Here is a 238519-nt window from a genome sequence, read left to right as displayed (position 1 = left end):
ACAGCCGCTGATTTTAATACACAAAATGCTACGAGGGTTAAAAGTTTAAATAATAAATAAAGGAAATCATAATGTTAAATGAAAAGTACTTAGAAAGTGGAAGTCGAATGAAGGAGGAAAGCTTTGAACAAGAATTTGAACATCTGAAAGAATATGTGTGTGTATCTACTGCCTGCCCTCAATGTTCACTTATTAATACTTTCTGCACAAACACAGTAAATGTTTTATTATTAAAATTCATTTATTCCTGCTTCTTCATAGTTTACTTCAAAAGCAGCCACCTTACACGAGACAGTTTTTAAAGGCGAAAATATACTGAGAGCTTTGTAAAAGCGTCCATTTTCCAAATGAGGAAATTACTGCAAAGCTGAAATTAAATCATTGAGTGCAAAAAGTTAAGGAAAAGAAATCATTCTCACTGACAAGGAAATTTCATAACAAAAGGATCACGAGGAAAACCTTGAAGCCAGGGAAAATTACTTCACAAAATAAATGAAATATGTTTTGATGTATTCTGTCTGAGCCAAGTGAATAAGGAACTTTCATTCAAAAAGAGTTTATCTTACCCCACATAATTTTTCACTATCCACAATCTGATAACGGTATTTGTGAAAATACATATGTTCAGCTTGCATGCTATGATTAAATACTTGAGAAAATTTTAAATGAGAAATCCTGCCTGGTAAATCCGGTACTCGTAATACAAGTAATACTTAACTAGCAAGCACACTTTGACATTTATGAAAAATTGCATTTTTTATTCAAATCTAGATTGCTAAATTTTCCATCCCTCAAGTAATATAAAATTTATAAAAGGAAAATAGTTAACTTACAAGATTTGTCTAAATCGTTGGGAATATTTAGCCATGGTATTTATCATTTTTAACCCTCAAATCAGTTAAAAACCATGTTTATATTTTTCATAAGTTTATTTTCAGCATAAACAAATGCCACTATCAACTTATTTTCCAATGTTTCTATATAAATAAGTATAATACTTTTCATATATATTTAAAGCACTGGTAATATGTTAACGGAAAATGTTTTATTAGCCTCTTTGCTGATAATACTTGCTAATAAATAATTCTCTAGAACATATTCTATCAAAATCATGCCATGAAAATTCAAGATTTCTATTTTTGCATCAGGGCAATGCCTAACATTTAACTCTGTTTCGCTGCACCAGATTTCTATTGAAAATTAAAGTAAATAATGCTTATCCGGATATTAAAAATATTACTTCAGCGATTGTTAGGAAATATGTTTAAAAGAATTTTTATGAATGTGTTATTATATTCAAGTACAATTGTATTAGAATTGTACTTGCATATAAGATGCTTACTTGCATATGTACTTGCATACTTTTAGGAAGATTATTTAGGAAAATGCATGACTTTCTTTCAGAAAAAATGTAGGTATGTTTAAAATTAGAAAAAATTCATTCTTAATATTACTTTGGTTATGAACACAAACTATACTTTCCAGTTGATACGGACATTGGCTCTTCTTCCAGAGCAAATAACACACTGCTAGCTATTAAAATTGCTATACTACTATGAAAGAAGGACATAAAAAACTGGAATTTGTTAAAACATGTTGGGATATACAAATGTATAACATTTCACATGCACACAGTACAGGTAAGAGCATCGACACGTAGAAGCAGTAGAAAAGGGTCGACTGAAATGCTGACATGCGATTTTCACACTGTGCAACTCTCGATATACTATACACCGCGAAGATGACATCCGTCCGAATTCGTGCCGTACGGAATTTGAACGTCATTTCTGAGGAAATCTGTTAAATTGGCGTACAAAGCCTCTTGTATGGCAATTTAACAGATTTCAAGATTAACAGATTTCAGATTGTTACAAGATATTTTTAATAGCACAATATTGCATATTAACATTCATATTACATAAATGAATGCTTCTATATAAGGAGAATTACACTCTTAGACAAAAAAAACGACGCACCGAGAAGCTATAAATCAAATTGGACACAAACTGATATGCACACAGGTTTCAAAGGAAAATGCAAAATTTTGTGTTTTGGCTGCCAATGACTGAACGGTTGTCGCTACAGCGCATCTGATCTGCGCTACTGGCAACATATTTAAGAGGAGAAATTACGATTTCAGGTCATAAATTCTTCACGAATTTCATTCCGTGTACTCTGGTAGACAGTAACTATGCCTCGCATACATGTGCACAGATGTCAGAATTTGAGAGAGGTCGTGTAGTGGGCTCAAAGAAGCCGGTTGGTCTTATCGGCGAATAGCTCGACATTTGAGCAGGAGCGATGCCACTATTAGACGATGTTGGCAGTAATGAGTGAACCATGGCCACACACAGCGTCAAGAAGGAAGCGGTAGGCCTAGAGAAACGACAGAACGTGAAGACCGAGCAACCATCAGAGCGGCACTGACAGCCCCAGATGCATCATTATCATCGATTGTACGTGCAACTAGTGCTTCAGTGACCGCAAGGGCCATTCATAGACGGCTCACAGAGAGGGGGCAAAGGGGGCTGAGGTCACGGCGCCCTTTGTGCCGACTACCATTGACCTCTGTACAACGTCAAGCCCGTTTGAAATGGTGTTAAGCTCATTCGCACTGGAATGTCACTGACTGCAGTAGAATAATCTTCAGTGATGAGTCCCGCTTTGAACTGAGACCCGATGACCAGCGAAGGCAAGTCTGGAGACGCCCCGGACAGTGGTGTGATACCAACCTGACTCGACAACCAGGAGTGATGGTCTGGGGTGCCATTTCATTTCAACCCTTTGGTTGTCATCCGTCGCAACACACAGCACAGCGGTACGTCGACGACGTTCTAAGGCCCGTTGTGTTGCCCTTCATGTCACGCCACCCTGGGCTTACATTTCGGCAAGATAATACCCGCCCCCATACTGCACATGTTTCTACTGCCTGCCTTAGTGCTTGCCGAACATTACCTTGACCAGCAAGCTCGCCGTATCTCTCTCCTATTGAGCATGTTTGGAGGGTTATGGGCATGGTCCTCCAACCAGCTCGGGATGTTGACGATCTAACGCGCCAGTTGGACAGAATTGGGCACGATATTCCTCAGAAGGACATCCGCAACCTCTATCAATCGAAGCCAAGCCGAATAACTGCTTGCATAAGGGCCAGAGGTGAACAAACGCGTTACTGACTTTTTCACTTCGTGAAGCTCTATCACTTCAATAAATCATCCAATTTTTCTCAAACTGTAATCATTTGTTTTTCTGTTATCACTTCTTCCGATTTTCGTCCCATTCGGGTAACTCTTTCTTGGTGTGTCTTTTTTTTTTTATTATTATTATTATTATTATTATTATTATTATTATTATTGCCTAAGAGATCTCGTATATCTACATATGTATGTATATGAGAGTGCAATAAATAAAATCTACATTTGGTGTATAAATAAGTCAAATGAGCTACATTTAAGTAATGACTATCAATGTTGATAAGGATGTTGAAAAAGGATTTTTACACTACAAATGTATATAAATGACATTATGCAACACTGTTTATGGTATTTCATGTGTTGGCATATTTACAGTAACGGAATGAACACTTATATTACGAGAATTCTATATCTATACATAACAATGTATTATACGGGATGAATACAAATATATGCATAATTTGGAAACTTGATTCGATGGAAAAAAGATTTTAATATCATAAGAGTTAGATAACTATAGAAAAAAAATTAAATACTTATATTAAAGGAGCTGAAACCGAAATTTAGCTACTTAGGGAATAACTGCGATGAAGACTGTTCTAGTTTACTGCGTTTTTGCAGTGCAATATGTTGTGATAGCATGGAAAAATACTATAAATTATAATGTTGCCTTATTGAAACATAAGGCAACATTATAATTTATAGTATTTTTCCACCACGCTACGCGAAACGTGGGTACTAGCTTTTTCGCCGTCAAGCAACACTCAGAGTAATAGTGGTTTGGGCTGGCCACTTCCCCACAGTCGCAGGTGTCTGTGTTGGAAAGACCAAACCTATGCAGATATGCTTTGTACAGTCTGTGTCCTGTTAGAAAATGTGATATATTGGCAGTTTTGCCCTGCAGATCCATGCTTACAATCGGGATCATTGCACTTGGGAGCCTTGCACTCCTAGTATACTAGTATTCATCGAAGTTACAGGTTATTTGAATACGACAAAGCACAAGAGGGCTATCAGCTTTAAGGGACGGGTGCCTTCAGGGAAGATTTGTGAGGGAAACTAGCTCGTATGCAGTCAACCCATTTACCGGAGTTCTCCTGGTTGAAGTACCAGTATTCTTCGGTCTTAATAACTAGTCCACCGGTGGAGCAGCACTGATCGAGACTTAGTGATTGTTATGAGAATTTGTAATCGATGGAACCACACAGAGCACCATCCAGAACCTCAGCGTCTCCTTTCTCATTCACCAATGTCCAAAGCAACAAACATGTTGTCTGCATAGCTGGTATGAACCATTCACATCACGCACTGTGGGTCAAGAAATTAGATATATTACCAAGTATCAAGAGCCATCAGCGGCCAAGCAGTAAAGTCGCTGAACACTGGTAGTTCTTTCTGAGGCTCGAATCCTGACGAAGGGGCTGGCTGCATGGGAGTTTTCGTGGTTTTCCCCATGTGTACCGTATATACGAACCAGTTTCCTTTAGTAAGACCTCCACGAAAGCATCCTTTCTCTTAGTCAGATAGCCCTAATATACTTCGCCGTAACCTAATAAACTAAACTAAGTATCAAGTGTTTATATTTATAGTTCGCAATGCCCCGGACAGAGAGCAGGGTGACCATTGCTTCGGCTTCCCAGGAATCAGAGCCTCCAACTGTTCGTTCATTGAAGCACATGGTCACTTCCGTGGCATGAAGTTTTGTTTTCCGACGAATCCCACTTTTATTTACAGCATTATAATCATTGTGTACGCGTATGGAAGCATCTGAGAAGACAGCCGCTGGAAGTTTCATTCTTCATCGTCATACCAGCTCAGCATTTGGAGTGGTGGTATGGAGTACCACTGAGTATACATTTCCTTTCCTTCTAAGTCTGCATATCTAATACTTTCTCCGGCTGCCGTCATGTTATTGAAACCGTAATGCTCGTAGCTGTACCATTTGGGACCTCCGTTGCGCCACCTTTCAGAAGTACAGTGCAAGGCTATATATTGCGTATGCTGCCTTACCATTTCTCAATATAAAGTGATCAGCTCCTGTCTTAGAAGAGTTCTTCAGAAATCTCACCAACTGAAAACATTTGGACAATGGCTACATTAAGACAGGCGGCGCAATATTCGGCAACCAGTATGACAGATGAACTCTGACACAGAATTAAAGTCACACTAACTGCAATACTCGGTATTATTTCCGGTATCTTTCTGGCTTCATGCCTAGGCATATAACAGCTCTTACTTTGCCAAAAGTAGATACCAGTATACTCCTAACTGACACATGATTCTTCTAAATGCTTTCCTGCATGTGTAGCAATTTTATTATCCACTGTAATGTAATTCTGCTACATAACTAGTGATGATGCACGCTTTGCAACTAGACTGTAAGACTAAAGAATATCAGAAAAATAAAGTGGCTGCACTTTCTTTCTTTTTGCTGAGTAATTTTAATAAAGAGATTACGCAAAATTTTCAGAAATGCTTTGCTAAAAAAACAGCAGGAAGACCATCAGAGACAAATAAAATATCAAATGAAGCAATGAGGCCGAAAATCTTGAGACAAGTAATAATGATGTTCACATAAAAATTACCTGATACCTCTCGCGTTCTTTGCTATAATCAAATAAATCAAACCAACCAAACTATGAAAAAAAATCAGTAATAAAAAAATGAAGGGAAACATTTGAAAGATTTAACTTTAGAAAACTGTTGCTAAAGTATATACATAGCATTTACTGTTCACTCGAATATGGAAACATGTGGAAATTTCACTGCTGAGTGGAACAATAGCGTCTAACAATCTGCTGTTACATCTGTAATGGTTGGCATACCATGCTTTTTACCAAAGGCGGCAAGGTATGAAGAAAAAGTCGTTTTTTTAATAACAGACTAACAAGTACTGTCAAATATTCGTAACGTAAATTTGCCTGTTCAACATTTTTGCCGTAGAATGACGACAGTTACAGTGTAAAAACTTAGCTAACTTACGCAGAGCACTAATTATCAAGAGACAGCTAGAAACCAATAGGCAAATGGCAAGTATATAGCCTCCTGGCAGCAGCAGTGACCGGTTTCTGAAAACCAGAGGGATAGTCACTAGTAGCCAGAGGGGTGGGTAATGAGTGCAACAAGTAGAATATGAAATAACCAAAGTTCCCACCTGAGTCATCTATTTCCTCCTGTTATGTTCCTTTTGCTATGTTTTTCAGTATTCAGTATTCTGTTTGTATTTCAGTAATAAAACAAGCTCTTGACTAAATATGCTGTCTCTTTTATAAAGTTTAATACTAAAAGTCAGATCATTTTAAGCAAGAAAGAGCTCCTGCTACAAAAGGCGTTAAAGATTAATTCTAAATAGTACAGTAATACGTAATTTGCTGGGAAAAGTAGTTAAAATAATTGAGGAATGGATATCAATTTGATATACCAAAATGAAAATTTAACTAAATAAATGTTTTTTCTTTTGATGGATATCGCAGTAAATGAATACGGAAATAATTTAAATATATTCATATTTCAAAAGCAACACCAAGCCAGCAAAACAGACTTTTTATTAGTTTATATATTGCTAATTGCTATGAAACTTATATAATAATTTTCTTTTTTATTATTGATTTAATGCTTCATTTTTAGGTCATCTGAGGTAGATTTACTTTTTATGTGTATAGAAGTGATTTAGTTAAACTGTAAAATCCCAAAGGATATTTAGTCTAGTAACCCTCAAGTGATTTGCAATAATCTAATCTAAATGATCCAATTCAGCACAAAGCTCATGATGGACAAGCGATCGAGTCTGTTGCATTCTAATACTGACAGCCGATCAGCGCCTTAACCTTCAACTTCTTTTGTACTCTTTATAATAATGACTTCTGGGGTCTAACCGAGCCCCTCTCCACAATTTAAGCCCGGAATTAATAGTCAACTTATTTTGCTTTAAACTCTTTCGCTTACCATAAGAATAAATTCATAAACATGACCTAAATGTGGTATAAACATTGAAATTTATATTTCATACAAGAGAAATGAGAAAAACAAAATTCCAGCCCCCCACGGATATTAGTTAACAATGTACATTATGACATTTTAGAAGCAGGCAAAATTTAGTTAGTCCAGCACCTTCTCAAGCCGATCTAACCCGAGCTATTCTAAAGGAAAGAAACTGTAAGATATTTTCTCCCTTCTTTCCGTACACCTACGAAATGTAATTGGAAGCACACTCAACGCGTATTCAAGAGTTCCAGGGTTCGGAATCCCGGCGAGGGCACTGCACATTTTCAGTCTCCATCATCAAAAATCCTCATGACTCTACAATATAGGTAATGACCGTAGGTGTTGGCCGTAAAAACTAAATTTCCGCCTAAACATGCTTTAACGTTTCAAACTCTTACAACAGAAAAAGAAGTTACAAGAATCAGGAATCTTTCACTACAGTTTTCAATATCATTTCATATATTTAATTTACATACAATTTCCATACATGTTTTCAAAATTATAGGCGATCTGGAAATATTAGTAGTTTACCCTTACTCTGATTATTTGCAATTATTCAACAGATGTTTAAGACACATTTATGTGTGAATATTGCCTTAATTTTAGAATTCCATTTCATAATAAATATAGAGTCAAAATTTGATTTCGTGTTTTAGCATACCCATAGTCTTTCCTTGTAGTTCTACTTGATCATTCTCCACCGACACCAATCGTGAAAATGCGTCGGCTCTTCAGAACGCCTCAGAAGACTCATTCTGCGTCGACGGTGCTGCAAACCCGGTTTGCTGTACTTCTGCCTTTCTTCTGTGGCATCGGGCCAGTACATTATTCCTCTTGGTCCACGGTGCCTTCACGTCATTATCGGACTGTTTTCGCTTCCCCATATAGTGATCTTGTAGTTCATGGTTCTTCTGCAATTGATTACCAGTTTTCTGAAAAATAATTCAAACCTTATATTTCCTGTGTTTATCATCGTCACTGCTTTTGCTGTTCCCCTAAATCTTTCCTACCGCAGCTACTTGTTGAGTACGTTAACATAGAATCTGGTACTCCAGAGTTATCCCTCATCCAAAAATGGGTTCAGATTACTTAACTCGCTGTTCTTAATATTTTTTTTCTTTTTTAAACAAGAAATTTCTTCACAAAAATAATTTTTTATACTAATCGTACCAATATATACTAATACAAATCTCACCAATAAAGTTAAAAAGTTGTCAATAAAGTCCCAGTTTGAATTAATTTGTAAAATTGGTAAACTAGAAGGTGTTAGTTCATTTTCAAAGTTTTCATTCACAGCTGCTGCACAAGCACCTGACGCTGAAAGTTCAAAAGTCAACCAAGCTGGACCACTCTATCAGAAAGTCTGTAGCAGAGATACCTCTGGAAATGATGTCAGCACGAATATCTGTTGTTGGAACATACTTCCAATCAAAATTGGGCACAAAGCGTTTATCAGTGTAACTCTATTAGACACAAAGGCTTTTACCGTTTCAGGAGGCGTCTTGATCCAGGGTAATGTAACCGTTGAATCACTCCCAGATGCATCGCAGAACCCACGAAGATTAATAATCATGGTCTCAGGTACAATACCAGATCTAGGAATTTTTAATATATTGATTTATGATAGCTCCTTTAAAATTTTAAATTCACCTGACGGGATGGGATAGCTCCAACTAAGTTTATTTTTCCACATTTCTTGGATAAGTATTTTCGTTTTGGTAATAATTTGGCTCACAAGACCCAATGGGTCGAACAGTCGAATGATAGGTGAAAGGACTTCACGCTTCGTAAAATTGTCGGACAACTGTTGAGACACCTTAAAATTAAAACAATTTGACGAAAGTTCCCATAATAAACCAAGAATCTTAATTGTCGGTTGTTATGATGAAAATATGTATCCTTAGATTTTACTGTCATTTAACAAGTCGAGATGGTTGGAAATCCCTTTAAGTGTACTCCATAGTTCCTGCAGCTGAGAGTTTTTCCCAAGTAAGTACAAAAAAATTCCACTAGAGAGCTGGGGACTAATGCTAATATTGCAACAAAGCAAACCCGTCAGGCTATAATTAATATCATTAAGTACTTGGCATGTATCATAGGAGATCACATACTCAGGTACAAGCTTTCGCAATGGAAAAAATAACTGCTTTCCTTACCATCTGTACTATTTTCTTGCGTTTAGAAGACCCTATAATGACGCGCTATTTTAACGCAAGCAACGTTCTTAATCACAGGGCTGCTGGGATCAATAGTGTTAATTCTGTGTTTATGCTTATGGCATTTGTTTAAAGCGAGAGGTTATCAATAATTTCGTAATTATGAGCCCTGTTTTATTTGTTATCCCTGTAATGTTGGAATATTCAAACTTACCAGCATCTTTTGAGTAAGCAAGTGTAAATATTTTTAAACTTCGGAATCCGTTTGAAAGTAAAAGACTTTTTAAACTCGATCTTCATTTCATGAATAAAAAATTTTCGAAGTAAACATGGCACATCTTGTTTCCTGTTCTTCATCGTCTAATTTAATCCTGGACATGGTTTAGCATATATTTTATCTTTAAAAATCCTACAACTTGAATGCCCATCTTATCATCCTTGATTATATTTTCTTTCCCGAATAGACAATACTGTTGGCTACTCTTTGTCGAAATAAATTCTGCACTTCTGGACTGCTAACAAGACCCCCAATGTATATCTTTCAGTACGTTCATGATTTACGCAACCGCCTTACCATTCTCCATAAGCACAACTCCTATCGCAAAATCAGAAGCTTTTGCAAATATCTCCAAATTTTATTTGTGATAAAAAAAATTCATTGCCTGTGTTCGAATCAAAGCAGCTTTAAGCTTCTCAAAAGTTGTAAACGCCTCCGCTGACCACCTAAACTTGGAGCTTTTTTCTTATTACATTTAGCAAAAGCTTTTTAATCTGCATGAAATTCTTAGAGAACGATCTGTAGTATGAACGCAACCCTAATGAGGATAGTTTCTTCGCCAAGCTCGGTTGAAGGATAATTTTCAATTACGATTATTTTTTATTCTTCTCTCTCCATGTTTCAATGTGATATTTCGCAGTTCAAGTAAAAAAATTCTTTAGCCGAAAGTTTATATTTCTGTGCATTTCGTTCACGCGCACTTGTTGTAATAGTATAAGAACTTCACGTAGATACACACTGTGATCATCAATCTGGTTACTAATTAAGACACAATAACACACCGAGCAAATACTAATTCAGAAGTCAAAGAACAAAAATCAGCGTTATATTTCCAAATTTTCACAGGATTAGTTTCGATGGTTTTGCCGAACCACCATCGTCAGCTGCAAAAGCGCAAATCAATGCCATTTGCGCTTTTGGAGCTGACGATGGTGGTTCGGTAAAACTATCGAAACTATTCCTGTGAAAATTTGAAAATATAACGCTGATTTTTGTTGTTTGACTTCTGAATTAGAATATAGTTACTAGTTACAGTTATATTATCTAGGTAAATAATCATTGATCTACCCAATGCCTGCTATAAAATAGGCGATAAGAATTGGAAGAACTTAAACTGTACATTTGGGAATTGAATAATATCAAACCCAAATCGTTTATAAATTGTCTCATTTAGTACCGTTATTTTACGAAAGTGAGGGTAGGAAGATGTGCCAATTTTCAATTATCAATCACCGACTAATGAGATACATTCCGCAAGAGAAGAAGAGGAAAAATGTGGTCACGTGGTTTAATAATAACAACATCCGCATGTGCTATGTTTACAATGGATTCGATAGCAGATATTCCGCTGAAATTAATTGATTTTTCGAATTTAGAAATTTATGGCTATTGCGAGAAATTAAAAAATACGTTTGGAAATTATTTCTCTTTCCTTGATGTCAACAAGAATATTCAAGGAAAAACATGTGAACAATATTTGTTTCAAAGTAATGCCGGATACCCCGGTACTTTCCGGCCTTAACAAGCTGTGTTAAGGCCGAAATGAAGAAATCAATTAATTATGAAACATCTGTGCAATTTCTGCAGAAAACCAGGGAAGATTAATAAATTTTTCTTAAGCGTGATGCTTACCAGGATAAATAATTTTTTTTATTTTTTTATTTTTTATTTTTTATTTTATTTTTATTTTATTTTATTTTATTTTTTTATTTATTTTTTTTTTTTTTTTAAGAATATTAAGCATATATGAGTTAAGTGAGAACTATTCCCGAGACCTTGAATAACGTTTTCCAAACTTTTAAATGTAAGTGTAATAATAGTATATTCATAGTTCATGAATAATTCTTCTAAATTACTGAAATAGCCGAATTCATGAAAGATCTGTTTATCCGCAAGAACATTAATACAAAGCCAATTTTTCTCATTAATATTAATTAGTGTCATAGAATATTTTATGCAGCTAAAATTTTATCAATTTCATCAGGACGTGTTTTAATATTTTAGCTGTTGTAATCGATTTTTAATGAATACACATAAATATCGGAATGTTAATTTTTTAATACCTTCCATTGTAGATATCAAGGATACCAACAGCTGTAATATTAGAAGCATCAGTAATACTGAAACATTTTAATATAAAAGGATGGTTTTATAAGAATTTATAATTAATTCTAAATTTTCATGGGAGATTTCTGAGTTTTTTAGTTTAAATATTAAATTAGCATGTATATTTAGTCCTTGAAAACCAGTGGTTGTATCAGTCCATAGTTTGAGATAACATGCGCCTTAGGTATATGCATTAGAATTACATTAGTCTATTTCCTATGGTAGATCTTTTCAATAAATACATTTGAAAATCTTTTTGAGATACATGATTTAAAAAAAAATCCTGCAGATAAATTATGTAACTTACAAGATTAGAAGTAACTTCAAATTTATTTTTTAAATATTTAAAATGTATGCAGATAGTACTTTATTATTATTTATTATTATAAAATGAAGAAAAATGTATTATGAAAAATTATTAGTTTCACAGCTAGTACTGCAGTGAACTCAGTTGCACAAATCTCTATATTGTTCTTTTTGACATTTATATAGTATACAAAATGTGTTAATTTGTAGTATATACTATCAGCAGTCTAAAGTCAGTTGCTAAAAATCAACCTTTAAGTTGTATAAAATTATATATTAATTTTGAACTGCGCAGAACATTAGCATCGTTATCTTACATGATTTAAGGGCCAACTGCATTTACAGTGCTCCGGAAAATTGACTATTACGATTTTTAGAAACCAACTATTTAGATTTACTGTTCTGCTTGTTAAGCTGATAAAATTATGACTTAAAAATATTTATAGTAACTTTCTTTTCAGTGTAGAAGAGCAATCTATGTAAACATGATTTTATGTATTAATTTTTACATTTTTTATAAGAGAATTAATTATCAGGTCAAGGAAAGAATTCATAAATAAATATTAAGAATCAAAACATGGTAAAGCATCGAACGAAAGAGTAACAGGAAAATAACAATAACATATAAGAGGGGTAGAGTAGAATTTAAGGTACCCCTTGTATTATGGCGAAATTGTTGTTTCATTTATCGCCAAGTTGTGTTGTTGTTTCATTTATGGTAGCCTGAGTAGTTGAATGTTATGGAAACCCTATTGCGACTTAATCGGATGCATGATTCTGAGAAATTATGAATCATGGGATGTTTTGTAAGCGTTTTTGTGGTGTGTGTGGGTTTGATTCTTTAGACGGTATAATGGCCGAATGTAGTAAGATTAATTTGTAATTTGAAGTTTCTGTACGATTTGGAGCGAAAGGTTTAATTGACTGGTGTGTAAATGAAGGTTTACTTAGTAACCATTATAAGTGTCCTGTATGTAGGAAGGATATGCGTCTAGTCGAACGTAAAAGCCGTTTAGATGGATTTGAATGGGTTTGTAGGAAGAAAGGTTCTGATGGTCACTATGTGAAGCGTTCGATCAGAAAGAGTACCTGGTTATAAAAAAAGTCATTTGAGTATGATTGATATTTTGATTTTTACGTGGCTCTGGGTGTACGAAGCGAACTCGAAAATCATAGTAAGTGAATATTTGCTTTTTGGTAGTGCTTAAATGTATAACATGTTTTTCCATTTTTATGTTATTTTATTGTTTGGTTTAAAATGTATTTTATTGAGATTATGTATTTTTATTTGCCTATATTGTAGAATTTGGTGCTCCTTTGACTTTTTAAGTGAAAATATATCGATGTGTACATGGACAAAGTAAAGAGAGTGCGCAATGGAAGTTTGTGCAATTCTGGGATTTTTTTTAAGTGAAAATAGGTCGACGTGTACATGGATAAAGTCAAAGGAGTGCGCAATGCCATTTTTGTGCAATTCGGAGATTTTTTTAAGTCAAAATAAGTCGATGTGTACATGGATATCGAGTTTGTGCAATTGTTTGTCTTGTTATTTTGGCTCTGTGTAGCCGCCGTTTCGCAAGGCAAAACAACGAATCAAAGAATTGCACAAAATCGGTGTCCATTTACCTCCAAAAATCGCCACGTTTCGCCAAGGGGTACCCTAAACTATACTTTTACCTGTAAGAGTTACCAAAATTATACTAACAAAATGAATGAACAGTTAATTAATGGATGAAATAATAATTAAAGATGAAATGCAGATTTCATAAGTAATGAAAAATAAACAAAGTTTCAGAATTTTCAACACATCTACCACAGTCCTAGCCCGTATAGGGCCATAGGGCAAACTTTGCTTTGCAAGGTGGATCGGGCTACGCCCTAACAAAACAGAACAAAACATCTACCACAGCACAAGCTTGTTTGTTTACAATAGTAGTTCTTACATCACGTGACCTCCGACGTCACCGGAATGTGTCTCATTAATACCTGTTGAAATCCTCTCATTAATTTTTGCAGAAATATTTTAAAATATACTGTATATACTCGAACTCTAAAATAAATATAGTACCTGTAAAATCACTATACACATCTTCAAGAATCGTATGCACATTTCAGAAAGTAACCAGATGACACCGATGGCACGTCACAATGACGAGAGTGTAAGAGAGTGATATATAAGGAATACAGGCAACGAAGTAAAATTGTTCACAGGCGCTTTATAAGCATTTCAGTGCAATAACCGAGTAGTTATGACACAAAGGACGCATTTGGATGATTTTTTACGTGGAAGAATTATCGGCCGTCTGGAATGTGGGCGTCTGGAAGTATCAGACGAACTTGGAATTTCCTAGAGCTCCAAGTTCATCTCCAGGCTTTGGCAACGATTCCAAGATGATGGTAATGTGAGGAGACGTTACAGCATAGGTCGCCCCATAGCTACAACGCCAAATGAGGACCGGTATTTGGCAGTTACTGCCTAAAGAAACAGGCGGAGCACAGCCTCAGACCTGTTTCGTCAGCTCTCTTCAGCCAATGGTACGACAATTTCAAGGCAGACCGTGTACAGACGCTTAGGGCGGATTGGTCTATATGCTCGTAGACCTGTCAGATGCGTTCCACTTACTGCAACTCACTGTCGCCTGCGATTAGCCTGGAGTAGAGAGCATGCATTGTGGACACCGTAACAGTGGGCTTGTGTTATGTTTTCCGACGAGTCCAGGTTTAGCTTACAGTCTGATTCTCGCCGGACTTTCATATGGAGAGCTCCAGGTACCCGTTACCACCAAGAAAACATCATTGAACGACACCGTTACGGTGGTGCAGGAGTGCTCGTTTGGGGTGGAATTATTCTGGGTTCCAGAACTGACCTGCATGTTCAATTGGAACCATGACAAGCCAAATCTATCGGGACGTCATTCTGGAACAACATATACGTTTGTTTCGGGGCGCCATGGTCGCACAATTTGTGTTTATGAATGACAACGCTCGTCCTCACCGTGCAAACATTGTAAGCGAATGCTTTCAATCGGAGGATATCACCCGTATGGACTGGCCAACACTCTCACCGGACTTGAATCCAGTAGAGCACGTGTGGAACACGCTTGACCGACGAGTTGCAGCCCGTCTACCTCCTCCTACATGTCTACCGGAACTTCGGAGAGCATTGCTTTTTGAGTGGTGTGATATCCCCAAGATCAGATCGATAATTCGATGCTCAGCATGCCTAGGCGTTGTATGGACTGTATTGTATCGTCTGGGAGACAAACAATGTATTAACAATCATACCAAACATGTAATATTGGTTTTTTGTAAATAGTTTTTTTTTTTTTTTATTGTAATTTGCTCCAGGGAGGAAAAATTGCTACTTTTTTAATAATATCAAACATATAGCATCTTTTTTTTTTTTCTCTTTACCTTTTGTTTAATAAATAAGCTTTAAAAATAAGTCAAATTTGTTTTGCTTCTAACTTTTCCTTTGCCTGATTTTGCATTATCCTTAATTTATGGACATGAGTGTATTTGAGAATATTTCGCTTACGGGTTTGGTGATTCGGCCTCAGATTATTCTGAATTAATATCAAGCAGCTGTGCTGCTGATTAATCACCTCAACTTGTGATAATTTTTTTGTATTATTTTTGCTTTAATGTCAAATCTGAAGTGAGGAAGAAGTGTGCTTATGATCTTGATGTGTCTGTGAAATTCTGTAGTGTTTTCCTTGTGCGAGGTGCCTGACTTCAATTCCGTTGACATTAAGTAATTATTTTCTACTTTTCAGCAAATATGAAGTTAAATCGTTGAATGGAATTTTATTTTATCCGCTAAATTCTCTCAAAAAATGTTCTGAAGAATGTAAAAATTAATCATTCAAGCGCGTGATTTTATTTGATAAGAATATGAAGTTGACGATGTTTTAAAATATTAAAATCAAGAACAATTTTTTCTTATAAAGTGTACTTTGCCACGCAACTATTTGCAAATTGGTGCTCTTTCTCTCGGTTTTGAAAAAAAAAAGAAAAATATATATATATATATATATATATACATGTTATAACTGTAGTTATCAACACTTTTCTTCTAACAAAAGTGATTAATCTGTTTGTATTCTTCTCATTTCGTGTGTTGAATATTTTTTACATTTTTTTAATAGATGCTTTCTTATGATTGACTATTAAATACATAATTCTGTAAAGTAGTAACCAGTTAATACTTTGTTGAAAATGTCCTTTGAGAAAGTTCTTAAATACGCGTTAAATGGTCTTATGATTGACTTATAGTTGCGTAATTCTGTAAGGTACTAGCCTTTTTACATTTTGTTGAAAATTACATTTCAGAAAGATTAATACAATTTTTAAGCATTGCTTCATCTTCAGCTATTGGAAATTTTAAATTTCATAACTCATTCTTTTCATGAAATGAATTTGTATCAAAAGAAAAGCTGGAAAATGCTGTATGTGTGTAACAGTAAGATTTTAACTGGCTACTGAAGTAATGAATAAATATTGCATTCTAAAATTTTACTGCATTTTTCTACTTTAAAACTTCTCTTTTTTCTAAATTCTTAGAATTTAATGTATACATGTATCATATATATATATGTGCTGAACTGTAAACTGCTTATCATTCTAACAAATTATTATTATTTTCGAAATACTTATCTTTCATTTCAAAGTATTTTGTGATTTAATGATGCATTTAGTTTTTTTCTCTCTGAAATAGTATCTGAATGATGTCTAGTACTATATAAGACAAAGATTTACATGGATAGCAACCGGTCTTCAAACTATCCTCGCCTTTTACAAAATCCTTCCGGACCAAATACAAACAACTATGGATCTGTAAATGGTCAATATACTTCAGAAATTGAACCGTCCATCATGGAAGGCATATCTTTTGATGGGAAAATTTCCATTGCTAGAAGATTTTTTATACTTTTGACCATATTTGATGTGTTGTTCACGTTTCTTGTTTGGATCATATGTACAGTGGTAAGTACATTTAGATTTTAACTTGCATTATGAATGATGTTTGTAAAATATCTCTGATTTACCATACCTTTATGATCTAATGTCTGCTAAATCTCAGACAGTTAGATTTGTTTTCACCTTAGCATAACTTAAGTAAATGCTTTTAGAGTAGTACAAGTTTGGCATTTTTATGTAATGCGAAATTTAGCGATTCAACAAATTTTTTATTGTGAAATGTAGGGCTTTTGAGAATTAAAAATCTATTTTCTTTTAACTTTTTATTTGTTGCTTTTTTGTTTTGATGATTTAATAAATGTTGCATAAAATTATATTAAGTTTTGTATATTTTAAATTGTGACAAGATGAGAACTGCCTGTTTATAATTCAGATGTTGCAAATTACTTTTCTAATGCATGCAGGTTTTTTAGTTATGAATGTAACAGATGAAAGTGCTTAGTTTGTAGAATTTCTTTTTATATTTCTGAATGAGTTAAATTCCAAAGTTCAGTTTTTAAGATAAAAATTTGGTTCATAAAATTACATTTATATTAATGACATTTAGATATGCAGCTTTATGATTTTGTGTCTGTGTTCAAGGATTGATTTCAAAGACATTCTTTCAGAATGAAATTTTATGTAGAATGATTTGCATTTTTGATTGTCGAGTGTAGTAATCCAGAAAAGTATTTTGCTTTTTGATTTATGAAGAAGGGCTTATATCTGGTGGAGTAAAACGTAAAGAGAAATTTAGAAGGTAAATTAGAGAAATACGCTTCTTATTAAAAAAAAAAAAAAAATTATTTTTCCTCAGAAGATTGTACTACCAACTTTATCTAACAGGTTTTTCATGTAAAGCATTTTTAAAGTTTTGCCAGTTTAGCAAAAACTGCTAAACTCTGCTTTCGTTATCCAGGCCTTGGAGTTATGCATCTAGATCTAGAATATGGGCAACAGAGCCGTATTTTTGTTTTTTAATGCCCGTGAATTTTTGGCTTTATAAATAAGGCCTGGCTTAAGCATAAAACCTGCAGCATTGCCAGCCATGATGACAGTCATGCGGTTTTTGTGAGCCTTTAAGCCTGGCCTCTTCATTTCGTCTTTGAAGAGGAATGTACGCAAAGGCATCCTCTTCCAAAAAAGGCATGTTTCATCCATGTTGAAAAACTTGTTCAGGGAGGCAACCTCCCTTACTAAGGGAGCAAGCCTCCCTTACTGATGAGGTTAGGAAACTCTTCCTCCACGTAACAACAAGTAGCATCATTGTCAGCAGAGGAAGCCTCACCATACAGAAGCGTGTTTCTGAAGCCGTAACTTTTTAAAAAATTTTCGAACCAGCCTTTGCTGGCTGGAAAAGCCTCATCCTCGAGGAGGCGAATCACTCCTGGCAGTGCTATTACTGGCTTGAGGTTCGTCAGCACCTTCTTCAGCCTCTTCATTGTCGTCACCAGGCAAGATTTGGTTGTAGAGAACTTTGGCCTTTGTCCTGATAATTTTAGTGTCCAAACTCACTTTTTCCTGCAATCCACAATGCCAGTGCAGCTTCCATTTCCACAATTCGGTTACCACACGTTTCGCTTCTTTATTGAAGCAGTTTTGCGGATGTTTGCTTTCCTCTCACTTGATGTACTGCACTGTAGATTCATTCACCCCGTAATGGCATGCCACAGATGCATAACTTCTGCCCCTTTTGATCATATCTAAAAGTTTTACTTTTTGCTGATGATCATCATCCTCTTTTTCTTGGGCACCCCAAAGCAATCTTTTGCAGGGGAGCAGCACTTAGGCGGCATTATAAGAGCTTAATTAATACAAAAAAGTTATCACTTAATAAAAAAAAGTTATCGCCAGCACAACACTAAAATACAGTATGCGAGACAGTCAACATCATGAGGCGAGATACAACAAGAAAATATACTAGGTGAGTCTGTGATGATGTGCAGACGATCAACTCGCAGGAATCCACTCGTACTGTCATTGGTCGAGGTCGCACTGGAAACAAATGACGTGCCTTAATGAGTGCTCGTGGTATGTACTCTGAGTCAACTCGTCCCTTTGGTTGGTTGTATTTTTTCATTTTTATTTTTTGATGAATATTTTGGAAAAACCCACGAAGCACGAAGTGGCGAGGGAACACTGTATTTTCTGTCATATGCTGCATTTCCTTGAATGTATTTTCGCTACTTTTAACTTCGAAATTTTTTCCGAAAACTGAGAGGGAAAAATTATGTGGAAAATTTAATTTCTGAAGGATATGGTTACAGTAAGAAATCAAAAGTAGATAAATATAAAGTAATCATGGAAAAACTGCAGGTAACTAGCACAATATTATTTCCAATAATCATTCCAATAAGAATACGTAGTAGTATTAACATTACAATATCTAATAAGATATATTCATTTCTACTTTCCTGTAACTTTAATCTCGCCAGCTGTTATTATTGTTTTTGCTACTTCTTAGGTCTGAAACCATCTATCAGTATTTCGAAAAAGTAAACGTGTGGCTGACTCGGCAGAATCGTAGACTGAATTTCAGTTCATGTTTATTTCACTATCAGGATGGCATAAAGGTCAACAGCTAGAAGGGAAAGATTTCGTGTGACCTTCGCAAGTATTTTATGAGAGTTTGTATGTAAAACAAAAATGAGCATGCATGTTTTTTCCCCTTTCTCTTTTTTTTTTTTTTTTTTTTTAATCCTACACCCATCTTTGACATTTCTGCCATTTGTCGACGAGCAACCCAATAAAATGATGAGGGTGTAAAAAAACAAGAATGAAAATTAGCCTCCATAGAGTTGTCTGTAATAAATTTTAAAATAATAGGGCAGTTCTTGAAGTGGGCATCATCCATATCACCCTGATGACACAGAGGGCAACAAGCTGAATCTTTGACTCCAATCCGATGTAACTGTCAGTGAGGGCTGCTTAAAGGCAATAAGCACAGTAGCAGATTTAGCATTACCCAAGGTGCAGGGAAAATTATGCAGATATTTTTCAAATTTTCTGAACCTGACGCTAAAATGCTAAGTAGTAAATGCTTGCACTAAAATGCTAAAATACTAAACACTAATAAGAGTTGGCGGTACAAGAGGAAAAACAGTGTTTATTGCAAAAGCTCTGGATATTGCTGTGGTACCACCATGTTTAGATATTGCAAAACAATTAATTACCCTGCTGTTGAATACATTATCCTTGTTGGACCACAAGGTAGGCGAGGTTGTTGGAATCTGAAATTTGATTCTTTAAATATCCTACTTACAAATCCTTTTTGCACAAAGAGTCATGTTCTGAGAGTGTCTGTGCTATTATTAAAGAAAATGGAGCAATCAGTTTATGCAAATGCCTTTTTGTTGTAACTATCTCAGGTAGTCTTCAAAAAATTTTATCCATTTTTGTGTAAAAGAATGTCACATTTTCTACAGATAAACTGAAAGCTTTTGAGAAGCTTTGCTGTGCAGATTTACATATGAAAAATATTTCAGCCTTTCAATCTAGATCACTTCACGCTGCAGCTATGGTGGAACAATATATATATTTTTCCCCCCCACATGAATGGACCAAATTTCTATTATAGAGTTATATCTGAATTAGAACCTGTATTATCTGTTCTTAAAATTTCAAGCTAGTATTTATATAATACTTTATGACTATAATGTATGCTTATGTCTAGTGAAAGTAGACTGTAATGCATGTATCCGAATAAGAGCAACTTCACTGATGATGTCAGTGGAAGGTTAGATTAAATTGTTTTTGACTTGTTGCTGCAGAGCAGTCGTCAGCATTAGATTACAATTTGAACAGTGCTTTTACATGGATATTTTTAACAAATAAAATAATTTTTTATTAGTGATAATGTAAATTTAAAGTATGTGTGACTGTTATAAGTATAAAATGTAAATGTTTGAGAAATTTATGTTCCTAATTTAGCTAATTATTGTTAACTTTTAAGAGACTGTATTTTTTCTGGCGGCACCAGCGGCCGAGCAGTAAAGTCACTGAACACTGGTAGTTCGGTTCGAGTCACTGAACACTGGTAGTTCGGTCTGAGGTCCGAGAGTTCGGTCCCGCGAACGAGCTGGCTCCATGGGCATTTTCGTGGTTTTCCCCATGTGTAACGTGTATACGAGCCAGTTTTCCTTAGAAAGTCCTCCACGAAGACATCCCTCCTCTTAGGCTGATAGCCCTAGTGTGCTTTGCCATAATTAAATACACACACCAATTATTTTTTCTGAAATTTATTGTATAGTTATGTTAAATGTTAGATTATGCTTAATAATAATGCATCTGGCATATATTTCTGTTTTATTCGTGGAATGGTATAACAAATAAATTTAAAAAAAAATGATCATACAGATAATTGCTTTCATTTATTTAGTTCCCATTTGCTAATTGGTCTTTATTTTTTTCATTTATGGCACTTAAAAGTTTTAATTTTCATGTGCAGAAATTGGTATGAACCCTGTATATTACAGCCTAAACATCTGGGCATCAAGATTTTCATTTTATGGAAAAAAAATTTTGTGCATTTAATTTGAAAGTCTTCTATTATCCTGACAAACAAGCATGTTAATTTGTCAGTTCTTCTGGTGGAAAGGATCTGATTTTTTTTTTTAATCTGCAGAAGTTAAAAGCTAAATAGTTATTGTTTCAGTTGTGATAAACATAATATGTTTAATTCTGTGAACTAGGAATGATCTTTGTTTGACACTTGTTATGAATATGAAATTTAATGTGATTAAATAAAGTATCTTACATTTTTGTGTGTGCCATTGCATAGAATTATTGTATTATTGTTTTGAAACCCATCTTAGATTTCTAAGGAAGACACCATTGCAACTGCTTTTAGGAATGAAGTTATCAATTATACTATTGAGTCATCTATGTTTGATGTTGTGGTAAGCAAATTATTTTTGTAACATTACTGTTGATCTCTGTTATAAGTTTATTTCATAATAGGAATAATTTTCAGGGATGTAAAATTGCTTTAACCATGTCATTTATTTTGTCATTATCTGCTAGTATTTTAAACTTTGATGTGTTTTTCAGATTTTAGCTGTAGCCAGATTGTTCCTCATAGTACTGTTCTATGTGTTTATCAGACTATCTCACTGGTCGGTTGTTGCTGTAAGTTGTTTATATGGAATATTTTAGTTTTTGAATAATATATTCGTCATTTTCTAAATATTGTTTGTGAATAGGTAATATTATTTTCATATTAACAGGTAACTACAGCAGGCACAACAGGTTTCATCATTGCAAAAGTATTTTTGTACAAAGTAAGTATAAAATTATTATTTTATTTATGAATTAGAACAAATGTCAGCATACTATAAAACTGCAACAGAGGTGAAGAAAGCTAATGTGCTCATTGTTGTTTCAAGGAATTTATCAAGTTGCTATGTAAATCAGCTCTTCTGTGTCTACTTTCATCTAGTGGAAGCATTTACCTTACGTGAGATGTTGAACTGATAATGCTATAAGCCAAACTGCATGGGAGACTTTTAATTTCTCTAGGCAATCAAATTTTACCTAGAGATTTTCTCTGGCATTTCTGTGGTGTTTAGCTCATGATATATTATCATTACAACAATCATGCAACAAATGTCTAGGATAATTATATATGTCTTTCTTTCTATTTCCTATAATAAGTCATTTTTTGAAATTTTGCAATAGTAGCTTTGTTGATTTTTATAACTGTTGAAGCTGAAGAACATTCATAGCAAAACATCCTATAGCTGACATTCATTGAATTTAATAGTGAATTGTAATGTTAACATGTTATGTTAATGTAAACAGTTTAAATGCTAGAGAAATTTTTAACCTGATTTATCATTTATATACATTTTTCGATTTGTCAGCAGGAATGTCACATGATAATAGCTTATGTAAATTAACTGGAAATATTATGAAATTGGTGACGAATGATCATCTTAAAACTAACATGATGTGATATTTCTTATAAGGCTTCAAAAACATGGAGCAAATAATGTTTAGGTGCTCTAATAAATCAGATTCTTCTATTACATACTTCTTGATATAGAATGTTTAAAGTTGAGTCTTGTATCTTTTGAAATTTTGCGTATCCCATCCACAAGAAGAAAAATGTCTATGGATAACACACCAAGTTAAAAAAATTCCTCTGCCATCTAAACTATTAACAATGCAATTCGCGGTTAAATTTAATGAATGTGAGCTGCAAGATGTTTGGCTAAGTTCTTAAATTTTTTTTCCTTCACTTGTTTAAAGTTTCATATACATTGATAATTAAAAAAAAAGTATGTGTAAATGATGCACAGAGTATAACATTTATCTAGTATCGAAACTGATTTCTCTATTAGTGAGGTCGTTGTATTCTTGACCTCATAGATTTTGTGAAGAATAAAACATTCTCTGCAATTTCTAGCATTGTATTTAATAAAAATTTATATAAATTTTATTTATTTATTTTTTGTTTGTTTGAATAACAAAAAGTGTTTTTATATGTAATCTGCTATCCATGAAATGAATACTACACATATTTGTTTTACATGAAGAATGGGAAGTATATATAACCAATAATTATGGAAAAATATCTTCCAACAGCAAATTAAAAAAGATATATATATATATATAAATGTTGGTAAATGTTTTTATTATTATATTTTGAATTTGCTTTTCTAAAAAAGTAGACTATATCTCTTAAATGTTTAAAAGTATTTGATCATTTACCCAGAAATTTTTTAAAAAAATTTTAAAAGTATCAGTTGCTCTTTGAAAAGCTGAATTTTGAATAGCTGCTGTTTAAACTATTCCCAAGACCTTTTAATGATGTGTTTCTTTTTTCTGGCAATTAGTAAGTTCTTTTGACAAAAACTAGCAAGCCTTTCATTGGTGAATTTATTATTTTTTTATTGTAATTCTTTCTAATGACTAGCAGGTTCTTTTCCTTAGAGGATTTATTTTTTAAACTTAATTTCTAATTATTTCCATTTTTTTAGTTTTTCAGCATATTTTTGACTTTGTGCTTAGCTAAAATTGACAAAGAATTTTTCGGTCCCTCAATTCACAAATTGTGTTCTGTTGTGACTTATCCCACCTGATCGACAGTAGCATCTGATCAGGTCTCTGAAATCAGAGCAAGCCCACGAAATTAATCATGGCAAGGGGTTAAAATTGGGCCTGTGATTGGCAAGAGCCTTGAGCACTACACAGGTGCTAGTACGAGTTTGCTCCCTGCGAGGAGATGTTTGCAAGTTTCTGCCACCCTTCTTCTCTTTCCATTAGCATCTTGAGTGGACTTTCAGCTCACCACATATCTAGAGTGCCCCCAGGGCGCACAGACACTAATCCAAAAATGAAAATACCAGTAAACATTGCAAACTTGTATCATTTCAAAAGAAGGATTTTAAAAAGCATTCTTAACCATTTGAGTCCCAAGGGTATTGAAAAAACACTGTTGAAGAATCCCAAATAGTGCAACCGCACTTTCTCTAAATGAGTATGAAAAGAACCAAGCAGCGCAATAGCACTTGTTTTATTTTATGTTGAGAAATACCAAGCTGGGTGATATCGTTTTGTTTATTTTACATCAATGTGCAGTTGATTTAATTCAAGTGCTCACATTATCAACATCAAGTGCACCGTCAGTTGTCCACAATGTTCAAAATGTACTGGATTTTCTCGACATAAAATCTCAACAGCACGATCACGCTGCTTGGGACTCAAAAGGGTAAGCCACATTCTACTTTCAATGACCCATAAACAGTCCGCATCAATATCACATTCTAATAAAAAAATAAACAGATGCCATACTCAAAAACAGAGTCTTGTTAACTCAAGAATACCACTAAAAAAATAAACAATTAACTATAGGTCTCTATCACTATTTATACTGAAGTATAACAAATGTGTTATTACATTGCAGATTTATAGAGAAAGATGTCTAGTAAAAAAAGAACATAGGTTTAACTGTACCAGCTAATTAAATACTACAGTTTCAGGTAGAACTTATTTTTTGCTGCAGACTTATTTAAGCAATATTATATCCTCATACATGTAACTTTTTCTGGCAGTCATGTACACCATTTGCTTACTTCTTCTCCCTGTTCCACCAACTTATCTCTATTAGATGTCAGCAAATGTGCTTTTTATTGTATCAGACCAAAGCTGTTTGCTCACTAAACTGAATTGGTTGTTTTAGAACTTGACATTCACAAGCGGTAACACTGATGAATAAGGTTATAAATTATTTATATTATAAGGAGCGAATCAAAATTAGGATGGGAGGATAGAGTGGAGAGTGATAAGATGGAATGAAGAGTGGAATTGGAAGAATCAACTGAATAAAACTGCTGACTTCCTAGATTAATTTTTTTCAACTGTAGTTTTGAGATTCCCTTCTTTCTATGTAGAACTAACAATAAAATTCTGAAATGAAAAATGCTGAAAAAGTTATAAAATTATAAAAATTAAACTCATTTCCATTTTAGAGAAGAAGTATACCCTTCTTTCCTAAAATGGGAATTGAACTGGCTTGCTTACAGCAGACCTCTCATAGGTTTGTAGGTTCCATGTTCACTGAGTAAAGTTAGTCAATTCTTTAAACTAGTTCATGAGCAGATCGTGCATTCTTAATTTGTATTCCTTTACTACTGTGTGTTACTGTCCCGCTGAGAATGTTGCCTGTTAGACTTTAAAACAAGTGTAAGATAAGTAAAATTCTAAATGTTTTAAAACAGGATATATTGGTAAAAGTATATTTACGGGTACCCTATTGGCAATTTTTGGCGGTACATGGATACCGAGTTTGTGCAATTCTTTGACTTGTTATGTTGGCTTGTGTAGTGGCAATTTTTGCAAAGCCAACATAGCAAGACAAAGAACTGCACAAACTCAGTATTCATGTACACATCAACCTATTTTCACTTTAAAAAATTATACCAGAATTGCACAAAAAAGGCATTGCTCACTCCTTTGCCATTATCCATGTACACATTGACCTATTTTCACTTAAAAACATCAGAGAATTGCACAAACTAGGCTTTGCACATTATCTTTGTCCATGTACACATCAAACTACATTCACTTAAAAAGGTCAAAGGAGCAGCCAAAAAATATATATATAATCTCAATAAACTACATTTTAAATCAAATAATGAAATAACATAAAAAAGGAAATTCGTCTTTGCACTATACTAAGGCTATATCCACGTATCTTCTTTACGAATTAACACATCTTCTGTCAAACAAAATTCCTTAACAGCACCAAAAAACTTCCTTATCTGAACTAGAATCTGTATACTGGCATCGCCACATAAATAAATAAGAGTAAAATATATCCTCCATAGCGACGTTCAACCGTACACATTTCCTTCCTAGAAACAGGACACCTTATAATGGCTACTAAGTAAACCTTTATTTACAGACCAGTCGAGTAATGCTCTTTTCCCCTTGCTTTCCAAATCGTACAAAAACTTCAAATTAATCGTACTGCATTCAGCCATTTTACTGTCTAAACCACAAAACAAGCAATATACTTACTAACCAACACACACCACAAACCCTTACGAATTTACCGCAATCATACAACTGATTACGTCATAATAGGGTTTTCATAACATTCAACTACTCAAGCTGCCATAAATGAAACAACAACTTTGCGATAGTACAAGGGGTACCCTTCGCTCTACTCTAACTGGATATATTTAATACTAAATTAAACAGCATTTTCCTAGGTTTAATGAATTGCCTTTTCTTCATCCACAAATAAAACAACCATCCCCTAATGTGATCACCTAGGTTCACCTAATGATAAAATCTGCCCAGTATTTGAATGATAGTATGCATAAGATTTTAAGTTAGGTATACTGTTAACATTTTTATAATGTGTATTATTATTTTGTGGCAGTTTGTCTTTTGTAAATTTAAATGTTAGCTTCAAGACTGGTGGTGGTTTTGAAATTTTTTAATGTGTTCAGTATTTATTTTACTTGTAATGCTTTCTGATATTTTTAAAAATTATTTTATTTTTCAGTTTGCTCATTCCAATAGTACTGCTTCAATAGTGCTGTTACTATGCTCATTTGTATTGTCTTGGGGAGAAGCATGGTTTTTAGACTTCAGAGTTCTTCCAAGTGAATCTAAAGCCTTATCATTCTTAGGTATGTTTAAATATATTTGTGGTAGTAATATATATTTAAAGAGCTTTTTGTTTTGTAATCAACAACTTAACTGATTTTAAGGTCTTTTTAAAAATAATATTGCCTATTAAACATCATACTTCTCCTGTTCTTACCAAAATAATGGTCTGAAAGTTTATTAAAATTTCAACTTGCATTTTTTTTTTTTCCCTCTTGGCTTCGGATTTCAGCTCATTTGCTTTTGTTTGAAGCAGCAATCATTTATGTAGCTTTATTGGTTGAATATGATGTTTATTGGTTTTCTGAATTTTGTAGTACTTCCTGTAATTGATCAAAAACTTTTATAGATTTGAGGAATTTTGTTCATAAATTTTCAATATGACAAAAGGAATTTAATGAAGGGCATTCTGTTGTCCTTTATTTTTTGTTTCTTTTTCACAGAGCCCTGTTGCATACAGTTTCTTAACCCTCTCACTGTGTACGTTTTTTTTTTATCAAAATAGGTTAAAAAATTGCGTTTTTATTGCATATTTCATAACATTCAAATCTACATATATTTTAGAGTTAAAATATATGTAGATTTGAAATATGCAAAAAGTTAGAGTTAAAATATATAAAAAAAATTTGTAAAAGAGTTTTTTTTTTTTTTTTTTTTTTCAATATAGAGTTAGATCATAGAAAAAGGTTGCCAGAATTCTGAAATTGAAGAATAATGATATAAAAGGAAAATTTTGAAAACTAATATTGGTTAAATTATGATTTATTTTATAAAATACAAAGGTAAAACATATGTACTATTGAAAATATTTGCATAATGTAATATTTTGCATATCAATTTTGCACCACTGTCGAACGTTTTCAATAGAAACTGAATTTTCAGATTCATCGCTATCTGTAGAGGAATCTGAGAAATTCTCATCAGTTTTGCTATAACTATCTTCAATATACTTGAAATCAGAGTCAGAACTACCATCAGTGTCGGAAGAATTCGTCAGGAATAGAGATTATATCACTTGCAAAACGCTTCCTGCCAGACATTTTTTAGCTCTATTTAGTATTCTTGTATATTTGGCAGAAATGTGGACAACTAACGTCATCTGTTAGCCACATCTAAATAAATAATTAAACATCACAGAAAAACCGCAAGGAAACCTTGAACGGGGAAAGAGTGGGTTGTACAGTTAAATAGATGGCAAAAGTTCATCCCCGCGGAAATCGTAGATTCTGCAAATTTTGCTACTTTTACGTTGCCCATGGAAATTGCAGGATGTGCAGCGAGAGGGTTAACTTCCAAAATGCTAGATGATTCTGTGATAGTTGTTGCAGTTATGGTACAGACATATTACCTTTCTATGGAGCTTACTGATTAATACATGTTGTACAAATATAAAATTAAACATTAGGAATTTAGTTGCATACACTAAGAAAACTTGGTGCCATATACAGTTTTACAGTGTCAACAATAATATATGCTAATGCAGTTTTAAGCATGTGGAATTTATTCCTTCCCCTTTCTTCTGATGTGTAGGTGTTATTTAGTGTTTAATCCAGCATTATTTTCTTTGTAACTAAGCATCCTTTCACTCAGTGAAAAAAAAAAAAAAATCTGTCTTGCATTATAATCAGCATTTCAGGAGGATCTGAATTTTTTTTAGTTAACAGTAACTGTAGTTTTTAAGATTTTAAGACTTGTAAATCCAGTAGCTGTAACTTATGTTTGAAATAATGCTAGACTTTTTTTTTTTTTTTTTTTTCTGTATCAGATTGTAAAATAGTCAAGATTATCTCATTTAAGCTTTTAAAACCTCCGTTTAAATAACTTTATCATACCTTGGATCAAAAAGAGCCTTTTCAATTGGCTCATAGTTCACCTTAGTAGCATATTTGCAGTGTGAACTTATTTGTGGTCACTATTGTCTAAGGCATGAATCTCATGATTCACTTTATTAAATTCCTCCTTTCATGAAAAGTATTTTGGCATTTTTATTTGCAGACAAACATAAAGAATAGAAGTTCAACTTAAAGTTGATTAAACTTTCTTGTGCATTCTTAATGTTTGTTGCTCATTGAATTATTTTAATTCAGACTTTTATTCATTTTGGATAACTTAAGATATTTTATCATAAAATGCCTTTCTAATATAACATATTTATATTTCTATATTGAGTTTCAGATTAAAACAATATAACTTTAGATTAGTTTCATAGCTCACAATTCAAGAATGGGCATTGCTTAGTGTTTTCTTGCATATTTCTACTACAAGAGACTGTTGCAATCTTTTCATCTGCTTTTGGATTATTTCTTTTCTTTATAGATTTTGGAACTGAAGTTTTTTTTTTTTTTTTTTCCCATGTCATTGAAATCTTATTCTCAGTTTCATTATGAGCAGATGTCATCAAGTTGTTCATTTCATTAGTATATGACAATCCTGTTTTTATTCGTTGGTGTTTTCAACAATTCCTGTGTTACACAGTTAAAGGAAATACATTTTCGGTTGCAACTATTTTAAGCTCTTAAAGAGGATTTCACCTTGTAATAGAGTCATAAAAGATGAGATAGACTGTGCCATATTTATTATAACTGAAATAAACCACTAATAAATCTGTCATCAAGTTTTTAAAGCTTCCATGGTGCAAGATAAAAGATCACTGTTGATTATTTGATATTCGTAATTGATAACCCGATTGTGTGATATAGAAATTTATCTCCATTATCAGTATTGTGATTTCCATATGCCCTTATTGCCACCAATTTGTGCTTCCATGAAATTTCTTTAAATACATCTGCAGAGCTTTTTAATGTTTTGCAATATTATTGAAATGATCAGTCTTGCAAAACATGAAAATGTCCTAATTATGAATGGTAGTAGTATTTCTTTGCCTTTGCACTTTAAAATAATTACCATTTGGTTTGAACACATGGTGGCCTCCCATCTTCTCTGAAGATGTTTTAAAAAAAAATAACCCATTAAATGTCAAATGCCTGTTTGAGCTTGGTTACAGTAAACCTTCGATTTTTGTGGACCTTGAGTAAATTAACTGAATTAAAATAATGTAGCAAATATAGTTGGGAAAAAGAAACTATTGAGGCAAAAATTTTGAGCAGTTGGAGCATAATGCACAAATTGAGCTAATTAGTAAACTAGAGGGTAGTGTGTCTGTTGCTCATGTGTGTGGACTTTGTATTGTGAAGAAATGAAATATTTTGGATATTAACATGAATAACAAAAAGATTTCAGCAATTTTTACGCTAATACAATGTCAAGAAATCAGAGTGATTCCACAGTAGGAGATAGGAAGCATGTGAAATTTGCCAAACATGAACAATTAGAATTTGTGTACAAATAGTTGGTTCAACAGGATTCTGCTGGAGCACCACACATATTGTAGAGCTGCAGACTGCTACAATGCTCATGAGTATTGGATTTATAGTGACTGACGGGTGGGTGTGCTGATTTCCGTAATGGCATGGTATTAACAACAGAAATACGTGTGGTGAAGCATTAAAGGACATGAATCCAGAATGCTTTGGGTGTTCTCACAAAGCTAATTGAGGAGTGTATTGCTGTCTTACATTGTTCACTGCTAATGGCATGCAACACTGTCTTCTTATGCCCACAGTGGTTGGAAAAGGAAAGAAACATCAGGAATCAGTTGCCAGTCATTTGCTCTATCTCAAGGGATGCATGATTTACGTACGATACATTTTTTCTGATTTTGTTCTTCAATTATTTTGTATTGGAAATCCAGGAATTTTAGGAACAGTTTCTGAAAATCTTATCCCTAACTGCAAAAGTTGTTTTGATGCTTGGTAATGGACCTTCTCATCCTAACACCCTAACACTAGGATATAAGTTAACAGGGATGGAAGAATAAAATATGTCTTTCACCAAATACATCTTTGGTTAATACAACCAGTGACAGGGAGTAATTGCTGCCTGCAAAGGGACTGTACCAGAATTTTCTTGAAAAGGTTATGTTTATCTTGAAGGATGAGAGGCACCAGGACACTGAAAGTCTATGCATCACATATTTTTCTCCCTAGCCATTTAGAGCTAGGGAGAAAAATATGGGTCTGAAAGTTAAAAAAAAGATTTGAATAATTTTCTCCGACTTATACTGTACATCATTGTTCCCTCTGAGGTCTAGTTTATTCGTAAATTGCATTCCCTTGGTTATTTTTATTCACAGCATTCAATTTGTATTAGCATTTCAACCATTTAATTTTCCGTTGCATTTATTATTTGAAACAAAATTTGGGTGAATTCTTCATTAAATTACCTGGACATGGCAGGTGTTCCCAAACTTAAGAAATTTTCCAAACATGTATTTTCACCTTACTTCTGTTGTTTTTGTTTCAGTTTAATTGTAGCATTATCTACTGGTGATGCTTTTGATCTTTCAAAATCCTGCTCTTCTGTGCATAACCCTTCTCATTTGTTTCTCTGATTTCCCCAGTCAAGAGACACATTCATATAATGTGCCCTTGGGGCTATACTAGTAATTTAGCCCTACTACATATCTCAGTTACCATGAGATATCAGCTTAATATCCATGAGTTACTGTTATGTTAATATTACTGTGCATACCTTTTGGATTCTAGATTTCTTTTAAAAAAATAATATTGTGATAGTTACCAGTAGTTTATCCATGACTGCCTTTCAATTATTATGTTCATACTATAACCACATTGTTTATAAATTAAATTACTCGTATAATTTCTCTCAATATTCAGATAATAAAATTAGTTATAAAGGGGGGAAATGTGGTATATAGCAAACATGGCCAAACTGTGGCTCTCTGGGACCTTCACTGCGGCTCGTGACCTTGTGGCTCTTTTGCCCCCTAAATGCAACTTGCTCTCAATAAACATTAGCTTAATTTTCAACATATAATTGCATTTTGAAATAGAAATCATGCAATGACGTGTTTCTTTGTTAATTAGTAATTTACTTTTTTGAATTATATTATGTATGTAACAATTTAATCAATTTCAAGCTATCCGCGAGTTTGTCATAGAGAATAACAAACAGAATTGCAAATAGTTCTATTTCTGCCAATTTCTATCACAGTCATATTACTTATAGAACAGGTAACGGCCATCAGGATAGCACAAAATATACAGTACGAGGGCAATTTAAAAGTAATGCTTTCTAATTCCCCCCCCTTAGGTTAATTTTATTTTAAACTGCTAGTGCTTGCATTCTTTTTGTGTAAATTCCTTGCTTCACAGTCGTGATCCATTGTCTTGGAAGATTTGCTATTCCTCCTAGGATACTAGTTTTACTCAGTCTTAGAATAGCTAAAACATTTTTCATGGAGAAAAATCGTTGTGCATGTGAAGCTCTTGTGTCCTTCGAAGTCAATTCCCTGTCCTTAAGCATGTTTGGCCATTTTAATGCAATTTTCTTCCCATTTTTTGCAACCACTTGTACTAAAGTGCTACAGTTGCCCATTTTGCACCTGAAACAATTTTTTCCCATTTTACATCTTTCACATGATTTGATACATGCTCCCATTTCACATGCCTTGATAATCCTAGGCAAAGATCATCATTTATGTAACCAGTGATTGAGCATGTTGACATTTTTGGGGTCACAGAGAGAGTGGACTTCTTTACGTTGACAACGATTCTAGCCAAAATTTTGAATTCAAATTTTTTCAATTGCCTTTATTCAGGACAGAAAGCTTTAATCTTTATCATCAGACCTTCATTTCAATAATGTTACATCAACTAATGAGGGACACAAATTTCTTTTTTCTAATAAATAGCTTTTGTCAAAATACTGATGACAGAGAAATTGCTTTAGCTCAAATTTTTTCTTGCATGTTACTTGACGAATGACTTTTTTTTTTAGCCCTCCACAAAAATCACATTAGATTAGAGCTAATCTTATGCTCTCTGCTGCACGATGATTCTAAAACATTTTGTCTTTTCATTCTGCTGTCACATGTAGCTGAACCAGTTGTCCCAGTGCTGGTGCTTGCACTATGATTCTTTAACAAGTTGATATTTTTGAACTTTTTAATTTTCAATTATCTTCTAGGCCTGGCATATTTTTCAGAAAAGCTTAGTACCCCAAAGGAATGTTGTACAACTACTATTGATTCCCTGATTACTTAAAATTTCATATGCACTGTGAAGCTGTGCTGGATTTTAGCTCCATAAACGTTTCGAATTGAACTGTGAACTTTTATTTTATAAAGTAACTCCATATGCATACAGACTCCATTAAAAAAATTATCACTTTAAATTGCTATTCTCTAGAGAATTCAAATAGACTTTTAGCTTTAAATGACACAAGTATAGGCAACTTCTCTCACGTTTAAGCAAATTATATAAACTGTGTGAAACTATAAAATATGTGAAGAATGCAGAAGGCAAGCAAACGTTGAACAGCTAGATTCTTAATTGTACTCAATACCCTTCTCCTTTTTTAGGTCTGTATTTATAATTAGGACAAGCTGTAGCATAGATAATTTTTAACGTATGTAAACACTTGAATCTTGAAACTTACTTTCTTGACATGACAAACATTTGTGTCATTTAACCTTGAAGCCTCGTCCATGCCAACAGACGAGTAAGCAAAATTGTGCCGTGTTTTGCATAAGTCTTAGAAATCTGACAAAACACGGGCACTAAAAATTGCTGAAAGGTCAAATTGATGAAATTTAGCATAGATGGTTTTGTGGGCAATCTCGCATTTTGTGATGAAGCCATGTTTCATTTGTGCTTTAATGGGAACAAATATAATTTCATATTTGATTCAGAGAAAATCCACTAGTTACAGAGCGAACGCATTTGTAATTTTCTGAAAATAAACATTTTCTGCGCGTTAACAAAATGCACACCTTTTTTCTTAACACAACCCTGTAATGTATTGCTTAGTGTACCTGAAAGAGAAGATTTTCTTATGCGTACTTCTCAACAGGACTTACAGAAAGTAAAGCAGTGGTCAGGCTAGGCGTTTAACTCTATTGATCAAGCTCTGTTATTGCCTGTAGAAAGTTTATGATTATTAACGGGTCATCTTATTATTTTCCCATTATTTTTACTTTTACTTTTCACGACATCCAGTGGTTTCCACATTAGCACATCTATTAACGTTCTTAAAAGAGATCTTTTGGCACTTATAATGACATCTTGCTATTACTTCTTTTAGCAACTATGCTACTTTTTTCCTCTCTAGTTTTCTATCCTGAAGTTTGCTAGTAGGCTGATTTTGTCATGTAATATATTTTAATTGAAGTTTTTTTTTTCTGATGTTCCCCCAAGCCAAGTAGATCTATTTTTTTACACATAGACTATGTAACCTTTAGTCAGGCAATTAAAATCACATCCAATATTTGTGCATATCCATAGAAATCTGGAGAGCTAAACTTTCAATTTACATCTCTATTTGTGAAATAAATTTAGTACAATAGCCATAAGTATCTCTTTTTCTATATCATTAATTTTGATTTGGCTGTGTTTGAAAACCAGCTCAAGATTCAACAGCAATTTATTTCTGAAGAGTTCGACTGATGTACTGATGGAGAACAAAGCAACATTTTATATATCATGACATGATTAAGACACAATAACACGCCGAATGAATACTAATTCAGAAGTCAAACAACAAAAATCAGCGTTAATTTACAAAATTTTTTCACAGGACTAGTTTCGATGGTTTTACCGAACCATCATCTTCAGCTGCAAAACCGCAAATGAACAAGATAGGAAATAATGTTTAGATAAGATAAGAAAGCCTGGACAAGAATAAGCAAGTGGCGCCATCTGTTGGCAAAACCAGAACTAACACATAATTTCTCTAAAAGCCGAAGGCAAATTTGGATTGGAATTAGGATCGTTAACTAGAAAGATTTTTATGAATGTGAAATGCCTCTAGAAAATCCAGTTCTCCAATGGAAGATGTTTTTTGAATAATTTTGGCAGCAGAAAAATTGAAAGTGTGATTTTCGGACCAACAATGTTGAGCAACAGAAGACTTCTGTGTTTCCTTTTTTCTAACATATGCCTCATGTTCTTTGACGCGAAATTTTAAGGCTCTCTTAGTTTGGCCAATGTAAATTAAACTGCACTGGCAAGGAATCCTATAAATACCCCAGGAATTCATATCCGGAATGGGGTCCTTGAGTATAGAAGTTGGAATTTTATTGATGGGAGAGTAAACAACCCGAAAGTTAAATTTCTGCAAAATATGTGCAACTTTATAGCTAATTGATGGAAAGAAGGGAATGACAGCAGAATTTTTATAATCTCCTAAAATAAGAGTGTGGCTTTTAGTGTGTTGAGATGAGAATTTTTTAACTGCTTGATTAATAATGTTGGGTGAAAAGCCCCTGTCAATAGCTATTGCTTTTAAATAATTTAGTTCTTCATCAAGGGCTAGTCTGGAGGAGCAAACTTGAAGAGCACGGAAAACATAGGAATAAAATGAAGCTAACTTTTGTTTAGTCGGATGACATGATTTAAAGTGTGGTGGAAGGCAAACCGATGAAGGTTTATGGTAAACTGTAGTACTGAAGTTGGATGTGTTACGTGTGACCAGAATGTCGAGAAACGGAAGAGAATTGCAAGTCTCAAGTTCAAAAGTGAACTGAATAGCAGGATCAATAGAATTCATTGTTGAAAGAACTCTATTTAAATCATCTTTATTACCTTCAAACAGGGTAAAAGTATCGTCTACGTAGCGGAACCATGCCAGGAAGTTTAAAGTTTCAAACAATTTTGATTCATAATAATGCATGTAGATATCAGCCAGGATGGGACTGAGGGGGCTTCCCATGGCTAATCCCTCAGTTTGCTTGTAATATTTATTTTGGAAAACAAAATGTGTTTGTTTCAAACAGAGTTGAGTGAGAGAAATTAGCTCATCAATTTCGATGCAAGAGAAATGAAATTCGCAAAGTCTGGTTTCTAGACATCTTAATGCACCCTCCACTGGGACATTGGTGAATAATGATTTTACATCAAAAGAAACCATGAGTAAATTACGAGGAGAAATGTTTTTAACCTTTTTTACAAACTCTATTGAATTTTTTATGGTGTAAATGTTATTGTCTAATAGAGTGGAAAATCTAGAAACTAAATATTTAGCTAATGGATACGAGGCAGTACCTAAATTTGATACAATAGGGCGGAAAGGAATACCACATTTATGAATTTTGGGAAGAGCATATAATCTGGCACAATTCGCAACAGATGGGATAAGCGAATGTTTTAAGTTGCTTGAAATGATTTGCGAAGATTTGATCGCAGTTTTTATTTTGGATAAGTCCGAAGGTGAGGGATCTTTAGGGATCGGATTATATGGTCCTTCGTTTAAGAGTTTAGTGACACCATCGATGTAAGTGTTCTTATCCATGACGACTATCTGGCCACCTTTGTCGGCCTTTGAAATGACAATATCCGGGTTAGAATGAATCTCGCGCATTGTAGCTCTTTCTCTCGCAGTTAGATTTGGTTTCAAAGGTTTATTATTGAATTTCACATTATGAGCGATAAGATGCCTAATCATTTCTTTCTGTGAATCTGAAACTTTACTGAACTTGAAAGCTTTTTCGATAGGAGCCAAAATCTTTGGAATCGAGGGTTTACAGGTTTGTGAGAAGTTAAAATTATATTTTAGAATTCTCTCTTGTTCTTCTGAAAGACTAACATTAGAAATATTAACTATTGGCTTGATGTTTACAATGGGAAGATTTTTTGAACCACTTGAACTGGAAGACTGTAAAAGAAGTTTTTCGAATTTAACTGCAAGGGTGTTTTTATGACGGTTAACTGCATTCTCCGTTCTAGACCAAGACTTTTGTTCAAGGGCAGTGAATTTTGGATATGTTTTAGCGAGTTCCAGATGAAGCTTATAGAGTTCATGTTCAATTTTGGACAATTGTTGACGTGTATCCCTTATCACGGACCGAAGTAAGGCAAGTTTGCAATTTAACAGAATTCTTGAAACGCGACTCGAAGGTTTTTGATTAGATTTGATTTGAATAAAATTGGGGATCAATTTTTTACATTTACATTTAAGTAAAAAGTCAAGATGATTCAGGAATTTTTGCCGTTTCAGGCGTAATTTAGTGAAACGATTAACGGATGAAAGCATGATAAACAATGCAGAAAATCAAACTAAATTAACTGAGCAATAATAAAGTACACACAAAATAGCAGAAAAATCCCTCACTGAAATGAATAGAAAACAAAATGTTTGTAAGCAAAATGCATGAAATCAGACAAGCAAAGCACAATATCCAAATGTACAAAACATAAACATAACTTGAAAATTGCAAAAATGTACTCACCGAAACTCCTACAATCACAATTTTTTGATTTTTGTTGTTTGACTTCTGAATTAGTATTTATTCAGCGTGTTATTGTGTCTTAATTATAGAAGCCCCAAACAGGCTTACATTTCTTTCTTTTTTGCACGTGGTGTGGCCGCCATTTTGTGATTGTAGGAGTTATGGTGAGTACATTTTTGCAATTTTCAAGTTATGTTTATGTTTTGTACATTTGGATATTGTGCTTTGCTTGTCTGATTTCATGCATTTTGCTTACAAATATTTTGTTTTCTATTCATTTCAGTGAGGGATTTTTCTGCTATTTTGTGTGTACTTTATTATTGCTCAGTTAATTTAGTTTGATTTTCTGCATTGTTTATCATGCCTTCATCCGTTAATCGTTTCACTAAATTACGCCTGAAACGGCAAAAATTCCTGAATCATCTTGACTTTTTACTTAAATGTAAATGTAAAAAATTGATCCCCAATTTTATTCAAATCAAATCTAATCAAAAACCTTCGAGTCGCGTTTCAAGAATTCTGTTAAATTGCAAACTTGCCTTACTTCGGTCCGTGATAAGGGATACACGTCAACAATTGTCCAAAATTGAACATGAACTCTATAAGCTTCATCTGGAACTCGCTAAAACATATCCAAAATTCACTGCCCTTGAACAAAAGTCTTGGTCTAGAACGGAGAATGCAGTTAACCGTCATAAAAACACCCTTGCAGTTAAATTCGAAAAACTTCTTTTACAGTCTTCCAGTTCAAGTGGTTCAAAAAATCTTCCCATTGTAAACATCAAGCCAATAGTTAATATTTCTAATGTTAGTCTTTCAGAAGAACAAGAGAGAATTCTAAAATATAATTTTAACTTCTCACAAACCTGTAAACCCTCGATTCCAAAGATTTTGGCTCCTATCGAAAAAGCTTTCAAGTTCAGTAAAGTTTCAGATTCACAGAAAGAAATGATTAGGCATCTTATCGCTCATAATGTGAAATTCAATAATAAACCTTTGAAACCAAATCTAACTGCGAGAGAAAGAGCTACAATGCGCGAGATTCATTCTAACCCGGATATTGTCATTTCAAAGGCCGACAAAGGTGGCCAGATAGTCGTCATGGATAAGAACACTTACATCGATGGTGTCACTAAACTCTTAAACGAAGGACCATATAATCCGATCCCTAAAGATCCTTCACCTTCGGACTTATCCAAAATAAAAACTGCGATCAAATCTTCGCAAATCATTTCAAGCAACTTAAAACATTCGCTTATCCCATCTGTTGCGAATTGTGCCAGATTATATGCTCTTCCCAAAATTCATAAATGTGGTATTCCTTTCCGCCCTATTGTATCAAATTTAGGTACTGCCTCGTATCCATTAGCTAAATATTTAGTTTCTAGATTTTCCACTCTATTAGACAATAACATTTACACCATAAAAAATTCAATAGAGTTTGTAAAAAAGGTTAAAAACATTTCTCCTCGTAATTTACTCATGGTTTCTTTTGATGTAAAATCATTATTCACCAATGTCCCAGTGGAGGGTGCATTAAGATGTCTAGAAACCAGACTTTGCGAATTTCATTTCTCTTGCATCGAAATTGATGAGCTAATTTCTCTCACTCAACTCTGTTTGAAACAAACACATTTTGTTTTCCAAAATAAATATTACAAGCAAACTGTGGGATTAGCCATGGGAAGCCCCCTCAGTCCCATCCTGGCTGATATCTACATGCATTATTATGAATCAAAATTGTTCGAAACTTTAAACTTCCCGGCATGGTTCCGCTACGTAGACGATACTTTTACCCTGTTTGAAGGTAATAAAGATGATTTAAATAGAGTTCTTTCAACAATGAATTCTATTGATCCTGCTATTCAGTTCACTTTTGAACTTGAGACTTGCAATTCTCTTCCGTTTCTCGACATTCTGGTCACACGTAACACATCCAACTTCAGTACTACAGTTTACCGTAAACCTTCATCGGTTTGCCTTCCACCACACTTTAAATCATGTCATCCGACTAAACAAAAGTTAGCTTCATTTTATTCCTATGTTTTCCGTGCTCTTCAAGTTTGCTCCTCCAAACTAGCCCTTGATGAAGAACTAAATTATTTAAAAGCAATAGCTATTGACAGGGGCTTTTCACCCAACATTATTAATCAAGCAGTTAAAAAATTCTCATCTCAACACACTAAAAGCCACACTCTTATTTTAGGAGATTATAAAAATTCTGTTGTCATTCCCTTCTTTCCATCAATTAGCTATAAAGTTGCACATATTTTGCAGAAATTTAACTTTCGGGTTGTTTACTCTCCCATCAATAAAATTCCAACTTCTATACTCAAGTACCCCATTCCGGATATGAATTCCTGGGGTATTTATAGGATTCCTTGCCACTGCGGTTTAATTTACATTGGCCAAACTAAGAGAGCCTTAAAATTTCGCGTCAAAGAACATGAGGCATATGTTAGAAAAAAGGAAACACAGAAGTCTTCTGTTGCTCAACATTGTTGGTCCGAAAATCACACTTTCAATTTTTCTGCTGCCAAAATTATTCAAAAAACATCTTCCATTGGAGAACTGGATTTTCTAGAGGCATTTCACATTCATAAAAATCTTTCTAGTTAACGATCCTAATTCCAATCCAAATTTGCCTTCGGCTTTTAGAGAAATTATGTTTTAGTTCTGGTTTCGCCAACAGATGGCGCCACTTGCTTATTCTTGTCCAGGCTTTCTTATCTTATCTAAACATTATTTCCTATCTTGTTCATTTGCGATTTTGCAGCTGAAGATGATGGTTCAGTAAAACCATCGAAACTAGTCCTGTGAAAAAATTTTGTAAATTAACGCTGATTTTTGTTGTTTGACTTCTGAATTAGTATCATGACATGAGTTGCTAGATTTATTAGCAGTAGGTTATCTATGTGCAGAGTTATAGATGGAATTCGAGAGAGAATTTTTAAAATTTTCAATGATGCGTAGAGTACTGATTACTCAAACATTCTTGCAAATTTTGCTAAAAATTATGCTGAAACATTTCAGCATTCAGTGCCAGAAATTGAAGATTCTGATGGCACTTAAATTGCAAGCATCATTTTCCTTTTAATTTATTTGTATATGTTGGGCATTAATACAAGTTGTAGAGACATTAGGATTTTTTTGGAAGCAGAAGAGATGAAAAATTAGCAATCGCCTGTGCCGGGAATCGAACCACGGACCTCTGGAATACCTGTCCACTGTACAGAACCACTACACCATGAAGGCACACTAGGAAAGTGGGAGAAATACCTTATATACTCCCCTTTCTAAAGGGCGACTGAGGTTTTCAGAGGACCCAATCGCCAAGTCTGAGTGCGGAGAGTCATCATCCACAACCCTTTTAGTTTGAGCACTACTGTAGAGACATTAGGATTTTTTTGGAAGCAGTAGAGATGAAAAATGAGCAATTGCCTTCGCCAGGAATTGAACCACTATCCTCTGGAATACTGACCCAGCATGCAGAACCACTACACCACAAAGTCACGCTAGGAAGGTGGGAGAAATACGTTATAAAGTCATTCTAAAGTTTTGATTCAAAACATTTAATTTCTTAAATTAGGGTTCAAAAGATTTGAATGATGAAAATAGTTCAAAGATTCAGGATTTAGAATTTAAATCTTTCTGAAGATTTGAGAGATGTGAGGTTTTAAAAGTATTAACCTTATAAAGACGTGTAACTGTTCTCAATTAATGAATTAATTCAATTATTTAAAGTCAGATTTTATATCAGTATGTTGGCCCTCATGTTAATTGTGTGGGGGGAATAAAGTTATTAATTTTCATGCAAAAGCCTAAAAAAAATTAAAAGCTTCTTGCAAAGTAATTTTTATTTTTTTTTAGATAATAGATTCTCTACTTTGTGTGCTGTCCTTCATCACATATTTTACTTTTTTCTAAAACATTGTGGTGTAGAACTCCAAATATAAGAAAAAGCATTCAAATTGTTTTTCAAAATGAGTGAGTTATTTTCACTTGAATGAAAAACCATTTACAATATGTATTACCAATGCATATTCTTTCCTCTTAAGTTCACTTCTAATGAAACCAAGCAACAGTTATAAGCAAAGAAGAATAAATGAAAACACAAGAAAATGCTTGTTTTTTACCTGAAAGAATAACACGCAAATGCATTGTGTAGTAAGCAGTTTCAAATTTATAATTTGTTGTAACATTCTTTTCTGAATCCAAAGCAGGAGAAATAAAGTTTCCCATTTTTATGAAACCATATTAATTACATAAAAATGTGAAATTCTCGTTAAGTTACTTCAAGTGTTTCATTATTTTTTAAACAATATAAATATGTATTTGATTTTTAGAAAATCCAGCTGTGGCTATTGAGCTTTCACGAAATCTACAATGCGGCCCCTATCATAGTAAAGTTTGACCACCTTTGGTATATAGCATAGAGTTCATCACTAGCAACTTCTACGAGTAAACCTAAAACCACATTACCTGATAGTAGAAAGTAGCTGTTAAGTGGAGTGGAAGGAGAAATCAATTCCAAGGTTTTTGAAATTCCCAGTTGGTTCAAACTATGGAGAAAATGTTAGGCAAAATGATATTGAATGGTAGCTAAACATAGTCAAGGGGGATCAAGCTACTAGAATCTCAGCCAGGAAGCGATGAAAGTGTTGTGAATGCTTTTGGTGATAATGATAGCTTCGACGTTGATCTGCTAATTCGTCAAGAAAAAGGAATCAGTTGTATCTGGTCCTGAATTATTAGTAATAAGCCATTTCTACATTTTCATCCACAGGTATAGAGAAATATTCATATCTGGAAGTGTTGCTTTATTATGAACATTTAAGGCAATTTAGATTTTTGGTTATTAAGCCTTCTTCATTTTTTTAACACAAAGTTGCAAGTTTTTGTTAATGATGTGTGCATTAAATATTTTGCATTTACATTATACGGCACTGTATCAAATGTAATATCCTGTTTTAAATATTGTTCATAACACAGTTCAGAATTAATACACTTCCAGTTTTACAGACTTCCTTTTGTCCTAATCAGTCCATTAACACTAAAACGGCGTGAAAATCTTACCTACTGGAATGGCAGTAAGGTGTCATTTTGACCCTTCGATGAAGCTACTGAAATAATAAAGGTAAAACAGTTTTAAATGCCAGACATTGCCACAAATATATACTTTATATGTATTTCATAATTTATATTTAATATCACATGATAATTTATGGACTTTTTAAAATACTGTAAATGTATCGTGTACATGGCGATCAATTGGATCATACTACAATTACTCAAATAACTCATTAATTTCATATAAGAATTGATTTGAAATAAATGATTTCTGAAATTAAAACTAATGTTAACTAAAATAAACACAACTTATAGAATAATATTTTTTATATACTTACTCGGAGGATGATTCACTCTCTAAATCCAGAAATGAGAAATGTTCTCTGATGTTTCAGTTATATCATTATATGTGTAGCTGAATGGAATAGGTAAAACATTTCATTTCAATTCTACTTAATGTTTAAAATATTAGAGATTACATATACATATTAAGAATTAAAAATAATTTTTAACAATTTTTCCAGTGCATTTTCCACAAACAACTTTGGAACAAGATGCACAATATTCTTGAGATTTGTTTCTATTGCATCTCTGTACTTGACACTTTTTTCTCTTTATATCCATTTTCTTTTCATGTGTTTTTTCTGCAGATTCAGGAAGGATCTTTGGAAGTTTTGAAGCCATGTGTACCTCTCCTAATTTCAGTAGAAAATCTCTAGTGTTAATGGTGTTTCCTGTTACACTTTTATAAATTATCCAGGCATTCAACGATAGTGAATATATTTTAGCATATGATTCTCTCAGCGTAAAGAAAGGTGATAATGAACTTGACAGCAGAATTCCCATGTACTGAAATACTGATTTGGGATTACCAGGAAAACATCTGTTCTATGTGTTATCACCTGCAGTAAGTAAGCTGAACTAACAAACGGGAAAATACATCTGTAAAATAAAGTATTTCTGAAAAGAAATTTAAGTATGAAAAACCCTGCATCTACTTTCCTTGCAGTATTTTCTTCAAACAAATAGATCATTGCAAACAAAGGAACAACAACTTATATAGACATTACAAAGTAGTGAGACCACCCAGGTTTTTATCCCTCTGCGAAATAGTATGAATGCAATCGAAAAATCCTTATCAGTGAATGTATTTCATGGGTTATTTGACAATTCCTCGAGCAGAAAGTGGGATAAAAGTAAAGGGGTCAAAATGACCCCCATCCGCTGTTCTAGGAATACATGCCAATATTTCAAAAACTAACCTAGAATGCTGAAAATTTTTTTATAAATATTTCTTATCTATTTAGGAAATGTCAAAAAATTCCAAACGATTTCTACCAATAAAACAAAAGTAATCAACGGTAAAAAATGTTCAGGGGTCAAAATGACCCCTACCCGTTCTAGTGTTAAAGGAAGAGTTTATTTATTTTGAATTCGTTCAATAAGAAAAACGCCTAAATGGATTGCATATCATATTGTAGCATAAAGAAGTAAATGTATTTCCTTTTATAAAACTTGATGGATATTAGGAAAATTGTCTTAATAAATTTCTATTAGACGTGTTATACAAGTATCATGTAATATAGGTATTTTTTTAATATTAGACATGTAAGGCAGGTATGCTTTTCAGAAATGCCCTTCAAGGAACAAATTCTTGTTCTGCATTCAGGCTTGTGCAATAGTCAAAGGGCTGCTTGAAACTTGTTTTCAGTAACCAGTTTCTCTTGTGTTATAAAACAGATCTGAATTCATGGCATCCTAAGTTCCATTAAATTTTGTCTTAAAAACTTCCTACTTTCATATATAAAATACTGTATATTAATGAATTTGTAATAAAATGTTATGTTCGAAATGGTGAGTATCTGTAGTTGGTAACATTTTTGTGCACATTTAAACTATGAGTCATATTAGATCAGTTATTTAAGTAATGCAGGTAATGCAAATGGAAGTGTGCATGTCATAATTTCTATTTGAATTCCAAAATGATATGGGAGAGTGACAGGACTTTTGATCTTACAATTAAAATTTTATAAACAAATTATATTGAAGAGATTATGTAAGGAAATGAAGAATTATCTGTTATTTGATAAAATTCAGTTACTTTTTAATGGCATATTAAAAGGTTAATACAGGTTCATCATTATGCCATTAGTGTTACAAAAAGCATATAATGTATTTGTGTATTATGCAACTTCTGTTGCCATTTTGAAAATAAATAAAAAGCAAGAAACTTTTCTCATGGCTCATTCCAGTGCCAAGATTCAAACAGTTTGACCATGGTTTGATCATTTGTAATGCTGTCTAATTTCCAGCAGTCAAGTTAAGCTTGGTGTAATATCGATAAATTTTATATATGAAGTAGGTAAAAGAAATTCAGAACTTCTTTTAAAGAAATCTTATTATCTCATATTTTCATATTATATGTACTTGTATATGTTTTTCTGTCAGTAAATATCTTTTGCGTGTTTTGTTAGCATATGTCAGATATTTCACATTACCTGCATTATGAGAAAATTGCTTTCTGTTGAAAATTACATAGCAGTTTACTTTTGTATCTTTAAAATAAGAGTTAGAGTGTAAATAATCATTAATTTTTAGGAAAGCAAGATGTTGAAAGAGTGCCTGTATTATCTCATCCTGCTTTATCTCGATCCCAAAGTGATGATGGAAGTGCTTTTTATTCACCTCCAGGTAAGGACACTTTTAGTTATCTTGTTATAATTCATTGTACTGTATTTATATTGGAAATTATGATGATGTGTGTCATTATTATATATTGATTTTCAAACAGATAACTCTCAATTCATATTTTGTATAAGGCTGTACATATATCCATTGTTTTAGCCTACTTCATTTTAACAAAATACCGACTTTTGGGGGAAAGAAAGGCAAAAAGCAAAAAGAAAAAAAAAGTTATTAAACATTTGTTTTATGCAGTGTTTAGAAAAACAAAGTTTGACTATTTGTGAAAGAATATACTGACTTACGGAAACTTTGCAGAATGTTTTTATGGTCTGTGATGAGCTGTGTAAAAAAAAACATCTAAACAATCAACAATATTGTTGTATTTCGCTTTTTACCCTCTGACAGAAGATAGCAAAACATTTGAATTGTTGCAAGAAAGCTGAAAAAGTTTTAATATAGTGACTGGCAACTATAAAATGCAATCAGCTCTTACTGTCTAGTCTTCCACAATTTCTACTTTTGAGTTAGTTATGACTCAGCTTAACGCATCATTGCCAGTGCTATCAGCAAATTCATCGTCTTTGCTATTTTTCCTATATTGTTAAATGATATGGGTGTCACATTTAAAATTACATTCTGGTTTCAAAGATAAAAAGAATTAGACTGTTTTCGAATCCCTTCCTTCCTGCATGAGCGTTTTAAACAAAGATGCACATTTGCGAAAGGGTTAGTCCCATCAATAAAATCACTCAATTATGTCCCAACGGGACTTTTGAGCCCCAATTTTAAATTTTAGAAAAAAGAGCAGTGGAAAACTTGTAACATTTTTGTAAATTTAACGTGAGATTTTTCTCATGCATAAAGAAATATAATAAAAAAAGTTAAACTCTTTTTCAAAAAATAATTTGGAACATAAAGGTTTAAATATAAGTTTTTTTTTAGGCTAATCATGCCCCACAGATTGATTGCTCCGTTATTTTCCGTGATCATTCCTCCAATTGTAACTTAAAATATTATTGCCTTTTCACCGGCAAATGAATAAATCTTGATCTAGACTTAAAAGAAGTAGCACATTCATGGTTAAATGATATGTATGAAAATGGTGTGCAGCAAGAGATAAGCATTAATAATACTGAAGACTTTCATATTGGGAATGTATCTCTCAGTTATAAAAGATGATCTTGCAGATGATCATATAAAAGATGATCATTTGAGAGCTGTTTTCTTAATGTTCGTACTCCTTCTTGTAATATTGGGCCCACTAGCGGCCAAGCAGTAAAGGTGCTGAACACTGGTAGTTCGGTCCGAGGTTCGAATCCCGCGAACGGGCTGGCTGCATGGGTGTTTTTGGGGGTTTCCCCATGTGTAACATGTATATGAGCCAGTTTCCCTTTTAAAGTTCTCCACGAAGGCATCCCTCCCTTTAGGCCGATAGCCCTCGTGTGCTTTGCCATAATCGAATATTCCCAATCCCTTCTTGTAATAACATATTTTGTAGATTAAAATCACATTTTATTTAACTCACTTAAAAAGATCTTCAAATTCCTAGATATGACCTAGCCATTTGTTGTGAGCTACTAGCAGAGGAGAAGAGTAAATTGCCATTTGAACACTCAATTGGGATATTTTGCTTTGGCAGAGATAAAATTATAAAAATGGGGGGGAGTTAATAAATGTGCTTTTTGTCCAAGAAATAAGGAAACTGGTGTGCTAGCATGTAAAACTCTAAAATGTGAGAGCATCTAGTCTGTATGGAATGTATCTAAAATGTAGAAATGAGAGATGTAATAATAAAGAAAATATCCTACAAATGATTTAATTGTCTCATTTCTGATGCTATATGAATATGCTGTTAAGAAGAATAAGTCTTGTGTGAGAGTGCTATTTAAAACTGTGTAGCAAATGATATTCTGGAATAGCAACAGTAGAATTTCTGAAAATGCAGAAAAGATTATGATAAAATGCTGTTCAACCCCACTCAGAAAATTACGAAAGTGCACTGAAGGATAATACACACCTTATTAGCAAGGGGGGAAATAGTTGGTAATTTTAGTGTTAAAGCATTTGCATCAGTTGAAAGCATTAAATAAACTGGAAGAAAATTCTGTAGTTAATAAATAGTTTAAAGGAAGTATTTGATTTTTAGAAATTATATTTGTTCGATGATCAACTAATTTTAACTTGTTAAAAGAGTATTTTTTATATGTTTACTGTTATATTTTAAGCATATGATAATCTTATCACTTGTAAGTAGCGATAAGTTTCAAAGAGTAGAAAAAAGAAATATGTTGTATTTTTATTATCCTGTGATACTGTATTTGTTCTATTAATTTTTATTTCTTACATGGAAATGACATTGATCAGTAAAGATATTTCACCATCTAGGAAAGTTTGCTTCACTTCTGTTACTTTTAATTATACTTCTTTTCAATAGTATCTGATGGGGAAGATAATGATAAAGAGCATGATCGTAGTACAGTATCTGAAGTTGAATGGTTGTCTCCCAAGAGCAGCACTGATTTACCTACAGTGAGTAAATATGTGTTTTAAATTTTATATAGATTTAGGCAGTATTAGTTAATAGCCAAGATCTTCAAGCCTGAAACTACCATTTTACACATTTTACCCTAGCTGTTAAGAAATTATTCTGCTGAGTTTTTCTGTTAGCTACTTGAATTTGAAGACTATATATATGTTTTTTAAAACATTAAATCTTACCAATAAATGTTTCGTAAGTGCAAGATAATTTTTAAGCTTTTGGTTATCTCATGTGGTAATTTGTTTTAGGAGTTTATAGTCTGAGAAGATTGGATATTTAAATATTTATTTGTATGTTAGGCCTGAATTTTTTACCTTCACCTACATTTAAGTTTCAAGCTGTATTTTGTTTGCTTACCGGCATCAATTCTTTTATTTTATTTGTTAAGTTTGTTATATTTAAATAAAATACTTAAAGATAATTTTATCTTTATATTGCTCCCTTTAAAAATCATGTATATTAATGCAAAATACAATTTGCTTCATATGCTATCTTACTATATTTGGAAAACCTCCTCTGCTAAATTTTCTGATACGAGTGTAGAAAGTTTTGATTTTGAAAGCTTATTGACAAGTAGACAATTTACGAATAATGTGAGAAAAAAAGAATTTCAAGGGAAGCATCATCCATACTATAAATAAAACCGTTTGCTATTTTGCTAGATTCAGTAGCAGAAAAAATAAGTAGATTGAATAATTTTTATATCATGTTTCTTAGTCAATGTTAGCTGTAATTTTTCCCAAATAGCCATGTAAAATAATATAATTAAAATTATAGGTGTATGAGTTGATTGTATGAATTTTGATGTATGAAGGCCCGTCCACACGAGGACGCTTCCGACGTAGTTGATGTAACTCTTTTGACTCTGGCGTAAATTCGCTTGACGCAGAAGACGTAAAACTGAGTACACTCCTGTTCAGCTTTTTTGACCGCGATGCGTGCGTATAGCCAATAGCCGACCGAGTTCTTATCACGTGTCATAATCAGAAAACCTTCTTGCTTACCCATTTCAATATGGCATCAGAACCACACAAAGATGAGTTTTTGCTTAGAAATATCATAACTGTATACAGCAATAAAATAATCAGCATTGTTCATGCCATCTTCAGATTTCTCAAATATTGGTATAAATTTAAAATTCTCATTAAAGGGGAAAACTGTGTATTTATAAAGCAATGATCCGACCAGTATATCCATATGCTTCATTTATTTATAACACCGTAAGTAATAGGAACCTAAATAAATTACAGTTTCTACGAAATCAAAGTTTCTGCCTTACAAAATTCTCCTTAATTATTATAAATATTGGCTATATCATGTGTAATAAAAAGCTCTATAAATATCCCAATATTAAATACACCAAAAACTAACTTCAGCAATATAACAACTTCTAAAATAAAGCAGTTGACTGTGAAAGAGTATTCAATAAAATACAATTACGAAATTTTAGAGGAAAGTTACAACTTGTGTCATACAGCAATCATTTATTGAAGTTTAATTAAATTACCTTTGCAGCGACTTCTACTTGTTACATTATTTTTCACAAACACTGCTATCACAGATAGCTGAGTGGTCAGCGCGCTGCTTTGCAAATGGAAAGGTAGCGAGTTCGAACCTCACCCGTAGACAGTATATAATTCAGTTTGTTTTTCTCATTTTGAAACATGTTTCTTATATTTAATCATGAATCATTATATTCTTAATTTACCTATTATTATTGTTTTCGTTTCTTATTTTATTCATTATTGTTATTGTTTTTAATTTAGTTTAAAAATGTGCAATGCAAATAGAAATCCTTATGTAATAATATATCTGCATCTCTTTATCATATATCATCTATAAATTCTCTCTTTATTTTTACTTTATTGCATATTTTATCATGCACATAATTTCTCATAAACTGTCCAAAGTTTGAACCTCATTCTAAATTCAAAAACAAATAAAAAGAAAAACAAAAGACCAAGGGAGGGGGTTACAAAATATGAAGTTGGTTTTATTACATGGTGGATGGTGTATATAAAGAGAATTAAGTAATTTAATTCTCTTTATATACTGTATTCCAAACCAATTTTATAAATCCTAATTTTCATACAATATAGAATCTGCAAGTCTGTCAAACTGGTCGATACTCATCCTGAAGTAATTAAAAAACAAGTAATAAACCAAAAAAAATTAAGTCAATTCCTACTTAGGTCTACAAAGAATAATTAAAAAAATAAAAATAAATAAAAATACAAACAGAATTTTTTAAATTTAAAAATTTTTAAATGTGAAAAAGCTGTATTAACATCAAGTGTTATTCACTACAAGTTTAAAAAATTTTATTTGAACTTGAGTGGATGAATAAAAAGCATTTTATGTACTGAAAATTTGAACAAGATATAGGGAGAGTGTTAGCTAATAGTAGGAATTTAATAATTCCGGATATTCATTTCGCAAGCGAAGCAGAAAAAAAAAAAGAAAAAATCTCTTTGAACAGGTCGCTCTAAATAAATCTTTCGGACCCATTCTTGCCATTTTTTGCGATTTTGCCTCTGCTTAATAATTGCACTTAATAGTAAAGCTTCAGCTATAAAAAAAATCATGATTCAGACAACTTGCCGCAAACATACAGAAGCACAGTGAAGTAATAAGATACAGCTCACAGCGTCACATGATTTTTGCGCAAAGTAATTCTATTGGTTAAACGCACTCTTCGCAAGCATACTCATGTGGACGGGCCTTGAGTTGATTGTTGGTAGCATGACGTGTTGAAAGTGGCTGTTTATGGCATGCAGATAATATTGAATGTGCCATTTTATATTATCAAAGCCTCTTATCAATTGTTCCGAAATCATATACTATGTTTTGTGGCAAAGGTTCTTCCAGATCTGCAGTATTTAACAGTTTATTCCAGTATGCTTTACCTGCCAACTGAGAAATTGGGCAGAGATATGACAAATCAGGTGGCTTTGGCTAATTCAAGATATCTAAACTGCACTAAAGCTGTGTTGCTCATGAAATTGTAACATATTACTGTCTTTTGTTAGAAGTGCCCAGTAGTGAGCTCCGTGTTATTATTCATTTTCTTTACAAAACAGTGAAGATTCCCATGTATGCAGCAGTATTCACCATTATGTAGAATTAAATCGTCCAAGTTATGCTGCATTGGGAGACACTCCACCATATCCAAAGCTTTTTTTTGCATAAAGATGCTGTTCAAGGAATGCATGCAGATGAGCTCTCAACTAAATACGAGTGCTTTAAGTGTTGATATACTTGCTGAAGTAGAACATGTATTCATCCATAAAAATGTGTTGTACACTGTGATTGAATTTCTACTTATAAAATACTTAAGCACCCATAATTACATGATTATATTTGCTTATTAGCTGGGTTTCAGTTCCCTTTCAGTGGTGATGTAATATACATTAAGTTTGATGGTTTTGGCAGTCATTAATTACATACTTTTGAACATTCGCTATTTCATCTTAAATAGTCTTCAGATTTATCCTTTAAATGGGTATGCTTAGATTCAAGATATCTTTTAAAAGATGATGGTTTCATACTTTGATTGGATAATAGTTCATCGCAAACAATACATTGAGGTTGCGGGTCCATTTCATCTCCATTCCAAGTAAATTAAAATGATAAATAACTTTCATTATATTTTCTGGAAACATTTTCATTTCTTTTCAATATTCTTAGGGCTAGTAGATTGTCCTGGATTCATCACCTGTGAATCGTCACTTTTCCGCTTAGTCAATGCTAGCCATTTTTCCATTTTGAAAATCTAGCTTTTCTTTATTATTTTTCACAAATATTTAAATGAACAATATATTACGAGTTCTTCAAAAAGAAATGACGATATTCTCAAATCGCATAGAAAAGTAAGGAATACAAAGCAACAAAAAGACAAAATATCTACTGTTAGAGACAGCAAACTGACGTAAGAAAATGATTCTCATTGAAAATGGAGTAGTATGAGCCCCGAAATGGCGACATATAAAGTACTGACATGCTAATAAATTGATCAACTCTAAGATAATTAATTAATGAGACACAATTTTTTTTATAGGAATTTATTTCCTATTTAATACGGCATCCATTTCTATCACGCCTTTTAAAAACATTATTTAAGGCAAATTTTTTTATGTATACGGGCTAAAAGTATATTTGTGAAGTGTACAACATGCGGAACCACGAAAACTGCCATGCCGACAGATCATTTGCTTCTTGCTAAAGTCTATAAGCAGCTCTTGACCTTGAATAAAGCTCAAATCGCATAAATTTAGGAATGTTGGAGAAAAACCTCATTCAGGATGTCCGGGTTTTAATTTTTGAATTTTATATTTAAAAATACTTCGCTTCTTTGTGTACCACCTATTTTTCTCTTGCATACCACCAGTTGAGAACCCCTGGTTTATATCATTTGTCATAACAGCAGTATTATCCTAGTCACTGCAATCCAAATTAAAATATGTGGTGAAGGGGGGGAAATTTGCTAGTGGCTAATCAAGAAGGCATGCGGGAAGTTCAGTTTAACTTTAGTTTGCTAGATGTTATTTGACCAATATCAAGCATTTTTGTGAAGAAGAAACCGTTTTTCCCTCTGTATTTATATTATATCAGAAACATTAAAGGTTAATATTTCATTTTCTTCCATATTAAATTTCTGTTGAATAATGTTCTGGAATCATTGTTCTGGAATTGAGCTTTTGCCATGTTTTCTTCTTGTCTGCACTATGTTCATCATTGAAGCAATTGCAGTTGTACTGTATAAGATGACTTTGTGGCAGTAGTGGGTGTAGTGCTTGTGGCTGTAGGGGACTGAAAAACGTACAATAACAGATACTGAAATCCAGACAGAAAATAATGGGTTTTCTACCATCAGACGCTCTATGGTGGCTTGTTCTGCTTTTCATTTGGAAATACTGGTTTGAAAGTGCGTGCAGTAGGTAAATTTCTTGGATCATATGATGCAATGCCTGCCTTGCAAAGATATGCTCATTATTTTCCATGTGGTTGTGACTTCCACTTTCTTGCTGAATAGGTTTCCCAAGGTATAAAAATAAAAAATAAGGGTACTTACGTATTAACCATCAACCCTTAAACTGTGCGATTTGCACCATTCATGGTGACAGACAGCCATGGTGTAATAATAGTGTATATCATAGCATGTTGCCTTTGTCTCATGTAACCCTACTTGATTCAAGATATAGCCAGTTTTGTTTTTATGAACAAGGATTTAAATTAACTGTGACTGTTGTATTTTTTCCTTGCATATAGAAAAGAAAAGTTATTAAAATTTGGGATCTGCCTTCTACAGAACAGCAAGCAGTGGATTATTTTCAAAGTTATGGTATTCTACCATCAAAAAAATATATTAATGAACATGATGTGGCCAGCAAAATAATGATAGATTGGAACAGTTACCCATAGAAAGTTTGCATTCATAGCATCCTAAACAGAACTTCCGGTAAAATTGGAGAACCTAACAAAATAGTAGAAATTAGCGAAAGACTTTCCTTGATGAGCTAAAAGGAATTAGGTTGATTACTGACTGTTACTTCCTTCAGAATTCTGTAGGGATAATTGGCACAACTTTGATGAGTTCTTCGCCAGTTTTTATGGTTTGATGGTAGCCAACTTTCACAATCAACAGGTTAATTTGTAAGAATTAAAATAAATATGTTAAACTATAAGAAGCATGAAGAAATTTACTTCAGTTAATTTCATTTCTGGGAAAGCAGTTTTCAATTTATTGGATAAATAATGCATTCAAACCTCTTTAATCAACTATCTGGATAATGTGACTTTCTTATGGCACATTTTAATGCTCCCAAAAGATTTGAGTTAATTTGTGTGCATTTTCCCCCATCCCAATTGATGGAGAGCAGTTCTGTTCACACTGTCATTTTGAGCTTGCATTTTTATTGTGTAGTTAATTTAATCAAAAAAAAAAATTTCTATAAATGTAGATGAGGATGTATCTGTATGTAGAAGGGGGCAGTACCCAGGTTAGCCACTTGAGTTTTAGAACTACATCATTCTTACATTTTTGACTTTGATAGTAATTGCCTACTTCCAAGCCTATTGAATTAATTTCCACTTTTTGTTATCCTGCATTGGCAACACGCTTTTAGATATGTCGTCGGAAGAATTTGGTCACTAAAAATGTATCTGACCTATAACTGTTATAATTCTTATTTCAAAGCTTATCTTTATTGCTGAATTATTACTAAATGTTTACCTGTGAATGTTTTATTATTAAATATGTGGGGTTTTGTTTGAATAGACAGAGTGTTTGGATTTATCAAGGATATTTAAAATCGAAAGTACTTCATCCATTTTGGTGCCTTTCTAACACAGGAACGTAAACAGTAATGTTAAGAAAGTAGATTCACGGACACTACTAGCTAAGATAAAGAACTTCACAATGTATAACTGTGGTACGTATCTTTCAGAATAAACATCAGGAACTTGTATTTCATTTGTAAATAAATGAGTACAGTTGACTTCTAATTAACCAGGAACAACATTCACGATTCATTCAAAATCGTGATTATTTAGAGAGCAGTTAAAAATACTCAGAAAAGAGTAATAAGCCATATTATAACTAATGAAAGAATATACCATTAATGATTTACCTGTGTTTTCAAACAATTTAATTTGGACTCTAATTTAGTTAAATAAATTAAATCTGTAGTCAAGACTAGACTCATTGTATCGAATGCACAGGTGCATCCTTTTCGTCATTTCTTCTATCCCTTTCCTTCCTTTAATGTGCACAAGCTTCTCATTTTTGTTCACATTATTTGTATGTTTCATTAGAAGTAAATGTGAAGTAGAAGGTTTATGGTTGTACATTTAGGTTTATTTTTAAAATTGAACTATTTACTCTTGATGAATGATTTAATCATGAATTCTAGATTATTTCTAACTAAATTATGTACTATTGTTAATAAAATTCGCTTCTGAATACTGCAACATCATTTAGGTCACTGATGAACCAACATATATTTATTTTTTTATATTTTCCAAAGACAGTTTTGTTCTGCATTGTTGCTTTGTGCAAATAATTTTTCAGTATTCTAAAGTAATTAAATATAACATTTTGTAAGACGAGGCCTCCTTATCCATGGATAGCTAGGAGTTGGCTTTAGATTAAGTTTTTTGTTTAATAAGAAAATATTAAAAATGATTTAGATCCTCCTTCTACTTACTACTTGCTAAGATGACATGATGTTGAGGTTTCTTTGTATATAAAACCTAACAGTTTGAAGCTAACTTCTTTCTAAAAAAATTCAAAATTTGTGTGCATATTCTGAAAAACCACTCTCAGATTTTCGATTGAATTGAAAAATATCAACTGTTTTTTGACTTTACTCTGGCTGGTGTGTCTTATTTTTTAGTAGTAATGTAATAACTAACAGCGTTAACAGCTTTGTTACATTCCACTCTCAAGTATTTGAAAGAATTTAAAAGGCATCATGATTTTCTGTGATGTGTTTAAATAGTATGTAGGAAAAACTAAAGTGTAAGATACTTTGAATGTCAGTGATAATTTAATGATGCTAATTTTCAGAATAATTAATGGTCTGCTGTTGGGTGGAAAATATGTTAAATCAATTTCAAATTCGGTAAAAATGCAACTTTAGATTGATGTAAATTTTAAATAAATAAAACTGTATTGATCTCAAGGGTAATTTTTGCAAAACTCTCTTGCTCCTGAAGGAGAATAACTTCTGTCAGACTACCCTTAAAATTAGTATTCATTTAAAATCTGTCAGTCTGAGGCTACATTTTTGCCTAATTAAAATTTTATATTAGTATATTTTTCTTCCAAGTAAATGTTAGTTTTTGGTTTGCTTATTTTTAAAAGCCAATACGTTCAAAATCAGAATTTTTAAAAAATTCTTTAAAATTATTGTATGGTAATTATAGGAGAACATTTAATTTCAAAATTTAAAGTTAAATGAATCACTACCACAATTGCTTTTTCTTCTGAAGAAGAGGAACCTATATTTAATAACCCCTGAAATTCCTAGTTTTGTTGAAAATCCATGCCAGAATAAATTTCTTTTTTTTCTCTTGCATAATTTTAAATCATTATATTTTACTGGAAATATTTCAGGGGGGGTCTAGAAATGTTTTATAAAATATACTATTGTATAGGGAATTCAAAAATTCTCATTTTAAACATACTTTTTTCCTCTTTCTCTTTCCTTCAAAATATTATTCTGAAATTTTTCTGTTGTATTAAGGATTATCTAATTTAAAATTTAAGACCTTTATCAATAACCAACCAAGCTAATGTTATAAGGTAAATATTTTATAGTTATGTATAAAATGACTATGATCTTTGACTTCTATAGTAGGATTTAATTTTCATATACGTTTTTAAATGTCTAATGTTCTTTTTTTTTTAATTTAACATTTAAAATTTTTTATTTGAAATCAGTAGTGCATTTTTACATTATTTTTCTCTGTTGGAGTAAATTTTTCTATTTGATTTATATTGGTGTATGGGCTGTTTTTTTATTGTAGATGTTTTTAAATAATCAAATGGATAACTGTTTTCCTGTATTAAAATTTTAATCTGAAAATACAATGCTTCTTGGTTAATGGCATATTGATGTAGATTTTCAAAGTATAGGAAAAAAGTGGAAGATCTTTATTTATTATGCATGATTTTGTTTTCATACCTACATATTGGTTGCGGGCAATTTAAATCTAATTTTCTGTTGCATGATAATTATTCTTAAAAGCACTTTTGCATACAGGCAAATGACATCTGCTTTGCTTCAAAAAATGTATAACAGAAGTTCTTTGCTCCAGTTAAGAACTAAGCAATATAACGTATAGTACATTATACATTTGTTGCTGGGTGCTCTTTTTCCCCTCTCTATTTGTCTAGATCTTTTCCACTTTTATAAATTTCTGATGTAACAACATGGTTATGGGGACTTTATTAAAACTTTTTTTTTTTTCAAAGCTATACAGTTTCTTTCATATAATCTTAAAATTATCTAGAAAGGGTTATGTGCTGAACTTTGTTGAACTCTTATGGCTAAACCTCTTTGTTAACTTTGATTTTTTTTATCTGATTTTGCCCAGACCAATTCAGCGGAACATTTGCCAGGAACATCATGATCGTTATTCTGGATGTCTTTGACTTGTGATGAACTGCTGTGTTGTGATTACATTTTTGTAGCATATTTATGGTGTATCATGCAAGTGATCCTGCCGATACATGGAACAGTATTCTATTTAATTTCTTATTGTGACAGAGTAGCAATAGCCATTAAAGGCAAAATTGCTGAGAATAATACTCAGCATAATATTTATATATATAAATATATATATAAACATTGTACTTACTTTTAACTATAAACTGTGCCTTGTTTCATTCAGTTAATTTTATTCACACATGTATTTGTTTTCTTGTATAAAATATCTCAGAAAACCAGAAGTAATACTTCACACAAAGCAGCTGATTAAAGTACGATTCAAGTACATTGAGGTATTTATCTCTTGTTATTTCTCCTTACGTAAAAGGTTTAAAACAGCAGTAAATTTAAGTACATTATTCTTTTGTAATTCTGCAGCTATTGCAACATTATATAATTAATCACATATCTGATGTGTATACTTTTGAAATTGTATGAATACATTCATAAATTCCATGTTCAAATTTAAGATGTGAAAGATTATTGCAGCATCATTAAATTTTAATACTTTTATGTCACCAGTATAATTTTAAAAATTTATATTGCTTAATATATATATATATATATATAATATAAGTTTTCTCAATACTTCTGTCTTCATTCTCAGTATTTTGAATAATCTCATGTCCTAAATAATGTTTATTTATTTTTTTATTTTTTTTATTTTTTTATTTTTTTTTTTTTTTTACATATGTTCTTATCATTATCAGTAGCTTACTCTGTTAAATTCTCAGAAGGATGAAAGATATTTAATGTTACTGGCTATTCCTGAGCTGTTTGTAAAAATCTCTAGTTATATGTATGACTATTTAAACGTTTTAAGCCACATCAGTCCGTATTTCTGCCATTTTAAAATATTGATTGACCAGTGCCAGATCCTGATGTTTTCACATAGTATTTCAAAATTTTATTGCTTTCAGTGAAATTTTATTGCCTTACACACGCTTGTAAATACTTTAGTTTATTGTAATTGACAATAGTTTTCTGTGTGAAATCATCATGTTCATATTTATGTGCTCCATACTTAGATTTTATATTTTCTTCTGAATAGATTTGTATTATTTAAATTGCTTGAAATTGAAACATGGAATGGCCTTTAGAATATAATTTTTACATTTGATAAATAATGTAATATGTTACCCCATAAGAGATTTAATGATGTAATAGTTACTCTGTGCATTCATTTCTCGCATGTTGCTTTAAATTATGTATTTTATATATTAGAACTATAAACTCTATTTTGAAACATCTGTTTTATATCATTTTATGCAAAATTTGTTCACACAGTATATTTTGATAAAGCGTACATCGGTGAATTATGCATTTTATGCAGTTGGCAGTATGTGGAATAATATAGCTATAAATACTTTGTAAATTAGAATATCATTTAAGCCAAAAATGTGTAAAGAGGTAGATAGTGCTTTTAAAAATGCCATTAGGTTAAAATTGAATGAAACATTCTAGAAACTGTGTTATTCATTTGCTTTTCTGGTAACAGTTACTAGTTAAGCACAAGACAGATTATAAATATTTAATTGATGATTTATTTCTATTAGTTAATAATTTTTATTTTTTTGCTTTTGATTTAAAGTTCACTGAAGCATCATAACTGCCCTTACTTATGAACATATATTAAGATATAAAGAATTTTTAATGCTAATCAGGTATATGTTATGTATTTAGAAACTTTACGGCCCAAAGTTTTTTCTATTAATCTGTTGGTGGCTCACCAGTGGCCAAGCAGTAAAGGGGTGCAACATTGGTAGTTTGGTCCAGGGTTTGAATTCTGGCAAACAAGTTAGCTGTATGGGCATTTTCGTGTTTTTACCGTATCTGTGATGGGAATATGAGCCACTTTCCCTCAGAAAGTCCTCTGAGAAAGTATTCCTTCCTTAGTATGATAGCCCTCAAATGCTTTTCCATACTTAAGTAAACCAAACCAAACCTGTCAATCTGTTGAGTCATTTTGAACTGAAGTAATTATAATTAACATTGTTCATTTTGAGGTAATGGCATTCAAAACAGTTGGGAACCAGAAAATTGCTATTTTTTATCATAATGTACCCAAATAAATTTTTAAAATCTACATGAGTTGTAACCAGACTATTTTAGACAGGCTTTTTGTTCCCCTAACAATGAATATTTTTGAACTGACACATTGTCTATCATATGTTTTTTTTTTAATTAAAAACAAAGGTTTTCTTCCCTTGCATCATAATTTGCTTTCTGTTAATAATTATTTTAAAAAACCAAAAGCAGAAAAACTGCCATGTAATCACTCACTAAAGCCTTCTTTCCCTTCTTCCGTGAGAAATTTTCTTGTTTGATCTAATTGAATTAGATCAGCTATAGATTGCCACATTAAAAAGTATAACCTCAAGCAAGTGGAGGTTTGTTAATGAGATATTTTGTCACAGGTTGTTTTTCAGTTTTTTTACTTCATGAAGCAAGAAAGAGCACACTTCAGAATAGTGTATTTAACATTTGCTGCTGTAATAAATAGTGAGTTACCCATGTTTACAGCATTTTCCTTTTTCAATTTCGGTGAAATGGTCCCAGACATTTGTGTGAAACTCCAGACCCATTTGGAAGGTATATAAGAATACATTTTTAATTAACCTTGAGCAATTCCATCTAAGGATCATCATTAGGATGTAAGAGGCTGCTTGCTACATGAGCATATTTCAAGGTTGAAGTAACTTGATTTAAACTTAATAAACTGGAATTGCATCATTTGTTCTGTTAGCATATCTTCATCAAAATATGTGCCTATCATCTTGAGAATTTTGTTTTCCCTTTACAGCTCAATAGTAGTTCTCTTTCCTTTCAACAGCACAATTTTAAATTCATAAAGCACTTGTAACTGAAAATTATATTTTTCCATTTTAAGTGATTTAGTTAGCTAGATGAAGCTAAACTAAGAAATCATTGCTAAAGGGGGAAATTAATTTGAATAAAAGCATCTGACATAGCTGAATTTCTCTAAGAAGATCTGCATACTAATACAAAATTGTAATATGAAAATCAAATTACGGAAATCTCGAAACTTGTTTGACAGCTGCATATTTTATACTGTAAACAGTGCAAAAAATAAACATGGGCTTCTAATAATTTATATCCATCTTGAAAATAATGGATCATAATTTATTTTTAAAAAAATAGAGTATTGTTTAAAAATATGTGCTGGAATCTATGACATTGAAAATTTGCTGAAACAGTGACATTAATGGCATAATATTAAATAATTAGTGCAATAATAAGCATATTCAAATGGAAGTATTTGAATTTCTCTGTTCTGCTGAGTGAGGTAGAACACATATTTACTGCACTATGTAAAAGAACTGTTACCTGTTGTGTCAAAGTTTGCTGAAGAGAAGTCTCTGTCTGCTCCTCATTGGTGTACTTCTCATGATTTTGTATTGCTCTCCAACTGAGATTTAAGGCATCCATGACTGATAGTGTAAAGGCAAGTAATGTTTTTGTATCAGGTTTCGAAATAAATCCTTATGCAGTAAAGAAATAATGGTAGCTTTCCGATATATGCCTTTGAGGCCTCGACACCACTGGTGTACTTTTCTTGATTCTATATTGCTTGCTTCAATGAGTTCCATCAAGCCAAGATTGATGATATACATGCTCAGGAGAATGAATTTTACAGCCAAGTAATGGTTCTGTATCAGCTTTGCAAACAGATCTTAATGCAGTGAAGAAGTAATGGTGGCTCCATAATATATGTACTTTTGACACCAAGCATTATATTGCAGGTTGCTCTTGTGCTTCCCATCTTTTAATGCTTTATATGTGGAGCTGAGATCCCGAGCTGTGTGTTTTTGTGTCTGCAGTTCTTTTAATAATACTACATTGCCTTTAGATGGCCATAATTGTCTCTCTGGAAGTAGACAACATATAACCTTATGACGTGATACATAATGGGCTCATTATTCTGAATTCTTATTTCCTGGCTGAACAGTGTCTATATACTATATCAAGTAAATTCAGAGGTGCGGTTGTTCACTTGATGAATATTTGATCTAGCTATGCAGTTTTTCTCTTCCATAAGAAGCCTTTGTTGCAGATTAAAGTATACATATTAGTTATGTAACACTTGCTGTTTGATGCCACACTTTACATGATGACTGTGCACATTACATTCTGCCTTCCTTTTGGCCTGGAATTTTACTTGTATCATTGTTCATGTCTTGTTTAATAACTAATTTTTTCAAGTTGCATTATATTATTCTTATCTCCTCTTCTTATTTCAATTTTTTTCCCCCGTTATTTTGTTAACAGCAGTATCTGATGAAAGATCTGCGTCTAAGTGTCATGTACCAAATATGAGTTATGCTAACTTTTATTAATGAAGCAAAGTCATCTTCCTTGTAGAAAAAAAAGAAAAATAAAAGCAACTTAGTTGATAAAATCAAAATTACAGTTGCTTTCCATAAAGAACTTCTGTAAAGTAATCTTGAGGAAAAATTCTTTTAAAACTCCCCTGTAAAGAAATCGAATATCGTAGGTCATTGATGTGGCAAGCATCAGATGATTGAATATACATGTGACTGTAAAAACTGTTCTTGGATATGCATGTATGAGCATAGAGGCAATGAATTAAGCACATGCTTTAACATATCAATGTAAGTCAAAAATTTGGAGCAACTGCATTGCTTATTATCACACATAACAGAAATATTATTCTGTAATGGATTTATCAAAAGATATAAAACTAGTAGTTGTCATCAGAATATGAAGTGACATATTACGAGTAATTATTGTGAGTTGATGCATTTCTAGAAGTTGATTCATAGTAATCAAATGATCTTGTACTACTTTATAGTTGCCCATTTTCTTCAATCTGGCTTCATTTTGATAACCTCCCTGTTTTCTACTAGGGGCACTGCAGTCACTTTTGTTTGATCGAACAATGGACACATCACTAGAGACAGACCTGATATGTATAATGATGAAGCGGGTGAAAATTAAGTATGATGTCTTGAAAAGAAGACTTTTCATTATCTTGAGAATTTTGGAATGATGCATGCTGTATTGCCGTATAGTTTTGCAAATTTGGTTTGCCTTTGTGCTGTTGGTTTTTGCCTAAATTTTTTATTGTGGTCGTCTGCATAAAACCTTATTCTAAATCTTGAATACCTATTTATTCCTTCATTAAGTTTCATAACTAACACCTTTTAACTTCATCTATATGAAAAGTCCTTATCACTGTGTGTGACGGAATGTCAAACTCCTTTTTAGAACAACATTGACAATGTAAATTCTAAATTGCAGTTAAATATGGAGAAATGTTTTAAATATAGGGAATTTATCTGTAAAAAATGCTGTTAGAAGATGTTTTTCTTTCTGAACTTTAACACTGTTTTTATATTTTCTTATATTACTTAAAACTACCTAGTGAATGATTTTTCCAGCCTTTTCTGTTAATACTGGTATATACATACCATTATATAGAGTGACATGGAAGTAGTAATATCCTGCCTAAACTGATACAGTAAACGAGGTGAAGAAAAGTGATTGCTATAAAACTCATGTATAAAAGAAGTATTATTGTGCAATATCAGTGATCTTAGAATGTATACATCTGGTAAAATCAGTGAACGGCATAGTAAAGTAGTGACTGCTCAGTTAATTCTGTATCAGGATGTGCAAAGTTTTTTTTTTTTTTTTTTTATTTGGTTACCAACAATTCCATAGTAGTGAAAAAACAGCTGGCACACAAATTTGGACCTCTTGGAGCTTGCTTAATAACTGCTAATTTGAATGCATAAGCATTTAGAACTGCTGACAAGGATTTTATTAATCACTTATGTGTTAATCTAGTATGAAATATGCAAAGCATCTTTTGGTAATGTATGATGATGATACTTCATTGCAGTGCAGTTGTAATGCTGGAGATGTTTCTAAGAGAGATGCCCTGTATTTAAACTCATTTTAAACATATTTTGTTACTTTAAAAAAATCTAATATTGTAGGCCATTGTTGATAAGGCAGGAACTCTATTATCAGATCCAAAGAAAAGTGGCAGGTTAAAACTAGTAACCACAATAGAAAACAGCCAGTATTTGGAACATAACTGAATCTCCTGCCATGGATATGAAATTGGCTGCTATGACTGAAGTGGTAGCTGAACATTACAGGGAATGTGCAAGAGTTATGTAGCTGTCTCATGTAGCTCATTAACAGATTAAATGAGAGTGAGCTGAAAATGCTGTTATGCAGTGGGAAATGTGGCATTTTTTACTGACCTGATGCCATTGAATTTCTTACTTTCAGACCAGCTTGATAAAATCACTCCTGACATCCCAAAATCAATGATTAGAAGTAAGTGATCATCAAGGGATTCAGTAATATCAAATGAACTGTGTCCCAATGCTTGCAAACATGCCCCTGTGTTATTTTCGTAAATCACACGGTTAAAAGCATGTTTTAATCATATGGATAGAATGATAAAGACATTTAAATCAACTTTTGTGATGTACTTTTAAAATCTTGCTTTAACCCTTTCAGTCCTAATGGGCACATACATCCCAGAGATTAGATTTCATGGCCTATTGGGTAAATAAAACCCACTTTTAAATGGGTTTTTACGTTTGCATTGTTTTTAGGAATTAGGGAACAAATATATGATAAAAGAAACTTGGCAACACTTTTAAATTGCAAATGGCGCACTTATGTTTTTAAGAATGTTGATTAATTAAGTTTTGATTTGTCTATTTTTTTTTTTTTTTATTTTGCAGTAAATACTATTATATTTAAGGCATGCTTAATATGAAATAGTTCTTATGGCTCTTATTAAGTAGTAATTTAACTTTTTTAATGTCAGATTTAAGAAATTTTGAATAAGTTTTTTTTTTTCGTGGGATATATTGTCCCATTCTTATTTAACAGTGAGCTAATATGTCCCATCAATGATCAAATTACTACATGCTGATATATGTTTATGAAACATATTTGAAAATTTTTATTGTACATGAACTGATGTATGTGTTTACGTTTTGTGATATTCACATTATATATTACCACAAATTTTAGTTTTGTTTTCTGAGAAAGGGTTATACCCTAGACAATTGGAACAAATAGTCCCAGTTGTCAATACGATCGTGACATATTATCCCAGGAGATTTCCAGGAAATAGGAAAAGTTAAAAACTGTAAACTTGTATTACACTACTTTTAGTATGTCAGCATTCAATTAAACTACTTTTCATAGTTAAATTTTAATCGTGCAAAAGTCGGGTTAAAAGGGTTAAGCATGATATAACTGCTTGTATGCCACTCAGTATGTAATGTGCTTCAAATAGATTGGGTAAATAAGCATTTCTTGAATGACTTGTTGCAAACTCGCGATTCCAGTTTAAGAAATTAAGTCTTAAGAGTTCGATCACATATTGTTCAAGAGCCTACCAGGGCCAGGTAAATAAGACCACTGAAGACTGTTAGTTCAAGTTCCTATTTTGACAAATGGGTTGCATATTGTTATTAGAAAGTTTCCCACTAAGGCATCCATTCCTTTAGGCAGTTAGCCCAAGTGTACTTTGCCATAATCTAAAGAATCGGATCCTTTTAGTAAAATACAAAACTTTTTTTCTGTATGGTCTCCCTAGAAGCAAATTGTCAATTGAAAACTAGTTCTCATGACTCTCATGTTCTCGTGTCTTAAAAGAAAATCCAACCTCATATGATCAAATTAGAATTGAGGAAATTAAAATTTTGGAAAGCCATGCTAATGATATAAGCAAGTATGCTAAATAATTGCAAATATTGCTAGAAGTAGCAATACATACTTACTTTTCATATGGAGTTTTCTGAAAGATAACATTTGCATTAGAAAAACATTAATTCAGCAGCAGTGGTTTCCAATTTTTGTGAATAGAAATACTGAGATTTGAAATTTCCTATTTAACAGAAATCAGTTAGTTTAGGATAATACAACTCTCCAATCGATGCTTTTTCATCAAATGAAATAGGCCATTTTGCGTCGTGTGGACATTTTTTCTTTTTCTTTTTTTAAAAACTTTTCCTCCTTCCTGAATGATATATACTATATTAGGATAAAGAACAAGTTAACTTATCGATGCTTTCAGCCTACTAAAAGCCAAGTTGATAAGATTGAGAAAATCTGATTGTTCAACTTATGTTGAAGTCCCAGCGAATGGGCTGGCTTCGTTGGGGTTTTCATGGTTTTTTTCAGGTATAATGTAAATACAAACTTATCTCCCTTAAATGGGTATCACATCTAATACCTCCCTTCAAACATTTGCGTTTGCGGTCTATCTGATTGGTTGATTTACAGGAAAACCAGTTCTTTGGGGAAAAGCCACGAACTCAGCTTTAAGCAATATGTTTTCATCTTGATTGTAAAATATCTTGCTTAACTTTAGACCCAGGGCTGCGAAATTTAGCACGTAGGGCTGCATCTAGACAAGAGCCAGTGCACCTCGAAGCGAGTTTTTCAAAATTCGAATGAGTTTTTTTTTTTATTATTCTTTTATGTGTTTTGATGAAATTGCATCAAATCGATAATTCTTTCATTATATCAGCATTGTTGCCACTCGGAAAAATGAGGGCTATAATTCTGTGCAGTTTTTTAATTTCATGTTTCTCTTGGATACTGGACGCAAGTTGGTTAATTTATTTATTAGGATAAGTAATATGTGTATTAAGGGATCTTGCTTATTTCATTGTAATTTGCTTATATTTAATACATTTTTATTATTTTTTTTAATATAAAGTTGTTCTGCAGAGTAAAATTCTTTGAAGCTTTTAAATTTAATGTTTTACGCATTTTTTCCGGTACATTTAAAAGCCAGTCGAAGGATGATCGTGTAGCGGCTAGTAAGAATTAAAATATGAAGTTTAACATTTTAAAACGAAAATGAATTATAGAATTTTATAAAAATGTACAAAATAATAAACAGTGAGCAAAATGGTTTAAATAACAGTCGGACTCAGTTATGTGCAACTAGAATGACCAAAAATGAATTCCGTGTTGATTTATACTTGGAATTTCTAATATTTCCTCCGAAAAAATATCGTTTTACAGAGTAGTTTATATAAACTGTGTTTGAATGATAAATTCCGAGGTCACTTAAAAAATTTACTTTTTGCAAATTTCATCCGAAATAAATTAAATTCAGTTTTATTAAAAGTAAAAATTTACTAATTTTTAAATTAGTGTCATAGGCAGATAAGTAGGAAAAGATTATTTTTCATCTTGAAACATGAAAATCATTTCGCGAATCTGTTTAAATTCTTAGAGACCTACCGTGCAAAAGATTCTCATAACTGCAGACGGTTTATTAGGAAAGTGAGATATAATAACTTAATGATTACTTCTACGCTTGCATAAGAAGATGGAAAATTATTTGAATGAAGCCTCTAATCTTCCTAAAATCAAATTTGTCCTTGTTAAGATTGATACCGTCTTTGAGCACCTGGGAGCATATAATTACGAATTTTAATATATTACACAATTTTGGTGAAATTATAGCAAAATTCTCGAATTAGAGTCAATTGCAGTTGTTGACCCAGTCACGTAGGTGGTCAGCACAGTTGCTAGTGAAATGTATATCGTAGTTCTGATTGCTTTCTTTTAAAGATTATTTTTAACGTGCTGCTTTAGGTACCCTCGGGTACAAGAAAATGTCCTTTTTTAGGACTCCAGTTGATATTTCAGATGATGACATGGATTCGGAACGATCAGCTCGTTCAACGAAGTCTCTCTCACTCCTATTATGGAAAAGCGATTTCTTGTTGTCACCAAAGAAAAAGAATAATAAGAAGGAAATGAAAACCTTGACTGAAAATGAGAAATTCAATCAGGAATTAAATGGAAGAATTCACTGTTTGTTGGATCTAATCAAAAGCCGTGGAATTAACGAGGCAATGCAGATAATAAGATCAGAAATGGAAGAGAATGGAACTACCCAGATGGAAAGCGATTCACAGCTGGCAAATAAAAGTAAGACGGAAGTCAACTGACAGAAGAGGAAGGAACCTGGATATCGCCCAGAAAAACTACAAAAATTACGCAAAATGCAGAACCTATGGAAATTCCTCAACAAAATCGTTTTGAGAATTTGGACTTTGCCAAAAATGATGAAGAAGGTGGAGCCATTCCGATGAAACGACGCCACCAATCGTGTTCCAGCAGGAGAATATAGATTGGTTAAAAATTGAAGAGCTTAGGAAATTTTGTAAAGACGAATTTGAAGCGCAGATGAAATCTAAATAAATATTTGTGAATGTAAAAACCGTACTGCCACGAAATTGATGCAAACAAGAGGTGTTCCTTACCATATATATCTCATGAGCCATGAAAAGCCGCTGAGAGTTATTCTGAAAACCCTCTCTGAGAAAATAACAGAAGAAGCAATTCTCGTAGATCTGGAAAGACGGCACTATCCAATTCTGAAAGGGAAAGAATTTTGCAGAAATTGTAAGAATAATTTTGAAAAATTACTGATTTGGCTACTAGAATTAAAGAAAACGAAAAATGGTTATGCAATCCACAACCTAAACAATATGTTTAGTGTAAATGTAGTTATTGAAAAATTTAACCCCCGAAAAAGACTGCTACAGGTGCTAGGAGTGGGGTCATTCGCAACATCTGTGCACAAATCAGGAAAAATGTTGTAAATGTGGGCAATCTCATCGAAGTAATATGTGTACCTTAAAGAAAGAAGATAAACCAACTTACATTTTCTGTAAATGAAGTCGCGTTTATAGTTATCGAGGTTGCGCGGAATATCGCAAAAAGTTCTAAACTTTTGAAAGAAAAGAGAAACTAGTGTAGAAATAGCCAATAGAATTTACAAGAAAGAAGACGTTCCCCAGCTTACCAACTCAGAAAATAAGGAAGCAAAGAAAAGCCCCCAAATCGCTTTTTAGTGAGAAAGTCAAGCAGTAATTTTCCTCCATTCCGAAAGAAGCAAATGAAGCCCTGTCATGGCTGAAAGATAAGAGAGTTTTAAGTAATATCATCGATCATTTAAATAGAATCAGGGGAGCGACATCCACTGTTGAAAAATTATCTGTCGGTTTCAAAGCCGCCACATATCTTATGAAATTCGCAGAAGAGGATTAATGTTACTTTTCCCCTCTCAACTGAGAAAATTAAGAACTTTAATCTCATTTTCAAAATTTTCTATCCTTTCTCTCACAGGGTTCCTGTTCTTCAAGCAGTAGATCTCGGACACAGTTCTTGGGAGGGTGACCTCCCACGTGACTGGCTCCGACGAATCAACGAACGGCGAGTGCAGAGGAGTTCTACTGCAAGAGAAGTTTAGCTTGCTTGACCTCGAAGCTTTGCCACCTTCAAAATTTTTTCTCGTCTGCAAGCAGTGGATGTAATGCTTGATTTAATTTAAATTAACACGTTGAGCGCCTCCCGTATTTCTTAGGTAATCCCGTTCAGGCTTAAAAGCGCTGGTATTGTAGGGCCAGAAGTAATGGCCAGAAAAAAGACCAAGATAGTTGACACATTTTGTAATAGCTATAATGAAGAACCGTTTTTATGTTTACTGTGTTTCAATGAAATCTGTTAGTCCTGTAATGAATCAAAATTAAGTAAATTTTAAATAAATTTTCTGTAATTCCATAAAATAGTGTAAATTTTATAGTTATATATTATGTTACACGCTGTCAGCCACCGGTGGTCGACGTGGCCTAAACAGAAAGTCTAGTGTCAGCCACAGATGGCTGACATGGCGCTCAACGTGTTAAAGGCAGAGCCTAAGGACAAAAATTGTATTGTGGTAGGTACTTCAAGTCAAACTTATGATTCTGATTCTATGCAAAATTATAACATCACATGTATAATGTAACATTAAAGACCTCAAGACAGTGTAGCTTCGCTGGAAAAAATAAGGATACAGAGGCAACTGCATTTAACTCTGATATAAATGACTTTCTTTCCAATAACACCAAGCTGACGACCCCAAATTTGGCGAAATATCGCCATATGTCGCCCGACCTCTCTGTAATACAACTGGTCCTATGTTTAGGTAACTGTAACCACATCCGGCCCTATATAGCTATAATTGTGTATGGTTTCCAGTAATTTCGAGAAATGGAAGGTACTGCAGATTTTTTCTCGGCCGTGGTAAAACTACACTGAAGTGCCATGAATTAGGTATAGACATGGCTATGCAATTTTTATAGCGCTGCGCGGCATCTGTGCTCACGTGAAGAATCCTAAAAGTGAAAGAATTTTGCAGAAATTGTGAGAATAATTGTTGTGGTAAATGCACATATAGCTAGTGCTATGGTTGTTGTTAATCAGTCGTTTCAGTTACCAGTATGGGTGAAACTTCTGATTTAGACAGCTTCAATATCGGACAGATAGTAGGCACCCGACGCATGGGCCATTCAGTTTCCAAAATCCTTAGCGGGTTAGGATTTTCAAGGTCGGCAGTGTCAAGAGTATACCGAGAATACACGGATGGTGGGAAAAAGAACTAGCGATCAGGCAAATTGCAAAGGACAATTAACCTAGAAATAGCGTGATGTGAGACGGTTCAGCCGTATTGTACATAGCCAACGAAGCCAAACATTAGCTCAGATTACCACCCAGCTGAATCAGGGCGACAATCATACAGTCAGTAAAAGGATCGTGCAACGCTCGCTTCACCATATGTGCTTCGGAAGCTGTAGACCCACGAGAGTACCTTTGCTGAATGCATGCCATCGAGCTGAACTTCTTGCCTGGGCCAGAGAATAGACTCTAGTGGATTTGAGTAGCAAGGAATGATGAGTCTCGATTCCGACTAATTAATATCTATGGGAGGCTGAGAATATGGGGTCAGACTCATGAAGCCATTAACCCTGTATGGCAGATTGGAACTGTACATTGCCATGATGGCTTATTCATGGTCTGGGATGTTTTCTCTTGTCAATGTTTGGGATCTTTGGTACTTGTACCAACCTCCCTCAATATGATTCGGTACGTAGAGTTGCTGGGGGATCATCTCCATCCATTTATGCTGTTCTGTCATTCACACGGAAATGGAGTATCCCAGCAAGATAACTGCACCTCTCACAGGTCCCGATTGGCAACTGCCTGGTTAGATGAGCGTTCTTCTAACTTCTCTGTCATAAATTGACTACTTAAAAGCCCTTATATTCTACTGAGCATCTTTCGGACGTTTTGGAGAAAGGTTTGAAACCTCATCACACAACACCAACGACTCTTCCTAAATTATAAACAGCTCTATCCGATGTTTAGCAGGCCATTCCCGTAGAATGCTTCCAAAAACTTATTGAATCTATGCTTCGTCATTTGGCAGCCATTATAAAGGCCAGAGGAGGCCCAAATCGTTATTAACTAGCTATCCCTAATTCAGCGGCTCTTCAGTGTATATAAGACCGGAGAAAGCATCAGTTCTCTGTTTTTAGTTCAGAACTGAGTTCCAAGTATTGAGACATCTCCGTGCGAGCTTCGCTCTTTAGATGCGCTTTGCATTGCGTTGTGTTAAACGTTCATAATAGTTTGAAATGGTGACTACTGATTCTGCTCTGCCGTACTGAAAAGAGCTGTGCGAGTACTTTTCTGAAAAGTTCCAGAACTGTAAACTGTTTCTTTTGAGAAAATAAATTTTATCCAGCTATCACCGGAATTGAATGGATTGAATGCACACTACGAACCCGAACGCATGTAACAATTTTTGGCATCAGAAGTGAGATTGAATGCCGGAGACAAGAACGATAATTGAGGAGCCAAGCCAGCTGGTGACAGCCTTTGCTGCCTTCCTAGAGAAGATGGAAGGGGCCATCAAGTCTGTTCAAGAAGAGATGAAAACGGGCGAGGAAAAGATAGAAGGGACCGTCAAATCATTTCAAGAAAAGATGGAAGCGGGCCAGACTTAAAGGGCCGTCAAGTCAGTAGTTCAAGAAGAGACTGAAGCAGGTGAAGAGAAAATGAAAAGCGAAATTACTGCCATAGTAGAAAACAAATTCGAAGTTATGGAAAGCAGAATAGACACGGTTAAGAATAAAGTTGAAGAAAGGGTTTCTGCTGTCGAACAACAAATCGAAAAAACGAGTTGTTTTTGCTGTCGAACAACAAATTGATGACATTGTTTCTGCTGTCTCCAAGGAAGTTGGCAGCTGGAAAAAATTTATACTGACAAGTGGAAACAAATTTGACGACCTTAAATTTCTGCCAGTATTGCCCTCTCTAATGCTATCCACGTATAATGGAAAGACTGGTAAGTGTACAAGACTATGTTCTTTATAGTGGCGGACGAAAATGGATGAGATTCCCAAGATAAGGCTTGCCATCTCGCCGATTCGCTGAGAGCAGATGCAGCGGATTTCCTTCAAAGTCCGAAAACCAGATGCCAGACTTCGAAGAGCTATTTGGCCCATTGGAGCTGCGCTTTGGCGAGAAGTGTTTAAAAGTCTATAGCAGTCTTCGGTTAAAATCTCGCCAACAGAAGCCCAAAGAAACACTCCAGGAGTTCGCCACGGATGTTGAAAGGCTGTCTCATCTCGCCTTTTCGGATTGTCAAACAGAAACGAAGGAAATCATTTCTCTGCAGTACTTCATGGATAGCTTTGGTTTGGTAGATTATGACAAAGTACACTAGGGCTATCTGCTTATATGCTTCTGTGGAGGACTTTCGAAGGGGAACTTGTTCGTATACACGTTACACATGGAGAAAACCGCGAAAATGCCCATGCAGCCAGCCCATTCGCCAAGAATTGAACCCAGGTTGGAACTACCAGTGTTCAGCGACTTGACGCACGGCCGCTGCTGGGCTCAAACAGAATAGGAGAGACCTTTCTTTGTTTACATGTGGAAGGAATACTCCAGACAGATGTTAAGCGAATGCTAAGTTTCTTATCTGCATGGCGAGTGGATTTGTTTGGACTACGGGTGAAATTCTGCCGGACGTGCTCCACATTTTCATCTGATATGTGAGGACGGCCACCTAATTTTCCTTTACACAAACAATACGTATGTTCGAATTGCTTATACCATCTTCTAATGCTCTTCGCGACAGTAAGCTCAACGCCAGGGTATTCTCGACAAAAATCACGCTAAGTTGTTACGGATTTACACTTCGCGAAGCGTAGAACGCAAAATGATTTCTGCCTTGCAGTCGCCATCTTCACAAACAACGTAGTGGCGGGCATTAGCTCTACCTGTCGGCAACTGCATGAACTTCTAGATTTTTACCTTTCTACCGAAACATTAATCGATCAAAACGGTTTTATACCTGAATAATTATGTTTTTTTTTATTATTATTTGGGTTATTCTTTTTTAAACACTGTGTATTTCAAAGTTGGCGGCTATGGTTTGCACATATTGGCAGTTTGAGATGAAATTTGGAAAAATAGCTCTTAAAATTTTGATTTCATTATTTAATTATGGCAAATCACACAAGGCTATTTGCTAAGGGATATTTGCCTTGTATTCATGTTACAGTTGGAGGAAATCTTATCAGCCAGCCTGTTCGTCCACCGGCAGTAGAATTTCAGGAGAATCTTTAATTTCCTCATTTTCCTGGTGCAGTCCGTCAAAACAGGAATGAAGCCTTGTGTGTTTTAAATCCAGTCCAGTCTTTAACACGGCTTCATTCACTGCTTCACAGTTCTTAAAATATATAAATCGTTAACTCTTTTTTCCACTACAGGTTAATGATTCTGTAAGGAATTATCGTATTCCTCTGTGCCGGCTGTCGTGGTATAAGTGCTACGTTCTATTAGCAACTAGGAGATTCGTGATGTGAAGACCGGTGAAGGCCTGGATGATTTTTAATTCTTCTCACTTGGAAAAATCTTAATATTTATGTACACTGCGCAAAACAAAAACAAAAAAAAAAAAAGGATGTGTTAGATTTATATATAGCATTGTTCTAGTATAGGTATTTTGACACAAAATCGGACTTTTTCTGAAATAACATACCATTTTTTTTTTTTTTTTTTTTTTTTTTACTATATTTCCATTCTACGACTCAAATTACGCCAAATACCAAGTTTTGTAAAAATCGCACTAGTAGTTTTTAAAAAATTAGCTCTTAAAATTTTAGCTCCTCAATGTTAATTGAGTTTGGTATATATTTATTAATCTCTCTTTTTTATTAAATTTATTTGACTCTTAATTTCACATTTCGAAATTAAGGTTCATTCCGAATACAATTCGCCCATTTTTTATGATTTATTTTTATAATTTATATTTTTAAATAATTTTTATAAATTTTTCGAAAAAAATTTTGAATTATCTATAAAGTTTTTACCACCATCTTAAAGTAGACATATTTCTAAGCATGCCTGCAAAAAATTAGTTTTTTATTCAAAATTTACGAAGCTGTACGTGAATTTATATATTGACACATTTTGAAATTTGGCATATTTGTTGAAAGCGATAAAACATCAAATGTGGTTTAAACACTTTGCTAAAATTATTAGAAATTAAGAACGAAGTGACTTTTTTTCCGCCCATGTAAAAAGGTAGGAACGAGGTGCCCTTTTTTCCGCTCCAGCATAATGAAAGAAGAAGGAAAATTGGTTGCCATATATTAAAAAGTGCGCCAAGAACTGAAAAAATTGTGCCAAGATAAATTTTTGAATTTCTCCGTAAATTTCGCAACAAATTTTACGAAATTTAATACCTAGCCATAATTTGAGTCGTAGAATCGAAATATAGGAAAAAATTGGTATGTTATTTTAGAAAAAGTCCGATTTTGTAACACAATACCTATGTTTGAACAATGCTAAATATAAATCTAATATATATACTAAGTCGCGCTTTCGAGACATGAAAAACGCAATTTGAATTTTGTCAATCGGCCCACTAGAACGGGAGATGTAGAACTGTCTTTTTTTTTTTTTTTTTTTTTTCGCAGTGTACATTTCTAAATATAAAGTTAGCCCACCAGCGGCCGCTAAACACTGGTAGTTCGGTCCGAGGTTCGAATCCCGCGAACGGGCTGGCTGCACGGGCGTTTTCGTGGTTTTTCCCATGTGTAACGTGTATACAAGCTAGTTTCCCTTCGAAAATCCTCCACGAAGGCATTCTTTCCCTTAGGCAGATAGCCCTCGAGGCTTTGTCATAATCACACAATCATCTAAATATAAAGTTAACATTACTTGACTCTCATAGTTGCTAGATTTTAAAAAAAGGTGTTAGAGCCAAGGATTATTTATTTCGGAGTGCCTTTCGTTAAGGTCCAGCTAACCTCCGTGTCATAAGTATTAAAATAATGAGCAGAAGTAGGAAAAGGTACATAACAGAATTTAAGGGAATGTTATTAGAGAAAAATAAAGTAATCAGACATGCATTATCAGGCGATCTTACCCACATATGAACTGCTGTCCAATTAAACTGTTAACGCAACTCATAAAAAGTCAAAATACTAATCTAGGTATGTTAAAACAATGTTTTATTTAATACTTGTTTTACTCTTACTGTTTATCGAATTAAAGCGTAAGCTGATATTGCGTAACTATTATCAGCTCGACTATGATTAAAGACTGATATTTCCTTTAAAGCACATAACGACATCTAGAGGCGAGAGGGGAAAACCGCCTGCGTAATACTATTTTCTGTTATTGTTTTGCTTTTTTGTTTCATTCTGGTTTTTGTAATAGATTAACAAATAATACGGAAAGTACAATTTTCGATTCATAAGTAAGATAAAACATTGTAAGTACTGTACACGTAGTTTTTTTTTTTTTTTTTTTTTTTTTTTTAAACTGCAAAATGTCACCTTTTGAATCAAGAACATTTGGCTCCTTTAGTAAAGAAGTTTCAGTAAATCAAATGAAGTGACTAAAAATGTTTTGTTAGAAAAGCCTTTTTTGGGGGGGGGGTGATGTCCACATTTAGCCGTGGAAGTTGAAAATGGAAGGGAAGTGGAAATGGAAAAAGCCGTTTAAGGAAAATAGTGGATTTATAGCGGAAAATTCTGCTCCCCGCTTAAGGAACACGTGCAAACGCACAACTGTCCCCGAGGTGCCGTCTTATATGCGGTCAAGAAGGGAAGAATGATGTTAATGACGAAGGGAAAAGTAAACAGGTGTGTTAGAAGTTTTAAAGGGAGAAGTAATATTAAAGGAAGTGTCTCATTCATTATCAGTATAAAATCTAGAATAGACAGAGCTCTCATCTGTTCTTTGCTGTAAGTCAGTAGTTACCAAATTGTGTACATGGTACCAAAATGTAGATAAGGTATGTGGGCCGCGAAAAGTTTTGAAACGCTATTTTTCTTTTATGTGTTAGTAAGAAATTTAATAATATTAGTATGCACTTTTTGGATTATTAATAGCGTATATCTACTTATAATTGCGAATAAAATTACAATTACCAGATGATATTATTTATTACGTGTATTTGTTTATTAACATTTCATTATTGCATTATTTTCTTCTACGAATTTCCTATTTCTTTTTCCTGAGCAATATATATATGTATAGCTTGACCAGGATGAAAAGCTTGAGAAACACTGCTCTAAACAAACAATCCGATCCAATTCTAACTGAAAAGCATTAATTACCCCTGTAATTGTTTATGAAAAGTATCTTAGGTTTTAAAAAGCTTCGTACCATCTAACATGAAATTAATTACTTAATCATCTTAAGAATAAGGAAATTTGTGTGTTTATTTAATTGAATTTGGCAAAGTATGTGAGGGCTGTCTGACAAAGGCAATCTTTCATGAAGAATGTTCCAGGGAAAATAGGCTCATAAATACATTACATTTAAGGAAAACCTTAAAAATGCTTACACACAGTGGTAAGCTGTAGGAAAGGTCGCCCAGCCCATTTGTTAAATTTGCATCAGATCTGCCAGTTTTAAGCCTGGATAAAATATGAAGGGAAGCTTTAGAAAGTCTTCGGAATTCAGAAATACTTTTTAAGTAATTTCTCAGCGTTATAAATTTTATTCGACAGTGAAAATCAATTTTGACATTAAGAGATGTCTATAACACTTGCTGTTTCGTTTCACATTATATTGTATTAAGATACCGCAGCATTAACCATTCATTTCTACTGCAAATCGCGAGTTCTGAGAATTGCTGTCTTTCTCTGAGCATAAGCTTTTAAATCTATCTTTCAAATTATAACAACGGATAGCTTTTCAACTCGATAAATAAGTGGTTTAAAAACAGCGACAGATACTTTTCTTCTACGATGAAATTTACCAAAATACACAGAATAATTAATTTTATTTCTTTGTTCTTTCATATTATATTATTTTATTGCTCATGAGTACATAAACTGAGGCCATTAAAAAATAAGCTTTTTAATAATATAGTACATTAGTAGTAGTAGTAGTAGTAAAGTACGTTAGGGGTAGTTATCATAAATTAAGGAAAAATCACAAAAATAGTGATAACTCCCTCAAAAATAAGCCAAATCGTGTAAAATTTGAATATGTTGCCAAGTAAGAGTAGCTGAGTAAAATTGCGATATGCAAATTAGTGGCGCTGCTTTCGGAATACGTCATCTGCGAGGAGCATAAAAGTCCATGTACATGTTTGCAGAAATTAATGATTAAATTTAAAAAAAGCTTAGCATGAAATCTAATATAACTACATTACCATGCGTTTGGAACATTGACGTATAAATTGTAAATAAATTAAAATTATTATGCTAAGAATTTTTTTCTAAAATTAATCTAGAAGAAAAGAATTAGATAAACAGTACTGCAAATTAAGAATCAATCAGGCCTATCAATAAATAAAAGCTTATTTTTTAACCGAAAATTAAAAATTGGAATGCAAAAGTGTGTGTAATATACTTGGAAATATCTGAACATATAATTAATTAGAAACGTATATTTAATTTAATAGCAAGCTAATTATCAGTAACGTTAAGCTTAATTTCATTCAATTTAAAACAACCAATCAATCAGGAGCTCCACATAACTGAAGTTTTATTGCTATTTTACGTAGATTTGCGTATAAAATAAATATTTGCACTTGTGAAACAAGTGAATAATGTACTGATAGTCAACAGGAATTAAAATACAGTGGTTAAAAATGTAACCTTATTTGTCAGAAAGTATGCGAAGTTGGCTATAGCTAGAGAAATTGAATGATTATATAAAACTCGTAAAGTTAAGCGCTACGGTGGGAAAAGAAAATTCTGGAATAAACTTGTTAAGAAAATTAAATAGAGAAATAATCCTTAATTTATTGATATCCATGTAAACTCTATGCTCTTGGAAAAAATTACATATAATTTGCACTGAGGTATCAATCACCGAAACCGAGTTAATTTCTTTCCTTATTTTTTCTTATTAGAAGGATTTGTAAAAAGATATGCTAAGGTAAAGGTGAAAAGTTTTTGCAATATTTTTAAAGAATAAATTAAAAAAGTATCTTTACTTCATGAACTGAAATTTTGACGATACATTTTTACACAGTAAATAAGTACAAGAAAAGAAAGAGCTGGGGAATCTTTGGGATTAGAAACTCGGGTCGAACTACCAGTGTTTAGTAACTTTTCCGCTTGATCATAAGATCTTTTGAAATTAGGCTGAACAGTATATTTAAAGAAAATAGAAGATACAGCATACGTAAGAACAAAAGTGGGCTGAATTAGAGATTTACATATTTGGTGAATGCGTTTAAACTTATCTTTGTGCCATTATGAAATATTAGGAATATAGCATAAAAGCACCAGTGAAGAAGGCAATGGCAATCTAAATCATTGTAATCTAAATGTATAACATTATCAGTATCTGCTATTAATTTCAATACTGCTAAAAAAAATTATAAATGAATTACATTATAAATCACATGAACTCGTTGCAATTTAAATTACAACAGTTAGAAATATTATTAGCGTGATTTAGCGACCATCTGTGTTAACAAATAATTTCAAATAATTAATTTTACAAATAATTCAGCCTGAAAAACTAGGTTGGAAAATAAGCTGCATGCTGAAGATTAAGCTTTACCGAGGTGTTACAAACATCTTAGCTAGAGTTAGCTAGAGTTATGATGCAAGAATTTCAAAAATTATCATTTAAATATAAATTAGCATAAATACAATGCAAAATATATAAATTCTACATACATTAAAACTTGAATACAGTGCAACAATCTGTGAAAAAGGAATGGATTAAAAGGGAACTGAAAATCCCAAGATACTAGTATAAGGGAGTTGGAATTGTTTTTGTTAATCATGAAAATTCTGCAGATGCTCATAATTATCAATTTATTAATTAAATGTGTATTAGAAATTAAATGTATGCCAAAGTGCATCAGGTGTAGAGTAACTGGAAAACAGAATAAATATTTAATCGTTTCTAGTATTGAAATAGGGAATTTGTAAGAAAGTTAAATAACCTTAAAATAACTTCAATGACTAAAAATGAAAAGCTCAATACGGCATGCCATATATTGCAATAATATTAGTGTGAATTTAGAACCAATATGAAATCCAATTTTTAGATTTAATAAAGAGAATTTTTTTAGTTAAATTAGAACTGTTTACCTAAAATGGTAAATTTGAAAGTTAAAAACCATTCTGCTATCTAAGAATTTTTTTAATATTTATCTTGACAAGAAAACTTATTTAAGTTGCGCTAGAAATTATGAAATTCTTGGTGCTGCTAGTCTTACTCAGTAGATGTCGTGTTTTTCTTTTTACTTTTGCAGTGAATTGTTCTCAGTTTCCTTTCCATCCCTTCCCCCTAAAAAAGAAAGCACAAAATCGTTTAAAAAGATATTTGGATTTAAAATTCCGAACATGAGCTTTGATTGTAGAAATTATTAAGTTTTTTTGTAGCTTTAAAAGTACCCTAATTATAAATTTGATATTCTTGATATGAATCTTGTCAAACAAAATTTACTGCTGTAGATTTAAAATAATATTTCAGTATGAGTTGAGATTCGAAACAGCCTGTTATGTGCATTTTAGTGCAGCATCATATTAACAACGCACTTTTAACTGTCCTATCAGTTGTTTATTGTCAACAAATTTCCTTGATGCCGAAGGACTCTAGCGTTGCATTCTGTAAAGTTCGAATTGTGATTATTTTTCTGTAAGTTTGAAATTGCGTTATTATTATTATTATCCGTCTTAGATAACGAAAAAAAAGTGTTTTTCTGTAGTTCATGTTCCGCTTTACTGGTCTTTGAAACGTGAAGTGCATCTGCACTTAAGTGTCTGGAATTTTTGATAAAATATGTCAGACTCATTGAACTTCTACTGTGCTTAGCTGTCTGGTATACGAAAGACCCAAAATATTACTAACGATTATCTAAACAAAAGAGAAACACACCAAAGTGAAACATAAAATTAGCAAAGCAACAACCGTTTGGCGTTGATTCTAAATCTACGCCTGACGCAAGGTTGTTGCTTTGCTAATTTTATGGCACGGTTTTCTATTACGTTTAATATGTAAACAGAAAGAGGAAAATATACTGAAGAAAATAATGAACTAAAATGGATTGAATTATGGGAATATAGATTTGTTTTATTTACAAATTGTTTATTTCATCTGTTTTCTGGATAAAGTCTAACAATTTTTCATATTTCTCTTGATTTTCTGCCGTTATAAAATACATTAAATAGAACGTATTGTTATGCATAAATCATTTTTATGTATTTCGTGGAAAACTGAATTTAAAATTTACTTATTAGTTTAATCAGTTACATCAAACTTAAGACAACCTAAGACGAGATATGCTTTCCTGAAGCACTTTCTAACGGAAAGTACCTTGTTATTCATTTTATGTATAGGGATTACCACGAAAATGTCCATGCAGCCAACCTGTTCGACCAGATATATATCACGGTCGAACTCCGAGTGTTCAGCTATCTTATCCACTGAACTTGTAGCCGAGGTTAAGATTAGATTTATCGGGCCTCATTCATTAGAAATAGCAGTTATTTGAGGAATGAGACTCTAAATGGAAATATTAAAGACTCAGCACAATACTATTCTCATAGTAACCTTACCAATGTTTCCTGCATTTATGTATCTTACTGAGGTAACACAGCTTTAATTTCCAGCTTCCCACAAAAAGATAGCTTTGTACCAGTGTAACTGTTACAAATCGTTTGCCTTGTGCGATAGTATGTATAAAGCCTCATACTACTTTCAATAAAGTTTATTCATAAATATAGTTCCTGCTAAAATATTTCTAGGTATTTAACAATGACAGGTTCAAATTGTTTTATTTCGAGAATGTAGTTTATGTTTTTGTTACTACTTAAGCCCTTTTCTAGACTAGCTAAATATCTTGTAGTAAGTAACGTTTGTGTATATTCTAGTCATATTCATTTTTAAACATTTTTAAAATTTAAGTTACTGGATACATAGTTCCCAATGTACTACGAATAGAATTGTATATATTTCACGTGCGTCTGAATGTATAAGTTCCATGTAAAAATAGTAAGTGTCCACGAAAGTTCTCATTCTGCTTTTTATTTTTGCAATCTGTTGTTCGACTTCTAAATTAATACTTGTTCGATGTGTTATTTTATCTTAATTAAAGCCAGCATAGTTAGATGACTATTTTAATAGACAGTAAGTGTTTTTTTAAATCACTAGACAAAATTCTTAATTTAATTAATCTAATGGTATAAATAAACTGGTGTATCACAGTTCTACGTCAGTATTTATTTAAACAGAATTGAAGAGCTTTGAATAGGGTGAACCTATTATGCTAATCGATAAGCGCCATCATAGGTGATGATTTTCTCTAAAGATAATTTCCTCTGCAAAAAATCAAAATCATCTAGAGCAAGGTGCTCGTCTCAGAGAGGATTAATTGCATATGTATAAATCCAGAATAACTGTGAAACAAATTACAGAAATAAATCTGTTTGATTGTAGTTTTTCTGATAATTTTCACGTAATTTTAAACGTACCTTTCTTGTTTTTAAAGTTTACTCCGTTTGCAGAAAAGAATAGCTGCCTAATCTAACTACGGTTAAAACCTCGATTCGTGAATGTAATTCATTTCTATGGACTTTATGCGTAAGTTCATAACACCAGACCAATTAAAAATCATTAAATCTATAATAAAAATGATAAACAGAACACTAAGCGGATAAAATGAACAAAATCTTAAAGTTAATTTTTCCATACCTGCATGAAAGAGAGTTAATGGCAAATGTAGAAGATGTTGAGAAAGGGAACTGTTTGATTTGGTTTTGTATGATTATGGCACTATCTGACTAAGAGGAGGGATACCTTCATGTAGGACTTTCTAAGGGCAAATAGCTCGTGTACACGTTACACATGGGGAAAACCACAAAAACGCCCATGCAGCCAGCCCGTTCGCGGGATTCGAACCTTGGACCGAACTACCAGTATTCAGCGACTTTACTGCTCGTCCGCTGTTGGGCCCAAAAAGGTGAGAGATGTTCTTTTTGAGGAATGCCCTTTGAAGGGAGGAAGAAGAAGAAAGGAAAATGTTTTCTGGTGGTTCTTTATTCTGCTTTATCTCTTAACGCCAGTCGACTCTGATTGAGACGCAGTGGGCTTAAAAATTTGTCCAATACGATTTTTTTCCGGGAAGGGGGGGTTCGAGTTTTTTAGATCTTTCTAGCAAGACATTGTCATTGAAAATATTTATACTGTAGCTTGCTGCCGTTTTATCAGTACGATATCATTTTATGAAATGTTGCAACTAACCCCATTTTGTACAACTTTTGGAGATAAATTATGATCGTCTTCCTTCCTCTATTTTTGAATACATTTTCTACGCAAGCGACTTTTGTGACTGCTCTTGACGTTATTCCAGCGCTTTCGGATTGAGCTGATTTTTGTAGTCCTCTAGTTTTGTAGGCTCAATGTCTTCATTTCAAATTTCGCAGTGTCATAGATCAATCGTCTCAAACTGGCATCCCTCGAAACACTTTTACGCGGCCCGCAAATACATTTTCTGTAAAATATGTAGTCAAAAGTCGTTAATCTGGACACACATAATCCGGAATGATCTATAATCCGGACCTCAAAGCTACAAACTTTCTGCGCAAGTGCGTTGACGCATGCGCGTAATACCTTTACGCATGCGCATAATACGTTTACGCATGCGCGTTTAATGTATAACGGACGGTATAAGCTAAGCTAAAATTATCTAATTATTTATTTCAGTTAATGTTACAGATTGCGTTGTTCCTTAATCTTCGAATTGGATCCGGCTTATTATATTTTGCAGACTGTTAGAGCAATTTTATAAAAGTAAGTTGGAACTTTCGATTATGTCAAATAGAATTTCCGATGCTGGAGCTGCAAAAGGATCTACAAAGGGAAAGCATGTTTCGATGTCCATCAAACTAAAAGTGGAATTGCTGCAAAAAATAGATAAAGGCTCCTTTGTTTCTCTAACCATTCCGAAATCTGTTTATCAATTTCACGCTGCTCTGCGCGGGGGGGGGGGGACGTCGCGGCGCGCAATGAACTGGAAGTTGATCTGTCAGCACTATCCTTATCTTCAGTGCAGATGTTTTTATTTTATTCGGCTTATAATTCCTTTCTAAATGTAGTATTTCATCTCGATGTACTCCGTCTTTGATATAATTTAAATCAAATTCCTCGTCATTATAAATATCACGAATACAAATCAAACAGTTTTCTGGTTGCAATTTTCTAATTTCGACTATGCGTAATGTATGCTCTACGCATGCGCGCGTTGAAAGAAATGTTTCATAAAGTAAACAAATAAATATTAAGCTTTTTTTTTTTTTTTTTTTTTTTTTTTTTTTTTTTTTTTTTTGTAAATTTTGATACCCTTTAGATCATAATTGCTCTTTATTTCATAAATTACGATTTCATATTTTTAATTTTATAATTTCTGCAAGCCATCTTATCAGATTTAAACTGATGATCTATAATCCGGAAAAATCGATAATCCGGAATCGCCGAAGTCCCGACGAGTTTGGAACCAACTTGATCGGTTAGTATCTATAATTCGTGATAAAGATAGTTTATAATAGTTTTTCTAGAAGGTTACATACATTTCGGAAACGCCATGAGATACTGTAGCTGAAAGCTACAATAAGAAATAAAGAAGTTTATAATTGCGAATAAATATATATATATTTTCTGTGTGCGTCAAAGAAAAATTTAATAAATAAAAGAAAATAGGTTTCATTATTTATTCTCAAGTTTTGTCCCACTTGGAAAGTTTTTGTAGCACATTAGTTCAGTGTATTGGAATTATTTGAAATAAATATCAGTCTGAAAATTTAGTACTCCTTTGAATTACGAAGTGTAAAGTTAAATCAACAGAACTTTCTTGCAGATTAGCAGACCTTTAGATTTCGTGTAAAATAAATTTGATTTTTTCTCCCTTTGCATCATTATTACTACCTTTTATGTATGTTTTAATAAATATTTATTAAATCAAATTTAGTTTAAAAAGTTGTTTTGTTAATAAAATTTTTATTTTGGTTAAAAACAAAAATCTGCCCTTCAGCTGCTTTTACAGCGTGCATTCAGCCGGCATGCAATTTGAGTTTGATGCTACTGTGATGCATAACGAAAAAATCCTCAGTCTCAGTGCTGTCGAGGTTTTTGCCTACTGTGTAGTCTAGCCGTAATTTCTTCCAGGCTGAATTAGTGGCCCTGCAAATCACTTATCGATTTGCGTTATTAATGAGAGTTAACCAAGGAGAACATTAAAGTATTTCCAGATGTCTCCGATTCTGTACGAGGGGGCTACCTCAGAAATCCCTTGAAAATAATTTGTTGTCAACTTGCGTAATTTTTACTCGAGACACCGCTCATCATCCAAGTCATTTTTTATTAAAAATTTGCTCGTGAACCGGTTTGTTCGTAATGGGAGACGTTCGTATCAAGAGATTCCATTGCATGTATTTTGGACACTCGTTTAAAAGTTCATGTCATATTTCCGTCATGGATGGGTTTTTTGCTGGTTACATATATATGTAGTGGCCCACCAGTGGCTGAACACTATTAAAGTCGCTGAACACTGTTAATTTGACCTGGTTTAGATTCTAGGCGAACGGGCTGGCTGCATGGGCGTTTTCGTGATTTTCCCCATGTGTACCGTGGATATGAACCAGTTTCCCTTAAAAAGCCCTACACGATGGCAACTTCTTCTGTTAGGCAGATAATCCTAGTGTGCTTTGCTGTAATCAATTAAACGAAACTAAAATGTGCAGACGGCATGTGTGTGTGTGTATACATATATATAACTGATTTTTTGCAGTCTGTTTTCTCAATGCTATTACTACGTTGAAAGAGTTCTGTTGCATTTTTTTAATCTTTGATCTTTTCATCGAGAAGCTTTCTTGATCCTTTCTTACTACTTTGAGCTCTTCCCCGCGCTGCCTCGTAAAAAATATAGAAACCTCACTCCTTCTTTGTAAAGCAGTGTTCATATTTTTAGAGTAAAAATCTTCCTCATGCGAGTTCCTCATGCGACATGTTAAAAATATTTTGAAACAAATGTGATGTTAGCATTTTGATTTATGTTAAATTTAACCCATAGGTTAAACTTTGTTTTGTGCTTGAAATTAATATAAAATTTTGATTTAAGTGTGGAAATTATTAAACTCTAAGTACATGTTCATCTCATACATGCATGTGCTTGGCTGTTTTCAAGTTCTTCACTGCTGTTTTATAATGAGGGTGACACTGTAAGGTTTTTCTCCTTCCTTACCGCATGCCTTCTTACTGTAACTGGAATTGGAAGGCAAGGAATGAGGCACTGGAAGGCCCGGATTGGGTCTCGGCGAAAGCACTGCACATGTTTCACTTGTGCTGCGACAAACCTAAGGCGCCTAAACTAAAAGTTTAATACTTAAGTTTTGGACGATAATTCGTCACCGCCCAGTGTTTGGCGAATTGGTCTCCTTCTCCCCAATCTTTCTTTTTTAAGTGGGGGAGACTGTAAAGCCTTTTTTCCCTCTTATTGCGTGCCTTCGTGGTGTAACTGGAAAGGATGCCCAGTGTTAGCATGCAGTACAACACTTCCGATTGATAAAGAGAATTCTTGATTTAAAAATTTTTTTTTTTTTTTTTACTGATTCGAAATTACATTTAATCTTTCTTTGAAAGAAATGAAAATTAATTGTATCGTAAATTGAAAATAGAAATCAATGAAATGGTTCCTTATAATATTCACATAGTTACATAATGTAGCCACTCGATATTTTATCTTTCTAAGGTGACCTATAAATGAAGAAGCACTTGCGTATAATTTGAAAGAAAACATATTATATTTTATCATCTAGGCAATCAACCTTCTGAGGAGACGCACGCGTTTTTTATCGCTCCGCTTCTTGCCTGCTCATCTTGCGGAATTATTGTGCTAAATCATACAAATTTCGCATTATCGTTAAGAGGAAGATCTAAGGATTACAAAGATACCAGATTTGTGATAGAGAGATTGATAGAAAATGATTTATGAATTTTCAGATTGTTCAAAACTCTGAAATGGCAAAAGTATTGTAATTACGCAAGCTACAACTTTCCACCGTTTTATATGAGCCGCCGCTCATTGGATCTTCAAGTAACTTTTACCATCGGATGTTTAAGCTTTCCAGGAGCATTTTAAGACCAAGCTCAAGTCGTTCTATTAATTAGGGAATTTAATATTATTAAATTTGCGATTTTACACACGGTGTGGAATGCGATTGTGAACTCTGACCTTGAGCAAAAGGCCGTTGCACTCGTCTCCCCCTCCCCAACGGAATTCGCTACGGAGTGACCGCAAAGAATGCTTCAAAAATAGAGAAGTGGGCGTTTTCATACACAGTGTTTATAGTAGAACTAATTAGTGTACCAAGAGAGGGCTAGCATCTTTGATCTCTGCTCATCGAGACGGATCCAAGTTTCTTTATCTGATAATATTCTGACTAGTGGTTCGCAAATTACGACTTTTTTTTTTTTTTTTTTTTTTTTTTTAAAGCTTAATTATTCATCTTAGTGTGTTACATCAGTTCTCACAGCGTAGTGTGTATCATGGTGAGTGTGTTGACATCAGTTCTTACAGTGTAGTGCTCATTAGTGCGTTATAGTGATCTGTTCTAATTGTGTTGTGCCTTCGCTTTTGGATTACCTAATTCAACAGATGAAATACATAGAAGATAAACGACCAAGGATTTCCCAGCTGAAAAGAGCAATTCACATAGCAGTGTGACGTAGCAGTACGAATCAGAAACTTTGGTTTTCTCAGCTGAAACCAACAATTAACGTAGTAGTGTGAGCTAATTAGTGATACAATGATAGTGTTGTGCGAATACAGTGTTCTACAGCGTGTGTGTGTAGTACTCAGCACTATTAGTGTTTATTACAAATATTATTGTGTTTACTTCATAGAGAACAAAGGAAGCGCAGAAGAAGCCCTGCAATCAAGGTAGGATTGTTTTAATTATCCGGTAAACAAAATATCCGATAATCCTACGAGCAATAATTAAGATTGCATTACATTTACACAATAGCAGTCACCTAAATAGCATCAGGGTAATAATAGCTGTTTAAAACTTATGATTTTGTGCGTTCAATAAGGAGCTGGTAAATTAGCTGCGTATTCATTCCTTAATCCTGTATACCACCCTCCTAAATATTAGCAGTTTTGCAAGGATTCGTTTCAGTGATCATATCTTGTATATTTTCCTGTTTTATACATTTAACTATACTCATATTTGTGAGTGTTTATATATCAGTAAGTGCTAGTTTTTTTTTTTTTTTTTTTTTCCCTTGATGTGCGTTATATAACTATGGCTTACAATAATTTAACTAATTAAGTATTTATGCTGATATTTTGTGTTATATACTTCTAGCTAATAATAATAATTTAATTGATTTAGTTTTTATACAGAGAATAGTTTCAGCGCTTATATTCTGTGTGATATCATGTTCTATACCTTTATTATGCGGCCCGTAGACTTATTCATTGATCTTTACTAATTAAGCAGTGTACAGCGCTACTGCTACTTTATTAATTGAGCAGTGTGTTACCTGTCATATTTGATTGAGCAGAGTATTTGTCATATTTAATTCAGTCATATTTGATTCAGTGATCGTATCTTGTATATTTTCCTGTTTTATACATTTTACCATACTTATATCTGTGAGTGTTTATATATCAGTAAGTGCTAGTATCTTGTGTAATGTATTTCTAGCTTACAAAAATTTAATTAATCAAGTTTTCCCCCTAATGTGTTGTATAATTATATAATTCTGGCTTACAATAATTTAGCTAATTAAGTATTTATGCTGATATTTTGTGTTATTTACTTCTAGCTAATAATAATAATTTGATTGAATTAATTTTTATACAGAGAATAGTTTCAGTGCTTGTATTCTGTGTGATATTATGTTCTGTACCTTTATTATACGGCCCATAGACTTTTAATTGATGTTTACTAATTAAGAAGTGTACAGCTCTACTGCTACTGTTTTAAATGAGCAGTGTGTTTTCTGTCATATTTGATTGAGCAGAGTATTACTTGCATTACTTGTCACTTTCCCAGATTGAGCAGAGTATTCCCACTATCCTGATCGAGCAGTGTATGACCAGTGCTTATGTATACTTATACAACTTTCATGCAACTTATCTAGCGGCATTTCTACACTGGTAAATACACCAAAATACCCCTTGATTGCTATACTCAACTTCATCATCACCCATATTCCTTCCAGCACAAACCAGCACTATGCCTGATGCAGAAGCGTCAGTGCGTCTTTGCAAATTCGACGCAGCAACAATCGTATTAACTGAAAGTCTTAATTACGAACAAAAGATTAATACACTCTACGAGAAAGCCAAAGACATTGGCACCAGTACAAAAAATAACAAGTACCTGTTACCGACAGAGCAAAGAAAGAAACTATTGGCCATTTTAGAGGCCTTCTGGACTCTAGCCACCAGAGGACCTGCTGCCACTCCACCTCCAGCTAAAACCAACACAGGTGTTAATACTGATTCAGGACTTTCCTACTCTCCACCTCAACCAACAATACACCCAGCAGCAGCTCCGGTTATCGAGCGTTCCTACGCGCAAGTGGCATCACATTCTACGAAACACACACTTCTTATTTACCCAAAAGAAGACTCGAACGCCACAAGGAAAGTACTAAAGGAACACCTGAACGCCAAATTCCCTCTCCCATCACTAGGTGTAAAAATACACTCAGTTAGAAATATCCAGAAGGAGGGGATTGCTGTTGACTGCACCACCAAAGAGGATCTCACCCACCTCACAAAGACACTAGAAAGCACGCAAGGCAAACAATTTGCCAAAACAAAACTGCCAGCAGTCAGACTACCTAGAGTCGCAATCCACGACGTAAAACTAGACGTCACCAAGGAGGACATTGAACGGGCACTAGGCTCTGAACACAACCTTACCAGCAGCACTACAAAAGTCTTATACCGGCTAAAAGATAAAGCAAATGGCGTCAAATGGGTGCTGGAATGTCAGCCATCAGCCTTCCACCGCATCATGCAATATCCCAGATTGTATTTTGGCTGGAGAGTGCACCGAATTGCTGAATTCTTCAACACCAGACGATGCTTCCAGTGCCAGGAATTCGGGCACACGCAGCAAGACTGCAAGAACAAAGTCTACTGTGCGTACTGCTCCGGAAGCCACAACGTCAAGAACTGCAAATCCGGGATGGCCACCTGCATCAACTGTGCAGACTATAACTACAGAAGTAATAACAAAATATCCTGCGCCCACCCCGCCTATGACATCTCCTGTCCCACCTACAGCAGGTACGTTGAAAGAATCAAACGCAGCACAACCTATGAGTAATAGCACTGCAGACATCCATCAATCTATGCCTAGAGACCACAACAACCAAGTAACATTTAGCCCCATAAAATGCGTCCAGATTAATCTACAAAGAGCGCAGGCAGCGACATCTCAAGCAGTCACTCATGCAACATCCTACGATGCAGATCTACTCCTGATACAGGAACCTTATTGTAGAGAGGGTCAAGTAGCAAGCCTTCCCATATCGTGGAAAGTCTATCAGCGTAAATCAGAAACTAACGAAAAATCCTCCAGAGCCGCAATAGCATGCACCAACCCATCCTGGTCTCCAATAGTCATCAAGCAAGAACGAGACTTCGTTGCCATCTTACTAGCATTCAATAACGCACAGTACATAATAGCTTCAATTTACTCTTCCCCAACGGACAGTATCACTGGCACCACCTCATACATTCTTGACACCATACAACGATGCCCTTCAACCCCTCTGCTTCTTAGTGGTGATTTTAATGCGCATAACACCATATGGGGATATGCAGATACTACGACGAAGGGACAAGAGCTTGAGGACTTTCTGGCAGCCAATAACATTCACCTATTAAATACATCCGATTCCCCACCTACATTTGATAATACCTATCATGTGGGCTGGCCAGATCTCACCCTCTGTTCAAGCAGTATCGCAAACCTAGTGCAAGACTGGACTGTGGTCGATGATGAGAGCTGCTCCGATCACAAATACCTTCACTTTCTCATAAACTGTGACACGAAAATCACAGTCCTACGTAGGTACAGGCTTCCAGGCAACAAGATCCGCCCCCTCAGTCGCTCCTTCACACGCATCTTAAGTAATGAGGAAAACAACCTTGCGCTTCACAACAGCCCAGAAGGCATGGAGATTTTCACAGACCGACTACTTGGAAACGTTAAAGCAGCCTGTAGTGAACTACTCCCCACACGCGCAGCGAAGAAAATACAAGGAATTAAGTGGTGGACGAAAGAGCTCAGACAACAACGGCAAAAATGCAGAGCTATCAGACGCCGCATACGTTCCACCACCAATGAAGACAGAAAAATCCAACTATTGGCGACATTCCGCAAGGAGCGAGCTCTTTACAAAAACAACATACTAGCGGCCAAAATTACCAGTTGGAGGAAATTTTGCACCGAAAACAGCAATCCGTATGGAATCCTCCACAAGCTAGCCTCAAGTAAAATATATCAGCCAGCTCAAATCTTCATGCAGCCACCAAATACAAGCAACGACAATCCAGTACAGAATACAGCCACCACAATCCTCAACGAAGTCTTCCCCACAGACAACGCGGAGGAAGATACGCCAGCACAGAAAATTGTTCGCATGAATACCACCATCCCACCGACTCCACATGATATACCATTTAGTGACAAGGAAGTCAAGCAAATTTTCCAACACCTACCCCTGAAAAAGGCCCCCGGTCCAGACGGCTTGGACTATAGCATCATCAAAGTTGCATACAAAGCACGTCCCTCCTTCTTCTACAAATTCTTTAACCAACTGTTTGACAACCAAATATTCCCGCAGGCATTCAAGAAAGGACAAGTTGTCCTATTCCTGAAAAAGAATAAAAGCCCGCAAGACCCGCGTTCTTTTCGCCCGATATGCCTTTTGCCAACCCTGGGCAAAATTTACGAGAAATGAATTGTTAACAGACTAAAATATCATCTCCATAGCAACAATCATCTCAGCCCCAGGCAGTATGGCTTTCGCACTGGTCTGTCCACTACGCATGCCCTCTGCAAAATTCGTGAAACAATTCAACGCAATAGCACCACAGGTTTCCATACAGCTTTCATATCCATCGACCTCCAGAGTGCGTTTGACACACTCTGGTGGCCAGCGATAAGACTGGCCCTCCGAGACGCACAGTATCCATCCAACCTCTTCAGCGTTTTTAGTAGTTATCTAGAGAATCGTAGTCTTCTCATAGCCATCAACAACGACACTACCTTCAAAGTGCAAGAAAGAGGATGTCCCCAAGGCTCTTGTGCTGGACCGATTCTCTGGAATTTAACATTCAACTCTGTACTGGATGCAAACTGGCCACGACATACAAGTGTCATCGCCTACGCAGACGACGCAGCTCTTCTTGTCAAAGGTCGCACTCGTGCGGAGCTCGAGAAAAACGGCACCGAAGTCTGCTCCCTCCTCGCCAATATCTGCAGCAACTTAAAGCTTACAATCTCTACCGCAAAGTCATCAGCAATAATAATACCCAAAGCAGGCACGAATCCAACGCGCCGCCCCTGCATCAAACTACAAGGAGCCAACATAAAGATTGTCCAAACGCTAAAATACCTAGGTGTAATATGGGATAAAAAACTAACCTGGATCCCTCACATCCAAGAACTAAAAAACAAAACATCAGCTATTGCCAGAAAGGCCCGCGCCTTCCAAGGTAAAAACTGGGGTCAGAATCATCATATTCAGAAGATCCTCTACCATGTGGTAGCTGAAAAAATAGTCTTGTATGCTGCTGCCGTATGGGCCCAACCGATGGGAGGACGAAAGATCAAACATCTTACATCTCTTCAACGACCATTCGCCCTGAATCTCTGTAAAGCGTACCGCACCACAGCCACCAGCTCAGCGACAGTCCTTGCAGGGCTCATTCCACTCCACATACGGGCAGAACAAGAGGCAGTGTACACCACCCTCATATACCTCCGCAAAGATGCAACATTTGGCAACATAACATACAGCCCTCTGCAATTTCAAAGCCCAGGTAACACTCTTCACACTCATCCTGCACGTAAAGGCACAGGAATAAGAATTAACATCTCACGGATACAGCCACTGTCAATGACGCGAGTTTCAAGGGATACGCAAATATACACCGACGGCTCTAAGCAGGAAGATGGAGTAGGCAGCGCCTTTGCACACTATGACAAAGGAAGAATCATCCATGTATGGAAAGGACGCCTTGACTTAAACAACAGTGTGTTCCAGGCGGAGGTGCAAGTAATTATAACCGCGGTAGATTACATTTTCAATAATAATATAGAACGGGCGAAAATTTTCACTGACAGTATGTCAACGCTTCTAGCACTAGATAATCACAACCACACCTCGCCCTTGATCATCAAATTACAACAACTTTTACAGCGCAACCCGCAGAAACATCTCTCCTTAACATGGATCAAGGCACATGCAGAAAATGAGGGGAATGAAGCAGCTGATAGCCTGGCCAAGCAAGCAGCCACTGATCCAGAAGCTGAAAAAATCACAATCCCAGCCCCTCCTTCCTACCTCAAAGGGCTATTACGGGGTCAAGGCCTAAATCTTTGGCAGGAAGACTGGACGCACTGCACAACTGGAAGACGTACATACAGCTATCTCCCGAAAGTCAGCACTGAACGCAACATTGCAATAGCTCCTCTTACGGCTTATATTACGGGACACGGCCCATTCCCGACCTACTTCAATAGACATGGCATAACAACCACGGACATATGCGCCTGCGGAGCGGAAGGCTCCCCAGACCACTATGTTTTTGAATGCCATCTGACAGCAGGAAATCACCTCCCTCTTCCTATCAACAATAGTGAAGCTTATCACCGCTTCCTTATAAAGCACAAACCGGCAGTAAATACAATTTGCAAAGTTGTTAACAAGCTCAAGAGAATGGGCCAAGATTTGTGCTCTCCTCATTAACCAAAACTCTCAAGACATGATACACTAACTAAGTCAGCGTGCAGTTCCACATTCTCAGACACATAAGACTACTCCTAAAATTTACATAAGTCCCTATTACAGACACCTTTCAAATAATGCACAATCAAATGTATTTAACATTTCCTCTTCTGTATATGCATAATACTATTTTTTTTATTTTTATTTTTATTTATTTATTTTTTTTTTTTTTTTCCCCTATGAGCGTGTATTTTGATCCTATTATTTTGTAACTGTATTTTTGTATCTGTATATTTAATTTGTATTTTATTAGAATTTTATTGTGAATGTGCAAAATTACCATAGCAAATTGCAACAACAAATGTCAAGACGGTAAAACGAATGCAATCTGCCCTTGTATGGCCATGTAAATGATCTTGTTAACATCCTAAAAAGCTCCCGAGGCGGCCTCTTGAGGCCCCAGGGAGTTGTTCCTGGTTAGTGGAGGGCGCGGGACACATGCCTGTTTACCTCTGTTAGACATCAGGCGTCCCCGTCCTCCGTTACCAACCAACCAACCAACCATCTAGGCAATCTGGTAGTTTCAACACTAGCAATCTAGTAGTATCATCTAGTGGTTTCACTAGATTACATTTTAAAATTTCCTCGTGTAACACTTTGCGTAAGGAATCAAATCAAAGTACTAACGTAATTTTATTTATCTCACATTTAAAATTTCAGAGAATAAGTTTTTTATAAATGATTATAATTCATAATATACACGAATTCTTTTCATGAGATTTCATTATTTTCTCATCTATGTATGCAACCGAACGTTGTTCATTTTAGTTGTCAGTTATTGGCTTGCATTTTTATGAAATGCTGTTAGCCATTCTACCACAGCGAAAGCTTTTTTCCATTTATCAGTATATCAGAATGCTATGAATTTTCCAAAGAAGTTTAGAAGATGGCTGAATTAATTTAGATTTTCAATTCATTTAATTAGGTATTAATTTAGGGTCCCATGTTCCTATTCTCTCATATCCGTGACCTTCTGAAAATTCCAGTGATATTTTATGATATTCATTTGAAAATTTCCTAACTGTAATGCGGTATATTTACTCGATTTTCATATACTATTGCGGTCATATGATTTGCTTCTTCAACAAAATATAAATATTTGCTTGTTATTTTTTGTTCCTTAAACACATTTTTCATCTCTTTATTGCCCGAGTAATAAAAGCGTTTAAAGCTGGTTACGTTCTCGTATGTAACGAACTGCGTGTGTAAAGTCGATATGGGTTTTCTGTTTAAATGTATATCCTTAATTTCGAACTCTTTCGAATAAATTAATTCTCAAAATTCAGTTTGCTCTCGTATCTAAACAAATGAAAGGTCCTCCTCCTCATAAATTTCTTTGAGAATTTAATATTATTGAGATTGAAATTTTGCATAATTTCATGTTAGGTAAGCCTGAGTATGGATTTCTTTAGTCTAAATTTTGTGTAACTGCATTTTTATATTAATACTGAATGCGATCTATTTAAATTTCTCTAAGAAATTAAAGAAAATTTTTATTTATAACTTTTTAATCAGAATAAAATTTTTAAAAAGTTAAAATATAAAGTTTGTTTCACAGCAACAATGATTTACGATATTTTATGCTGTTTAAAAAAATTATGCATTTCAGAAAAAAAAACAAATATATGCTTGGCAGAATTACTAGGTGAAAAGGAACTGCAAATATTTTTGCAATAATGAATGCGGAAATAAGCCTTAGTTTGAAATATATCCTCTCTTAACATGATTACCAGCATATGTACAGTCAGTCTGGTAGTTAGAGATTACAGTGGAAGCAAACAGCAAGTAAGCCTTAAACCTTTTTCCATGTCAATTTAAAGATCTTAGAAAATTAAAAACAACCATTTGTGTTAAATACTTGTCCAAGCGTCTGAGAGGGTTGAGAGTAGTAGGAAACAGCCGGTTCAGCGCCAGGATCTCAAACTCGCAGGCGGATTGGGAGGTGGAGTACGCGGAGGCGCAGCAGGTAAGAAGGAGTGTTTCAGAATTCTTGATTTAGTGGATAAAACTGGGATTCGAACCTGTAACAAAAGGAGTTCATAGGGCAGTACTATGCTTTAGAACACTACCCCATGAGCTCTAGTCCCTCATTGGCAAGAAAAAGATTAAAAATAAATTATATATATATATATATTTTAGGATTGTTCCCACCACCAACTGGTGCAGTTAATTGCACCTCGACAATCCCAAAAATTTAGAACAGAAAAACTTATGCATAACTTTATGTCGGGAAAATTTAGTCTTCGCCATTTAAGTAGTCTTAAATACTAATTTTCTAACTATTATAATGATAACCATTGCTTTTAGAGTTGATGTGGTCACTTGTTGATTGCGCTTAGGTAATAAAATTTGTACTTAGGATGCGGTTGCTTTTAGATAACTAGAAGCAGGCCTCCGAACAACTGATATACATATCTGAGATCGGTTCAAAAGGCAAGAAGATACAAAGTGGTCAACATAGTAAGAAAATAAAGATATCTTTAATAGACTCTTCTACTTCAATCTGGCCGACAGCATGCCAGCATTAAGAATCATGTAGTCTTCGTCTGTGAGCCATAACTATTGTATCTGATAAAAAAATAGCCAGATAATGTCATCTTACCAATACTTAATTTGCATAACTGAGGATGGTAAATTAAAATTGTTTACATCACATGATATTTGTATTTCTGTTTTTACAAGCACGAAGTGTTTCAGCCAGTTGACTTGAAGCATGTATTTCGGAGAATAGAGTGTGGATCATGTTAACTTTTGAAAAGCGATGTAAATTAGATAGGAAAAATAGTAGTTAAACAAATTAATTAAAAATATTAATAAATTAAGCTAATAAGAATTAAGTAAATATTAAATAAAAATATCATAAAAATTAAATGAAAATGAGTAGATTAATAATAAATTAAAATAAAGCTGAAAAAGTTAAGTGAAATAATTAAACAAATGAAAGGTAAGTAAGTTAGTAATAATAAAACATGATACAGAGGATGAAAGGTGTACTTTCTCGTTCTTTTCCAAGTGGCCGGACGCTTATTTTTCACGTATTGGTGGGGAATAGCTGAACGGATCAATGATTTAGACTTCTCGTCACCGAAAATGTTATATAGAGCTACACCACTAGGGAAGGTCTGATGTTACGCTTGCCAGAAAGCGGGAGAACAGATAAATAACCAATCATTTCATGGGATTCAAACACTCAGCCTGCCATTCAGACTAGCAGTCCGCCTCTATTAATCGCTATACAGTCCATTGGGACGATAAAACAAAAATAAATGTTTTTATTAATATTCTCCGCAGTGAGCTATTAGTGCTGCTGCTTTTTTTTTTTTTTTCCCTTCTAATTCATTTAAAGACATTTTGACCAAATGAATATAGGCTGTAAAAATTTCTTTTTAGATTCGCATTTTGACAAGAAGAATTATCTTTCTCAGCTACTTCTTGAGCTTGAAGTTTTCACAGACATTTTGCTCTTGCTTACCATGGAAATTCAGTCGTTTATTTTCTGTGTGATACTATTATCAGTTTTAATCGCTGCTAAATAAAATATGACATTAATATTTTCTGTTAATATTGCAATTCATATGTGCAACGGAATTTGCCGTACTTGAAGCTCCCAGTGCGCTGTGTTTAGAATCTTGATTTCTTTCAAGAAATTGAGAAGTATAAGCAGACTCAGCTGAATTCAAGTCTTGAGCAGAGTGAAATTTTTCATGTCTTAAAATGGATACTAATAGCATTTTGAAATTGTCAAATTCATAGCTTACAACTGACCGCGAAAAAAGAAAACCTTCCTTTTTAATATATTAATCTATTTATTAGATAGTTTTCATGCAGTATGACATTATATTGAGTATGTCTCTTGTTTTTACTGTTATCTTTAAAGCTTAAGCTTACTGTTATCTTTAAAGTTCTATCATTTTTAATTTTCGGAGGAGGATCAAAATCTAATTATCAGTTGAACTGAGCTTTTTTAAAAATCCATTTATTACATTTTCAGTCACGCTTCAAATTTCTAAAAAAGAATATTACAGGTTTAATAAATTATCATGCGAAACCTTGAAAGAAACCCATAAATATGAATAAACATCTTTAGAATAAGCCAACTTTAAACATTCAACATTAAATAAAACCAAACAATTTTAAACTTTGTGTACAGTATAAAGCAGAAAACTCGCCTTTTCGTAATGATAATGTCTAAATGTAATATTAAACTGCTGTTACTTCAGTGCTAAATATCGAATAATGAACACTCACTTCTTTCAGCTGCATGCTATAAATAGGCCCCATGCAGAAAGAGAAAAATTCGCCAATTCTTACACGTTGCGAAAGGAAAGGAGAGACAAGTCTCCTCTTTTCTCTTTTGCCTTGTGAAATACATTATTTCTTTAAGCATGCTGGTAATTACACAGCATACAGAGGCAGAATTAGAGAAAATATGATAGCGCGTTGCTCGTTTTGTTTTAAATTTCTGACCGTAAGTAAAATCGATGAATCAGAACAAAGATGTACATTTAAAGTAATTGATAAGGATTTTAGTATACAATTAAATTAAAAGTAATAATAATTCCTTTCTCACACTTCAAATTTATATGCATGCCGTAAGACGTCGCTCCTGTTATTAGCCTATTTAAATTATCGAAGTTAATTAAGTTGCCATAAAAGTTATTTTTATATTAACTTATTCAAACAGTGTGTAAACGTTTAATTAGTTGTTTTTAGGCTAGAATAGAAGAGAGGAAAATGCAGTGATCTTACTAGCCACTCACTTGAATTTAAGCACCCCTTCCTCCCAGTAATGAGTAGTTTTTATGCTAGAATAGAATAGAAAAAATTTAGCCATCTTACTAGCCGCTCACTTAAATTTAAGCACTTTCTTCTTCCTCCCGGTAAAATAACGTGTCTTTTTCATTTTTGCTGATTTTTAACTGTAAATCCCTTTATCACTTCATGTATTTTCAAAGTTAAACACTGAATTCTTAAGTGTAATCTAATTACAAATATAGTCATGAAAATAAGTTATAAACAGGACTCGCGAAAATCGTTATCACCTAACACTCAAGAAGAAAAAAGAGGATTTTCTTGTCTTCCCTTTAAAGACAGTGTGACCTAGTGATACGCTGAAATATGTCATTTATCAATTCTAAAACGTTATGAAAGCTTTTAAAAAGTGTATGACTTGAATATTAAAGGAGTTAAAAGGGACCATGATTTTTTAATGCACCTAGACCTGGTTTTGACCTTTTGCTCTTTCAGGCTATGTTTTCCGAGTTTTAAAGATACGAGTTTTAAATAGTTTAGCAAATATGTCTTTCATTGCGCAGTAATTTACCTAAAATGCATCAACATAGAAAAGATTTTCTAGTCATGATGACAATAATATAAATTTTGCAAATAAAATTCATGAAGCAGTTGTAGATATGTAATGAAAATTATAGTTCTGACATTAAAAAAAATTATCACAATGTTGGAACTAGTAATTCTCTCTTCAGTAAGAGAGCAAGCACTCGTGTACTGCTCTAAGCATCCTTTCCATTTTAAGCAAAAATATTACTTTGAGTCTGGCTTTCACATCTTGATCTCCGTAGCTAATTAGGATAGTTGTTTATTTTAGATATAGCTCATCATTATGACTATTATTTTAGGTATAGCATTATTGAAGAAAGTTAGAATATGCAACTGTGCTGGCAATACAGCTGAGTACACCCGTTTACATTAATTTTGTTTTTGGAACTCGTAGACTAGATGTTTACTTTATTGATTTGTAAGAAATTCTTTCCTACAATATGCGCGTTTCACTTGGCGAATGCGGATGTTAGAAGAGGCGGATTTCAGTTTGGAATTTTGGAAATGAATAATTGATTTGTAATTGGAAGAGAAATATTCCAATGTAAAATTTAAAGTTAGGCAAAACAGTAACCTTGTTGGGGCGTAGATTTTGAAGAAAACTCTATCTATTTCAATCTGATCAGACCTAGGTTCCTCTTCTTCAGGAGCAAAAAAATTGATTTGAATTTTAATGGAAGTTTAAACTTTCACCTTTATGATATATTTACACTCTCTATACAAATTTCTTTACTTTTCTATTTTAAAATGTCTTTAACCTTAAAATAATTACTTGAATAATGATTAACTGACTTTCGATTTCAAGTTCATCTTCTGTCTTGTCAGCTTCTGAAATTAAAACCAATAACGGTCCATCTAAATTCTCAGACTTCATCTTTAAACTTGGAAATTTGCCTTCTATTTCAAATTTGACTTTTCGGTATGTTATTTAGTAAAATTTACAAGTCGAAGTAAAAGATCTTTTTGCCATTTTCCACAACTTCGATTTCTTTCCCATTTTCTACAAATCCTGTCATCGTACCCCAAATATTTTTTTAAAAAGATAAACACCTATGATTTTTACTTAGTAAATTATATTGGCAAGAAATGACTGTTTTTAACAATCAAACGTAAGTTTTATCTACAGCATTACAGGTTCGGAAAGAATTCCGGTTTTACATATCGCTGACTAGAGAATTAAATACTGTTGCCAGTCCGCGATAGTTAAATACCGGTGAGAAAGAAGTGTAGCTTTTTAATGGGATGGAAAACGTTACGAATAGCCTTTCTGGAGACACCCATAAATACATGACAGAGGTAATTTGTATTAAATAACATTAAAATAGATTTAGAAATTAAAACCCTTAAAACTCAAAAATTATTTGATCTTCAAGTGTCCATCTACATAAAGAAAATTTATTGAAAGAGTTCTAATATTTTTTAAATATTTGCGTTATACATTGATACTGCCAATAAATCTTTGCAGTTCTTTTATACTTTTAAGGGATTGTAACGCCAATATCTGCAGTGCTGAGTTGGTATTTTCCAGCTTAAACTTTATATTCTTGAAATTTTTTTTTTAGCAGATTCGTATGTTGAGTATTTTAGCTTTATATTCTCCTTTCCACAGATTTCGAATATTATTTTATGAGGTCCTAAAAGTTCTTTCAAATTCTAAGAAAATACTACTGAATTTCATATTTATTTAAAATTTATCAAAATACAGTCGAAAAAAAAAAAAAGATGGATAGTGTTTCAATCAAAAGATAGTCTTCTGAATTCATAAAGATACAAGCTGCTGTGCTAATTTTTCAGTATGCTTTGCATTTAATTTTAATGCTATAACTAGAGGCTAGATCTAGCATACAAAACATTGTTACATTGATTAAAAAAAGTGTACTTCTGTTCTAGGTATGGATTCTGAATCTGCTTTTGTAATTTGATTAAGCTCCTTGTTTTTATCCAATTTTTGCAGTCATATATATGTGTATATATATATATATGATTATATTTTTGAAGCTAAGTTTTCTGTAAAAGAATTTGGCCATTGTTTGAAAAATAATTACTTATGCGCAAATGCAGCAGTAAATAAAATGTAATCATTTTAAAATAGTGCTTTAAATTCTCTCTTTCCATAAACACGAAAGAAACGAATAAATAATGGCAAATGTTATTGGAAATAAAAAAAAGACAAAATACAATAATTTATAATAATTTTTTTACAGTAAATGGAAAAAACAGAAACTTCGGAAATTGAATCGACAGTCTAAAGAACTAAAAACTTGGAACAGAGTATGACTGTCTCTCCTTCTTCAAGGAGATGGACAGAATTAAAACAGTTACCACGGTTCTGCTGTCAAAGAAATGCATAACAACGCTTCTGAAAGTTCTACAATGACTAACAAAATGAACTGGTAAATGCAAAATAATAATAATAATAATTCGCGTTTATGGAAAGTAAGGATAATTTAAACTAACTATTTTAAAATTATATATGAAGTGCTCGTTGCTTACTAAACTCGCTGGTTAATAAAATTCAGGCGCTTTATGCGTTCAGATTTCCAGCAATTAAAACAAATGTGTACTAATCAATAGAAAACTCGCCACTCAATTAACTCATCGCCGCCGCTTATAAAACTCAGGTTGCCAAAAAGATTTATTATTCAGTGCCAGAATATCCTACTTGTGCCTATCAAAGGTTTTCGTAGTTCACCATTTAATATACTGTGGACTAAGGCTTTATTGTTCAAGCATTTAGTGCTTCAATAAAACTGGTTTGACCAAAATTTTCCTATCCGAGGTGCTGTTTTTGAGAATTCTTTGTCGGCACTGAACTTCAAAGGGACAGAATTCCTTTATCTTAAGATTAACAAAACAAAAGTCATTATGAATGAATGAACGTCTAAAGTCTTTATAAATGAATGAGGGTTCATTCTCGAATACCAGGTGATAGGAGGGGAAAGTGCAACTTTTGTAATCCATTCTTTAAGGTTTCCTTGTTGAAAACATTCCCTTTAGGGCGGACACATTATATACATAAAGAATTACAAAATCAATTCTTTGACATGCTTCTTAGCATTACCATTCTTAGCAGTCTTTGAATGTAAAGAATGTGATCACTGTAGGCTGAAGAGAAAGCATTGGCCATACCTGTAATCATGAAGGGGCAGATCGTCTAAATAGCAAAAGGACAATTTCGAAATCTGAATAAATAACTGAAAGAATTATTTTTTCTGCCCACTTAACCTTTAATATGTCGAAGATGTCAAGCGAAAAGATTTAAGCCAGAAAAAAAAGGATAAATATTTTGATGTTCTTGGTTGTTGCAGCTAGAGAAAAACTATATTCAAATTGGGAGTTTCCTAAACAGTATTGTGCAATTTACTTAAACATGAAATTATAATTAATGAAGACTAATAGAAAAGTCGGATGTCTCAAGGGAGCGCAAAAAAGTTAGAAAACCAAGAAACATTGAAGTTGCTTTTCTAAAATGGTTTCAAGTTATAAACCTAAAGGTGTTTCTATTTCTAGAGTGTTTTTCATTAATTCGGTAAATGCCAGGAATGAATTTTGTACCAACTGACAGATGGCTCACAAGTTGGAGAAACCATGTGAAATATATAATACAGACAAAATTGCATTGCGCATAATTGCAGAATATTACCATCTTGTTCATATCGTACCTTAAGTAATTTTATGCATGTGTTAGCAAGATTTTTTAAGCTGTTTTCAAAATCTTTCAAAATTTTGACAGTTTCAGGAATGCTGCAATTATTATCCTTCTAGATTTTATGCAAAACGACTTCAGATCGACTATGAAAATGGCTTCAGATGGAGTTAGAGAACTACATTTTGTGCGATTGCCATATTAAGAACTTTGCATGAAAATTTGACCAGTTCTTTAGATAGCTTTTAAGGAATTCGCTTACCGAGTTCCAGTGTACTTCATATTGTATATTTAAACCATTTCCATTGTACTCATTAAATTTGGCTCGATCAAGCAGATGATTTCGAAATAATTTGTGACTTGAATAACATGCTCAGTAATATTAGATATCTTTAAATCTTTGGCTAACAAATTAAGTATATATGCCGAATAACTTTAAGAAATAAGGTGAAAATTGTTTTCTGATTTTTGTTGTATTTGCTGCGTAATCGTTTAAAAAGTACGAATTTTACATTTAAATTTGTTTTTACCTTTTTTAGTGGATCTACAGCAAGGATAAGTAAATTTTCAATAGCTTTGTGGTGTTCAATGATGTATCAGTAGTTTCTACTGTTGTACATTTCTGTGTATTGTACAAATGCATACGCAGATAATTGGTTGTTTGTGAATTCGATTAAATGAAACATTGTTGTTTTTTCTATTTATTCTTTATTTACATCATTTAATAATTTACCACTGAAGTCAGTTTAAATGGAAATAGTACTTCCACTAATTACAGTCTTCTCTCGCCACTTAGTGATTTGACTTTTACTCCTTCACTCTATCGCGGTTTTTTTCAAATATTTTCATTAAAAAGTCGATCGAGACAGTGAAAATGATACAGTGCGCTCGTTTGTCTGAGTCGGTCATATATCCTTGCATTACGATGAAAATTAAAATTGCTGTGCTTTTAAAATCTTAAATAAAATCTTTTAATTTAAATCTTTATGTCTCTTTATCATCATAACAAGTTTCACTATTTTCATAGGTTAAAGGTTGTATGTAAGAACTGTATGTGTAATTAAGCGTACAATAATATTAAGATAGTTTTAACGTTTAATTTGTGTTATTTTCGCTTATTTTGTGTAATATATTGGGTAATCTGAATAATGTAATGGTCGCCGAGGGATTTTATTTCATAAGAAAAGGCTCTAGTAATGCCAAAAAAACATAATGTAGGTCGTAAACAGGTTTTCTATGCTCTAACTACGAAAATGTTCGATTTATAAATAAAAAATCCTACTTCGCGGAAATTTAAATATCATGGTGGAGTATGGAACTGATTAACCGCGATAAACGATGGCCGACTGTATATGAAATGAATATCTACATTACTAAATGGTGTATTTATAGGATAAACAAATTTGCCTGCTTGATGATCTATTTTAGGTTTTTGAAGAGATTTTTTATTTCTTGTATTCTGTTATTAAAATCTCTACATTTCAGGTCAGTTAAAAAATAGGCGAATATCTTATTTTAATCAGTAATCTTTTTTTAAAAAAACCATTCACTGATTAAATCATGATTTAAATATTTAATTGTTTTATCATCTAATTAAAATCTTTGACCCCTGATGACCAGAAAGCCAGTAAATAGTTAGTTCATATTCTATTCTGATTTATGTTTAATGTATGTGTGGGGCTATTTGCCTTAAAAGGCATGCCTTTGTAAAAGATTATTTAAGTAGCATGTATTCATATTACGTACTGTGAAAGCCACAAAAACTTATGCATTTATCCCTTTAGCTGGCAACCGAAACTGCGACGAACTACTAGTGTTCAGCAACCTTATTCACTGAGCCACTGTAGGCTTTAATAAACCGAATTTCGGTATATTTGAGTAATTTCTGTTCCATTCATGTGACCGAAAGAAAGCAGTAAGAGTAAGTGTTTAAGTCGCTTATATTTTTCAGCCTTATATCTGAGTTAGTGTTTTGAACTACTGTATTGTTCAGTAAATGCTGCAACAAATATCAGATTTTTATTGTTTCTGCTGTTCATGCGGGATTGAAGATTGCTGTCGCATTCCTTTAAAAGAGGGTGGGTGAATAAACTTGTACATGCTTCGTTGAAAGGATGATGATAGCAATCTACGTCTTCTTTATCTCAGCTTATTAGCATCTTTTTTTTTTTTTTTTTTTTTTTTTTTTTTTATCAGTGAAGTTTTCTAGATCGCGCTGTAATCACTGAAGTAAGATAATTGAAAACGCAAGTTAGGCTTATGTATCACAGTAATTTCGATAGCTTCTTTCAATGAATTTGCTAAAATGTAAATAATGTGTTTCTTTCGTCAATACTTATCTCACTTACCTGATTCTGTGCAGTAATCTGTAATTAGGAAACGCATTTCTTGTGAACAAATATTTATTAATAAACATTTTCAATATTCTTGAAATCCGAAATTAAGCACTTAATAGCTAAAAATCGGGACGCATTGAAGTGTTTCTCTTAAGCATAGTTTCCTGAACTTTGACTTACAGCCTACTTTTAAATTTGCCCCCTTCCTTTCCTCAGAATATTCTTTGAGCCCACCAGCGGCCAAGCGGTAAAGACGCTGAACAATGGTAATTCGGTCCGAGGTTCGAATCCTGCGAACTGGCTGGCTGCATGGCGTTTTCGTGATTTTCCCCATGTGTAGCGTGTATACGAGCCAATTCCCTTAGAAAGTCCTCCACGAAGGCATCCCTCCCTTTAGGCAGATAGCCCTCGTGTGCTTTGCCATAATTAAATAATCCAATCCAATCAATCCAGAATATTCTTTGGATTTATTCAGTGAAGAGATTCCTGCTGTAGAATGCAAAGTAAAATAAAGGTTTTGTAACTATCTTGTTTCGTTTGCGCACTGAATATTTACAGCAAATATGAGTCCTTGGTATTGTTTCTGGAATATTAGACTGATAGATTATAACCTGCTTTTCCTTGAAATAATAATAAAAAAAAACTAACAACGGGAATGCCAACATTTATGAAGCGTCGATTGACAGGATTTGGTACAATTCTTTTAAAGATGCATGGTTGTTATGTTTGTAGTATCAAGTAAATGTTTGTTTAAAAAATATTTATTCCACTAAGTTTATAAGTTCGTCAATTCCAAACACACTCTTGTTGCTGAATCCCCTCCTCCCCTTTGCTGCCACTAAAGGCCATTTACGTTTATCCGAGAGACTTTTAGCGAGCCTCTCGCTGGGGCTTCTTTGACAATATAAACGCTCACTTCGCCCGAATAGAAACGTACGGGGAGATGAGTCAGTTTGTCCATCGTGTCGAAAATGTCGAGATTGAGCGATAATCAAACTATAGCAATTTTTAATGTATATGCATCTTTTGAAGTATTATGGAATACTTCACTAGCTGAATATTACGACCATTATTTACTAATATCTAAATATAACGTGGATATACAGTGAGTCCCAAAATTGAGGATACACTTAATGCTAACTTAATTTGTAGGCTATTGAGAATAGAAATTATTATGCAAGTTTTCCTAGTTTTGTCCCATTTAAAAATATACATTTTTCTTCTTAACTACACAAAAGTAAGTTATAAAACTCCGTTTAAAAGAATATTATATTACTTAAACGAAAATTTTCAACTTCTGAAAGTCACAAAATTGAGAGTACACTTCTTAAATGACTGTGTAAAACTACCAGTAAAATTTTAAAAATAATTTGTACCTAAGATTTATACACAAATACAACCTTTTAGTATCCAAATATTACAAATTTGAGCTTACTACCTTTCTGTGTGATAAACATGGAGAATAGGAAAGAAAACTGGCCTTTAATCTGTCTAATCAAAGCAAATCTTTGACAAAAAAAGGAGAAATACTTGGAAGAAGTGTAAATTGTATTAGAAAAATCATTTAAAAATTTAGAAAGGATGGTACGCTGGAAAACCAAGCAGAGAGAGGCAGGAAGAAAATTCTCAGTTCAGCTTCAGAGAGGAGAATTGTACACAAGGTAAGGATTGATCCTACAATAAGTGCCCCAAAAATTGCTGCAAGTACTTCGGAAACTGTGGGTAAATCTGTTTCTGCAGAAATAGTGCGCAGAATTCTTGGAAGGGCTGGTTATAATGGCAGAAAAGCTCTCAAAAAGCCCTTCATTAGTAAAATAAATAGAGCTAAGTGATTAAAATTTGCTAAAGGGCACATTCTAAAGCCTAAAGAGTTCTGGAATGAAATTATTTTCAGCGATGAGAGTAAATTTAATGTTTTTGGCAGTGACGGTCATCGTATGGTGTGGCGCAAGAAAAATTCAGCTTTAGATCCAAGAAACACAATTCCAACTGTGAAGCATGGAGGTGGGTCAGTAATGGTTTGGGACTGTATGGCATCATCGGGAGTTGGAAAGCTAATGTTTATTGATGGAATAATGGATAAAATGGCTTATCTTAATGTATTGAAAAATAATTTGAAGGACAGTGCTACTCAATTGAGACTAGGAACAAAAATCACATTTCAACAGGATAATGATGCAAAGCATACAGCAAATACTGTCAAAGAATGGCTGCTGTATCACTGCCGAAATCGGGTGAACACACCCCCTCAATCTCCTGATTTGAATGTGATCAAAAATTTGTGATCCCACCTTGAAAAAGAGGTCCGAAAACATCAGATCACAAGTAAAGAACATTTGAAGCATGCACTAAAAATGAAGTGGGAAAACATTTCACCCGAAATTACGAAAAAACTTGTCGATTCGATGTGACGGCGGCTGGAAGCTGTCATCAAATCCAGTGGGTATGCTACAAAATATTAATGTGTTGTTTTTTTATAATTTATGTAATAAAACAATTACATGTACCTTCAATTTTGTGAGCTCAGATTTTTGACGATTTCTGTTGTACATTTTGTTTCTGTATTTCATGCATTTTTTTATGTCTATTTATGGATAAATATTAAGATTAGGTATCTTTCTACATCCTCGTCTAAAGGTTTTGGTGACTGTCTTTATCTGACAGTTTTTGTTTTCATTCTAAACATGAATTTGTTGTAGAATGGAGTGTACCCTCAATTTTGGGACTCGCTGTAACTACTGATTAGAATGAATTTACGTTTTTGATATTGTAGAAAAAGTACGGAAGAAAATTAAATTAAGCTACCGGATTCAAAATATTTATTTGAAACGTAGTTATTTCTGAATTTTCTTTAATCAAAAAACAATTAAATTATATGTTATTCAACTACACAATAAAATACAATTTTTAATTAAAACAATGAATGAAAAGGCAAACATTTGGTTTTGTTAGTATAAATTTCGAAAAACCAGTTTTTACTCATGACCAATTACACCTAATAAAATATAATCTAAAATTCTGAAATTTCATTTATAAACTTTCCCTTTTATTTGAGCAACAAATTAGATTTTATTTACAAACGATTAGTCGGAAGTATTAAGATAAAAATCTCCGACAGAAGGTTTATAAGGATATTATTAACATGTTAAAATTTGAGGGTATTGGAATTGGAGAACTCAAAAAAAAAAAGATTAATAATTTTCGCTCAACCTCATTCACAAAAAATGGCCTCACACACTTCAGGAATACATATGCTGTGATTGTGCATTTTGGTACTCGAAATAAATATTACGGAGAACTGTAGAAGTCACCTGTCGTCAGAAACTGAAGCGCTATCTGCAATTTTAGTTTTGCTGGCAGAGCATCTCGAAAGGACTTTTTTGTCCCCCTGAATAAGTGGAGTGACCATTTCCGATAACGTTCCAAACTATCTTTCACCCATTTTGATGAAGTTCTTGTAACTGTGCCCCAAAGTTCATTTAAAAGTTGCTTTAATGCTCCTAATACATTACAGCGAGCTACCTAGTCACTCACGTACCCATTATTCCTTTTCTTCTTCTTTTTTCTTCTAGAAAAGAAATTAATTCGTTAGAAACTATTTCGCAGACTTTAAGCTCTAAAACTGCCACGTTGGTATCCATTTCGTAAACAAACGGAGGCGAGTTGTCCGTCCGCTCTGACTGGTGTAAACAATCTATCAGATTACAGGTCCGTTCACTCGGTGCACCTACAGCGGCCCTGTAGTGAGTGGCTCGCTGAGAGTCACTCGGAGAAATATAAACTTGCCTTAATGTTCTCTCCTTAGATCTCTTAAACGTCCCCATTGTGAAACTGTGCTCTAAAGAATGTTATGTTTTCTCATTGGTCTTTCTGCCCTATAAATGTGACGGAAATCTATCATTCTTCTTATGTTCAGAATATTCAATTTACAGTGAAAATGCCTTTAAGCTTACGTTATCTTCTGTTAAGTAACCAAATATTAGGATTTTGATCTTTACTGTAACTTTTCTTTTCCATATATCTTACCAGAATGCAACTTAGTTGTTCGTGTACTTAAGCTGAGGTTTTTTTTTTTTTTTTTTTTTTTTTTTAAATCTTGAGAGAGTGTGTGTTTCTGACATTGCGCGCTTCGTGGTCAGATTCTGCCATTTGTAGTTAAATGTAATTATTCAGCCTTGCTTTCTCTTGCCGCAGATACTTTAAATCTGACTCGTCGGTAAATTTATTGAGCCAGCTTGTAACTTAGTATTTTATTGTGCCTTCGATTACTTATCAACGTTAAATTTAAATTGGCTGTTCATGTTTAGTTGCATTGCCACGAGCTGTGTTCATTGTAGCATAAAGTCGTGCCTTTATGTTCAAAGTTCTGTTTAAATAAAAAGTTTGTTCAAAGTTCTTTTTAAATAAAAAGTTTGTGTTTATAACCTTTCTAAGATTGGCATTCTGTCTCAGACATAGTGATAATTCGCTATATGTCTGGTAAGGTTATAAGACTAAAGTAGCAGTAGTAGATGAAGTCTAGCCCTATATTTTAACACGTTGAGCTCCACGCGTATTTCTTAGGCAATCCCGTTCAGGCCACGCGCGCCGCTCAAAAGCGCCGGTATTGTAGGGTCAGGAGTTATGGCCAGAAAAAAGACTAAGAGAGTTGTCACATTTTGTAATAGCAGTAATGGAGAACCGTTTTTATATCTACCGTGTTTCAATGAAATCCATTAGTCCTGTAATGAATCAAAATTAAGTAAATTTTAAATAAATTTTCTTTAGTTCCATAAAACAGTGTAAATTTTATAGTTTATCTCATGATACACGCTGTCAGCCAGCGGTGGTCGACGCGGTTTAAACGGAAAGTCTAGTGTCGGCCACAGATGGCTGACGCAGCCTAAACGGAAAGTCTGGTGTCAGCCACAGATGGCTGACGTGGCGCTCAACGTGTTAATGCAAAATATCTTATGCTTTTAAATATTAAACTTGGAACATGGGATTAAAATGCAACTGTATTAGAATAGAGATAACTGACGAGAAGTTGGGCTTTATGTTTGAAAGAATTAAAATATTCCTTGGCGTTATTTCATATTTACGTCGTGTACTACTTAGGCAGCCCCCCCCCCTCCGCTTTGTATCATTTTGCAACTTGCGAGTGAGGAGTATTATTTTGCAGCTTAGCAAAATGAAGCAGCATCACAATCCTTCTTTCCCAGATCAGGGAAATAAATTTTTCCTTCATTAGTTAATTCATTTTCCCTCCTGTTATTTGACACTTATTATTTAATGAAAATTTACAATATTACTGACGAATATTGTTTGAACTTACGTAAATTGCAGATTAGCCGGGTTTTTTTTTTTTTTTTTTTTTTTTGTGTGTGTGTGTGTGTGTGAAAAGAATTTTAACGCATTTTGCTTTTGTATTATTTAATACAAAAATAATAAAGACTTCAATGTCTTTATTATTTTATCTCTACATCGTAGGAGCTAGACCTAAAGTAATAATTATTAGTGAAAGGGTAAAAGATATAAAGGATGAGCTGACTTCCTGTCAACTTTTGAAGGGTGTTTTTACATGTTCACTTTCCTTGAAATGCCACAAGTGTAGATATTTTATTTTCCAACATTTCATAACACATAATTATTATTAATTCTCTTTTGACTTGTACCTTTCATTCGATTAATTTTCCAGTTAATAAGTTTAATCTTCCAGTTAGTAATTTTAATTTCCTTTTCTGTAAACTAAAATATGAACCTTGCACATTCTAGAGGAGGATTGTTTTGCGAATTGATATTTTTGTGTTGATTGAAATTTAGAGTTTCATTTCTATTTCTAGTACTTTAAGGAGAGTTTTTAGCTCAGATTTAAATAAATAAAAAGAGAGAGAGCGATTTAAAATTTCTTGCAGTGTATTGCATTGTGCGTCTCATTATTATATGCGAAATTTGTTTTCTCCCGTATGTTATTACTGTCGAGCTCGACAGCTTTCCTGTAGTATTTCTAATTCTGAAGTATAAAATTTCTCTTTTTCTCGTTCCCCCGTTGCGAATTTTTATTTTCTAAAATGCCTTATTGCTGTTATAATCCTAGCTTCGTCATTTTAGGTGTATTAAAAATACATTACTGAGGACCTCAATATGCTTACTTTTCATTGTGTACTTACCCAATTTGTCCGACAGTGACATCAGATCAAGCTACGAATTTTATCGTGGCCAAGAAGCAAAGATTGGGGCTGTCTCTGGCTGAGGCCTTAGATTTCCTATAGGAGACAGTGTGAATTCGAGCAGTTCCTTTCCAATTCTGAAGGCGAACCCCCTAGGGGGCATGGATCCGAGGGTCTCCAGCCCCTGAACGGTGAAATTGCTGGAAGTTTGTCTCGAGTTCATATCTTGACAAATGGACTGATAGCAGTTTTCGCGGCTTTTCCTATGTGTAACGTGAATACAAGCCAGTTTCCCTTAGAAAGTTTTCCACGAAAGCATTCCTTGCCTTAGGTAAATAGCCCTCGAGAATAAAAAAAAATTGCTGTAATCCAAAAATTTAGCTGTTATTTGTACAAATGGTAATCTTAGCTTTGTTTATGGATGTTAACGGTTGTGGGGTGCGTGTTACATCGTATTAATACTCCCTTTTCAGTAAATAAGTATTCCACTAACAGTATTTTGTTTTTATATATCGCATGTACAGTAATTCTTCATTATCCGCGGAAGTTATGTTTTTGCTGTGTTGCGTGGATAGCGAAACCGCGAATAGTGAGAATAAGATGTTACATGAAGAAAAAAAAAAAAAACTGTTCGTTACAGTATTAGCAATTGCTACAGAATTTGATTACTTCTGTTGGAATGATAGCAATACGAATATGTGCTGAAGCTTTGTTAGTACCAATTTTAATAACGAATATTAATTCAATAAAAGTATAAATCAATATTTAGGTTGTAGTATCGTATGGCTCCAACTTGCCAGCAACTGTGGTAGTGACTGCTACTAAGTGTAAATTTACACAGACACATAAGAAGGGTTTAAAGCCCTTTTTATTCAACTTTAAAAATAACAGCTGCGTCCACTTGACGCTCACAAACTACGCCGACCCGGCGGTTTAACTGAAACAGAACGTAAAACTGAACAATAATGACTGGATGAATAAAATAGCGAGATCACTATCCACGAGGCTCTGAGATCTTAAACTAACCTAACCGCGTTCTAAAATATCGCTGAGATTCAGCGAGCTTACTAATAAAGCAGTTGAAAGATTCAGCAAAAACTGCCGAGATAGGCACACAGGCCGAAACGCGCAGTTCTTAAATTTCTACCTAGCATCCTTCACGTTCGCGATACAAGAAGCACACCTACAATCTCGTTTTCCTTCTATTTAAACTCAACTTACTTCCGCTAAATTTGAATATACTGCCCGCTCTACTACAATTTACATACTCTAGCATTGGCAATTCTAGGGGAAAGTAAAGGCTTGACAGGAAAGATAGCTTAAAATAAATGTTAGTTAAAATAAATATAAACCCTACAAGGTCATTAACAATGAAAAGAAAACAGTTACAGAGTGTGGTTGTTCTTTTTTTTCAGTGTCATAAAGTAATTCTTATTAAAATTCCAATAAATTTTATATTCTTCTTTTAAGCTTAATCTTTTTCCATGAAATGATCCAACTCGAGAATGAAATTTCATTTAATATTTTTATTGATATTCTGTTCCACTTCTATAATCTGCCTGTTCAGTTGGAATCGCATTAAACTATTTTTTCTCCTTGTGCCAATCTAATCTTCTGTGTCTAAATTTCTTCTTGTGCTGTGAATTGCAAGAATGTTATAAGCAAAAAATAAGCTTCTAGGAGCTGCTAGCACATTCGCTAACTATAATTAAAGGAAAATAAAGAGCTAACGCCTTTGTTTTAAAGATTTTTGTGAATGTGCTAAGCTTTATAAAAATCTTATTCAACTATTTAAGAAGCTATTTGAATAATTTTTGTTGAAAAAAAATTAAAATTTTGATTATTGTAAGTAAAATTGTGGTTATAATTTCAATAATACTGAGCAGCGTACTCTTTTGCTTTGGGAGGGGGCAAGTTTCACATTTCTTAAGTTTAAACCTTTAACTGGTTTGGTGAAAACGTATTGCGTTACTGATATGATTATGTCTTAATGATCCATAAATAAAATTAGAATCTGTCCGAAAGTTTTCGAATATATATAATCAATTTTTCATAGAAATGATTAATCATTTCATTTTACGGTAAAATGGGCTATTCGTCACCTTTGAATTGCGATGTATATATTGTTTGCGATTCCTTTTCTATGATTGGAAAGCCTTTCTGAAACCATCTTTTATTTCAGCAGCAGTTGCTATTCATCATAGACTTCTTTCGCAGAACTAAATCTCTTCCCTTTCAACTTTATTTTCAGTTTAAGGAAAAAGAAGATGTAACAGGGAGACAAATCTGGCAAGTGGTGAGAGTGAAGGATAACTAGCATGTTATTGGATGCCAAACACTGCTACATGATAAACGCACTCGTCGCGCAAACTTGACAAAAATTTATCTCATATATATTCTATTTTATGAGATTCTCTTCATACCTGCCGTGAAACAATCTGGCTGCCTCGCACACTTAATGATTCTTCTGCGTACTTATCTTTCTCGGTGGTTTATGCACTTTTGAAATTTTCTCTCTTAAGTTGTGTTGGTCAAAGAAAGGACAATAAGATAATCATCTTCAGTTCGCATTTGGTCATTTTTAATAGTTTGAACGTAATTTGTAAACGATTAAACTCGTAATAGCTTACCGTCTGATTCAAAACAAAGCTTACTGAAGCATATTGTGAGTTTTTTGCGTCTTTTCTCCCGAAGCTGTAACAAAATTTGATTCACGCATCCTACTTTCTTTTCATCTAGATGAGAAGAAATCGCGGAACGTGACCATACGTGGTGCTAAGGAATAAATAAATAAATAAAATTTACAGGGATGGTTACCTAAGGATTTAACTCAATAGTTTGATTTGAAACGGCATATGCAGCGTGTGCGAGTAAGTGAATAAGAACTATAAGTAGTGGGCGATTTTTTTTTCACATTTTTTGTGAACTTGTGCAGTGAAGTACACTGCAAAGGGATCCTAAGCTAGAATCTGAGAATCAGCGCAATTAAGTTATTTTATCCTTCCCTTAGTAAAACTTATGTTTCAGTAACGCTTATTTTTCGGATTTAACAAAATGAATTTTAGTATACATATGATTTATGCTTTATTTACATTTGTATACATTGAAAGCGCTTTGTATTTAATGTTTCCAGTGTAAAATACCCATTACATCAGATGCTGATTTCAATATTTGGTATGTAGATTAATAAATTAATTAATTTTCATTGAATTTGGATTCATATTTACTAATAATTATCATTTTAGTTAAACTGTATTCTTGAGAACTTGAATGACTTTTAAATATATACCATAATTATGAACTTGTGTATTGTTCTTATTTCTAGATTTGAATACTATGTTTTATGTTTTAAGCAAAATTTTGAATTCGTTTCTGCTATTTAACATGAGTTAGGAAAATTTCATGTGAATGAGCTTATTAACTTGTTTTTTGAATTAGCTGCTATTTATAAATTGACTTTCTTACATGAATTTTAATTTTGTTTCCAGCGAAGCTTTTCCATCTAAAGAACAATGTCACGTGGAATGAAAAGTGAAATAATGCCATTTAATTAAACCACCGACGATATACAGGCGATAAATGAGAATGACGTCAAAAATCCTAAACAAAGGCTTTTATTATTCAAATATAATTTGATCAATCATCCGCCACCGTCAAGTACCATCTTCGAGCTCATTTTTATTTTTTCTGCGAACTGCCATTTATTTTCGCTTTTTTATTTTGCATTTTCATGTGTTTTTGTTGCAAACTGTCATTTATTTTCCTTTTTTACTTTGTATGTTCATGTGTTTTTGCTGCAAACTACCATTTATTTTCGCTTTGACTTTGCATTTTCATGTGTTTTTGTTTCATTGCGTAGATAAAAGTTTAAAAAAAAGTAACTGCAATGCGAAACTTCTTTCTTGAAATTTACTATTTTTCAATCAGAATCATTGACAGAAAAAAAAAAAAAAAAAAAGAAAGAAAATTAAATGAAACTAGTATAAAACTTTTCTCTTTCAGTTCTTCCTTTCTTAATGTATATATAGGTAATACAGAGAGGAAATGAAAATTACTAAATATATATAGAGAGAGATGGCAGAGAATTAAACAAAAAAACTGAAAAGCAATAAATCCAGCGCTGCAGTAGCACAATATAGTTTCATTGCAATAGATCCGCTTTAAAGGAATGTAATCGAAAATAAAACGGATCACACAACATTCTAATATTTTTTTACTGGCGGATACTAGCCATTTTTAGACTTTCGCCACTACTAAGACCAGGAGTGGTGGTCATTTTATTATGAAGGCGCCTAATATTTACCACGTTACCTCCTATGAGGGGACTGACAATTTACATCCATGCCTTCTCTGGGATTCGAACCCGGGCCCTTCAGTATCTCAATCGGTTTCCCTAACCACTGTACCACCTCGTCGGCACAACATCTAACATAGCTTGATCTTCTGTATGCGCGTAATGTAGACAGGTTTTAATAATGAATATTCAATATCTTCTTAAGGAAAGCAAGTGAGATAAAACTAGTTTTCGAGAAAGCTGATTGCGCAGCATAAAAATAGGACAACAAATTAGGGAAGGGGAGAAAAATGACAAAATGAAAAATGACTGTTTATAATTCTTTAGGGAGATAAAACTTTTATCTGTAATCCAAAGGTTCTTTCTAGAAATTTTCTCCATTTTAATCAGAATAATTGATTTTAAAAAAGCAAAATTTTAAACAATATTAGTAGAGTTTAAAAATAACATTTCACTTTCTCTTCTTTCCATTATTTTTCTCTCTCTGTCTCTGTTTCTCTGTTTATATTTGTGTGTCCATCTATCTGTCTATGCCTGTATATAAAGAAATAGATAGATAAATATAGATAAAAAAAAAGAGAGAGAATAAAATTGCTAGCGTGAATATAAATAGAAATTTTCAAAAATATTTTCCTTAAATGAGCTCACAACTGCTGTTTTAAAGAAATATTATCGAAAATAAAGTGGTGTGTTGGCATCTTATACAATTTAATTTTATTTCCTACTAAATGCGAAGTGTAACAGAATTGATGGCCATTCTAGAAAATGGCAAAAGTAACAATTTTCATAATATTGTATAAAGTGGAATGTGAAATACGAATACAGAAGCAGAGCAAGTACAAAGAACATGGAAAACGAAAAGTTGTTTTAATCACGGATAATTATAAGAAATAGTGTTTGATGTTTACAAGAATTTCTCTTGTGAATGAGTGTTATGCATCACAATAATGACGGAAATGCAGATTGTTTCCTGTGAAAACCTTCTGTTCAGAATTAGCGTCGTTGCTGCAGAAGAATGTGACATGCTGAGTATCATCCTAAGTGTACACCAGGGTAGGGTCACTTCGTTGTTGTGATACATGTATTGCAGTTAGTGGTACTTCATTCGAACATTTTTTTTTAATATCAAACATTATTTCTTGTAAATATACATGATTAAAATGATATTCTGTTCTCCATATTCTTCAAATTTCCTGTATTTCCGCGGTCACACTTCGCATTCCATCATACATTGTATTACAAAAATTATTTCTTTTGCCATGTTCTATCAGTCCTTGAAGTTGTTACTCTCAATTTTAGTATTGCATCCTGTGCACAGTTACATGGCTTTCTAACCTTTCTGAGATTCATAGCTGCATAGCCTAATAACAATGAGCTAAGAGCCGCATCACCTGGTAAAAATATGTTAAGAGCCGCGCAAAGAATGTAGTATTTATTAACAACTTAATGTTATCTTTGTGACTAATAACATTGCGTTTAATTTTTAATCCAAATTATATTTATTGGGGTAAAATATGAAGATAACATTTTTGACCCTTCTCCCTCCCCCTCATACCAACATATTTGCTTGGTACCCCCAAAAAGTGCGACAGTGTTACTTGGCGTGGACGGGAGGTTAAGAAAAAAGAAATACTGTTGGAATAATTTCGATGAACCAATTTATTCAGGAGATGTATGAATTCAAAATAATTGGCTATCACTTCCAACCTGACAAATGAAGGAACAACCGTGATGTGCAACGAGCCTCTAATCGCGTTTGAACGCCTGCGAATGTCGACATACCTAACGTCTGCGGTAAACGGCACAGACGTGCTAAAATTAGTAGCATACCAGTAAAAATAAAGGACAATCTTGAATAGCAGAAACTGGTGGTGAGCAAATAGAACTCCTTAACTACAAGGTTAATGAAAGGTACCCATATGCACACAACATATCATACTATCCTTTTTGCTATGCACGATAGAAAGGTACTAAATGTATTGTGTATTTACCGTACATATTAATTTGCATTATCAATGGTTCTGTCTTGCATGTGCTCATATTTCCAATTTGATGTCATTGCAACGACTCTGCATCTTTAGAGGTATATCTGACATTAGAGGAATATGTGACATTCGTCGTCTGAATGTAGCTGAAGGTTAACAGAATGCTCACAGTGAGCTCCGCTGCAGTACTTAAGGCCTTTTCGTACGCAATTGATTTCAAATGGCCCCATACGAAGAAATCGATGCATTTCAGTTCTGGCGATTTGCAGACAATATCACCGAAAATAATTCATGGGGATACCCAAAGGTAAATAGACAGACATCGTTATGCTCTTTCTCTTTCCAATGGTCGAGACAGGGAAGTGTCTTATCTGTCTGCTCAGTGACGTCATTTTACTCGCAGAAGTTGGAGAAACGGAAAGTTTTGATCTGAATCAGGACCTCGACGTCACCACGTTGGTTGACCCTGAATCGAGAAGAGCAAACCTTCCGATCTAATAGCCTTGAGAGTGCCTTAATTCGCTGAACCCGATGTGATGTAACATATCTCCTGAACAAAATATTGTAGCGAAATCATTCCATTTTGTTTGTTTCACATGTATGGTGCTTCATTTGTGTCTTCTAGCCTCCCGAATACGCTATGTTATGCTGTTGCACTTTTGCTCGGACACCTTCCACATATCGAGCTTGATAGATGTGGTAGCAGCTGTGAAGGGCATAATGAAATTTTTCACCTAAAAATTTTGTTTCTCTTTCACTTTTTACACGTTCTATGCGGAAAAACGTTTCGTCGCAAATACAAAGATATGCACTGAATAGGAATGTTCATGAAGTTCTGAAAATATTTCTTCAGGTAAGTGTCATTAACAAAAGGCGTCATCAACAGCGGATGTTCATGAAGAGCTGAAAATGCTTCTTAGGTAGGTACAACTTATATTTCTTTTGCTTTGCTTGTAGTCTATTTGCAAGCTTGCAGATAAGTTTGATGTAAAATGAGAATAGAGTAACAAAAAGTGAAATGCAGCTGGTGTTTTTAAAATCTTGAAATATGATCACAAAAATTTATAAACTGGCAACAGCCACTGCAAATTATTTGCTGTTTACATCTTTTTAAATTAGGTACACCTTAATATATTCTGTCCAGATAGAGGTGCTGAGTTAATTAAACTGCTGCTGTTAATATGAGATTGTCACAATTTCAGTTTAATTTCAAATTCTGTCATTTTTTTAACATCTTTTATTCGTTGATTTTGACTGATGTTGATTTAAGTAGACAGGCATGTCTACTAAAAATTATCCAACTAGCTATAATGTTGGGAATTCCACTTAGGCAGTTCATAAACGTTAATCACATTTCTTATTCTAAACTTACAATTTAGAATTTATTTATGTCAAATACAACAAAAAGAATGAGGTAAAATACGTACAGAGTACATACGTAGTATTGATAATAAGGTCCACCGTTGTATCAGCATAATATTTCAATCAGAGTATTGCATGCTGCAGTGGAAACCTCACAACTGTTCCCTTGCGGGATCTAAAATCGTCTCCTTTCTCCATGGTCCAAGGAAAATGGTAAGGATTAAGGAAAAAAAAAGTTATATAAAAAAGAAAAGGGCTCCTTTTCCCAGTTGAAATAAAATGCCTTCTCTCAACTTAAAAATGTTTATTTTCGGTTTTCATTGCTTCTTACACGACGTATAATTTAAACGTCATCTAAGTCATGGAAAGTGAGAAACAGCAATAGATGATACAGTTTGTGTTGTGCCGACTTTAGCGTTCTTTCCTCAACTGTACCCGTTTTCGATTAAAGTTGGGCAAGTCTTCTTTTGAACTTCGGTAGCTTGCTTGTGAACGTAGACTTTTCCGGATACGTTACTGCGTTCCGGATGCGTGGGGCTTATTCCATTTAGATCTAGAACATTACATTCACTCTTTGTTCCTAATTCATCATTCTGTTAACCGTTATTTCACTGCTATTTTATTGTTTCTATGAATTTGTTTCATCCGTTTCCAGATATTAATTCTAGTAAACGAAAATACAAGTTATTGACATTTTAAGCTAAAATAAGCTATAGCGATTCATGATGTCTACCATGTCAAGTACAGAATGATTCAGAAGTAACAGGAGAAGTAAAAATTCAATAATTCGAAAACTGGACAGTAGCACTATCAGGTTCAATGTTCCGTCTTACTTTCTTTGGGAACATGCACAGACCTGACTCGGAACACGGAGCTTACTAAAGCTATGTTCAATAACTGTGGGAAGTAGACAAGATACACAGGAAGGGTATACAAAACCCTTTATTTTTCACTCTTTACAATAATTTCCGTATTTCGGAATACAGAGACCAACTACTTGTGGTCTGAACGAATATAAAAAATATAACTAAACTCTAACTTAAATTTGGAATAATAAACGTGGAAGATTGGCCTTATATTAACAGGAAGCCGTATGTAGTACAGAGAACTGTTAATACTACAATACGTTTAAAATTATCACGAGGATTAAACCTCTGGCCTGGAAGGCAACCAGCAACCGAGTAAAACTTCTAAGGCAAGCGGCCTGCTTCAACTAACTCCTTCCTCTCTCTCGCTTGGCAAAAAGCCACAGCTTAAGTACTTGGCGTTCGCCAGACAAATTTTGCATAAATAAGTTAACGCTTTTAATTCTGGCCGAAAGTAGAAAATAAGAAGTGATAGTAAAGATTTAAAATAAAATAAACGTTAGTAAAACTTAAGATCCTTACATACTTCCCGCCAGAGTTAATTAGTTTGAAACTGAGGTCTAAAACGACTTTGTTGAAAACTTTTAGCTCTAGAATCTAACGCGAGGCCAATCTTTTACAAACATTTCTCACTAGAAACTAGAAATTTAAAAAAAAAAAAAAAAAAAAATTGTTTTTACAATAGCAGCTCCATGGACACCCAATTTTTCATCTGTACTGCATCTAAACAGGAGCTTTTATTCAAATCTGGTTCCTTCCAGAGATCTGGAAGGAAAACTAGTTTAATGAAATGTTACACAATGAAATGGCAAGTAACATGCATATTTATATTTCTCTTAACATTCTTATTTCATTCATGACTATTTTAATTATCTCTCCCCGTGCTCTCTGACATGTGTTGTAAAAGAACACCAAACACGAATGTGTTTATGTATACGTGTTCAACACTGCCTCCTACAATCAAAACACTAACGTGTTAAAATTCAACATAACCAGACCTCGTAACACACCCTATCTTCAACTCTAAACCCTGAGGTACTATTCTGAAAGTGGCTAACTCTGAAGTGTAGCGTCAGAGAGCCTAACTACATTCATTCAACCTTTAACACATATTCACCATGATTTGGTCTTTTTTCAGTCACACGAATAAGTTTTAAATTTTTTTTGCATTACTTTCACTTTTACCATATCACAGTATTTCTTAACATTTAAAATAACAGTTCACATTGTATATAAGAACATATTAACATGCCGTTAATTTTACGCATTTTAAAACATACATTAGTAGTACATTGTTAACTTCTATTCTTTTCAAAGCAAGTGCCAATTCTTCTACATTGAAATACTACATTTCAAAAAGTCTTTCAGACTAAAACTTCTTTCTTGCCAGAATGTTTTAAATAAAATTTATACAATAACTTTTACAATATTTAAGTATTTACACATTCCTATTATACATCAACTTTAGTTTTACGCGCGAGTAATTGAAAAACATAATACCAAAATCGGTAACAACTCATTTCTCGCCTTTTTGGCGATAAAGGTAGACCTCACATGAAGTAAAACTCCTTGAAATCTGCCACTTGCAGTAAGAATGAAAGATTAACTTAAGTTTGCAAAGTAACATAAAATTTTACTTATCTTTGTGATATTCGGACATTCTTTTCTGAGCCCAGTCCTGGAAGGTAGCGCAGATTCTGGTTTGATTTATCCTCCTTCTTGTGCGGGCTCGCCCTTCAGTGCCTTCCTCTAGAAACTTTCTTTTTCCTCCAGTTCGGTCACCCTTGAATACCTTCTTTTTCGCCTCTGCCTGTGGTCTTGGCCGTTTGATGGCAGCTGGTCTTGGCGAAACCGGGACACTTCTTTCGCGTTCCTGCTTGGACCTCGTTGCTGGCCGTTCAAATTTTCCTTGTAACTTTTCCTCCGCCGCTGGTGGCCCTTCCGCAGTTCGGCGACATTTGCTGCGGAGAGTCCTGTCCGATGAGTTGATCTTCCGTTTGGGAGCCGGGTTATAGTTGCCGTTATTTCTCCTGGCTTTCTTTGGATTCGTCGTCCTTCTCCCTTCTTCATTCTGGGGGTGTTCGTGAGCTCTCTTTTCTGGACGGTGGAACGGCTTCTTTTTCTTGTTACCTTCAATTTTCCAGCGGGGAAACTTTCTTTTCAATTGCTCCTGCCTCCTAAAGGCTTGTCCTTGTGCTTGACGTTGTTCCACCTCTGGAGCTTGTGCCTGCCGTGCTTGACTTTGCTGTGGACTTGGCGCACCAATTTGATTTCGTTGTTGATATTGGCGTCTTCTTTCAATGTCCGCCGTTCTTCTACTTTCAAACTGGATTGCTTGCTCAAATAACTTTTCCAGTGTAGTCGGATTTCTTAATTCAATAAAGTCTTGCACTTGGGGAAGTAACCTCGGCAAAATCACTTGAATTATCTCAGGATCCGGACGGTTTCCATACAAGAGTTTGAAGACGTGAATTTTTCTTAAAATAAAGTTTGAGAGATTTTCGATTCTTTGCTGATATATGCTGAAAAGTTCCGTTTCTAATTTCGCACGATCCCTTACGACAGGGAAGGCTTTTACTAGGGCAGTCTTGAAATTTTCGTAAGTATAGGTGGGCTTCCTGCTTGACCCAAGAGACTTCTGCCTATACATTTGAACCAGTTAAGCGCTTGGCCCCTCAAAGCGCTGGTAGCTAAGGTAACTTTTTGAAACTCGTGAACGGGGTAGAGCATGAAGTGGTCATCCAATTTTTCCAAAAAACTGGTTACCTGTGAGTTTCCATTAAATGTTGCTTCTGGTTTCATCGAAGTGCGCATGGTCTGGACGATGTAACCAAATCCTTCCAGGGCGGCAGCTGGCATTTCTGGATTCTGAGCCGCTTCTGCAGGCAGCACAGGTTCTTCTTGAAACTCGGCCATGGTTATTCTTCTTCGTTGGGTGCCACTATCAGGTTCAATGTTCCGTCTTACTTTCTTTGGGAACATGCACAGACCTGACTCGGAACACGGAGCTTACTAAAGCTATGTTCAATAACTGTGGGAAGTAGACAAGATACACAGGAAGGGTATACAAAACCCTTTATTTTTCACTCTTTACAATAATTTCCGTACTTCGGAATACAGAGACCAACTACTTGTGGTCTGAACGAATATAAAAAATATAACTAAACTCTAACTTAAATTTGGAATAATAAACGTGGAAGATTGGCCTTATATTAACAGGAAGCCGTATGTAGTACAGAGAACTGTTAATACTACAATACGTTTAAAATTATCACGAGGATTAAACCTCTGGCCTGGAAGGCAACCAGCAACCGAGTAAAACTTCTAAGGCAAGCGGCCTGCTTCGACTAACTCCTTCCTCTCTCTCGCTTGGCAAAAAGCCACAACTTAAGTACTTGGCGTTCCCCAGACAAATTTTGCATAAATAAGTTAACGCTTTTAATTCTGGCCGAAAGTAGAAAATAAGAAGTGATAGTAAAGATTTAAAATAAAATAAACGTTAGTAAAACTTAAGATCCTTACAGCACAATGTAGTTTACATAGAAATGAACAGAAAGGTGTGGCATTTTTTTAACAATGAAATATTTAAATTTGTTACCAGAATATTTAAATTTTTCATCGACAGGTTATGCTTCTGTTTTATCAGATATGGCACAACACTGCATTGTGTCGTGGCATATCTGACTACCGTTCTCATGAATGACGGTACCATATTGAAAATTCGTAATTTCAGCTGCTTTCAAAACTATGGTGTGCCACTTTACGAACTTCAACACAATAAAGGGAAATTCGCAACCGGAACAAGAAAGATAATGCTCAGTCCAATCTCTTGTTTTAAAATAAGTAAAAATTATGTGTAACTAAATAACGTATTTCTGTATTTTAGTTTGAAATTTAATAAGAAAATAATAAAGTCCAGGTGAATCTTTTTTAATCTGCTTAATACATCATATTTTGATGAATCTAGGGTACGATTAAGATTTGGTTCATATGTATGTATGTGTGAATAAATGTTGCTTTTGTTTATTTAATTAGTCTAATTATTTTAACGCAGGCAAATCATTGTACACCACAAATGTATAAGTTGTAGACTTATAGGGTAGATTTATAAACGTGAGTTGAAGCTAGGTATGAAACTAAACATTACTTAGCTTTTGTAAATCGATCTGTAGACATAATTTAGGGCCATCAAAAGTAGGACAGGAACACAAAATTAAATGTTCCATATTACCACTTTTTTGAACAATCGCACAAGTTGCTTGATGTAAGGTTAAAACGAAACAGGTAATTTTCAAATTTACCGTGAACAGATAAACCTCAGCAGCTTAAAATTTTAAATGAAAAAGTTCTGAAACCAGTATCCTTAAGCATGATAATAGCTACCGCTGCAGAGGAACCTAACCGGAAATAAAATTCATTAAGCAGTATCATATACACTGGTTATCATTAATTAAGGAAAAATCACAAACATGACGATTAGTCAAAAAGTTACATGTAGAATTTAATGAAACTGATCCACAGTATACAACACACAGTAACGTATAAAATAACCTCAAAAGAAATTACCAGACAATTATGCTGTTATAGAAATTAGGGTGTGTGTATAAAATGAAAAAAAATCGGATTTGTCAGGTTGGTATAGGAAAATTACCTTTAGTATGGAGTATAATCTCCTCTAGAAGCAACACAACAGTAATGTGCGATGCTGTCAATTATGCAGTCTATCAGTTCCGTAGGAAGTGATAGCCATTGCTCTCGCAAAGCAGTTGCAAGCTGGGCAAGGGTCTGAAGAGGAGGACTGAGAGTAGCTATACGCCTTCCTAAAGCATCCCACACATCCTCGATAGGTTTCAGGTCCGATGATCGAGCTGGTCTCTCCATGCGCTTAACTGTTTGCTGCTGAAGATAATCATCCGCGATGCGAGCCCTGTGTGGTCTGTGTCGTCCTGTAGCAGGAAATTATCACCTATTGCCCCGGCATAAAGACGCACATAAGCGTCGAGGATGTCATCTCTTTAGGCCTGAGCATTCATGGTTCTCCTGGAAAGACATAAAGATCTGTGCGTCAACCCAAACACAGACACTGCCTCCTCTGTACGCATCTCTTTCACGGATGTTTGATGGATGATAACAGGTTCCAGGTTCTTTCCAAATCAAATAACGGCTACTGTCGCTTTCGAGGTTAAACCTGGACTCATCTGTAAAGAGAACAACCCTTCATTGATCGGCTGTCTAATGGGCATGTTGACGTGCCCACCTCAAACGTTTCCTTCTATGATGTGACCTAAGCGGCACGTAGTGGCTGGTCGCCTCGCGTACAGACCTCTTCCGTGAAGCCCTCTACGCACAGTTGACGTTGACGCCAACCTTCCAGTGGCTGCAACAAGGGAGGATCTGAGTTGAGTCGGAGTTGAGGTTCTAGTCCTTCGTGCTTAAAACAACAAATATCGATCATCTGCGCTTGTCGTAACGGTTGGCCATCTTTGGTTAAACCTTCTAGATGCCGAATCTTTGGTTAGAAAATGTTTCCAAAGTTTATGAACCACAGAAGGACTGACGTTTAGCTGTCTGACCACTTCTGTCTGACTTTGTCCTGCCTCTAGTCTCCCAACAGGTCTCCATAGCAGTTCTTCGGGTAAATCATACCTGGAGGTCATTGTTACAAGTTGGCTATACCAGATTTCTTACCTCAGTATCACAAAGACATTTGCAGGTCTTCTCTGAAGGATGTAATTTTATGCTCCTCGCAGTTGACGCATTTCGATTCCAGCGCCACCAATTTGCATACTGTAGTTTTACTAAGCAATTCTTATTTGACAACGTATTCAAATTTTATACGGATTGGCTTCTTTTTGAACGAGTTATCACTATTTTTATGATTTTCCTTGAATTTTTGGAAACTAATATATGTATAATTTCTATTACATACATGTAATGTGTAAAAATCACAGCAATCGATCTGTAACGTTCTCTTCAAAAGCAAAAATTGTTAAGACGGTTGTTTAAGCAAAATAATAATAAGAAGCTTGTCGTAACGGTAACTAATATATGTATAATTTCTATTACATACATGTAATGTGTAAAAATCACAGCAATCGATCTGTAACGTTCTCTTCAAAAGCAAAAATTGTTAAGACGGTTGTTTAAGCAAAATAATAATAAGAAGTAACATGGAAAAAGAGGAAAGAAAAATATGGAAAGTAATAAAGACTAACATCCGCCGCCGCATCCATCACAGCTACGAACGCATTTTATATTTGCGTATTATTTTCTATTTTAATGTGTTCAAATCATGACTAAAATAAAAGCTCTTTATCCGAATTATGGATAAGGCTGAGAAAAATATTTAAATACTATAGTACAATGGGAAAAAAAAACTTTCATGTTGTCTTTCTGTAGTCCTCTGTCTGTCACTTTCTATGTATGTGTATATATAATATAAAATCAATGGAAAGATAAATTACATAGAATTAATATCCCTATATAGTGGTAAACTTAGTAACTCGAAAGCACAAAATAATATAATCCCAAAACTTGTAAACAAAAACTGAAATAAATGAAAAACAATACAAAATTAACAAAAAATTAATTAAAAATGCATATTTATATATGAGAATAATAAATGTGATACAAATCTGTGCAGCCCATGCACAAAAGCAGTATATTTCGTAATAAATGAATAAAACAAAACAAATTAGAGATGTGACAAAAAGTATGTTCATTAATAGTGTTTATGAAATTATTGATGGAGAAATAAACAGCATAATTGCAGATATAATTGATTACAGATCTCTTAAAGAAATCAACAAAACTAGGTCAGAATTCTATAATGTAGAAGATCTAGTATAAAAGCACAGAAGTGCTTTACAATAAAAGGCAAGTAATAATAAAGACGCCTCAAATGCTCGTGTGCTTAAATCCTAGCAATAAAAAAATTACAGTCGAAAAGAATTTTGTTTAAGAAATCTAAATAACTCTAAAAAGAAGAAATTAAATTAACAGAAATTAAGCCTGTAGGCTTAATTTCTGTGGTGACATTTTGCTAATAACTGGATTAAAAAATAATGTAGAAAGTAAAATTAGACTTATAAAAATTAATAAATCAAATAGAAAGCACTGGATGAAACAAAAATAGATTAAAAGAAAAGAAAAAGTATTGGCTTTAAGTGAATAAAATAATCAAGAGGCTTGGACTGCAGCTAAGAATTAACGAGTATAGTAAAAAGTGATTAAAACTTGCTAAAATTATTTTAAACCGTGATATTTTAATGTTAACAGCTAAACAATACTATTTTAATATAAAACAGTTAGTGAAAACTATTTAAAACTTTTTAATAGATGCTATTAAATCAAATTAAACTCATTACCTGACATTTAGTATGTGCCGAATCCTTAAAATACGCGCCTATTTAGAATTCCAGTTTATGAAACTGTTGTTTTGTTAAATTGTTTTTGCAGTTACTAGAACTAAGGATATTAAACAAAACTGAAATTGTGGCAAATCAATTGGAAGTATATATAATTTAAAGTTTGAGAAATATATAAAAAGGAAATACGATTCGCTACGTTTATTAAGCTATAACAGAGTTTTGAGATAATAAATTTACCAATTTATTTCGTAATATAGTATTTATTAGTAACATAATAGCGATTAATTTATTTAAAATGTTCCTCAGAAAATAAGCGATTAATTTATTTAAAATGTTCCTCAGAAAATAAATGAAATTTTTTCAAGAAATCTTTAAAATTTTTTATGCACATTTCCAACACATAAATAATGGAAACACATAACGCACTCAAAATAATGGAAACAAAAAAAAAAGAGGCGGGGAGGGTGCTAAATAACTCAGCATATAGACAGCAACAACAAAATAATTATGATGGCTACAAGTAAAAACAAATACGTAAAAGGAAGAAAAAGTAATTTGAGGAGTATTTTTGGTCAAGAGAGCTATAATGACCTTTGAAAATAAAATAGGCTCTAAGTTGATAAAAGATATGCAAAAGGCAAATATAATAAGCTTCTAATAAAAAGCGTTTGTAAAACCCAGATTTTTAAATGCTTTATCTTGCTTTTTTTTAATTGTAATTGAGTAAAGTTAATTAAACCGAGTACCAAATTACAAAAACTGAAATAAAACAATATTACAAATTAAATAAAGTCAGACGAACAAATGAAAATAAGTTGCAAATGAATACCTTAATCACATTTTAAAGTAATACTATAAACGAGCTAATAAAGTACTGGAAATCGTTGCGTACGTGGGTAAGAATTGACAATAACTCCTTCTTGGTGCGTCTTTTTTTGGTGGTGGTTGTTGTTGTTGTCTAAGAGTGCAATATAACCGAAGAATAAAACTATCTAGCAATATCCTATATATATTCCGTACATTTCCCGTATTTTATATAGGTGTTGTATTTCGATTACAGGAATTAATCCTTAACACACTCTTGAAAAAAAGGCAAATTATATTTTCAAGAAAGCTTTGAGAAATAAAAATAATAAACAAAAAGGAAACGAAAAAGTTCGTAAATACTATGCCGCAATAAAAGTTGATCTAAAGTGCTTTTAGTAGGTAAACGGAGGCACCACTGAAAGACTTAACATCTGTACAAGTAAATGTTTCGAATTCTTATCACAAAACAATTTTATATGTAAGAGCATGTTTTGTTAGGAATTAGTTATTCCCCACCAATTAATTTTCAGTTATACGTGCTAAAATTCTTTGCTTTTGTCATTTGATTTGCTCAAAACATCATCAATGTTAACGTTGTTTTTTTTGTCTCTGCTTATCTCTGCATATGCTTATCAAAGAAAAAGTCGGAACTACTAGAGCCCAACACTTACAACTTAATATCCCGACCAACTGCTTTGGCAACAGCCAGCCGGCTGGCCCAGAAACTCGTATTTCAATTGCCAACCAAATCCGAAAGAACTCCCACATTGCGTCATCACCAAGACATTAGTGTCTCTAACATTTTGTCATTTAGCTTTCACGGATGGTTCCAGAATGGAAAGAAATACAAACTGTGCATATGTCCTCAAGAGGCACGACAAACATAGAAATAGAAGCATAGAAAGGACACTTAGCGAAAACAGTACATTCCAAGCAGAAGTAACTGCAATACAGAAGGTACTAGAACATGCAAGAACCAACATCAGCAGATTGCGCCCACCAGTGGCCAAGTGGTAAAGGCTTTGAACACTTGTAATTCGGTCCGAGGTTCGTATCCCGGCGAATAGGCTGCCTGTATAGGCGTTTTTGTGGTTTGCCTTATGAGTAACGTGTATACGAGCCAGTTTGCCTTAGAAAGTCCTCCACGAAGGCATCCCTTCATTTAGGCAGCTAGTCATCGATTGCTTTGCCATAATCAAATAAACCAAACCAAACTATCAACAAATTGCACATCCAATCAGACTGCCAATTAGAATTACATGCTGTTAGAAACACACGACACAGTTGCCCGATAGTGAATAAAATTCAACAATTATTAAGATGCAAAGAACAACACATTATTATTTCATGAAACAAAGGCCAGGAAGTAAATGATAGAAGCGAAAAAGCAGGTAAACTTGTAGAGACATTAGGATTTTTTGGAAGCAAGAGAGATTGTAAAATATGCAACGCCTTCGCCGGGAATCGAACCGCGGAACTCTCAATTACGCGCTGAGCGTGCAGACCACTGCAACACGAAGGCACGCTAAGAAGGCGGAAGAAATGTCTTATATACTCCCCCTTTTAAAGGGCGACTGGTGTTTTTAGGGGACCCAATCGCCAAATCATGGGTGAGGAGAATCATCATCCAACACCCTTGTAGTTCGGGCGCCACTGTAGAGACATTAGGTATTTTTGGATGTAGGCAAGATGAAATATTAGCAACGCCTTCACCTGGAATCGAACCGCGAACTTCTCAATTACGCGCTGAGCGTGCAGATTACTACACCACGAAGGCTCCCTAAGAAGGTGGGAGAAATAACTTATAAACTTGCCAAAGGAGCTGCACAAGACGCAACAACAGTAAACAGCGACATATTATACTAACTTTGGCCAAGAAGTCATCTCATTTCCAATCTGCAGCAAATAACACTGAGAGCATAGCATCAGAAATGAGTATTATACAAAAGGGAAAGACGACTTACTATATTTTTTCAGTTTGTGATACCAGTTAGACATCGCTACTCCACAATTAAACTGGATTCTATCACGTCATAGTCCATTCCGTACCTACTTTTACTCGAGAAGCATTTCATGTATTAGGCGAGTTAGGAGATGGTCCAAATTATCTGTTCAAATGTCCATTAATAAAAGATTTCCACATTCGTCATCCATCACAAATGAATCGAAAATATATAGCTTTCCGTATGAAAAGAAAGAACACAGAAGAAATATCAACAAAATAACGAATATGAATAAGAATATAACGAATATGAATATAATAAGAATTTTTCCATCTGAAGAAAAACTCCGGTATTTTATCATTTTTACCCCCTTTAAGTTTTTGCACGTATAAAATGCCCATTAAGTCATTAGCTTCCAATTACAAGATCTCTTAAAAGCTAATCTTTTCATGCAAGCACTCATCATAGCAGGCATTACATCGTCATAAGTACCAGAGCTTCACATATACTGTGAATTCTTTCTCACAGATTTGTTCAATCGTTAATTCTGGAGAAATACCATACCCTGAAAAAACATCTAACTTATGAAAAGATGCAGTCAAAGGGCAGCACCTGCTGACCCCACCGTAAAGCACTGGTGCCTTCGCCTGCTGTCAACTATCATCTCATTCTTCACGCAAGTATCCATTAATAATACAAAATATAAATATATTGTTAAAATCTATATTTATACGTTCCTAAAATTTTCTAAAGTAAATAACCAATGTCATCATCCTAAGTTTATTGAAGGATAATCAAGGAGGGTGGTTTAGTGCAGAGGTACTATTATATTATACAAATTACGATTACCTGTCCATTAATGAATATTTTTTGTGTGGAAATTTAGTATACGTAAATCTCTCTAAACCTTTCTTAATTACACTAAAACTCATGTTTCAGTTTCTCTACATGAGCACTTTTGCGAGGGGCCCCGAACTGTCTTAAACCGGTTTTGCTATATGAAAGAATAAAATACGATTTAATGAAAAATCTGTGTTACGTTTCATTTTAATGGTGGGAATAAATGTACCCTATCTAAGTGCAAAAACACTATTTTTTTTTTTTTTTTCCTAATGGGAACTAATAGGCTGTGGTTTTATTATTATTATTATTTAACTTCAATGTGATATTATTTAAATTATTAGAAGGAATGATGCAGACATGCATTTCTGGTTCCTAAATGTGAATAAAATTTGGGCACGTTTCTGTGAAATCTTGCTGTCCGTCTGCTGTGTAGAAAGAGGAAAAAATTCAGTCAGGATCGTCTTCGTCTTACCCGGAAACAAAAAGTTCGCTTTTTCTCTAAGCTTGTCAAGTAAGTTACTTTTCTTTCCCCCATGCTGTTGCGATTTCACTTCCTCATATCATTTGACTACTTATTCAAGCCACCTTTTTTATTTTTGATGAATTTTTGTTTATTATCCTCATTAAGTAACTTCGTTTCTAACCAAAAATTTGTTCTTTTTTTAACACTTTTATCATACCTTTCATTTGCTTTGAACCTTATCAATATTGTTTCTTTCTCGCTTTCTTCCCCCCCCCCGTCTCAAACAAGTAAGTATATCTCATCGTTTCTTGAGGCGATAGAACTTGTTTGAATTGGTCTTAATTGGGCTACGGATCAACACTATCAGCGTTACTTGCGATCAGTACGTGCAAAGTTCAGTGTTAGAGCCGTAAGTACCCCTTTAAACCCATGTTAACTTTATCCAAGTGGAGAATCTCATTCCGGTCGCCTTGCGATTCTCCGGTTATTGAAGTAAGTAATTTTTATCTTCTAAATGCATTCTAAGCTTTCCTGTTTCTTGTAGAGTTTGTTAAAAAAAACGTAAACGGAAGTAGTTAAACGATTAACTTAAACACCAGTATCTTCTCTAACCTAACCCTTATGTTTCTTTTTCTGTTTTATGATTTCCGTATTTCAGCCTGAATAAATAGCCTTTCCCTTTAATATTCGAGAGTCATATTGTAGAGTATTTTCAATGTGCAATTATTATTGTTTCTTAAATGGGCGTTATTCTAATCGAATGTTTATAACAAACATTAACAGGCGAACATTTTTCTACCCCACCTCCACCATTAGTCTCTATATCAGTGATGAATGCAGTTAGCGTGGAAATATCGTAAGGTCAAATTATTTTGATTTTGTGCTCATTGTGAGCCATAATTTCGCTAAAATCGAATTATATTGTATTTGTGTGTAATATTCCCTCTAGATTTTTTCTAACTTCCTTGCGCAAAAATGTAGGTAGCTTCGCAGCATGTTTTTTAAGCTGATCTCCCGCTTTCATTACACCACTTTCATTACACCGCTTTCATTTCCAGATACACATGGAAGTAAAAGCACCTGTGCAGCTTTACAAATAAAATATCTTCATTCACGAGAAAGGCTGTGAATTTCTAGTGATTATTCAATATTTTGCGTGTAAAATAGTGGCTGATTTTTTATTTCGATTTTTAATATATGGGTTCCATTTTGCAGAATACTTGAAGTGTTCATTTCATTCCGAATATAATATTAACGACGAAAATCTGCTCGTCATAATTATAGAGATATATTCATTCACAAGTCCGTATTACCTCAGTGAAGCGTAAACTTTTGGTAAATTCAAGTATGGATAAGGGTCCCTGGTCTTTTTATTTCCAATTTATTTATCTTTCATTCTGTCTGTGTAATCTTCTCTTAAGAAAAAAATGCGATATATGTCACTTCTGTTTAAATCCATATTTCTAACAGGTACTGAGGAAGCAGCGTTGTGTCATTAGATGTGTTAGTCTTAGAAATATGAAAATGCTTGTTTCCCTTTCTACTTTTTTATTATAAATTTTAGCTTTATGGTTCAATTATAAACCATGTTTCTCAAAATTTTTTGTACATTCGGAAAATAGCGTCCTATTTGGTTTATATCATATAAACAAAATAAATATCGATGTAATAAGTACTTTGCTGCTGGAATTGAGATACTATAATTAATCAAAATAAATTGCAACTATCCAGGCAATTTGAATTCAAAATTAATGCAAATAACTTTAAAATCTTTAAAAAATTAAAAAATTATTGAAAATTTTAATTAAATATCGGTGTAGATCTGTCAATCGGAAGAGTGACAGTAAATACCTTCAGCTAAGTGTGACAAGAAAAAACTTTCGAAACCAAAAAAAATTGTTAAAAAGGAAATTAATTAAAAATTAATGTACACTGTGCAAAAAAAAGGAGGGACAGTTCTATATCTTCTGTTCTACTGGGCCAATTGACGAAATTAAACTTGCGTTTTTCATGTCTCGAAAGCGCGACTTAGGATATGTATTAGATTTGTATACAGCATTGTTCTAATATCGGACTTTTTCTGAAATAACATACCATTTTTTTTTCCATATTTCTACAAGGCAAATTACGTCAAACTCCCAAGTTTTGTAAAAATCACGCGAGTAATTTTTAAAAAATTATCTCTCAAAATTTTAGATTCTCAATGTAAATTGAGTTTGGTATATATTTATTAATCTCTCTTTTTTCATTAAACTTATTTGATTCTTCTTTTCACATTTCGAAATTCAGGTTCATTCCAAATAAAATTTACCCATTTTTTGTGATTTATTTTTAAAAGTTGTATTTTTAAATAATTTTTATAAATTTTTCAAAAAAAAATTTGAATATAATTTATAAAATTTTTACCATTATCTTAAAGTAGACGTATTTCTGAGCATACCTGCAAAAAATTACAATTTTTTATTCAAAATTTCCGAAGATATACATGAGTTTATATATTGGCGTGTTTTGAAATTTGGCATAATTATTGAAAGCGATAAAACATCAGATGTGGTTTAAACACTTTGCTAAAATTATTTGGATGTAGAAACGATGTGACTTTTTTTCCCGCTCATGCACAATGTAAAAAAGTAGGCACGAGGTGCCTTTTTTCCCGCTCCGGCGTAATCGAAAAGAAAATTGGTTGCCATATATTAAGAAGTTCGCCAAGTGAATTATTCTTGGCCAAACTGAAAAAATTTCGCCAAGAAAAATTTTTGAATTTCTCCGGAAATTTCGCACCAAATTTTACAAAATTTATGCATAATTTGAGTCGTAGAATCGAAATATGGAAAAAAAAAATTGGTATGTTATTTCAGAAAAACTCCGATTTTGTGTTAAAATACCTATGTTAGAACAGTGCTATATATATATATATATCCTAAGTCGCGCTTTCGAGACATGAAAAACGCAATTTGAATTTTGTCAATCGTAGAACGGGAGATATAGAACTGGCCCATTATTTTATTTTTATTTTTTTTTCTGCAGTATACCTGGTTTATTATTTTCAGATTAAAACATCTTCAGGGGGGTGGCTTAATCTGAATTTAATACTTCAACTAATAGCTGGTTCTCCAAATATGTTTCTGTTTATCTTAATTAATAAGAAGTAACCATTTTTAAATAAATTAAACAAAACACGTACCGTTAGCGTGTTAAATTCAAAAAGTAAAATTATTTATTAAAGTATATAAGGTAAAAATATTTTTATTTATATTATATCATGTATGTGTCTTCTACGTTTTTCGCCATTTTTTACTTTATGAATTTAAAACACTACTGGTACATGTTTTACGAGTTTTATTATTATTCAGCATTTTAAATTTATTTGATGGTATCCTCAATTTTCAGAAGTGCGCATAATTTATTTAAAAAATAGTTAACTCTGATTAATTAAGGTAAACAAAAACGTATTTGGAGTACTAGATGTTAGTTGAAATATTAAGTTCAGATTAAACCACCACCTGAAGACATCTTCATTTGAAAGTAATAAATCAGCTACATCAATTTTCAATTAATTTAGTTTTCAGGAAAAATTCTTTTATTTTGAAAATTTCTTCCTAAATACTGCTTCTGTTAGCCCAAAGGCTGTTGACCAATGTTTAATTTCAATGTTTAATTTTTTTTTCAGTTTTGTTTAAAGTTTTTTAATTAATTTAGTCTTTATTTTAAATTCAAAATTTCCTGGACAGTTATAATTTATTTCGATTAATTATGTATATATATATATAGAGAGAGAGAGAGAGAAATTTCCCCCTGATAAAAAGAAGTGAGTAGAATTCCAAAAGTTTTCGAAATCGAAATTTCATGGAAAATAGTCAATATCTAACAGTGACCGAAGCTCATTTCTAACTATGAAATCTTAACGTTGCTTTTACATAGAACATACAGTGATTTGTATGCCAGGTTGAATTGGAGTTTGATAAAGTATAAATTAATTTTATTTTAAATTTAATGAAAAATACAGAGATCAGAATTATTTTATTCAGTCGTTATGTTTTGTATCGGATGGATCATGAATTTAACAGCTTCCGAATTTCAAATGAGAATTTCGATTAATCAAGTCAAATTCTCAAGGCTTTGGCCTATTTAAATATGGCAAAGCACACTAGGTCTATCTGACTAAGGGTGTGGATGTCTTCGTGGAGTACTTTCTAAAGGAAACAGACTCGTATAGACGCTACACATGGGGAAAACCACGAAAACGCCCATATAGCCAGCCCGTTCGCCGGAAATCGAAGCCAGGTCGGAACAATTCAGTGTTCAGCGACTCTGCCGCTCGGCCGCTGGTGGGCGAATAAGTTTGGTCAACATTCAACCTTGAAACCTTGAATGCTGACCAAACTTATTCGCACGTGCTTTCTCTGAGTTCCTTCTGCTTTGGAACTTCATCGCGAGCTGAAATAGATCTAATGTTTGCGGGTTACGGACTTCGAGGAAATCTTGAACTGATGGTAGTTGGACGCGGTAGAATTACCTCGATAAGTTCTCTATCGGGCCTCTTCCCGTATAATAAATTGAAAATTTGTATTTTTCGTAGAATAAATTCCGTCAACTCATCGAAATTGCTTTTATATTTATTAAATAATTCTGATTCTAGCTTCGCACGATCTTTCACAACTGGAAATGCTTTCAATAATGCACACTTGAAATTTTCCCTGTTGTATGATTCCGATTAAGTCCGATTGTCCCCCAACAAGAACTTTCCAAGTCCTTTATACCAGCTAAGAGATTGACCTCTTAGGTTTGTTGCAGCTGGGTTTACTGGATGTAAACTCAGCTGCGCCTTTGCTTAATAGCCTTTGCGTCAAATGTTGAGGCTGGCTTCATCGCCGCACGCATCGTTTCCACGATGAATCCGAATCCTTCCATTGGATTCGCGGCCGTCTGAGAAACCTGAAATGTCGGAGTGGTCAACGTAAACTTCCCGTACTCTAACAACATGGTCCGTTGACAACTTTTCGGGAGACAATTGTAGAATTTCCCACTGGGTAATTCTAAGTTACAGTTGAAAGTGAAGAATCTTAAGAACTAGTAAGCGAATAATCGCTTGAGTTCGTGTACAGGAAACAACAAGTAAGAGGGGGGAAATAACTCTTTATTCTTCCAATTGAAGTTTAACAAAACTCCGTCTTGGAGTTGTATAATAAGGCCGACACTTAGGCTTGAACGTAAGAGACTAAGAACTAAACTAAACTAATCTTAACTAAAGAGATATAGCCGAAGCTATCAAGATTCTAACAGAGTTAGCCCCTTAACGTTAATTGACTGCGAAGCTATCAAGTGCCTAAAGTACGGCCGAACGTAATAATAGCTTACGAGAGAGTAGCCTAAAAAGGTGCACGTATGCAGCCAGAATATCTGGTATCTCTCTCACCAAGACTCTAGAACTTCGCGATTATATACCGCTCTTCCTCATTAGCATTCAGACATGATTCTAAAACTACACTGTGGCCGGAAGTGGTAAGTTGAAGTAAGAATCCATAGGAAAGGAAGTTTAACTCAAAATTTAACTGTTAATAAAATTAACATAATCCTTACATACCTCAGACAGTTTATCTCGGATGTAAGTCAAGCTTTCTGTGTTTCACCTTCTTTAGAATACGTATAAACTTTTACTAAATGTAACTGTTGGGGTAGGGGCACCGTGTAAAAGTTAAGATTTTGCAATTTTTTTTTTTAATCTAAAATTTTTGTATTTTCAGAATGCAAAAACATGGATTCTCCTAGACATGATACAGAAATGGAATTATCTTTCACTCGTAATACTAATTTCTTCACACAATCCCTTGAAATAAATGATCTCTGAGATCCAGTGTCACATAAACATCTACACTTCACAAATTGTTGCTTAGAATTTTGAACTTTTACTAAAGCAGTACACAATAAAATGTGACTGGTTTGATTACCTTTCGCATTCGAATCATAATGAGAGGCACAAACTGTGGCTGAAACGTCCTTAGGACTCGTTAATTCATCTCTTTCAGGGATAGATTGCGTAGGCGGAGATATACTGTTTAACTGAGTTTTATTCTTTGAATTATTTACAATGCGCAAAATACTGTGATGCTTCTTAAAGCAATGTTGACATGTATTTAAACTCTTGCATTTTTTGAGCAAGTGCAAATTGGATAAACAATTAAAACAGTAACGATTAGATTTTACAAATTCTATCCTTTGCTGAACCGATAAATTTAGAAATTTCGAACATTTGGCTAAACTATGATCTTCTTTACAATAACCACAACCCAAAGTAGCAACCAGAACATTATTCTTATTTTGAAACACAGATTTAGGTACCTTATTACTTGTTGATTTGCTATTTTTGAAGTGTTCTTGCATAGTTTTTTAGGAATTCAATTAAAGTCGTAAGTTTTGGAATTTCATTACATTTTAACTGACGTTCCCACCATAATTTTGTAGAAGGGTCTAATTTTTGCAAAATTAAATAAGTCATTAAAGTGTCACCAAAATTATCAATGGTTTGATTCAATACTTCTAAAGAACGAATTACTTCATTAATATTGTCAACTAAATTTAAAATAGCAAATGCTGATTCATTTTGAATAGTTGGTAAACTTAAAAAACGTTTAATATATGCAAAAATTTGTTCTCTCTTATTTGAATATCTTTCGTCTAACAGATTACATGCTATTTCAAAATTACAATCCGAAATTTGAATGATTTGAATAATGCGATATGCTTCACCTTTCAACGAAGCCTTCAAATACTGCAATTTTTGAGCATTAGATAAATTTGTATTATTTCTTACACAAGCACTGAAAAGATCTTTAAAGGCTATCCATTCTGTAATATTACCACCAAAAGTCGGTAATGTTAACTTGGGTAATTTAATATTGTCAAGAACCTGTTCTGAAATTACACTATTAGAATTATTTTTACTATTTTGATTTTTTAATATTTTTTCACCTTTAAATTTCCACAAATAAATTTTATCTGTGTACTCCTGAACATTATCTATTTCGTTTTCTAATTCTTTAGTATCTGTAATTAAACTTTCGATTTCAGAATCAAGCTTCCTTAACTCAGTTTCTTTTTGTGTCAATAATTCAACACATTCCTCTAGTTCTATTAAATTAATTTCATCTGCAGTTAAAATAGTTTCAATTTTCTTTACATAATTAGTAACACTCCTGCGTAAGACCGCTCTTTTTGTTTTAAAAGTTATAAGTTCACTCATAATTGATCAATTCAAAAACAGAAATTGTTCTTAAATCACTTAACACTATTATTAAAATGAAATCGAATTCTATGTTGTATTACAACATTGTTCTTAAAATTTAACAACAAAGTAAACGAATTTTTGTTCAAAATCCACTTACCTCACAAAGTGGATAATTTTCACCAACCATATGCATATTTGCGTTGTTAGAATACACTTAGAACAGTCACTATCTTCACTAGCTCTCCGGCTAGACTTTTGACCAACAATTTATGTTCTTAAACTTTAATATGTTTCACAAACTATAATCAATCAACAAATGGACTGTATTCCTACACTTTTATTTGATTACACTAATTATAAATAATATGTCAGCGATGCGAAATAATTGATACAAAATAAGCGAGCCATTCTACATGGCTGTCACAAACACAATTCTATCAATCAATAATCTTGTTGCCACACATAAAGTTCAAAACTAAAGGAAGAAAAACAAAAGGAATTTACGCTGTTTGCAACAATAAAATGAAGCAAACGATACTCACACTAAGCATGCTTTTTCACATATTGTTAATTTTATTTCTTAGTAGCTACGAGATTAAATTTACAACATGCAAATGCATATCATTGCTTACAAATTTCTTTTCAATGCTTTTCTAATTTTTCACTTTAAAGAATTACAATCACTTCTCACTTTCTATTACATTTGTTAAGTTTTTCACATTTTGCCTACACATTTTATATTCAGACTTTTTCTTATATTTCTATCAGTTTGTAAGAACCACTTGCTTATCTTCTAAGTGACAACTGTACGTGTAGTAAGTACGTGAAGAAACTGCACAGGAGAATAAAAGTACCTTTTATTAAACTCTAAAATTAACAAAGCGTCAATTTGATGCTAACACACTACGCCTCATTCGGGCGGTAACTGAAATAACAAGAACTAAACTAAAAATTGGACGATATTAACAAGTAGTAGAAATTCTCTACAGGGCTCAGAAAAATCCTGTTATTTAAATCGTATCGAAAACTTGTGTCAGCAAAGTAAGAGCTGTTATGCCAAGTTAACCAGCAATAACATCAGAAATAGAAGCTTATGCTACAAGAGGTGACGCCCGAATGCCCAAAAAATCTCTCACTTTCCTTCTAGAACTCAGTATTTAAACTTTTTCTCCTCAAAGTAGAATTTGCATTACTTCACGGGCGCTACCAAATTTAAATATTCTGGCATTGACAAATAGGGGAATGTAGGCTTATAGGAAAGAACATAAACTTAAATTAAATGTGTTATTTAAAATAAATATAAATCCCTACAAGTTTAAGGGGAAATTGCCTACAAACTTGAGTTATTTCCATTAACTTAGATTCATTGTATTTTCATAGGGAGATTTAAAACTTTTTATTTTTGGCGTATCTATATATAAATCTTTTACATATTACAATTTATTAGATTATATGTAGAAAACTCAATTATTTTGATATATGGACCAGCCAATTCTACCAAAACTGTGTAATTAGCGCTTTATTGCACTTCCAACTGAGATGTTACCACCCATAATCCTTATTAAATTGTCTATTTTGTAAGCATCATGGATGAATTTTATTTTATTTATTTATTTATCTATTTTAAATCTAACCCCGATGAATTTCTTGAATTTTCCCCTCTAATCCTCATCCTCTGCAGACCCAATTCTTGATGGTTTTTGTCGAAACAACTTGCTTACGTGGATTTTGTTTGTTTTGTTATTTAACTGTTTGATGTAATTATCATTCCGTTGCTTCTTTATAATTTCATATGACTCCATGTATTTGTATTGTAACACCCTATTGTCATTAAAGTTTTGCATAAAAACTTCATCCCTTAATTTTAATTCCAGAATTTTCTTCCTTTCAGATATTTTTTATATGATTAAAGTGCTCATCTTCATTCATTTTTACTTGTTCCTTATTGTAACTTAAATGGTCTTTTAATCTTCTAGAATATTGATGGAAATCTTCTGCTTGTTTAAGAGGATCGTTCCTATTTATGGGAGTGTTTAACATTCTACCAAAAAAGAGCTCTGCTGGCGAAAATTGAGTTGCCAAATGTTTTGCATTAATACAGTTTAAACATTATTACCTTTTTTTGGCTATTCAAATATTTCTTTTAAAATTGCTGCAATAGATTTTTTTTTCATCACTCTGTGTACCCTTTCAATAAACCCATTTGCTTCCGGGTAATAGAGAACTCCTTCTGTGCTTTCTATACTTAGTGATTTCTAAAAATTGATTAAATTCTGTAGAGCAAAAACAGGAACCATTGCCTGATAACAAAATTTTGGAGATTCCAAATCTTGCGAAATAGTCATTTAGAGATTTTATAAAGGACTGAGAAGTGCAGTTGTTTAATGGAATTGTTTCTAAATACCTGGAGTAGTCATCAGTGATAGTGATTACATAAAACTTAATATCTGTGGATCTTGGCAATTTACCCACTATATCAATGGCTATTCATATCCCCAGATGCGAGATCTTTCTTAGGAATCAAACGGGGCATAGTATTTTGTTGTTTTGATTTACTTTGTAAGCGGTTTGAACAATTTTCTGCAAAACTTTTGGTATCGCTGTATATACCACTCCAATAATATTTTGTTTTCGCAAACTCATATGTTTTTCGAAAACCGAAGTGAGGCGCATGAACAGTTTGTGGTATATCTTTAATTAGTGTCTTAAGTATTAAAATCTTATTTTGTACACTTCTATTTTTCGTTCTGGAGTCAGTGGGTTTTAATTTTATCATTAACACATCTGTATAACTATCAATAAAATATTGTTCTCCGATATCGTTCTGGTTATTCTGGAATTTGTTATAACTTTTTTATATATGGATCGTCTTGCTGTTTTCTAATTATGTTTTAAATAGCCAGATTGCCATTGGTAATAAAAATACTCATGTTGTTTACCGCTGCTTCCTCAAAAACTCTTGATAAGTAATCTGCTCTATATGATCTATCTAGGAATATGCTGTATAGTATACTGAAATTCCTGCAGATATAAAAACCAGCGTGCTATAATATCAGGCTATTTCTCAAGATTGATAAGGAATGTTAGTGGTTTGACATCAGTCAATATTATAAATTTTTTTCTATATAGATGCTCTTAAAATTATTTCACAGACCTAAAAATTGGATAAAATTCTCTCCTGTTTGAAAAGGGTACCTAGCTTCCACAGGTTGCCACAAATGGTTGATCTTGATCCATCGGTGTCTAAATATAAAGGTTTATCCTTTTCTATATTTTTTATCGTGGTCTTTTCCAAGACTAACTCTTATGCCTTATCTAAGGCATTCTGGCACTGATCATTCCATACAAATGGAATATTTTTATTTTTTTTTTTTTTTTTCTTTTTGGTTAAGTTCACTATCGGCTTTAGAATTTCTGCATAATTGAAAATTAGATGACGAAAATAGAACCTATGAATGTTTAGACTAGCTTGACATTTCTAGGTCTGGGAAATTTAGCTAACTTTTGAATATTTTGCTCTGATAGAGCGAAACCTGTTTATTGACACAAAAACCTAACTAAGTAATTTCTTTCTTACACAATTGCATTTTGCCCGCGTCTAAAGTTAAGTCTTTTTAATATATCGAATACTTTCTGAAAAACAATTACTAGCTCATTTATATTGTTGGCTGCTACAATTATGTCACCCAAAAGATATTGTACATCTGGGTTCTGCATATCACCTAAACACTTGGATATTAGAGTATGGAAATGCGCAGATGAGTTCTTGGCACCAAATACATGGTTGAAAATTGCCAAGTTCCGTGCAAGATGCTAATTTTTTCTTATCTCTTTGAACTAATCTTATCTGAAAAAATGCTGACTTAAGTACTAGGACACAATAATAATTTTACCCAATATATTATGGAAATATCTGAAATCCTGGGTAAACAGATTTGATAAGATTCAGTCATGCAATTTAGTGATCTATAATTTACTGCCATCCTAAATTTTAATTTACTGGGATCGGCATTAGGTGGCGATTTTTCGTAACAAAAATTAATGGAAAACTATAGCTTGATGTTGACAGTTCAATAATGCCTGCTTCTAATAATTTGGCTATTTCCATTTGGGGATACTTGTTGACAATACGAGGAATAGTGTACAGTTTTGTCTGAATTTGGGAAGTTATGTAGTAGATCAAACTGAAGCACTACAGCATCCGTTTCTTCTAGAGTGGAGTATGACTTCGAAAACACGGCTGAGTTTTTCATGAGCATTTCAATCATTTTAGTCTTTCGTTCGATCTCTAAGTGGCTTAAATCATAGTCAAGGACTAACTCCTTTCTTAGTTTTCTAATTTCTTTTAATTCTATATGGTTAATTTGTAAATTGTGTTTATAAGCTTCTCAAACTGATTTTCTTCCATTTTATATACCTTACAAATCTTTTCGCTTTTTCTTAAAATAATGTTGGAATAAGAATAGTTTTCAGTTATAGTAAAAATATGTTATTTGTCACTTTTCTCATGTATTGATTCAGTCATACCCACTTTTTATACTTTTTTTTAATCTGGGGAAGATAACACTTGCTGGTTTTGCTATATATTAGCTGAGATGCTTAATTTCACTATTTCTGTTGTGTTGGGCAGATTTCTATACTTAATGCTACTCTTGCAATATCTGAATCATCTTGTTTTATATTATTGTTTACTTTATTATTAATCATATTTTTCTCTTGTCTATGAAATCAATGTGCGTGTTATCAATAATTAATTGATTTTTGTTTGTATCTATTAGTATCTTGTTTTTCTGTATAAAAACATACCCTAAAACTACTTGATACTTTGCATTCCAGTTATGCTGAGTAACAAAAAACTGGTTGGCGAGCCATTTATTTCCTATACGAAATTTTAAATTTACAGCAGATATGGTACGGGACGGTGTAATTATTCAGTGTATGTATTCTTACAGACCTGCTTATGTACTGAACTTTTGCATAATTTTTATTGATTGCAAGGTATCTGGATGTATCAAGCTTAAATCTGCACCTGTATCAAGCAACGATGTTACCACAAGGTCATCAAATTTAATATTTATTATTGGTAATTAGGTAATATTGTTAGTCTGGCTAAAGGCTAGTAAATTCTGTTCACTATTTTCCTCAACATCACTACTGAATTTTTTACTTCTAGTTTGTTTATTTGTGTCTTTATTTTTGTTTATTTTCTCCCTATTTTCTCTATGGATACTTGAGTTATGCCTGGTGTATCTAAGAGACTTGAAAGTACCCTTTATGAGTTTAAATTGTTCGTGAGAACATTACATCTTCGGTAGTGGGGCATAAATTGACTATTATTTTGAAATTTATTTCCTGGAGTTTAAGTATACTGAGATTATTGTACCTATATATTCTACTGATAAAATTACCCCTATGAAAATTTCTCCTGTAGTTTCCTCTTGCCTGTCTATATGATCGATAACTATTGTTTGAAGGAAAATAAGGACACTCAGTAGTCCAATGATTTTGTTGGTAAATATGGCAAGACTCTCTGCTATTCATTTAGTTCTATTTTAATTAAGAATAACTGATATGTTATTCACCATAAACCCAGACGCGGCGGCAGAATATGTCGGCACCGGGCGGCAGAATTTAGGAAAGACAAAATTTTTGGAATTTGAGGAACCACCGAGCGGCAAAATTAAGAGATGAGAAGTTTTTTATAATGCAAACTTTTCGTAATCGGAAAACTTACACGACCTCGAGCATTTAAAGAAGTAACGATTTTCCCCGTTATATATCTTGCAAATAAAAGAGCGTGGATGACACATGCGTTAATGAATGATTGGTTTGGAAATCATTTTATACCCGAGGATCGACAACATTTCGACATGAAATTTTTGTTGCCACTACTGTTGAAACAATGTGAAATTGCACCTAATCTCGAAAATTCAAGTAGATATATTAAAAACATAGACAGGATATAAGGTATTTCTCCCGCCTTCTTAGCATGCCTTCGTGGTGTAGTGTTCAGTACACTTGGCACGTATTCGAGAGGTCCGTGGTTCGAGTCCTGGCATTGCTCATTTTTCATCTCTTCGGCTTCGAAATAACCTAATGTCTCTAAAAGGATAAGACATGAATAAGCGCACGGGACACTAGGACTTTACCATGTGATGATCCAGGTACTGTCCCGTGATGCTACTGATCCAGTCCTACATGAGCTCCAAACAATTTTCATGCAGTTATAATTTAGAAGGATATATAGACTTATATAAAGACTGTTTCGTAAAAATTATTTCCCACAAATATCCAGGCCTTGTTCTGAAGGGTATTTGACAGTTTTGTTGATTTTTAACGTGAAATTCTGGTTTATTTGGGGTATATCTTCAAAACTCGAGTTCGTTTTCAGTTGGTCTAATGCAGTGATGTGCTTGTGTTAGTAGCCATGAGAAGGGGTAAGGTTTTGATTTTCTCCTTTTATCACAAACGCAGTTGTCTGGAGAAGAGTTACTTCTGTCTTAGTAGTGGGGAAGGGACCGTATCCTGATATGAATTGATTTAAACTGAGGTTACTGAAACATCTTTTCTCATTTATAACATCGATTAGTTTATGTGTTCTCCTGTAGACTGATTCCTGTAGGATTCTGCGTTGTGTCGTGTTTTAAATAGTATAGTTGAATTATACCCATATTACTTATGGTTAAAGATGGGGTGCCCACTATACTTCAGTCTGGCCGGATTTGCCTTTGGAAACAGAGCTCCATTCGTTCTCCCAGATCTGTTTTATTTTCTTGTGTGCTTTTTTTTAGATATGGCTCTCATCATTTAGGAATCAGAAGTTGCTGCCTCTTTGGCAAGGGAGTCGGTGTCTTAGTTTCTAGCATTACCTTCATGTACTAGTTTCACCCAGCCAAACGAAATTTTAATTTGGCTTTTTTTGGAGCCAATTAAAGATTTCTTGTACTATCAGAGAAGGGTGTCTCAAATTCTTTATCACGTGTAACGAAAAAAGAAATTCTGACTGAATTGTGAGCTGAATGTATTTATTATTAATGGCGGCTTCTATTGCCTTTTTAAATGTTACGGAAAATATTAATTTTTCAATTTACATTTTCGGAGCACAGGCGCTTCGTTAGCGCAATGGAAGTGCGCTATGAGGGCAGACGATATTTCTCATAGTGGCGCCAAATGCCCTGAGGACTAGAAGGGGCCCCTCTTAAACATTCCATATGGCCATATGGCCTAAGGCCCGGAAGGGGTAGAATATGGAAATGCATCTGGTCTACAAAGCTTCAAATAAATATGTAGTAAAAACGGCTTCACGCTCTCATGATGACGCAGTGTAAGCGCTCTCATCTACGGATGAAGAGATGCTGAAATGGTATTTTAATAAAAGTCAATGGTGCCTGTGTAATGGAGAAGTCTAGAAAAATTAGAGTTGGATGCTTCTTTTACCTTACAAAACGCAAGAGATGCATTTTTAAGACGAAGGCTATAGATACGTATCATCCATTTACTAGGTCAATTGAAAATATAAAGCAAGTAAATCTATAAATAAATTATCAATGTAACTCCAAACTCGGGTAGAAAGAAATCCTTTCGCGCAAGAAGAATATATTTCTTTAAAAATATCTGTTTTATATGTGTGTTTTTAATATTTGTAAACGGAATAGTAAAACTACTTTGTATTTCTCGTTAAAATTATGGAATGCTAAGGTTGTTGTTTCAGCTCTTTGAATATTCCCTTGCCCGATGTACTTTATTTTTAATCCTAGCTATTCTCTAACTCAATAATTGTGGTTTTCCCCTCGGTGTTCTTATTATAAACTTGTGTTTAAAGGAACTCTCTAAATATGTTTTCCTTACAATCTAAAACCTAAAGCAATACAGTTTCAGAGTATTTATTTATCTATTTTGGAAAGCCACGCTATTTTTACTCCTAACATTCATCCTCAGTTTAATTTGTCATTCTTCAGAAAATGGCATGAAGAAGGAAGGCTGTTTTCTTTAGTGGTTATTGACCTTTAATACTGGAGGCAGGGCATCTTTCTCTTTTATTTATCTTGTTCTTTTACATTTGAGGTTCCCCGATGTTGTACGTGTTCAGAATTCTCATCAATTCGGTTCTAATACTTCCGCATTTCAGACCACTAAACATTCTAATTCTAGACCGACAACTCTCTCACGAAAGCTTTGGTTTCAAAAGTTACGTAATAGGCAGGGAAGAAAAAAGATGCATGTGAATTTTAAATTCTTAGATGGACTGTGAAAAATCAGCTCATCAGTTTCTTTCATCTATCACGTTCCTGTACCTGTCGCATCGTCGAACTGTTGGATGGTGTGAAAGCAAAACCAAGGCACACTTGATACTATCACTTTAACATACTAAAATAAAAACAAAAGAAAAATTGCCTACCAATTTTTGTTTATTTGTTTGTTCATATCATTGGACTGGATGCTGTACTGAAAAAGTATATATGAGCTTCAGGGTAGTTACAAAAAAAGTCCTATTTTACCTTATCCATAAGCAATATCTATTTTTTTTTCATTGATGAGCACTCATAATATAGTAATTTATGTATCAAAAATACGATGAAATTTTTCTGTTGTATGGAGATTTGGCGCAACATTGTTAAATTTATCCCTAAACATAAATGTTTCTGAGTTTACATCGAACGGTCTGACTATAATGAGTTTAATGTTCTTCTAGCATGTTATTTAATGCAATGTAGTTCTCCTTGAAAGCATCTTTGTAAATGTTAATCATATATACTGCCTAGCTATCTAGACAGCGAACGCGGGCAGTTGACCAGGTAAATCATTAAAACAACGATAAATTCTGCCTCCCTTTTTTTCTTTCATACACACATAAATGCTCCAAAAATTGTAATATACGCTGATGTAGCATTAAATGATAAACTATACAAACTTATAAGGTATTTCTCCTGCCTTCTTAGCATGCCTTCGTGATTACTGGCCAGCACACTCGGCGCGTATTCGAGCAGTTCGAGGCTGGAAGGGCATTGCTCAATTCTTCGATTTCTTTGTTTCGAAGAATTATGTAATGACTCTACAGTGGCCCCCGAACTAAAAAAAAAGGCGGTGGATAATGATTCTCCACCACCAGGATTTGGCGATTGGGTCCCCTAATCCCCAGTCGACCTTTAAAAAGGGGGAGTATATAAGGTATTTCTCCGCCTTCTTGGCGTGCCTTCGTGGTGTAAAGGTTAGCACACTCAGCGTGCATTCGAGAGGTTCAGGTTCAAGTCCCGGCAAGGGCATTGCTCATTTTTCGTGTCTCCTGCTATCAAAAATCCTAATGAATGTCAAAAGTGGCGCTCGAACTAAAAAAGGTGGTCGATGATAATTCTCCACACCAGGATTTGGTGATTGGGTCTCCTAATTCGCAGTCGCCTTTTAAAAGGAGCAGTATATAAGGTATTTCTCCCGCCTTCTTAGCATGCCTTCAAGGTGTAATGGCCAGCACACTCGGAGCGTATTCGAGAGGTCCGAGGTTCGAGCCCCGGCGAAGCCATTGCTAATTTTTCATGTACTCCTGCTTCAAAATAACCTAATGTCTCTACAAACTAAAAAAAAAAAAAAAAAGAAATTATCATCACAACCTTCTGTTTACTATTCTATTTTTTCTGGTCCACTTCATGTAATACTTCAAATAAAGATCTTTAGAAAGAAACCGCTTTTAAGGTTATCTATTACGTTTTTCAAGCGAATATCTGTACTCCTTATTTTACAAAATTTCAATCCGAAGCACGTAAAACCTTGAAATATTCAGATAAAATCATTGTAAACAAAGTTGAACTAGTTTCTTTTTATTGTAAATCTTCTAAATGCGAGAATTTTTTTTTTTTTTTTTTTTTTAGATAAGATGAGAAACTTAAAAGAAAAACGTTAAGAATTGCTTTTAACTCAAGCTGGTTTATCTAAAAAATTACGCATCACCATTCTGATAACGCACGCACAAATCAAGGCTAGAACACTTGAGGCACCGTTTTCATCTATCGGCCGTCTGCTTATTCTGCAGAACACTGATGAAGTCGTGTTGTGGTTTCATAATCATTGCTGACTTAAAGTCACACAAAGGAAATAGCTTTGTGTCAATTTGTTTCACGCTGTTAAACCTGGTGAGGAAATAAGTGGAAGAAAAGTTGAGTAAGGACTTTAAATTGTCTCTGAGGAAATCAGAAAAAAAAAAAAAAAAAAAAAAGAAAGAAAGAAAGAAAGAAAAAGCTGACAGTTGTTTTTTTTAATTTTATTTATTTATTTATTTCTCTCTTCTCTTCCTCCCGATTAATTGAAACATATCAGAGGTCATCTTTCTTAGAGAATTTCATAAGATGTCTGAGGGCTATTTTCCACTAAAAAAAATTTAGCAAAAGGAAGATTGAACGGTCAGAAAACAGATACTGCGTATCTTCTGTGACGTTAAGTACGCTGATATACTAGGTGTTGAATCTCTTACACTGATGAAAAATTCGTCCTTCTCTTACCATTCGCAAATTTTTCCTTTCCTTCCTTGTCCCTTTTATAAATATAATAAGTACAGTATTGCATATTATTTTTAAGTACCGTGTGTACGTTTGATACAGTGGTTAGGCCCATGATAATATGCGAGCCTGATTATGAGTCTCAAAGTTTGCTTTATCAAAATATAAAATTGTCTTCGGCAGCATCTGTCTATCTAGACAGAAAAGCCTTACATATACATAAAGAAACATAATTATAGGCTAAAAATTAAAAACAAAATTTTTATAACCGTCCTGCGCTATAGCTGCAGGATTGAAGTAAAATAGACTTAAAGCATCTAAAGTTAATGAAATAAAAGTTGCTAAGAAACAGCTGTCTCAAGAGCTTTGTACACGTTAAAAATATGTGAATGTCCATGTTGTCTAGTTGTTTGAAAATATGCAGCATTTTTAAAATCCAGAAGAAATTTTGTAAAAAATACGATGTTTGAAAATTGTAAAGCTTTGCTGGGGAGGAGGGAGCATTTTAAACGGTTATAGCCTTTAGCTTAGTATATTTCATGGTTGAGTTGTTAATAATGTTTTGTTAATTGTCATTAATTGAGAATTATACTCTATTATAGGCTTACCTATTACAATTCGACAGAAAAATGCTCTGAAGATTGTACGTGCAGTTGTATTGAAATCTTTGCATCCGCTTCAGAGAAGAAATTGTTGGATATTGTCCTGAAACTAAAACTTAAAACTATAATAATTATTTTTCTTGACTTTTACATTTGACTTGACTTGGTACTATATCGTTTTCTTTCAGTTCAATAATTAAATTGCGCTTTATCATGCACCCTCTAAGTTATGTCAGCTTGGACCCACCCCCCCAAAAAAAAATTGTTTTTAAATGCCATTTAACTTAATTTTCTGAGCTTAATACTATTTTTTCCATCCGTGAAAATATGGAAATTGCCTTATATGCTTGTTTTTTATAGCTTCAGTTCTTAGTTTAAATGATTATTTGTCTTTTGCTGACCTAAAAAAATGGAATGATTTTACAAATAATTCTAGTTTCAGTTATCCTTTTTAAAAAAGACTGTGCGCAGCGCTTAGCTGCATTAGGGACTTGTTACATTTCTTGAACGTATTCCTTACTCAAAAGTATTTATTTCCGTATAATCGTGATATGCAAAGTGATTAATTGCAGCTAAGGCAGTATTGCCTTCTCCTTATCTTTTCGGTTTCGATATTTGTTTTTCAGTTCATTGTAATGCAAAGAATGGTTAGCTATTTTTATGCATTATATGAATTGCCGTTTCCGTTTGAAATATTTGCTTGAATTTAATTCCTTCTCTGTGTCATTCTTCGTAAATGACTAGCACAGTTCGGTTATTTAATTCAAGCTTCAAATGCGGGGAAAATTAAGAGTTTAATATCCCCCTAATGATCTTTAATAATTTAAGCATATTGTTAGTTTATTTAATGATCGTTTCTTAGCTTATAAGCTTTCAACCGTTAGTAGCCCAAGTATCGGTTACTCGTTTATGACTTCTTGAGTTCCTAGTTAAAACTGCAGGAAATTATTTACAAATATTAATGGAAGGGGAGCGGCATAATTAACTAGTTTAAACTTTTAGTCCTTTAAAATGCTGTAGTGCATGAAATGTGGCTCCCACCCCGAATTTTTTCTCCTTTCTTTATTGTGAAAAAAACGTTTTATCTTGTCTTGTTTGTGTATTTAAAAAAAATCCACTCATTTATTATATCATAATATGTACAAGCCTTTGTTTTGATATCTTGTGTTCTTTTAAAATAAATGAAAAATAAGCGTTTGTGTAATTAAATTTAGAGTAAAGCACTGACTTCCTAATTATCCGTGCTAATTAATGCATGTATTACCCGAAGATGTGAATGTTCTGAAGGTGATCCTTCAAATCATAAAAAATGAACTCCTTAGAGGATTTAAAGAAGTAACTTAGAGTATACTTAAAATAGGGTAAAATTAAAATATTAAAAATTCTTTCTTAGATTTCAACACTTATTAAAATGTTTTGTTGTAGTGCCTTATTTTATAAATCATGTTGACAATATTTCGAGCAATATTGCATTTTTCCCCATTCCTCTACTGGTTTCTCTTGAGTTACAGCATCCAGAATATCTTGGCTTAGTAAAATTATGTTGCCTGTATCTTGTCTGAGCAAATATAAGTCATTCTTTCATATTCTCTTCATCTGCATTTTGAAAACTCGAATTCAGCAGCTGTGATTTTTAACAAGCTGGTATGCTTTATGCACTTTTATTAGCAGAAACTTTCTTTGTGATGTTAGCGATCAGTTCTTTTCAGGTATATGTAGGCTTTAAGTTGTGACAGCATTCTAAAATTTAACAAGTAGATTAGTAACCTCGACTCGTGATCCAGAGAAAGTCCAGCATAGTAAGAACTACATTACTTTCGCTTGAACGCTCAATCCTTGTAAAGAGATTTCTAGATCAGAGTTATTGCCCTCTTGTTTCAACCCTATAAAGCGAGTTTCATGGTTTGGTTGCCGCAAGTGTGTGTTTTGCGAGCAGTACAGACTCTCGCTAGGTTCTAATTTTGCCGACTATTGCTGCAAAGAAATCCTTCCCGTAAAAAAGTCATTCTCTCACTGCTTCGTTGCAAAACAGATAAGGGAAACTCAGTGTGAACTATTATTTAGTTTTGAAAATAAACTATTCACTGTGAAATAGAACGTTCTATGTGTATATAGAAGAGCTCTGAATCTAATAAATTCACTTTCGGAATTAACTGACCAATTTAAAAACTTTCAATCAAATTCGTCTGCAAAATTTTACCTGTTCATACCAGGACTTAGAAAAGAAGGGCTAGTTCATAGAGCTTTCCCCCTTGAAACAAGAGATGAGGAGTGATGACGTAGTCATGTTGACCCTGATTGCAAACACGCAATTCGCAAAGACGTTTTAAATTTGAAAAAAACAGTCCTAAAAATCTGTGCGTGAAAAAATAGCTTAGAAGAGAAGATGTCATTACTATAAGCATTTATAACGTTTAAAAAGTTAATAATACTTATTTATTAATTAAAAATTAATAGCTAAAATACGCTACGTTTTCTTCAGAGTTGTAAGTTTTATCCTAATGCATTTATTATTAAGTCAGGGAAAAAAAAAAAAAAAAAAAACCAGCTCTGGCATTCATTATCTTTTCTTCATCTGCGTACTAAATGGGAGAATTATATTACTCTTTCTAAGATAGCTATAACAGTTTTTTAAAGTTAGGTAAAAAGAAAAAAAAACTTAGTTTGGCGTAGTTTTGAATATATATGTCATTTTTTTCTGCATCTAAAGAAGAGGAACTTGTGTTTGACTGCCCTTGAAATCGATAATTTTATTCAAAATTTAATCTAATCTAAGATTGCTTTTTTGACCTAATTATAAATTTTAATTGGCTTGTTTCTCTTGCTATTTGATATAATAACAGGTATTGTAAAAATAATTGTCTAACTGACATTTATACACATACATTACATTACATTTAAATAAACACAAGATCGTTTGTCTGTTTGGCAAAGCAACTTTGCTGACAGTATCTAAAGAGAATTACTTAATGCTTCAAAAGAGGGCCAAAGGAGGAAGTTCTTTTTTATGCGAAATTATTTTGACGTTTTATACGATTATAAATTACTTAAAATGCTGAGCTAGCTTTGTTATTTACAAATAATCAATACATTCTTGTTTATTTTTACAGGTAGGACATTTAGCAATATTTGCATCCTCATTTTGTGAGTTCTATTTTAAAATCATTCATATTTGATTTGTTATTCCTATCTTCATTTTCGTTATCGGTCTCAAAATGAATTTTCTTCAAATTTAATTCGTGTAGTCTTTCAAAAGCGCTCTGCATTATTTTTCTATTCTCTGCACGGTATTGGATTTTAACAGTTTCTTTTGCTGCAATCCAAGTAAAAGATGTTTCATGTCACCTTCACAAGCATAGAACATAGAAAATGTTCGCTGCGAATTCTTGCTTTATTTCAGTCTTCGAAATACGCATCCAATTTTTTCGCCAAAAGCAACTTGTCCTATGAAAAAATATGAAATACAATATCACCATCTTTCTCATTTCTACGAATTTTATGGTACTTTACTACAACGCAAGAAGGCATATTGCATAAACGATACTTTACAGCAATGGTCTGAAACTTAAATTGCACATAGGCCAATGCACAATTTGAAAGTAGCTGATGGGCCGCATTAACAAAACAAAACCAAACAAATCTGACGTGTACACCACTTGACTTCCTTGTACGAAATATTAAATTATCAGCATTTTTTCCTGCGTTTGATTTAAACGTACTGAATTAAATTAAATCTGCTTCGTCGATAGCGCATAAGCCACAATAGAATAAATGCACTCTTAAAAATTCACTATATTTATTTACCGTAGCAACACTCTGGCGCTAGGTTCACTTAATAGCGTTATATGTCATTCATATTATAACTCAGAATGAAAAAAAAAATTATATCAATTAGAAGAATTATCTAGTCGTTGCCACATGTCCCTTTCAAATACTATAATAAATCTAAGACGATGTATAAAAGAAATTAAACAAATAAAAAAGAAACAGTTTTTCGCTGACGATTCAGCGCCGCTTACCTAATGAACATGCCCTACTCGTAAACATTTGGGGCCCACCAGCGGCCGAGCGGTAAAGTCGCTGATCACTGGTGGTTCTGTCCGAGGTTCGAATCCCGCGAACGGGCTGGCTGCATGGGCGCTTTCGTGGTTTTCCCCATGTGTAGCGTGTATACGAGTCAGTTTCCCTTAGAAAGTCCTCCACGAAGGCACCCCTCCCTTAAGCAGATAGCCTTAGTGTGCTGTGCCAGAATTAAATACATTAAACGTAAACATTCTCCTCTGGCCGAGACATACTGGCGACAATAGTTTCTGCTCTGCTAGTATAAAACACGTATTTCCTCGAATTTCATTGGCGATCTATTTCTCATTCAATTAACTCAGTTCTCACTTCGCGGCAAGGCAAAAATTCATAAAGATTCAAAATATCTTCATTAAAAATTGAAAGATGTAGAAAAACATAAAACACCAAATAGGGTTAAAACAATTAAAAAAAAAACAATTTTTACAATTAAAGTTTCTGCTCAAAAACAATCAGTTTGGCCAGCGGGCAAAAAGGCTAATTTTTCGGTGCACAAAGCTAAAAGTTTTCTTTTGGTCCCACTCGGCAAAAAGACGCTTAAGGTGCATCATTATTCTGCTAAGTTTCAAATGTAAACAAATATGGCTACTATGGGTAAGAAAAATTTAGCTGCATTTAACAACTTTTAAATTGTTGATAGTTCTACAATTATCGCATGCAGATTAACTAAAGGCCTAAAAACCTTAACCGGAAAATAAGAACAACATAATTCAATCATTTTTTAAAGCCGTTAAATTGCGTTCAATAGCTGTCAAAATGGATGTTTTCGTTGAAATATGGTACCCGAAATGTTTCGTGATTACAATACCTCCTTTACTTTACAAGGAAGTAAAAAAAGGCGGGATTTAATTTTTTAACAAAACAAAATTTGATAATCAAATTAAAACCTTTTTTTACTATGTATTTATAAAAACATAGTAATAAAAATAGCGCAAAGAAAAATACCAAATTTATACTTATATTTTGCCTGAAATTTAAAAGTTGGTATCTGCAAGAAATTTCTGTTGGTCACAATTTTTAATTCAAGCAGACAGCTTCATATTAAAATTTTCAGATTGGTATTTATTCAACTTATAGTAATATATTGAACTACTAAGTAACTTACTTTTAATTTAAACTAAAAAGAAATGTACTAAAACTTCTCAAGAGGGACAAAACTTGAGAATAAATAATAACAACTTAGTCTCTTTCTTGTATTTATTAGGATTTTCGCTAACGCAAAACAGAAAAATAATATTTGTATATGAATTATTGTAAACATCTTTGCTTTTCACTACACCTTTCAGCTACACCAGCTCATGGGGCCTACCAGTGGCCGAGCGGTAACGTCGCTGAACACTGGTAGTTCGGTCCGAGTTTCGAATCCCGCGAACGGGCCAGCTGCATGGGTGTTTTCGTGGCTTTCCCCATGTGTAACGTGTATATGAGCCAGTTGCCCTTAAAAAGTCCTCCACGAAGGCATCCCTTCATTAAGGCAGATAGCCTTGAGTGCTTTGCCGTAATCTAATAAACCAAAACTACACCAGCTCATGACTTTTCGATTTTCATGAAGTTTGTTATCTTGGATGGAAACTACTAAAAAATCATCACAAATTGTAAATATTCATCGGCAGTCTGATTATTTTAGTAGACTTAGTAGTTCAATATATTACTATAAATTTATTAATTTTCAACTATGGAAAAAAAAACCTGTTCTTATGTAAATGTACTCAAAAACAAAGCGAATATTCTTATTGCAAAAATTCGTAGCTTAAGATATTTATCGTTTGACAAGTAACTAATAAAAGTTAACCAAATTTGTATCTTAAAATCTTTGACAAGATTTATATCACAGTGTAAATTAATTAACTGTATTTCTAGGCTTTCCGAGGAGTTACGTTCGTTTTGTTAATGAATATGACGTACAACTGGACTCCAGAGCATTAAAATCTTAAACATTTTCTTCAAATTCTTGTCATGATAATGCTAATTAATTTACGGGAAATGTATTCACAGACAGCAAAAAATTACTTCGAGGGCCTGTGGGCCGCCAGTTTGACTTTGGCACTGCTTTAGAAAACAATATACGCGATTAAAATTAATTTGGGCTGTACACATTGCAGCTATATATTTGCAGGAGTCTATTCCTTAAAATCCTTTCCACTGTTAAAAATTATGAAATAAATACTCTGTCCTACGTTGAATATGTGGACGAAATGCAATAAATTATGTTCACGGATGCTTTTCTTGGTTAACAGATTGCAAAGCAATTCCTAATGAAGCCTGAAATAGAAATATTTCAGTGCATAACACGTAACAAAAGCATGAAACAAAAACATTAAGTCCCGTTTCTCAATGCATAATAACGAATTTGAAAAGCGAAATATATGAAACAAACACAGAATTTAATATCGGATTCCACTTCTAAAAATATTTCGTTACATAAAATATTTTTCTTTAATTCTGTCGCTACATTTTTTATATAAAATAGCTTTAATTGTTCACTTTGTGAAATCTTTATATTGATTAGTTTTATGCAGATTTAACGTCAACAATTTAAGAAATAATGTCAATTTAGCGAATTTTGTCAGCGGTCGTGGGCGATTCGTTAAATCCAAATTTGAATGTGTAGGTATGTATGCATGTACATTGTATGTGTTTACATATATACGCATAACTCATTCATAACACCAGCGAAGAAAGCATTAAACATCTGTCTGAATGCGACAAAGACATCTTGCTATCTGCCTAACAGGAGGCATGCCTTCCTGAAGCACTTCTCGACGGAAACGTAGTATTAAACTTATTAACACGCATTTGTATTATACATGGAGAAAACCTTGAAAGCAGACATGCAGCCCGATTACCAGGTTTCGAGCTTTGGTTGTCTTATCAGTATTTAGTGGTTTTATCGAATTGCTCACTATTGAATCTACCGGTGCATTTTTAATTTCAAACTGTTATTGAGAGAATACATACACTAAAGAATTTCGGTGTGCTTTAAAAAATTTTCTCATATTCTTTAAAATACGAGACATGTTGTTTAAAAAAAACCTTCATGAACCCTTTTCAAAGGCAGTAGTATTCATACGATTCCGAATAAGTGTCTAAAACTAGAAAATATTTATATGAGCATATTGTTTAGAAGCTATTTCTATTTGGTTAAGAAGAGCATAATAATATTCTGTTAATGAAAGCAAAATAACTTTTCCTTCAGTTATGTATTCTTTTTTTTTTTTTTTTTTTTTTTTTTTTTTTTTTTAAATTCACGACAAGAAACTCCTCCAGGTCTTTTTAAAATTAATTACATGTTGAATATCAAACTCTATCATTTTCCCTCATATGTCAATTTTAAGAAGAGAAACCGATTTTCGTTTTGTGCGTGAAGGCCTGTTACTGATTTAAAAAAATGTAAACAGATCGATTTTGTAATGTCAATGAATGGAGGTCATATCTACTTCTGAGTGCATCTGCACTCGTTTCTTTAGTGCATGGAAACTTTTTGTAGTGTATTATTACTTTGGGTTTTGTTTCCGTACTGCACCATCAACAGATAAAAGATGTATTGATGTCTATCTGGGTGAAGATTATGGTTGATGCAACTCTGTGATTGCTTGAATTTTTGTTGACATCATGTTCAGGGTTCATTCATCTGACTCACAATCTATTTTATCAACCATATAAATTAAAGGTTCGGCATTTTAAAATGTATGTTCCCAGAAAAAAATGTTAAAGCAGGTTCTTTCGTGGTTTTTTCAGCCAAACTGTGATTTAGGAAAGCGTTCATTATCTTTCCAGGAACAGGAATACCGCAGGTTAGCGGAAGATGCACTACAGAAAGCTGTTTCTATTATAGAATCCGATGGATGGCGTAAAGAAAAAGTAGAGGGAGACGACATAATATATTCCAAAGTTGTTCCTGCATACGGCAAAGTTTTTAAGTTCGAAGTAAGTCGAATTTTAAAAAATTCTATTAAGTAGTATGTGTTAGCTTTAGATGTCTTGAATATTATTAATTCTGTCAATTTCAGTTAACATATGCAAGAATAATATGCCATCTTTGAAAATTAATAATTGGCAAAACTCTACCATTGTTTAATTTTATTAATAATAGTAATAAATGCAGTGCATTTCAAAACATCGCTTTTTGGTTTTTGAAAATACACAGAGTTTTCAAATTGTGTCTAAGTAACGTAATTAATATTAATTATTACGTTAACTCCAGCAAAAGAATTTTGTCGGTTATTCGTTTTCAGTAATTAATATCGAAAATATTTTATTATATTATAATTATATTTAGTGTAAATTAACATATAAAATTCTGAGAAACTGGAATTTCAAATAATTTTTTGTAATATGTTTTTCAGCCTTCTTCTACTTCGATCCTTTCGGAGAGAGCCAAATTCGTTATTGTTCATGCATGTTTTTTTATTTTATGACATTAATGATATGTTTGTCGAGCAACAAGGAAAAAAGCATAGGGAAATATCACTTTTGATGGAATATTTTATTAACTTGATGAGTACGTATAGGGTGGGCCAAGTAAGACCTACTAATGTTAAACACGAGTAACTCTTGTAATAATCATTTATTCTGATTAATTTTTTTATACATTAAATATATTTTATGGAAATTATGTATGAAATATGACATCATAATAAATGTCCACCATTTTTCTCGATACAGAGATTGGTTGTTTTTTTTTTTTTTTTTTTTTTTTTTTTTTTTTTTTTTTTTTTAATTTTATTTTAACGCGTTTTTTATTACACCACGTAATGTTTCTGGTTGAAGGCTCGGTATTTCGTCTCGAATATTCTGCTTCAGCTGTCTATTAGTCTCTAGTTTATTAACATACACTTTGTCTTTTAAATATCCCCATAAAAAAAGGATTCTGCTCCGCCATTGGCCGCAAAAGGTTTTCAATCATTGTTCTGTTAGAAGATCCGGAAATTGTTTCCGACGTTCCATTCACATTCTCGAAGAAATATGAGCCGATAACTCTATTGGCTATAACACCGCACCAAACAGTACAAATGAATTAAAATATTGTCGATATTTTACGCTGCGTCGTAACAATTGATCGTTGACAAGAATAGAGAAACTCGATCATTTTAATGCATAGTTTTGTACTGTATGGTTCCATAATAAATTTCCAAGAATTCAATTATAACCTACAAAAAGAAAAAAATAATTATATCAAAAAAAAGTTATTTGTGGTTAACATCGGTAGATCTTATTTGGCCCACCCTACTTATACTTACGAAACTCGCCGCCCAGCTGGTATCATAGTTAGTGACCTTGACTGCCGTAGCGATGTGTCCGGGTTCGAATCCCGGAGGAAACATTAATGTAACTGCTCGTCCCTTCATAGGAGGCAACCTATTAGGTGCTTCTATGATTACATGGCTGTCACTTCTGGCCCTTGTAATGGCGCAAGGCTAATGGCTATTAAGTAAAGCGCTCGGACATTTAAAAAAATATATATATACGAAACTCGTAAGTATTTACGTAAGACAAAATTCCGGTCAAACATATAACGCAATAGTTTAGTTACCCACAAAGCCAAAAATTGAGATCGGATTGTATTCTTTGATTATGGTAAAGCATCCCTAGGCTATCCGGCTATGAAAAGTTATATCTTCGAGAAGGACCTACAAAGGAAAACTGGTTAAGTGTTTACGTTAGACGGAAAAAAACCGCGGAAACCTTATGCTGTCAGACCTATCAATCGTTTCGAATGGAAGCTCTGACGAAGTGCCAGTGTTTTGCAGCTGTAACCATTTACTCACTGGTGAACCTTCAGAAATTAAAGTGATCTAGTAAAGAGAGAGAATTTTTACCTTAAAGTATGTGAAAAAGATTGGAAAAATTAACTAATAGACATGTAAAAAAGGGTGGAAAAATTAACTAATAGACATGTAAAAAAGGAAAGCGAAGAAATTCAGAAAATCTCTTTGTGGGGACAAACAAGTAAAAAATGGGAAGAATGGCATTGATGCAATACATTTCCACTTTCTTCTAAATAAAACAAGTCCATTATTTTTAATAACAAATTATCCTCCTTCTATCTTGATATCATTAATTCGTTTTTCCTCCGTAAAGGTGTGAGACATTTCGTATTTAACTCATTAAAGGTTCAGGAAAAATTTTAATAACAAGAAAAGCTATCAGATTTCGTAATAACAATCGCCAAGAAACGTTAAGGGTACATTAAGCATGTAAACTAAACAATATGTGAAAAGAGTGGCATTTCGCAACCAGTCACAACCCAAGAACTGGGAAGCCGATGCGCATGCAATGCATTAGAATTTCTCTTAACGATAGAAACGGGACCTTACCCAATCCGGATACGCTGCTTTTCCAAATAATCGAAAACATATTTGCACAAATTATTTGTTCATATTTTGTAGTGACATCTGTAGAAACTGCAACATGCAATAGTTTTGGTCATATTTTTCAATTTATCGGTTACTATTAAATAAATACCATCGAAAATAGCACAAATTATTTAAAGCACATACAAAGGATTTTATATTTCAAAAAAAAAAATAAATAAATAAACAGCATCTTAAAACTACCATATATCCATGTCGTTCACATGTAAGTTATCAACTTCTCAATGTAATGACGTATAATTTTAAATGTATGCCTGCTAACAAGATTGTCTCCGGCGTTTCAAAATTTTCTTGTGTATGCAATGGGGATACATAAGGTCATTTTGTAAGGTTTCTCTTCCTCCGTATCGCATGCCTTCGTGGTATAATTGGAAAGCATATCCAGCTAGCAATCGGAATGTCCGAAATTTAAGTCCCGATGAAGGCATTGCACGTTTTTCACGTCTTCTGCGTCGACAAAATCTAATGACTCTACAATTTACTGACATAGATGAGCAATGCCTTGTTAATCTTGTATTAAAGTTAGTTGCAAACCTTAATTACTTAACAATCCTTCGTCAGCTTCGCTCCACATATTTTATTATTCTTCCGGGTGTCTTCAACTCTTCATCCTCCCCCTTCTGTTCATCGTTTTTTCCATCCGCAGTCCATGTCCCATTATTTCGTCGTTATCTTGAGTGTTACGGGAACAGAATAATTGTCTACATCCATCCAAGCCTGCACCTCTACTTCACTAACACTAATCATCTCTAAACACGTAACTACTAAATCCAAGATATCGGACACCGGCGCGTGATGTGCGCCTTAATAAAGCTCTTCGTAACTCAGTAACTTGTGTCCAATAGCTTAAATATCTTAAATCCTAAAAAATTGCCTTTGACGTAAACCTGACGTCAAGAGCCTTAAGTCCCGCATACGTTATTTCCCAAATACACTGAAACGAGCATCCTTCAGATGGGAAATATCTTCACATCTCCTTAAATGCTAGTACCCCACAGTCGCGGGGAGAACAATAGTTAATGGCTGGGCAATCTGAGGAACTAAAATGTCAGGTAGAGGTATAAGCAAGTGGGATACCAGAATTTCACAATTGGTCGTACAGGTATAGTCCCTCCTTGCTAAATGTGCAGTTCCACTCCAGTTTTGAGGGAGAACACCTGGAGGGCGGTCCGAAGGTCTGCCCCTCTTTCCCTACCGCATCCTGTCGAGAGGACCTTTCAGTTCGCCGTCTATTGTGAGTGCCCTCTTTCCGCACTTCAGGAAATGTGGGAAAAAACCTTTTATCTATTCGAAGAATGCAACTTTTATTGATTTGACATGCCTATCGCACAACGCCGACAATGGTGCTCCAAAGGATTGCAGGAATTCCGCCTCAAAATCTCATAATAGAAAGAAAAGCTACATTTGTGAAAGCTACAAAATTGAAACAATCAACTAATCTGTTAGGCAATACTATTCATAAATCAGTTTATGAATCAGTTAAATCTAATAAATTCTACCATTTAACCACCTTCAACTTAATTAACGATATTCAAATAACTGATAAGCCAAAAAGGCGAAATCGAAATTTATGCAGATGTCTCAAAGACTGAACTAGCGACAAGTAGTAGCTTCTACCATATATGCAAATAAGTCACTTACGTATGGAAAAGAAGGCTGCCTTCAGAGAACTCCGTTTTCCAAGCGTAGCTAATAACAGTTTGAGAAGCATTAAAATATGCTAAACATTTCTTACAGATACGCACTGTTATATTCAGCGATTCGTCCTCCATTTTAGTGGCCATTATGGGCACAGCCGCAACTCATTAGGACACCAGATTCAAAAGTTTATCGATACAACATTAGGTAGCAGATCACATCTTCAATGGGTCGGGGCACGCATAGGTATATTCGGCAATGAAGTGGCAGACACACTAGCAAGGTACATCGCAAAAAAATACAATCTATACAGCTTCGATTATCACGCATAAAGTATTTTACATTTAAGAAACTAATCAAATTGTGGCAGAAACTTTGGTCTACACCTCAAGTCGGACATAGGATGTATTGATATGTTTCCAAAAGTCGATGTTACTGAAGTACCCAAATACCAGTACAGCGTAATTTCTCACTGGTCATGGATCTTTTCGAACATACTTGTACAGGTTTGAACTGAAAAACGTAGAAATATATGAATGCTGTTGAGAAGGAAATGCCTTCTCAACATCACTACTTCTTTGAATGCACTAAAAGAAAAGCTTAGCGCTTAAGAAAGCTAGCGCCTTGTCACTATCCGAAATGGGCATCGAATACGATTTGTAACAGGAAAACACTAGACAAGATTCAATATTTGTATAACCACGTGTAATATATGTATATTTATATAACTTAGTAACATTTCGTATTGCTGTGCGCTGTTTAACGGCCATGCAAAATCTTTTGAATTTAGATATACAATTCTGCTCTGACTGTCGATCTACCCCTAACTGTTGTTTGTCAGTTATCAGCTGGACTTTTTGAAAATAGCTAAAAATACTGTTTGATTCATACCCATAGTTAGGAGTTATCCCAATGGCGCGTTGTTTCTACTAGTACTTTGCGATAAGGCACGTTCCTAGTAGATGGCATGCTTAAGTATATGGCAAATGATATTGCTATGATGCAAAGCTCAGGCATGATCGACCGCTTGCGCTGCGTGTTGCAATCCTAATGGCTTGTAATCATCATAGCTGTGGTACAATTATTAGTGATGAAGATGACACTGGAGTACCTAATAGGGGACACGGTTCTTACATGCATGGACAAGCGCTTTGTCTCTCTTGATACAAGTGGTACAATCCCATTACTATATATATTTAAAATTCCAGAAGGCGCGTAATACGGTACTCGCAATTTAGTACTGGCATCTAACTACTATAAAGGAGTGGGTCACAGATGTACCGAAGTTCACAGATACCCAAGTCACAAGTACCAAGTCACAGACCCAAGTTTTAAGTCCGACACATACTTCACTGCCTCAGATTCCTCTTCCGTTTCGGTAAAAGCTTTACTTTTGGATTATTGTCTTTTCTTTCTCTATCCTAAAAGCCTTCAAAAACTACCTTAATGGAAAGTTTTTCCAGTGTAGAATATATTGCACTTTATTTCTGCTACAGACTGAAACAAAAAACTTCCCTCGCCGATGTTCTGAAACTTTAAAACTGATGTGACTGTAAATGATAGTGATAAATGTATTTTATATTAACTCTAATATTTTGTTTTTCCATTATTTTAAAACTCACTCTGAAAAAGCTGCATTATTTATATGAAGATCAAATAAATGTTCACAAAAAAATGTATAAAAGCCCTGTTTCACTTTTATATCTTTTTTCACTTCCATCAGGGATTTCTTCCAATTCCTCCGAAGAAAGTCATTGATGAACTTTATTTCAAAGGGGAAGAAATGCATAAATGGAATCCTACTGTAAAGAAAGTTAGGGTAAGGAGCATAAGAATGTTTTTTTAGACATCTAATTCAGTTCGAGTTTTAAATCTGAATTTTATCTAAATGAAGTGCAGGGTGGCGCACGAAAGGTCATACCATTTAATCACTCCATAAAATTTTTAATATTATATACTGAATGTTAAAAACTCATATTCTGATGTTTTCATAGAAAATTCCACAGATGTTAGCAGAAGTCAGTATCGCACTCTAATTTGCTGCAGATTTTGTTAGATAGCAGATAACGTCCCGTTGACTGTTGAACGGAAGGTGAAAGTTGTAATGTTTTTAAAGAAACTAAAAAGCCCTGAAAACATAAATATGTTTTCGTGCACACTTTGGTACAGGAGGGTCTGCTTGCAGTCAGACCTTTCACAAACAGTGTAATCATTTGGCTCTGTGTTAGACGGCGCCCATCAAGTGTCCGCAAACCTGAAAATAGAAACAGAGACCTGTTTTCATTTTCAGGTTTGCACTCAGTGGTTCATGCAAGACGAAGCGTACCTACATACTGCAAATGTTCTTGATTTCCTGTACGAGATGTTTAATGCGCTTGTAATGTCACATTGGTTTCCTGAACGTCATGAAGGTAGGAGACAATGGCCTCAGCATAGCCTGAATCCATGTGATTTATTTTCTTGGATTTTTTTAAAGACAAAATACTTGCCAGGAAGTCAGCAAATATATCGCAACTTAAGGAACCTACCATGCAGTTACGCTATGCAACTTCGGAAGATGTATACTGGAGAGTTGTGACAAATGCAAAGGTTAGCTCGCTTAGTGGCGCACCAGTGACCGAGTGGTTGAGATCGCTGAATGCTAGTAGTTAGACTAGGCTTGGGTTCAAATCTAGGTGAAGGGATTGGCTTCATGGTTGGTTTTCGTGGTTTTCAACATGTGTGAGGCGAGATCCAGTTTCCCTAGAGCGTTCTGCACGAAGGCATCGCTCCTCTTAGGCAGGTGCTCTCGTAGCGCTGGCTTTTTCAAATAACCTAACCGCTTGCTTAGTGAAATTGTGAAATAAAATTGTTGACACACTGAATGCATTCTGAACTAAACTCACTTTCCATACTCAGATAGCTAACGATATATTTATTGTGTAATATTTCGATGATAAATAAATGTGTAATAAACAAAGCAAACGTTATGATATTTGTGCGTCACCCTGTGTGTTTGTAAAATTTTTTAACTTATTAAAATGATAAGTTTCAGATAATTCTGTTTAATTTTTTAAATTAAGATTTAATTTTTTTTCTTTCATTATTTCAGGTTATTCAAAAAATTGACGATCATATGGATATCGCTCATGTAATAGCTACAGAGGGAGCTGCGGGCCTCGTGGCTAGCAGGTATGTTGTTACCTTCCCATGTAGAATATAAACAATATTCTTTATTAGTTTAAAAATATGTAAAGCTGCATTTAAGCTATTTTTTTTTCTCAGATCGATCATGATATTTGTTTTCAAATGTTTCTAGGGATTTTGTTAATTTAAGAGTATGGAAAAAGCAAGATTCAGCATATGTTCATGGATCAGTAGCAACTACACACCCTGATGTTCCAGCTGTTGCAAAATACGTCAGGTGTGTCCTTTTTTCTTCTCGTGTTTAATTAAATATGTATTTCTATTGTTCATTTTCTCTTTTGTAAACAAATTAATTTGCTTTTTAATAGCAGCATTAAAAAGCAAACTATGTGTAATTATGCAGGCCAAAATACTGAAATAATTTCTAAATATATTTTGTATCTAAATGAAAATTAAGAATTAGCATTTCTTATTGCACCGCAATGTAATTTTTTTGTTAAGTGTGTAGTATTTAATTAATAAGTAAATAAAAGGCAACTGCTGAATCAAGAAAACATATCGGTATGTATTTTTATTATTAAATTATAAGAAACTAATGTATGAAATTTGTCATTAACATTATGGCATCTATTATATAAAGATTTCAAATAAACTTTGGTGTATGGTGTATTTGTTTTTCGAAAGCAGTTAATATTTTTTGTTAAACTTTATTTTTAGATCTTAAAATCTGTTTTTAATTACGTAATTACAGTTTGCCTGCTAATTTTCTATGTAATAAGTTATGTCAAATTCAGGAACATAAAACGAAAAATTTCAGTTTATTTGATTCCCCAATTAATGTAATTTTAAGATCATGCAGCAGGCACGACGAGTTTACAGCTCTTTCCCCTATTAAATGCGGCTCAGACTGCAGTAAGCAATAGCTTTATTTTTTAAGTATAATTACAATTAGAAAATGAAATCATATTACAGCACACTGTTTTAAAAACTGGTAATTTTTTTTAATTAGCATAATGCCCAAAGTAATTTCTAAGAATTTCAAATTGCGCACCATGCGCTTAGTAAAACAACTAATAAGTAATTATTCCATTCCAGCGATTTACTTCCATGCTAATTATAAAACAGGTAATAAAGGTGTGGAAATTCAAACATATTAGCAGTATGCTGCGTTAATGAAGTTTATCAAATCTGTTGTGACTTATCTAACTTGTCTGGCAAAAACATTAAAATAAGTCCGGGAATTTTATTGTGGCGAGGAGTTCCTCATTTTGTCAGAATGACTTTGTCCAGTTTCGCTCCAATTTTAAAAGAAAATTCCTTGTGAGGACGGGTGCAAGAGTCTCCAACTCTTTTTTCTGTATTCACTTTCGAGAGGGTTTTCGGCTTGCCGAGTATTTTTAGTTTTCCCATGCCGCAAAGACATTTAAAAACATCTAGCCATTCTCTGAGATTTGAGCCGGGGCATCACAATAGGGCAACCAGGAACGCTAACAACTATATCGATCAGAGCGGCATCTGCATGGAATTAAGAATAAATATAGCTATGAATTGCACTGGAGGGGGGAGAGGTCTAACTTTAAGTTGCATCTGAAGAATAATTAATAAATAGTTAAATGTGTTTGTTAACATTAATTATAGTTAAATTAACTATTATTAATGTTAATTAATTAATTAACTTTAATAATAGTTAAATGTGTAGAGTCATTAGGATTTTTGAAATAGGAGACGTGAAAGATGAACAATGCCCTCGCCAGAACTCGAACCTGGACCTCTCGAATATGCAGAGTGTGCTACCGTTACACCACGATGGCATACAGAAAGGATGGAGAAAATGTCGGACTGCGCCCACTTCTGGTACCTTATATATCCCTCCTTTTAAGAAGCGGCTGGGGTTTAGGGATCAAATCGCCAAATTCTGGTGGTGAAGAATCATCATCCACCACCTTTTCAGTTCGGACGCCACTGTTGAGTCATTAGGATTTTTAGTCATTAGGAAGTAAGAGACATGAAAAATGAACAATGCACTCGCCGGGACGCGCCGAGTATGCTGCCATTACACCACGTAGGCATGCAGAAAGGAGGGAGAAAATACCTTATAAATATTTTTAAACTGGATGTGATTTTCGTATGTTGCCCTCACGCTAGTTTTTTTTTTTTTTTTTTTTTTTTTTTTTTTTTTTTTTAACTATTATTTTTATGCAAAAGCCCTGGTAAGTTGTTAACATTAATTAAATGCAGCTTTTATTATTTTTATTTATTTATTTAGCGCGAGCTGTTTTCCCTCATTTTCTTCCCCCTTTCTGAAGGAATGGGTTTGGGTTAAGAGAGTAAAAAAATCGCTAATTCTACTTCTGGGATGCCTACGTACGTCTTTTCTCGATTCAAAATTTTTTTACGATATTAAAAGGACAGTTACTTCCTTTTTTTTTAAAAAAAATTAACAAATATCTATTGAGAAAAAAGGGGAAATTAGGATTTTTTTTTTTTTTTTTTTTTTTTTTTTTTTGGAAAGAAGGGAAAGAATGTTCAAATTCGTCGTACAAAAGTTTAAATTGTACATCGTATGATCATGCTTTTGTTGTCTTTGAATTTCATGGAAGAATGGTTGCCCGAGCCTCAAGGAGGTTGGACTTCTATTTTCGTTCCATTTCTGAGGAAGAGCACTTCGGAGGGTGGTCCGAGGTTCTGCCACCCCTCTCCCCTACAACCAATCCCATGGAGATAAACCAATCCACACGAGAGAGCTTTCGGCTCGACATATATTTAGAATGCTCCCGTGCTGCAAAGACACTCTACATTTACAAACATCCATGCCTTCTTCGGGATTCGAATATGGGCCCTTCGGTAGCGCAGTAGCTCCCCCAACCACTATACTGTCTGGGCGGCAGATCATGTGTTTCTAAAAACAAATTAACTAGAATTATTTATCATCAACATATAATCAAATAACTTACTGAGAAATTTAAAAGAGAGATAGAATATTCAAATAATCATACAAAATTTTAACATTTGTACATCCAAGGAACATGCTTTCTTGAAAACAAAATAACTAGAATTATTTATTTATGCTTATGAATAATCATATTAATTTAAAATTGGGGAATCCTTGTTAATTTATTCTAACCGTTTCTTTCCATTCAAGAATTGTTTTACTGCTTTTTAAAAACAATACGCATACTTAGCTGCGGATTTTGAGCATCTTAATTATCTGAATTCTTTAAGTGGCTGCTATTGACTTCTTCGCCTCTTCCGTCGTACAATATCGCCTCAAGTATAAATTAACTACTATCTAAGTGGCTTTGGAATAAGTTATAGTTAGATTTTTTTTTACATCTTTAATTAAGAATGCATTTTTTTAATGTGGTTTCATCTGTGCCTCATTTGAAATAGCTGTATATTAGCCCTGTCTCTTCGGAAGCAGAACAGAATCGTATTGTACGTAGCTCGCTTTCAAGGAAACATTTCGAAAGGTTCCATTTTCTAGTTAAATATCATGATACCATTAAAAATTACCATTACCATTAAAAATAACAGGTTACGAAAAAAATAAAGATGCGTTAATCGTTGAGTATTTCTCTAAGAATATTATTTCTAATTTAACCGTTGCCTAGAAAATATTATGCTTAATTTAACCGTTGTCTAAACAATATTATTTCTAATTTAACCGTTGTCTAAACAATATTATTTCTAATTTAACCGTTGTCTAAACAATATCATTTCTAATTTAACCGTTGTCTTCAGCAGACACATTACAGATATTTATGAGCAAGTGCTTATTATATGAGACAGAATCTATTAGGTATTTTCGGAGTAGAAACTGAGGAAATAGCGCCTTCGCGAACCACGGATCTTCTGGCTTTGCACCTGAATGTACGAACTATTTATATTGCAATAGCAGGCATAGGGGGATGTGATAATTTCTAACCTGATACTTATTATTTTTTTAGATTTGTAAATTTATGTTCAATTATTATTTAATTCCATAAATAATTAGTGTATTAGTAATCTTTGCTTTTGAATTTAACGTACGCAGGCGTACTGTGACGAATTGCAAGGACGTGCTATGAAAATCCTTTCTTAAATTAATGTAGTGGATATACGGCAAAAATGTTTGTCTTTGGTCTTGAAGCGACGAAAATCACTCAGTGTTTAGTGCTGTTCAATATAAATCGCGTTTGTATTTTCCTAACTGGCTAAATATGCATGTCTGTATAATGCTAAGTGGCTTTTTCTTCTTCTTAATATCAATTTTGTTTTTATAAAATTTTTACGTGTTAGTGTTAATTACATTTGTTAATAAGGGCAAAAGAAAAAGGAATTCTATTTTGCAAATAAATGACTACAGAAATAAATTTAATCGGAACTTTATTTCATTTTTTAATATTTGTTTATTTATTTATTTATTTATCATCATAAGAAAGAATGTACTGTTTTTAGATACTTAAAACCGTTATTTGACTAGAAATACTTTATTAAGTATAAATTGTGATAAATTTCTGTTTTCATTCTTGTTAAGTTATACTTATAGTTCCTTTCTTCATTATCTGTGGCATTAGTATCTTTTATTTTTAAAATTTGACCACATGTCTCATGAATGCCTGCTTGTTCACATATTTTATTCAGGATTTTTTTATTTAAAAAAATAAGAGAGGGAGAAAATACGCATTTGAGCAATTAACGAAATTTGTGCTCTCTTCTTCAAGGATTAGATTTGCTTTCTTGGCAAGATGTAAAAGAAGCCCATAATTTCGTTTGAGATGTATCCATACATAGCAAGTTAAAATCCATTCCGAATCATGTTTTTATACACTTCTAATGTGACAGTTTTATATATAAATTGCTGTTTCAATGCTGGAATGCCTTCATATCAAAAGCTATTAGGTAAAAATGGTGATATAAAATGAAATCGATAAAATTGCGATAGAAATTATGAAACTAAACTATAAAGTTATAGTTAAATTATATGCCCTTGGCAACTAGAACCTTGGAGAAGAGTGTAGCGACTATTTGCTGTTTTTCTTACAGCTTTAAAAACAAAGTCCAAAGAAGGATTAAAATACCCTTTCATTTCACTCAAATAATAATACAGTTGGCTCGGGCTTACAGGAAAGCCTTCACTTGGGCTTTAACTTAAGATAGAAAATAAGAAACAACCTAATTCTGACTAACTAAAGCTTAGCCGAAGCTGTATAGAAATAAGTAATCGAATTGTTCCGTAATTAAACCTCATCGGCGAATACTAACAGGCACATAAGACTACCGTTGAACGTAGTAAGATAGGCCTACACTGTAAAAAAAAACTCTGTAAGGTTACTAAGAAAACTCATGGAAACTGGGATGCCATGGGTTATTTGAGTAACAGAAACAGGTGTTTTCTTTGTAACATTACAAGAGTTTTGCCTGTAATGGTTACAGATCTTTTTCTTGTAATATCACAGCATATAGTTATGTAAGTAGAACATATGTTTCTCATGTAAATTCCCAAACGATATATCTGTAATGGTTACAGATTATTTGCGTGTAATATTACAGCAAATAATTATGTAAAAAGAACATGCTTTTCTCATGTAAAATCCCAAACGATATATCTGTAATGGTTACAGATTATTTGCGTGTAATATTACAGAAAATAATTATGTAAAAAGAACATGTTTTTCTCATGTAAAATCTCAACAGATATATCTGTAACCGTTACAGGTTATTTGCTTGTATTATTATAGCAAGTTATTATGTGAGTAGAAGATACTTTTCTTACGTAAAATTCCAATGGTTGTATCTGTAAAGGTTTCAGATTATTTCCTTCTAATATCCCATTAAGTAATTATGTGTGTAGAATATATTTTTCATAGATGAAATACTAAAGGATATGTCTATAAAAGTAATAGTTTTTTTGTCTAAAATGATGCTTATTATAATAAAATATATTGAAATCAAGATGTTTTGAGTAAAACAATATCTGCATGTGTATATCATTATACAGATATATGCAAGTGAAGCATAATAGTTTGGCTTTTTAAATTAGTCAATTTGACCTCAGAATAGCATTAATTTAAAAGATGTGCTTTCAACAGCAATGTTCTTTTTCAAAAAGTAACATTAGTCTGTTGCAGAGTATTTTTGTTTTATGAAGAGAAACTTATGTCTGATATTATTGAAAGGCCTTTCATATTATCATTTTGATTAATTTAAAAGTTCAAATTGATATGCTACTCTTTATATTTGCCCTGTAAAATATCTGAAAAATATAGTATGTTTTATTTGCATGTTTTAGTGTCAATTAATAAGATATGTTCTAGAACTTTCTTTTTAGTAATTTTAGCTAAAATAGACACATGTTGCTTTAGATTTAACTTATACGAGTAAACATGTTGCATGTTGATATGATCGTATTATTACAGTAAAAGACATTTTGTGAAATATTTCTATGAAGAACTCAGAACAGCTCTTCTTCACGTTTCAAAAATATATTCTCTCCTTCTAAAAAATGACATTTTCAGTAAATTAAAGAATTCAACATAGCAATGAACTTCATTTTGTTACTACAAGGAATTCAAAATTTTGTTCATACGCTTGAATTACAACGTCTAACTAATCTTTTTATTCTTATCTGCACTCAGTGTTTGTCAACAGTCTGCTATTGTTTGAAATAATGCACAACTTTTTTACTTACCTTCAAATAATTTCCTTTTAATTAACAGATAGAAGTCTTTCCTTAAAAACCTAATGTCATGCTTTTTGAATAAGCATAAAACTTTGCCAACTGACCTTAATTTTTAAAGCCTTGTTTCCCTTAAAATTCTTAATACAATTATGCCTTTAAGAAATTTATTTCTAAAATTAATACTTCAGTTTAGCTTAAAATTTAATGCATTTTAATTTTACCTATAATTTTTTACAAAGATAATATGTAATAAATCTAAGCTTAATATTTACCATTTCGAAAGTAATACTAAAAAAGTATTCCTAGTTATTTTAAATTTCGAGATTTGCATACAAAATTGTGAAATATACATGTGACAACAGAAAACAAACTTTATGCTCTCTCTATATTACAGCATGTTAATTAAGAAGTTTATTGAATTTATAATTTTATTGTTAAACACTATGAAGCAAATAATATGCTAATTAAAATACAGAAGTAAAAATAATTTATTACTTAATTCATAAACTTTACATAAAACCTGAAAAAAAGAATTAATTAAAAAATAACATAATATAATTTAATAAATATTTCATAAAAATTCGTTTCGACTGCTTGGAAAAAATGAATGGTTTTTCCCCTGTTTGTAAACCATGTCTCCTAAATAAAGAAAAAACATTTCTTTTAAAATCATAACCATGCTCTTAAAAAGCTTATAAAAATTATTTTAATAGATGTTTTAAACATGTGCTTATATAACACTTTTAATCATATTTCTTTATAATATCTTAATTAATTAAGAACAGCTTAAATTCTTTTAAAAATTGGATTACAGTGAATCGTCTCATTACGGCAAGCTACCTCAGTCAATCACTTTTTAAATTTAACCAGCATTCCTCATAAAATAACTAATTAGTAAACATAACTTCTCTAGGATGCCCACTATCTTTTAAAGATCAAAATTTTCAGGAATCACGTATAGCTATCTTAGAGAAGGTTCATTGTATAAAAACAGCCAATATTCAAATATTTTCATAAATGAAGCCACCATAGTTATTAAATATAATATACAGTATACTTATATTCAGAATTCATAACTTGAATAAATTTCTCGAACTGTTTTAGCATTCGAAAAATATTATAATTATTACCTTAAATTTCTAAAACAATATTACATATTGGTCCAAATGAATCACTGGGACTCAGACAACATCCCCCCCCTAGCTTTCTTTTAGCAACAGGATTCTGAAATTGTTTTAATGATTTAGGTAATGTTTGTCTTCCTTAAGGCGCTCACAAAACAAGTTACCTTAAATTTTTTGTCCGCATAGTGGTCATTTTCATTTTACTAACTGATTTGCTAGTGGATTTTGGGTGCATGGCCTATCATTGATGAAACAATAATAGTGAACAGCTTCAAGAAAATGAGGATATCTAATACTCTTGATGCCATATTCCCACTTATGTTTACTAATTTTATCTTCCGAAAATTAAGAGGGAAAATTAAACGAATAATTTAATTTCCAAAGGACACAGTCACAGTAGGAATATAACAAATGAAAAGTAATCATGGATAAACTACTATTATCACAATATTATTTATTTAAAAGAAACCTCTATTTCAATAAGAATACACATAATTGCAACATCTAATAAGTTATCTCATTTCTTCTTTATAATTTGAACTTCTGTCATTCTCATTGTTGTTCTTGCAATTCCTTAGGCCTCAGATCATACATAAATAATTAGAGAAGGTTGTGGTCCGATGCTTGCTAGGGTGAACATTCAACTGATATGGCAAAATTTCACAGTGAATGGCAGTTGGTATTTGCTTTCACTATCATAGATCATTTTTTGTATTAGGCTGACATAATATTCAATAGTTAGAAGAGAAAGATTCAACGGGGCCTTAAGTGTGCAAAAGTTTGCCTTTGTTAGTATGACGAAAACAATCATTATGTTGATAAATCCATTTTAAAATCTTGGGATATTCATTTTCTGAATGCATTAAAAGGGGTAAAATTATGTAAATATTTTTTTAATTTTCAGAATCTGGTTCTAAAGCTGGGTGGGGTGGAACATGCAATGCAATACGGTAATTCTGAAGATCATTGCTCGTGGCAGTACAAACTAAACGGTGATAACTTGCATGCTGTAGAAGAAGTCACAAATTACAGTTCCAGATGCATTAAATGCTTTGAGGTCTAGGGAGTAGCAGTGGGCAATACTAAGAGTGAAATTCAAGGTATAGGGAAGTAGGAATGAAAATTACTTTTATCAGATAACTTAAATGTTAATGTTACTAAGCGTTCTTATTGGAATGTAGGTTTCTTTTAAATAATAATACTATGATAGTTACCAGTAGTTCATTCATGAATATTTTTGATTGGTTATGATCTTATTGTAATCACATCCTTCAAAATTAAATTGATTGCTTAATTTCCCCCTTGATTTTCATACTATAATATAAAAGGAGGAAAAAAGTCTGCAAGTAAACATAACTCCTCTTTCTCTCTCTATATATAGACATGTATCTTCGTGTGCAACTAAGCAAAACAAATGTGACTTTTTCTTCTTTAAAAAAATTGTGTAAATAAATAGGATAAGAATTAAGTTCATTTCAAAGACATATGACACATGAAATATACATGATCAAAATAAATTAGAAAATTAAGTTCAAATAAATTTTAAGCTAAATTACGTGTTGCAATAAAAGTTGCAATAATTCAGTTGTAATAATTAATACTAACAAAACCAAACATCATATTCCCATTCTGCAAAGTATAAAAATTCTTCTGCAAAACTGAAAAAATGACCAACACTTTGGCTTATTTGATAACTTTCAAATTCACTCCTTTGTTTGCATTTAGAATTTATAACTTTAATTTTCCACAGAAATTTGTTTTTGATTTTAAAAAATTTCACTGGCATAATTTCATTCACTTCAGCATATATTAATAGATGCAGAAGGTTTTTTGTACCTTACATAATTTTAAATCTTATGTAAACTAACGTAATTAATAACAAAATCAAAACCTAGATCAGAAACTGCATAAAATTTAATTAATAATTAGTGTCACACGAAATGCTATGAAATTAATTAATAAAATAAGAATGAGATAAATATATAGAATTAATATTCCACATGTGTGAAGTTTGGAAGTTTTACGTTAAATATTTTTTTTTTTTTAATTAAGTATTTTTAAAAATGACCCCTTAAAGCATGGGACCTTTCGTAATTAGAACTTGCAAATCCACTTCACTAGTCTTTCATAACATTGCTTTTCTTTTATTAACAAGAAATATTGCATTCAGTTGTTTAATTTAAGATTTCAAAAATAATGCTACTGAAAGGCATGAATACTTACTTAAATTTTGAAATTAATTTGGTTGACTTAAAATAATATTTAAAAAAATAAATCTTCATATATTTAAAAATCAGACCTTATTAATTTTCTTTTATTTGAACGATATCTGAATTCTGCATTAGTTTGGACTAGTAAATCATTGGGCAATTAAATGCCAAGCTATAAGAGAACTAATGTAGTTTACAAATGCACTGAGTTTTATTTCCGGTATTAACTTTCAAAGAAAGTAAAATTTTCTGCATATTTGCATCATTTGGATTGATAGAATATGGCAAAGCATGCAAAGGCTATCAGCCTAAAGGGAAGTATATATTCATGGGCGGTTTTGTAAGGAAAAGTAGCTTGCATTTCCATTTATTCATGTGTGTATATATATATATTTACATTGTTAATGCTAAAATCAATGCTTCATTAAAAATTCATTATTATTTTATTTTTAATACAACGTACAGATACAGAATTGTTTTAAATTCCAATAAACAATAATAATTTATTTTTAAGAAAACTTATTTTATGATTTATATATTATATTACATGAATAAGAGAAACATTTGTCAAGAAATGTATTAAACTTGTATTAGCAGATTCATGCTATCCTAGTAACAAGACTATCATACTTCAAAACTGTATTAAAACTGGGCAAAATAAAATCAACATAAATTCTACATTAAATGTTTAAAAACTTATAAGTATGCAATGGTAGTTATATATACAATATAATAAATGTTGTCATTTATAAAATATTAATGAAATGGTATTTTTGGAAATAATGCACAAAATTTTAGTTTTGTTTTATAATTAGTTTAACGAATTGTTAGAAAAATATTTTAGGTCATTTCCATTTTTCCCCTGTTGATGTTGGTGTGTTAAAATATATGGAATAATTAAGTTGCATCTAGTTAGTAAAACAAAACATTACGAAAAGTATGATACGGCATATTTTTAATCAATATAATTACTTCATTTTGGAATTATAATATTTTTGTAAGAAATTAATATCACTGAAAAAAATATTATTACACTAAAGGAATAAACGAGATTCTCGACCGCGTTGTTCAAGTTTTTGTAATTTTACTTCATAACACACTCGTACATAAACATATTAGACTGAATTATAAACCAAGTATAACTAATTAGGTAATCCTAGAAAAAGAATAAACTAAACCTAGTAAACAAAAAATATATACATTACATTCAGAATTCTAAATGTTTATATAAACGTTTCTCGCAAGGCCTGCCGGAAAAAGATGTCAAACGTTCTTTGGTCAGACGATTGCAAACGAACACTAACATTATTAGTTTTGTTTTCAACAACCACATTATAGCACAAACAGTGATTAAATTTTGGAATAATTAGTTTTAAATAATAATACGGGCAATTTAAGGCGTAATTTATCGGATGCACAATGACAAAATACTACTATTAGATCTGCATTTGGAATAAATATTTTGCACTCTTTCAACTCATTAGACATTACGAACACTGATCTTAATTAATCGCAAAGCTTAAACGTTTAAATACTTACGCACTACATATAACAGTGCAAAGTGCATGAGAATAATCTGCATAAAATGAACAAAAAATATTTCAAACAGTAATTGTAAACGTTTTCTTACTTACTTGCGCTATACAACCAACATGCATTCTGCCATGTTTTTTTCTGCAACTAGCTTTCAAACACTTTTCTCCTGATTGGCTAACTGGTAGTTCGGTTCGAGGTTCAAATCCCGCGAACGGGCTGGCTGCATGGGCGTTTTCGTGGTTTTCCCCATGTGTAACGTGTATACGAGCCAGTTTCGCTTAGAAAGCCCTCCACGAAGGCATCCCTCCTCTTAGGCAGATAGCCTAGTGTGCTTTGCCATAATTAAAAATACACCAAATATACACCTGATTGGCTAATTTCCAGTCAGTCACGTGATTATTCCGCGCGGCTTCTGAAACATTATCTGTAATGCTAAAAGCAAATCAGCTGTTACCGCTACAGTTTGCTTTCAACCTGTTACCATTACAGGAAATTCTTGTGTAACTTTTTGATTTCTGTAACTTTACAAAACTTTTGCCTGTAAAGAGCGAACTTTTTTTTTACCGTGTAAAGCAACGATATGGCCCGAAGGCAGAACACGCTGTACTGAGAACTTCTGACCTCTACTACGGAAGTGACTGAACGTCCCATTAAATACTGGTTCTACCTCATTTACATAAAACGCGATACCGAAAACTCATTCTGGCAGGGAGTTGTAGGTGGGAAACAAGAATTTAAAGGCAAGGATTTCAAATTTTAAAATAACTATTAGAAAATTAAAATAATCCCGACAAAGCTAAAATTACACAAATAAACTTTTAGTGTTTCTAAGTTGTATGATTTCTGCCAGCCATTTTATATACCTTTTAGTCAGCTGGGTTCTATTCCTGACAATGCGATAAGCTGAATTCGTAATTTTTTCGTGGATTTTTAAGATGGGCTAGTATCTGGTAGAAATCATACTTCTCCATAGGCAAAGGTTCTTAGTTTGCTTTTTTGAAATCAGATAATGCAAAATACTCCCAGATAAACTTTAAATATAATATTGTCAGCATATCAGTATTAAAATTTGCTGAAATTAGAACGAATAACTTTGGTTGCTCTTAAAACTGTACTTTATGAGGTAAAAATTTTGTTTTAACGATTAAATTTATTAAAAGAAATGTTAGCTTTGAATATAATGCTTGGTCATCAGATATATTTTGGCTTTTGAAGTTTTTTGATGCAGTTCCTCTCTCTGTTATTAATTTCAAAATGTTTAAATGTTCGTAAAAAATATATATGTATACTAAGCTGTTGCTCAGAAATAATTTAATTTTTACAATATTGTGAAATTAATTATTGTGCTTTAGGGGAGAACAAGGACCTTGTGCATATGTACTAACTCCAGCTAATGAAAACGGTCAAAAATGTAAATTGCAGTGGCTTCTAAATACTAATTTAAAGGTAAGGTAAATTTATTTCTTGAAAAACTTTTAAATTAATGTGCTTAATATCTTTCTTTCTTACCATTGAATTAAATAGTCATAATCTGCATTATTAAACGAGTTAGAATAAGAATATCTCGTGTAGTTTTCAGCTTTTCTAGTGAGTCATTACCTCTATTAGTAACAATACCTGAGACATATAACTCGCAGCTATTTATCTGTTAGACATAAGTTATGTTAGATTCCCAAACAACAATACTTTTTATTAGCTATGAAGAACATTTTACGGAATGCCACTGTGAATTTTTAAATAAATGTTAGGCTAAATGTTTATTACTTTCATTTCTTCCTATTGAGCATTATTCAAAAATTTGATTTTTAATTCTTTGATTTATATTTCTGTCATCTTTTATTTCCTCCCAAACTAAGACCGCCCCAAGCAGCAGAAAGTTTAGCTCCGGCCTTATCTCAAAGAGACTGTTTAACTGAATGACTATTACATACCTATAAAGTATGAGTGCTATAGAATACCGTATTTGGATTCTTTCCCATCACCTTTATATATTTACATCTTTTTTATTTACTTTTTATTTCTTATGATTGTTATTTTTCTGTTTTGTTTATTTGTTTGCTACGTCCTCTCCTATTATTCATTATGTTTCAAGAGAACCAGTGGTTCATGAACCTAACACCAGACAGTCAGCAAATAGAAAATTATTATAGAAATAACTACCTTAAAATTGAGAGTATCAACATCTTGAGAAAGTGTAAGGGTTACGGGAACAAAATTGTCAAGTTTGTGCTTCCGCTTCACTAATATCATTCTTCGAATCTTCGAACATGCAACTAAATTCATGATGTCGGCCACGGACGCTGGATGTGTTTTAAAAACCAATTTTCGAATTTTCTTTACTCGAATTACTATCTACTAACATGATCATATGCCTCAATTTACGCCAGTAGTGACGTAAATTAATATTCTTAACATCTTTTCCAAACAAGATACAAAGTGAATATGGAGTCTTTCAGTGTTAATTGTTTCTGAAAATTATGGACACTACCTTCAAAGTTCACACATCGGCGCATAAATAGGGATCGGCAATTCATCTTCTTTGTATTATAGGTTATTCCTTGATTCATTGCTTGGATGAGGCATTTTAGGTTGGATGCTAAAAACATAACACAAAACATTCAGATAGTTAGCCCGTTACAATTTTTTTTTAACTTTAAATGCCTAAATTTTGGATTTAAATTTATATCTTCAAAGTTGTCGTTATTTCCCAAGTAGCACAGTAATGTCGAAACGATGTTGCAAACTCGTCGCGGATGTCGTCGCAAAAACGTTGCAATGTGTCGTCTTTAAGACGCCCAGATGTTCGCGAAACTCCACTGTTTTGCAACCGTTACAAAGACGTCTTTATTAGGACTTTGCAGATGAGGTTTTTGTCGCATAGACGTCGTTATTGCGTCTTTCGTAGGTGATATTTTGGTTGTGAAATCATCGTATCACGACGTCTTAACGACGCCCTAAATGTTCGCAAAATTCCACCTTTTGGCAACAGTTGTGAAAATGCCGTTATTATGTCCTTTGTGTTACATATTGATTTATGCAGAAAAATAAGCTTAATAATTAATATATCTTCTTTTTTAAAATTGTGTATTCCTTGTATTTTTCTAAAGTTACATATTTTATCATTTCCTGAAAACCAGAAGATAATACAATTTTTTCTCTTTAGACTAAATACGCATAATTAATAATAGCCTTAATTATTTTCAGTACTTTAAACTATAGTTTTTAAATTTCTCTTTAGACTAAATAAGCATAATTAATAATAGCCTTAATTAGTTTCAGTAGTTTAAACTATATTTTTTCAATAACTTATATTCTAAGTTACGATTATTTAAAATTTCATCATTTTTTCCCTTAAGTGAGAGTAATTATGAAAGTAGTTATTATAAATATATGACATTAATAGTATGTTTTAAGTAAGTAAAACTCAATTAGACATAAATAAAAGTAAAGATATATATGTGGGTAAAAAAAAAAGAGCGTTTTTGATAACTGCATTATCGCATTTATTTCTGTTAAATCTCAGAGACATTGAAAATTGCCCCTGTATGATAAATTAGGAAGCGGTTCTTAAGGTAACATAATCAGTATTTTATCTGAACTCAAGTATAAATTTATTCGCGTTTCACAGTAAAAAAATAACCATTAACTTCTATATCTCCAAAATATGCAAATGAAAGACAGTATAAAGTAGTTAATAAATGTGATCAAAATTATTTCGTACAAAAATATACCTAAATCTAATAACTTCCCATATTCATATCTAAAATGATATAATAACCTAACAAACAACATACATGACAGCACAATTTAAGAAAAAACATGAACTAGTAGTGTTTGAAAGTATAAATAGCAGAAGGAAGGTAACAGAACTAAAATTTCCAATTAATGAAAAAATATTTGTGTTTTTTAAATAGTAAGCAATTAAAAGTGCAATAATTATGGATTGCAGTATTTACTAGTAATGCTGATGTTTCTTAACACCATTTCTTTCGATCATATGTTAATGTATTTACTTATTTTTAGTTTCTACATTTTAGAATAGTGGTAGATTACAATGATTACTTCATGCACTTTTTATGACCGATAAATTTCCTTTTGTTACTTTACAGAAATAATTGAAATAATATAGTATACGATAGTAAGCTAAGTACGTTAAAGTAAGCTCTTCGTTAAATAGCACACGATGAAACTTTTTGTTTCTATTTATTATGAATTTCTTTGTTATCACAAGCACATAAAAAGTAAGCGAAGAAAATAGAATATACTTAAATTTAATAAAAAATAAAACCTAATTTCCAACATTCATTTATTGAGATAATCTAATAAACATACATAACAGCAATATTTAAAACAACGCGAATTACACAGTGTTTGAAAGAATAGATACCAAACAAAAGTAATAAAATTGCAATTTGCAATCAATAAAAAATATTTAGTGTTTTTTAATATTACACAATTAAATATCACATAATTATAGATTACAATATTTCATAGAAGTACTAATGTTTCCTTAACACTAGTTTTTCGATCATACATTTCATACACCGTTTAAACTCTTTAACCCTTTCTGCATGCTGTACAAAAGACAATATACTGTAGAATGTGCATTATTATTAATTTTAATAATTAATTAATTGCTTATATTATACATATATCTAATTCATCTTCAGCAGTCATATTAAGTACTGGTACCAGTCCAATAATTTCTTTGTATTCTGAAAATAATGAGCATACCGTACAGAGTCGTAGCTAGGGTTTTCAGCGCCCAGAAACAACTGAAGATTTCGCGCCCCCTACTGCTTGCCAAGGATGGAAAACATTTAATTCTAAAATGTCGTAACATCAGTTTGGCGCCCCTTGGATTCTGCGCCCGGGGACAAATGCCCCTCCTTGCTCCTGTCTAGCTCTAGCTAACTGATACCATAACAGTTTGAATTGTTGTTGCTTCTGTATTGATTGCATTTTCAGAAAAACCAGAAAGTGCCTTGCTGTTGTATGTTATTTTTGGTTTTATATAAATTAATTCTGAGAATCAATCTTTCAATATGACCACAATAATCGATTAATATGAATGATATACGATATAGCACTTAGAACGTTATAACCGAAGCACAAAGCTAATGAGGGTATCCAAATATTCACCGCTAGAACCACAGTGATTTGAGACTGACACTATTTCCACAGAGACGCTATTTCACAAACGCTATTTTCCACACACCACTATAGACCACAGAGACACTATTTCACGAACACTAGATTCACCATTATCATTGTAGCATTTCTTGTAGAGCAGATACTCACAAAGAAAATAAGCACAAATTCAGCATTATTCACCATGATTTCTCCTCAATTCAGAGTCTTCCAAACAGGAGCTCACAACAATGGATTTTCACTCACTGAAGCCAGTTGAAGTAAGTAGATACAGAGCAATGAGAAGATTCACAATGCGTTCTTTGATTGACAGTGCATTACATTTACTTTTAATATAAGCAGTATTATTTATATCAATCATTTCTTGATTCAATTTCAAACATAATGTCAGTCTTTTCAAACGCTATTTTCAAACGCCTTACAGATGGCATTTTTACCAAATTACTTGAAAGAACTGCTAGAAGCTCAATTAATTGCGCGGTTACTTCGAATTTGGCAGCTAGCCAAAGCGCGCAAATCTCGAGATGTTCCTTTATATAAGCATCCAGTAAATAATGTACAGGTCTGCTTCTCCTGACTGTCGATGAGTTTTCCGTCATATGTATTGGACAGCATCGTCTTTTAATATTGGACGTTTTCTCAGAATTCTTAAAATAGCGCCCTATTTTAATCCGTGAATGCACAAAATTGTACTTTTTGCACTGTATGAGGTAAAATGTTTCATATAATGTCACCATATTAATTGAAATAAATTCGTCCTTACTTCAAAAATAATAAATAAAGTCATATTTCAGTAGTGAAATAATTGCTAACATGTGATTTGCATTGATTTCGGAATGTGATTTTTTAAAATATAGAAAATGCATAACTTAATAACGTACTTTATAGATTAATTTCATTTTTAAATAATTTGCCGTATTAGCTCGTATTTTTAGTACTAATTAAATTTAATAAATCAAAAATATTTATATTAAATTTATATTTCATTAGATGAATCTACCTTAGATTAATATATTTAGATGAAATAAAGTAATGAAACATTGCAAAATAAATCTTATGCGGACTTCAGATTCTTGAAAGGGCAGATTTAGTCTCTTTTCATTCTAAAAGTAATGCCGATGAACTTAAAAAAATGATAAAATGACCACGTCTGAAAGCGGTCATATCATGACGTTTCAGCGACGTCGACAAATTGCCAAGATGCAACGGCAAATATTTTGCGTCTTCGCAACGTTGTAAAGACGTCGTAAAAGTTACCACGACCACTTTGCAACCTCTCGGACCGTTTTGCAACGTCTTTGCAATGTCGTCGTGTGCTACTTGGGTTTGATATTACCGGTTAACTAGGTATCAAATTTTACTTATAGTCAGAAGTACTGCCAACAAATTTAGCTAAAGAATTATATCGTATTCGTTATTAATATTTCTACATTTCAAATGCATCTTATTTATTACATTTCAAATGCGTTTTGTCTATAAAATTTCAAATGCATCTTATTCTATACAGCACATTTGATTTTCTGATGAGTAGGAATTTTATCATAGACTTTATTGCTTTTAAACTGCTTTGTGCAAATGATGAACTATTCTTCTTGATCAGTGAATCTTTATCTAGCATCAAAGTGTCATGCTCAGGATTAACTATCCATCGATCAAACAGGTTTCTTGTCAATATAGCTGAAGTTTTACATTTTCAGCAATTATTATTTTGTCTTAAGAACATAGCTAGTAAAACTTTTATAAACTTTCTAACCTTATGTACACATATATGTAATAGATTTCAGTTCTATAAAATTGGTGATGTTTTAATATTTTTTTTTTTTTTTTTTTTTTTTTTTTAATTTCCATTTCAGGGTTGGATACCACAATACTTAATTGACCAAGCAATGTCTGCTGTTATGTTTGAATATGTTCAGTCTTTAAGGAGGCATTCAACTTCCCCTAAAGCATCTGCATGATTTCCTCAAGTATTAAAATAACTAGTAATGGACTAACACAGAATCAGACCTAGTTTTATATACACTGTCAGCTATTATAATAACTAAATAATTGACTATATCTATAAAACTAGGTCTGTCATTTGTATAAATCATGTCTCAGTTATTCTCATTTATTCTTAAATTCGTACCGCATCACAATTTATTGCTATTTGCTTTCTGAATATTTTTATGATTTAAATGTTTGTCATCTGCGACAAAATGCAGGGTAATTCAGAATGATTCATCAAATTTCAAGTGGCTTTATTATTAAAATTTTCAAACAAAGTGTAATTAGTTATACCTTGCAAAAAGAGAGAACAAGAAACTGTACACATTTGTGGATGTGATGGAATGTGATGCTCCATAGTTACACGCTAAGCATAAAAGCAGCATTAAAACTCATCTTGTAATTAATCTAACATGTCCTCTGTCATAGACATATGGCATTAGCAAGACTTTTGAGCTTTGTAAGAAAAAGGCTAATATAGTTGATCATTTTGGGAAAACATTGGAATGAGCTGAAAATCAGCTGAGGTGTCTGTGATAAATGACCTGCGAGAACGATTAATGGGATGAATATGAATTTGCTTCAACCCTGCTTGTGTAACTGTGAGAGCTTACATAGAGTACTTATTAAGTGAGGCAAATCATGAATAGTTTCTCTTTTGTTTTATACATCGCTAATTAAACTTTGTTTATAAACTTTAACATAAGTCACATGTTTAAAAAATGTCATTTGAAATTAAAGGAATCATTCTTAACTGTCTTGTACAGTTGTAATGCTATAGGGCATTCTTTTTTAGAATTATTTAGGTAGAATTTGTATTTTTAATTAAAATATTTGATGATACTTTTAATCAAAATGAAATAACTGCAGTTCATTGTAATTTAAAAGTATATGTAGCTAATTGTCTGTATATTTCACAAAACTTATGAACATTTTTAAAAATACATTTTCTACCAATTTTAATTTTTAAAGCTGAGTCAGAACCATTGCAAAATGTTGTTTGTGTAACTAGTCACTTTTTTAAATCATGAATTTATTTGTATTCATTTTATAGTTTTTATGTATGGAATAAATTAAATAATAAATATTGATTGAAGTCATTTGTGTCTGTCAGTCATAAATTGTTGAAAATGTTTGAATAGAGTTTATGAAATCATGCCAAATTTTGCAAAATATATAACTGTTTTTGAGTATTTCAAATGTTTTTATTTGATTTCATTAATTATATCAGATCTTTATTTTGTGCAATCATTTATTTATATTTTATTTTAATTTATGAAAAGTATACAAATGAAAAATTGCTTTATTGTTAATTATAGTGTGGATAAATATAGAAAAAGTAGTGTCAATATGAATCTTTTGTTTGTTCCTATTTTTATCTTAAACATTTTTATTTTCAAAAAAATGAAAATTTTGTAATTAAATATTGAAACGTTTTTTAACTGGTATTTGTGTATGTGTTCGTCTGAAATGAAATATTGCTATTTATATAGTGTTTGAAAAATTATATGTATTTGATTTTAATTACAGAAGAGTCTGAATCATCTAACATGCAGTGAAAATTTGATTCACATTAGAATTTATTACTACTGTTGTTGCTGGTATAATTATTATTCTTCCTTTTATTGCTGGACTGGGTGTTTTGCTCAAGATATGTAATCCTTATTGCTAGCAACTGACTAACAGTTCGGCGAAAAGCAGTATTCATGTCTCATAGCCAAGATCATATCAATGCACCTATATCAGTTGCACTCACAGTTTTTACATCATTGGTCACATGATAAAAATGTTAAACATTATAACACAAATGCACGAACCATTTGTGTTTAAACATAATGAGGTTTTTCACTTTTAACATAATGGTATTTTTTTACCCTTTGTTGAATTAAAAAATTATCAAGTGGTTGTAGTACATCAATAAAAGCATGAAGCATTAAACTGACTAATTAAAAAGTATGAATTGATGCATTTGTTCAAAACAAACACATTAACTAAATTTTTGAAACTTAATTAGCTGAACATTACAAACAAATATCTAACTAATGTGACCAAGCGTTCCCATCAAATATGTTATCTTCTCCATTTCACAATATATCGCTTTTCTGTTGTCTATGGTTTATACTATATATTGTGCATCATGATGGAGTTGTATTTATTTTTCAATGAAGTAATTTTACTGCATAAAATTACTCAATGATTTCAGTGTGTAATGGGCATGACAGTGTGATTCAGTGTGCATGACTTGTAATAAAACTTGTAATAAAATTACAAAACTCATCAAGTTTCTTACATTTTAATGACATATTTTTATCAACAATATTTGGTTTAGTTCTATGTCATCTGATATTTCTGGCTATGTGACCACCAATCAGTTCTTTCTATGTTGAATAATTGGACCTGCACTGGGTCAGAAAAAATATACTTTTATAGACTGGAATACTTTTTATTCATCAAATGTTTCAGGTCTCATATTTGCAAAAATATTAATAAGGCCGGTTTCCTTTTTATAAGTTATCAAAATTATTTTATTCTTTATAATGCTAGGTTTTCATGTTCAGCTTCATTGTACCCATTTTTTATGCAACATATGTGTGACAGCAATTTGTTATGTGTAAGACAATCAGTAAAGGTGTTAAAATATTTATAAATATGAGTGTTTATCTGGTTGAACATTAAGATTAGAATTGCAGTTTTTTTTAATATCATCCTCAATCATTTAGCTTTGTATTATTTGCTTTGTCTGTTGTATGGAGTAGACGTAATATTATTTATTTTGTATGCTTTTTTTTTAAAGTTTTTATGTTAATTGTTTTGTAAAAATATGTGCAATGCTAAGTTATGTCAATAAATATTTTATCTTCATATGACATCTTTATTGCTTTGTGAAAGTTTAAAAGCTAGATGTTTCTATCCATAAAAATACCCGTGCTATAACTTTGAGTATTAACTATTAACTTGCAAAGTAATTCTTTTTCTTGTTTCAGTTTAGTGTTGCTTAAGGTATGAATTGTATGAAATAAATTTCATAAAATTATATCTTTTACTAGCACCTTTATTCTAGATAATGGCATATTTAGTTTTAGTTTTATTTATTTTTTATTTCTATAGTTCTGTATTCAATAAAACAACAAAAACGCACACAAAATTTATTATTCGTATTTATGTTAGATATCTATATTTAACATTCTAAAAAAGTTGCATATCTTTAAAAAATCCTAGGCAACTATTTCCAGATAAATTTTCAAATATAAGGGATACATAAGCTTTAAAATTAGACATTAAAGTGGCATTCATTTTAGAGAAATTTGTAAGTCATTTCGAGAAAATCTTTCAAAAAGAGGTTTTTCTTCTTTCTATTGTCATTAATATGTTAAAGATAAATTTTGCATTAATCCTTCGGTTATCTTTTAAAATGTAACAAACTACAACCTCAAAAAATAGCTTTAATCTTACAAAAATGCTGTGCATATTTTAGAGACTGTAACTCATGCTTCTCTTTTTCGGACAAGACTAGTAATTGTGAAGGCTAACTGCATGAATATTTCTCAAATTCCTTCAAGTATAGCTTAAATATAATCCTCAGAAAATCATCCATGAAGGCATTTTTTCCCATAGATCAAGCATGGCTAAATTTCCTGACAGTAGGAACCACTGTTATAATCAAGAACTGCAGTTCCATGCTTAAATTTTTTAAGTAGTGAAACAGGCTTTAGATAAGAAAAAGAAAATTCAAGTAAATTAATAAGAACTTCGCATTTCTATGTAATTAAAATTGTAATTTAAATGCAAATAATTCTTTCTTCTGCTCTACATTTATGAAATCATGTTCTTACGATATACAATTTTAAACTATTGTAGGGTACAACTTATCATTTCCTCCTTATAGAAAGCTGTCCATTTTCCCTTTATTACAATTTTTTTTTTTTTTTTTCTGTTTATAATTGTTGACTATGTAGGGTATTTTCTCCCTCCTTCCAGCATGCCTTCGTGATGTAACGGTAGCACACTCGATGCATATTCGAGAGCTCCACGTTCGAGTCCCGGCGAGGGCACCGCATATTTTTCACGTCTGCAGCACCAAAAAATCCTAATGTATTCTATAGTGGGGCTTGAACTAAAAGATGTGGACGATAATTCGTCACCACCAGGATTTGGCAAGTGCGTCCTCTAATCCTCAGTCGCCCTTTAAAAGAAGGGGTATATAAGGTATTTTCTCCGTCCTTCCAGCATGCTTTCGTAGTGTAATGGTAGCACACTCGGCGCGTATTCGAGAGGTCCAGGTTTGAATCCCGGCGAGGGCATTGCTAATTTTCCATGTCTCCTGCTTCAAAAAAAAAAAAAAAAAAAAAAAAAAAAAAAAAAAAAAAAACCTAATGACTCTACAACTGGTTTTAGCGAAATTTTCTTTACGATTACAATAATACTAAAACAAAATTCATTTGAGAGAATGATAATGCACTAGTTTTGAGAAATAGACCAAGCGTTTTTTCCTTATGTTTAACTCATATGCAGTCTTTTGAAAAGAATAAAAACACTGGAAAATAAAAACGATTCAGGACAGCTCGAGCTGCGAAGAAATTTCTCTTCTGAAAGGTAAAATTATTTTAAAACAATCTGTGAACTTTTCCAGAGTTTTACGCAAAAATTAATAATCTAAATTTTCACACATGTATTGAGATCAAATCTAGTGTTAAATGATTGAATTAATTCGTTAGATGCGACTTCGATTATTAGTTAATTCTCTCCCCTAAAGGTGGGACATTCGAATTCTCAAATGCTCCGAATCTTCAAAAGATTTCAAATTCCAAAATTTTAACACTCTACTCATCAATGGAATTTTTATTTTGAATTATTTTTGAGAATTTGAATTATTACTTAGTCTAACGGTGAACCCTATTTTACCCAATAAAACTTTGGAAAGATAAGTTTTATTGGCATCCAACAGATGTATTCATTAAAATTTTTTTTTTTTTTTTTTTAATTTCAGTGGTATTTGATTCACCTGTGTTACCATTATGACGTCCCTGAGTACCACTCTGTTTCATTATAGCATATAAATCTGCGGAAATTTTCGAATAATCGGTAGTCTAATTCCGCAGTTCTCGACTTGTGGTCTGCGGAACACTGGTGCTCTGGAAAGCCGTTTCAAGTTCTCCGCGAGAAAAAATCGAAGGCACAATTTAAAATCTTTGCTAAAGAAAAATCAGTACAATGCAAAATAATTTTTGTATGGGATTGTAATCAACAAACGGTAAAGACAATTAAGCTTTTTATATATATGGTATCGAAAACTTAATACACATCTAACTGCCATGAAAACTGAAGTCGTATGTTAAACGGAGTGATTTAGAAGCATTAGGCTACCAAATGATTTCGTCACTATTATTGTCAAAGGAGAGGTCCATTCGTTGGCGTCCGAGAGGGAAGGCTGCAGGTTGATCCATCGGAATGAAAGTAATGGATATAGGGGAATGTGAAAACAAAAATAAAAGGGCTCGATAAAGAAACACACAGGGGCTGAATGGTGTAATTACCAGAGTAGTCGAGCATGGGGCCCAACCTCTTTCGAAACTCATAATAAAATATATAATTATTCATAGATGAGTGATTTAGTTATAAAATACTAGATTTCAAAATTAGTTCACTACTGTAATAGTTCACTGGGATGGTATGAGTTCAAATGTTCGAGAGATGCACACAGGTTCATTATCCCAGGGTAGGTAATTTGTGAATGAAGCATGACAGCCAGACTTGTCAAAAACCTTTGACTATTAATAAGGATAAGTCCAACGGTGAACTTCTTTTCCTGCAGCTCCTCAGAAAGTAGAGTTGGTGAGTACTTAATAAGTTTCAACGAAAGCCAAACTTCTGCGGAATCATGAGGTTGTTAGTGTCGATGTAAGCGCTGAATCTATCCAGTATTGCTGCCTCACCAATCTAATTAATAGAAGTGTGTGTATGTGTGTGAGATTATGGCAAAGCCTCGAGGGCTATCTGCCTAAGGGAAGGGATGCCTTCTTGGAGGACTTTCTAAGGGAAACTGGCTCGTATACACGTTACACATGGGGAAAATCACGAAACCGCCCATGCAGCCAGCCCGTTCGCGGGATTCGAACCTCGGACCGAACTACCAGTGTTCAGCGACTTTACCGCTCGGCCGCTGGACCCTAATTAATAGAAGGTAATAGACTGATTGGACGGTAGCTTTATTGGCCAAGTAGGAGACTTGTTTGGTTTAATTATGTGCAACATGATCACCGTTTTCCACGAGGAAGGGAAGTACTCGATAAAGAAGCTGTTTGTTAAGGAAAGGAGTGTAAGAAAGTGTCAATTCTGAACTTGGCGTTAACAGCACCATACACTTCCACCAAACAAGCAGAACCTTCTCGCTGGCGGTAAACAAGTACATTTAAATTTTACAGTCTTATACATTGGTTTGTTTGTGCAGTTTACAACTGAATTCTGAGCTGTGAATGTGGATTGTTTCTCAGCTTTTCAGTAACAGTATCCATTCCAATTTTTGAATTAAATAAATTTACGCAAGTCTTGCATCATATTATCAGTAAATTTTATGTTTTTCATAAATATTTTTTTTTATTACACGGACTGAATAATTTCATCATAAAGAAATCTCGTCTTGATATTTATAATGAGAATATTGCTAGCACTTGCAGATGGCGCAGAGCAGTTAAAAATTGTGAAACAACTCAAATTGTCAATCGCTTGTAAGACGAAAAATACTTGAATTTCTGATTTACCTGGACCAGATATACAAATTTTCTAACTTCTCTCTGCATTTTATGCGGAAAGAAATTTGTCATTATCACGATGGTGCCCGCTAAAATTAAAGCCTCATTTTTTCGACTAAACATAAAAATATTTCATTAAAAAGGAATGCTTCAAAAGGCTTTTTTAAATCCAAGATAAACTAAGCAGACAGTTGGGAAAAACAATAAAAGGTAATAACTGATAGAGCTCAACTTGTGCCGTATAAAATTGCTGAGTTCTTAGCGTTAAAATTAAAGCCACGCACGGTAGCAGAAACTCTCTTTTATCTACTTGCTGTGAAATAGTGACAATTTTGTTTGGAGAAGAAGCAAAGTAGAAAATTTTGAAGTATCTGATGACCAAAAAGAATTAGTGTCTTGCAGCAATGCAAAAGCACTCGCAGACGAACGTTTTTGCATAACTTTGCATAACAAGTAGAAGAATTAACTGATATATGTGGCAAAGCGCATCTCTTAGACTTTGTAAAATTTATTTATGAACAGAAGATAATATTTCATTTTTTATATAGCAAAGAACTTCTGGAGCGTGCAAACTGGTGAGGATACATTTGACGCGTTAGCAACATACATATATGAATATGTTAAAACTGTCATGGGATCAATGGGTCGGTATCTATACTCACAGAGCAGCATCTATGGTAGGATCAGTCGAAGGATTTGCGACTTTGACAGTATCCAAGTCAATCCAATTCTAATAAGTCACCTAGAGGGTATAGTGGTTGGGGAGCATGACTGCGATACCGAAGGGCCAGAGTTTGAGTTCCGAAGAAGGCATGGATGCAAAATTGTCTATCTATTCATAGGAGGTAACGGTGGTCGCCTATTAGGTGCCTCCACAATAAAATGGCCACCACTTCTGGCCTTAGGTGTGGCCAATGCCGTTATAGGCAAGCGCCCGCCCTTTGGGGGAGGGCGAAGTATAATATTTCATCATAGTCTCTTGTATCGAGAACTACTTTTCATAAAGAAAATGCTTAAGAAATTACACAAAGTATTGGTTCAGGTAGCTTCTGTGGTTAATTTTATTAAAATGAGATCGATTAAAAGCCGAATTCGCAAACAACTTTGTTCATCTACGGAAGCAGACTATGAATGTTTACTACTTCATACACAGGTGAAGTGGCTGTTACGTAAGAAAGTTTTAAGTCATGTTCTGCAATTAAGAAATGAAATACTAGTGATTTCTTTGTTTCTACTCGAAGTAGGTATACACAAAACTTCTAGAAAATACCTAAAAAATTATAACTATAATAATAATTTGACGTTTTTTGCTGATATTTTCTTATTTTACTGCTGTTACTATAAATATACACAAAATAACAAAACACAATCTTACATCGACTGATGACAAATTCTGTTCAATAATAAAAAAAAGGGGGAAGAAACTTTTATTATGGAAGGGACACTTAAGAAGAACACAGAAATTTTCCCTTCTGTGCAGGTTATAAACGAGACAATTGTTTCTTTATTAATGAAACATTTGACTACAACGAAAGAAATTTCTGAAAATTATTTTCCAGTTTAAATAGTTCGAATTGATAAAAAATAGATGTGTTTCTTTTGACTTCTCCAGTTTTACTCTAAATGAAGAACTGGCATCGCTGTCTTCCAGTCATGAATTAAAACTGAAGTTCATTGAAAATACTCCTGAAAAATTCTGCATCTTTGTTCAAGATGATGACTACTCGGGTCTAGCAAGAACAGTACTAAACACAATATTACTACTTTTCACTTCATGTCTTTGCGAGGCAGGCTTTTCAACGATGTCTAATATTTAAAAAAAAAAAAAAAAGTCAGACCTTGAGAAATTTAGAAGAGGAGATGCGTGTGGCGTTATTATTTATTCGTCCCAATATTGCTGAAATCTGCAAAGATCACCAAGCTTAAGTATCGCACTAAATTTGATAATTTCTTCAAACTATTGTTATCTTAAGCGATTTTAAAGTAATTCTGTTTCCTTAAATCAGTGACGATATTTTATATTTTTAGAAATGTAATACTTTAAAGCAGGGGAAGGTCAATCTAGCGTCCACAATGCGCCGGGCACACGATTCCTTTTCTTAATTTATTTATTTATTTTTATTAATGGAGTTATTTTGGCGAACAATGTTCTTTTTTTCCATCGCGCCTTCTCAAAAAAGCTGGCTACCAGTCTTTAAATCTCAAGTGTTCCTCTAAATAAAAAATGGTATAGTTTAGTGTTCCCTGACTTCAAAAGTTTAAGAGCCAAGGATATAACTGATAGATACTAGATGTGTGCAGCAATTCACGCCATGGTATATAAACGCTGCGTCGCGCACATGACTCCAGTTGTCTAGCAACTGAACTATTCAGTTACTGTTGTTGAATTTGAAACCAGTAGTAGAAATTTTGAAATTCAAATATGTTTGTCAATTTATATTGAGAAAACGAACCTCAAGCTTCGAGATTTTAATTATATATTTCTTTCAGTAATTTTTTTCTGTTTGTATTTTTTAATAACTAAATGATTCATACTTTTTCCTCGGGGGAGGGGGGGGACTTTTTAAACAACTTTGCCTTATGCAAAAATGAACATCCTTGACTGTTTTGGTTTCGTTATGCATTATCGAGGCGAAATAAGTGAAATCTGTTATTAAGCTCAAACTTTGCTGAGTAGATATCTAAATTATAAATCTAAAGGGATTAATAAACGTATATTACTCAGTTTTATAATTCAGTTACATATTGAACAAATATGTCATCAAGAACTAATGCTGCAAATAACTCAAGTATTCTTGGTTAAAAATATCATTTACAAAATATAAAAAATATTATATGCAAATTTAAATTCGAGTAAAAAGGTTACTATATGTTTAATTGGTTACTTCAAATATACTAAAGAAATAATGTTTGAGACATATGGACATTTTCCAAAAAAGTTCTGTTATGTTCTTTTGGCGCTATAAATGAAAAAATTGCAAAAATTAAGTAAATACATGGTTAAATTTTACGAAAAATGGTAAATTAATACGACATATTTTCTTACAGTTTATGTAATGGAAACCAATGGTTGTAATCAATATAAAAATATTAAAACTTCATATGATAAGCATTATAATTTTGCTACCAATCTGCGAATTTATAAAAAATCAGCGAAAAAAGTAATTTTTCACCTTTGCTTCCTTATGCTATACGCTGTCGTCATTCTAACATTTTTGTGCTTTTGAGTTGTAATATTTCTGAATCTGAAGCTTCAGAAGCCGAAATTACTCTTATTAATCAGTATGTGCCTAAATACAATCAATGAATGCGGTAGATTTTAGTATAAATAAATGCAAAGAAAAAAAGAATAAAAAAAGCAAATGGCCCAAAAAAGTTTAAAATATTTCATTATTTTTTATGCACAGTGCAGGAAACTGGTTAAAGTTGTTAATCCCTGACTTGTTTCGTTCAGAATATAAGCAGAAAAAAGCATCCCTTGACCTTGTTTTGGAGACTCAGATGTTTACATTGGGGGGGGGGTCTGGCCGCTTTGAATGCAAATGAGTTAGAGGTAGTATTTAAGGAACGTTCAGTTTACTTCGAGAGAGAGAGAGATGGAATCCTGAGCGGTGCGCGTTTGCCTCCGGGCTAAGTCTCTCTAGAAGCGGTTACGCTCGGCCATATATTACGTGCCTTTTGATATTCGCTGGCAAGTTTAAATTAGGGGCCAACTGCGTTATATTTGTGTTATCTTCGGCTAAGTCTCTTTTAGTTAGTTCTAAGTTAGCTCTTATTTCTTATTTTTGAGTTTAAGCCCAAGTAGAGGCTTTGTTATAAGCCCGAAGAAAAAAGCCGATTATTCATCTTATTTTGAGTGAAATAAAGTGTAGTTAACCCTTCTCGAGTCTCTACGTCTTAGTTGTTTGAACTCAGCGATAAGTCGCTAACATGTTCACTCATCGTTCATTTTAGTACAAAAAAAGTGAGGAATTCTACAAAATATTTAAAAGGAGGAGACAAAAGTTAAGCGTAAAACAAAAATATGACAAGAAAAATTTTTAAAGTATAAAAAAAAATATATTTGTGTGAACGAAAGAGAAATTAGCAAAAAGAAAAAAATTAAAGTTTACTCAGTAAAATATAGTACAGAAAAAATTTTTTAAAAAATTACATTTGTGAAAAAATAAAAGTGAAAAAAATCAAATTTATAGAAATAAATATTACTTTTGTAAAATAAATAAAAAAACAGAAACAAAATTTTTTAAATAAAAAGCGAAAAGTAAAAATTAAAACATTTGAAAATAAATATTGCTTTTGTAAAGTAAAAAAATTGAGACTTAAATTTGGGGTAAAATTTGGGAAAAAAATTGTGTAATAAAAAAGTGAAACGATATGCAAAAAATAAATTTACTTTTATGGAAATAAAAATGTGGAAATATTAATTTTCAAAAATTAAAAGTAAACTGTGTGTTTGCAAAAAGCATAAACTTGGGATGGAAATATTAATAAATTTAATTTCGTAAGAATGAGAAGGAAAAAGAAAACAATAAAAAAGTATGTTTGTAAAATAAAAAAGGAAATTTTACACTTAAAACAACAAAGAATAAATTTAAAGTAATGATTTAGAAAAAAGTAAACAAATGTATGTCAACTTCAAGATGTAAACAGGTTGGTTGAATAAGGAATGATATTAGCGGATTGTTCTTTAAGAATATATTCGTTAGCCTTGGAGGAAACACAAAGCGGTTTGGGCATGTTGGAACAGGCTTGCGTATGCGAAATCCTTCAGCCTAGCGACAACATGGTTTTTTTCGCTCGTGGACATGGTCAGATAACAGAATTCAAAAGGAAAATTGCGGCTTTGTGGTATCGTGAGCGTGTCCGTTACCAGAGGTGGCTGGTTTGAATCCCAGGTTTTTAAAATTCGTGGAAAAAGTAGTTTTATTAAAACTAATAATGGATTCGATTAAAAATATTGGCAGATTGAATAATGAGATGCTCAGTTAAAAATAATGATGTATTAAACAAAGAAAAATAAATTTCAATTGATATCCTTCCAAACACGTGGGGTTTAAGAGGTCTTTGTCACAAAAACGAAAAAAATCGTTGTTGTGATAAATAAAATTGATAAAATATTGTAGTTGCCACGCAAAAAAATTATTACATATGACGTCATTCAAACACGTCTGCGTTACTTCTGGTTTAATCTAAGATGGCGTTTGTTACATCCTTTTTCTGTGACGTCGCATCCGTCTCCCGGCTACCTATGGTTACTACTGCTACTATACACATGTATTTAGATTTCACACTACTTCCTAATAATTTTCTCTATGATAATTAATTTTTTTGGCAAATTATAGATATCTTCATTACTTTGAAATAGTTTAACAAAAGGGGAATTTCATTAGAAATTTCATAAATTATAGTTAAAAATAGATGCATGGAACGTCCTAGAAACAAATACATTTCATTGCCATACAGCATTGTTTCAATCTCGTAAACATGGCTGCCCCTTGTTAGGCAGGTTTAATTTTCAGATAGTGGAAGCAACTGCGAGCTCTATCTCCTTTTATTCTAACCTCTTTGGGGTAGAATTAAAATAAAAGCGGCTGATTTTTCAAAGTTACATTTTCCCAAGCAGATCTACTGTCTCTCCGTGGCTACAAACCTCTTAAATGCTCTGCGGCCACCACAATTTCATGCAACTGATGGCAACTTGCCCTTTGCTGACACTCAGGCTGATGTTGGACGCCCATACCGGATAGCGCCTTTCAAACCCTTTTCTTAGGCCCTAATCGAAGACTATAACTTGCTGGAATAATGCCCCTTCAACATCATTCCTCAGAGCGCAGTCAATGGCCATTCTATACGGCCATTGACTGCGCTCTGAGGGTTCATCGGGTTCTTGTTTAGAAGACATCACTCGAATATGTCTCTTGTCATCACCACCTGAATTTCTGAAGCTTCATCCGCCTGAGGTTCCAGTTGCATTTTATCATCAGAATGAGCAGTTAAATTATTTTGAACTTTCCTTTTATTTTCTATCTGCAACTTCCGTCGCATTACGTCTCGAGCCAACATCGACTCTCAAGCGGACTTTGGGCAAGTTTCCACTTGAAATAAGAAACCTCTACTAGCTGATTAGTCCCGTTTTCCCATTTACAGCGATGCGAAGAATTTAAAGGCTAACTAACTTCCAAAAGATATACGTTTTGGTTTTCCATCATTTTATTATTTTTTACGTGTTTTTTTTTTCCTTAGGAATAATCAGAAGCTGTCGATAATTCAAAAAATTCAAGTAATTCTAAACCATTATTAACTCTTGATTGTTTTAATTCATAACTTGTATCTAGGATTTAAAAAAATGTTTTGATAGTTTAATAGCTGCTGGGCATGATGATTACTACTGATTTAAAATAGTTACTAAGCATCTATGATCTTGCATTTGAAAAGCATTTAAACTTACTGTGCACTTGTGAAGCTACCACTCCAGCAACTAAAGACTGATACTTTTTAAAAGCTATAATTACTGATGAAGCGTAGGATTTTAAGATAAACAAGTTTTATTACTGTAACTAAGTTTACTCACATTAATCCACGGGTCTCGGGTTGGACTATATTTTAATATCATAAGAGGAATAATTAAAGTAGTTAATTATTCGTATATTTATTGTTTCATGAATTTAGTGATACTGTAGTATTGCTTCTTACTTAGCTCTGTTTTGGCTGTTTCAGGTTTCATTTATTTATGCAAAAAAGTCTAAGAATTTCATTAGCTTTAAAGATTACAGCACTATACGCTTTAAATGGTTGTCCTGCTTGCATAGTTAAAGAAGGAACCGGTGCCAATGCTTTTTGCCCGGTTTCGATTTCTGAAGTCATAGATGTAAGTGCAATGTCTTTGCGATGCCAGAGCACTTACAAATACTGTAGAGGTTCAAGTCCTCTCCAACGTTGGTGCTAAGGAAGGAGAGACGGAAGACCTTCGAATCTGACTCCCGGAGTTCTCTCAGTCTCCCACTAAGGCTCCTGTATACCTCTCGAGGAGACTTATCTCCCACCGATGTAAAAGCTAAATGACCTCAGTTGAATGACCAACGAATTCGGTCGTAATATCTGTTGCATGTGTCCGGCAGGCAGGGGAAAAATAAAAACATTTACTTAAATATTTTTTTCAAGCCTTTTTTGAGGAAGATTGCTCTTCAGACTGCGTTGCATAATTTTATGGTAAATAATTCTCAGACTGAAAAAAAAAGAGGAAGACTTAATAAATTAATGAGCTACACTTAAATGCGGAGAAAGCAGAATCTGAAGCCACTGCGTTTATAACCTGTAAAGACCAAGCAAATTAGCTGTTTCTGCTTGAGCATGTCAATGAATTCACTAATTGTGTTTTGATTATGTTGTAATGTTTGTACTCAGAGTGAAATAGTACTAAGTAAAATAATTTTAGATTTTTAAAAGTATTTTATATATTGATTGTTGTTCTTCTTCTAAGCCGTAACCGCATACTCTGTTTACAATTTTCGTTCGTCCACCGAATTCGATTTCTCACAATGTAGCAAATTTGTTGTTGTGGAAGCAGATGTTGTGTTTATCGGTAGATAAATCAATCAATAAAAGTTTTCGTAAATTTGAGCCAACCTAGATTTAAAGGCAACATTCTGTTAATAGTTTAACCATATTTATAGTATATCTCTCGCTAGTTATTCTTATCTGATAACTTTGTATTATTTTGAATAATTAAATGCATAAAAACCGTATTATATACTGCATATATAGGAAACTCAGCTTTTTCAGGTAATTTAAAATAGTTGAACTTTGTAAAAAAATTTCTGTATTTAATAATTCATAAAAATTTGCGATTCATTAATATCCCAAATTTGTTTGTCAATACAGAGATTCGTACTTCAATTTTAAATTTGGGTGAAGTGCAGAATCGCCCACTTATTTAGCGTTATGTTTGGCGCTTTTTACAAGAGTAAAAGGAATTAGATTTTTGTCAATTTCCTTTGACTTTTTAAGTGAAAATACTTTCCCCTTAAATTTAAGAAATAGATTGCATTCTTTATCCTTATGTCTTAAATAAGAGCAATATGGTGATAATTATTTTGCAATAAATATAAAGACTAACTTTTCGTTTGTGATGTAGTTTGATGATAAATTTTGTTGTAGGTTTGTTGGTTAAACTTTCGTAGGGAAAAAAAAAAATTAATTACTAACATGTACGTATTGGAATGCAAACTAAAATGAAATCAGTACTTTGTTTACAGGACTATATAATGAATTTTAGTTTTTTTGTTTATGAATATTTGAAAATTTACTTTTATGTGTATTACACTAAAATTTTGTTAATTAGACTACTGATTTTGTTGATAACAGTATATAACTTAATAGAAAACACATGAAAAGTTATTTTTAATTGGCTAAACTGTGATCAATATATTTAAAAATATGATTAATGAACAAATATTTCTTATTGCTTTCTGTATCTTTTGCAGTCTAAGCTTACTCTGATAATGCATGAAGCGGAAAAATTTCAAGTGCTAGAAGGACATAACAGTGATGTCACTGGTTGTGACTTTTTTGGATTTAATTTGGCAACTTGCTCAGCTGATAAGAGTATTAAAGTATGGAGAAAAGAATCAAAGTACTTCAAGGAGACTGACTTTTCTCCTCTTCTTGATCATACATATGGAGTTAACTGTGTTCGTTTTTCACCATTTGGAACTCTTTTAGCATCTTGTTCCACTGATGGTAAAGTCATTCTTTGGAATGCTCAGGTATGTTTCCAGAATCATAATACTATTGAGGATTCTTAATAAAACTCATGTGTATCATTTTGTCATTCAACACTGTTATCTATTAGCCACTGGTAGGCTTTTTATGTATAAGTTAAAAGCTAATCTTTGGAATATGGTAACAGGTAGTTTGGCAACATTTTGGTAAGGCGATAAAGGTTACTAGCTAGGATTTTAGCAGTGTACATGGATATAGTCAAGAGTGTGCACAATGCCATTTTTATGCAATTCTAGGATGTTTTTTTAAGTGAAAATAGGTCGACGTGTACATGGATGATACTGTGTATGTGCAATTCGTAAAAACGCGACAAGCAGTGGGTGATTCTGCACTTTGACCCAATTTCGCACCTAATCTTCGTCATGATTAAGCACTTTTGTTTCATAAAAGTTCTAGCATAAGCGTAATTCGGCTAGCAGATTGTTAGAAAAAAATGTTCGAAATGTTGAGTAAAAAAAAAAAAACATGCCTTAACTTCGTGAAAACGAAATGGTGTCCAAACAAAAACTAGCAGGTTGCTGTAGCAGGGTTGGTCGCCAAAAAATCGCCAAGTTACCATAATCCAAAGATTAACCAAATATGGTGTCTAGCCATAAATTATGTCAAGCATCCAAGGTCATACTCCTTGCATAATTTGGAGACGAATATGCCTTTATCCATTTTTTGCAGCAATTCCACTTTTTGTTTGATGGACATTGAAACATGCTTTTGCTTTGTAGATCCTTTGGCAGCTCCAGAATTGAAAACTCTTTTTGCTTTTTGACATAATCGAAAGTGCAAGCTTAATTTTTATAAAATTGCTCTAACTGTCTGCAAAAAATAATAAGCCGAATCCAGTTAGAAGATTAAGGAACAGCGCAATCTGCAACATTAACTGAAATGCCTTAGAATCAGTAAAGATAATTTTAGCCTAGCTTATATCATCCGTTATACATTAAACGCGCATGCGTAAAGCATACCAAAAAAAAAAAAAAAAAAAAAAAAAAAAAAACAACATTTTATATATTACTGTATTTTAATGTATATATTTCTAAGCCTTGTTTATTCTGCACAAGTAAGGAGTTTAACAAACTAAGGTACTTTCTGATTATCCACAACCCCTACAAAAAAGTCATGAACTCCCTAGAAACTTTAGAAAGCATTCATGTACTCATTTGTAACTTTAAAGGAAAACATTAGTTTAAGTCTCTTCATGTCTAGTTACTCAGTGTATCTTGTGCCACCTATTTTTTTTACATTACTTTTTTCTATCTAAGACACAGACTTCATGTTTTTTGCACTGTTGTTCTCCTGATGTACAGAGTGTTCTGTTTTTGCTATGAAAACAAATCAGAGAATTGCACAAATCAATCAGAGCATTGCATTAAACCTTGTCACCAAAATCCTAAATTGAAAAGAAGAAAAGAGGTGCATTATGTTAGCTATGTTACGCTAGACAAATGCAGAAAGCTAAGTTTAACATTTTGTTAGAGGAGAAAAACAGCAGTATATATGAGGGATCATAATCTGAAGTCATATTGATAAAAATGTCAGGAGAAGTGGAAAACTGTTTGGGAGGATGCTGTCTGCATACTTGTGTTACTACATAAATATGTTTTTTTATGGTACTGGGTTGCTTCATGAATACTTCTTAGTGACATAGTGCATTGTCTCATCAGTACTGTTTTGTGACTTTTTGGTGGGGATAAAAATAATCAAAAAATACTTTTTTCCTCCACCTATGAGGCGGCTGGTCCATGTGGAAAGTGTGCTTATTAGCTAATTATGAAATGAGTCAAAAAGTACTCAATCTGCAAGTTTATATTAGCTCTAGGTTAAGAGCATGTGTAGATCATTTAGTTCTTACACTTTTTCTGGCTATATAGTTCTCTTGAAATTTTATTGAATTTTGGAAAACAGAATGAAGTGAATATAAGGGGAAAGATTAGCAGTGAATTCTATATATGAGAAATAATTAACAGAAGTCAAGAATTAATTGGATCTTTAATTTAAAATGAAAATTTTTATGAAACACAGTTGTTGTATAACCATGCTATCCAATACACCATGTATGGTGTGCAAACACTTGAATTGCGATTACTGTGATAGAAGATATTTTTAATTTAATTTTAATTAGATGAAGTTGCAAGAAAAGTCATATTGTCAATTTCCAATTAACCTAGTTGCAGATCAGTTGAGTCTTGCCTAAAAATTTGTTTAATTTGTTTATTGCCAAATGGCAGAAGAATTACTGTGATAAACCATCAAAATAGAAAACAGTTTCTATGAAAATGCAAAAAGGAAAGGATACTGCATGGGATAACAGCAGTAGTAGTGGATGATATTACAGGAATTTAGAATTGTTTTTATCCACAACAATGTGTAATTTATTTGGTGTAATCTAAAATATGTAAACACTTAAATATTTCTTTAAAATTAAATTACTAAATCATGAAGATAACTAAAGAGCATAGCCACTAATTTTCTATTTTCCATTATCTACTGTCAAAATATAAGATTATAGTATATATATTTATACACTCATGTCCAAAATTATCTTTACATACCCAAAAATGATGATATTCAATGAAATATCGAATCAATGTGATCCGTATTTGCAGGGAATGTGTGAAAACCAAGCCTAATTAGACGTCATCCAAGGGTGAATCGAGCGCTTTGCCCAAACTGAATATTTGAGTGAATTTCTGCAACATAGCGTTTGATTTCAGTGTGTAGGGACTCAAAGCGGTTTCTTATGGCTTCGAGGTATCATTTGGAAGAATCTGTAAAGTGGCGAATTATCGGCCGTTTAGAAGCAGGGCAGTCAATCATGGAAACAGCCACATGTCTGAATATTTCAAGACAGACAGTCTCTAAGCTATAGAAACAGTTTCAAAATGATGGAAGTGTTGTAAGGAGGCCTGGACAAGGTCGGAAACGAATGACAACTGCTTGTGAAGTTCGGTATCTGGCATTAACTGCCCGTCGTAACAGAAAGGCTACTGCTCGGCAGTTAAGTTCAGAGCTTGCAGCCGCCACTGGAACTGTTGCATCACGGCAAACAATATACAGAAGGCTTAATGAAAAAGGCCTTTATGCCAGAAAGCCAAGGGTATGTGTTTTACTGTCTTCACAGAAAAAGAGGGATCGCTTTAATTGGTGTAAAGAACATCAAAACTGGACTGAACATCAATGGTCCCATGTTCTCTTTACTGATGAGTCGCGGTTTAGTTTAACTGGTGATTCTAAACGTGTTTACATCTGGAGGGAGTCAGGAACACGAAATGATCCCTCGAACATTGTGGAACGTGACCGTTTCGGTAGTGGAGGTGTGATGGTATGGGGTGGATTAATGATCGATGGACGTACGCCCCTACACGTATTCAGCAGCGGATCTGTGACAGGCCAGATATATCGGGATGAGGTCTTAGATCCTTATGTAAGACTTTTCAGGGGTGCATATGGACCTGACTTTTTATTTATGGATGATAATGCCCGTCCACATCGAGCAAACCTCGTTGATGAATTCCTTGAAAGTGAAGACATTAAGCGAATACCTTGGCCACCAAACTTTCCTGACCTTAACCCGATAGAGAACTTATGGGACTACCTTGGAAGAGCAATTGCACGTATACATCCTCCTCCTAGAGATGTAAATGCTCAGAAGACGGCATTGCTGGAAGAGTGGAGATTAATTCCCCAAACTGTGGTTAACAACGTTATTTCCAGCCTTAAAACACGTTGTGATATGTGTGTACAAGTCAGGGGAGATCATATTCCATATTAAATTCGTAAGACTTAATTCTTTTTCTGAATCATTCCTTTTTTTCTTAACTCTCTTTGTCACACTTTATTACCATTTTTATTGTTTCATGCTACAATTTTATATCATATAAGGTGATCTTCAATTTTTTCTGTTGCATTTATGTGTCATCATGTTATGTATGATTCCATGAAAATTCATTAAATTATAAGTCATAGTCTCTGAGAAATCCGTGAATTTATGCATGTAAACATAATTTTGGACATGAGTGTATAAATATAAGTTACAGCTTCCATGTCATCCGTAAAAGTCCTTAGGCTTTTTGAAACTAGATTTTGGTTTTTAAAAGTCCTTAATTTCAGCCAAAACTGGCAAAAGGTTCTTAATTTTACTCATCTGACATTTCTGTTTGTTTTTCTTATGATTACCATGTTGAGTATTAATTCACATTTTGGAGGAAAAATTTTTTGGCCATATATTGACAAATGTGTATTTGATGGGTTTATGTTTGAATTCTTTCCAACTTCTTAATATGAATACTGGAGTTTTAGAAGTATGAATCCCTGCTTCGATTGAAACAACATTTCTTTTTTTCAAATGAAGAATTCATAAGATATTACATCAGAAACAACTTTTCCCTTTGTGTTTTAAGAGTTCTTTTTTTTATGTGGTGCTAAATTTGGCAACTTATTAACAGTTATTATTGTTGTTTGACTTCTGAATTAGAACTTATTAACATTTTGGCAATTTCAAAATTGGATTGTATACGAAATTTTTTATTTAGATTTGCAAAATTTGACAGTTTTTCTACAAACATAAATAACATTGATAAGTATCATAAAAATAACGATAATAAATTAAAATTATATTTCAGAAATAATATTAAAATAAGACATTTTTAAAAGTGACATTACTGTCCATTTTGGTAACTTCTAAATATTTTGATTTTGAAAAATAAGCAAGGTAGTAAATGTTATAAAGTGCAGTTTGCAAAACAGTTCTGAAAAAAAAGCAAAAATGACACTGTAATTATTTAAAAATAAATTTCAGTTCTCTCTCTCTCTCTCTCTCTTTTTTTTTTTTTTTTTTTTATATATTTTTTCATTTTAAAAGTTTTTTCTCATGTAAGTGTTTCAGAATATTAAAATGTGTACCAGTTTTCTCTTGAAAATTCACTTTTCAGAACTCTTCTGGCTTTTTGCTCTTATAGAGATAGCAGGAATAATTTTTTTGTCAGATTTTAGACCTCTTCCCTAGGAAGGTCTAAAGGCAAGATTTATAGGCTTACAATTTCAAGAAAAGTGTGATGAAATGAAAAGTGTCATCATGGTATTAACACTTGGGTGTGTTTTATAGAAAATTTGTGATGAATTACTTATCCTTTGGACAGTTTTGGAAGAACAGTGAAATAAAAATTTTAATTTTTGTCTTTTTTACCCCAGAAGTCATTCTTTTTGTATGTTTATCTTCCCTTTATTTTCCTATCTTTCTACTAGTTACTAGCAAAGAAACTGAAAACTGGCAAGTAATTAAAAGATCCATCATATATGTCTCAGTGCATACCCGCCCTATATTTTGAAGCTCAGCACTTCATTAAATTCTAAAAATTTTATCACACTGGCTCCGTCATCAGTCTTGATCTTATATCATTTCATATTTATTTTCTGCACTCATGTTATTAAAGAAATAAAATTAACAGTTTTTGTATATTCTAAGTACAAGCAGTTCTTTAGAATAATAAAAATCTTTAATTAAATCTAAAAATTTGAAAATGAAAAGAAAATTCATTGAGAAAGAAATTGGTTTTATTAAGAAAGAGAAAATTATTCTTCAAAGGGACAATGTTGAAACATTAACAGATTAAGAGATGAAGCAGAGACTAGTGGGGAACATTGATTTATTTATTGAAACAAATAAACTTGGAAAAGATGCTAAAGAGAAGGAAATCAAATGTAAATTAGCTAAAACATCTGGAAAATTTTCAGTTTAAAAAAGCAAATAAACATTCTGTTGTCTATTTCTACAAAACATTAGAAACAGACAAAAATTATATTTGTAACCATGTAAATTACGATTATGAGTATCTGACTGTATAATTCAATTATTTGTAACTAACTGCTCACCCTTAGAAGATAAAGATACATGTTAAAGTGAGTTTTCTCTTTTCCTTAATCCTTATTGTGTATGCAAGGTACAACACAAAAATGTTAAAATTAACTGAAGAATTTATTTCATACAGCTAATGAGACTTAAAATAATACAAAACAACTTATCATCTCTGGTACTTCAGGGGCTTCAAATAACTTTCTACACTTTCAATGTCAGGCTTTTTACATCTGTTCTGACCAGTGGCTCTTTGTCTCTAAACAACCAACAGCTATGGTATCAGCCAAGCTTTTGTTATGTGTCATTGCTGATTATTATTTTACTTCACTTTTTAACTTATGCCACTTCACATAAAATTTGTATATGCCTCTAGGCGGAGGGAGAATGTGATGAAATGAGGCATAAAAGAAAGAATAAATACAATACTAACTTTTTGTAAAATTTAAATAAAAAGCCACTAATCTTCTTTAAAATATGTGGGACTATTATAAGTGTAAAATATAAATGTTTCTAGAAATTTTAAAATCTAATGCTAACTAGTTGAAAAAAATTTTGAAGTTAATTTATATTCTTGAATTTGTTTTATAATTAAGTTAAATATTAAATTATGTTTAATAATAATGTATCCTACTTACAGATTTATTTTATTTTTACAAATTACAAAAGTGAAGTAACAGAATTAGTATTACAAAAGGGAAGTTGGGGTGTAAATAATTGCTTTAGTTTATTCAGCTCCTATTTGTTTGATTAGTTCTTAATTGTTTTCATTGGTAATTCTTAAACGTCCTTGCACCTCAGGTGCTCACTTTTATGAGTATGGCTGTGACAATTCCGAGGTACCTTAGCCCTTCAGGGGATCATCAACTTGGTGAGACGGGTGTCACGATCCTGGAGCCCCAGTGATCTATCCTCTTTTCCATCTCCTCTCCTCTGAGCTGATACTTTTCTCCTTCTATTCTCCCTTGTGGTTTTCCTCTTCAGAGGTTGGGGCTCATCATAAGAAACTAGAGCAGTCCTCGTCTCTAGGTTTCGAGTGGTAAGAAAACTGCCCACGTGTTTGCCATGTGTGGAGATCCGTGTTGTTGGAAAGGAGGGTCCTAGTAGTTTAGGGGCGAGGTACTGTCCCCAATACACTGCTTTGGCCTCTGCTTCAGCTAAACGGGTGGCACTTTGTCATCCTCACGGGTATCAATCGGCTGGTCACTACTCCTTGTGTCAGTGGCTTGGGGATAAGCTCTCAGGAGTACCTGCTTTCGGGAAAGCCGACTATGGGGCTTCAGTTTGCGTATAGGTCTGGCTACCCTAACACAGCATTCTGTGTTCTCATGTTGGGCTCCATGGACGGATATACCTCTATCCATTTTTTGCAGCTCTGCGGATTTGTTCAGAAGCTTTCAGGACTTCTCCTGTCCAGAGCCTGTATGTTGATTGTAACGAACCATCACTTTATCTGAGGCGTGAGCAATTGTCCCTTTTGCAATATTTTAATATTCTATCTCAACCTGAACATCCTAAGAAGCTGTGCTTACTTGATAATGTGTGTAACACATTATTTGAAACATGTCCATCCTGCGTTCCTACCTTTCCTTTAAGAGTTCACCCTGTCATTGAGGAACGTTCTCTGATATGCATCCCCAAGCAGTGCAGAACTTTGAAATCCCACCTTGGGAAAATGCACGAATTCAGCTACTTGATCTTTTAAGCATCACGTGAAGGCAAGCACCAACGAGATCATTTACAGACAACTCTTCGCTGAGCACAGGCACAAATATTGCAGTTATTACCTGATATATACAGACGGATCCAAGTCAAATGATCATGTCGGAATGACATTTGTATTTGAAGATTACATAGAGGGCAGATGTCTGCACCATGCTTTCTCAGTCCTAACATCTGAACTAACTGCAATATAGTATGTTCTGTTGTACATCTCAAAGCTCTGTCACAAAAAGTTTATAGTTTATACAGACTCATATAGTGCTCTTAAATCGTTGGAAGCTTTTCTCAACACTCAAAATCATGTGGTAATGTATGTTCTTAAGGTTCATATAAACTTGACAATTCGAGGATATGAAGTCCTGTACTGCTGGGTTTCTGGACATGCTGGAATAAAGGGAAATGAGCTTGCAGATATTGCAGCAAAATCTGATGTTGAACTGTCCAGTCGCCTTATCCCTTTTAGAGTTATCTGCTGTGTCATCAAGGGAAAGATCCGAAAAGAACGGCAGCAAATTTGGGACGTTCAGCATCGCAAATTGAGAAATGTCAAGCCTAGAATTGAGCATTGGGATTTTGCTCGAAATCGTAAGGAGGAAGTTCTTTTGACTCGCCTCAGAATTGGTCACACTAGAGTGACACATAACTATCTTCTCAAAGCTGAAAATGAGCCTGTTTGTTTGTAATGTTTGTGTATCTGTTCGTCATATTTTAATTGAGTGTCCATGTTTTAATAGTCTTCGTCAGAAATATTTTAATAGCTGTGACTTACCTCTCAACTGTTTAATCGGAAGAGAGGTGAATTGTAATTAATTTTATTATTTAAAAGAGACTGGCTTTTATTACCTAATGTAATTTGTTTTGAAGATTATGTCTTGGATTTTAATGTGTGCTTTTAACTTGTTTTTATATGACTTCATCCTCTGGATTTGGTACATTTGTCCACTTGTTTTTATTTATTGTATTTTAATTTCATCAATTGTAATCATCCCATCTCATGTTTGGCGCGCTATAATCATCTTTGGTTTTGCGCCATAACCTTTCACTCACTCACTCCATTTTTTGCAGCAATTCTGCTTTTTGTTTAATGGACATCGAAACATGCGCTTTGTAGATCCTTTGACAGTTCCAGAATTGGAAACTCTTTTTGACATAATCAAAAGTTCAAGCTTAATTTTTATAAAATTGTTCTAACAGTCTGCAGAAAATAATAAGCCGGATCCAATTAGAAGATTAAGGAACAGCATAATCTGCAACATTAACTGAAATGCCTTACATAATTTTAGCCTAACTTATATCATCCGTTATACATTAAACGCATGTATAACGGATGGTATAAGTTAGGCTAAAATTATGTAAGGCATTTTAGTTAATGCCTTACATAATTAATTCAAAAACGCATTATGCGTTTACGCAAGCACATAAAGTTTGTAGCTTTGAGGTCCGGATTATAGATCATTCCGGATTATGGACTTTGTACTGTATTATATTAACATTTGTATTTCACTTTACTACGTTGTATTTGTATCTTATATCAATTTTGTATCACTAAACAAAATTATTTATTGTAGTACTTGTATGCTTTCTTTTCACAATAATGATTACATGCTTTTGCGTTCCAACTCAGATTGGCCCTATTCATTAGGACGTGCTTTCTGGTTACAAGCCTAGCGATGTATGGTCACCTCCTGTTCTTCTTATTCTCTTTCCCTATGAGTTCAACGGTCCAGATAGCTTAGCATTATGCACCGTTGTGGCTCCAAGTCATCGAGCCAGACAAACTGCACAGTTGTGCAGTATTTGCGTCTATAATATATCAGTCAGTCAGACATAATTATAAAGTACCGTATAATTCCCTGAATAAACGCACATCAAAGTGATAGTCAGTTGTGCACCGTATGTTTTAAATGATAAAATGTTTTATAAATGCATAGCTTTTAAAGTTCTTGTTAGTCATAGCTTATACAGCTTATACAGCGTAAATCATGTATGGCTATTAGGCCATGCTTATACAGCGTAAATCATGTATAGGATATAATTATGTATTATCCCCCAAACCAAAAGTGTACGCTCGTGTCTGTGCTCATCAATTATTTTTCAGCTGTGTATTCCATAGCCAGAATAATGTGAAAGAACTGAGGAGTACATTTGCTGTCAATTACATGATCACTTGAATTAGAAGTGACTTTAAATAAACTTTTTGGCAATGTTCATTTTTATATTCTTATATACACATCTAATAAGTAGTGCAGTCAAAAGTCGTTAATCCGGACTTGTCGGGACTTCGGCGAATCCGGATTATCGATTTTTCCGGATTATAGATCATCAGTTTAAATCTCGTAAGATGGCAAGCAGAAATTCTAAAATTAAAAATATGAAACCGTAATTTATGAAATAAAGAACAATTATGATCTAAAGGGTATCAAAATTTACAAAAAAAAAAAAAAAAAAAAAAAAGCTTAATATTTATTTGTTTACTTTATTAAACATTTCTTTCAATGTAAGTTGTTTAAGTTGCTTCGTTTTTTGTGCTAATACTTTCTTTTTAATTCTATAAACAGACATAATTTCTTGTTCAGTTACAAAGTTCCACTGTTCAAGTCCCGTAATTGCTGTGCCGAGAATACCGACTAACTTGTCAATCAAAATTTTTTCGTTTTCACTAACTTCTCTGTCACTTTCTTCATGTCTTTATCCATTTTTTGCAGCAATTCCACTTTTTGTTTGACGGACATCGAAACATACTTTCATTTTGTAGATCCTTTGGGAGCTCCAGCATCGGAAATTCTATTTGACATAATCGAAAGTTCAAGTTTACTTTTATAAAATTGTTCTTACAGTCTGCAAAAAATAATAAGCGCATCCAATTCGAAGATTAAGGAACAACACAATCATCAACATTAACTGAAATAGATAATTAGATAATTTTAGCTTATACCATCCGTTATACATTAAACGTGCACGCGAAAACGTATTCTGCGTTTGTGCACACGCATATGCGTAGTCGTAAAGGTCTTACGCGCACGCGTAAATGCCTTTGCGCATGTGTCAACGTGGCGCATGCGCAGAAAGTTTTTAGCTTTGAGGTCCGGATTATAGATCATTCCGGATTATGGGTGTCCGAATTAACGACTTTTGACTGTATATGTACAAATACATAGAGAGTTGCAATGGTTTAGAAGTTGCTGATGGATGTTTATTAGTATTAATGTAATGAATAAGATTTATATTAATGAATGTATATACAAATGTTTTTCATCATGCATAATAATAAATCCATAAATTTCCAAATGTTTCAATATGCAGCAGCTACAATAAAAGTATAGATTCTAATGTATTTATAATCTAAAAAGTATTTTATTAAGGATCTAAAAATAAAGCGTACAAATTTAATGAGTATTCTCATTATTACATAAGTTGTGCTTTCCTTTTTATGCACCTTTTATGTTTTCAGTATGTCGCTGGATATGCAATAAATAATTTAAATAACTAATTGGTAAAAAGGTAAAGTCGTATATATGTAAAGAGATTTTTAAAAAATTAATCACCTCAAATTTAGTGAAAACAAATTCTGTTATTATGTAACAATGATAATATTTCTACATGCTATGCTATGGGTCAGTATAAATTCCACCTTTATAAATTTAATAAGTGTATAAACATTTAAAAAAAAAAAAGACTTATATGGTTGTATTCTAAAAATACAGCATACAATTATAGTCTTTTTTTTTTTTTTTCTTCTTCAATAAGATAGGCTTCCATTAATTACTATTGTCCACGACATCAAACTACAGCCATTGACTTAATTGGAAATTACCTATGGTCCTTCCGAAGCAGAACTTTCGTTTGATTGGTTGATCTGTACGCGGGACACAGCTGCAAACAAGACATTTTGAGCAAAGTTTAAAAATGTCCAGCTTAGCCGGGACACCGTTTCCTTGCCTAGACAGAACATCACCTCCAGTAGTGCTGGCTTTTCTCTGAACCCTCCTATTTAAACCAATGCTACCAGAATCTCGTTTCTCAGAAATATCCCGCTCCTGCCTAGCCGCACATGCCACTAGATGTGATAACGCCATTACTAAGGCTCTCTGGTTTGTTGTTTACCCTCATGGCCAGACAGTTTTTTTTTATCAATGCCATTCTATCAGTAAAGTCTTTTTCTATTCTGTACTGTATGCTTCCTTTTCCATTCTATATTGTACATGTCCTGATCACTTTTTGTGCTATTTTACTTTCCTCATCTTTAAATATTCCATTGTTTTCTTGTGATATGAATTTCATGTCTCCCAGTTTTTTTTTTTTTTTTTTTTTTTTTTTTTTTTTTTTTTTAAGAATTACGGCCCAAATCAGAAAAGCTGCTGACATTTTGCACAATAGTGCATATTCTAACTGTAGTAGATATAGTTGGAATGTTATGTACTGATGGGACAAAATTTTACTGGTTGCTTCTTTAAATTTAGTAAAGGTCACATTACTTTTAGATGAAATAAATGAATTTTATGACTATTCCTTAATTAATTTAAACCAGTGTCTATATTCTTAAAATGCTTCTTTTTAGGATGGTGAAAAGGTTTGTGAGCTTCAACACTTAAGTGGGTCTCCTATTCGTGTATGCTGTTTTAGTCCTACATCTGCTGTACTTGCTACTGGAGGAGATGATGAAAAAGTTGTATTGTGGGATCTTGCGACAAAATGTTTGATGAGGTAATATATTTTAATTCTGTCTCTATAACCGGTAAAGTATTTCTAAATCACTTTGCATTAAATAACTTCATTTATTTTTATTTATCTTTCCATATTAATGCAGGGTTCTTGAGGGACATGAAGCTATGATAACCACTTTAGCTTTCAGTCCAGACAGTTCCTTTTTAATATCATGCTCAACAGCTGGAGATTTAATGTTGTGGGATGCTCGCTATGGCCATGGAAAGTGCTTGTCATCTGTACCAGATGCTCATGATTTAGGGATTCTTGGTTGCGATTTTAGTCCTCAGTATGACGCAGTATGTAAGTTTTCTTCCATTGCATTCTTACAGATTATGTTTTTTTAAATTAAAAGGCTTAACTGGCTACACATTTTTAAAACAAAATCAAGAATATTGAATATATTTTATGTGTATTTAATTAATTCATCTGAAAAATACCTAATTTTTAAGAATATTAAGTTTTTTCAAACTTTTCCTTAATAAAAATAAATATAAATAAATAAAAATAATATTTATATCTATATTCTGAGTATTCTTGTTTCAAAAATTTTAATCATTTTAAAATTATATGGCTCTTTTATCATAGGACTCAATAATGTGAGTAGCAGGTACATCTTGAAATCTCATCAAGCTGACCAAGAGACAGAAGAGCAATACAGTACTAAGTCCAAAATCCGGACGTCCAATATCTGGAATGACCTAAAATCCGGACTTCAAAACCACCAACAACGTTTTTCTCATAGGCTTTATGCATGCACATTTAATTCCCCCTTCTGCACATAATAAAACATTTGGAGAGTCTCGATTAATTAAGTCTTAAATAAAGCTAAGACTAATCTAAATAAAATTCATGCTTTATTCCGTAAATAAAAATAAAAGAAGCTAACACTGTAGCCTTTACATTTAAAATCATCGAGTAAAAGAAAACTAGCATTATGCTAATGCATGATAACAAAACAAAACAAGGCATTCGCCGATACCGGCGTACATATATATATTACTTGGCCAACCCGCCAATCTTGACGTCATCGGCCAATCAGTGGCAACCACGTTAGCTAACCACTGATTGACCTCCGATCAAAATTTGCATAAGGAAAACTTAAAGCCAACGGATATATCGTTGATCTGACGCCAACCTGGCAAATCATTATTTATTATACTTTCCTTTCATCAACGCATGATTATCAAAACATGATAACTTGAGTAATGACTCATGTAGTGACAGCCTAAAAATTTTTTTATGTTAGTAATTAAATACTAAAGAAGTATCGTAACCTTTTATGTTGACATTGCGCTTGGCGATGATTACAGTGTGCTAAAAAATGTTGATGAGGAAAAATTTCTTTCCATATGCTAAAAATAGATTTTATTGATGATACTCATAGACCCAAAGATTACATTTAGGGCTATTTGATTTAAGAATAACTGATTTGTTATTCACATAAACCCAGAACTAGCTCCAGTGCTCATGGCCACAGAATTTCAGACCCACAGAAACTGCATCAGGCAGCAAGATATCTAGCGCCGGCCCTTAATAAGGCTTAAGTATATGTGGAAATTTATTTATTCAGAACTCAGATAAGCCTTAAGCGTGTGCAAGAAATAGACATAAGTATAATAAATAACTAATACAATTCAAGCTTAACTGTCTCAGTGCACGATAGAAACAAGATAAAAGTTAACATAACAACTTGTCATTAATCGCCAAGCTCATGATGCATAGCCAAATATGTATAGTGAAGGATAGCTAAATTTGATGATGATAGTCACTAATTTTATAGGTCTTCGGATATCGCAAAACAAAGGTGAAATTTTCCAATTAACAGATTCTGTAAAGAAATGTGGAGAAATGGTAATAAATGAAGATGATATAAAAGAAGTTTTTCTTTGTGATGACGATGCTTCTCAGTCATCAATCAATTAGTAAATGGGGAAATTTGTAGTATGGTTCTAGATCCAGAAAATACCACTACTGATAGTGAAGAAAGTGACAGAGAAGTTACTGAAGTTACTGAGAAAATTTCGCTTGCCAAGTTAGTCAGAATTCTTGAAATAGCAGTTACAGGACTTCAACAACGTAACTGAACAAGAAATTATGTCTGTCTACAGAATTAATGAGAAAGTATTAGCAAATTTTTTGTAAATTTTGATACCTTTTAGATCATAAATACTTCATTATTTCATAAATCACGATTTCATAGTTTTAATTTTATAATTTCTACATGCCATCTTACTAGATTTAAATTGATGATCTAATATCCGTAAAAATCCCAAATCCGGAATTCCCAAAGTCCTGACGAGTCCGGATTTCGGACTTTGTACTGCAAAAAGATTTTATAATGTGCATAACATAAAAAATGGGGAACTTGCAAAGTTAATGGAGATGTCACAAAATTTGTGCAGTTGTTCCTTCAGAATTCTGAAGGAACTGACTCCTTTCTATTTAATAAACAATCAGTGTTCAACTTGCTTCATTTCTGTGTTTTGTAAAAAGGTTTTTTTTTTTTTTTTTTTTTTTTGTTGTTTTCTACTGTTTTTTTTTAGGCTCACTGGGTACAGACCACTTTTTGGCCTGTGTTGTTGAAGTAAATCCACTTTTCATCACAGGGAATAATCTGATCCAGAAGTTTGTCCTTACGTTGATATTCAAACAGATTAGTGCAGTCCTGAACATTTATGCCCTTATCTGCTTGTGTCAGCTCATGCAGCACCCAGCAATTGAACTTGTATGTCAAGTTTATGTGATGCAAAGTGTAACTAATGGACGTGGCACTAATGTCTAGAGCGTGACTAATGGACATGGCACTAATGTCTAGAGCGTGACTAATGGACATGGCACTAATGTCTAGAGCATGACTAATGGACATGGCACTAGTGTCTAACTTCTTAGCAAGCTCTCATGTGGTTGCATACTGATTTTCCACAAGCTCTCGCAGGCAGGCCTCATTAACATCAGTAGGCTGGCTAGAGCGCTCTGCTTCTTGAATGTCAGTCCTTCTTTTTGAACTTTCGGTACCAAACCTTAACAGTATCATATGATACAACATTAGTACCTAAAGCTATACACATGATTTGGTGACATTTTGCAACAGAACCAGAAGTAAATGATGGTTCTAACCTGGTAGCATGATAGCTTCATTTCAGACACCTTGTACTTAATGATAACTATATTTTTTTACAAATTTCACAACACACAGAGTTGAACGCAAATCTCTTTCTTTTAAAGTTCCTTAAATTTAAACATTAAAAAATTTAAAATTAATTAAATTTAAAAAATGAAGGAATCCAGAAGGATTTCTTTGTGGTGTTTCTCAAGGAAATTTGCAATTCTTTGATGGTCCTGTAATATTAAGAAGTGTGTTTACTTACCTGCTTCTCTGCTTTGTGTCTTTTTCATCCATAGATGCTTTTCTGTATTTACAAGTTGCCTAAACAGAAAGTAAAACAAATCTAGCTCAACATTTACTGTGTGAATAAAATTTGCATGTTAATGTGGTAAATGTTTTGATTTATTTATGTGTTTGTTATCATATCATCATGGCTAGCAAAACATTCATTTGACTAAAAATAAGTCATTTCAAAATGTCTTGTGACTTATTATTACTATTAATCTGTTTATTGATCAGTGTAAAACATTCAATGCCTATAATTGTCACACATTTTTTTCATTTAGCTGAAGGTGGATTTATTAATGCAAATTATATTATTTCGACTTGTGGTAATGATGATCTTGTGAAGCTCTGGTGTATCAAAACTGTTTCAATTAAAAATATAACTCTTCTTATGAAATTAGAAGGACATTCTGGAAATGTTATGTCTTGTCGTTTTTCACATGATGGAACACTGTTAGCATCAACGTAAGTTTATTAAAATTTCTGAAATTAAAAACTATATGTTCTGTGAATATGAAATTTATATAGTAGACATTTTCATTCAACTGTGATAAATTTAAAGTCTTATGTAATATGTTGTAAAAATTTATTATGTTTGTGTTATTTTCAAAAGTATGTTTTTTTTTTTTTTTACTCTAGAGGTGGAGATAGATGCATTATTTTATGGAACCCGGTAAATATATATATATATATATATATTACTTTTCTTTTACCTGTTTTTAATTATTATTCTTATTTCTCTATTATTTATAGAAAATGACATTGCAGTTTAAAATTAGTGCATTCATATTAAAAGTGTTTAAATATTACTTCTGACTAATGGAAATAATGTAGAAGCAAAGTGGTTTCTTAACTCCAAAAGATACCTTTATGAAGTAATCTCTCTTTTACTGTAGTACGTCTTTCCCAGCATTCTTAAAGCTATTTAACTGTTTATCCAGTATTCAAGTATAGTGTTTGGTTGGATGTGTATTCACGTTTGTACTACTGTGGTGATATACTTTGCTTGATTAAGGAAGAGTGGTATTAAATTTCAACTAATAGGGATGTGGCAACGCATTTCATTTTAAGAGACACTCATTTCTGCATTCAGTGAAGTATGGTCAAAATTTAAGAGCTCGCATAAAAACTTGATGATCCTTCATTCCATAACTGGCATTTCCATGTCATTGTCACTTACTCATCACTGTCAAAGCACATAAGTGACTGCACACAAGATTAAGCTCCCACTGCTTTCTAAGTAATGTGATGATCAGAATTCCAAGATGGTTTACTGTGTTGCAAGAATTGCTGTAAAAATTATCCAGTAGTCTAATAGTGAATGCTGTAGTAAATGCAAATGTAAGAAAAGAGCAATCTTCTTAACAATTTCTGAAATTTCATACTATTTACATTAAGCAGAAACAACAACAACAACAACAATAACAAAACTGTGATATTTAAAATAATATATTTATTTAAAACTGTTTAGGAAAAATAACTTGATTCAAATATTTTTCATTCTATTAGAAGTTGAAAGGTGTAGCCATTTTATAGGTAAGAGTAGTTGTAGTAATAGTCATACTTTGACCTTGATGCAATTCAGAATGGACTAGCTGCACTAGTTTTGTTTGTAGCTTTACCATGGAATAGGCTAGTCGCATTAGTATCTATTTATTTACTTATTTGTTTGGCTTTGCAATGTACAATAACTAAGCTGCATATGAATCAGTTTTTGATGGGTCCGTGACACTTAGCCGATGGGACAATTAACCAACAGGACATTTAGCCAACACGGACACTTTGCCGATAGGTAATTTAGCTGACAAGGACATTTAGCCGACAAGGACACTTAGCCGATAGGCCATTTAACCGACACGGACAGTTAGCTGACAGTACACTTAGTCGACATGGACAGTTAGCCGACAAGAACACAAAGCCGACGGGGCATTTAGCCGACACAAAGAGTTAATGTCAGGACATTTAGCTGTCAAGATTTAGGACACTTAACCGTCAAGACATTTAGTCAACAGGACACTAAGCCGACCGTGACATTTAGCTGACACATACCCAATAATAATTTAAACTTGCTATCAATTACAAAATTTCACGACTTACCCATAAGTTCAATATTTAAGTTATTTTTTTTCTTCTATCAGTAAAATTCATTTTTCGATTCTTAAAGGTCTCATATGTGCGTTTAATTCTTCTGTAATTTAGCATTGTTTGATATGTATCGTGCTGTTTGGTGTATATTGGCCAAATTGAAAAAGCGTTGAAATTTATCGTCAGGGAATATGAATTAAATTTCAAAAGGAAAAAAGAATGTTTATTTTGCTAAGTACGGTGGTCACTTAATTACATTTTAATATGATCTTAAAAAATTATCCGTAAAGCTTCTTCATTTAATCAACTGGGTTCTTTTGAACACCTTCACATCATTAATAATTTTTCTTGTTTACTTAATGACATGAATTTGCCAATCTCGCTCTTCCAAATGCTTTCAAATTTCTAATACCTTTACGTTTCATTACTCTTTCACTCATCTTATCATGTTACATTCTTTCCCTTACAAAAGCGTTTGGCTTCTCCCACTAATGAAATTTCCTTTCCCTGTCATGAAAAATCTGAATAATCCAATAAAAATTATTGTTATTCTTGAATTATACTTTTTATAGGAACACCGGTGAGGGTTAATTTAGCAAATGTACTTTATTTTATTATGAAAAATAATTAAAAAAAGAGAATTTTTAAGACAAGCAAGAGTATAAATTTTTTGTGACCTCGATAATTTGCTGTTCATGCCATCATTCTTGAGATAAAAATTCTGTAAGATTTTATTGACCACGCCTCTCGCTTAAAATACTTACTTAGGTTAATGTTTACAGCACTAAATTGGTGCATAATGTTTAATTTAGAAGTAAAATATTCTTTAAGGTTTTGTTTTATTCATAACTGAAGCTACAGAAGGAGGGGCCACAAACTAAGTAGACAGAGCAAAGTGTCACATCCTGAAAAGTCACCGTAATGTGGTGCCATCTATCGATGCTGAATTTAACTAGATGAGTTAAGTGAATGCATAATATTATGTACTTTGTTTTGAAAGTCGCGATGTGTAATTTTCAATATAAAATTTTATATTCATGTTGTTCTTATAAAATATAACTTTTTGCAATACCTGTTAAAAATGTATAAATTTTCATTTCATTTTTGTTAATTTTATTTCCCACCCCTCTTTCACTCCTTCTCTTTCTCATTTTCGGTTTAGCTACTTGGTAATGGGAAAATTTTTGGTGCCCGTTTTTCTGAATGCATTTATAAAGTTCTAGCCTAAAAAGGCAATTTTCATTGGAAGAGACTCTTTATAAAGTAAAATGGTCACTCTATTTCTGTTAGGCTCAACAGAGGCCGAGCTTTAAAGTCATGAACCCTGGCAGTTCGGTCTGAATTTCGAATCCCGCGAACAGACAGCCTGCGTGGGTGTTTTCGTGGTTTTCCCCATGTGTAACATGTATACAAGCCAGTTTTCATTCGAAAGTCCTCCAGGATGGCATCCCTCCTTTTGGTCAGATGGCCCTTTGGCTTTGCTGTAATTACAAAAATCAAACCTACTTCTGTTAGGTGGCCGCAGACTTGGTTTCTGGCCCTTTCCTTCTGCAGCTTCAGTTATGAATAAAACAAAACCTTAAAGAATACTTTACTTCTAAATTAAACATTATGCCCCAATTTAGTGCTGTAAACATTAACCTAAGTATGTATTTTAAGTAAGAGGCGTGGTCAATAAAAGGTTACACAATTTCTGTCAAGAATAGTGGCATCAACTGCAAATGATAGAGGTCACAAATAATTTATACCTTTGCTTGTCTTAACAATTCTCTTTTTTTAATCATTTTTAATAACAAAATAAAGTATATTTGCTAAACTAACCCTCACCTATGTTTCTATAAAAAAGTATAATTCAAGAATAACAATTATTTTTATTGGATTATTCAGATGTTTCATGACAGGGAAAGGAAATTTTATTAGTGGAAGGAGCCAAACGATTTTGTAAGGGAAACAGGGTTCGTACGGTCCTTAACAGTCCTTAAGTGTTTGGAATCAATTTTTGGTCCTTAAAAGTCCTTAATTTTGGCCAAAATTGGCCGAAGGTCCTTAATTTTAATCAGCTGAAATTTCTGTCTGTTTTTAAGACTGCCATTTTGGGTGTGAATTAGCGTTTTGCAGGAATATTTTTGGCGATTCACTGACGAATATGGCTAATTTTTGAACGGGTTCATGAGTTATAATTTGTTCCTATTTCTAATATAAGTAATGGTGGGATACTCGGGTTTCTGAGCAAGAAGTGAAACATAAATTTCAAAATTATTTCATTTTTTGTAATGAAGAGCTCTCAAACAACTTTCTGCTTTTGGAGATGTGATTTATTAAATTTATTTAATTTGATTTATTAAATTTTTATTAAACGATTCTAAATTTGGCAATTATCAACATTTTGGCGATTTTAAAATCGGTTTCTATAGACAATTTTTAATTCCGAGATCTGGGAATTTTTTGACGTTTTTTTAGAACATTCTAACGTTGATAAATTTCATTAAAATAATGGTAAATATTGGAATTATATTTAGGAAATAACATTAAAATAAAGCATTTTTATTTTTCACTGTCATATTATAAAGTTCAATTTTGGCTACATATTATACAATTTTTTGAATATGAAATTAAGCAAGGAATAATGCTATTTAGCACAGTTTACAAAACATTTTTTAGCAAAAGCAAAATAGCTATGTAATTAATTAAAAATGTCCTTTTAATTTTTTCACGATAAGAATTTTTCCCATTTCTCAGAATGATCAGAATTCTCAGAAAATGCATCAGTTTTCTCTATAAAATTAATTTCACACTTTTTTCCTCCGATTTTTTTAAAAAAACATTTCTGGCTTTTTGGTGTTACAGAATTGGCAGGGGTAATTTTTCTTTAAGATTTTAGACATTGAAGCTTGGAAAGTTTAGAAATGTTTTAAGGCAAATTTATAGACCTATGATTCTAAAAGATTCCAGAAAAATGTGATGAAATGAAAAATGTCTCCATGGTAGTAACATGCAGTTTCTTACATTTTGAAGAACAATGGAAATATAATAGTTGAATGTTTTACTTCTGATTCTATAATAGCTTTCGTAGCATTTTTATCTTACCTTTATTTTCTCTACTTTTCACTAGATACAAGCATTGAAAATATCAAAATTACTTCTAATCTTATCATATGGACAGGCATTATAGAAATAATTTTTTTTTATTAATAAAGAAATTGAAAGCTGACAATTCAAAAGATTCATCTAATATATTTTAATGTATCATACACAGAGCTGGCGCTAGGCATTTTGTCATCTGATGCCGTCTCTGTGGATCCTAAATTCTGCTGCCTGGTGCCTTTCTAAATTCTGCTTCCAATGCCTGCTCTAAATTCTAAAAGTTTCGCCATTTCTAGATTTTGTTGCTCAGTGTGTCCCTAAATTCTAAAAATTATGCCACACCAGCTCTGTGACCAGACTTTACCAATGTATTTCATATTTCTTCTGAATGTTCGTATTACTAAAAGTAATGGGAAAGGAAAACGTGTTGAAAAAAGAAACTAAATATGTAAAGAGAAAGAAAATTATTCTTCAAAGATAAGTACAGTTATTATTATGTAAATTACGTGTTAAACCTTTACCGTGGTCACAAGGTAAAACACAAAAATATAAAAATTCATGTGAAACTTATTCTTTGCATCTAGTGAGACTTAATGCAAAACAACTTATCACCACTAATGCTTTAGTGGCTTAATAGAATCTTAAAGTATATTAACTGAGTTACAACCTCTGAAACTCTACACAAAGCTACAACACTAGCAGCATCAGACAGAGGTCAGCTAACTTTCAAAACCTGCTAACTGTGCCTACATCAGGCCTTTCAGGTTTGTTCTGATCTGCAGGTCTCTCTATAGTTAAGCAGGAGCAGTGACAACAGCCAGTCTTTTGTTATGAATCATACTGATTATGATTTTAATGCTCATTTTAACCTATGCTGCTTGACATAAAAATCTACTTACTATTTACTAAACCTCTAGACTGAGCAAGTATGTGACAAAATGAGACATAAAAAAAAAAAAAAAAAAAAAAAAAAAAAAAGCTAACTGTTAGTAAAACGTAACTAAAATGTCACTTATCTTCTTTCAGATATGTCCAGTTATTATGAGTGTAAAATATTTAATGCTACTTGATAAATTTCATAAAATTAATTTTATTGTCAAAATATTAATGATTATGTTAATTAAGTTACGTTTAATAATAATGCATCCTACTGACGTTCAGGCATAGATATATTTTTAATTGAATTTATTCAGTTCCCATTTGCACATAGGTCCTTAATTTTTTTCATTAATGCTCCTTAAAAGTCCTTAAAAGTACTTAATTTCCTTGTGCAGAAATGTGTACAAAACCTGGGAAAGAATGTAACATGATGTGATGAGTAAAATCGTAATGAAACGTAAAGGTATTAGAAATTTGAAAGCACTTGGAGGAGTGAGATTGGAAAATTAATATCATTAAGTAAACAAGAAAAATTATGAATGATGTGAAAGTGTTCAAAAGAGCCCAGTTGATTAAATGAAGAAACTTGATGGATAATTTTTGAAGATCATATTAAACTGTAATTAAGTGACCGCCGCACTTAGCTAAAGAAATTCTTTTTTCTTCCTTTCGAAATTTAATTCATATTCCCTGATGATAAATTTCAGCGCTTTTTCAATTTGGCCAATATACACCAAACGGCACGATAAATATCAAACAGTGCTAAATTAAGACAATAATTAAAAGAACATATCTTTAAGAATCGAAAAATGAATTTTACCGATTGTGAAAAAATAACTTAAATATTGAACTTATGGAGAAGTCGAGAAATTTTGTAATTGATAGTAAGTTTGAATAATTATTGGGTACGTGTCAGCTAAACGTCACTGTCGGCTTAGTGTCCTGTTTACTAAACGTGCTGACAGTTAAGTATCCCGTAGCCAAATGTCCTGACAGCTAACTCTCTGTGTTGCCCAAATGTCCTGTCTGCTAAATGCCCTGTCGGCTAACTGTCCGTGTTGGCTGTCTGTCCGTGTCGGCTAACTGTGCTTGTGGGCTAAGTGTCTTGTCTGCTAAGTGTCCGTGTCGGCTAAATGTCCTGCCGGCTAAGTGTCCGTATCGGTTAAATGTCCTGTCGGCGAAGTGTCCTTTTGGCTAAATGTCCTGTTGGCTAAGTGTCCCTGTCAGTTAAGTGTCCTTGTTGGCTAAATGTCTTGTCGGCTAACTTGTCAGCTAAGTGTCTGCGACTGGTTTCTGATAGCAATCTCATTGAAAGCATCATTTACTAGACAGGTATTTTTTCCATGTTTTGTTGTGGGATGAACTGATGTGAACTAATTTTGCTGTGGTGTAAACTGATCTGAACTAAGTCTGCTGTGGTTTGGCACTGCAGTTATGTAAGTGATGTCACTGTTCATTCAGTTCTTTGAAAGATATTTTAAGAATGTTGAATTTGTTATTTTCACTATGTGAGGGAAAGTTCATTTTTAAAATAAACTGTTTTCAGTATTTTATTAAGATATTCTATGTCAATGAACTTTTCAATAGTATAAAATCTGGTTCCCATGTTGGAAATCAAACCTGGGCTATCTCAGTAAAAGCCAGGAAAGCAAACTGAAATAAACCTGTTGTAGAGTGACACTACAGCATATTCTACAGCATACTTAGTTCAGTACAGTTTGCAACAGCTGTATAAATTATGACCATAACCTTCAAGTAATATAGAACAGTGACTCTCAACCAGTGGTACGCAAGAGCAAAATAGATGCTATGCAAAGAAACAAAAAGAGAAACTTGATAGAATTTGCTGTGATTTCTAAACTATTGAAAAATAATCACTGTAAAATGTAATGGTGGTACTAAGGTTTCTTTCTATTTTTGTTTAGATTTTATGCGTTATTCAAATGGTTGAGAATTGTTGATATAGAGTAATAAATTGTTTCTAGGGAAACCATTGCTTAAATTATATCTTTGTTTCTATATGGCAGTCATTGCATTATTATGTGGCAGTCATTGCAGGTGAAATAAAATTTCAGTATTAATTCACATTGCAGTTTATTCTAATGCCTTTTAAGAAGTAATGATCTACATCTCAAAATTTTATCTTTATTATGTAATGCTTTCATATTAAACTCTGGCATTTGGAATTTAGTCTGTGGTTTCTGATTCAGCCATTATTACTAATGAAGTTATTTCAAGCTATATGGGCAAATAATTGCAGGAAGTAGTGTAATAAATTTAGTAAAATAAATTACTGTTATGAATGAACAAAAGTTGCACTGCAAGCAAGTGCTGGAGTAATGAATCTTTTTCAATCTATCACATTTATTGGGCAAATTATGAAATTATATTGGGTTAGAATAACATAAAGTTATCATTATATCATTAGGAAGCTGATTTATCAGAAGTATTAGAAGAATCTGTTCAATAAAGATCTCAAACTTTTCTATGAGCTTCTTGAATGCTGCAAAATAAACTTGTTATTCAGTAATATATATATTTTTTAAAAAACCTGTATGATATATGCAAAATATGCATTCAATTTCTTTTAATCATTCTATTTTATTTATATTAATAGATGAAGTAAAACTGACTTTATATGATTATATTGTAATTTTTACTGAAAATTTACTATAATATTTGTCATTTGTTAATGTCTTGTTCTGTTTCAGTGCTGTACTTTCTAATACTATTTAAAGGCATTGCAATTTTTCTTTGATAAATTGGATTAGTAGTAAAATATTCAGATTTGGCCTTACTAAACTGTCAGTGTAAATATTTCTGAGATTTCCTAATAGTCAGATAAAAAGATTATAAGAAGGATTGCTTTGATTTTTGATAATTTATTGCAAACAAACATTTTGAGATTTATCACAATATGATGCTATAAAATAAATATGTCAGATGAACTAAATTTTCTCCCTTCCCCAGACATTTTAAAAATCATCTCTGTTTTGTCACATTTATGTCTAATAATACTTTTTAGAAGATAACTTGGGAACAGAACTAGAGACATTTTTTTTTGTAACCGATGCTTTGTTATTTACTGCTGCCTTCTTAGCAGTTCTGTCATTTTTGTATAGGTTTTTCACTTTGATTATGTACATATTTTTAAAGTAAGAAGGGTAAATCAAATATGGGATTGTGGATTTTAATTAATAAAAAATATGTACTTAGTTGTATTTTAATACTTTCATTTTTTAAAAGCATATTTGCTTAATGCTGAAATGAGACACTTTTCTTAGGCTAATGGACAGGCTTTGCAGAAATTAGAAGGACATAACAGGTAAAATCAATATATTTATAAGCTTTAGCTCATCATTAAAGTTGTATATATTGGCTTTAAACTTTTTATAGGTACTTTGTGAACTGCTGTTATTTAAGCAAATTGCAATTAAATGCTAGTGCTGTTATTTTATGTTAATATGTATGCTTAATTAATTATTCTAGTTGTATTATTAAAGTGGGAGTCTATTATTATAACTGTACATACATGGTTTTTCAAAAATTAAGGAAAAATTAAAAAAAATAGTGATTTCTCAAAATAAACATGTGGATGTTCATGAAATTTAAATAACTTATAAAAAATAGCAGTGGGTAAAAGGATGCAAAAATAAAATTACGTTTTTTTTTTAAAACTAACACATGGATGAAAATGCTGAATTTTTGAGTTCAGCTTGAATAGGCGTAAGCCTCTTGGACATGATGACACCCTTAATGATGAAAAAAAAAAAAAAAATAAAGATGAACATGACTTTAATTTTTAACTTTCTCATTCAAGATTTTTCTGCACCTTAGTGAAGAGGGAAGTCTTCTGATGCATGGATTATTGCTTTGTTTTCGGTCGTACTGGGAATTCCACATTTTGTCGCATTTCATGGCTTTTCTGCTAGTTCAGGCTCTGCTGTGAATCATGTCATGTCAGAGCAATGTTTTTTTTTTTTTTTTTTCCTATTCTCCTGTTGCTCATGTTTAAGAATTTTTTGTACCATTTTGTGCAGACTTGCAAATTTTCATGTGAAAATTTTCTTATCTCTGTTAATGTTCATTCTCACTGCTTTCGCTCAAATACTCAAACGTTTGTCTTTCTGTACAATTTCATTAATCTGTTTCAATGCTTTCATCAAATCTGGATGTTACAGGTTGACCAGAATATTCAGCATTTTCCAACTCCTTCCAACCTTCCGAAAGTCATTTGTGACATTAAAAAACTTGAGAGTGCAACATGCAATTATAACAAACACTTCTGTCAACAACTGAAAATATTCAGTTGGTTTTTTTTTTTTTTTTTTAACTTCATAAGGAATTTGAGATTAATACACTGTTCAGTTTGTAAGCTTATCATGATTGTGGCAGTCTAACAAAACAACATTCAACTTAAGCAAGGATTAGCAAACAACGAAACAAGGTACAGACGCAATATGGCTCCACTTACACTGGAAGCATCAAGGTCAAGGGCATGCACATTCTTGTTATTTAATTGTCATATCTCATATTTGCATTATTGAAGCTTCTTCCTTTTTATAATTTAAGTTCCATTTTTTAAAATTAATGTAAATTACTTATTGAACATGAGATAATGTGTTTGTACATTTGGTGTCTGTTCTCACCTAAGATGTGTGTATCAAAAATTAATTTAATACCAAATCTACAAACCTGTGCAAAATTTGTGTTCTCTTGCCTGCCTGGGCTTTTGGCTGGCACATAACTATTATTAATTTAAGTCAGAATAAAGCTTTTTGGCTAGTAATGTCAATGTTTTATGTAGATTATGTCCTTTTACAAGTTTCCATGTGTCATAAGTGGTGTGATGATTTCATGATAGTGTTTTTTATGCAGAATATACACTCTGTGTTACCTAAATATTTTCATTCTTTTTTATTATTATTATTATTTTTTTTTAAATTTCAGACTGTAATTATAGTATTCGTTTTTAACACTATAGCAATTTGAGTGATATTTCTGGCTAACTAAGAATGTGTACCAGGTACTCACCCTGAAATTTTACCGTAACTGTGATGGCCAATAATTACTATTAGCTTACGCTGATGGTGGAAGCAACAAACACACAAGGATGTAAAATCTTATCTTTATTTTCCCCAGTATTTATGAGTCAAATTGAAATGAAACAAACATAAATCTAAGTCTCCTCAACTTCACCTACAGAATGTAATATGCAAAATATTAACTGGCTATGATACTAATGCTCCTACTTGATGCCTATAAATAATTTAGAGTACACTGTGTGACCCAAGTATTATTTTCTACTACTCAGTCACACTTGCCAGTTTGGCCTAATGGCTGATTAATATTCTTAATTTAACAGTCGCTTCTGAGTTACAGCAAAGTTGATGGCCATAGCAGCAGCAAATGTCTCTGCAGGTCATGCAGTTAGGATTATTTTCCACGCTTTAAACTACACCACTTGTCCGTAAAATCTGCATAAACCTCTGATCTTGAACAAGTATGTGACGAAACAAGGCATAAAGGCAAAGGGGAAAATAAACTTGTAATTGTTAGTTAAAATAAATGTCACATCATGAGCTTTGATTTATGAGACCAGGCTTTCTTAAACAGTTACCATTCTTCCATATTTTCTAATTCTAAAAATATGAAATAAAGTATGTGTGATATTACAATGAAAAATTGGAGATCTGTTATCATTGGACTTCAGTTGTTCTGAGTTTCAGAAATTTCTGGGTTTTAGATCATCAATTTAAATCTATTAAAGTGACGGGTAGATATGACAACATTGAGGCTTCTCTTTAGACCAAATAGAAAAAAGTTAACTTGCCACAATAACTCAAGAGCTGAAAGTGTAATTAGGTCTATAAATCTGTTGTGTATTATTGGCCAGTGCGAATCACTAGGTGGCTACCTGCACTAAGTAGCAGGTGCTTGAAAATGGCATGCATGAATGTGTCGGGAGAAAAATTGGAAAAACGGAAACCATCTTTCTTTTGTTGAGTATTATATTCTGTTTCCAGACTTTGTAGTGAGGATTTTTGTATACTATTAATAATAATAATAGTTTTTGTGGGAGGTGTTAGTGGTCTGGATATTAGATATCTGGATTTGGGACTTTTTACTATGTATCCCAAAAGCTCAGTTATCTGTTAAATAGATAAAATGATAACGAAGGTATTGATGAAGCAGAAGACTTTTCTTAAGGCAAATAATGTGGAACATACAAACAGCAAAAAATCATGTGGTTCTTGCTATAAAACTCTATGTTAGAAAAACATGCTTCTTTCGTATGGGAAGTAGATGATGTATGATGGCATCTATCATTGTTCAAAGGTGCTTTGGGTAGAACACCAGGCTAGCTCACAGGTGTCTAACCTTTTAGTTTCCCTGGGCCACACTGGAAGAAGATGAGATATTTTGGCCCATACAAATTGTTTCCAACACCAGTGGCAACTCGTGACCTCCAAAATAAGTGTGTGTGTGTGTGATTATGGCAAAGCCTCGAGGGCTATCTGCCTAAGGGGAGGGATGCCTTCGTGGAGGACTTTCTAAGGGAAACTGGCTCGTATACACGTTACACATGGGGAAAACCACGAAAACGCCCATGCAGCCAGCCCGTTCGCGGGATTCGAACCTCGGACCGAACTACCAGTGTTCAGCGACTTTACCGCTCGGCCGCTGGTGGGCCCTCCAAAATAAGTAAATCACGCAATTATATAGGTTTCATTGAAATTTTTCAGGTTTGCTCAAGTTTAAGCACTGAAAATTTTTTTTTGAATTTCTCTTTTAGGGGAGAAATGTGTGGAATTTACCACATTAGTTTAAATTTGCTCGGTGTATACTATATATCAGCGGTTCTCAACCTTTTGACTAGTGCGTACCATCTAAGACAAAAAATTGAAAAAATTTATTACCACTACTACATTTTACATTGATTAAAATTGATTACAATTTAAATTATTAAAATTTAAGTTATAATGCGCTTTAATTCTAAAATTTAGTGTAAAATTTGAGCTTTTTTAAGACCCATCAGCTTCTTTATGTCTGATCTTATTTCACTTATATTTAACAGCAAATTAGGATCCACTTTTAATTTTGTTTTCCATTTTAAATTTCTCACACTCCCTATATCTTGTTACAATTTTCAATTGTTGATAAAATACTTTTTATTCATCCACTCAAGCTCAAATACATTTTTTTTAAACTTGCAGTGGATGACATTTGATGGAAATACATTTTTTTCACATATTAAATAAATATTTATTTTATAATTAAATATTTTCACATATTTTTGTTCTTTGTTGACCTAAATAGGAATTGACTTTAAAAACATTTTTTTTATATTACTTGTTTTTCAACTATAGCATGGAAGAAAATGATTGTTTACACAAATAGGTTGTGCAAAAAGGCAATAAAAATTTAATAGCTTTATTTAAAATGCATGTCACGAGGTCAAGTTTCAGGTACATTTGAAAAAAAATGGGCTTCTAATCCAATTTTCTTTTTCATAGTTCTTTGAAAAATACACGTTGAAATTATTATTAATGAAAAACAATGATTTTTAATTGTGGATGCTAATTTACATTTGATTTTCAAATTATTTTCGGTTAGAAAACTTTCTAAAAGTGGTAAAAGCTTCAAATATTTCTAATTCTTTGATTATTAGCTCGAGTTTTTTATCACTGCATTTATTTTATCTCTAATAGTAAACAAATTAACACTCTCTCCTTGTAATCATAAATTTAATTAATTTAACTTTCAAAAAATATTAGCTAAATATGTTAAATTTGCCAGCCATAATTCATTAAATAAATATTTTTGCAATTCAAATTTTGAATCACAGTGGAAAATTTGAATTTCTGATCAAAGTTCAAAAAGAGGATTTAAAACTTTGACTCTTGATAACTGCCTTATTTCAGAATGTAACAAGAGCATTTCATTTTCACTGCCCATCTCTTGGCATAAAATCATAAATATTCTTGAATTTAAAGCTCGGCTTTTAATAACATAACAATTTTCACAGCTTGATTCAAAACGATTTTTGTGTTTTCAGGGATTGGTTTGGCTACTAATGTTTCACGATGAATGGAGCAGTGAGTAAATTTAGTTTCAGGTATGACTTCCTTTATTAGAGAAATAACACCGGAATGTTAATTTCCTGTTAATGCCCATGCTCCATCACTGCATATGGCAGTGCACTTATTTCAAGGAATATCATTCTCAGACATAACATTGTCAATTACTTTGAAAATTTCATTTGCAGTTGCTCTATCATGAAGAGATCCACAAAATACTCTTCGGCAATTCATTATTTCTTCTTCAAAACATACGTAAGCTAATATTGGTATACGTAAGCTCATGGACAAAGTTCATTATATCAGTACTTACATGAAGTTACAATGCAAAAGACTGACTGTGTTTTATTTTTACTTCTTTGTACGAAGTATTGAAATCATCAAAAATTCAGATATAGTATTTCAACGAAAATATCCATTTTGACCTCTCTTGATTCCATTTGAACAATGTTTTTGCATTACATCTGTATGTAAAGACCAAATAAAGGATTCTTTTTTGCAAATTGGATTGTGAAATGGATTTAAAATTGATTCAGAAGAGATTTTTTTCATGACTTCTGTACATATGTACTTATGTATGTATCTCGCATACACAAAAACGCTTAGCCTCAGAACATTGAGATTTTGTATATGGGACTGCTATAACATGTAGATGTGCACTTCCATTTTTGGTGGCTATTGGCTGCACCAAAAGTATATAAATATATGTGTATATATGTACATACCCACTTCAGTTACCCGGCTCAGTGAGCTAAGTTTTTTAATTCTTACATGTTGGTTAATTGCATTTTTTTTTTTTTTTTTTTTTTTTTTTGCTTTAAAAGGGATTGAATTATATTGTTTCTGTGTTCCGGTTAAGGTTTTAATGCCTTTAGTTAATCTGCATGAAATAGTTGAAGAATTATCAACAATTTAAAATTTGTTTAAGTTTCACTCATCCTAACAATCCCCCTATTTGTTTACATTTGAAACTTTGTAGAATAGTGAACTAAGTCAGTTTCAGCACCCACTTTGGTGTCTTTTTGCCAAATGGTTGCCAAAATTACACCGAGAAATCTCTTTCTGTCTAATTTTAATTGCAGAATTTTTTTACGGATTTTTAACTCTATTTGGTGTTTAGGTTTTTCTGTATTTCAATTTTTAATGAAGATGTTTTAAATGTTTATGTATTTTTTCCTTGCTACGAATTGAGAACTAAATTGATTGAATGAGAAATATATCTGTAATGAAATTTGGGGGAATAATTTTAAAAGAATAAATTAAAATGTGCATAATGTAATAAGTAAAATGTGCATAATTTTATAGGACATAATAGCTGCAGGTAATAGAAGATTTTCCCCAATAGTGTGAGCCTTCCCAGTGTTGGCGTTTCTGAGGCTTAGTAGATAAGTAGCTTCCAGAGCTTTTTCAATTGAAGTAACAAAACCTGTCATTACTTGTTTACTATTTTTGAACTCTGATAATTTCTTCTTAAAATGTTCTCCAGATTCATCCTTTAAATTGGCATGCTTAGATTCAGTTTGTCTTTTAAGAAACAATAGTTTCACACTTTGATTGTATAATAGTTCACCACAAGTAACACATTGAAGTTGAGATTCCATTTCATCTCTATTCCAAGTAAACACAAATGATGAATAACTTATATTTCCTGTAAACAATTTTTCTTTTCAATATTCTTAGTGCTAGTAGATTGTAATAGCGCGTCACACAGCAGCACCACAGGTCCGGGGATCGATCTCCGTGCCGGGCAAGGTTAACTCAGCCTTTCATTCTTTGTAACAAGAAGACAAAATACCTGCCATTAGAGACAGCAAAATCGACGTAAAAATGATCGTAATTGAAAATAGAGCAATATAAGACCGGAAATGGTGGTGCTATAAAGTGTAGACATGCTAATAAACCAATCAAATGTAAAAGAGTTAATGAGATACTGTTATCTTTTTATAGGAAATTACTTTCATTTCCTTTTAAATACAACATCCATTTCTACTGCTCCTTTTAAAAACATCACTTAGGACAAATTTTGTTATGTCTATGGCTAAAAAAATATTTGTGAAATTAATAATGGATTATTTTGGTAATGTCTATAAATGGCTTAACTTTGAACAAAGCTCAGATTGCAAAAAATTATGAGTATTAGAGAAAAAAGTTAAACAGGATTTTGCGGTATTACATTTTTTAATTTAAAAGTTAAAAATACTTTGATTTTTAACCATCTGTGTACCACCTATTTTCTCTTGTGTGTCACCATACCAGCGGTTGAGAATCGCTGCTATATATAAAAGGCACATGTGTAGAGAAATTTTTAAGTGAATCAGTGATTCACTTGATTCATATGGCGAGCCACCACTCTGTAACACTAATGATGGCTGATAAGCAAAAAAAGCATAGAATCATATTTAAGAAATTTAAACTTTATGAATTTATCATTTTTTAATATAATGATAGTAATATAGAATTATTTCTTTCTTATAACAGCTATTCAGATATTCACAAATATTAGATCAAAATGAAGATGATCAGTCAAAAGTTTTGGAACTGTGATTCTACTCAAAGCACTTTTATTTTGCTCTAAATTGGAGAGTCAAATAATGCATCCATTCATGCTGAAAGCCTGTGTGGAACGCTGATTGCAGTAGTAAAATATATCATCGAGGTGGGGGCTTAATATTTCTTTTGTGCTTAATGCTCACTTTGTGGGCCACCTGCAGGCCACAGGTTGGACACCCCTGGGATAGATATTTCACAGCCTTTGTCAGTGCAATGCAGAAAGAGGGAAAAAAATATGTTACTAATTATTCCTCAAATCATAGCTTAACAATGTTTTGTTTGATGACAGTTTCATTTTAATGAAAAAATTTTAAATGTGTATATATGTATTATATATGTATAAATGTGTTGCATTGTAAGATTTACTTAGATATAGTAGCAACATAAATTTTTTTCAATCTTTAGTATTCTAGACTAAAAAATATAGTCTTAGCATATATTATAGTTCTCTTGATTATATTTAAGTTTGCTTCCAAGCTTATGAAATTTATTTTCTTGTTGCGATGGATCTGATATGGAATTTTATTACTTCAGTGCTCATATTGGAAAAAAAAAAAAAAAATTGACTGAGTACATGTAATGAATGTATAATCAAACTCTGCCTCCCTTTTTTTATGTAATTTTCTAACTTTTTAAATTTATTCGCTTGTCAGTATTAAATTTGAAATATGCAGGTCTAAATAAATATGCATGTTGAAAAATGCTTTTTAATTTTCTGTTGCATGCTTTTTAGGTATGTTACATGTTCTGCTTTCTCTGATTCCATTCTTATGGCTTCTGGATCAAATGATAAAACTGTTGTTATATGGTCTTTGGATAAAGATAAACTGTTAAAATCAGCTGCAGAAACGATTGCTGAAAAAGAGAAGAAATTTATTATGGATGAGAAAAAGCAAAATATTCTGATATGGACTGTTGAAGATGTGCTTAACTGGTTGAAATCTCTTAATCTGGAAGACTTAAATGAAACATTCCATTCTAATGCCATTGATGGTAAAGAGCTTATGCATTTAAATCATGAAACTTTGCTCACTGTCCTGAAAATAGGTAAGTGTCTAATAAATTTATAATGCTGAATATTATAACAGCATTTTCTCCAAAAAAATTAGCATGAATTTCATAAATTTTAATACATTCATCACTATAAGGTGTCTCATTCTCCAGTAATATTCACTGAGCACTAGTGATGTGATCTTGACATTGTGAGTTTTCATATTATTGCAATGTGCTGGCTTATTGAATAATTTAGCTGTGTATTCCAGTCTATGTAAAGCTGTTTACATGAAATTATACTGTGAGGTTTTTCCAGTATATTTGACAAGGACCAAGCAAATATGTTGTGACTTCATGGCCCTTGGAAGTACGAATAAATGCAGAAATTTTTTGACTGATTAGGTATTAATGGGGGCTTTCCTTTTATTGAACCAGCTCAAAGCAAAATTAATTGTAATAAGAACTTAAAAATAACAAAGCTCTAAAGAAAGACTCAACTTCAAGTGATCAAAGAAGACATGCTTATACTACAGTCAAAAGTCGTTAATTCGGACACCCATAATCCGGAATGATCTATAATCCGGACCTCAAATCTACAAACTTTCTGCGCATGCGCGTAAGACCTTTACAGCTGCGAATATGCGTGTGCGCATGCGCATAATACGTTTACGCAAGCGCGTTTAATGTATAACGGACGGTATAAGCTAAGCTGAAATTATCTAATTCAGGTAATGTTGCAGATTGCATTGTTCTTTAATCTTCGAATTGGATCTGGCTTATTATTTTTTGCAGACTGTTACAGCAATTTTATAAAAGTAAGCTTGAACTTTCGATTATGTCAAATAGAATTTCCGATATATATTTACTAATATGTAAAGGATCTACAAACCGAAAGTATGTTTCGAAGTCCATTAAACCAAAAGTGGAATTGCTGCAAAAAATGGATAAAGGCATGTCCTTTGATTATCTAATCATTCCGAAATATGTTTATCAATTTCACGCTGCTCTGCGGGGGAAGGGAAACGACATGGCGCGCAATGAATTAGAAGTTGATCTTTCAGCACTATCCTTATCTTCAGGGCAGATGTTTTTATTTTATTTGTCTTATAATTCCTTACTAAATGTAGTATTTTATCTTGATGTACTCCGTCTTTGATATGATTTAAATCAAATTCCTCCTCATTATAATTCGCTTCCGATAGTGAAGAAAGTGACACAGAAGTTATTGAAAACGAAAAAATTTCGATTGACAAATTAGTCGGTATTCTCGACACAGCAATTATAGGACTTGACCAGCGGAACTTTGTAACTGAAGAAGAAATTATGTCTGTTTATAGAATTAAAGAGAAAGTATTATCACATAAAACAAAGCATCTTAAACAACTTACCTTGAAAGAAATGTTTAATAAAAAAAAAATAAATATTAAGCTTTTTTTTTTGTAAATTTTGATATCCTTTAGATCATAATTGTTCTTTATTTCATAAATTACGGTTTCATATTTTTAATTTTATAACTTCTGCATGCCATCTTACCAGATTTAAACTGATGATCTATAATCTGGAAAAATCGATAAACCGGAATCGCCGAAGTCCCGACGAGTCCGGATTAAAGACTTTTGACTGTATACATTTTGAATTCTTAAACATAACCAAAAGCTCTCTGAAGAGGTTTATCGCTGTTACCCCCCCCCAAAAAAAAACTTTAACATAAAAATAATTGTTGCACATTGAAGATACAAGTGCTGTCATGGTACAGTAATGTTTGTCATTCTGTCACTGTGCTATATGAAAATTAAATTAAATTTTGCAAAAATAATGAACATTTATTTTATAAAAATTCCTGACACTTAAATTGTATATATAGATGGTGAGGAATAATACTAAACTAACAGAATAAACAGAATAACATGGAAGAAACTAAAAATGTAAAATACTATCGCTAAGCAGAAAATAATAATTTGTGTAGATTGCAAAGATTATGAACTATCTTCAACAGTTCAGAAGAGAAGTCATGAATAAATGCATGAAATCACTTTGTCATTGTAAATGTATGGAATTCCTCTTTGATATGTGCATGTCATATTTTTCTCGGTTAATCCATGTTCTTTCTTTCTTTTTTTTTTTTTTTTTCTTTCTTACTTTCTTTTCTTTCTTTCTTTCTTTTTTTTTTTTTTTACTAGAGAGTTTAGGTGTGAGAAACAAGATCTTGCGTGCTGTTCAGTGCTTAAAAAATCCTTTGTGGCAGCATGTATTTTCTGATTCTAACGAAGAAGGAATACTTAGTGAATTTTATTGCCCCATCACTCAAGAAGTTATGAGAAATCCTGTTGTTGCTGCAGGTAATATTTAGTTATGCTTTAACTCATCAGCTGTGATTTAATTTTCATGAATATTGTCTTAGTACTCAGATTTTTTACTGAGGTCATTGAATCATAATTAAGTTTTTAGATGAAACTTGCAGTTGAGATCACATACAAGTTAGCAGTGCCATGTACATTTTCTTGTAAGATCTAAAATACCAAAGCTTTTCTTCTGAAAATAATTTATAATTTTTTTGTCATTATTCAATGTATAATCCATCTAAAGTCTCTGCCTGCCAATATAATGATTATGAGATATAGGTACTAAAACCTCAGCTTATCATAGTGGCAGAAGGAAACCGTAAGAGTGTAAGTGTGAGGAACTACATTTTTGTTTTAACATAAATTTAATTAGAATTCATTCTCTGAACTGTGTGGATTTTTTTGTGAAGAAAGCTTATTATTTAACCTAAGTTCTTTCCTTGCACAGTCATTTGTTGTACTGGCTGAGATTTGCTTTCTGTCAGTCCTATTCTTGGAGGTATGAAATACATGAACCAGGTTCCTATTTAAGATCCATTCAAATGGATTCAGTATAATAGATGGTAAGAGGTTTGAATATCCTTTTCATATTACGTAAAGAGTTGGGAAGGTCTATCTCCTTGCTTCAGTTGAGGCCAGCAAAGGCTTAAAGCTAGTGTTCTTTTTCTGTCGAACTTGCTCCTTCTACCTAATACAGAGTTAGTGATTAAATTGCAGGTGTGGAGGCTAAAAACAGTTCATAGTTATTATAGCAGGCCCACTAGCAGCTGAGTGGTAAAATTGCTGAATGCTAGTAGTTCCAACCTGGGTTCAATTCCAGACGAAGGGGCTGGCTGCATTCTTTTCATCTTACTTAAAGAGGTGGGAGGGTCCAATCTGCTTGATTCAGTTGAGGCCAGCAAAGGCTTAAGGCTAGTGTTCTTTTCTGTCGAACTTGCTCCTCCTACCTAATACAGAGTTAGTGATTAAATTGCAGGTGTGGAGGCTAAAAACAGTTGATAGTTATCATAGCAGGCCCTACAGCTGAGTGGTAAAATTGCTGAGTGCTAGCAGTTCCAACCTGAGTTCAATTCCAGATGAAGGGGCTGGCTGCATGGGCATTTTCATGGTTTTCCCCATGTGGGAATATGTATATGAACTAGTTGCTCTCAGAAAGCCTTTCACAAAAGCATCCTTCCTCTTAGGCAGATAACTTTAGCATCCTTTGCCTCAATTAAACCAAACCAAGTTACACTAGCCACCCAGACAGTATAGAGCTTAATGATACTGACTGCCATACGAATGGTCTCAGGTTCAAATCCTAGAGAAGGCATATATGTTTGTAAGTGAAATTCAGAATATAGATGAGTATATAGTATTGTTATTTATTGGCTAAATGGGCTTAGAAATGTTATTTATAGGCTAAATGTGCAAAAATGTTATTTTTATTACCTATTAGTTATTGCAAGTTCAAACATATGTTTAAGTACTTCAACTGACAAGTGAGAAACATCTTACCTAAAAAGAATTCATTGAATAATCATATAGATTATACTCAAACAGTATTTAAACTGTTTTTAAAATTTATGTTTTGCAGTGTTAATTCTAGAAAACATAACATATGTAAATTTTTATTGTAATATAGATTGAAAAAAATTAAGACATTTAATTTTCTATTTGTTTTTTGTTTGTTTACATTTATTTCACATTTTAGCATAAAAGTATTGATGATATTTTGTATTTATTCTCTGCCAAATATGTCATTGTTTGCACTTTTATTATGTTTGTTGCATATATGTGTATTGTGAACATTGTGCATAATCTGGTTACTTTTTTTATATTAATCTGGTTACTTTTCCCCTTTAACATCACAGATGGCTACAGCTATGAAAAATGTGCAATTCAAGAATGGCTTGAAAGTGGCAGGGACACTAGTCCAATGACAAATGAAACACTTGCTCATAAACTTCTTATTCCAAATTATGTTCTTCTTCAATTGATTCAAAAGTATAAGTTGTAAATATTAATTTTTTGTTATGAAAAATAAAAGTATTTATTCTAAGATGTGATTTAGAATATCGCAGTTTTATGTTATTTTAGCAAACTTGTTTTAAGAAGACATTTTTATTGTTATATATTTTATTGTACAAATAAATAAATGGGGAATAATTTAAAATGTAAATGCAGTGAATTGTAGAAATTTTTTGTTGTATCTCTAAAGCTGATGGAAAATTAATTCCAATGATTCCTTGCAGTTTGCTGTAGTCTCAAAATGCGTACGAACCTCAGTAAATGAGAATTATAAGCAAACTTAATACATAAATATTAAAAAAATAACAAACTGACTTGTTTGAGCATTTCTTGATGTTTTGAATTTGTAGGTAAAATAAAAAGCCCTAGTTCATTGTAACTGAAAAAAAAATGCATGTTTAAAAGAAATTCAATGTACTGTTGATCATTTCAAAGAGAAATTAAGGTTACACTTTATTGGCATAAGAATTAATAGAAGTCTCAGAAATAAAGGCAAGTTTTTTTTTTTTTTTTTTTTTTTTTTAAGAGGAAAGAAATAAAATGCCTGCTGCTCAAAATTAATGCAGTTGCTTGATTTAAATTCTTCACAAACAGCCATTTGCAAGGTAAATGAAGACTTTATTTGAAAATAAATAAATAAATAAAATTTTAAAAGTAAAGTTACAAAAATTTATTTTTCAATGCCAGAGATGCGAGCATAAATGTTTTAGTGATTAGATGTTTAACAGAGTTTATAATTCTGTGGAAAACAGATGAAAAAATTCAAATTTCTCTTCACTTGGATTTAGCTAGCTTATAGATAGCTGTCCTTGAGAGTTGTTTTTCAGCCCATCTCCCAGTTGATCACCAAAATTTTATGTGTTCTGAATTATCTTAACCTACCGTGGACATTTGTAGAATTTTTTCTAAAGCTTCAGCTAATGTTTAATCAGTTAATATTTGTAATTACTTTCATTTTACATCAGTATTTGTTACATTATCATGTTTATCAACACAATATTAGATATATTTTCATCATTTCTGAAAGTGTTTTGATTGATTGAAACTTTCTTTCCTCATTCAGGATTTCTTCAGTATAAAAGTGTAAGGAAATGACAAAAGAAATTAACCAAAGAACATAAAATTTAGAATATCTAATTATACATATTACACATCATAGGTATGGCTGAGCAGCGAGAAAACTTCTTTGTTTTTCATATTTCGAGACTGATAGCTGCAAAATTTCTCAGTTTTATCACATCTCCCAATCACCTGGTAGATTACCAAACATCCCAGTTTTTAATTTTTAGCCTTTATAAACTAAAATATTTCCAGCAATAAGTAAAATTTATTGCATTAATAAAACTTAAATTGTGCAAATTTCATTCCCCCACCCCTAGTAATTTTCACCATGATTTTTACTCACTTTTATGTGGTCTGAATTTTCTTGACATTTACAGAACTGTTTTATGAGATTCAACCGATGTTTAATTGGTTAAAAATATATTTGTATTTAATTTTGTTTTACATAAATACATGATGCAGTATGAAGTTTAGCCACCCAGTAATAATTTCTTAAATTTATGTTCTTTCTATATTACTTTAATAAATAAAAGCTTCCTTTACTAATCGATTTTTTTAGTGTAAAAGAATAAACAAATTATAAAACAAAATTAGCCAAAGAACATAAAATTTATAATACCTTTTTGTGGTAAGTTCAATAATTAATAATTATTAAATAGTTTACCTTGAATTTCTATAAACTTTTAGTTACCTGAAAACACTTGAATTTTGAAACGATAAATCAGGACACAAAAGAAATAAAATGTTGGCTTTTAGACACACTAATAGAATTGCCATGACATGCTTACATTCTTACTGAATGTTGAATTCTGTCTTTTGGTTTCACAACCACTGCCATAAAAAGTAAAAATAGGTACGCAATAATAAACATCTGATTCGAGGACAATACCACCACAGAATGATAAATTATTTACATCAGAAGCATATTATAAACAGTGCAGTTACTTGAATCATGCATTATAAAGTGAATGCAAATGAATTTCGAGAACTTTTGAAATGGCGATACTGCTCAACATTAAAACCACCCGGTTTCCATGTGAAAATCCCTCGAGTTTTCATATTTAAATGTTGGGAGCTATTCAATATGAAGAAGATGCATTTTCGGGAAAAAAATGTATTTTCATTTGCTTTGAAACTTCTACATTACGAAAAGTCCAAGGAACAGTGTTTCCCAAGTTTTTTTTTTTTTTTTTTTCCTGTCGTGTGCTTCTAAATGATATTTTGCTGGTGTGAATATCTCCTTCAAAACCCGTGATCTCCTCCACCTCGTCATTATTTTAATTCCATAAAATTAATAAATGAAAAAAAGAATAACTGAATAAATGAGGTAAGTCTGAAAAATATAAGATTTTCTTGGTTAATCTTTGGATTATGGTAACTTGGTGAAAATTTCGCGACCAACTTTGCTACAGCAACCTTCTAGTTTTTTTTTTTTTTTGGACGCCATTATGTTTTCACGAAGTAAAAGCATGTTTTTTTTACTCAACTTTTTTTTCCAACAATCTGCTAGCCAAATTATGCTTATGCTGGAACTTTTATGGAACAAAAGTGCTTAATCATGACGAAGATTAGGTGTGACATTGAGAGAAAGTGCAGAATCGCCCACTGCTTGCTGCGTTTTTAAGAATTGCACATACAGTATCATACATGTACACGTCGACCTATTTTCACTTAAAAAAAATATCCCAGAATTGCACAAAAATGGCATTGCGCACACTCCTGACTTTATCCATGTACACTGCTAAAGTCCTAGCTAGTAACCTTTATCACCTTACCAAAATGTCACCAAACTACCTGTTACCATATTCCAAAGATTAGCCATTTTTTTTTTTACAGAGAATGCTAATTTTGAGGCAGCTTTAAAGAAAATGTCATTGAAAAGATCTAAAATCCACTAGTAGTGCTTGAACAAGCTTTATAGGCCTTTTAATTTCGTTTTTATGTTCTCCTTGACTGTCCCTCTAAACTGAAATTCATTCTGGAAAGAGGCCCACCAGCGGCCGAGTGGTAAAGTCGCTGAACACTGGTAGTTCGGTCCGAGATTCGAATCCCGCGAACGGGCTGGCTGCATGGGTGTTTTCATGGTTTTCCCCATGTGTAGCGTGTATACGAGCCAGTTCCCCTTAGAAAGTCCTCCACGAAGGCATCCCTCCTGTTAGGCAGATAGCCTCGTGTGCTTTGCCATAACTAAATACACTACACTACTACACATTCTGGAAAGAATCTGTAAAGTGTCTCGAATATTTTAGTCTGCTTTATTTCTATATCTAAAAATCTAGGTTTTCGAGCATAGAATCAGTTTTGTCAGACACCTTGAA

The 238519-nt window shown here is 33.0% G+C and overlaps 2 protein-coding genes across 3 annotated transcripts; both read left to right on the top strand.

Moving 5' to 3' along the window:
* The first annotated feature begins 15620 nt into the window (after nucleotides 1–15620).
* Start1 (Steroidogenic acute regulatory protein-like) lies at nucleotides 15621–184782 on the top strand. Of its 2 annotated transcripts, XM_085808396.1 has the most exons (14): nucleotides 15621–15774; nucleotides 16738–17006; nucleotides 21794–21877; nucleotides 22029–22106; nucleotides 22205–22258; nucleotides 26995–27121; nucleotides 45073–45165; nucleotides 47594–47688; nucleotides 155892–156041; nucleotides 161850–161945; nucleotides 163218–163297; nucleotides 163425–163529; nucleotides 176136–176229; nucleotides 181788–184782. In XM_085808396.1, exons 2-14 carry the CDS (start codon nucleotides 16779–16781, stop codon nucleotides 181890–181892), a joined length of 1389 nt encoding a protein of 462 aa, XP_085664522.1. In that variant the 5' UTR covers nucleotides 15621–15774; nucleotides 16738–16778; the 3' UTR covers nucleotides 181893–184782. The 2 variants fall into 2 exon arrangements, with proteins under 2 accessions (XP_085664522.1, XP_085664523.1); XM_085808397.1 differs by lacking the exon at nucleotides 161850–161945.
* An 11382-nt stretch (nucleotides 184783–196164) lies between these two features.
* On the top strand, nucleotides 196165–235177 carry LOC118189002 (WD repeat, SAM and U-box domain-containing protein 1-like). Its single transcript, XM_035359532.2, has 10 exons — nucleotides 196165–196451; nucleotides 197153–197434; nucleotides 209576–209721; nucleotides 209825–210024; nucleotides 213397–213580; nucleotides 213755–213788; nucleotides 222448–222488; nucleotides 230528–230841; nucleotides 232968–233126; nucleotides 234983–235177. Exons 2-10 carry the CDS (start codon nucleotides 197171–197173, stop codon nucleotides 235126–235128), a joined length of 1488 nt encoding a protein of 495 aa, XP_035215423.1. The 5' UTR covers nucleotides 196165–196451; nucleotides 197153–197170; the 3' UTR covers nucleotides 235129–235177.
* The last annotated feature ends 3342 nt before the right edge of the window (nucleotides 235178–238519 follow it).

The sequence above is a fragment of the Stegodyphus dumicola genome, chromosome X1, assembly GCF_044657685.1.
Source record: "Stegodyphus dumicola isolate Sdum_Otavi_A_Nest chromosome X1, ASM4465768v1".
NCBI lineage: Eukaryota > Metazoa > Arthropoda > Arachnida > Araneae > Eresidae > Stegodyphus > Stegodyphus dumicola.
Note: the sequence above shows the minus strand (reverse complement) of the source record. Positions and strands in the feature narration are given on the sequence as shown.

Coding starts and splice junctions, on each gene's coding strand:
- LOC118189002 (XM_035359532.2), top strand. CDS start 197,171: ATGCATGAAGCGGAAAAATTTCAAGTGCTAGAAGGACATAACAGTGAT. Junction 197,435..209,575: donor TCATTCTTTGGAATGCTCAG/GTATGTTTCCAG, acceptor GCTTCTTTTTAG/GATGGTGAAAAGGTTTGTGA. Junction 222,489..230,527: donor AAATTAGAAGGACATAACAG/GTAAAATCAATA, acceptor CATGCTTTTTAG/GTATGTTACATGTTCTGCTT.
- Start1 (XM_085808396.1), top strand. CDS start 16,779: ATGGATAGCAACCGGTCTTCAAACTATCCTCGCCTTTTACAAAATCCT. Junction 156,042..161,849: donor GCAAAGTTTTTAAGTTCGAA/GTAAGTCGAATT, acceptor CACTTCCATCAG/GGATTTCTTCCAATTCCTCC. Junction 163,530..176,135: donor GCTGTTGCAAAATACGTCAG/GTGTGTCCTTTT, acceptor ATTGTGCTTTAG/GGGAGAACAAGGACCTTGTG.